The 279,222-nt window shown below is 35.8% G+C and overlaps 9 protein-coding genes and 2 long non-coding RNA genes across 13 annotated transcripts; 4 read left to right on the top strand and 7 right to left on the bottom strand.

Annotated features, from left to right (window-relative positions):
• Positions 1 to 12,383: 12,383 nt before the first annotated feature.
• Positions 12,384 to 14,833, bottom strand: LOC135153315 (uncharacterized). Its single transcript, XR_010292773.1, has 3 exons — positions 14,650 to 14,833; positions 13,447 to 13,573; positions 12,384 to 12,941 (listed from the first exon to the last, which is right to left on the bottom strand). It is a non-coding gene; the product is annotated as an uncharacterized LOC135153315 (long non-coding RNA).
• A 4,693-nt stretch (positions 14,834 to 19,526) lies between these two features.
• On the top strand, positions 19,527 to 51,209 carry LOC129253993 (uncharacterized). The gene is made up of 10 exons (XM_064095139.1): positions 19,527 to 19,967; positions 26,184 to 26,812; positions 28,557 to 28,973; positions 34,007 to 34,202; positions 34,629 to 34,700; positions 38,319 to 38,393; positions 38,974 to 39,199; positions 39,726 to 39,849; positions 40,852 to 41,103; positions 45,641 to 51,209. Exons 2-10 carry the CDS (start codon positions 26,345 to 26,347, stop codon positions 46,928 to 46,930), a joined length of 3,120 nt encoding a protein of 1,039 aa, XP_063951209.1. The 5' UTR covers positions 19,527 to 19,967; positions 26,184 to 26,344; the 3' UTR covers positions 46,931 to 51,209.
• Positions 51,210 to 53,334: 2,125 nt separating this feature from the next.
• On the top strand, positions 53,335 to 76,152 carry LOC129253995 (protein FAN-like). The gene is made up of 13 exons (XM_054892439.2): positions 53,335 to 53,500; positions 59,056 to 59,163; positions 60,821 to 60,955; positions 62,172 to 62,265; positions 62,892 to 63,005; positions 64,239 to 64,424; positions 64,969 to 65,040; positions 65,732 to 65,837; positions 68,482 to 68,575; positions 69,215 to 69,377; positions 70,469 to 70,623; positions 74,528 to 74,703; positions 75,954 to 76,152. Exons 1-13 carry the CDS (start codon positions 53,463 to 53,465, stop codon positions 76,115 to 76,117), a joined length of 1,605 nt encoding a protein of 534 aa, XP_054748414.2. The 5' UTR covers positions 53,335 to 53,462; the 3' UTR covers positions 76,118 to 76,152.
• Positions 76,153 to 94,609: 18,457 nt separating this feature from the next.
• LOC129253996 (UDP-glucuronosyltransferase 2C1-like) lies at positions 94,610 to 103,493 on the bottom strand. Its single transcript, XM_054892440.2, has 2 exons — positions 103,020 to 103,493; positions 94,610 to 101,326 (listed from the first exon to the last, which is right to left on the bottom strand). The coding sequence occupies exon 2, from the start codon at positions 100,776 to 100,778 to the stop codon at positions 99,168 to 99,170; it is 1,611 nt and encodes a 536-aa protein (XP_054748415.2). The 5' UTR covers positions 100,779 to 101,326; positions 103,020 to 103,493; the 3' UTR covers positions 94,610 to 99,167.
• A 1,576-nt stretch (positions 103,494 to 105,069) lies between these two features.
• Positions 105,070 to 119,001, top strand: LOC129253997 (protein FAN-like). The gene is made up of 11 exons (XM_064095138.1): positions 105,070 to 105,176; positions 106,366 to 106,408; positions 108,019 to 108,302; positions 108,699 to 108,810; positions 109,411 to 109,469; positions 110,198 to 110,333; positions 111,034 to 111,244; positions 111,848 to 111,998; positions 112,393 to 112,495; positions 112,871 to 112,980; positions 114,930 to 119,001. The coding sequence occupies exons 3-11, from the start codon at positions 108,047 to 108,049 to the stop codon at positions 115,019 to 115,021; spliced, it is 1,230 nt and encodes a 409-aa protein (XP_063951208.1). The 5' UTR covers positions 105,070 to 105,176; positions 106,366 to 106,408; positions 108,019 to 108,046; the 3' UTR covers positions 115,022 to 119,001.
• Positions 119,002 to 119,890: 889 nt separating this feature from the next.
• Positions 119,891 to 129,182, bottom strand: LOC129253999 (transcription and mRNA export factor ENY2-like). The gene is made up of 5 exons (XM_064095137.1): positions 128,910 to 129,182; positions 125,772 to 125,852; positions 124,824 to 124,894; positions 123,678 to 123,752; positions 119,891 to 122,538 (listed from the first exon to the last, which is right to left on the bottom strand). The coding sequence occupies exons 1-5, from the start codon at positions 128,933 to 128,935 to the stop codon at positions 122,462 to 122,464; spliced, it is 330 nt and encodes a 109-aa protein (XP_063951207.1). The 5' UTR covers positions 128,936 to 129,182; the 3' UTR covers positions 119,891 to 122,461.
• Positions 129,183 to 135,373: 6,191 nt separating this feature from the next.
• Positions 135,374 to 138,074, top strand: LOC135153144 (uncharacterized). Its single transcript, XR_010292652.1, has 2 exons — positions 135,374 to 136,663; positions 137,025 to 138,074. It is a non-coding gene; the product is annotated as an uncharacterized LOC135153144 (long non-coding RNA).
• On the bottom strand, positions 137,025 to 146,907 carry LOC129270747 (haloacid dehalogenase-like hydrolase domain-containing protein 2). Its single transcript, XM_054908071.2, has 6 exons — positions 146,711 to 146,907; positions 144,882 to 145,090; positions 143,748 to 143,832; positions 143,126 to 143,342; positions 141,673 to 141,736; positions 137,025 to 141,070 (listed from the first exon to the last, which is right to left on the bottom strand). The coding sequence occupies exons 1-6, from the start codon at positions 146,809 to 146,811 to the stop codon at positions 140,967 to 140,969; spliced, it is 780 nt and encodes a 259-aa protein (XP_054764046.2). The 5' UTR covers positions 146,812 to 146,907; the 3' UTR covers positions 137,025 to 140,966.
• A 7,546-nt stretch (positions 146,908 to 154,453) lies between these two features.
• LOC129254000 (uncharacterized) lies at positions 154,454 to 169,988 on the bottom strand. 2 transcript variants are annotated; one of them, XM_064095136.1, is made up of 7 exons: positions 169,599 to 169,988; positions 165,619 to 165,654; positions 163,919 to 164,017; positions 161,545 to 162,965; positions 159,666 to 159,932; positions 158,536 to 159,027; positions 154,454 to 156,852 (listed from the first exon to the last, which is right to left on the bottom strand). In XM_064095136.1, the coding sequence occupies exons 4-7, from the start codon at positions 162,916 to 162,918 to the stop codon at positions 156,565 to 156,567; spliced, it is 2,421 nt and encodes an 806-aa protein (XP_063951206.1). In that variant the 5' UTR covers positions 162,919 to 162,965; positions 163,919 to 164,017; positions 165,619 to 165,654; positions 169,599 to 169,988; the 3' UTR covers positions 154,454 to 156,564. The 2 variants fall into 2 exon arrangements, with proteins under 2 accessions (XP_063951206.1, XP_054748418.2); XM_054892443.2 differs by lacking the exon at positions 163,919 to 164,017.
• Positions 169,989 to 170,864: 876 nt separating this feature from the next.
• LOC129254001 (uncharacterized) lies at positions 170,865 to 180,510 on the bottom strand. 2 transcript variants are annotated; one of them, XM_054892444.2, is made up of 6 exons: positions 180,213 to 180,510; positions 178,342 to 178,377; positions 175,170 to 176,617; positions 174,172 to 174,438; positions 173,135 to 173,626; positions 170,865 to 172,862 (listed from the first exon to the last, which is right to left on the bottom strand). In XM_054892444.2, the coding sequence occupies exons 1-6, from the start codon at positions 180,385 to 180,387 to the stop codon at positions 172,569 to 172,571; spliced, it is 2,712 nt and encodes a 903-aa protein (XP_054748419.2). In that variant the 5' UTR covers positions 180,388 to 180,510; the 3' UTR covers positions 170,865 to 172,568. The 2 variants fall into 2 exon arrangements, with proteins under 2 accessions (XP_054748419.2, XP_063951204.1); XM_064095134.1 differs by having other exon boundaries at positions 178,342 to 179,779; positions 180,213 to 180,485.
• A 17,331-nt stretch (positions 180,511 to 197,841) lies between these two features.
• Positions 197,842 to 243,210, bottom strand: LOC129277835 (A disintegrin and metalloproteinase with thrombospondin motifs 18-like). Its single transcript, XM_064095687.1, has 18 exons — positions 243,181 to 243,210; positions 242,052 to 242,165; positions 241,074 to 241,233; positions 240,136 to 240,241; positions 235,619 to 235,756; positions 233,318 to 233,471; positions 223,433 to 223,741; positions 222,108 to 222,216; positions 219,231 to 219,361; positions 218,407 to 218,530; positions 210,259 to 210,503; positions 208,937 to 209,072; positions 207,977 to 208,103; positions 207,273 to 207,477; positions 205,687 to 205,875; positions 202,657 to 202,857; positions 202,041 to 202,203; positions 197,842 to 201,305 (listed from the first exon to the last, which is right to left on the bottom strand). Exons 1-18 carry the CDS (start codon positions 243,208 to 243,210, stop codon positions 201,187 to 201,189), a joined length of 2,760 nt encoding a protein of 919 aa, XP_063951757.1. The 3' UTR covers positions 197,842 to 201,186.
• Between the last annotated feature and the right edge of the window lie 36,012 nt (positions 243,211 to 279,222).

The following is a 279,222-nucleotide window of genomic DNA, read 5'->3' as shown; positions in this document are numbered from 1 at the left end:
GTTACTGAATTCTATTTTGAACAATAAAATGTGTATTATTATCATCCATCATTAATATTAATTTCATCATCATCATCATACCACTATAACCATCAGTACTTCAAGTGTGGAGCAGTTTTCTTCATGTTGATTTGTAATAAAATATTGCAATTATTGGAGCAATATTTTCAAACCAGCAGGCCAAAAACTTGCCTGTATGTCTAAAATGCAGTGCCTCAAATTATTTAAAACCAAGAAAATGATTTTGATGAATTTTCATGACAGTAGATCCTCTCTAGATTTCAAGATGGTGGCCATTTTGCAGCATATCTATTGGACAGATTACTGGGGGCATTTTCAATATCCCTAGATGCCAAACTTTAAAATAATACGTTATGTGATACTAGATAAAGTGATTTTTTTCAATGATCTTTTTTCATGGCAGCCATCTTGGATTTCAAGATGGCTGACATTTTGCTTCTGACTCGGGATCAGATCACTGAGGGCCAGCAATATTTTAAATAAGCACCCCACACTACGTCGATATGTCAAAGTGCAATACTGCAGATCATATGAAGAAATAATTTACAGCCTCTCAACAGAAAATGATTGTTCCGGATGGTTATTATTCAACCAAAGCCACTTCAAATGTGTAACTGCAGAAGAAGCTAGCTGGTTTGTGTATGTATGGTGCTTCATATATAAGTAACATCTATATCAGCAATTAAGGGTGCCAAAGTATTGTAATCCTTGCAACGGAGAAAGATGTGCTCGTGTTGGGTTTGTTTTCAGTGCCTATACAATGGGTTTTACTCACCATTATAATGTTGTACACCATTCAAACTTGGTAACCATATTGGAATTCAAAATAGCATCTATTTATTATGTTCTTTTCATTGATCAAGGATGCAAAGATCAAGTTTTTCTCCAAATCTAAAGTGTTACAGGCCATACGTAAGACTTGAGCAAATTATCTTTCATGGCGGCCATCTTGGATTTTAAGATGGCGGCCGTTTTGTCGCTGACCTGGAGGTCAAATTGCTGGGGGCCGGCAATATTTGACATCAGTGCCTAAAAATACCCCTATATGCCAAATTTCAGTGTCACACGTCATGTAAAACTCAAGAAAATGACATTTAATGAGTTTTCATGGCGGCCATCTTGGATTTCAAAATGGCCGCCATTTTTCCGCCGGCCAAATTGTCAAATTGCTGGGGGCCGGCAATATTTGAAATCAGTGCCTAAAAATACCCCTATATGCCAAATTTCAGTGTCACACGTCATGTAAAACTCAAGAAAATGACATTAATGATTTCTCATGGCGGCCATCTTGGATTTCAAAATGGCGGCCGACCCGATGGTCAAATCACTTGGGGCCCGCAATATTTGAAATCAGCACCCCAAATTAAGCCTATATGCCAAATTTCAATACCGCAGTTCATATAAAATTCGAAAAAATGATTGCAATAATATATCATGGTGGCCATCTTGAATTTCAAGATGGCGGCCATTTTGCTGCCGGACAAATGGTCAAATTGCTGGGGACCGGCAATATTTGAAATCAGTGCCTAAAAATACCCCTATATGACAAATTTCAGTGTCACATGACATGAAAAACTCAAGAAAATAACATTTAATGATTTTTCATGGCGGCCATTTTGGATTTCAAAATGGCGGCCGACCCAATGGTCAAATCGCTTGGGGCCGGCAATTTTGGAAATCAGCACCCCAAATTATGCCTATATGCCAAATTTCAGTACCGCAGTTCATATAAAACTCGAGAAAATGATTGCAATAATATATCATGGCGGCCATCTTGGATTTCAAGATGGCGGCCATTTTGCTGCCGGACAAATGGTAAAATTGCGGGGGACCGGCAATATTTGAAATCAGTGCCTCAAAATACCCCTATATGCCAAATTTCAGTGTCACATGCCATGAAAAACTCAAGAAAATGACATTTAATGATTTTTCATGGCGGCCATTTTGGATTTCAAAATGGCGGCCGACCCAATGGTCAAATCGCTTGGGGCCGGCAATTTTTGAAATCAGCGCCCCAAAATACCCCTGTATGCCAAATTTCACACTTTCTGCCAGATTCGAGCATCTTTTTCACATATCTACTGGACTAATATAAACAAGGTTGCGACACCGGAAGTAGCCGTCATTTGCTCATGGAGCTTTTGAATAGTTCCAAATTCACCGAAGTTTGTGTACAAAGTCAATGGGGGAGATTTTTCGACAGCAAATTTCAGGTAATAACAATTGTTATTAAGAAAAACAAAATGATAGTTTTTAAAGAGAATTTTATGTGCTTCATTTTGATATGATTGGTTTGCAATAATTTTGAATTTTAACATGCTTTTTTACTAATTTTTAATAGTTCCAAGGCGTAAACATGACAGTAAAGATACGGTATGGGACTGGCAACTGTAGCCGGCAGTGCGGCTGGCTCAGTAGCCCGATATACGCTGTGGTTGTGTTTCCTGACGGGTTGGGTCCGGACTCACGACATCTCCTTTAATTTTGAAAAGTTTACAAAAAATACAAGCAATGTCTTTGATTTTTTTTTTTGCTCAGAATGTAAGAAAATATTATAAAGAACAAATAATGATGGTGATAAGCATTATCCAAGCTATATTTTTTGCTTTATTTTGCTGAGAAGTGAGATAAAAATTTAAAATAAAAAAAAAACAAGTGAGATAAACAACAGCAAGCCTAAACTTCTACAAATACAAGGCTTCATTTTTCAGTGTCCGGACACCAAACCCCTCATCGATGTTCCACAGATCCAAAACAAATTTCCTGAAAATGAATCCCAAATTTTCTGAAATTCATAGACAATTCCTGGAATTTTCCATTTTGATTTTTAATGAAAATCTGGCAATAATAATTAATACAGTGAGCCTAAATTTGGTCCAAGAAGTGACCAAAATCAAGAAATAAAACATTTTTGTTCGTCATGTCCTCTTAAAAAATAGGAACAAAATTACGAAATGACGAGGGCAGAAAATTTTGAGCTCCGACGACGGAGCCTATGTCTGGATCCGGAGGATTATCTAATGTTAGATCTAAATCTTTGTAAAATATTACATGAATATTTTAAAGTTGCTACGGTAAATTGTCATTTAATTGTAATCATGGGCGGATCCAGGATTTTCCAAAAGGGGAGGCACATTTTCCTGAGGAAAAAATTGACATGCAAAAATAAAAGGGACTTCACGTTCAAAGGGGGGGGGGGGGCACACTTCTGCATTTCTACATTACAATCTTAAATTTTGCTTCTCAAGGGTGCCCCCCTTGTAATTTTTGGATTTCCCTGAATTTCCTGGAATTTTTTTCATTTCTGGAACCTTTCCTGGAAAAAGTAAAAGTTTCTTGAATTGCGGGAAGAGTGGAAGCACCCCATCCTCTTGCACTCTCCAACCACTCTTTCTGTCTTGAGTCTACGCAACATTCATGTACAATGCACACTCAAAAAGACAGATCCATTCAGTTATTTGTTTTCATTCTAGACTTAGAAATCTTTTTTTTTATTCACAAGAGCGCTCAAAAACTTTTAATTTTGAGCATATTTTTGTGAGGCCCTCTGTGACTGATGCAGAACTTCATTTCCACAGACTCTCTTTTTAATCTCTTTTTAATTAGAAAAAATTATAAATTTCAAGAATTCAATTTAGTTTTGTGCCAAGGCATTTTTTTATGATGATGAATTCACTGTATGGTCAAAATTGACTGTTCCAAAATATCAAGTATTCATCCAGTCTAGATCAAGAGAAAATTGACAATCTTGTTGACAATCTTGTTCACCACACAGGTTACTAACTGTGGACAAGGTTATCACAACCTTGTGATAAAAGTGGTGTTAGCTTAGCACTGCATTTTTTAAAAGTGGTTTAAGACCACATGGATGTTATCACAACCTTGTAGTATTGGACAAGTGCCCCTATCATACCACTAGTTGCATGTCCGGACAGGTTGGGTATCTAGACCAAAAATTTCTTCGACTAGGCCAAGTAATTTGAAATGGTTTGGAATTAAAATCAATTCTTTGTAGTTTTTCAAAGAAACTTTAAAGGCCTAATTTAGCATACATGTACATGTAGACCTCTACTCTGTTGATATGTATGGTGTGATAACTAAGTAATTACAAAAGCCAATGATAATACGTGCTTAGTTGACAAGATAATCATTGATGCACCAAACTTATCTAAGTTAGATCTAAATGTAGATTTTTTTTTCAATTTGATTGTGGAAAATAAAATAGGCCCTACATGTAATTGCTGCCGATTGATCTGTTTTGGATGAGAGGAACTACTGGATAAGCCAGTAAGCTGTGTAAGTATGATTGTTTGATTTTCATCATGATTGTAATAAGATGTGATTATATTACATACATGTAGGGCTACATTGTGCAGTCAATCTTTCTTATTTCCTTGAAATGTTCTCCTTTAAATCTTTCATCATGTATCATTCCGCCTGTCTTCTGACCGCATTTTGTGCAATGTTGGATGAGTTCGACTCTCATGAAGTTCCAAATTTAAATTAAGAACTTTCATTGGTGGCAACAGCATAAAATGAGGGTCAATATCTCACTCTCTACCTATTGTTTCTTTTATTTCATATTTAGTGTACGTGTAATGATAATATAGTTGGATCATGCGTTAATTTAGATAGTTGTAAAGAGGTTGTTTTATTAAGCAAATACATTTTAATGCCAATATGAACTTTATATGGCATTGGATGGGTGAGGAGGTGCCATGGCCACATTAGTTTAGTCTGCAGGCACAGACCGAATGAAACTTGTTCTTAGTGTGGCTCCACGTAAGGACTAGCACATACAATACTTGCTGTCTGAGCGAGAGGGCTTTCAGTACACAAGGCATGAGTAGGACGACAAGAACACACTTGTCGCAACGTCAAGATTGGGTGGTCCTTTTCAGGACCAACATTTGCCCAAGAAAGATACATGATGACCATGAAACCTACTACACTATCTCAGATGTTTTTTGCTACACTATTCTTTTTTGCCATGGAAACTTCCAGAACAACATCTGAGATGGTACAGAGATTGAAGATTTTTGGTCTAGAAAATGTGCAAAGTATTGGCAGTGCAGAAATGAAAGTAATATTTATTAAAAAAAAGGAAGCTTCATGCAAACCAACTGGATTACTAAACTCATTTGTCCATGTACTGACACCATGAAAGCATTTAGGGTTATCATAGACTTGGTGGTCAATGATGTTCGAATATGCCTCGTGAGAATTGAACTCACCCAGTACACAACAAAGAGTTTATAGCCAAATTGGTACTAGGCTAGACAGGAATAACCATTTCTAGGGATTTATTTAACAATTTCTGACATTTTACTAAGTGAGAAAAGCCAACACAGTTCAGCAAAACAACCAAATACAGATACTAAAGCTTTTGGTCTAGTACTGTACTAGGCCTACTTGGGTATTTCACTTTCCTTCGGAATAGTTTTACATCACGGTGGCAACTATAAGGATAACCCTGGCCTGTATCATATATGAAAATAAAATAAAGCATGTTGATCTCGAGAGCAACGAGGTACATGTATGTAAGGCATTGAAATGGTATAAAATCCAAAGAACACCATGGTATGTTTTTACAGGGCATAAAGGGTAGAAATATTAAGAACGCTATGAAAAATTCTGCAGCGATAGGAATATAAGGGGAAACTAGCACTAGCCTTATTCTGGTGACAACTGACAAGACCACTTATCCAATGTAAAATTTTATGATATAAGTAACCTAACGTTATCCTCATTTAGTAAACCTTGTGCTGTGTGGTGATTGAAATGAATAAATATTTATTTACTTTTTTTTTTAAATGTTCTTTTGATCTAAACTGGATAAAGCACTTCACTATTTGGTACAGTCCTGGTTGTAAATTCACTTTATGCATTGGCCCCAAGCCCCCAAAATAAATTGAATTCTTGAAATTAATTTTGTTCTTATTAAAAATAAGGTTAGTAGAATTGAATATCTGCATTCTGCACAGCACTTATCTCTCTTTCCATCAATTAATAGGCAATATATGTTTCATCTTCAAAATCTAAATTCACAGGTTTGATTCAAATTGTCATAGTTGATTTCAATATTAAATGAACATAATTCCCAATTAAGGATACCAATCATCTTTCCTATAACATGTTCGCATACATTTTTTGCCTACATTTTGTCATGTTTATTTTAACTCACTGCAGCTGCATGTAGATCTAGATCTAACGTTAGATCTATTTGGTATTATTAATAGATCTAGTATTTGTAGTAACATTTTTTGCTGTACTTTTTTGTTAATAAGGCCACATGGAAAACCACCAAGTTGATGATATGTGCCGCCCTGTGGAGTGTGGCCTATTTAAATATCAGAAATCAAAAATAAATAAATAATTAATTAATGATTAAGGGCCCACTCAGTCAAACTCAAACTAAAGACAGGCACAAAGATATGCTCAAATCATTCATGTTTTTGAGTGCTCTGGTAAAAAAAAATCAAATTCAGCTAAATTTACTACGGCAAAAAATCTACAATAAGAATTTAGGACATGAAACTAGTATTTATGGCACCACATGACATTCCGGTACATACTCACCTCTCGCTCTCCAAACGACCCGTGGGGGCCAGCAGAACCTTACATCCAGCCCGACAGTTCCGGGGAAAATTAGTGCAGCGTCCCGCTCGCTACCAGCAGCAGTGAGCATTTGCGGCTTGCGACGAACTCGGTTGCCATTTTTCAAATCAACGATATTTCACGATTTTTGTTATAAGATTGTACAAATTTGATAAATTTAGGTGGCCGCTAATATATTGATATGGATGTGCAGTGTGAAAATAAATTTCTAACGTCGATTTCCGATATAATTATAAAAAATGATTCAAAATTTTACACGCATTTCCAATGGTAGCAGTCGACAAAAAGGCCCGGTTGGAACTATTCGAGATCCTTCAAATTTGACCTTTGACCCCTGTTGTCGCAACCTTGTTTATATAGGGCCTTGAGAGTGCAGGGGGGTGAAACTCCGCTTCTGCATCCGGTCAGAATTGAAGAAAATTTTGGAGGGTCAAAAGTGCACACTGCTCCCATTTTTCGTATACAAGCCTATGGACACCGCCACTGTTTTGGTACACCAGCGAAATGAAGGCGTGGTCACGGAACGTCCTTCGCGCATAGCGTAAAAATATGTAAATTAGTATTTTGTCACTAATTAGCATAATGCGCGACCTGATTAATAATCGTTTATGGTGTCTGTCAGTGATTACATCATGTCAGATCATTCGTTTTTTTCCTCCTCAGAGTTTTATTATTCATCTATTTTAATGATCTATTTGTTATTGCTTGTTACGATTATTACTGCATATTTGCTTTGTTTTAGCTGCAAATGGCCAGGATCTTTGCTAAAAATATTACAGAGGAGTTCCCAAAGAAAATGTTGCCATATACGATGACATCTCTTAAGGTTTCTGGAGCCCTTTTTTCTTTTTATTGCAGAAAACGAAATGAACCTTTTCTCATAATATAAACAAAGATAATAACAAATCAAATTCTTTTCCATAATTGTAGTCTCCAATATAAGTCATATTATGAATAGTAGTCCTCGGAGCACTTAATTTTAAATGGCGACTTCTATGTCAAACATCAATAATCATGACCTAGGTATATACCATATTTTAGGGGGGAGTGGGTTCTCAAAATTAAATAGGCAAGAGAGCAAACCGATCATAGGCTATTTCTTTTTTATTTTCAACTGAAAATGAATCTGGTGTAATTTTCATATGGAAAGAAAAAATACATTTTATATGTAGGTTTCAAAAATTTGGAGAAATAATTAGCCCCCCCCCCCCGTTATGAACAGTAAGGTCTTATAATTGCTTCTTTCAAAACAAACTGAACTTTCACCCCCCCCCCTTCTCTCTCTCTTTCTGTCTGTCTCTCTCTCAGAAACTGACATAACTATATGCATACAAGCAAATAATTCTCCTGTCATTTTACTTTCTTTCCCACTCTTATCCTTATTTTTCTTGAATAATATCTTAATTGACTGCTGTTTGATCTCATGTAACAGTGGCATCATCACATTTCAGTACAGTGCAACATCTTGTGCCATTTGTGCATAACAGCTCAGAAGCAATATATCATCTTAATTGATAAATGAAAATTACCAAGATCAAAAAATTCAATCAAAGTTAACATGTTTATTAAGGAATCCATTTTCTAAAACATTGACATAAAAATAATAATTAGCGTCTACCAAGCATTAAATTGTATTTTAAAAAATGAAGGCAATGCATAGCTAAAAATGGCTGTTACTGGGTAGGGGTAGTATGGGGTGGGTATATAAATGTACAAAAATAGGATTAAGTACATTTTTCTACATTGTACAATGTTTGTTAAAATTTCATTCAAAGGATCTCGATGAGCCTATAGTTAATATTCCATAAAAGAGCATAAAAATCTTTGATATTCGTTTATTTTTTTCCACAAAAGTTTGTCACTCAAAAAAATGGGTAAATTCCTTTCAAATTTGCTGACAAGAAATAGTCTACTGATGTGAGAGCACTCCTCATAAGGGGGGGGGGGGCACAATGCCAGAATCTACCTAAAGAGTGCCTTCCCCAATCAATACATTAGCGAATCATTAACAAAATTTGATTTGTCTACTGTCACTGTGGTTAGAATTCAATCTATTTTTGAAATATAGTCTATTTATATATTATTGCAGTGGTAACCCATTTCACATTTTTTTAAATAGAGAAAACAATAAATGCAACTTAATAACCCTACATAATTTATGAAGACTTGCAGTGGCGTACCGTGGGTCACGGAATTGGGGGGCACCAGCAACAACTTTGAGTCCCTTAGTGAGCGCGCGAAGCGCGCTCAGTTGCCAGGTATATTGACCTAACAGAGACATTTTTAAAGACAGTGCCATTAAACAGATATGTATCTCACTGGTCAAATAATGATATTCAGACCTAAAAAGGGACATTCTAATAAATTTTTTAATCATGATACGTATCTGTCTTGCTAAACAATGCGAGCGCGAAGCGCGAGCTGAAATTTTTGTATATATTGAGCCCAAACAGGGAGATTTTAAGGACTATATTTTAGGAATCCATTAAGAGTATACATATTTCACCATATATAGTCATCTAATGCGAGTGCCAAGCGCTTGCTGATTTTGTTAGAATTACATCTAAACACATGAAGCACTTGCAGTCATTTTAATCATGATTATTAACATATGCATCTCACTAATTAGATATTGCGTGCGCAAAGTGCGAGCTGAAAATTTAGGAAATTCAGACCTGAAGAGGCACTTTAAGGCTTGTTTGTAGAAATTTACGAAGATCATACGTATTTCACTAACCAAATGATGCGAGCGCGAAGCGCGAGCTGAAAATGTTTGATATTCAGATCAGAAAAGGGGACATTTTAAGAACTGAAGCCAAGACATATCTCACCAATCCACTAATGCGAACGTAAGCACGGACAGGAAATATTTTATATTAAGACCTTAAAATGGGGCAATCACTTTAAGTAGTCATGAAAAAGAAGCATACTATTTTACATAAAACAATAACTCAAAGTGCGATGAAATATATTTGGTACATATTGACTTGAAAACAGGAGGTTTTAGTACAACAGGATTATATACACTACTCAAAAAAAGTTAAGGACCACTTTTTAAAACGTACATAAAGATTTTATACAAGGTGTTTTATTTCTGGAAATACCTCAGTACAACTGTCCTAAATGTCCTTAAACACGCTGTAATCAATTTCACGCATGGGTGGTTTCAGTTGTTGCACAATGTCTCTCGCATCACTGCACATCCTGAAAAGTGGGCCCCGAGGGGTATCAGCTACCGACATGAAGTGGTAAAAACGAATGTCTGAGTGTCTTTCAGGCAGTTCAGTAACGAGTGTGACCACCTCCTGCAGCAATAACGGCTTCACAGCGCTGTCTCATGGAGCTGATGAGGCGATTGATGTCTCTGACGTCCAGTGCATCCCATGCAGCCTCCAGAGCCACACCCAGCTGCTGCAGTCCAAGTGGATGGGCTTCGAGCTGGTCGAGACTCCTCCCCATCATGTCCCAGACGTGCTCTATCGGGTTTAAGTCCGGGGACCTCGCTGGCCACTCCATACGCTCAATCCCCTGGCCCTCAAGGAACTCGGTCACCACCCTAGCTCGGTGGGCACGGGCATTGTCATCCATGAAAATGATGTTTTGTCCCACATTTTCTGCAAATGGCACCACTATAGGTTCAAGGACCTCATCCCTGTACCTCACTCCTGTCATTGCTCCCCCTGGGACCACGTAGAGACGAGTACGGTTTGCGTAGGTGATGCCTCCCCACACCATGACGCTGCCTCCCCCATAACGGTCATGTTCTGCAATACAGGGGTCTGCAAATCTCTCTCCTGGTCGCCTCCAGACTCTCTACAATCAACAAATTGCTGACAACAGCAATGCCAAGATACAGCTGTCCAGGATGCCATCAAACACAATGAAATCAATTTCACACATGCAGTTCTTTCATGTCTCTTGCATCATTGCAATGTGCCCGTACAAAAGTGGCTTCCAAAGCATTTTCTGTCTTTAGTCTCTACAATCAACAACTTGCTGACAATAGCAATGCCAAGATACAGCTGTCCAGAATGCCATCAAACACAATGACATCAATTTCACACATGCAGTTCTTTCATGATGTCTCTGGCATCATTGCAGTGGGCCATAAGACAAGTGTCTTCCAAAGCATTTTCCGTCTTGAGTCTGTACAATCAACAACTTGCCTACAACAGCAATGCCAAGACACCACCTAAGTGAAACAGATGTAGCCAGAGCCCTAGGGATGCTGGAAGCTGGCCTCAGTCAGCGAAGAGTAGCCAGAATGATGGGCGTGTCACACAGTGTCATTAGCAGAGCAAATCAAAGACACCGAGAGACAGGGCTATACTCCGAGAGACCCCGCAGTGGCCGACCAGTTTCGACAACCCCTAGAGATGATCGCTACTTGACGAATCTCAGCCTCCGCAACCGCTTTCACAGTGCACGCCGCCTCAACAATGACTTCGCTGCAGCAACTGGAGTGATTGTTTCCACTCAAACAATCCGTAACCGACTTCACAGAGCCAATATGCATGCCAGACGGCCAGCTCAGTGTGTCCCACTCACCCCTGCTCACAGAAGAATTCGTCTCAACTGGGCCCGGGAGCATGTCAGATGGACCAGACAGCAATGGCGTAGAGTTCTGTTCACAGATGAGAGCAGATTTTCCCTTGACCACAATGATGGACGTTCGAGAGTCTGGAGGCGACCAGGAGAGAGATTTGCAGACCCCTGTATTGCAGAACATGACCGTTATGGGGGAGGCAGCGTCATGGTGTGGGGAGGCATCACCTACGCCAACCGTACTCGTCTCTACGTGGTCCCAGGGGGAGCAATGACAGGAGTGAGGTACAGGGATGAGGTCCTTGAACCTATAGTGGTGCCATTTGCAGAAAATGTGGGACAAAACATCATTTTCATGGATGACAATGCCCGTGCCCACCGAGCTAGGGTGGTGACCGAGTTCCTTGAGGGCCAGGGGATTGAGCGTATGGAGTGGCCAGCGAGGTCCCCGGACTTAAACCCGATAGAGCACGTCTGGGACATGATGGGGAGGAGTCTCGACCAGCTCGAAGCCCATCCACTTGGACTGCAGCAGCTGGGTGTGGCTCTGGAGGCTGCATGGGATGCACTGGACGTCAGAGACATCAATCGCCTCATCAGCTCCATGAGACAGCGCTGTGAAGCCGTTATTGCTGCAGGAGGTGGTCACACTCGTTACTGAACTGCCTGAAAGACACTCAGACATTCGTTTTTACCACTTCATGTCGGTAGCTGATACCCCTCGGGGCCCACTTTTCAGGATGTGCAGTGATGCGAGAGACATTGTGCAACAACTGAAACCACCCATGCGTGAAATTGATTACAGCGTGTTTAAGGACATTTAGGACAGTTGTACTGAGGTATTTCCAGAAATAAAACACCTTGTATAAAATCTTTATGTACGTTTTAAAAAGTGGTCCTTAACTTTTTTTGAGTAGTGTATCTTGTGCCCCCCATAGTTACTCCACTGAAGACTTGTAATCATGGTAACTTTGCCCCCAGCCTGTTTTAGGTAACATAAAAACCTTAATTTCTTGCTCAGCCCTTTTACCATAATTGTCATAATGACAAGACTGCAATAGTAATAACTTGTTTATGAAATAAGGTCCAGGAGTGAAACTAACATTATTTCTTAATCTTCTGATCACCTTTATTATCATTTAGCTATGCATGAGTTTTATTTCAAAATACAATATTTTTTGTCTTACAACCCTAAGTATGTCACTAAAAGAAGACCTATTCTAATATTGAATAGGCCTTTAAACTGGAAAATAATATTTATTTTCATAAAAACTACTAAGAACTAGTAGAAGTACAAAATATCAATAAAAGGTGATACAATTGCCCGTTGGAAAAATATTTCTTCCTTGTATTTTGTGTGAAATTTTGTACCAAAACTTGTATACTTCAATGTCATTGCCCGGTGATGCAGGGGCCGCGGAAGCGGGGGGGAGGCGGGCTTCAGCCCCGACTTTTTTCCAAAACCATGTACAAAAACGTAAAAATTACGTATGATTGTGATTTTTTGCATGATCAGCCCCCACTTTGAAAACCGTTCCAAGGCCCCTGTGATGAACCTGAACTTGTACCGCACTCTTTTCTACAGATGTGTAGTTCAAGTAACATTCAATGCTTTATTAATATATTTATTTCAAATTAATTCATTTTTAATGTGTTATTGCAATAAAGTAACTACTTTTTATTAACTTGGCCTTCATATCTCTTCTTGGCACTTATGTTGTGATACCAGTACTTGAACAGCTTGGGAAGTGGGAAACCTGCATGGTAAAAGAGAGAAAAGAACAAAATAAGCTGTTAATTATTCTTACTCATCTAGTCCAGTTTATTATAAAAAAAAAATGTAAACTCTTTTTTTATACTCTTCAGTGATAAAACAATCCAGATAAATTCATATAGCAATATAACTATCTACAGTATGTTTTGAAAATAAAGAGTGCAAATTAATTCAAATATTTATCAGAATTTTGTGATAACTGTTAATATCTTGGTTTTTTATGCAAATGCATGTACATGTATAGACAGGAGATATGGATAATTAGTATGCAGTGTTAAAAATGGAAATACTGGTAAACCTGAATTCAAACAAATATTAACTCACAATGGAACTTTAACATTACATGATATCGCATCATGTTTCAGCACAATTGGCCATAGCCCACCCCCTCCCAAAAAAGGGGGAATATTTATTTATTTATTTTTTTTTTTTGGGGGGGGGTGATGAGCTTAGATACAGCCTGTATATTATCAAAACAGTAAGCATACCTTGCAATTTTTCCATTCAGATATCCTGTTCCTCATTAGATTATAACTAACACTTGCTGATCGGCATGGTTCTCAATTTTGTACTTCTGACTAGGTGTGAACTGCTAAGAACTTGGTCCCATTGGATCTGCAATTGACAATTTAAATTTGATAGTTTTAGAGATAAATAAATTACTCTTCTTAAACAATATTTTTGAAATTTCTTGCTGCCCATATCCCAGGTCTATGTATAAATATTCCAAACTAGAACAAAAAAGTTATCTGGACCCGAAACTTCATTCTCTATCACATAGAGGCATAGGCCTACCTCACTCTGATTATAAAAGTAAAATGATTCCAACCACATATTTCTACAGCTGTATATAGCTGAATCTGGTCTATGCTGGGCCTGTATAACTTAAGAATCACATCACATTTGAATGAAGTAAACACTAAGAACGTTTTCAAATTACCACCCCAGGCCAGGCCCAGGGTATCCTGTTCAAATAGACTTGATTTAGGTCAAGGGTAGGCTACGCCATTTCATTCAAATCTAAGACTAAGTAACACTTATTACTTAACTTAACACTAATAACAGACACTAATGCCAAGTCAATCGTATTTCAACACTGATTATTCTGAAGTAAAACGTTCCTGAATAAAAGAAAATGCTGAGAATACTTATTCATATGAAGATGAAATAGCGGGGACGGACTAGGCCATAAACTTTAACTTTCAAGCTTGAAGTTTGGGCCTAGTCCGTCCCCGCTATTTTCATACCCCATGACTACATCGACAATCTCGCTAGCCGGCTAGCACCGGCGATATCAAAGGCCGGATCCCGCTCTGACCATATCCCTACATTGACCTAAATTTGAATTGGCCTAAAATCGACAGTTTGTCGTTACTAAAAAAACAGGAGGTCGGAAACAAGTCCACATCTACCCCTGATAATTGTCTAATCACAATGAAACTGAAATACAGGTTTACTTTGGACCTACATGAAGCATTCCGACGAATGTCTTGATCTACGACAAACTTTAGACCTCTAGATGTAGTATTTTCGAGAAACTCAATGATCACACTTATTTGGAAGTCAGGCAAAAGAAATATTGAAATTGAGGTTTACATATTACGTACGGTAATACAGGATGAGCCCCGAACCCCGGCAAACATGTTGCAATTTGCAAGTGAGATCAAAACATGAAAATGAGCGTAACTTACTTTTATTCCTATGGAATGTCATTAGAATAGTATTGATGTTCCCTCCAAGATTTTCTGCTCCAATGAAGTTCACTCAGATACCATGATTTCGAACATCAATTCTATTAACAGATAATTAGTCTAGCTATTTCGTTTCAGAAACTTGAAATTCGCAGAGTCCAAAAGAACGACACTTCGCACAGATATCGTAGGGAATTGTGGGACGGAAAAAATGTTTAATGCATGAGTACATGAATAAAACATTAGCGTACGTATCCAATCATACAAGTGCATTATGCGTATTTTGACGTCATTCTCATGAATAAAACATTGACCCTCCAAAATCAACCTTCAAATTGTCCGCCGGCAGCCATGTTGGCTATGTACAAAACCTATGGGAAAAAAAAACGCGCGAAAAGAGTTCCCTCTCTAGCTCCCTTCGGGAGCTTACGTATACGTAAGATCGTATCTCTGTGTGAGAGTGGGAGACATGTGCCCTCTAGCTCTATGTTAGCTTTGGGAAAAAGCACTTCCAAACAACAAGGTCCAATCTGGACTATAGTGCTTGCTGCTCGGTCAATGGTTATTTGAAGCGCTAATAATACGGTGGATGGGATGGAATAAGGTATGAACTAGGGTCTATACGAAAGATAATCTAAATGATTGTTTAAAGTTTTGGAGAAAGTTTTGATTAGAGATGAGCCTGAGTTATTGAGTATGCTGAGAGTGTAGGTTAGAAGATATAAAACTTGTTTAGAAGTGAGTAGGAAAGAGCGGGAGAGTTAAAATTTGCAGGCCCGCATTGACGGTCCACGGCACAGCCACTTGCATGGCGCGCGGGGGTGGCGCGGCCGCGGAACGTCCGTATCTGGTCGAGGTCGGACTCGACTACTGGCTGGGGGGCACTAGACTAGTAGTATGGCAGTGTATCCTATTGCCGGACACCTTTATTTCAGTGCTTTAAAAATGACATCTAGAGGAAATACAATCAAGAAAAATTCGCACTTGCTATTCCAAATATTATGAAAATTATGAATATGGTAAAATTATTTTATATTTACCAACCATTTTCTTTGCATCGCACTTGCCGCATACCTAGTCTTGAGGACTCCCATGATGATGTTTTATCAATCTGACATATACTTCTTATCTTATCCCATGATAAGAAGTATATGTCAGATTGATAAAACATCATCATGGGAGTCCTCAAGACTACCGCATACCCCTCCACGAAAAACAGTTATTTTCGTGCGTGACAAATTACATTATGATTCCGGACGCGCGCCGGACGGGTAAAGATATTCTTGATTATAATGATGTATAAGAACAAATTTGTGTGATTTTTTCTTCTTATCATATCATGAGTAAATTCTAAGTTTTTGTTTGCTGTTTTTATATCGATTCTGAGCAGATGTTGGTAATAAATTCGTGTTTGATAACTTATTTTATTTTTTATTGTTAGCTGCATGTTTCATGGAACTTTCCAATATTATGCTCGTTCGTATCGTGACGCTCATCAAGTTCTATCGATGCGCTGCCGATCGTCGACGGCTATATTGTGCTCTATACTCGCGGTAAACCTCGCGCAGGGGTACCTTGAAAACTAGCCGTCGACGATCACCCACAATACACCAGACCTCATCATTCGATCGAAGGAGCGGACGAGATTGAAATTCGGCAGATCAGACCCATATTTCCGTTAGAAAATATATCAATTGTTAATGCAAAACTATGTTATTTGATATTTTAAGCATTTTCTGTCATTTTAGAGATAAATAAGGTAAAAGTTGGATATTTTCGCCTTGTTTTTGGCTTTTTGCAACCCTGTTCTCTATGTATTGCTCTGTGAAATTGAATTGCGGAAGTCTTACGGTACGAAATTGTTTTCGAATGCATTAATAAGCGCGTCCGGAATCATAATAGTGTCCGGTAATACAATACGTGACTATAGTAGTTAACGTCCAGTGTCGGTGGCCCGTATTCTGAAGTCGGGTTTAACTTAAACTCAGGTATAAAGTTGTGGTTTAACTATGGACAGCCAATTGTTACATATATCACTAACAGTAGAGATATCATACTTCAGCTCATTCGGCTCTCAAATCATTCATGAAGACATGATTGTGTAGGAAGAATAAATAAGATTATTGTCATCACCATCGATGAATCAAGAAAGAGCACAGTAAACATATTATAAGAAACATACAACTTAATACAAATTTTGATACTTTTGGCTTCCCATACTTAAACCACAACTTTAAACCTGAGTTTAAATTAAACCTGACTTCAGAATACGGGCCAGTGAGTCGCCATCGGCAATAATCGGCGGTCTTCAAGAAGTTCAACCTTCAATTTTGCAAAAAATAAAAAATCTTACCCAAATCTTGTGCCCAAATCTTTGTATGCGATGTACAGTAGAGGCCAGAGGTGCTGGTCAGAAAACTGGGATTGTCCCAGTTTACAGGGACTGTCTCACTCTCAATTTTCCACACAAGAAATCTAGTAGGATTAGGAAAGTTTATTTAACTGTCAAGTGCAGACACCAATCAAGACGTCAAGTGCATAAAATATATGCACTTAATTTTTTTCAATTTTACTACTATTTTTAAAATAAATATTAGGAACTTTATTAAAAACTGGGAGTTAATATTGTTTTGGCCCATGTACGTTAGTTTGGGCGCAAAACAAAATGTAAAATTGGTGATTTAGGTCTAGTTTCACCGTGGGAATTTATGGCCTCCACGGCCAGATATGGGTACCCGACCCAGGCTTCATTGGGGAGTAAGCCTACGTTACATGTAGTAGATGTTTTTTACTCCCAAGAAGCCTCCAGGCTAGTTCCACACAGCATGGGCATACTCAACTTGTGGTCAGACAAGCGACTTATACAACAATGCAAAGTTATTTTTGTCAAGATAAACAAAAGTTCGTCTAATCAAACCCATTAGCCTGTTGGCCTTGTTTACCTTCAATTGCATGTGCTCTTCAAAGCTGAGTTTATCATCAATTACAACACCCAAGTCCCTTTCGAAGGTGACATGTTCAAGCGCATCATTCATTAAAGTGTATGCAAAAGCTTCCTGTCGGTCCTGCGTGTTACTAATAGAGAGTACACTACATTTCTTGGGGTTGAATTTCAGGTGCCAGGTAAAAATGGCAGAGTTAAAAATGGCAGAGGTAATAATGGCAGAGGTAAAAATGGCAGAGGTAAAAATGGCAGAGATAATAATGTCAGAGGTAAAAATGGCAGAGGTAAAAATGGCAGAGGTAATAATGGCAGAGGTAAAAATGGCAGAGGTAAAAATTGCAGAGGTAAAATGGCAGAGGTAATAATGGCAGAGGTAAAAATGGCAGAGGTAAAAATGGCAGAGATAATAATGTCAGAGGTAAAAATGTCAGAGGTAAAAATGGCAGAGGTAATAATGGCAGAGGTAAAAATGGCAGAGGTAAAAATTGCAGAGTTAAAAATGGCAGAGGTAATAATGGCAGAGGTAAAAATGGCAGAGGTAAAAATGGCAGAGGTAAAAATGGCAGAGATAATAATGTCAGAGGTAAAAATGGCAGAGGTAAAAATGGCAGAGGTAATAATGGCAGAGGTAAAAATGGCAGAGGTAAAAATTGCAGAGGTAAAATGGCAGAGGTAAAAATGGCAGAGGTAAAAATAATCATAGGTGTTTCTTAGGTATCATTCTATCGACCTGTTTTGAAGGAGAAGTTCACCCTGACAAATGGTTTACTATAAGAATAGCAGAAAAATATATCGGTGAACGTTTGAGGAAAACCCATCAAAGATTAAGAAAGTTATTATGAATCTTTGTTTGTTTTTATCTGTGACGTCATATTTTAGCAGCTGCCCCGTATTTTATGCACCAAAATGTATACTTTTTAATCAGTGGGTCAAGATTGCTAAAAAAATCTTTCAGGAGCAAATGTGAAATGATTTGTATGTTGATATACTTGAGGTACAATAAAAACTATTTTCATTTTTTTTAATGACATTTCATTGTTATTTTTATTCCACCATATATGGGGAAGAACTGCTCGCAAATGACGTCACCATTAAAATATAAAATTCTAATAGCTTTTTGAATCTTTGATGGATTCCTTGAAACCCTCACCAATATTGCTTTAATTATTTTCTGCTACCAACTCAAGTGTTATCAATTTGGTGCAGAAGATCTACAGTATGATTTTAAAATGTTACCCTTTCCATTAGTTCAACATTATAATTATAATTTTCTTCTCAGAACATTTCTTATTTAATCTACTGTACATGGAGAGGGTTATGGATTTTTTTTGCATTGGGGTTTAAGACTGGTCATTTAAACCTGTCATTTTACCGCTTTCATTTATACTTCTGCAATTTTTACCTCTGCCATTTTTACCTTTGCCATTTTTACCTCTGCCATTTTTACCTTTGCCATTTTTACCTCTGCCATTCTTACCTTTGCCATTTTTACCTCTGCCATTTTTACCTCTGCCATTTTTACCTCTGCCATTTTTAAACCGAGCCGAATTTCAGCAGCCATTTTTCTGACCAGCATTTCAGATGGTCAAGATTTCTCTTGAGTGAATTGCAATCATTCTGATCTATTATATACTTGCAGAGATGCCAACCCTCCCGATTTCATCGGGAGGCTCCCGAAAATTCATCCCAACTCCCGCCCTTACGATTACCATCCTTATCCTCCCGAAATTACGATTTTTTTTGCATTGATCAAATTGGATTGGAAGAAAATGTATCGTCTGCTGACTTTAGCATGTAGTAACTCCATTACGTTTCGCTGCTACTAAATTCTGTGTGAAAGGCAGACAAATAAGGAGCAGCGAAAAGCTGGTGCATGTGATATGCCCAACGGGAATCCACTGTGCACCAGGCCAGTAGGCCCGGCTAGCTTCGCAAGGCGTGTGCGCCCGCGGCCGCTGGATTTGTCGAGTCGTGCGATGGAATATCGGTGTGTGATTTCGGCGTATTGATGGGTTGATATTGACACGAAATGGCGGAAAATCAACAAAAAAAGACCAAGAAATGGTCTCAGAAGTATAAGACTGAATACAGTCTCCAGTACCCGTGTATTCGGAAAGAGGAATCTACCATGCATTTTGCACAATTTGCAGCGTGGACATTAAAGTTGAGCACGGAGGTCGTGATGATATTCGGAAGCACGTAGCCTACGGGAGCAAACGGCATACGGACATTGCGAAGACGAGATCTTCGAGCTCCACTAGTAGTAGTACCCTGTTGACTTATTTCACCAAGCAAGGGACCAGCGAGGAGGAAGACGTTACCCGCGCTTTAATAATAATAAAGAGGATAATTCCTCATTATTATAGTTGAACAGGTACTTTTCTTCTATTGTCCCCTCATTTTTTTTACATGTAAAAATGCATATTTGATATTTTTATTTTTATGTCAAAAAAGTGGGAACAATGTTTTTTTAAAAACATGTGAAATGCTCCAAAATAAGGGTCAGATTGCACCAGAGAGCATCTAGAAACCCAGAGCTTCCAGGGCCCTAAGGCGGGTCCTCGACCCCGGCCGCAAGGGTCGAGCGCTCCGCGCTCGAGATGTGCGCTACGCGCACATAATTTGGTGTCGGTTGCAAATCCTCCCTAATTCTGATTTCCAAAAGTTGGCATCTCTGTACTTGAGTTGAACAACTTGGTATCATCAGCAAAAAGATAAACATTACTTCCAGTAACAACATCTGGGAGATCATTAATATATAACAAAAATAACACAGGTCCAAGGACACTCCCTTGCGGAATTCCGCTATCTACATGTCCCCAACTTGAGAACTCGCCATTCACGCACACTCTCTGTCTCCTTCCAACAAGAAATGCCTCGATCCAACTAACCACCTGTTCATTTATACCAAAACTACGGACCTTGTCTTTGTTTATGAGGATATTCTTGATTTTTGGACCAGCGCCTCTACTGATGAAAGAGAACGAGCTGAAATTTCTTAATATTCTTACCTGAAAGCTTGATATTCTAAGCCTTTTTGGTACCAATGATTAAGATACTAAAAGAACAATAGATGGGAAGCACAAGCTGAAAATTTTGATATTTCGATCTGAAAAATCTGACCGTTCAATGGACGTTTTTAATAAAGAACAAGATATATATCCAACAAAATATTATTGCAAATCGATGCGGGAGTTCTTTTGAAGTTTAGAATTGAAAACGGGACATTCTATTCACCTATTTAATCATGAAAAGTATGAGTTTTTGCTACAGAAATGATGCGAGCGCGAAGCTCGAGCTGAATTTTTTTTAATATTCCAATCTGAAATACGGACATTTTGAGCACGATTTTAAATAAGGAACGAGTTGTGTATCTCAATCTCGCTTGCTGATTTCTGTATAACATTACAATCTTATTTTATTTTTGCACATGGGCATTTTCACCACAGATGGACACAGAGGCAAAAAAGTTGATATTCATGTCAAATGCCTTATGTTTTTTAATAAAACAAGACCTGAAGTTTCTGAGACAAATTTTTTTTCCGACTCTGGCAGCCATTTTTATTTCAAAATGGCTGCCAAAGTATGGATACAAATTAGTGTTGAAAATAGTATATTGATACATATTTTGTTTTGACAGATTTTTAAAGAACAGGTTTGATCATGATGTTTTCGCCTGTGATTTAACTTGCTATTAGTATTATAACACTTTTTAAAATCCCACAGAAAGAAACACCAGTAATTCATTCATCTGATAAAAAAACTTTGATGAAGTATGTGATATGGTATGTAATGTCAGTTACCGAAAACATGAACTTTTTTTTCTCATTTCCTGGAAAAGAGGATATATTATATGAAACTTGGTAGATTTCGTCTCTAGGTAACACCCCTCCCTTCTACACCAAAATTAAAGATTACCAATTAACAATGAAGCCATAGGGTACCATTAAATATATGTAATGTCAGTTACCAAGTGGAAAATGTAATTTCAGTTACCGAGATGTAATGTCAGTTACCATGATAAAACATTGGTTACCAATATTGAAATGCAAATATGTGGTAAATTTTATGGTGAAGAAATATTGTATACTTGTTATTTAAGTCTTTCACTTTAAAAGTCACACCAGAAGGAGCTTACTATTGACTTTTAAAAGGTATAGTTCACAAGGAATACTATATGAAATTATGAAGGAAGATGCATTCCCATCGTGCAAAAAAAATTACTATGATATTGTACATGCACTTACCAAGTACCTAATTGTTTGTATCAGACAATTTTTTGTTTGGTTTTCGGGGGGGGGGGGTAGGGGGTACTTTCCCCAACCTATTGCCTAAATCTGCAACATTTTTTAAGCTTAACATTGTGATGAAGGGGATTTCCAGGGTCCCTTTTTTAGTTTCTAGGATTCTTTTGAGCATTGTCTCGCTAAAAGTAAATTCCTGGTTTTTATACCTGTTAGTAGTGTGGATGTGTGATACAATTTTGTTTTTGGTTTACAAGTATAGATGAAAAGTGAAATTTGACAGTTCTGATCAATGTTGCATGGATCTACTAAAACTGTGTTTTTTATTTCAAATTTACAAATAGTTCAGTTTCAGTTTAGAAGCTGGAGTTTATTTTTTGTTGACAGCTTATAAAAGAAATTAGCAAAGAAAATGATTAAACAAATTATGAAGAGAATTGAAATCTGACAGATATGAACAAGCATTGCTTGCACTGACCAGAATAGAAATCAATAAAACTACATGGCTGCATGAGATTTGGGGGAGGGGTAGCCTAGGGGAGGAGACCCTTATTCATTTTGCCTTTTTTGAGGGGAGGGGGAGGTTGGAGAAGGAAAAGGTTAAAAAAGTCAATATAAAACTGATGAATATATTATGGGTGTATAATCAGAAAAATCCATGTGTACAGTCAATGCAATATTAAATTACTATAGGGAAACATGTAGCTGCTATGACCCCACCCCCCAAGTAAGTAAAACATACATTTTTTATCTTTGGATAATTAAAAATGTGAAGTATTATGAAACTTTTATGATTTTAAAAAGCCTTACATATAAGTACCAAGAAAATTATGCCTTTGGAAATCATATACCACTGGTAAATGCTAATGTGTATTGTCAGTTACCGACAAGTAATGATAAAAATTTTCAAATCAAAGAAAGGAATTAAGAAAAAGAAAAAGCTTTTTCATTGAAATGTTCCTAAAAGCTCGGGTATACTTCCACATCAAGCTCACTTTCATGTGAAGCCCTGCACAGAAGATACAATGCAATGATTCCACACATTTGACTTCCATGTGTTATCTCTATGGCAAATTAAGTGTAATGTCAGTTACCGTAATGTCAGTTACCAGCCTGGTTGTGGAAAAATTATCATAGTCCCCAAAAGACAAAAACGAATTGTTTAATATTTTGACACATCTTAACCTAGTAACGGAGGCATATTTACATATTCAAATTATTACTCTATCTACTCAGGGACGTGAAATATTTCAATTTTAATGAACACCCTGAAATTGCATGTCCTTTTGCGTAATGTCAGTTACCGACACATTTTTGCTTGCTGATGCGTAAAAAAATGTGGTTACATAGGAAAACTTAGTATCAGAGTATACAGCAAGGTTCACTTTATTAACTCTATCAAAAGCAAACTCCCATCATTTGTTGTTTTAGAGATACACACAATGAAAGGTGTGAAAACATTGTGCCGTGTAATGTCAGTTACCGTGAAAATGCCCACATGCGGAATTATGGGGGGGTTGCAAAACCATATGTTTGCCCCCCCCCCCCCAATATTTTCGGTGGTGGGGTGATCGCCTGCCCCCCAGGATCGACGCCTCTGTATACCAGCGTATAATACGCAATGATCACTGTTGCAATCGGTGTTTCTCAAATTGGCTCCGAGTGTTATTGTGCAATGCTTTCGAGACCGGATCATGGTCCAAAAACTTGATTCTCCAGAATAAATGTGGATTAAATCTGTGATTTTGGAAGTGAAATCACTCTAGCTTAGTCAAAATATGTTTTCCCGAACTGAGCCTGTATTATAGATCTACATCTAGTGTGGGAATATATCACTCGTGTCAAGGTGAATACATTTGATTGAGAGAGTGGTGTATGCTACGATCGAATGATTGTAATGTTAGGGAGCCTAGTGCTAGGCTAAATTACGGTCCCTTTTTCATGTCGACATTTTCGATGTCGGGATTAATTTTTAAGAGACATGTCGACACAGACTTTTGTTCCCAACAACACCACTACAAAGTTCATTAAGGTCAATGAACTTTGGCCCTGTTGGAGGTAATTATTAGATTGCTGTCATAACTTTCAAAGTTTAAGGCCCTGTCACATCGTTCCGTGCAAGCCTTGCAGGTAACTATTTTTGCTACCCGCAGGTCGCCCGCATTGACAGTATCTTGCACGCATTTCACACGCATGTTGCCTGCAGAAGCGCACGCAAGTCTGAGTTGCCCGCAGAAAAGTTTTGAACATGCTCAAAACTTTTTACACCAGTAGAACACCAGTACGACGACTGAGCTAGCTGACCTTCGACCTTCGGCTTCACGAGTTTTTTTTACTTTTAATTTTAGCATTGTCTTCGTATTCACAAACACTTTACAAAGGAGGATCACGCAAATTGTCATGACTGTTGCACGCCTTGTGATGGAATTCACCTCGTTGATGAACTTTTTGTTCTGGATTTCTTCAGCACTAATTTTCTTTTTGGATTATTATTTTGCCAAATTGGATAGATCTACAGTAGGTGGTTTCAGACCGCCTCGAAGTTCGCCAGTTCCAGGTATTCTCTGATCGGGAAATTTACCCCGATCAGAAAATACCAGGTATTTTGGCGGTGTGAAAGCAAACTACGCGTAATATCCCCGAAAGAAAATACCCGATAAATAGTAGGTACTTGGCGAAATTACGAGAACTTTCGCGGGGATTTTTCCAAGGTCGTGGGTATTTTTGCGGTCTGAAAGCAAATTACGGGAACTTTTAGCCCAGCGTGTCGTTGGGTGCGGTGCCGTGCATGGGTTGCTGCTGGGCTAGTGATTTTGAATTTCGCGCCTTGCTGCTTATCAGACCATACTGCGCATGCTCGTAACTTCAGGAACTTATCCCGAAGGGTATGTTTCAGGGCGGTGTGAATGCAGGAATAATTAATGGGTATTTTTCAGCCTAAAAAATTTCTCGTAATTTAACGGGGATTCTTGTGATCGAGGCGGTTTGAAACCACCTTCTGAATCTCTCTCTGTTGGACCTGTGATTTTTTGTTATAGATCTAGATCCTGTGATTTTTGTCTCGCCTGCATAGCAGAGCGAGACTATAGGCGCCGCTTTTCCGACGGCGGCGGCGGCGTCAACATCAAATCTTAACCTAAGGTTAAGTTTTTGAAATGACATCATAACTTAGAAAGTATATGGACCTAGTTCATGAAACTTGGACATAAGGTTGATCAAGTATTACTGAACATCCTGCCTGAGTTTCAGGTCACATGACCAAGGTCAAAGGTCATTTAGGGTCAATGAACTTAGACCATGTTGAGAAAATTATTTTTCAAAATCTTAACCGAAGGTTAAGTTTTTGAAATGACATCATAACTTAGAAAGTATATGGACCTAGTTCATGAAACTTAGGCATAAGGTTAATCAAGTATAAGTGAACATCCTGGTCGAGTTTCAGGTCACGTGACCAAGGTCAAAGGTCATTTAGGGTCGATGAACTTTGGTCAAGTTGGGGGTATTTGTTGAATTACTATCATAACTTTGAAAATTTATGGATCTAGTCCATGAAACTTGGACATAAGGTTAATCAAGTATTAGTGAACATCCTGCCTGAGTTTCAGGTCACATGACCAAGGTCAAAGTTCATTTAGGGTCAATGAACTTTGGCCAAGTTGGGGGTATTTGTTGAATTACCATCCTAACTGTGAAAGTTTATGGATCTAGTTCATAAAACTTGGGATATAAGAGTAATCAAGCATTACTGAACATCCCCTGTGAGTTTCAGGTCACAAAACCAAGTCAAATGTCAGTTAAGGTCAATAAACTTAGGCCATGTTGGGGTAATTGTTGAAGTGCCATCATAACTTTGAAAGTTTATGGATAGAGTGAATGAAATGTGGACATGGGTGTAGTTGACAGTCTTAAGTCTCTGTTCAAATGTCATTTATGGTCAATGAACGTGGTATTATGTCATTATATGAATGATGTTTTTGTGAATGATTATTTTATAGTAGTTTTCAAAGTTAGCACTGCTGCTATATTAAATTGCGTAATGCAGGCGAGACTGCCAGAGGCGTTCCACTTGTTTAGTTATAGACTCTATATCTAGAAGCCCAAATTTCCCCTCAGGTATGCACAAAATTGCACCATTTTAAAGTCCCAAAATGCAAAAAAGTCCCTACCGTGGGAGGGGGGGTACCCCCTCCCATACCCTCCCCCCTCGGTCGCTCCACTCCCTCGCTTAAGTATGTCTTTTTTTAAGAGTTATCATCACCCCTGCTATATGTTTTAATCTGTTTCACCTTGACTGGGATGTTTCTAAATCATATGCTCACAGTGTCCCTGTTTGTCTTTAATTTCAGAATCTACATGTGCTGTACCAAGAACAAAGGTCATTGCCATCCGTTTCCTGCCGTCATCTGCATTAATTGTCAACGTTGCTCAAATCTTCCAGATCTGCGTTAACATACAGATCTATAGACGTGAAGCTGGTTCTTGACAGGATATTGAAGATTCATTGACCATGGCTAAGGTGGCTAGTTACTGGTGCTGCAATTGTGCTTGTGATCTGCATGGAAGTACAAAAACAAGAAGATCTCTTCATCGTAAAGTGGACCACTCATCATTTACAATTTTAGAGGCACTGCAAAGACTGGGAATAGAATTGAATCCAGACTCGGGTCCAGGTAGACCCTTCATTTGCCCTAAATGTGCTGCATTAATTGGAAAGTTGGGTGGGAAATTGAGTGTGGAATTGAAGGATTTAATAGCGAAGCTCAAGAGACGCACCAAACCATATACATATTTGGGATATGAGATTAAGAGAGCGCTCATGGAAATGCCAAGCTTGAATCCAAAAAGGAGAAAAACTGAAGGGAGCAAACCACAAACTGGGACTAGCAAATCACAAACTGGGGCTAGCTCTCAGGCACTCTATGTGACCAAAAGAAGGGATCAGATGACTCAAACGATTCCCCTGCCACCTCCAAGGGTAGGTTTTTGAGGTCAATGACCTTTGATCATGTTTTGCTACTAATATCAAAAACCTATTCAAGTTAAGAATTCAAATAATTTTAAAGCATAAATCCCCATCTTCTAAAACTCATGTGGTTATCAATTATCAGCAAAGTGATAAATGGAATTTCATGTCATTTGGTGAATGTCAAAGGTCATCTAGGAGTCAATAAACAGATGTCATCTTTGAAAAGAAAATCCAAAATTTTAGGATTTTTGTCTCACCTGCATAGCAGAGTGAGACTATAGGCGCCGCTTTTCCGACGGCGGCGGCGTCAACACCAAATCTTAACCTGAGGTTAAGTTTTTGAAATGACAGCATAACTTAGAAAGTATATGGACCTAGTTCATAAAACTTGGCCATAAGGTTAATCAAGTATTACTGAACATCCTGCCTGAGTTTCATGTCACATGACCAAGGTCAAAGGTCATTTAGGGTCAATGAACTTAGACCATGTTGGGGGAATCAACATCAAAATCTTAACCTAAGGTTAAGTTTTTGAAATGTCATCATAACTTAGAAAATATATGGACCTAGTTCATGAAACTTATACATAAGCTTAATCAAGTATCACTGAACATCCTGCATGAGTTTCACGTCACATGACCAAGGTCAAAGGTCATTAAGGGTCAATGAACTTTGGCCGAATTGGGGGTATTTGTTGAATTACCATCATAACTTTGAAAGTTTATGGATCTGATTCATGAAACTTGGACATAATAGTAATCAAGTATCACTGAACATCCTGTGCAAGTTTCAGGTCACATGATCAAGGTCAAAGGTCATTTAGGGTCAATGAACTTTGGCCAAATTGGGGTATTTGTTGAATTACAGCCATAACTTTGAAAGTATGTTGGTCTAGTTCATAAAACTTGGACATAAGAGTAATCAAGTATCACTGAACATCCTGTGCACATTTTAGGTCACATGACCAAGGTCAAAGGTCAATGAACTTTGGCCATAATGGGGGTATCTGTTGAATTACCATCATAACTTTGAAAGTTGATGGATCTGACTCTTGAAACTTGGACATAAGACTAATCAAGTATCACTAAACATCCTGTGCGAGTTTCAGGTCACATGATCAAGGTCAAAGGTCATGTAAGATCAAAGAACTTTGGCCACGTTGGGGGTATTTGTTGAATTGCCATCATATCTCTATAAGTGTATTGGTCTAGTTCATAAAACGTGGAAATAAGAGTAACCAAGTATCACTGAACATCTTGTCCGAGTTATGGTAGTTTTCAAAATCAGCACTGCTGCTATATTGAATCGCGTGATGCAGGTGAGACGGCCAGAGGCATTCCACTTGTTAATTTTAATTTTTGAATTTTGTTTTTATACTGAAAAGCAATTATTTCTCGAGCATGGTGTGTAAGATGAAAAATTTTCATGAGACAATCTGCAGACTTTTCTTTGTTTAATGCACCAACCCTTTCTTGAAATAAGTAAACTTTCCCATATGAGTTTACATATTGTGATAAATGGGTCTTTATTTAAAAGAATTGTGTCAAAACAAAATATTGCCATCAACAGGGGATATTCAAATACTGTAAATGCAGTAGTAATTGCCAATATTAATTGGATTTTCTATGTCAACATTCAGATGTTATAATGCTATTGTCCACCCTACCATTGTGTTTTATGGTGTGCATCATTTTGTCAATTCAATTCTTCCTTGATAGTCATTAAATTTTTTTTTCACTAAATCTACTTACAGAAAGATTCCTTTGTTACAGAAGCTGCAGTTTATTTGAGAAAAGGCCATTATAAGTTAGCATTGTCCAAAATGAGAGCTCATTCAGTGTCTTTCAACAAACATGTCCTTGACTCAATCTGTAAGCTAATTAGAAGAGAGATTAAATCAGTTGAATCTGTATTCACTGTCGATGAGAAGAATAAGAGGAAGTCATTGGAGGGTTATTCATGGAAAGCTGCACACAAGAGCTTGAAGAAGAATTGCCCAACCCTCATGGCCATTCTGCGCAGCACACTGAGTAGAGAACCGAAGAAGACGGATAATTTGAGACTAACAATGACAGTAGCTCATTTGCTCTTCATAAGATGTCCTCGGAGATGCAGTGTTCTTCAAGAATTAATTGGTCTTCTCCTCTGGTTTTCTGGAACCAACAGAAAGGTGAATACTGACTACTTTTGTTTAAAGAAAGTATCCCTTTTACTTGTAGTATCTTATCTAATTATATCTAGAAGTCTATATTTTTAATACCCCCTTCCTACGGGACGTATCTAGTAAAGGGGAAGTTCACCCTGACAAAAAGTTTATTGTAAAAATAGTAGAAAAAATAATAGAAAATACTGCTGAAGGTTTGAGAAAAATTCATCAAAGAATTAAAAAGTTATTAGAATTTCAATTACTTGTTTTTTGACGTCATATGCGAGCCGCATTCCTACATAGCGAATGGTAAAAAAACAATGAAATGTCATTTTCTCCGAAAATTGAAAATGGTTTTCACTGTTCCTTTTGCATTTCAATAGACAAATCATTTCACACCCGATCATGAATAGAAAACAAAATTAAGTCATCAAGAACCATACAAAATGTGAAATTCATGCATTTTATATTACATAACATATGGGGCAGCTGCTCGTTTATGACGTCACAAATACAAAACTTAGAACTCTAATAACTTTCTTAATCTTTAACAGATTTTCCTCAAACCTTCACCAATATTTTTTTATTTTTTTCTGCTAATTTTACAACAAAGTTTTCTTCAGGGTGAACTTCCCCTTTAACTTTCCTTGTAAATGATATAACTGAAGTTAAACTTCATTTAAACTTAACCTATGTTCATATAATTTGGTGTGCATGATACTATTATGGATCCCAGGAAACCTATCAGTTTTGAGGTCAAAAGGTTAAGGTCACAGTGACATGCTTTCATCTTACCCCTCTGCAGTCCTTGTGAACACGATAACTTCAGTTGGTGTGTATGATATAAGCATGGATCCCAGGAATTCTATTTATTTTGTGGTCAGAAGGTTAAAGGTGGGGTCGCCACTTTCCACTTTTCTTGCTTGACCAATAACTCCATTTTCTGTGTTACAGGTGGGCGTATGATGTGCTTGCCTTAGCGACACTCTGGTTCTATTTGCAGGAAAACTGACATATCTACAAAAACAATAAATACAAACTACATTAATTCTGTCATTCACAAACATGAAGAGCCCAGGACAATCAAATAACAAATATAACAAAAAGAATGTAAAAGGGCAAGTCCAAGAAAAGGTCACCCTAGAATGCAAAATTTCATCTTTAATTTAAGAAGTTATCTTTGGTGGGGTAAGAAAGCCCAAATGTTGAATTTCATAATTCATTTAAGAAAAATTTGATAATATGCATATTTACATGTATGCTAATTTAGGGCACCTAATTTGCATAATTGGTAAATGGGCGTTACATATGGGACAATTATAAAAACTCATAGAAAATGAAAACAAAACTTCTGAGATTTAGTCACAGGTGGGACATTGACCCCTAATATCTTATTACTTTTGGGGGAAAAAAGTGGTATCATCTGATTAATTATGCAAATTAGGTCTTGTCCAATGATGGAATGTCCCATACGTAACATTTTGAGGATGTTTTTTAAAGTTATTTCTCATAATACAATACTTGTATTGTTGCATCTCTGTGAAGTTCTAATTTGTTAAGTATGAAAATGTTATACCACAAAATGTTTCAAAAATAGAGTTTACTTTTTAATTAAAAGTTAATTAACAAATTGTTACGTATGGGACATTTACACACAATGTCAATAGGGAGATTTGTGTACAAAGTGAATGGAGAAAAACAAATTTCTAGAGTGCTCTAAAAAGTGATTAATTACCTTTTCCTTAGTATTTAAAGACTTAGTTGTTATGAATACTGATAATTGAAAACAACTGAAGCAAAAAAATTGTAAAAATTGAAAAATATGAAAAAAAACAAAAACAATAGAAATACATGAGAAATTCATGAAACCATGAAAAACAAGAAAGAGAAATGTTGAAATGGCTAATTTCCCTTTCAGTCATATCAAGTATGCCTCAATAGAACATTTTAAAAGAAAGAAACTCTTTCGTTAGTTCCATATTTTAAATTATTTCAATTTTTTTTAATTATGGGGAAAGTTGTGTACATTCTCTATGGGGACAAATGTCCCATACGTAACATGTCATTAATTTGTTTAATTAGAGTCTGTAATTAGAGGGATTTGGCTTATGGCATGAAACTTGCCTTAGATATACTGGAGTATTGTGACTTCTATCACACTAAGTTACAAGTTGTCAAATGAAATACTTTCAGAGCATTCTCTCTTTGAAAAAAAGGTTTTAAAAATTGTCTTTTTTCTGCATCCCATACGTAACGCACATTTTTCTCTCTGAAAGGTCAAGGTCCTATGTCACCATTTTTCGCATGATTATTCTTATAGATGTCTACCATCATGAGGGAATTCAATCTAATCAAAGTCATTTAACACTATTTTTCAGGTCAATAAAGCCTCTGAAATGTCCCATACGTAACATGCGCGGATTCTTGGACTTGCCCCCAAAAAAGGAAATTGATTCAAATATATGCCACAGTTTCTGTTTCTGTTTATGGTATAGTAACTCAAGTAACAACTCGGCAGGACAGCTTATTGCTGGTAAATGCCAAAGTGGTATAATTATAACAATTACCTAGGAAACATTTCACGTCCAGGTTAATCAGTCATAGTGGCTGAAGTTATAGATGACAGATATTACTCTTTTAATCTTTTAATCTTTTAATCAAAATGGAGACAATAGCAGAGTGATTATGAGTCCAATACTCTAACCACTGGACCACACGACACATACTGTAATCTACAGTTCCAATTTGACTGATGGTATAGTTGTGCTCAAAAGTTAGTGATCCCACCACAAAATGCACTTTTTCTAGCTGAGTGTTGAATGTAGAGACAGCATTACAATGTTCAGCGAACCGGGAGAAAAAAGCTTTATTGAATGTAATATTTCATGACCTGACATCACAATGGAACATCCAAAGGCTTGGTCCCAGTGCACTTACGGATGCAGAGAGGATGTAAAAGGGAAAAGAATCTTGCCATCCATTGGAAAACGTTAAATGTATCTGTTTTGTACTCTTGCGTACATGTTCCACACATTCTTCATCCATCGAGCATTCGTCCACTGTGATTGAATTGTTTTCCCATTTTGTCCATTGTCCGGATGAAAACGGATGGAGCCACCCCAAAATTTTGCTTGTCCGCTGTATCCGTTATGAGTAGGCCTACGTTTTGTGTCCGTCGGCCAGTGGGACCAGGCCTTCAAACGTGGCAGAACTTGAACACTTTTCATGTGTGCACTTTCAGGTGGGGTTCACTAACTTTTGAGCACCACTGTACATATTATGTATAAGCGTTGTGGTGTAGCAGTTCTGACTCTCACCTCTCAATCAGAGGGTCGTGTTCTCAAATCCCACATAGCCTAGCATCCTTTGGTAAGACGTCAATCCACGTTTTTGCCATTCTCCACCCAGGTGCTGATTGGGTATTGGTAGGAAACAATCGTCATTGTGGTTGGTTTAGCAAGACTGCACCTAATAGGTTGGGAAGAAAAGCTATGACTCCTGGGACCAGGGGGACCAGGTAATAATAGGCCTAATTGTGAAGCTCTTTGAGCAGTCACAGACTGGGATCACGCTATATAAAAGCCAATTATCATACATGTATGTAGTTGTTGGAAATAACATAATAGATTGGTCTATCAAAAGTCAAGTAGTTTTGAGCTAGCTTATCTTGCTGCCTAAGGACCTTTGCTCATTCCTCTCTTGATTCAGCGAGCACATGGAAACAGACAATTTTTTTTTTCATTTTCTGGGGCTTCTTTTCACAACTTACTGTCTAAGGGCATTTTTACATGTGAATCATCGTCTTTACAATCATCGGACCTTTCACACGCTCACTCGAAAACTGATTTGAATTTGAATTCCCGAGTGAAGGCGGTTTGTGTCCTTGGTGACTTGGCAAATATAATCGGAAGGGATGAATGAGACAATGAGACCCTGAACAAGTGCTTGAAAGGTCACGTAAGCTCCGTCCCCCAAAAGATGTTTTGGATTTCAAGCCTTTCTTACAAAAAAAAATTGTACCGTATTTTGAGTGAAACTTAACTGGAATTCACCTCCGGAGTAGAATTTGAATTTGTTATTGTGATTACCGTTCGTGATTCTAGTTTGGTTTCACACGTGCTAAAAATTCATCATTAGCCTTATTTTTCACTGGAATCATTCAAATTACAAATCGTTTACCATGTGAAAGGGTGGTTAATCTTCAACTTTAGATAAGCTTTGACATTGAGATGAATGGGGATTTCCATTTCTGGGGCTGCATGTAAATCGCCCCCAGCCCCTATGTAATTTTTTCCCTGCTTGGAAAGTTTAGGAACAAACTTCAGAATGAATAATTATAATAATAATAATAATGTGCATTAAACAGCATCTTGTATCCTCTTTGTTTTCAGAAAATAGTGACTTGCATATTTATGTTCTGTAATGATGTGTAAGCACATTTGGGTATCAATAAAGTCACATACTCACTGGTAATTCAATTCTTGTGAATTCAAGGGGCCGTTTCATAAAGCTGTTCGTAAGTTAAGAACGACTGGTGATCCTTTCTTACGCACTAAACCATCGCTATTTAGCATTTTGGTATACACCATTTACCACAAGAAATGATCACCAGTTCTTAAAGTCGCTCTTAACTTACGAACAGCCTTATGAAACGGCCCTCAGTAATAAAGTTAAATCAGAATGATAATTTTTCTATATTCTATCTATGATGTACTATTATAAGTTGAGTGTTGTCTTTGAATAGCAATCCACCCAAGCTACTCGACTCATTTTATCAGTTGCCACAATATATATCCAGGGGCACTGATGGTTATTTTGATTTTGGGGGAAAGATGGCCTAAAGATCATGTCAGTTCAATTGAATAATGGGGAGAGTAAAGCATTACACGAGCCAGCCGACCTCTCCTTTGTGCACCCTTCTTCTTTTCCCTTTCTTTTCCTCTCTTTTCTTCCCACTTTTTTGCACTAATTGAAAAGTCATGGAGTAGGTAACTTTTTCAACGTGGCACTGCCCCTGAACGTAGTAATCTACATAGGTACATGCTTTATGTTTGCAGGCTTTCGACAAGCTGAACAGGCTTGGTATTACTTTCAATGTCAAAACCACCTTAAAAACCCTGCAAGCCTCGAAAACCCAAGGCAATGATGCAATCCGCAAACAACGACAGCAAATCACAGAGCGCCGGTCAACAAACCAGCAAGCAAAAATGGCTGTAGATGATGAGTGGGTAGACTTGACAGAATGGGAAAAAGGTATGGATCAAATGATATGAAATCGAGGCAATCAATCAAAATTCATTAGATTTATAAGTTATAATATTTATGATAGGAATAATGGAGACCTTTTAGGTGGAATTCACAAAAGTGGTTTAAATTTAAGACCACGGATTATTTAAAATTTATGGCATATATATGCCTCATTTAGTGTATAAAAAATTATGTGTATCTAAATGCACTAAATAGACCAATGCAGGTTCATAAAATCAATTTGCCTAAACCTGTATTAATCATTTGTTTTATATGTAATAGGGAGATAAAAACAGAAAGGAAGAATGAAAGAGTTTTGTGATAGAGAAACGAGGGATTGTTGCAGGAATAAGATAATGAATAAATGCTTTCATGGTAATGGATTCATATCGTGACTGCTATACATGTACGTCTTTTGAATTCTTGATACAGCTGATGAAGCCACTGATGATAAAATGAACCCTAGTAATGATGAAATGGACACGGTTTCACAAACAGAAGCAGGTGAGTCAAAAATAATTAAGAGCAGAATTTAATTTGCTTTAATCAAAATGACTGTCAACGTCATTTGCTGCTATATATAACAAAAAAGTGTTTTTAGGTGGAGGCCTAATGCAATATCTAAAAGAAAGGAACTGGATAAAGACATTGAAACTGCAGTTTGATGAATAGAGGCAAGAAATGGGTTTGATGATTGAGATTGTTTCCACGAAATTTAAGTTATCACTGATGGAGAAGGGACATTGCCATTGCAATAAATTGTAATGTCAAGCAAAGGGAAGTACAAAATAGTGAGCAAATAGAGAATTAACTTGGTTATTTCAATCCATTTCAGCTGCCAGGGATCTAGGCTATTGACTGCATTCACGACCAAAATTTACATGCCTGTCAGTAATTATGCAATCTACAAAATTTTATGATGAGTTCCTTTTAAAAATTGTCTTACCAAAGTAAATGAATTGCATTTATTAAGGAATGAAGTCAACAGAAACTTTTCTAAATACGTTTTTTCTGTTTAATGTATTGAGTGTATTGGGCCAAAATCAGCATGATGTGTTATTTCTTTATGTATTTCATATTTCAAAAGTTATAAATCTTTCCTTTAATCTTTGCTGTTAGATATAAAGTCATGCTAGGTCTTTTTGAGGTCTGGGGCCCGTTTTATAAAGGACTTGTAACTTTGCCATTATGGCAACTACCAGGGAAACCTTGATTATGATTGGCTGCTGAGCCATGTTACCATGGTAGTTGCCATTATGGCAAAGTTACAACAGTTGCAAGTCCTTTATGAAACGGGCCCCAGATTTATGAGTGTGAGTTCTCATACAATAAAGATAATTTCACTTTCTCTAGTTTGCTGATAGTGGTGTTGAGTCAGAGAGGGGTGAGCAGAAGCATATATATAAGGATGTATTGTAATACTGAAATGTCCTCTCTTTGGATTAGACGAGGGTGAGAGAATCAGTAGCAACAACAGGGTTAAAGTAAAAGTAGATGATACATTCCAGGAGTGTGTATACATGTATATATATATATATATATATATAATCTAGCAATAAACTTGGACATGAGAGTAATCAAGTATCACTGAACATCCTGTGCGAATTTCAGGTCATATGACCAACGTCAAAGGTCAACGAACTTTGGCCATATTGAGGTATCTGCTGAATCATAACTTTAAAAGTTTATGGATCTGATTCATGGAACTTGGCCATAAGAGTAATCAAGAGTAATCAAGTATCTTTGAACATCCCGTCCGAGTTTCAGGTCACATGACCAAGGTCATTTAAGGTCAATGAACTTTGGCCATATTGGAGGTATTTGTTGAATTACCATCACATCTCTGTAAGTGTATTGGTCTAGTTCATAAAACGTGGACATAAGAGTAACCAAATATCACTGAACATCTTGTGCAAGTTTCAGGTCACATGACCAAAGTCAAAGGTCATTTAAGGTCATTGAACTTTGGCCATTTTAGAGGTGATTATTAGATTGCTTTCATAACTTTCAAAGTTTATAGATATAGTGTATAAAATGTGGATATAGGGGTAATCAAGTATCACTGACAAGTTTTAGGTCACATGATCAAGGTCAAGTGTCAATGAACATAGTATTGTATCATTATATGAATGATGTTTTTTGTGAATAATTATTGTATAGTAGTTTTCAAAGTCAGCACTGCTGCTATATTGAATCACGTGATGCAGGTGAGACAGCCAGAGGCATTCCACTTGTTATTATTAGGTGGTCTGTCAACGACAGATCACCTATTGATTTCGCCAGAATTTTCTTTCTTTATTCTTTATTCTTTATTTATTTTTATTTCTTCCGTACACTTTTTTGTACACACGTTCATTCGAAATTGACATGATCAATTTCCTTCAAATTTCTGTCAGTCATCAAGCCATATGATTTCTAGTAAAATTAACTTTTTCAAGGTCATTAGGTCATCGTGACGTCATCCAGGCGCCATTTTGTAAAAATCAGGTCATTATCATATCTCGATAACGAGTCATCAAAAATCAACTATATTTGGTATACATCAACTTCAGGTCAACGGTCAACTAAAAATTTCATCAAATTCCGCGCGCGCACCTCGACGCGCACGTACGCGCGCATTAAAATTTTAAAATGCTCAAATTCGTTCCAAATAAATTTTCAATACGTTTTAGGCCATTTTAAGCATTTTGCAAAAAAACGCGCGCACACACATGCGCGCGCGTTTTTGCGCGTAATTGCATCTTTCAACATAGAATCGCCAATTTTTTTTATATCAATGCACCGATAATATAATTCTGAACAATTTGATACCTTGATCAACCTTCTACGACAAGTAATAACGAAATTATCACCCGTTATACTTTGCAGCACGTGTGCGCGCGAGCTCTCACTACAGGCCATATATGGGCAAAAACATGTCTATTGAAAATTCACTGTAGCTCTTTAAATAGTCCATTGACCCCCAATTTTTTTTCATATATCAATAGAGTATGAGTTGTAGATTTAATTTCATGTCACCATTGTCCCTCAATTTGATCATGACGTCATCAAAATTGCGCCTAAACTGAAAATTTCATTTTTTCAAAAATGACGTCATCAAATTTATGCAAATTTGATCATAACTCCGTGAATATTTATCATTTTTCGCCCAGATTTCGATATGTTGGGGTTTAGAATGTACTCTTTCTCGTCAGTTAACATGAATTTTCATTTTGAAAAACGCATCATGGTGTAAAATTGCAATGAAAAGAGGCATGTCATTTTTCCTCATTTTACGTGTAATCTCTATGGGACATGACTTTTTCTCAAAACTAGATTCTACATTCCTCTATTTCGTGAGCTATATCTCCATTTTTTCTTGTTAGTTATCCCTGAGCTTTTGGTATGATGTAGCTGAGATTCTAAGCTTTCGGAAATGTGCCCTCCATTTTTCGATCAGATGTCAGGATCATGCCCGTTTTTCGCTTGCAAAATTGGATTTGTAATTCTCAAATTTGCTTACGTGTAATCTCTATGGGAACGTGTAATCTCTTTGGGGAATATCGTGGCTCAATGGATAACGCACTTGACTTGAGTTCTCGGGGGCGCAGGTTCGAGTCCTGGGGGTGAACAAGATGATTTTTTTTTCATTTTTTTTTTCTTTTTACCACCTCGTACATGATCCTTTATGATAATTAAAAGGTATGAAAGTTAAAATTTAGCAAGATTAAACAGATTATAATAACTTTTTTCATATCACATGTATTTTCATATATCAAAGAGACCCTTTTCACAGTGCTTTATCATCTCCCGTCTTTCACAAGTATTCCATCCATAATGAACATTCCGTTGTCATCATGAAGATCATATTGATCTGCTTGAACATGGTAATAGTGATCATGATGGCGAGAATAAGGACAGACCACCTAATTCGTCCGTATGACGAATTAAAATCTAGTTGTTATTGTTGTTGTAAAGAAGTTGTGCAATCCATGCTGGTCATGGGGGTGAATCCCTACCCTGCCTGGATTGAAGAATGCTACAAGTAGATGAAAACAAACAAAAGGGGTAGAATGATGAACCTTGCTTTCATGTGAATGTAGAAAAGGGCATTCTAGTCTTTATTCCTATATCTTCATATAGTTGGAGAAGAAGCCGATGATGCCTCAATTAACTCTGATAATGAGAGACAAGTCCAGGCCCCCAAAACGAAAACAGGTGAGTGCTAAGAAACTCAAGAACTATTCACTTAAGTTCTCTTAAAGTCAAGGCCACCCCACAAAAAGTTGTGATGAATAGATAAAGAATTATCATTCAAATAAGCATAACACTGACAATTACTTCAAGATAGGATTAAGAATAAGAAAGGTAGGACACCTTATTATTATTTTTTTTCCTAAGATTTTCATGAATTTGTTTTATGAGCATTTTAGGTGTAGTGCAAATGAGAGAACTGAAGATGTCATGATATCATTGATGATTATGATTCATTGTGAATCAGAGAAAGAGCCTTCTACATTGCAAAGCTATGAATATTGAAATATGGTATTTTGATATAATGAAATACACAAAAAATATGTGACATCTTCAGCTCCTCCATTTGGATTCAGTTCAGGATGTGCATATTACTGTTTTGAAAACAAAAAACTGGGTGAAAAGTTAAAATGCAATTATTTTCCAATTTTATTATAAATCAGATTTTGATTTGAATGGATATGTTATGGGTATATCACTTATAGAAATGGCTATTATAGGCCTACTTGTTGATGAAAATGCTTTCTTTTCAATTGATATGCAGCAACACCATTAGGATATACCTTGATGTGTGCCAGTGTTGATCATAGCTCGGCAGCAAAGTTCCGTTCAAGTATGAATGGAAAACTGAACAGCATGGTACAGTGCTTTGGAGAGTTAGACCGTGTCCCATGTTTCCATCTTAGAGACGAGGAACCATCTTTGGAACAGCTTTCAAGTATTTCTCAAGATATCTTCCTCCCTTCTACTGATGATATTGATAATCTACGGTAAATTTATCCCCTTTTAATTGTTTTGCTTCTGCGCTTCACATCATGGTTGTAGGAGGCATTATATTTTCATGCAATGTCTGTCCCTCCTGTTCTTGCTTTGTCTGAAAATTAATCAAAATATCAATATGATAAATGTATATATATTGATGGACTATGATCAGATGTGATATTGGGGTCACAAGGTATAAGGCCACAGAGTTTATTACATATCAAAGATATGTTATTGAGATAACTAAAGAATTATTAAGAAACCACCTTTAAACTGGCTCATGTGTGCATTTATGTGAGTAATGATGGTCAGAGGTCATTTCAGACTGAAAACGTTTGTTCTTGCAATATCCAAAGATCTGTTAAGGGATCGACTTCAAACTTTGTTATGTATGCCAATAAATGGAAACGCTTTATCTTTGTATTGTATTATATTCTATCAGGGGTGGTGGCATAATTTCTTGAAACTTATACTTTATCAATGATGCTACATAATATTTAAGCTGCGTTTCTTTCTGATTAACTTCTTTCACAGGGATGAGTATGAAGTGATGATATCCCGAATACTTTGCAATCACATACCTTTTTTCAAGGACATGAGCATCACTGAACAGATACCACATCCCTATCTTGAAGAGATGAAGAAGAAAAGTTTTGTGGTAAGTATACCTTAGAATAATGCAAAATAATTATTTGTAAGCAACTTGGTAGAAATAGTCTCTCATCGCCCAACTTACTCAGAAATATCCACACATATATCTTGTGATATTTCAATCACATTTTCTGATGGCATTATAGTAAACTAATACAAATGACAAAAAATATCAGTCATTTCTTTTTATGTATTTTTTTTACTGATTGCTATGGTCACTCCCATATGGGAGGGGGGGGGGGGATTGGAGAATTGACAGCATCTTAGAGAGAAAAAAAATGCAGTAAAGGTGGTGCATTTTTTGGATAGGCATGGAATGTGAATTGTGTCAGAAATAAAAAAAAATAGAAAAAATACCCCCTAAATCACCATATTTAAACTTGAAAAGGGTGTTATTTGCATCGACTGTGGGACCTACTGTAACAAAATCCATGAATGGAAAATCCTTTACGCAAACCCCAATAGAAGCCTAATAAAATTTTCAAATTCGAAATGGAATCCCTAACTCCACATCTCAATATCCCCAGTAGGTCTAGTACATGTGTGAAAATGGGAATATCCTAGTTGAGGGTATATATCAGAAAAATCCTTTAAAAATGAAATTCTGTTCAGGTTGTGGAATTCTAGGAAATATGCACAAAATTTGTGTTTAGGGTGTCGTACTGATCTACCCTGGAATCCTTGTTTAGGGTGCTTTTTTACCAGGACGATTTTCACGGATGCTGTCCACTCTTCAATGGTAGTTGAATTCATTGTCAGAGATAATTATAAATCTTGGGCCATAGCTTCTTACATACCATAAATTTTTATTTTCTATCCGAGAAACATCTGCCAGGGTTATATTTAAAATAAGGAGAAAAAAACGTCACCGATGATCTAGATGATTGAGAACTGTGAGGGGATTGAATTTCATGGTGATTCGGTGGCTGGTCACAAAGAAGCATATTCAAAAGGACAAAGAGACACACACACAAACATAATAATGACATTTTTTATAACTAATGTACAGGTACCACTAGGAGTGCTTGAGAAAGATGATAGCCAGATAGAGGATATGGTAGATGTATTGGAGTACATGCACGGATATGTACCAGGGGATGATAAGTCACCAATCCCTATGATTCTCTATGGAGATGTACCGTCCTGCGAGAGATTCCGTGATGCAATTGCAGCGAGAATCAATGAGGATACATCCTGGAGTAGACTGAGTGGCTTATTGCCGTCGGCACAGGAGTGGCATAAACGTCATCTTTTGCTACAGGTAGGCCCAACCTTTCTTTCTTCTGTTGCATTTTTGAAAATCTTTAAAGGAAGCAAATTCTAAATTGTTTAGTGGACTGTTTTATAAAGCTTTTCATAAGTTACACATGACCTTACCAATGGCAGGTTGCACAATCTTTTTTGTGTTCATAAGATGCACCAAATAATCCCTGGTACGACTGAATTTCTAATGTCCCAAGTTATGAAAGCTTGACAAGTGATAGACTGCTTTCAGATGCTTGTTAGGGCGTTTTAAGCTGCACACATTAAGATTTCAAATAATGCTAATCAATATGTTTGAGAATGTGATTTAGCACCATAGAATTTGTCAGTTAATTGTAAAGTCATACATAACATACAGACAGCTTAATGAAACACAACCTGGGGTGATCTTTCACAGAGATTTAAGTGTGATTTAGCGTCGCACTTACATTTCCAGTTGCATGTGATGTAAAAGGTATCACTGCATTGGTCAAATCATGCTTAAAGGATGCACGCTACTGCGAATTAATAAGATTGTGTGTTGCAAACCACATGCGCGTCAGCTTTTAAGCATGACTTTTGATCACACTATTTGAAACAATGCCACCCAGGACATTAGTGAGCAATGTACCATTTTTTTAAGCCATTTTTTCGCTCTTTTTATATAGACGGGTCAATATATGGTTTGACCCGGAACAAATTGCAACAAATGATTTTTCAACGGTTTTTTGTACTATTTGACCTCGGGAATAACATACTAAAAATATACCAAAATCCGCATATGGGAAAGTAGTTATTTTCAAGATGGCCGCCATTCACTGAAAATGGATATAACTCACTCATTATCCACCCTAGAATCATATTTGGGTTCATATTCCATGGTCCAGTGGGTAAACGAATTTACTGATACAAGTTAGAGTGAATATTAGCACTCCTGGGTACCAGGAAATTCCAGGATGGCGCCCAAAATGGCTGCCGGAGGCTAAAATATCAAAATTCATCTATTACTTACTTATGTGGCTTTAACTTGTTTTTTATTCAATGGTTTTTAGTGTGAAGTAGTACATTGGAACAAGTTAGAAGGACAGCCAGTGGTCTGGTGTGTCCAAAATTCCAAGATAGCTTCCAAAAATTGAGTTTAAAATGGCTGTTAATATTTAAAATTGGCATAGCTCATATAATATCCACCTGGGAGATATGATTTTGGTGTCTAGACCATGCTTTCAATTGTCAAATAAAACATTGGGACAAGTTACAGGGACAGTAAGTGGTCCAGTGTGTTAAAAAATCCAAGATGGCTTCCAAAAATTGATTTTAAAAATGCTGTTTCTACTTTAAAAAAACAACAAAATATCATGTTCAATATCCGGGAATATGATTTTTATTGCCTATACCGTGATTAAATGTGGCAAATAATACATTAGGATAAGTTACAAGGACGATGGGTGGTCAATTAGTGTGTCCAAAAGTCCACAGTGGCTTAAAAATAGTATAAATTAGCCGCTGGTATTTACAAATGGATATAGCTTGTGTAATATCCATCAAGGGTATATGATTTTGATGTCTTTACCATGGTTTTAAAAGTCAAAAGATTAGTTGCAAGGACAGTCAGTGGTCCAGTATGTCGAAATTCCAAGATGACTTCCAAAAAATCAGAGTAAAAAATGAATGCTGTTACTTTAAAAATTGACATAGTTCATTTAATATCCACTAAGGAAATATGACTTTGGTGTTCACACTTTGATTTCATTGTTGAAATAATACGTTTGGACTGGTTACATGGATATGCAGCTGTCCAAGAGGGTTTTCAAAAAAGGCATTTAAAACAAATCATATCACTCAATAATGGTCAGAGTTCTGCAATATCTATCTGTTAAGAAATAATGTTGGTGTCTAAATTCTGGTATGAAGGGTCAAATTATACATTCCGACAAGTAACAAGGATGGTTAGTATTCCATTTTAAAAAAAACAAAAAAACACGGCGGATTCTAAAATTTCATCAAAATGGGTGCTGTTACCAACTCATGAAACAATACGATAATTCATCCCCATTCATTTAAGTGTATGCACCAAGATTATTTCTCACAGGTGGATATTGTAAGAACTATGTCAATTTTTAAGTACCTGTAACAGCAGCCTCTTTAAAACCCATTTTTACAGCCAACTTGGATTTTAAGGCAAAATGGATAACTGAATATCATGGTAACCAGTCACAAAGTATTTTTTTTTTTAATCTTTGCAGTTTTTATTCGTCACAAAAATAATCAAAGTATACAAAACATATAGTTGCACTTCAATCAAACAGAACATTGTATAAGTACATACAACATAATCTTAATTTACAAGAAAATTAAGTATTTTTTTTACCCTTGAAACCCTAGTGTAGATACCAAAATAATATCCCCTATGCGTATTGTAATGTTCTATATCGAATTTCATGCAACAACATTCATTTAAGACCCCCATTTTTTCAAGCCGTCTTCAATTTTTGGACATACCTGACATCCAACTGACCTTTTCATTTAACCCAATGTATTTCTTGACCCTTTAAACTCTGGTGTAGACATTAAAATCATACCTCCAAGGTATATTTCTAATAAACTATGTATAATTTTAAGTAACAACAGTCAAGTTTCACCCCATTTTTGAAGTCATCTTGGATTTTTTTAACATACAGACAACTGACTGGTCTTGTAACTTACCCTAGTGTATTACTTGACCCTTTAAACCATGGTTTAGAACCGAACTCCTATTCCCCAGACAGATATTGAACAAACTATGACCTTTTATACGTAACATCAGACATATTTTTACTCCATTTTTGGAAGCCATCTTGGAATTTTGGACAAACTACATCACTGTCATTGTAACTTGTCCTAATATATGATTTAACCCTTAAAACCATAGTTTAGACACCAAAATCAAATCACTGGCGGATATAAAATGAACTGTGCCACTTTTTAGTATCAGCAGCCATTTTAGAATAAATTTTTGGAAGCCTTTTTTCGATTTTTGGTCATACCAGACCACTGACTGTCCTTAAAACTTGTCCTAATGAATATTTTGACCCTTGAAACCAGTGGTTTAGACACAAGAGTCGCATCTCCCAGGCCGATATGAAATAAGCTATTCCCGCTTTAAGTAACAACAGTCAATTTAGAATAGATTTTTGGAAACCAACTTAGATTTTTGAACATACTGGACCACTGAATGTCCTTGTAACTTGTCCCAATGTCTTATTTGACCATTGAAAACATGGTATAGACACCAAAATCATTATGTCCCAGGCGGATATGAAATGAGCTATGTCCATTTTAATTATCAACAGCCATTTTAAACTCCATTTTTGGAAGCCATCTGGGATTTTTGGACACACCAGATCACTGGCTGTCCTTGTAACTTGTTCCAATGTACTACTTCACGCTAAAAACCATTTAATAAAAAACAAATTAAAGCCACTTAGATGAATTGTGGATTTTCAGTCTACGGCAGCCATTTTGGGCGCCATCTTGGATTTGCCAGGGGCTATAATTCACTTTAGCCTGTATCAACATTTTTCTTTTACCCCTAGGCCATGGATTATGAACCGAAATAGTATTCTGTGGTGGATAATAAGTCAGTTGTATCCATTTTCAGTGAACGTCGGCCATCTTGGACGCCATCTTGAAAATAACCCCTTTCCCGGATGCAGATTTTGGTAGATTTTTAGTATGTTATTCCTGAGGTCAAATAGTACAAAAAACCATTGAAAAATCATTTGTTGCAATTTGTTCCGGGTAAGGGTATTTTTGGTCGTAAATTGACCCATCTAATAGCCAATTTGTCAAACGTGAAAAGGATTATTTAATGGCAATTTTTTGTCAATTTAGATTTCTCGAAAGGGAAAACAAGCAAAACTTTTCCATTTTGCTCTGTAGGGTTAACTTTGGTTGTTACATTGTTGTCAGCAAAGTATCCTGTTTTGTAGATCAGGCTGAGGGACAAAAACCTGACCAAAACTTGAAACCAATAATCAGCTAATATTTTCTCTTGTGGTGGGAGATGAGTATTTATGAAAGAGACAAATGTAAAAATTATACTCCAGTACCTACATGTTCATTTTGTCAGTCGGTTGCATTGAGGGGGACTAAGGGATTGTAGTCATTCTGAGATATTGAATAATTAGTCATGTAAGAGTAAACTTTGCAAACTTTGAATTCAAAGGGGCAATGGAAAATTAAAAATTTGAATATTTCTGTAAGGCCTTTATATTGTATGTTGTCATCTATGGAGATTTTATTAATGATTTATGAGTGGTTGTATTTTGAATTATCAGCAGCCATTTTTCATTCTGCCCTTGCCTTCCACCCTCTCCCTTTGTCTTTATTATCTCTCTGTTAAAAATGCAATATTCAGGAGACAGACTGCTTTGCATTGGCTAGGTAATCTGGATTCTGTAATGTATTTTCCCTCTGAAGTGATGGAAAGTAAATGTACCTCACTGAACTGTACAACATTTAGCAGTATATATCAATTATTCATGCATTATTTATTTTTTGGGGGTTTGTTTTTACAGGATACCTACAAACTCCTTTATGATGTGAAGAGTGTCAAGTCATGTGGAAGTATGTACTATGTAAAAAGCAAATACAAGCATAGTAAGGTGACACCAAAAGTCTCCCAGTGTTTTGATGATGCAACCAACCTTTTGAGGTTCACAACAGAGGCGTATGTGTTGGCTGCAGCATGTGAATTCATGGGCATAGAAAAGCTGAGTGATACCCCTAAAGACCTGCCACAAGACCCAGAGGACATGTTCTCCTACTTCAGTAACACATGTAAATTTGTGCTAGATATGTCTTTCCATCCTTACCAGATAGGCGAGGGAGACATGATGGTGGATGAAGAGGGAGCTGGAGAAACTGTTGGAGAGGATCTTGGGAACGATGATGAAGACGAGGATGATGAGGATGATGAAAGATCTTGTTGTATTTGTAAAGAAAAACACGAAGATGTGAGGATTATGATGTGTGGCAACAAGAGATGTAGAAAAGATAAATGGTGCCATTGGGATTGCCTGAAGCAGAATCAAGATATCCTCATCCATGGACAATGGCTTTGCAGCGATAGATGCCATCAGCAACACCTGAAGGATAAAGGAAAACAGAAGAAGCAGAAGAAAGATGTGGACTCAAAATATGAATATTCCAAAGCTCTGCTCCATCTCGGTCTGAGTGAGATGGTACGTCATGATGCGATACGAGAAGGAGACGGTAATCGCATGATCCAACATTGGCGTCTTGATCTTGCACATTTCTTTGACAAGCACCACAGGAAATACCTCACTGAAGGACACACTCTTCTTATGGATGTGAATGGGGGAGTATCAGAGAGGATAGCTCATCAGCTTTTGTGGAATAGAACAATGAACATGCATGGTGGTGATGGAAACAATGCAGGAAAGGATCTTGGAATGGACATCATGAATAAGGATTACATGAAATCAGTGAAAGATGTCGCAGGAACTCTCAATTACGGTTCCATACCTCGCTCTGTTCAAGGGGTTTGGTCCAAGAAAACAGTGAATAGGCTGTTTGATGCTCAGGTGTTGGGGAAAAGCGTGAAGGGAGATGAGGGAGCACCAGGAAAGTATACCTTTGAAATTGGAGAATCTGATACTGCAAATCTGGTTGAACTCCTGGTCAATAAGAAGTGCCTGGTTGAAGTTCCTGGAAGATCACATACAGGATTTGAAAACTTTGAGTTTGAACAAAGAGTAGATCTCCATGAGTACAAGGCCAAGATGTCATCCCTAAGTGAGAGGATGATAAGAAATGCTAAAATAGCAAAACTATGGAATGAATAAGAAATGAAACAGTGGTACAAATCAAAGGAATGAAGTCATTGTAGGCCTATAAATACCTGCATTTATAAATCCACCCATTTCATCTTATCAATGTCAGACTCTAATTGGAATAAGGTGATAGCCAAATTGCGTTTTACCATAACATCACAATAAACTGAAAGATATATTTTTGTTTGTGCTTTGTAATATAATCCTTTCTTCTTCCTGATTTAAGGTATTCTATGTCATTGTCAAAACATTGATTTATGATTAGGAAACATCTCCACACATCGTTAGAATAAAGATTCTGTACCATGTGTGCACACAACTTTACCTGTCCAATTATGGTTAATGGCACTCTTCCCCAAATCTTGAAGACAGTTTTTTTTTTTTCCTGTGAATGTATTCTGTGGTAATTAATTTTTTTTTTTTCGGTCTCAAAGAGCATCCGGATTTGTGTAATTCATGCACTTTGTATTATTCTCAAGTGAAATATCATCCATTCTTTTCTATGTCTCACAATATGCAAATTTGCAGGTTTTTATGCACTTGGCCTAATTCACAGATTGTTTAACAGATCATCATGCCTAACCTACTTGGACTACTATCACTTTGATCTAATTGTTGTTTGGTTAATCCATCACTTGGTCTACTACTCACTTTGCCTAACTCTCATTAAGTCTAGATGGTCTAATTTCCACATTGCCTATATTTTGTAGATCTACTTTGTCAAATGAAAATTTGGTTCATAAACAATAGTGGTGTTAAATGGGTAAAGTCTAACTGAAAAGTAGACAAAATTGTGAATAGGATAAATGGCAGTTAGACCAAATGGTTAGCAGAGAACTGGCTGAAGATTAACTAGGATTGAATTATATGGGATAAGACCAACTGAAAGTTTACAAAACGTGTATAGACCAAGTGGTAATCTACAAATTTTAAGTGTTAACTATGTATTGGGGTCTATTCTTTTGCCTCTGCCATCTGTAGCTGGTTGCCGGAGGCATTGTTTTCTGGTCTTCCATTCCTGATATTGGCTATTCATTAATGATATTAGCTATTTCAAGGATTAACTTCAAGCTTGTCCATCTCCAAGTATGTCATAGGAGAGACCGTGGTCTGATTAGTTTAGAGGATATCAAAAGTCACAGAGGTCATTCTGTAAAGGAAAATACTTTTTTTGTGTGATAACCAAAGTTAAGTACCAATTGACGGTTCAACTTCAGACTTTGGAATGGCTAGTTCATAAGAGTGACAATGATCCCATTTAGTGGTGTCAAGGTTAAAGATTTCCTTTGAATCATTGAAAATATGAAATGCCCCTTATTTTTAATGAATATGAATGGTATGGAATTAGAAATCATATTCTTTAATTACTATGATATTGATGTGATTAGAATATGTTGATGGTTTTCACAATATCAGAATAAAGTAAGCAATTAGTTCAGATCTGGCAATGTCATCTATATGCATAAATCCAACTAGTTCTCTTTTGATTCAATCAATCTTTTTCTGGGATGGACTAGATTTTAAGAGATCAATTTCAAACCTGGTTCATGTATGTATCTTTGAGGGACAATCTTATAGGTTGTCCTATAAGATTGCAAGAAACTTGCAATTGATCGCAATTCAATTTTAGGTAAAAAAATCGATTGAAATTCATGCATTTCATTGCAAATACGTGATTGATTGATGGCCTGCTTCTTGCATCAAGAAATATAAATTGATTTGCTTTCGTTAGAATTGATCCATCACTCGTAAATGTGCTTCTGAAATTTGCAATTGATCGCAAATATCTTCTTGCATTTAGAGGTTGTGAGGTCAAAAGTTCAAAGTCTTGAGGCCATGAGATGTGCCTGAATGTGTGTTGTTTGAACTTTCAAACTGCTTGAGGAATAGCACTTGTCAATATTTCAGTATTATCCAAATTATGATGTGAAAATATTGGATAATGGTTTTATTGACCACAAATGCTGCTCTGCATTGTTTTAAACAAAACAAAAAAGTAATCAGTAAAAACTGTTGGCCATTTGTCTCAGAAAAATTTGACAAGCGAAAAAAAAAAAGGTCATCAGCCAAAATTCTTCAAATTTTCATTGGTATTTTGTACCCAAGGACCTGTTTTTGTCTCACCTGCATAGCAGAGTGAGACTATAGGCGCCGCTTTTCCGACGGCGACGGCGACGGCGACGGCGGCGTCAACACCAAATCTTAACCTGAGGTTAAGTTTTTGAAATGACAGCATAACTTAGAAAGTATATGGACCTAGTTCATGAAACTTGGCCATAAGGTTAATCAAGTATTACTGAACATCCTGCCTGAGTTTCATGTCACATGACCAAGGTCAAAGGTCATTTAGGGTCAATGAACTTAGACCATGTTGGGGGAATCAACATCAAAATCTTAACCTAAGGTTAAGTTTTTGAAATGTCATCATAACTTAGAAAATATATGGACCTAGTTCATGAAACTTATACATAAGGTTAATCAAGTATCACTGAACATCCTGCATGAGTTTCACATCACATGACCAAGGTCAAAGGTCATTTAGGGTCAATGAACTTTGGCCGAATTGGGGGTATCTGTTGAATTACCATCATAACTTTGAAAGTTTATGGATCTGATTCATGAAACTTGGACATAATAGTAATCAAGTATTACTGAACATCCTGTGCAAGTTTCAGGTCACATGATCAAGGTCAAAGGTCATTTAGGGTCAATGAACTTTGGCCAAATTGGGGTATTTGTTGAATTACAGCCATAAATTTGAAAGTGTGTTGGTCTAGTTCATAAAACTTGGACATAATAGTAATCAAGTATCACTGAACATCCTGTGCGAGTTTCAGGTCACATGATCAAGGTCAAAGGTCATGTAAGGTCAAAGAACTTTGGCCACGTTGGGGGTATTTGTTGAATTGCCATCATATCTCTATAAGTGTATTGGTCTAGTTCATAAAACGTGGAAATAAGAGTAACCAAGTATCACTGAACATCTTGTGCGAGTTATAGTAGTTTTCAAAATCAGCACTGCTGCTATATTGAATCGCGTGATGCAGGTGAGACGGCCAGAGGCATTCCACTTGTTCTCCCATACTTATCTGCCTTTAGCTACAGGCTTGGAACCTTGGAACCCCACCTCAAAATGCACTCTTTCATGCTGAGAGTAGAATGTAGACAACAACACTACAATGTTCAGTGAGCCCAGAGAAACAAACTTTATTGAAAGTAACATTTTTTAACACCTGACCTCACAATTAAATTTTAAAACATTGCAGAACTTGAACACTTTGTTTTTAAATGTGCTTTAAAAGCAGCAGAAATGGGAAATAAATAGTAAATACTATGTTAAAGTTCTGTAACCAATAGCATGCAACTGTATGTGTTTTGAAATTTGTTTGCAAATGTTTATGAAGTGCATCAAATATGTGCAAAACACGTTAGAAGAGTTTGTTTTATATGTTGTTAGTTGTTTGACTTTTAAAGTATTTTGAAGTCCAAAACTTGAAAGGGAATTCATAATATCATTTTTAACACTTTTTATAGAGGCCTCATCAGTTGTTCCAAAAGATATACCGGATATCTTCATGTGTATGAACACAGTTTTGTAATAAAAAAGACTAGAAGGAAAATTTTCAAAGCTCTAAAAGATATTTGGGTTGATAGATTTGATCTTGTTATTAGATATGTTTACTTGAACTTTTTGTAAGTCAGAATTTCATTATAATAAGTTTACTTTTCAAGTTAAAGATTGTAAATTTTTTTGTTACTGTAAACGAGGGAGAGGTGAGGTTATGTGATAATTCATTTAAGTTAAAACATATATGCATTTACTGTTTTACAGTGTTTCATCACCATTTGTCTACTGACAATTTGTCAGACCTGAGGTCAGTTGCAGAAAGAGTTGCATTGAAACGCAAGTCAAAAAATCAATCGCAAGTTCAAAATACATGATTTTTAGAGTTGCATTTGATTGCAACTCTTTATGCAACGGGCCCCTGACAACTTTACTCTGCTTTAAGTGGCTGAGAAACTTTGTTGATATGGTAACGGTCAGATAAGACAGGACTTGTAGGATGAAGGATGACAGGTTTTCTCATGAAATGCTTCCCTGAAGAGTGGATGGTGAACACACCTGAATCAGGCTTTACTTAAAGAAAGGTACATTAAAAACGGAAAGAAAAAAATGTGTTTGTACACAGTAAACTGAAGAAGAGCTAATTGTTTTGTTGATATGTTTTCATAGTCATTTGATGTGGTCATTCATCTTTGAAATAAAACATAATGCAATGTTAAAAGTCAAGGTCTTAGTCTTTTCTCTTGATTACGGCATCAAAGCAGCTGTTCAAGGTGTTCACATGGATATTTCTTCTGATTACCTGGGCTTCGTTGCATAAAAGTCACTAGGATAGTAAATTTGAATCTTTCATGGAATCCTTGATTTTGCTTGGCTGTTGAGCAATGTTACCACGGTAGTTAATATTGTATGGCAAAGAAACCGTAATAGTTTCTTTTATGTAATGAGGCCCAGAGATTCCTCGAGAGCGTAGGAACAGCTCTTTCTTCATTTTATTCCAAATTACGTAGCTTACAGCTAAACACATATTTACACATTAGTTGAAGAGAAAGAGTAAGAGAGAGTGAGGGGGGGGGGTTGCAAAAGCTCTTTGAGGCTTGTTGATATTATCTCACTTTAGATTACATGATTTACCATATGCAATTCCAAAACACTGAGGTACGTTATGGGGGTTCATTAAGATATATTCGAATTTGGTTTTCACTGCAGCAAGTGGAGGGGCATTATACTGTTAAAGAGGATAGAACGCCAAAGTTTGGGTCAACAAATTTATTGGGAGATTACCTTGGATTAGAGGAATATGTAGGTCTTATAGACAATTATTTGTTTTGAAGTTGGGGAAAAGTGAATAAAAAAACAAAGAGTATAGAAAACTGAGGAAAAATTAGAAAGAAAATCATATAGTACATTAATTATGCATTTTAAACTGGGAATATTGACAGTTTACCCATTTTAGGAATGGGAGTAAATGGAAGAGTAGTCCTTGCCTTGCCAATATGAAGTTTAAGGGGTGTACTTCGTATATTTTGGCCTAACACAATAACAAATGAACTATATGAAAGATGCCAACAAGAGAGTAATGAAGACATACTTATGAAATAGAACATGTATTAAGAAAAGAAGCGGATGACATTACAAGGACAGCACTGCAATGGACCCCCGAAGGAAGGAAAAAATGAGGTCGACCCAAGAACACCTGGCGACAGACCGTGGAGGGCGAAATGTCTAACCTCTGACAGACCTCTGGGGATCACTGTAGAGACTAGCCCAAGACAGACGGGAGTGGAGAGATTTTGTTGCTGCCCTACATGCCAGGAGGCATAATGGGCAGTGAGTAAGTAAGAACTTTGAAAATAATGACAGTTTACCCATTTTAGTAATGGGAGTAAATGGAAGAGTAGTCCTTGCCTTGCCATTATGAAGTGTCTGTGGATATAGATATTTCATTAAAAAAAATACTTTTACAAATTCATAACTTTCTTATTGTTTGATATTGTAAAAACTTTCACCTACTTTTCTGATTTATCTATACCTATTTTTTTTCATTGTTGGGTTGGATTCCATTTGGCGTTACTGGGTGTTCTAGGTAGCCTGCAGATTTTGTAATGTTAAAAATAACTGTTTTCTGCTATATGAGTTTGGTTGTAGCTTCTCTGTTCCTCTTTCATATATATATTTTTCAGAAAAATCTATTTCAAAGTTTCAATTATTTTCAGGATTATATGCACAACAGGATGATATGCAAACAAGAGAGCGTGTTATGTCACATTTTTACTATTTTTCAAAAATATTTCTGTGCATATTTGTTTATTTCCTTTTTTTTTTTGGGGGGGGGCATTCATTAGAAGCTTGACACCATGCTCTTAAACATGAAATCATATCAACTATTTTTTTAAATTTTCCCCACCATTAATAAGGGATAGGACAGATGCCCTTTTCCCCTGAATTTGGCAAATGGCTCCTTTTGAGCATACATCATCTAGGCATCGGAAACCTCCCTTTTTTCTCATGCTCTTTTGTGTACAAACATGATGTCCACCTTTTAATGGAAGTAGCCCATGGGCTATCTCAATTTTTTTATTTGTAAAGTGATGTAAAATATTTCGATTTTGGCAGATTTGATAAAAGACGCTCTTGATAGATTTAGTTTACACTTCTGGCAATTCCACATGTTCTCACACTGTAATGAGGAACAATGAAATATCTTATATAACCTGTATTCTCATTCTTATTTTGAAAGAAGTGTAATCATTCTTAATACAAGTACACACTCTTGAGTTTCTTCCATAGAAATAACGCAAATTTTATCACCAAAACTTCTACTTCATTTTGTTTTTATTTTATTATCGGAGACACCATACTTATTAGCCACCGCACCGAGACTGAGTGCGAGCGGAGTTGTCGATGTTTTGGTCTAACAAAAGCTGTGATATTGCTGAAGGAAATGATATGTATGAATGATTTTCAACTTATATAACCATGGCATTTGTTGATGAAGATCTGAGTATCAAAGAAAGGTAAATATTGCGCTTAATTATTCGAGAATGATTGGTAGGAGTTCCGGCATGGCGCTAGTGCGCTTTCGCACCATACGGTACAAACTTTCTAGGCACGGCCCGCCAGCGCTGGCCGCCCCCCGGGCCGCGGCGCTCTCCCTGTGAGAGGATTGTTGATCCTTGCCTCATCTCGTCGGGCGTTGCGAAAGTGCACTAGGAACAGAGACCTGAAACCCAACCAATAATAAGGTTGGTAATGTTTTTCTTATTTTCTCTTGTTCTTAGGGACAAATGCGTGTTTTTGGGGCATTGTCAGTTTCTATTGTAGACAGCTGGCAGCCGTCTGTTTCGAGGAGTTTATTGTTAGGCCCTAGTAACATTTTAATTTTTTTTTTAATTTCTCCTTGTAACAGTTGTAGTCGTACACAGATGGCTCGCTATCGTGCAGCCCCGGGGGGGGGGGCCACTAACATTGACAAGTGGATACCATGCGCGACCAAAAAAACATGTAAGAGGGATGTCTTTTTCAAGATAAGGCACGTTACAGTTACATACGTAACGGGTGTCAAAAACACAAAATAATTGAAAAAAAGGGTATCTATTTCGCTCTGAAAAATATACGTGTTTAGGGTAAAATATGCGGGGATGATAAAACAAAATCAAAATGTTTTATAAATGATGTCCTTTTTGCCCCAACACTACGTGTTTAGATTAGAGTCCGATTTGCGTGAGGTGTGGAAGGTGGGGCCGTACTAAACCAAAATAATGGTGTGTAAAGGTAAAGCCGACGGATGCGTGACATAAAAAATCGCTTTACTTGTTTAGGGGTTCATTTCAGGAAATACTTGCAAAGAGTATCGTTTTGTTTCTAATACTTGTTAAGGGGCACTCATGGGTTCAATGCATCTCGGATGCGAAGGATTCATATGCACATGGTGCACGCGAATCTTTCACACCCTTTTTACTAAAATAACTATGCCATTACAGTTTACCTAAAGTTTCTAATTGTGCTATGACACTTACCGAACCATATGGATCGTTTGTTGACTTCTCTTTGCTGTTTTTTTTAAGAAAAAAAAAGCATTTTCTCGTGATCTTCACGTAGATGCCGCCGGATCATCGTGGATATCAACTTTTGCCTAAAGAGGGCGTGCGATATTATTCACAAGACGTTTGTTTACGGTTCTGCAGCTTGTACTGCTAGCTGCATTTTAGACGCTTAGCATTATTTTCCTCTTTCTGTTTTTTTTTGGTTTTTTTTGCTGTCAAGCGGTATTTTCTATTGTTACGCCATCAGCAATGATGAAATGTAAAGAGTCGCCTTGAAATGAAGAAAAATTGTGTCACATTAATTCGTTAGTTTGTTTCCTATTTTTTTGCTCTTTTTCTTCTTCCTCATCTATGATCAAAGGTGAATACCTTTTTTTGATATCTGTTCTAAAAGCTGGACATTTTAAATATTTTGTTCAAATAAATAAATCAACAGGATAGTAATCAAAATGCGATAGAGCTGCCCGAGCTGAAAATTCTGATACAAGGACTTGAAAATAAAACATTCTGAGCACTTTTTATAACCATGAGGAGGAGACCTATATATATATATATATATATATGTATATGAAATAAGCTAACACGAAAAAAAGACGTTTTGGGGACTGTTAAATAAGAATTCATGAGTGGGATAGGTAACTATCTATTCTATTCTTGTTCGTTTTCTATTATTATTTGTGTGTTGTGTTTATTTTTCTTGAAGCATCAAAAGGTGGACATGTCCGATAAAATATATTAACAAAGTCATGCACCATTATTATCATAAGCTAACGGATCAAAATGTGAGCGTGAAACGTGAGCTTCTTTTTTTTCTTAATTCAGTCTTAACGATACTTTTTCATCATATTTTAAAGGTTAATCTCATGATTCAAAATGATAAATGCTTGTCGCACGGGCAGAAATAGCGGGACCAACAGTTATTTTCAATATTCCGAACTGCATTCTGGACGTTGTATAAGCACCTTTGTATAACAATTAAAAGGGTAGGCCTATTTACCTTACAAATTATGCGAGCGCTGAACTTTTGGACATTTAAACCTCAACAAACGGACATTCTAACCATTTTTAAAATATGAACAACATCATAACTGTCACTTACAAAAATGATGCCAGCGCGAAGCTCGCACTTATAATTTTTTATATTGATGACAGGACTGTATCTAAATAAAAAATAATGCGAGGGCATTTGCGCTTAAGATTTAAATTTGGGATTTGAAAAGTCCGACAGATTACCTATACTTTTAAAAAAGGAATGACGTCCAGAATTCAAGCGCAAAGCGCCAGTAGATTTATGTTGAAGTTAGACCTAGAACAGGGACGTTGAACCTTTATAATCATGAAAAAGATGGTATTTTTATAAATAAAACATAGAAGTCTAATTTTGTTTTAGTGTTAATATTCAGATCTTCAAACTTGACATTTTCCTATCCCCTTCATCATTCTCTCTCTCTCTCCCTTTCCCGCCCCCTCCATTCCCTTTCTCGCTTTTCCTTTCCTTCTTTTCTTTCCTTTCCCCCTCCCCTACTGTTTTCTCGCTCTTTCCATTTTTCTTTTCCCCTCCCTTTCCCTCTTCTTTCCCCTCTTCCTTTCCTTTGTTTTCTTTCTATTTTATGGTCTCCTTTTCCCTCTCTCTCCTCTACCTTTCCCCCTCCCCTTTTCCTTTCCCTTTCCCTCTCCTTTTTTGTGCAAACATTAACACGAAAATCTTGCTTCCTACACACACACACACACAAACGCCCGCAATCTAACACACGTAATGCGAAACAATCGGGACATTATCATTTTGTTCATATATATATATATATATATATATATATATGTATATTTTCATCTATTTAAAGCTTTTAAAATTATTAAACAACGATTCCATAGGCGAAATTTCAATGATCATTAGGAAGGTACTTTACCCATTTTCATTTTATGTCATTGTGATTATTCCATACTAAGGCAACATATTTTGGATATAAAGATACGTGAAGGAAATGTTCCTCTTCTGTTTTATACTTTAACAGAAAACATTTTGTTCAACCAAATTATGATTTGTATTTCCAAGTTCCATGTAGTATTTTCATTGGAAAATCTCTTCAAGGTCAAGTGCACCCCAGAAAAAAAATGTTTGAATAAATAGAGAATTATGAAACAAGACTAACGCTGAAAACTTCATCAAAATCGGATGTAAAATAAGAAAGTTATGACATATTAAAGTTTCGCTTATTTATCACAAAACAGTTACATGCACAATTCATTGATATCTAAATGAGAGAGTCAATAATGTCACTCACTATTTCTCTTTTATTGTTCGAATTATACAATATTTCAATTCTCACGACTTTGACCAAATAGGACCCTCTTTAAGTATATACATGAGATGCAACCTGTTGATTTTTGGTACAATTTCCTATTATGCGCCGACGACTTTAATCGAGAATGTTCGATAGGAAAAATTCGCATTTCGAATTTTGTTTGAGTAATTTCCACTGCAGTATGAAGGATGACTAAGGACGGACCGAGCGAAGTATCCTGGTTGAGATTTGGAGGTAAGCGATAAAAACACTTTTATCAATAATTTCTAATTCATTTTTAAAATGAACTAAATCATACAATCAAGATTAACATAGTGGAAAAATATTGAAAGATTTGGCGTTTCACAGTCCCTCACATTCGTGTGATGAATGAAAACGTCAAAATGCACTATGAAATCACATGCGTTGTGCGAGGTTAGGTATACTAACCTCGCATGTTGTGTGAGTGGTTAAGGGGTGCATTTTCAGAATATGGAAAATACATCGCTGTACTTGTTAGGGGCTCAATTCTGGGAATACTTGCCAATAGTATTTGTTTCAAATACTTGCTAAGGGTAGGGTTTCACACACCAATACTTGTTAAGAGGTGCATTTTCAGAATATGGAAAATACGTGTTTAGGGTGCTTTTCAAGACCCAGTGGTCGCGCATGGTATCCACTCGTCAATGGAAGTGGCCCCTCCGGGCGTGCAGCCACCATTAGGGGGTTAACGACACAAAATCCACCCAACGGGGCTCATAAATTTTTGTCTTCATTTCATAAAAATATACAAAAAGAACTAGGCCCTACCAAAATAAAGATTATTATTCTGTTTTGGCCTGAAATGCCCCAAAACAGGGGAAAATAAATTTAAAAGGGGAAAAAAACCAGTGACTTACTTCGGCTGTCGTGCAACTTTACTTCCCTGTTTTATCCTAACTTAATACATTTATAGATGTATGGCCATTGAGTCCCTGTACAGATCGAGCTAGAACTTTGATCTCTGTATTTGGTGAGTGGAGCCAACGGAGTTCAGCGGAACAACCAACATAACAGAGACCGAAGCTTTTGGTCTATTTCCATTGTAGCTATTCATCAGATATAACTTGGTTCTTAATTTTTAAGTACCATTGAAGTTTTTAATTATTTTTTCTAAATGAGAAATATAGATTGTAAGATGACATTTTTCACCAATGAAAAATTGATTGCAACTGTATGGAAATTGGTATTTTCGGTTACAAAAGTGGTATTTCAATGAACTTTTTAAGTGTGAGCTGTGTACTGCATTTGGCATAGATCTACATTCCTCACAGGCAGCTTGGTTGTTCAGTGCACAGAGCCAGGGATTGTGCCTATAATGTGCGTAGAGGATGGGCAAAATTGAAACTTTTGCCCCCTGAGATTTCTACTTTCCCTGTAAAAGTTTTAGCCCTAAAGCATGTAAATGGGCTAGAATTTAATTTCCGAATTTAGAACATTATTGATTACATTTTTAAGATAATAGAAATTAAAGGCCATGTCCACCCCAGAAAAATGTTGATTTGAAACAATATTAGAGAAAATGAAACAAGCATAACACTTCAAATTTCATCAAAATCGGTTGTTAAATAAAATAAGTTCTGACAGTGAAAATTTTCACTTATTTTTCACAATATGCACGACTCAGTGATACTCAAATTGAGAGAGTCGATACCCACCACTCACTATTTCTTTTGTTTTTACTGTTTGAATTACCATATACAATAATTACATTTTTACAGATTTTAAAAGAATGAACAACATGACTAAACCACAAAATGTTTAAAACAATGGAAATTCCACAATCCACATAGTCAGGGAGGAATAAAACCTTGTTTCACGTGACAATTAGGAGAAAATTAAGATATTTCTTATAGTGAAATAGTGAGAGGGTGACTTCATCGGCCCCCTCATTTAAATACTGATCAGGATGTTAAACTGTTTTATGAAATTAAGCGATAATTTAAAATGTCTTAACTTATTTTACATCAAACTTTGTTGAAGTTTTCAGTGTTTTGCTTGTTGGATTTTTCTCCTTTTATTCAAAACAACTTTTTGTTGGGGTGGACTTGTCCTTAAAAAATAAGGGAAAAAAATATTATGAGAAGATGAAATTTAACTTACCGATGTTTACGTCGCCATCTTGCCCTCTTTGTTAGTAGCTAATCTACATGTATGAGACACATATAGAGGACGACAAAAATTCTCAATGCTATTTTTCTTTAGGTTTTCTCTTTTGCTGCTTGACCCTGGTGAGATATACTTTGAAGACTTCAGTGTTTACTTTTACCCAACTGGTCTCAAGGCTGTATCAGAAGAGGAAGCAATAAGGAGGTAATAAGGCATAATAACTTATAGATTAAAGCCCTTATGTGGTAAGAGGAAGATAGATAGAGGTACCTTGTGTGTGTGAGAGAGTTCTTGGTTAATTGTTTTCTTTTCCAAGATTAAGATGATAAGTGTAATAATATTGTTGATATGAGATATCAATTGATAAAACAAAAGCAAATTATAGAATTCTCTCACCCACTGTGCTGAGTACTCAAGGTGCTACTATCAAAAGTATCATTAGTACCCTGGCTGTAGCATGGCCGCCATACTGATGCAAAGGCATTGCACTCTTGACCAAGCCATCTATTCTATCCTTTTCTCTTTCTTAGTTTTCTTTTTTTCTATCCACTCCCTTTTTCTCAACACATTTTTTTTTTTGGGGGGGGGGGGCAGGGATGATTTCACCCTGCCTTCTCCTTAATGGCTGCTCCAATTCTATGAATAGAAATGTTGTGGGATATTAAAATGAGAATAGGCAAGGTAGCTTGTTGATATATTAAGGGACAGTGATTTTCTGTTTACCAAAATCAAAACAGAATATCAGTTTTGATATTCACTTATTGTTTGAAAATTCATTGAATTTAAGTTGAAAAACAGAATTCATATTTTGGGTTATACATTTTCTATGACAAACAGAATATCCATTTTAGATTAACTTAAGTTTGAGACAGAGTTACAGGTTTTCAGAAATGGAAAAGACAATTTTTTATATTGGAAAATCTCTGTTCCTATACATTGCTTAAATTTATGTTGCTGATTTTGTTGGTTGGCAAATGACTAATAATAATTTTTATAGCTGTTGTAATGATCATGATATGAATATGAGCAGTTTCAATTACAAATTATGGAAATTCAAACTATGCCTGGGATGATTATAATTTTTGCCATTCAATTGTTCGCCAGGGTAAGCAATCAAATAGTTTGATCATTAAGATTCTTGGACAATCAGAAAAAAAAAAAAAAAAAAAGAAGAAAGTTGACCTATTTTCATGACCTGACATGGTCACACATAATGAGCAAGCTGACTCAGTTGAGTTTCCCAGTACAGTCCCTATGAGACGCACATTAATACAGCTGAATTTCTAGATATATACATAGAAAATACACTTCAAATATATACATCAGTATTTAAAAAATGTAAACATGCAAAACACTACCTTAAATAAATACAATGATATTCATGTATAATTAGGCCTGTGTACATTAATATTATGAGAAACGAAAAGGAGGACTTAAAATAAAGCCAAAAGTGGCCTTGTGAGTTAAAGTCTCCTAAATTAATAAATGCTAATTTGGAGGCTACTTAGTATATACAATAATCAAAGCATATATGACACCTTAGGTTACAAAAGTAAGTGGATTAAGAAATGGACATACGGTATAAGATAAGCAAAAAAAAAAAAAATTATGAATGATTTTTGTAATTCACCAAATTTTACCATAAATTTAATTTGTCATCTTGAACTTTGTTGTCAAAGATCAAAGATTGTAGCCATGTTCGTTTGATAATCAGTAATCAACATCTGGCGAACATTTGATCAGTATGAAAAGTAATATTCAATTGCAGGTTGTTGGTAAACTGAACGAATGCATTGATAGTTTGAGTTTTAGTTCTAAATCCTGCTGATAATAGTAAATTTATTCCTCCCTCTCACTACAGGCGATGTAGAGGAAGACTGAAGATCTGTTCAAAGTCCATTGTATTTGATCCTCAAGATGTCTCCCAACCTATTATGAAGTTTCCTCTTAGGAGTTGTATCAAGATCGAGGAATGGAACCCGCCACTCTTATCCAAGTATGGATTACATGTATAGTTTTAATAATGATGTGTGTAATGCTGCAGTCACATTGTTAAACCGACTCCAGACAAAGAACAGTTATTACGTAACAGGTCTCCACACTAACCCTTTTTTTCTACTGGTCCGACCTGATCATGTCAGACCAGTACATACCCAGTTTTTCCATTTTTTCTGGACCAAACCTAAAATTTACTGGTCCCAAAAATAAAGAAAAATATAAAAAAGACTTGAGTTTATTTTGCTGTCTTTTATTGCTTATTGTTAGCACCCCCCCCCCCCCAACAAAAAAAACAGTCCACACAATATAATTCATGAGAGCCAGTTTTTTTAGATGCCAGAGCCGTTTTTATAATTTACAAAAGAGAAGAAAATATATTTTGTATCAGTTTTCTTACTGGTCATGTCGTACCAGTAAATCTGGCTTTTTCTGAAAAGTAATTGGTCCCACGGCAATTTTTACCGGTCTGGGACTGTCGGACTAGTGCCAGTGTCGCATGCTGGTTTATACCAATGACAAACCTTTGGTCGGTTTTGGAGTCTGGTCCGTTGGTGTGACTGGCATCCGGGTTTCAAAGTACTTTTCATCAAAGTTCAAGCTGTGGATTTATTAAACCCAATGGCCCGTATTTTGAACTTGGGTTTAAATCAAACTCTGGTTTAAAGTTGTGGTTTAACTATGGATAGCCGATTGTGGCACAACTTTTTATGAGTACACTTTTAATATAATCAGCTCATTTTACACTTGAATCATTCATAATTGTCTGGGAATGTTTACTGTCACATTTGTTAATAATTTTGTCATCTTTGTTGTTCTCAAAGTCAGCACTGCTGCTGCATTGAATCGCATAATGCAGGAGAGATTACCAGAGGCGTTCCACTTGTTATTGGAGTTTGTACGAACTTATTTTGAAATTGTTACCACAATTGGCACTTATATTGACGTAAAACACATGAGAGGATGATAATGCTGCATTCTATCAATGACCCATTTAACAGGTTTAGCGTCAAGATCATGTTTCTTACGTATTATTCTATTTTTTTTATTATAAGAGGAGAGAAAACAAATGTACTTAATCTTGGAGATATTGTCGATCGTGAAAAGTGAAAATCTTATCCTTTTGATATTTGCTATTGCCATAAGAGGCTTTGTGAATGATTTTTGATCAAGTTTGGAAATAAAAGTTTCTTTTCTTATGAACCCCTAACAAACAGGATTGGATCAAAGCGAGACACTCTTTACATCCAGAATTCCCAAACCATTCATATGAAATCTGACAATGAAATAGGACCTTACAACTTTAAGAAGGTACTGTATGTCTTGAAGTATTTTGATTTGTAGTTTCTATCTCTGTCCATTTGTGTGTGTGTGAATTTTACAGAGTAGTCATTCTTGTTTGCATAGTGATAATTATCATTATGTCATGATATCTATTAAATGCATGTGGTGTGTATCGATTCTTCAGTGATTTTTAATGAGAGATAACATGAATTTTTCATCCAATTAGTCAATACCTGTGTCCTAACGAGTGAATGCTTTGAATATCAAACAATATTTCGAAAAAAGTAAGATATAAATAATGATCCAGAGATGGTGACATTTCTAAGAACATAAATGATTGTTTAAATTTCTGTTATAAAACATAAAATTTGTAAAAACTGCTGTAATTAGAGAATTAAGTAGTATGAAACCAATAGATTGTTAGAAGGCTTATCTCACATTTTCAAAATATATAATTTCAATGCAGTATACATGTACTTTCGCTTTATTGTGTATCCTACTTTTGTTAAAAATTTCATAAAAGAAAATAAAGTGAAAATATATATTGCTGTTTGAAAATGAGAAACTAAGATTATAACCCTCATTCATGCATTTGCCGAATATGCTCGAAAAAGCTCGTTAAAAAAAGAAAAACTCGTATTTATTTTTTTCAGGGTGATAGTCGGTATATTTTCACCTTGAACTTTGGGGCAGCTGAAGATGTGGTACATCCTGCTAATCAGCTGGCCAGAGCAGCTACTCTCCCAATGGCAGATCAAGATGCCATGGTAAGAAAACTGTTTGAGAATCATTGCCATGAATATGTAGCAGTAATGTATTTGTCATCGTCATCATTTTAGGGGGGGGGGGCTTCTTTAATAAAGAATGTTGAAGGGAGAGGGACCCTCTTGACATTAACTTGGTATTATAGTTAAGTAAAGCTCTGTGAAATAATATGTACACATTCGTATAGAGATTAATCTGAGTGGTAGAACTCAAAACAAATTATCATCTTTTCACAATCAATTTTGGTTTTTACCTTGTGAGCTTTCGCATTCAGGCTTCTTCAGACTAGTGCTGACTCACCGTAGATGGGGTAGTATCGGCAGCTCAACAGTCAAAGAGAATAGGGATGTAGGGAAGAGATCATTTTTATTGTCCAGCACCTCTGGTCATGGAATGGCCTCCCTAATCCACTGCCATGCTGCCGATATATACTGCGAATCGGCGCAGTCTGAACTAGCCTGCAGGAACTAGTAGGTGAAGGCTCACAAGGTAGAAACCAAATAGATTGTGAAAAATATGAAAATTTGTTTTATATTAGTATGTTCACATTACTTTGCAAGAGCAAAAGGAAAATGTAATTGCTTTATGATGCCAGTAGGCATGAAATCAATATAAAATTGCAATGAATTAAGCTCACTCTAACAGCTTTGGGACTTATATTTTATTTGCCCTGGATGTTATTTCATGCGATGTTATTTTCTTCATTCTGTTTTACAAATTTGATTACAAGTTTTGTGCCCCAGCTCTCTCAACGTGGCTGCAAGATTATGATTATATATTTGCTATACTTTGATATATTTGAATATGTGAATCAGTTTTGATTACCCAGTAGTTGTCATTGTTACAAGAAATTTAAAAAAAATCAGCTCATTGTAAATATATAGATAAAATTATTCCAGTTACACTGAGTTACTGTCATCTTTTTCATATAATATTTTCTTTGGTAGTACAAAATCTTGATATCACACAACTTCAGTTTGTACAAAATACAGGGGTGTGAGAGTTTAGATTTTTATCTGATTTCAGATTTTTTTGTTTTGATTTTCAACTGAATTTCAGCTTATATTTGGCTTTCCTCTGTACAAAAAGTATGGGAGCTCTTTCTATTTCAGACTTTTTCAATTCTCTTCATCTTTTTTCAGATCTTTTTATTTGTTACCACTCACACCCCTGAAAATACTACCTACATCGATCACTTTTATTGCATTATGATTTCCATTGTATATTCCTCCAAGATTGCAACTATTGTGTACTCCAGGCAGAAGAGGGTGAAGTTTGACACAAGTCGTTTGGAGAGTCTGTATGAAACCATCGTCGTGGAGATGGTTGGGGAACGCATCACACCGCTGGTAGTCAACCCTGGTCGCATCATGGTCACATCTACTATCCTGTACTTCCAGCCATTCAATAATGTCGAACCGGTAAGTTGTGCTTTGGAAGTTGTCTTGTTTGTCGGCACTATGTAAGGAATACTGTCACTATGAATATATGCCATTTTGTGGTGACACAACATTTACACTGACGACAGTTGCTCTGGGCTTTATTTCGTCTATGATGTAGGGTTAGGTATGATTAGGGTTGCAATAGGGTTTTATGTTAGGTTTATGATAGGGTATAGTGTTAAATCCAGGGTCTTAGCTGGTCATACCAGTAATGTGTGGAATTTGCAGCAGAGCAATTGTTGCCTGAGCAAATGTCATGGAACCCATTTTGTAAATGTTTTGGCACTGGTTATGAATTAATGCATTTCCAGGTATATAAAAAATATTTGTATATTCAAATTTAGCAATTGTAATTAATTGATATTTAAAGAAAGAAATGAGTAAAAAAAAAATGATAAGGGGAATTATTTTATTATGTTTAAAAAAAGATGGAATTTTCTTAACATGAATCACTGGGAATTGCTATGCTGGTATTTGTTTAATAAAAATCCATTCATTTGATTTCTTCTTTTGTTTTCCATAGGTGCCTGTCATGAAGATCAAGCTTTCTGACATCAAGAGGCTTGTAAAGAGAAGATTTTTGTTGAAGCATGTGGTGAGGAATTCAAGTATATCATATTTTATCTTTGCAATAATTTCCATTGACTTGTATTGCCAATGCAGACATACCAGTTTTTTAAACTCTGAATTCAGGCTTTGAATATTTCGTTTTGTTGTTTTGTGTAATAATGACTGATTCTAGTCTGTTATTAATCCTTAGGAGCAATTCCATTTTCTGTTATTCTTTGTACATAGTATATTGATTTGAGTCAAACTTATTGCATGTCTGTTTCTCAACTGATAGAATGATAATCATGTATATTTTATAGGTATCATTATAGTCAACATAAATGTGTTCTAAATTTGTTCTTGAATCTCAGGTAATTTTCAAGATGATTTTATTTGATTCAATAGAATTCAACCAATCTATATAAGGTAATTAATTATTGATACATTAAATAATAATATAGGATTTATATAGCGCACATATCCACCTTGTTAGGTGCTCAAGGCACTCCTATAACCCCGGCTAAGCTAGTCTACCGATTCTGGTGCTCACAGCTCTTTGATGAATTACTTACTGCCGGTACCATTTACCTCGCCTGGGTTGAGTGCAGCACAATATATATTGCACACGAACATTAGAACATTAGTACTATTATACTGCTTGAATTGTAATATACATGCATATATTCATAGACAAGTTTCAGTCCTTTATTATTTGTAATTCTGTCTGGTAATATCAGGGACTGGAGGTGTTTTGTGATGATTCAATCCGATCCAATTTATTCCTCGTGCTTTCTAAACCCGAAGAGAGAGATGAATTATACAGAAAAGTCGTTGAACAACCAGGTAAGAATTCTTTTCATGAGACTAGGGCTCTGTCTTACAAAGAGTTACGATTGATCTGATCAACCACAACTATGGAAAGCCAGCAACATCAACCTCTAAAATACATGTTTGTTCAAAATATACTCCAGATGTGATGTATAATCATACATTCATTGTTTGCTTGAAAATTCAATGTGTTCTCTTTGATTACAACGGACATCACGCAAATTTTCTGGAGAAAAAATTATGACACTGATGGATTTCCATATAGTTTAAGATGTTTAGATCAATCGTATTTGTACTCCAATCTCTGTACTATGTAAGACAGGGTACTGGTCATTTACAGTTTGGGTAGCATAGAGATGTTGCCTTGAAACTGATTAAATGAAAATACTTTCACATTGCCTGTGTTTCAGAAACTGTATAAACAGTAATATGTATTTTTTGTGTAAATACTATAGGGGAAGGCGGAGTAAGTTGAGCATAGGGGCAAGTTGAGCCACCACCCCCAGGCTAATAATGAATGAGTCAGACATTGTGGTGGTGTCATTTATTAATGACCCATTGCACAACCCTCAACCCCACCACATTGTTTTCAACTTTGAAACAAAAAGTACTTTGTTAGAGGGAAAAATACAAATTTCCGCCAAAAAAGTAAAAAAGGGTTTGAAATAGATAAGTGCTTTTTACCCACACACGTCTTTGAATATATTATAGAAATAAGAACAATATTGTTAGTCCAGGTATTGATTCTCACTCTTGTCATAGTCTTTTACATGATGGATGCATAAGAAATGTATGGATGTGAAAATATCGCAAAAAGTTCGGACGGGGCTAATTTCGGCCAACCAACATGGGGCAAGTTGAGCCATGGTAACTCTTATGGTAATATATAATGAAAAATTAAAAAAACATATTAAGCCATTGGTATGCAGGCAGAGAGGAGCAAATTCACATGACAGTTCTTTTACTGTTAAAAGATGTTAGTATTTATAGAGAATTAGCAAGTGAAAAGACTTTAAATGAAAAATTGACATCCTGGTTCTCCCGCATACATTTTGTACATAGTTTTTGTGGCTCAACTTACCCCAGACGGTGGCACAACTTACCCCACAGATGGGGCAAGTTGAGCCATTTGACATCAGTTTTTTCAAAGGTCACAACGATTTTCAATGTGGGGGTAGAAAGATATATAAAGGTGAAAAATATTTCCCAAGAATCAAATTTAAAGGCAAGGTACTTATTTCTACAATATTACTATTCATATCAATTCTAACATGCAAAATGCAAAAAGTGTCACAACTTACCCCGCCTTCCCCTACACGTATATGGAGTTTAAAACAAATTTAGTTTGAAGGTATTTAAAAGTTTCTACAGTATTAAATTGTTTTTAATGTTTTTCAATATGCGTTTCCTTGTTTTAAATCATTTATATTTATATTCTGTTCCAAAAAGTTTTCAGCGACATTATTCTAACAACAAATAGATAACAGTTTTTGTTATATTTTGCAGTTTACATGTAAGTATATGCATAACTTTAAAAACATGTACCATGTTGCTACTAAGTAGTATCAAAAGGTGCTTGAGGCTTAAAGGTAAAAATGGAAACTTTGCAGTGTGAGCTTTTTGTCTGGGGGTGGGGGTTAAATCACCCCCAGTCTTTTTAGGGTTAACCCATCTATCGTGATATTAAAACAGATTTAACATGCTCAGAATTTGTAATTTGAAATGATGAAGACCCTACTTGTTTTTACCAGGAAGCAACGAGTGAGTGTACATTGTATTCTGAATTGATAACAAGATTGCCTATTAAGTTTTGAATCCTAAAAGTCGAGATGCTGGCTTCACATCATGTGATTAAAAAAGCAAGGGTTTTAGATATCAGTTGACCTTTTAAAAATGTCATTTTAGAGATATTCAGTCGATAACTTCAGTTTATAATTTCATCAACGATTGGCTTTCATTTGCAAGGTTTGGGCATAAAAAAAATGACGGCTGGGCTCGATTCATGAGAATAGGAGATCATTTATTTCAATTGTGAGGGTCACGACTGTCCAGAATAACTCGGGGTTCAAAGGGTTAAGCATAAGCATAACAAAGTGATATAGAAATGTATACAGTATGGGCTAAGAGAGGGTCTGACATGAAAATTATTGCATTCATGTGATCAATGGCACAATAATTCAACCAGTCATTCTCATGGCCACACAATATTTGGTATACATTTGTCATCTGTGGTAGAATCTGAACTTTTTTTGTAAAGATTCTGAAAATCGGATGCTGTCGGTGTGTGTGTGTTGTGCAATTGCAGTGATATGACGGCCTATGTCACCTATAACCGTTAACTATTAGATGCGTACATGTACATTGCAACAGGAACCATATGCATGATTTTGTACATTGGTGATTTCAAGAGCATGATGTTGAAGGTCATCTTCCCTGGCATATTTTGCTCATTTGCACGAGGATTGTAGGAATTGTATTTAATCACATGACGAGCTTTGAACCAATCAGTCCCACAGATTATATCCAGGATGGGTATGATACAAATGAATATACTACTTGAGAAAGTATGAGACGTATTAACAGTTCAAAGTTCATGAACCCATTTTGATCTGTCAATGGTGCATTTATGTGTTATTTGGTGTTTTATCTCTGTTATTAGGTGTCAGGTTACAAGAATCAGGACAAGAGAACATGATGCTACTGTGGCAGAATAAAGTTATCTCAAACTTTGATTACCTTATGTACTTAAACAGGTATGATAGCTTATAAGGAGGAGTATTTTATCATTTAAACATAAATTGGGCTGTTACAACTGGGACGGAGTCATAATAGGTTTTTGTTTGACTGGTGCCATCCATTGATTTTTCTGTGGAGACTGGTGGACTGGTTATATAAGGAAATATGTAAAGAAAAAAAAAAAAAAGGGGGGGAAATCAGTGTCACAAAGTACTGTTGAAAATTAATAGGTTTAAAACTAAATTTCCTTGTCTATATTATTTTTTGTGTTTTAGATGATATAACATTTCCAACCTTAAAGCAGATACGAACAAATAGCGCAATCAATAATGCTAGTGTAGTCTAGTAATATAGACCCACTTGAATGATAACATGCTAATCGCCGAAAACAACTATGGAAATATGATTTCTTAATTTTCTAGCTTGAATTTATGGGCTAGCAAAAAAAATGAAAAGTCCAGCACAGTAATACTAATTCCATAGTTCTATTTGGTTAAATATGAAACTTTTATTAGGAAATTTGGATCTTAAACTGGTTAATTGCCAAAGGCTTTGATTCTGTGGATTTTTTTTTTTTTTTATATAGATACATGAGTTAATGTTAATGGCCCAGTCCATTTTTCTATTAATCATTCCACTTTTTTTATTTCTTCTAGTCAAGCTGACCGTAGTATCAATGATATCACACAATACCCTGTCTTTCCGTGGATATTAGCAGACTACACAAGCCTTGAACTTGACCTCAGTGACCCTACGACCTTTCGTGACCTCAGCAAACCAATCGGTGCCATTAATCCCAAGCGTCTGGAGAGATTTAGGGTAAGTGGTGTGTCCTCCATTTCATAGAGTGACTGTGCATTCATTTTCAGTGTTTTTTTGCTGAAAATTGACCCCAGTAATATTGAAGTCCATGCATCTTATTGGCTGAAAGCCATTTGTACTTGAAAATCATGGATAGTATGCTTCCGAAATAAAATATTTTTTAGAAACCTGCTTGTCTGTGTTTTGGTAGCTTTGTAAGAAGTTATTTAAGTTGTCACATTCTGCATTCCTAATGTTAGAAGATGCAATTATCCTTTTTTGATTTAGAACAGGCACAGCGCGACACCAAGTTTACCAGCCTCACGATCTTTTGCGAGTACATATGATTTGCATAAAATAAATGAGTGAAGCTGAACAGTGCAAAATAAAGTAAATGAATTTCAAAGCAAAATTCTATCATTACACTTATCTTTGGTATTGAAACTAATGAAATAAAGAAAGTAATACATTTTCCATAAATGAGTCAAATTTTGTAATAACAATAATATTGTAAACTTTAGGGGGGATATTTAAGTCCGTAATGAAAAAATTGAAGTCTAAAACTTCATCTGAAATTCACCTTTTTTCACTACCAGTCACAAAGGTAATACTATGAGTATGACAAAAAATATCAGTTGTATATCCTTGTAAATCTTGTTCAATGTAATTTTGGGATTGGGTTATGTCAACAAAATATCGTACTCCGCTGTCAATGTTGGAAACGATCGTGACGCATTGCTTCCTTTTGTGTATTTTTATATTTAATAACCCAAAATTGAATTGAATTGATATTGAATAAAATTGAACTGATATACAGACAGATCAGTATATAAACTGGGGTGTGTTTCACAAAGATTTATTTATGACTTAGGTCGCACTTAAATACCGACGCGTACATGATATGCAACGCGCAATCTTATCGATCATTACGCAGTAGTGCGCGTCCTCTTGGCATGATCTGACCAATGCTGTCATGCCTTTTATACCGCGCGCAACTAGACATTTAAGTGCGACTCTAAGTCATACTTAAATCTTTGTGAAACACCCCCCCGGTTCATTAGGGTAGTAACATGTCATTTTGAAGCATCCTCTTCATTTTGCTTTGACAGGAGAGGAGAAAAGATATGCCTGAGCCCAAGTTCCTCTATGGTTCTCATTACTCCACCCCTGGGTATGTCTTGTACTACTTGGTAAGGGTAGCTCCAGAACAGGCTTTGTGCTTACAAAATGGCAGGTTTGACCAACCAGATAGACTCTTCAAAAGGTGAGGATAACGACCCCCCCCCCCTCCCTTTGTTGTATAAATCTGGCATTATGCTTATTTAAAAAAAAAAATTTATATAACTTTGATTGAATGTTTAATTTCAATGATTGCTGGATATTTGAGAATTAAACAATCTTTATGTTGCTTTTGACATGAAAGATTAGGTCTCTTCATGTTCCTTCTCTTTATCTCTAAAACTTTCAGGCTCCTTCACCCAGTAGCATTAACCATACAAATGTGCATCTAATTTTATCTCTGTACTGTACCATTCTAATCCTAGAATGTTGGACCAATTTTTACCAACATGCTTATTAAGGTATATCAGGGTTCCCAGCCCATCAGGAAAAATTATTTTACTTTTTCCAGTCAGGGAAAATCAGGGAATTGATTTAAAAAAAAACCTCAAATCAGTGAAAAATGCCTAAAATGAGGGAAAAATCAGGGAATTTTGATCAGCCCAAAAGTCAAAATTACGGAAGTCAGTCAGACTCTGTTATATTTTGTTGCATGTCAAAACAACATCCATTGAATGACTGGTTAAAGGTGGTACTAATTAGTTTTACATTATTTTTTTATACTGAAAATACATGTAATTCACTGCAACAACTTTAATAGAAAACATGCGAAACTGGGAATGGGTTTAAATAATTATCCGGGAATTTTTAAACTTCATCAGGGAAAAATCAGGGAAATATCAGGGAATTTTGTTTTCTTGAAAAGCTAGGAACCCTGTAAATCCATCCTCTCTCTGTCTTTCAATCAGTCTGTCTTATTCCCTCCCTCTTTTTCCCCATTCTTTCACTCTATCCTCTCCCCTGCCCCCTTCCTCTCTCCAGAAATAACCATTCTCTTGGTCACCATACAAAAACACACAACCAGTTTAAAACTCTAAAACACACAACCAGTTTAAAACTCTAAAACACACAACCAGTTTAAAACTCTAAAACACACAACCAGTTTAAAACTCTAAAACACACAACCAGTTTAAAACTCTAAAACACACAACCAGTTTAAAACTCTAAAACACAACCAGTTTAAAACTCTAAAACACACAACCAGTTTAAAACTTTAAAATACACAACCAGTTTAAAACTCTAAAATACACAACCAGTTTAAAACTGTAAAACACACAACCAGTTTAAAACTCTAAAATACACAACCAGTTTAAAACTCTAAAACACACAACCAGTTTAAAACTCTAAAATACACAACCAGTTTAAAACTCTTAAACACACAACCAGTTTAAAACTCTAAAACACAACCAGTTTAAAACTCTGAAATACACAACCAGTTTAAAACTCTAAAATACACAACCAGTTTAAAACATTAAAACACACAACCAGTGTAAAACTTTAAAACACACAACCAGTTTAAAACTCTAAAACACACAACCAGTTTAAAACTCTAAAACACACAACCAGTTTAAAACTCTAAAACACAACCAGTTTAAAACTCTAAAACACACAACCAGTTTAAAACTCTAAAACACAACCAGTTTAAAACTCTAAAACACACAACCAGTTTAAAACTTTAAAATACACAACCAGTTTAAAACTCTAAAATACACAACCAGTTTAAAACACTAAAACACACAACCAGTGTAAAACTTTAAAACACACAACCAGTTTAAAACTCTAAAACACACAACCAGTTTAAAACTCTAAAACACACAACCAGTTTAAAACTCTAAAACACACAACCAGTTTAAAACTCTAAAACACACAACCAGTTTAAAACTCTAAAATACACAACCAGTTTAAAACTCTAAAATACACAACCAGTTTAAAACTCTAAAACACACAACCAGTTTAAAACTCTAAAACACACAACCAGTTTAAAACTCTAAAACACAACCAGTTTAAAACTCTAAAACACACAACCAGTTTAAAACTTTAAAATACACAACCAGTTTAAAACTCTAAAATACACAACCAGTTTAAAACTGTAAAACACACAACCAGTTTAAAACTCTAAAATACACAACCAGTTTAAAACTCTAAAACACACAACCAGTTTAAAACTCTAAAATACACAACCAGTTTAAAACTCTTAAACACACAACCAGTTTAAAACTCTAAAACACAACCAGTTTAAAACTCTGAAATACACAACCAGTTTAAAACTCTAAAACACACAACCAGTTTAAAACTCTAAAACACACAACCAGTTTAAAACTCTAAAATACACAACCAGTTTAAAACTCTAAAACACACAACCAGTTTAAAACTCTAAAACACACAACCAGTTTAAAACTCTAAAACACACAACCAGTTTAAAACTCTAAAACACAACCAGTTTAAAACTCTAAAACACACAACCAGTTTAAAACTTTAAAATACACAACCAGTTTAAAACTCTAAAATACACAACCAGTTTAAAACTGTAAAACACACAACCAGTTTAAAACTCTGAAATACACAACCAGTTTAAAACTCTAAAACACACAACCAGTTTAAAACTCTAAAACACACAACCAGTTTAAAACTCTAAAATACACAACCAGTTTAAAACTCTAAAACACACAACCAGTTTAAAACTCTAAAACACACAACCAGTTTAAAACTCTAAAACACACAACCAGTTTAAAACTCTAAAACACAACCAGTTTAAAACTCTAAAACACACAACCAGTTTAAAACTTTAAAATACACAACCAGTTTAAAACTCTAAAATACACAACCAGTTTAAAACTGTAAAACACACAACCAGTTTAAAACTCTAAAATACACAACCAGTTTAAAACTCTAAAACACACAACCAGTTTAAAACTCTAAAATACACAACCAGTTTAAAACTCTTAAACACACAACCAGTTTAAAACTCTAAAACACAACCAGTTTAAAACTCTGAAATACACAACCAGTTTAAAACTCTAAAATACACAACCAGTTTAAAACATTAAAACACACAACCAGTGTAAAACTTTAAAACACACAACCAGTTTAAAACTCTAAAACACACAACCAGTTTAAAACTCTAAAACACACAACCAGTTTAAAACTCTAAAACACAACCAGTTTAAAACTCTAAAACACACAACCAGTTTAAAACTCTAAAACACAACCAGTTTAAAACTCTAAAACACACAACCAGTTTAAAACTTTAAAATACACAACCAGTTTAAAACTCTAAAATACACAACCAGTTTAAAACACTAAAACACACAACCAGTGTAAAACTTTAAAACACACAACCAGTTTAAAACTCTAAAACACACAACCAGTTTAAAACTCTAAAACACACAACCAGTTTAAAACTCTAAAACACACAACCAGTTTAAAACTCTAAAACACACAACCAGTTTAAAACTCTAAAATACACAACCAGTTTAAAACTCTAAAATACACAACCAGTTTAAAACTGTAAAACACACAACCAGTGTAAAACTTTAAAACACACAACCAGTTTAAAACTCTAAAACACACAACCAGTTTAAAACTCTAAAACACACAACCAGTTTAAAACTCTAAAACACACAACCAGTTTAAAACTCTAAAACACACAACCAGTTTAAAACTCTAAAATACACAACCAGTTTAAAACTCTAAAATACACAACCAGTTTAAAACTGTAAAACACACAACCAGTTTAAAACTCTAAAATACACAACCAGTTTAAAACTCTAAAACACACAACCAGTTTAAAACTCTAAAATACACAACCAGTTTAAAACTCTTAAACACACAACCAGTTTAAAACTCTAAAACACAACCAGTTTAAAACTCTGAAATACACAACCAGTTTAAAACTCTAAAATACACAACCAGTTTAAAACTGTAAAACACACAACCAGTTTAAAACTCTAAAATACACAACCAGTTTAAAACTCTAAAACACACAACCAGTTTAAAACTCTAAAACACACAACCAGTTTAAAACTCTTGCATGGTGTTTATTCCTTTAGTGTGTCTGAAACGTGGAACAACGTCCTATCTCTCCCTTCCGATGTGAAAGAGTTGATCCCCGAGTTCTATCAGCCTGAGATGTCCGATTTCCTGATAAATCGTAAGGGACTCAAGCTGGGTACGTGCCAGGATGGTTCCACAGTCACCAATGTTGTGCTGCCACCTTGGGCTGATGGTAAGAAATGTTTCGTTGAACAAGACCCCAATATCAAATATAGAGAGGGACACTAGACGCCAAATTTATCTGCTAAAAATGTATAAATTTGAATTCTAACGGCTGAAATAACATCCAGTGACCACCATGCTTCTGTAATATTGGAATTTTAGATGATACCTGAATATGATTCTTCTTCTTATTACTGACCCTTTACCAAGGCTTGAAATGGGCTTTAAAGATCCAGACCGGACCCGAAAATGAAATTGATAAATTATATACCAATCGAAAGCTTATAAGCTACTAAATACACCAAGGTATGCTTTATGCATTTTCACCGCTTCCCAGCTGAGTATTTTGCTTAAGAATATTCCAATTATCGGGTTTCGAACCCCGCTTAGAAAATGGGCTTTATTGTGCTTTTCACCTGCCTCGAGACCGTGACGTCACGTTGTGTAAGAAGCGTTGTGATTCCATAGGTTTGTACACAGAAAAACTGGGTGATTTTTTTGCTTTCCAGATAACGCATTTCATTCTCTTCACTTCTATCACAGAGGGATATCACATATATTTTTACCCACAAGCTTGAATTTATGAAATCTGCAGTTTTGAACTAGTTTTTGCCATATTTTATTTCCTGCTTATTTGGCGCAGATTTCAATTCTATCTGCATTTAGATTATGTATAACAACTTTTCCTGACATAGCAATTTAGGCCCAATAAGAGCCAAACAAAGAAATCACAAAAAAGGTAGTGAATAGTTGTAGGTTTACAACAATTTGAACAGTGAATAATTTTGAGTGCCATTTTCATCTGAAAACGAAAAAAAAAATGGATTCATAACATGGAAATGGAAGAAAATACCCAATGCTTTTGTACACAAACCTATGGAATCACAACCCTTCTGACACAACGTGACGTCATCATTTCCAGGCGACGTGGGGGTGCTCAATCGAAGCGTACTTTGGAGGAGCAGTTTCTTTGATTTTTATTTAATATTTTTAACTATTGGAAAGAGATATATGTAATATTTTTGGTATATTCGTATTGTATGAATCATTACCTTTATTTTGATATATGATTGTTTTTACACCGGTCAGGGTCTTTAAAGCATTGTAATAACATAACTAAAATTATATTTTAGAAAAACCAGATATTACATAACATCAATCAATTCACACAAATGACATGTATCAGTCTATTTGTTGTGCTGTTTTATAGGATGAATTAGAAGAATAATCAACATTAAAATATTTTTCCCCATGTTTCAGATGAAGCAGACTTTTGTAGGAAGTGTCGTGAGGCGTTAGAAAGTGAGTACGTCTCACATCATCTTCATCAATGGATTGATCTTATCTTTGGTTACAAGCAAAAAGGTCCCGAAGCAGAGCAAGCTGATAATGGTAAGTTTTGTATTATGATGTCTCAGTATTGACAAATTAACAATAATAATAATATGCAACATTTATATCGCACTTAATACAATGCTTCTAAGTGCTACATACTATTACCCCAGCTTTGGCATGGCTACTGTTATCGGGCGCTTAAGCATTCAAGTAATTTCTTCCTATCGGGTACCCATTTACTTCACCTGGGTGGAGAGTGGCAAATGCCAAAAGACGTGATTGCTGGGTTGGGGTTCGAACCCCAGACCTTGTAGTTCAAAGTCTGGAGACATCCACTGACCCACAACACCTTGTAGAGAGTATTACAGGAGAATGTCACTTCAAGCATTTATTTAACCTGTCCAATGCTGGCACCCTTATTTTACACTTTGTGCAATAAGATGTTTCCGTGGAAACAGCAATCGATCCGCACCCTTGTACAATGTAAACTACAGTGTGGAGGTTGAGAAAACGGTCTGTAGTGACAATTGTTGAGCACCACAGACTTAGGTCTTTATCATCATTTGATCATCACTGCTCAATGCCTCAATGAGAGCAAGCATGCTATTATGAATGATTTTCTGCATTTTAAGTCCAGTACTCTGTAAAGCCCTGGGGCCCGTTTCATAAAGAGTTACAACTATTGTAACTTTGATGGCAACTACCATGGCAACCTTGATTTTGATTGGCTGCTGAGCCCTGTTGCCATGGTAGTTGCCATAATGGCAAAGTTACAACAGTTGCAAGTCCTTTATGAAACAGGCCCCTGATGTGTTTTTTATGCCTCCTTCTACTGAAGGTGGTTGCCTGGGGATTGTTTTTAGATTTTCCATCCATACCACTTTCATTCTCCCGATACTTTCAAAGTATTGTGATAGACATTTGGGTAGCAAAGTCAAAGATCACAGGTCATGGTATTTCTGCAAATGTTTCATCCTTGCTAAAGAACAGTTTAAAAACATAACTTGTAATTCAGGGATAATGATCTGGGGAGCGTTTCATGAAAGGACTTGATCCAGCAAGTCCTGTTTTATCCGACAGTTACCATAGTAACAGTGCCTCTCAGCCAACCAGAATCAAGGAAAGTTGTCAGATCTGATAACTTGTTGGATGAAAGTATTGATGAAATACCCCCTGGTGATAGCTGAATGTATATCTAAATTGAACCCAACCTGGCTTTGTAAAGTTAAAAATGGCTGTCTCAAGTATAAAAAAAAAATTTGGATCAAGAACTTTATTTATGAAATTTCATTGCCTTACTACTTGTTTGTACCATCAGTTACGCAAATACATCTGATTCGTGATAATGTCTTGGGCAGTACATCTTCTTACCTGCTAAAATATTATAGAGCTAATATATTGTAGAAACTATGATAAAGAGGTATTCTCATAAATCCTATTATCTTGTATGTGATACTTACATGTTCATGAAAGCGAGAGTGAGAGGGGTTTGAGAAGGTTGAAGAGGAGGAAATATGTGGAAAGGGCTGTGAGACATTTTTATCTCTTTGTATTAAAGTGTGACCCTATCATTGTAGTTGTATATTTTTCTTCATATGTAAATTGATTATCCCATGATACTTTTAGTTACATCCTGCTTGTTCACGTAATACAGGAAATATCCACGTAGGCCTCATGGAATATGGAACCAGAAAGTAGATATTTCCTGTATTTCGTAAGAACTAGCAGGTTATAACGGTTTTATCTCTGAATAAGGAAACTCAATAAAATAAAATTTAACAAAAAAACTGCAAAAACCTGCATTTTTAGAGTGATTTTTGAAAGGATGTCATATATGACACCACAATGATCACCGTAAAGAGAATGCGCATTTTCCAATTGAAACTGATGGGCAAATAGTAGTGCGCAGTGCAATGCTCGAATACGCATGTAATACGGTCTCAGATTACATGGTTGAAATCAGCACTGGGCATGCGCATAACATAAAAGAAAAATAACAGCTAAACACCAAACATGTGATACGGGCTCATATTACCTGTTTGATGGTTATGACCAAGAATAATAGGTAAATATGGGTTTGTCTCACAAACAAATCGACCAATCAGTTTACAGAATTCATGAGAAAAACGGTCCATTAAGAGATAAATGTAGATTTACATGTACACTTCATCTTGATGTTTTGTCCCTTGAAATTTGTTCCATTTTTGGAGGGATGAAAATTGGAAATTTTTAATCACTTTGAACTTTCCATCCCTAGAAATAGTGACCTCCTTCTTGTGCAGCATAATGAGTTGTACTGCTGTATAAAACTTCTCTTCTGTGATAAATGAGGGTACTAGCATGTAATTTTAATGACCAAGAATTCTTTAAAAAAATACATTGCATGTTCCAAATTCCTATATGACAGTATAAATAATAAATTTAATGCATGTTAATGTAAATCTACTTGTAATATTGAGAGTGTGAACATGTACTTTAGACTGCCAATCATTACTGTTCATTTCACCACAAGATTCTGGAAACATTCTAATGTAGGAAATGGAGTTCTCTTGAAACTGACAGCAACCGGATTTTAATGAATAAATGATTTTAAACCTAGAAAACACTGACAACTTTAATGAACTTAGTTCAGAGTGAAAACAAAAAAGGTGGCAGCAATTTGGGGTTTACCTAGATTTCTAAAATGTAAACAAAGTCAGTGGTGTCTAAAATGGGTTGATAACTGACATAATTTCTCTATTTTTTTGTTTTAATTTTCTAGTTCATGATGTCAAATATCAGGCATGTCAATGTACAAAAATTTCTGTGTTAATTCATGGAATATAATGTACTCAAGAAACAGCAGACTTATGACATCATAAATGCTTTACCTATTATCAACACAGTGTGACCTCATAATGGCCGAATTCACAAAGGTGGTTTTGAAAACCCACGGATGAGTCCATGGTTTATGCAGATTTCCTGTATAAATTACGCTTAATTTAGCGTGTATCAGGCATGTGTATAAAAAATGTCCAATGCTGATGCGCGCTTTTGTCACAGTGCGCCAAATTGACGCCTGTTACCATGGTTAGATACGCTATTTTATTCATGAGTCCACTGTTTGAAGAGTGGACTCATTATTCAAAACAGTGGACTCATAAATAAAATCGCGTGGATAACCATGGCAACAGGCGTCAATTTGGCGCACTGTGACAAAAGCGTGCATCATCATTTGACTTTTTTTTAATATACGCGGTAAAATAAGTGTAATTTATACAGGAAATCTGCATAAACCATGGACTCAACCGTAGGTTTTCAAAACCACCGTTGTGAATTTGGGCCATTGAGTCCCATCTGACTAGCTGTAAAAGAATTAATGCATGTGTTTACTTGCTACCTTGCCTGCTCATATGTGAACCAACCAAAATTCCTGAACTTGGTCATCCCTCTTCACAAATAATGTGCGTGGCATGCCAGCATAATTTCCAAGGCACTGCATTGTAATGATAATACATGTAGGTACATTTATGTCGTACAGCTACTATATGCATGTACTTATTATCTTATTATTATCCTGGCTGTAGCTAAAGCCTGAAAGGAATAATTCCTACCATGTACCCATTCATCTCGTCTAGGTTGAGTACAACTCACATGGATAAATTTTTTGCTGAAGGAAATTGAAGCAAGTTGGCTCAGTCAGTAAAGCGTTTGCCTGTCAATCTAAAGGTTGTTGCTTTGAGTCCACCTCGGCAGATGACTGAAGCCTGCATTATGTGTTAACGTGTCTCTCCCCTGTTCCATAGATGCAGGCTATGTTAAAGTGGAAATACACTCCATCCCTTGGATAGGATGTTAAATGGAGGCCCTGTGTGTGTAGTGATCTACCTGCAAGTGCTCCCCCAATCAGATAAATCGGGAGGAGAGAGACCTGCGGGTCACAGTGGTTCGGTTCGCTTTTTGCCTCCCAGGCACAGATGACACCAAACAAATAATAATAGTATAGGATTTGAACCCTTGACCCTTTGATTGAAAGACGAGATTCAGAACCACTACCACCCTTCCCCCCTCCACATTAATCCTGTTTGAATTTTTTTTTCTCGAGTCTCAACCACTCTGAACCTCTTTCTGAGGGGGAGTCCACTCTTATGTTGTTTTTCATGATATAAAAATGAGAGAAACATTTAGTTGAAGGATTGGTGAAATGCCATCATTGACTAACAGTAATATTTCTCCATTTTCAATGTCCGTTACATTGTGCAAGTAGTTCCCCTGTGTAATGTTTAATATAAATTCTATAGATTTCAATTTTAAATGGTTCATGATTATTGATAGTTTTTTACACAAGATATGAAAACTCTGAATGCTTCATGAATTCACTGCTAGTAATCACTTTCTATTTTCTGAGGAAAATGACATTAAAATATATCACATGACATATGAGGGGATTGGTCGCATGCACATGTGATCTCATAAAATGAAATGAATTAACAATACATAACTCTATTGTTCCAAGATGGACCCCCTCCCCCACACACACACACGCACATCATCTACATGTGTATTTGTCTCAAATATCTGCCTTCATTGAAACCAAATTGGTGTCACGGTGAACTTCCCCTTTAATTTAACTCTTCATCTCTGAAAATAATTGAATTTGTTTTTGTTTTGTGCCCAATTTATTTGCCTGGTTTTTTGTTTAAGGCTGACAATGCTTTGATCCTGTTTTTTTTAATGTGTTCATGTGGCATGAATCATGCATGTACAATAGACATATTTCTTGAAAGCTTAAAGGTCAAGTCCACCCCAGGAAAATGTTGATTTGAGTAAATAGAGGAAAATCAAACTAGCATAACGCTGAAAATTTCATCAAAATCGGATGTAAAATAAGAAAGTTATGGAATTTTAAAGTTTCGCTTATTTTTCACAAAACAGTGCACAACTAGGTGAGCCAGTCGATGATGTCCATCACTCACTATTTCTTTTGTTTTTTATTGTTTGAATTATACAATTTTTCATTTTTTACAGATTTGACAATATGGACCAACTTGACTGAACCATATAGAATAAAACAATGCTATCTACACATGTTTAGGGAGGAATTAATCATTGTTTCACTTGACAATGAGGAGAAAATTAGAATATTTCATATTTCATAGAATAAAATACAAAAGAAATAGTGAGTGGATGACGTCATCAGTCTCCTCATTTGCATACCGACCAGGATGTGAATAGATTTGTTTTGTGAAATTAAACGAAACTTTAAAATATCATAACTTCCTTATTTTACATCCGATTTTGATTAAATTTTCAGTGTTATGCTTGTTGAATTTTTCTCTTTTTATTCAAATCAACTTTTTGTTTGGGTGGACTTGTCCTTTAATAATGATATGAAGGGGAAATGGATTAGTGCATAATAATGGAATTGTAATAGGAGAGGGAAAGAGGAAAAGATAAAGGAGGAAGATGTGAAGAAGGAGAAGTAAAAAAAAAATAAGAGAGAGAAAGAAAGAGGGGTGAATGAGAAGAAAATATACACACTTGGTTTCACAGTTGTGCATAGTTTCCTATTTAAAAATGGGGTATTTTAGATTGGTCAAGAATAAACAATAGTATAGTACTAAGCCGATAATTTCTCACTGGGAAATTGCAATCCATGTATCATAATAATGTGAAATATAGAAAGGAACCAATAATTTCAGCTCTTCATTTAAAGAGAAATTCCAGTAGTTGCAGCTAAACACTGATTTCATGAGAAAGTCTGTAAAACCAGGCTTAATTGTCAGTATATCATCGAGGATCTAGATCTGGTACAGTTACATAAACTGAACTTTGTGAAATCTTGAAATCTACGCTGAAAAATGTTCAGACTGAACTTCCCCAACACAGATAAGCGCACGTGGGACTGTGTATAATTATTGCTTTGAGCGTCGGGCCCGACGCTCTACCCGAATCCTGTGCTTATTTGCTGATTTATCAGCAATTACACAATTTCTTCCAGAATCCTTTGACACATGCGTTTTATTTATACAAACAGACACTTTGGTGGTCATTTCATTGGATTCTGTACAAACTCATTTTGATATCGTTACCAAAACTAGCATTTACCTTTAAGGTATTATGGTGTCTGTTAAGGATATTAGAAATATGTACTTCCTTTCAAAAGTGAAACTATCTTTGTATGCTCAAGTACCTTACAGATTTGCTCGATCTTTTTCTGAGAATGGGGCATTGAGCATTTCCTCTACATATCTTTGTATGCTCATGTACCTTACAGATTTGCTTGATCTTTTTCTGAGTATGGGGCATTGAGCATTTCCTCTACATATTTTTGGTCATGCACTTCCATCAATGCAAGATTTTCTTTATCCATACAACAGTATATATATATATGTATATATATATATATTTGTGAACTTGATGTGCCTTACTGGAGTTTTGCTTTCTAATGAATTAAAAAATGAATAAGATTTTGTCACATTGTAGCTTAAATGAAGAAGAGAACTCTCTCATACTGCAAGCTAGAATCTAATCATCATGTAATTTGGTGTGAATGTTTTCCTTTTTATTCAGTGTGATGGGAAAATCAATGAAAAACATAATTCTATTTAAGTGGCGAAAGGCACAAAGGAACAACCATTTAACCATCATGCAAGGGCTGTACTCGTTGAGAAAATTCTCTTGTCGATATTGAGAATTGAGAATTGATTTTATTCTGTCCATTTAGGAAAATATTCTTGTTGGCATTTACATATACACAGAAATATACAAAAACAAAGCGTAAAGATAAATTCTACAGAATATATATACAATCACACATATTTGAAGAAAAATACATAATACAAAATAATTTCAATCAAATCGGTAACATTTTACTCTTAATTATCATCGTTATTATTAATATAATTATCATTATTATTATTATCAATCTTATTATTATCATTATGATTATTATTAATTGTATTATTATTATTATTATTATTATTGTTATTGTCATTGTTATTATCATTATTATTATTATTATTATTATTATTATTATTATTATTATTATTACTATTATTATTATGCTAAAAATATATGCTAAAAATATCTTAACGATATCGATAACTATCGACAAAAGAACATAATCAATACGCATTTTTTATGCATTATAGCGATGTCACATACTCGCGTTGGTCAAAATTTGTATCTGCCACTGTACCAAGAACGCTTTAAAATCCGCGTTCATCGGATGTAAATGACTACATAGCATCTTTTAACAAACATATTTAGCATAAATACATCCTCACCATTCACGTTATTAGCATTATTTTAGGGTTGGGTGAAGTTTTATCGATAATTTTAGGGCTTTTTGGACATCGTTCAGAGCAGTCAACGTCATTCGCCTATCCGCAATTTTGATATCTTGCTGTACATCTTCGAACGTAGAAGGGCAGCAACACACGTCTAGGCTGTGTGACAGCTGCCTTCTACGTTAGTTGAGCTTGCGCTTGTGATGTCACGATGTTTGGATTGTCACGATCTCACCCCCACTTTGCTATAATAATAGTGAAGTGCGGTGAGATCGTGTTTTATGGCTAGTATTTTGTTGAGATTTTGCAGTAATTTCTGTTGCTGTTCTGTGCAGTTTGATGAAAAATACGTTTTCCGTGATTTTCCGTTTGAAAAGCCACTTTTAAAGGGCCGTTTCCGTGAATTTTGTGAAGTTGCGGAAATTCACTGTGTCCCTACATAATAGCGGGTATTATCGACAAAGATAGAAAGGTTATCAATATCGCTAAGTGGTAAAAACAAGTGATTATCGACAGGACTATCGATATAGACGTTATCGATAACATCCCTACATCATGCAATCACAATATCCTGATATTCTTATTTAATAGATCATAATACATTTGCATCCCAGATATTGTTAACTACAAAGCTTCACCATAGTATGAACAAAAAGGTCATATTATTTTGCCATCTCATTGGCCTTCATCATCATCATCATTACAATAGTTAAAATAGATAAGATTATTGATTCATTATACATAAACAGAAAATATGAACCTCATAATGAGGTATTAAAACTTTAACTATTGATATTCATAGAGCATGACTTACAGACTTTCACACATTGTCCAGCTTTCTGGAATGATCTCCCTCTTGTCCTACATATAATTGCAATAGAATTTAATCAAACTCAATTTAGATTGATTTATATTTGTGTCGTTAAAAGAGTTGAATTTTGAAATGATGGCAATATGAGTTTGATTTGAATTTATCGTAATTGCTTTCCCTCTTGTCCTACATAGAATTGCAATAGATTTCAATCAAACTCAAATTGACATTGATCTACATTTTTGTTAATTAAAAGGGGAAATTTGAAATGATTACAATTTGAGTTTGATTTGAATTATCGTAACAGCTTTCTTTCTGGAATGATCTCCCTCTTGTCCTACATAGAATTGCAATAGATTTTAATCAAACTCAATTTAGATCTAAATTTATGTTAATTACAAGAGGGGAATTGTAGAATGATCGCAATTTAAGTTTGATTTGAATTTATCATAATACTTTCTGGATCGCAATATGAGTTTGATTTGAAATTATCCTAACTGCTCTCTGGAATGATCTGCCTCATCTCCTATATAGAATTGCAATAGATTTTAATCACAAACTCAAATTGACATTGATCTAAATTTGTGTTGATTAAAAGAGGGTAATTTTGAAATGATCGCAATTTGAGTTTGATTTGAATTTATCATAATTGCTTTCTGGAATGATCTCCCTCTTGTCCTGTATGGAATTACATTACGTTTGAATCAAACTCAATTTAGATTGATCTAAATTTGTGTAGTTAAATTTGCGTTTGATTTGAATCTGTTGTAACTCTTTGTGAGACAGTGCCCTGGCGGTTTAATGTTTCTTCCTGTCGTTGCAAAAAGAAACAAAGGACCCTAGCATTGAGCTTGGGGAAAACTTGCTTATTCATGCAACCATTATGTCATTCACCAAGTTATGATTTTGTACTTCTAAACTTAAAGCAAAAAACAGGAACCACTAATCAAGGCTAGGAAGTAACCATAATAGAAGGTGTTAGCTTTTGTATAGCACCTAATATCACCCCTTTATGTATTTAGTTATAGTTTGAAGTCAATGTTTTACCTTTATGATATTATTATGCCTTGAAGCACTTGAAGCTCCTCTCGATTTCTATTAAAATGTATGTAGATGACAGCGCACCTTGCGACTGGTCTACGATTCGATGTTGGAACAAATCGCATTTTCCTTAATTTCCTGAAATTTCTATTTGAGGTTCAAATTAACTATACCAATACCAAACTTTTTGATAATTGCCAGCCTTTGATTTGGAGTAAAGGCAATATTTGTTTCCACCTATCGTGAGATGCTGTGAATGACGCCATTGCTATTAGATATTGGATTTTATTTTATTCTTCTAAGCAGGGTACTATTGTCACAGATTTGAATATAAGTATGACATTTAATACTTTGCAGAGTAAGATAATCCATATCGAGAGATTTGGCACAAATTTTAAAATGTTATATTCCAAATTTGGTCACAGACGGTGAGACCAACCACAAGGTGTGCAATGGCCTTTACAGGCTGAACAGGCTGATGATGAAATATTGATAATTTGTTCATGAATGTATTGGCTGCTATATGTACTTATTTCTTCTGTTGCTTATAGTGTTCTATAATTCCTGCCAATATTTTCAATCCACACCAATAGATAACTGTGGATATTGCTAAACTGAAGTTCCTGCTTGGTATTCCTGGTTTGAGATTATATGAAAAAAAGGAGAAAAGGCTTTTTCAAAGTCTATTTAAAATAATTTTTTAATTGGAAATTTGTAATGAACTTTGTGAAGGTCATGACGTCATTTTAATTTTTGTTAAAATCACACTTATTTAGTACTCAGAATGTACACACAGTGCACCCTTCAAGAGAGAAACTAGCAGATTGAATGAATCCATAGTACATTGTAGATGTGTTTTCATTACCCCCAAATAGTCACAAAGTTCGGCATTTCATTAAAAATATATACGAATATCACTCACATTAAAATAAAACCAGACATGTATAGAAAAATGAATTAAGATTTTATATTTGATCAGCCGGAAATGATGAAATAATTGAATAGCAGACGCAACTATGAAATTCAAAGTGCCTGTATTTTTTGTACCCAGGCTTCTTATCAAGCATTTGGGCTAATCTTCAGATCAGCGGAGGATTTAAAAAAATGTCACTGTATTTTTTTTGGGTTGATGAGGATGCACCTCAACTCGCCACGTGTCTCTGGAATTACTGAATACTATTTTTGGACTGCTTCATTTCCAGGGCATTATGACTTAAAGGGGAATTTCACCCTGACGAAACGTTTATTGTAAAAAAAAAATAATTAAAAAAAAATAATAGAAAATATTGGCGAAGGTTTGAGGAAAATCCATCTAAGAATTAAAAAGCTATTAGAATTTTTGTTATTTGATTTGTGACGTCATGTGCGAGCAGCATTCCTACAATATGGTGAAATATCAATGAAATGTCATTTTCTCTGAAAATTGAAAATGATTATTATTGTACCTTCAGTATATCAATAGACAAATTATTTCACACCCCTCCTAAAAAGGAAAAAAAAAGGTCATCAGGACCATTAAAAAATTGACATTTATGCGCATCTGCTCATTTATGACATCACAAATAAAAAATTTTAAATTCTGATAGCTCTCTTAATCTCTCTTTAAATGCCAATCCATGACGCTGGTTTTTGTCTCACCTGCATAGCAGAGTGAGACTATAGGCGCCGCTTTTCCGACGGCGGCGGCGGCGTCAACACTAAATCTTAACCTGAGGTTAAGTTTTTGAAATGACAGCATAACTTAGAAAGTATATGGACCTAGTTCATGAAACCGGGCCATAAGGTTAATCAAGTATCACTGAACATCCTGCATGAGTTTCACATCACATGACCAAGGTCAAAGGTCATTTAGGGTCAATGAACTTTGGCCGAATTGGGGGTATCTGTTGAATTACCATCATAACTTTGAAAGTTTATGGATCTGATTCATGAAACTTGGACATAATAGTAATCAAGTATTACTAAACATCCTGTGCAAGTTTCAGGTCACATGATCAAGGTCAAAGGTCATTTAGGGTCAATAAACTTTGGCCAAATTGGGGTATTTGTTGAATTACAGCCATAAATTTGAAAGTGTGTTGGTCTAGTTCATAAAACTTGGACATAATAGTAATCAAGTATCACTGAACATCCTGTGCGAGTTTCAGGTCACATGATCAAGGTCAAAGGTCATGTAAGGTCAAAGAAATTTGGCCACGTTGGGGGTATTTGTTGAATTGCCATCATATCTCTATAAGTGTATTGGTCTAGTTCATAAAACGTGGAAATAAGAGTAACCAAGTATCACTGAACATCTTGTGCGAGTTATAGTAGTTTTCAAAATCAGCACTGCTGTTATATTGAATCGCGTGATGCAGGTGAGACGGCCAGAGGCATTCCACTTGTTTTTTTTATTACTACAAAATCAAGGGTTGAGAACTTGATTGAAACAGTCAAGAAACCTATTCATATAACAAACATTTTAAGAAGAAATAACAAAATCATGATATTAATTTTCACCCCGTCCATATTTATGATCATTATGATTTATAACTTGAAACTAAGGAGTAACTCCTTTCTTAAATGGTATGGAATCAAACCCCAAGTATTTCTCATGGGGATTACTGTTTATGACAGCTATTTACAGTCATTCAAATTTGAAAATTTTCAAAGATGTCTTCCTAATTGCAAGGCATCAATACACTAGGTATAATTGTTACTTGTAACATATAATGATCATTTATTTTGTTTGGGGATTTTTTTTAATTTTGGCTTTTAAAGATTTGGTTAACACTCACTCAAGACAAACACTTCCAAAAAGTAATTACATATTATTAAGTTTAGTTTGTTTTATATTTGTTTCAGCTATTAATGACTCAACAGACTTCAAAACAGCAGATTACAATTGTTTTGGTTTTAGTCCATCATATGGAACACGCCTTTATTTTTCACTTGAAATACAGCACACTGATTTTGACCATTAAATTTACTGCTTTTATAAAAAAAATCAGTAATTGTTAAAAGACAGAACACATTTTATTACCTTAAAACCTTGCTATTATAAAACAATAAAAATGATGATGATGAATGTGATGATTAGGATTGATAATTTTCATGATTTAAAAAGTAATAATTATAAGTATGATAATTATATTAATAGTAAATGATATTTAATAATAACAGCAACAATAGTGATTATTATGAGAATTTAAATAAGAACAATGACGATGACCACGACGACGATGATGCTGATGATGATGATGATGATGATGACGGTGATGATGATTATGATGATGATGATCATGACGACGACAATGATGATGAAAATATATAAAAATTGATACATGTAGATGTCATATTTGTCCTGCTTATTATTCATACAATCATTTTGTTATGCTCTTCAGTCTTCACACACAACAAACTTTTTAAAAAAAGTCTGCAATCTTGTTAAAGTTCAGATTAGATTTGCATAGCAGTTGTACTTTATATTCTCATGAAAATTTCAAATCATTGAAATATACAATGCTATTCAATCTTTCTTAAATATATAAATACATTCTAAGAGCTAAAAGCAAAACCTTTCATCGTAAGCTTTATTGTAATATGATGAGATAATCGGTAAGATATCTTAGTTGCATTTCTGTAGAAGTTTCAAGTCATCGTCAGTATTGAAATGGTATGATGAATGTATAAAAACAGCACCATTGATTTTACTCAAGACATACGTGTACAGTGTAAACATTGAAATATATAAGATTAAACTCGCATCTAATTGAACTTGCAAATCATTAAAACATCTATTGAATTGTTATTCCATCATGCAAGATTCAATCATTACAAATGTCTTTTAACACATTTTAGGGTAAAGCTTCATAGCCATTATTTGCAGCAAGGTGAAACAATAGTCCACTTTATAGAAATATAGCTCTCATTGAATATCTTTTGCACCACATACCAAACTACCCTAATATCTATATCTGTGTAAAGACTAAAGTCCCCATTTTTCTTGATACAGATTAAGTAAAAATTGCATGAAATTTAGGAAAAACACAGAATTCATGGAATTCTGCGGGAAGACATTTTTTCAGAGCAAAATATTGTTATTGTGAAAGATAGAGTGAAAAGTGAATTTAAAGGACAAGTCCACCCCCAAAAAAAGTTGACTTGAATAAAAACAGAAAAATCCAACAAGCATAACAGAGCGTGATCGGTTCATCACGGACGGACATTTGATAGATTTTGAAAACTTTGAAGGCTTGTAACAAATTAGGAATAAGATGAACATGGTTCCTTTTTGTTTTATAGTGAAGGGTAGGACAAAGTATGCTGAATGATGAAAAAAGTTTGTTGCCATGGTTACCTACAAACATAGGTAGCCACTAAATGTGCCATATCACGGACGGACATGATAGAAATGTGGTTTTCAGAATTTTTGAACATTTTTATTGTTTCTATCTAAATAGCTTAACTTTGACCAATAATTGTTAATGCAACTTACACTCGGGTATGTTAGCTTCTATGTTCAGCATATTGAATTCTTAACCAATATCAAACTTCTGAGAGAATTGCAAATATTTTCCATCACGGACGGACATCACGGACGGACACAATTAAAATACATTGGAAGTACCTTGTAAGAAGTTCTTATTACTTGTTTGGGGGAACAAATGCTATTGTATTGATGATTTGTACATTTTTTTATATGATTAAACAATATTAGTTGCACAATCAAGTTGCTACAACTTCAATCAAGTTGCTACAACTTGATTTAAGTTGTAGCAACATGATTTCTATGCTAGACACACAAAATAATATAGCCATTTGATTGCTTTTATACACAGTTCTTTTCAAAATCAAATATCCTAATGCACATTGTCTTCTTTTCAATTTAGAGAATACTATAGTTGGTACCAAATCAACATCCAGTGGATCAATGATCATGTTGATACTTTTTATGATATACATGTATATCATGATGATACATGTTCATACATTTTTAGGCTTTAATTTTCGAAGAGCACAGATTTTTTTATGTCCATTAACTAAATCCAAAAGATTCACAGGTTGCTGATCATTATGCTTGTTTGGTGGATCAAGTATGTCCACAACACTTGTCCAGGCTCTCTTCAAATTCATCTTTTGTCCATATTAAAGTGGAGACACCCCTTCACATCAACAACCCTCATGTATTTAGGCCCTGACCGAATCCAAAATTGAAATCAGATACCAATTAAACTTCTAAACACTGCAGTGCAAGCTTTATATGAATTGTATGCATTTTCAGATTACCAGATCAGCAATTTGCTCAAAATTAGCTCCAAAATGGACTTTAAAAAAAAGGAATTCTTGTACTTTTCACAAGCCTCAAGGACGTGAAGTCATGTTCTGTTAGAAGCATTGTGAATCCATAGGTTTGTACATGGAAAAAAATTGATGATTTTTTTTTTCTGTTTATCAGAATATGCATTCTACTTTCTTCTTTTCCATCACTTTCTGCAAGCTCCAATTGATGAAATATACAGCTTTTGACTTATTCTTGCTCTATTTCATTTCCAGCTTTTTGGCATACATGTAGCTTCCAACTCTATCTGCATTCCAATTATGTTTAAAAAAAATTTCCTGACAACAATTAAGCCCCAATAACAGCCAAAGAAAGATTTCACAAAAAATTGTGAAGAGTTGTAGGTTTCCATCCATTTGAGTTCTGAATAATTCTCAGTACCATTTTTCACTGCAAATTGGAACTAAAATTAAATTCATAATCTGCTCAGTATTTGCTCATTGTCTGTCCGTGATGAAATTAATGTCCGTCTGCGATTATTTTGATTGATTTATGATATGGATAAAATGTATGGATTTTAGCTATATTCAAATGAAATGATGTACAGTGTCAAGTGAGATGCTTCTACACACTTTTATTTTTGTTTCTATTCTGATAAAGAATAAAAAGCTGAATCCATACATATTATCCATATCATAAACTCAATAAAAATGATCACGGACGGACATTAATTTCATCACGGACGGAAATTTCAAAATGGAATGTTAACATCTACCAGAAAAATTTACTTCCCATATTTTTTCTACTATTGATGATAGATTAATGTTCAGAGTACAAGAAAATCCAAACCAAATTGGAGTAACTTTGAAAACAATAAAACTAGAGTGAATTGAGTTTGAGTGAATTTACACTGTCCGTCCGTGATGAAATTAATGTCCGTCCGTGATCATTTTTGATTGAGTTTATGATATGGATAAAATGTATGGATTTCAGCTATGTTCAATTAAAATGATGTACAGTGTTTAGTGAGATACCTCTACACCTTTTTATTTTTTATTTCTATTCTGATAAAAAATAAAAAAACTTTTTATACTTTTTTTCATCACGGACGGAAATTTCAAAATGGAAATGTTCACACCTACCAAAAAAAATTACTTCCCAATATTTTTTTTCTACTAATTTATGTTTGATAATAGATTAATGTTCAGAGTGCAAGAACATCCAAACCAAATTAGGATAACTTTAAAAACAATAAAACTAGAGAGAATTTAATTTGAGTAAAAATGTCCGTCCGTGATGAGAGGTAATAGCACCCCCACAAATAAAATGGACTATTCCAGTACTTTCGGATTTATCAATCTTCATGAAACTGAGTTCTTTGAAACCTGAGATATCAAAGATTATCTTAAAAGCAATTTTGATAGAAATATCTATAAAAAAAAAATTCACCTCAATGCTAACCCTTAACCGATCATGCTCAACACTGAAAATTTCAACAAAATCGGATGTAAAATAAGAAAGTTATGACATTTTAAAGTTTTGCTTAATTTCACAAAACAGTTATATGCACATTCTGGTGGGTATGCAAATGAGGAGACTGATGTCATCCACTCACTATTTCTTTTGTATTTTATTATATGAAATATTCAAATTTTCTCCTCATTGTCAAGTGAAACAACGATTAATTCCTCCCTGAACATGTGGAATGATCATTGTTTAATACTATATGATTCAATCAAGTTGGTCCTTATTGTCAAATCTATAAAAAATGAAATAGTGTATAATTCAAACAATTAAAAACAAAAGAAATAGTGAGTGAGGGACACCATCGACTGTCTCATTTGCATGTCACTGAATTGTGCATATCACTGTTTTGTAAAAATAAGGAAAACTTAAAAATGTCATAACTTTCTCATTTTACATCCAATTTTGATGAAATTTTCAACGTTTTGCTAGCTTGATTTTTCTCTATATTTATTCAAATCAACATTTTTCTGGGGTGGAATTGACCTTTAAAAATTGAATCTGTTGAAAATCTGTCAGCAGTGTGCAGTGTTTGTATTCCCCAAGCTTTATCTTAATACTGCAGTGCTTCTATATATAAGAAACCTAATTGAAACCTCTGTTTTACTATGTTTTTCACTATTCATAAGTGCTAATCATATGACACCAAAGTACACATAATTAGCATTTTATAGGAAATGGAAAACTTGGGACTTCAGGAGTGTAGATATGTTTGAACAAGCATACATACTCTCATAGGGATATTACACATGACTAAGACAGGATGTTTCCTATTTATAACTATTGCTAAATTTTCTAAACCAGTCAATCAATATTAACTACCTCAATTTACAATCTGATCAGGTTAGGATGCATTTCTACTGTATGCAAAGGCGGAAAGAGAGTTCTGAAAGTCACATTGTAAACATAAATAGCTCATAGTTAGTTACAGTGAAAGAACAAATATCCTATATTCATTGTGTCCTAAATAATTGAATACTTGTATTAGTAATTGCACCACTGCTAATGTCCAACAACAGTGACCCAAACACATTCCACACTGTTAAAAATAATTTAAACAACGCTGTTTACTATGTTAATCGCACAATAGTTGTTTAAACACCATTCTTGAATTATTGATAAGTAAATATTTGAATTTAAACTTTGTTGTTTAAGATTTTAAACACTTGTTTAAATTGTTTAAACAACTACTGTGTGATTCACATAGTAAACAGGGTTGTTTAAATTAGTTTTAACAGTTAATGATGTACATGTATTTTTTTTCCAAAGTGGTATATCGCCTCCACCGTTATGTGTACCTGTAAATAGATTCGTGGGCACCCCTAACATATCCACAACATACATAATATCATACAAGGCAACAAAATTTTGCTTATTTTCAATTATTAGAAAAATAAAAGTATATCATTTGAAAGTATACACATGATGTATTTCCCAATTATGACAGTGGGTAAGATAAACTTTTTTTAACGGCATTTGAATATTTGTCACCTTTAAAGGGGAAGCCAACTCATGTGTCAAGTTGATTCTAAATCTGTGGTGAAAATCCACTAAAGAAAATGACTGAGTAAGGTTCTTTAATCTGTTCCATGACATTTGCTCCGGCGACAATTGCTCCGCTCTGGATTCCACACACTAATCGAATGACTAACTTCAACCCTGGGTTTAATACTATACCCTACTCTAAAACTAACATAAACAGACCTGCCAACCAGTACGTTTTAGGCATAATTAATACGTTTTTGCAACCAAAATACGGCAGTACGTTTTTTCTTTAAAAAACACGTTTTTTGTAAAAAAAATATTTAAAAAAATATTATTTATTTTCTTTTTACAAAATCGTAATTTATTGAGAAAAATCATCTCTATATGTCTCTATTTCATAAAAAGTACACAAATATGGTTATTAAATCAATGTAATTCAGGTAACTTGTTTTTTTTTTCAATCATTTTGTTAAAACCAGGATGAGATATACACATGTTTCAATGGTTTTTTTTTTCATCTGCAAGAGCAGTGCGCATTTTAGCTTGCATGCAGCTTGAGCGGCGCGATGAGCGAGTGCGCCAAGCATTTTTTTATGAAATACACTTTTTGGGGGTTTTATCACAGAATACAGTTTTACATTTCCAGAGGTTGGCAGGTCTGCATAGAACTCCTATTGTTACCCTAACCCTACATCTTAGATAAAATTGAGCCTGGAGCAATTGTAGCAGGAGCAAATGTCGTGTTACCCTTTAATCCCTTTTTTTTTTGTGACATACAGCTGCGCTCCCATATGTTGTGTTGTATAAATGCCATAAACTGACTTTTTCAGAATTTGTAGATTTTATAATTTTACCTGTGCATTAATCAGACATAGTTGTACTATAATTTCAGATAAATTTTATGAAAAAAATCTATTAATTCATCATAAGTCATAAAAATTGCAATTTATGATATCGATAATGCACAGCATATGGGGAGCATCTTCTAAGTGACCTCACAAAATTGTCGCTGAAACTTCTCAGCTCTTTTATCCAAATGTTGATGGATTTTTTCAAAATCAAGAATGACTTTTAAACTTGATATGATTCTCCAAGGATTTATCTTCTCACCCTTTAAGGTGAACTATTCCTGAAAATGATAATTGTTAATGCCACTTTGTCCGTAATTGAATGTGCAACACATAGAAACTCGGTTATCTACCCAAAATGGATACGCAAATGATTTATTCTGAATCTTTTGACCAAAATAAAATACAAATTGAATGAATTCCACATGATATGAAACATTAATTGCAGCAAGAGCACACATTGATTGAAATATTGTGAATCTTTGGAAGAAGGAGATGCGTTGGAAATCTGGGCCCCATCTTACAAAGAGTTTCGATTGATCCGATCATTCGTAACTCTGTGGAAATTCATCATTGTCATAATATTTTTCTAAGAAAAATTTGCACAATGTCCTTTGTATGCAAAGCTTTTACATGCAAAGAGAAGCACAGTGAATTTTCAAGGAAACAATGAATGCATGAATACACATCATAGCTAGAAAATATTTTGAACAAACATGCATATTTAAATAGATGAACATCGACGTTGCTGGCCGTCCATAGTTGCGATTGATCGGATCAATCGTAACTCTTTGTAAGACGGGGGCCCTGCACATAAACATTGGAGCTGAGCATGTCATCATTAATAACCATTTCCTGGAAAACGATATTCAGACTTGCCTCCGTACAGTATGTGGCTCTAGATTTCAGTGCAGCTTAAGAAATGTCTGGTCACCCGCAATGACTCACAAGGAATACTTGTTTAACGGTACCTTTAACACTATCAGGTAGCTGGTACATGAAATACCTTAAAACAGGAAGTCATACATGTATTTGTACTTAGTAGTACAACCTAAATTGCAAACGAGAAGTGGGTTTTGTAGATCAAATATCATGGACTAATAAACATCTTCAAGGCAAAGTGATATTAAACAAATTTACTAGTTGTTACTAGCTGTCTTTTTTCCGTTTACTTGATCCTTAATAAAAGTCAGGTATTCTTATATAAATATTTGACATCCACTGTACTTATATTCTTTTTCACTGTCATAAAAGATGGTGATGCATGGGTGTCAGCGCAGAGGATCTACTTATGTCTAATTTTTTCTTGTCTTGTCTTGTCTTGTCTATACTGCACCAACCACAGAAACTGGGCTAAAGATATGCAGTTGCAATTAAATTTTGGCAGCTGATATGCCGGGACATCTATTGTTGCGTCCCCACCCCCCTCCAAACACAAACGATAACCCTCTGTGTTGACGCCCATGGATGCATGAACTTGTTATTCAGAATTTCAACTCAATGAAAAGCTGCACATTGTCATGAAATTATTTTTAAAAACACCATCATTGTAAATGTACATTGCACATAATATTCTTCAATCTGTCTTTGGGCAACGTTGCCTTAAATTACAAAATTATTGCATAGACATTTTCTTGATATAAAAATTTGTTTCAAACATTCTGCTATTGTCTGAAAGACTTCAATTAAAAAAATGCTGTTCTTTCCATGAGAAAAGGTGTATTTTTTTCCTGTGAACAGTGTGTAACGACAGAAAAGATTATTTTAATTAATTCTTTAGAAACCGATCCTATTCATAACTTAGTAAATTTATCTAGGATAGCACAATCTCACTTCAGCAGAGGAGCATTTGATTTATTACAATTTGCTTTGTAAAAAATTAGTTTAACAAAGATGCATGAATATGAATGTAACACAGACTTGGAGTTTAAACACAAAATTGACTTAAATAAATACATCACAAAGATAATTTTATTACATTTCATTTGATAAAAAATGTTGCATTTCGTGTACAATTATTTAGATAGAAATTGGTAAGCTAAAATGTTCTGCTGAGAAATAATTCAATATCATTGTAGAATATCATCTGATCTTGTTTGTTGGTGTATTCTTGAATATTATAACTCAAACATGGGATTTGTGAACTTTAAGGAGTGGATTTTTTTAGTGAATTCAAAGTCAAAAGTTAAATGTGACTTGAAATTATGACTGTAATGTATAATGCATTTGATGGTTTTATCATCATAAATTGCATTGCAGTGGTCGTACATGCATTTCACTGTATTATGCTCAGGGGAGCACAAGCATTTTTTTTCTCTCTATCTTTATTAATTTTGGATTGATCTTTGAGTGATCACTGAAATGGTAGAAAATACATTTTGACTTCAGGTATGCTCTAATATGAGACATGATAGATAATACTCATGGTTTTTTTTCCAAAGCGAGTTAGAACATAATTTTCTTGGAATAATTGCAGTTATTTATTTAGAAGCTCACTGATTAATTGAAGAGAGGTAGAGAGGTAGGTAAGTGCCTGTAGTGTTACATTTCCCCCTTCATCACAATATATTCAAAGTTAGTCAACCCCAGAAATGAATAAATATGAATATCTATATTCAAACAATATTACTTCATCTTCATCACATTAGATACTCATATTGTATTGAAATAATTGGCATTAAAAACAAAACTGAAGTAGAAGAAAAATATAAAGAAAGAACCAATGAAGCACAACATTATATTGAGATGTTTAAAGTTATTTCAGTGTCTGGTCCATGTATATACAAAGCAAACAATAAGGTAATTTGTTAACATCCCAGCTATAAATCTCGCACTGGGACTCACATGTTTCCATGGCAACCAGAGACTCAGTCTTTCAACAACAAAAATAGTTTCCACATTTTGGTTCAAACAATATCTTTACTAATGATTAGCTGATTAGTTGCAGATCCAGAATTCTTCAGGGGGGAGGGGAGCAGAGGAATCCAGGATGATAAGCGAAACAATGGCTGTGCTGGTGTGGGTGTGATTTTAGTGCACCCTCCCCAAGTCTTTCATTATCGATATCATTTAAGATCCATTCTACACTGAGCACGTTTCACAAACTAGCTTGTGGTCGGAGCAAGACACCATTCTCACTACGTACCTAAAACTAGTTTACTGGAAACTAGTTTAGTTTAACGCATAGTAAGAACGGTCGAAGCGATCTTGCAAACCAGTTCGGAAAACCACCTCGCGATGTAGTTTTCAAGATCGCTTCGCCTCGGTAAACTGGTTTTAGCGCAAGTGAGGACACAACTGTTCTTCGTGAAGCAATCTTTGCACATTTTGAGTGCGCTACTCCACACGACAGGTGTAGAATGCCTATTTCGAGCGAAATGTATCACCCCACTGAGAGCGTTTCTATAGCAACAAGAAGTGAAGTGATTTTGAAAACCACTTTTGTGTGATCAAGTGGGACCGCTAGCAAAGCGATCTTCCAAACTGGTTTCCTGAATCGGTTTCCAGTAAACTAGTTTTAGAAAGCGTAATGAGAACGGCCTCCAAGTCATCCAAGCATGCGTTGTCCTGAATATAAGTAATGTTCCCATAAAGAGCCATACTGTATCTTCCATCCTGGATTTACTTGAAAGCGAGGGGAGGGGTAATGGAAGAGCTCTGAAAACAAAGTTTATTAAAAGTGCAGGGGGGGTTCGTGAAAGGACTTGTCTGACGTTTATCCGACAGTTACGCTAGGAACTGTTTCTCAGCCAATCAAAATCAAAGAAAGTTGTCAGATTGTCAGAAGAGAATGTTGATGAAATGTTCCCAAGATGTCAAGTTAGAGGATCAGGCCAATTCATTTCTGAAAATTTGAATTACAGTCCAACATCATTTATCCAGCCTCCCCTTATCTGGATCTTTCTATTATCCGGACGCACACTTGCCAAATTATTATTTTTTTTTCAATCTAGTACGTGGGGATATGAGATTTCAATGTAAAATCAAAATTCCTACGCAAACTCATTCTGATTACATACATTTTCTAATATAGTCTACCTACAACCACATTATTTTTTAATGAAAATATCTTACCCAAATTACCGAAAGAAATTAGACAGGATAATTTTCCAGTAAATCGGGGCACAGCGCATTTTTTTTTTTCCAGGAAAAAAACAACACATCTCTCACTCAGGCCTTGTCTTGCATTGCAGACAATGCCATCTATCATGTATGAGCCTACAGTCAGTATACAATTGACTGACTCTGCGAAGCTGCAATGATCCAATTTTATAACTTATTTTCATCAAGTCATTCTCTTTCTTTCGAGGTATGCTCGATGTATTCCTCAATTTATTTCAGCAGGTAAATTATCCAAGAGTTTTGGCAACCAATCGATTTAATTTCCGTAAAGAAAAAAAATCGCGTATAATTTGCGCTGACAGCAGTGAAATACTGTTCTTTGTACGCCCACTACAATAGATTACGTGTAGCTACCATTCGGGAGGCAGCTGCGTTTATTTAATATTGGGTCTCCCAGATCTGGATAAATCCCTTATCCGGATTGGTGCTGGTCCAAACGTGTCCAGATAAGAGAGGTCGGACTGTAATCTGATATCTTGTCCAATTGATCTTTTGAAAAGTCAATTTCTTAGTAATAGTTATACTATTTATGACTCTTTCCTTCTAATTCTGCAATGGTAAGTTATTGTTATTGCCTTACAATATCATTTGAATAATTCCTTATTTCAGGAATCTTCACTTGAACCATTTGACAGATACCTGATGGCTCGTACCTCCTACAGATTCTACAGAAGTAGTCATGACCATTCTTGAAAGATTGCATTTTTCATCACTTTTTCAATTCCTTATACTTTATAGAAAATAATATTATCTAATATGAAAGATATATTTCAGGTTCTAACTATCTTTTAAGTGTTTATGTGTTACACACCGGTATAGGAACCACAGCACCTTTGAGCTGCATTTATAAGCTAGAACACACAGTACAAGAAACAATATGAACATGACCGTCAAGACATCCAGAAGAATATGCTGCATACGGCTCAGGTCATGAACAGAGGATTGAAGATACTCTCCTCCATGCTTGATCACGTGGTCTATCCAGAACGCAGCTCGCTGTGCGGGTGGCATCGGCCGATCCCGGAAGATAGTCGAGAGCTTCTTAGCTTTTTTAGCAAACTTGTTTGTGCTGGTGACTTGGTGAATGGCATGTTGTAGACTCTCTTCTGTCACTGTCAGCTTATCCACCACCACGCCAATCCCTGTTGAAGTCACACGAGCTGCGACATCAAACTGATCACCACGCAGAGGGATGACTACTGTGGGCACACCGTGGTAGATGGCTTCGTAGAATCCATTATTCCCTCCAGGAAACACAAATGCCTTGGTCTTTGGGTGGCCAAGCAGATCATTCTGTGGAAGCCAGGGTAGGACTTTGACATTGCCTGGCAGTGGAAATGATGGCTCGTGACTCAACTGCATGATGACTTTTTGGGGTAGTCTTGCAAAAGCTGAGATGAAGACACTAAGCTTGCTGTTTGCTTCAAAGAGGTCATGTGAGGACAGGAAGGAACCAAAGGTGCACACTATGACTCCATGATCTCCAGAACTCGAAACAAAATTCTCCAAGGAAGGAGGCAGTTTTTGAGGAGGCTTGGATGTAAGCCCCCCAACAAGAACCACATTAGGTCCCAAGGCACAGGGGTAATCAGCTACAAAATCACTATTGGCAAGAAAGAGTTGTGTTCCACGAACAATGTCTAAAAGCTGAACAGAATCGTTGGAGTAATGCTCATGTAACAGCTGATTGTACCAGACATATTTGTCTGTTGTCAGCCATGGTACAAATGCGTAAAGGAATGTGTTCACAAATCGCTGAACAAAAGTCATTTTATTTGTAAATCCAATGCCAGTACAAGGTACGTAGGACGGATTGAAATTTGATCCTGCAATCTCTGTTTCCATACACGGGTTGGGAAATGAAATGATTCCTACAAGAGGAATATCAAGCATTTTAGAAATAATTGGTAAACAAGGCCATAACATGTCATATATAATCAAAGAATAATTTGCTCGCCTAATTCTCTCCAGGAGGTCATGATTGTCAAGAACAGCTTGGCAGTCCTGATAGCGATGCCAGTGAGGTTTGCTTTCTACTTCAATATGTTGACTGTTCAGTGGAGAAAGGAATGCCACTCTGCTCATATTAGCATACAGCTGATAAATAACTTCAGGTGGTATCGCGGTGTCATATACTTCATAGTTGAAGAGCTCTGAATTTTGCCTGCTTGATGCTTGCTTGTAGAAAGCATTACTAACAAGATGTGTCACGTTATGGCCCCGGTTGACAAGCTGCTCTCCGATGGCTTCAGTAATGTAATAATGGCTTCCTTTGCCTAATATTGCATTCATGAGTATATTCGCTGCATCACCAGTTCTCCCAAGCAGGACAAGGCTGGTTAACCAAACAAGATATATATGTTTCGCAAAACATATAAAGAGTTCCATGATGGGCCGACTCTATGTTGGTGTGTAAAGTCAGTCCACTCCTGTGTCTTGTGAATCTCCTCTGGTTAAATTGGACAGTCCACTTGCAATATATGCAGGTACTCTTATCTGCAGTGCAACACACTGCATATGTTCTTAAATTAACTGCCTGCAAAAAAAAGAGTGAACCTCCCCAAGCCAGTGTGAGTCATCAAGTGGTACTCTAGCGCCCCCTCTCACGTTTCCTACAAAAACCAAGGTGGTATTCATCGCAGCAGGACATTGGTCCAATCAGTGACGTCTACAGCTTTCTAGTGACAAATCAACAAGCAATCCACTCGCGAACAGGCATTTAAACTCTTCTTCCTCTTTCGAAAGGGAGGCACATTTTGTGTGACAAATGGTAGACTCACTTTGCCACTTCCTTCTTTCGTTTCAAGTGAATAGAGGGAAGTGCCATATTAGTCCTCAATATTCATGTTCCTTTTTGAAGCACTCTGCATTGTGAATGGTATTTTTCATCAACTCAATATGGCATTAGGGAACATTCAGTCATTTCCTTTTTAAGTCTGTAGAGAAAAAAAAAGTGAAAACAAACTTTGGTAAAGGGTCAGTAATGTGAACTACACTTATCATCAGACATATTTAGTAGTCATTGAATGCATTGTGTACATATCAGAATGTGAATATGGCATATTTCTGGCAGTTACGATTTCAATTTGAATAGCGTGCCCACTCAGTAATGTTTATATTTTATTTTAAACAGCCGTTTGAGCACTTGCTTTACATATTTAGTAATTGGATATTAGAAAGCTACGACAAACGAGACAAAAATACTTTATATTCTATTTTGATTTGGCACCCGAATCAAATGATTTTTTTTTAGATTGTTCTTTTGGCCTGATGTTGCCATCATAAAATGATGAAAAGTGGCCCATGACTGCTACGTGATAAACCATAACCTGTCCTTCTCCATTTTAAAGGACAAGTCCACCCCAACAAAAAGTTGATTTGAAAAAAAAGGAGTAAAATCCAACCAGCAAAACACTGACAATTTCATCAAAATCGGATGTAAAATATGAAAGTTATGACATTTTAAAGTTTCGCTTAATTTCACAAAACAGTTATATGCACATCCTGGTCGGTATGCAAATTGGCAGACTGATGACGTCATCCACTCACTATTTCTTTTGTATTTTATTATATGAAATATAAAATATTCTAATTTTCTCCTCCTTGTCAAATGAAACAAAGTTTCATTTCTCCCTGAACATGTGGAATTACCATTGTTTTAACAGTTTATGGTTAAGTTAAGTTGGTCCTTCTTGTCAAATCTGTAAAAATTGAAATATTGTATTATTCAAACAATAAAAAACAAAAGAAATAGTGAGTGATGGACATCATAGACTCTCTCATTTGCATATCACTGAGTTGTGCATTTATTACTGTTTTGTGAAAAATTAGCGAAACTTCAAAATGTCATAACTTTCTTATTTTACATCCGATTTCGATGAAATTTGCAGCGTTATGTTTGTTTAATTTTTCTCTATCGATTCAAATCAACAATTTTCTGGGGTGGACTTGACCTTTAATTACAAATCAGTATTAAAATTTATCCAATTAACATATTTTAGTTCCTTTCCTTCACAACACAACTGCATTGGGGCACACGCATTGATATAATCTAGTAATGAAATGGAATGGCGATATGCACGTGGGCTTTAGATTTCTGGTGCATGTTTTATTTTGCTCAAAACCTGTGTTCATGTTTGAATTGCCTAAATTCACTTCAGGCAATTCTCCCCCTACAAAAGGAATGAAAGAATCAAAAATAAAAATGAGTGAGTAAAATAAAGCAATGAATGAAATGAAAAATAATAAATTCTAATGAACAAAAATAAGGTAACAATTAAACACTGAATTTACCTAAAACAAAACAAATGGTTTGTTTTTCTTTCTATCAACAGCTGACAAAGAAATCAAAATAAAAGAAAATGTGTTCTCGAAATGAGAGTCACTGCTATTCGCATATAGCTTTGATGTCTTTTATTGACCTGATATTTAATTATTTCAATGGCATTAATTAGAAGAATTGGTACAAGTATTTGTCGATGATCCTATGGAAGTGATTTAAATCAGTTAATTCACCTTAAAGAGAATAATGGTGATTGAAATCATGATTTTGATCAACTTGAGTTAAATCAGACATTAGCTGTCTATGACCGGTCGAATATCCTGTGCCAAACTGACTTGGTCTCTTACCCCTTTTTAGCTCACTGGTACCACACCCTTTTCCATATTACAGTAGCCATGGTTCTAGATATCCAACGCTGAAGGCAATCTGTCCTTGTCCATACATGCAGCATAGTGTATACAAAAGATCAATGTATTATAGGTGATATGAATTTTAAAATATATAATGCAGATCGAGAGAATGATTTGTTCCAGCTTATTGACGTCGGACATATGAGTAGCCACATGGCTGGTATATATATACTTCCTCAACCAGACTGCATTGAAATGGAGGGGGCGGCGGCTATCACCAATGGTCTTCTATATAAAGAGCTGCAGATAGCATTTCAATGAATATAAATCACAATAAGACCATTCATGTATGCAGACTCGGCCATTCGGCCTTTTCTATTTGTCTTATCCTGTGAAGGACCATTTGGCATCACCCACTATAGCAAAAGGTGTTATTCTCAAAGTGCTCTTCTCGATGATCGGAAGCGCAGTGTTTGCTTCAGAGCATTCAAATTAGTGGTTCCGGGGCACAGGAGTGCATCCTCTGCTATGGTTCAGGGGGCAAACTTGACGTTTTGAAAGATGTTTTTGCCTTTGAACAAAATGGGATGAATAAAAATCACCATTATTGCATGGGGGACAGGATCGAGTGGTATTAGACCCTCATTTCAACTTTTATTTTTATTCTAGTTTTTTTTAATTCTATTATATTTTCATTACCTTCACCCTTTCAGGGTACCATTTGATGTGATTCACATTACCCCTATTCCTTTTTTCAGTATAATTTGATAATCCGATTACACTCGCCCTTACTTCCAGTTTCATTTAAAAATGTTCACATTTCCCTTTACCTTACTTTAAGTATCATTGAATAATATTCCTATTTGATATGTATTCATCCTTAGTTTCACTATCATTATTTTAATTGAAATATTCTCATTACCTTTATCCTCACTTTCAGCATCATTTTATAATGTTCCCATTACATTCACCCTTACTTTGTCTCATTACCCCTATCCTTACTTTCAGTATCATTTAATAATATTTTATTGCTCTTGCCCTTACTTTAAGTAGATCATTTGATAGTATTTTCATTACCCTTGCACTAACTTTAGTATTCATTGGTAAAGATGATATCTGTAATGAATGCCATAAGATAAAATGAGAATCCTTTTTATATGCATAGGTATAACATTTATAGCAACAATTAAATGAATTTGAAAGTAAAACACACAAAAATGAAAATGGGTCTACATGAAGTCAGAAGCTGTTTGTAGCAGTCTATGCTTCACTTGAAACCTAAATCGCTACAAGTTATTTAGAATATTGTAGAAATTACATTGTTTGGGATTCGGGAAAAGTATCAGGTTATTTGATACAATGACTTTTCTGTATTCTTTTTTAAAAGATGACGTAGGGTCTTTAATAATTCATGCTACTGCTCATGCACTTAAATTATTTTCAATGTAGTCAAATTTCTTGACTGAATTGTCAGGGTTTAAACTGGATGGCTTAATGCAATAATTCCATGGTCGGGGAAAAAACAACAATGTATTGTCTGTCACTGAGTTGAGATCAGTGAGATTCGTTTATGATAGAACAAACTCCCATATATCCCACATTCTTGAGACCCATTCAGTTTCACTTGAAGGTTTGCTGAACCTGAGAGAGCATCGAGAAGGTTACCTTCATTTATCCTTGCAACATGCACACAAAGTTGTTTTCTCTTCTTGAAATGCTAGAGAACCCTTTGAAGTTTGCAGAAGAAAAAGGGATGAGCGAACACATGCATTCCAGTGATCTAATAGTGCATAACCAACAGATTTGTATTACTCATACTGGCAAGTGGTATAATAGCCAGTCCCATGAATCCATAGAAACCCGCTCAATGAAATCGAGGTTACCGAGTGATTAAAGGAATCGAGAAAGTTTTCAAAGTCAGAATCCAAATGACTGGAGTAATAATCTGTGAAGCATGTAGAGACATTGTTCTGATGTGATGATCACTAATAAAACTGAGTAGTCTGGGATTTAGTTTGTATATTCTTGTGGTGAAATCTGGTCAAGTAAAAAAAATATATTAATGATATAATAGTGTAACAAGTTGCCCTGAAAAATTGTACTTTAATGCATTGATCATCTTGAAGGGCAAGGTAAAAGTTCATCAAGATTTAGGTGAGACTAATATTCAAGCTCAAGACATAAGTGCCAAATGCACATCCTATTTAATGCATACATCTTGTATGATTTCACGCTAAGTACTCTCTAAATTTCAAGGATTGAAAATAAATCCAGATTGGTTGTGAATAGTGACAAGCCAAACATTGGATTTATTTTAATCCTGAGGATTAATCCAATGTTTGGCTGGTTACTATTAAAAGCCGATTTGGATTTATTTTAGATCCTTGATATTTACATACATGTATAGGGGAGGTAACTTCCCAGCCCGAAGTATAATCTGACATAACGTTCTGATAGTGCGGTATCTACCAATTTCGAGTCACCATTTACCTTTTGAGGAATAGATGTAATCCCAGCATAATAGAACAACCCCCCCCCCCCCCCAACAACCGGATTCTCGATGTGTGTTAGCCATGTAATTTACTTACATACATGTAGTATTTCACTGTACAGTAAGCTTCAAATTGAGAAACTTTTTCAGGATCTTGCCTTTTCATTCACTGTATAGTGATATCGCAAGAAGTGAATTTCTTAAGGTTGGACAAATTCCACTCTGAAATGATTAGCATATAGGTTAATAAATCCCAAGAAGGTTGTGTTCAAGAATCACATACTCATAGTATTGAGCCTATCACAAAAAAATGATATGAAGGTTGTATGAAAAAAAAATACATATATAAGTCAAGCTATAACTAGAAAATTTGGAAGTAAAGACACAACAGATCAGGGGCCCATTTCATAAAGAGTTACAACTGTTGTAACTTTGCCAATATGGCAACTACCATGGTAACCTTGATTTTGATTGGCTGCTGAGCCCTGTTACCATGGTAGTTGCCATAATTGCAAAGTTAAGTCATTTATGAAACAGGCCCCTAGACTAGATTTGTATTAATTTATATATGAAAAATGTCAATTGGAAGAAAATAATGTTTACTAGAATTGAATAACAATTTTAGACCCCATCTTCAATGCATATTGAGATAAATCCCATCTACTTGTTTTGATTGGCATTGCCATCAATCTCAGTATTTAATTTTGATCATAAGATTGGACCCCGATCTGGTTCAAAATGAATTATATTCTTTATTGATTATTTTATATTTCAACTCTGCATGATTGCCCCAAATACACATTATACTCTGAATTTTGATTTATACTATTGTTTTCCCTCTTTCTATTTCAGTTTTCTATTATCTCACATATGAAGGTGCTATAGACTTGGATAGGTGAGTCACTCATCACGTTGTATCTTTATTTGATAAACTTAGTACTATTTATCTTGTTTTGTTTCATGGCTTAATGAGTTGTTGATTCATTTGAAGATAGTAATTGCCATTGTATGGTTCTTTGTGCCATGAATTAATTAAAAATGATAAACAAGATAAATAAAGCAAAGTACTAAAAGACTATTAGATATCTGTGGTTGTCTGTGGCCTGCAGAATGGGTTTATCATAGTGATTTTAATCACATTTGAAGTTGAAATTAAATTATGACAGTCATTTTTAATGATATTAATATTTCTCAACTTCAGTTTAAGGGCATTTCCATTTTTTTTTTAAGCAAAACAAAATTAGTATGAAACTGATGGAATGCTAAACACTTAAAGCATGATTTAAAGTAGATACCATAATATCAGATTTCAAAGATTTCAAATTTCTCAAGTGTATGTGGATTGTACATGTCTGTCACTGAGGCTGTAGTCCAAGGTGAGACATAATAATCTTGAAAAGAAATTCTTTATTTATGAATGCAAATTTATTGGTGTATTCAACAACAAAAAAACATGCAATGTGCATTTAATAGTTGTAAGATGGTTATTGTGCTGGTGGGTTCTCAGCAAATCGTTAAGATAGAAGTATACATCGCTTTGGTAACATTATAACCCAGTTGAGAATTTCTAAATCTGTGAATACCTAAGTTATATTCCACTCGAGATCATGTACCATCTATGTTATATAATATTGCCTTGCCTTACAGGAAATGTACATTAATTTTTCATAAGTCATCTGATACTTCACAAATATTTACCAGTAACTGTTACTCATTGACCCGACCTCTCCCAAGAGCTAGTTGCATTGCCACTTTGCGACAATTTTGCATTCAATGGAGAATAAAGATTTTATTCCTATTTTTTATTCCTTGGACAGGATAAATGATATTTTTAATATTATTTGATCATTTCTTACCCCCATGTCTTTTTAATTTTTGTTTTTGTCTTTCTACATGTACAATATTTACGATATACTTATAGGGTTTACGTTTTTGTGTCTACAAGTTTTAGAAGTCTAATGATTCATAGATGACAACATAGTATACACAAAAATATGCATTCAAACTTGATTTACAACGTATCTGAAGGATCACATGTCAGTGATATATATATTTTCTGTACTCAGTATGATTTTTGATTGAAGTACTAAAGGACATCTGTCCATTGATATTAATATCCTCTTCAGATTACTTAGACTGTCTCTGTTGAATTGTCTATATACACCGCTTTTAAAGAACCTTATATCCTCATTTTCAAATTAACATTAGACATTTACTAAAAAGCATCCTTATAATCCCAGATTATGGAGTTTGGAAAGATTCCAAAGCAGCTCTTTGCCAAGTCCTACCTTACGTGATTATCTGCACCAATAGTGGCAGATATGGAATTGGCAGAGCTTGAACCCACACAGAGAAGCAACCGATCATTAGGAATGATAGAGACTTCATCTAATCCTGAGTGAAACATTCTTGATATTTTTTCTAACTCCTTCTTACAAATGATATCTTCTACCCTTAGAGAAATGTAAAGTGAATCCAATCTCTTTATTCTCACTTTCAATTCAGCATATCAGACCCGAATGAGAAGGCATCGATGCAATCCCAGATCATGGAGTTTGGACAGACTCCAAAGCAGCTGTTCACCAAGCCCCACCCTGCACGTTTCTCCACACCGGTGGCAGCGGTGGGAATGCCAGAGCAGGTAGCCACCCAAAGAAGCAAGCAGTCATCACCTCGCCCTGAGGACTGCTCATCCTCAGGAAGTCCACTGCAAGATCTGACTGAGGGTGTTCCCACTAGCTGGGTGAATCAAAGCAATGTCTTGGCATCACATGCCTCCCAAGATTCAAGTAGGTTGCAAAAATGTGAATGAACGAATAAATTATTGATAAGGGAATAAATCAAATATTGTAATAATGAAAGAATTATGATCTATTTTGCTATATTTGAGGGATAGAATGGGGTTTATCTTTAATAGTGATAGACTATAATGATTGTGCCCAACTTTTTGTGTTTTGTTTGGACAAGTCAAAGCATTAAAGAGTCACTGGTCTAAAGTTATACAAGTGTTTTTTTTTTTTTTTAACTCACATATAGCTGATAAAAAAGTGATTTGGTTTTTGTTCGTAAGTATGTAAATTTCCTTGTTCTTTAGGTGAATTTAAAGTGAATATACTTTTTGTTTATTTTGTTTTTGTCAAAGATAATTCAAATCTGATATGATATTTTGTCATTCTTCTTTGAAGACTCACTTCATACAGGTCCTTCAGACCCTTCTCATAGTCAGCCATCTCTCCGGTCACCTTGGGAAAGAATATCACAGCTGCAGCCAAGTTTCAGTTATAAATTACATAAAGAGTGAGTAATTCTCTTCTCCTTCATTATCAATAAGGGAGTTTCCAGTTGTGCTCTTAGTAAATTGGCCGTCAGCCCTGGATGATTTAGCCAGCGGCGTATGTTGTGCATTTGGCAAGCTCATTTATAATTTAATCCTACTTTCTAAATGTCAAGAATTTAAATTTTTGATACAGTAACTGGAATTTTTATTTGTGAACAACACAAAATGGTCATAAATCAACCTTCCGTAAGTAAAATAATCACCAATGCAAGTCAAACCATTTTTTAAAGAACAGATTTGAAGTCAAATTGCTGCACAGTCAAACAGATTTCTCTGGTCTCAAGAGATTTGACTAAGGTAAAGTTACCTGTACAATGCTATACTCCGAAATATGATTCCTGGCCAAGACACTTCCGCCCCCGAGCAAGGCTTTTCATCTACTGAACAGCTAACATATATATATATAGTATAATAGTATTATAACTTAGATCTTTTCTGTGCTTTATGGTGGACACAAGGTATAAAGTCTTCAACTTAAATTAATTATTTACTTAAATGTCATTAGACTGCATTATATATGCTAAACTAACAATATGGTATTTGTCTTGTTTTCCACCCAGCTCTGTGTGCGATCTAAAGCTTTCAAGTAACAACAACACAGTTTTTTCAGTATCCAAAGGTAATTACGTTATAAAACAATCAAAAGGTGTCACATGCGCTTTTTTAATACTGTTATATATCTTGAGAAATGGTATCAAGGTCCAATATAGAATTAATGACTAGAAGTTCATAGCAAGACCTTTTGCATTTGCATGGCACTACATAAAGAAACTTGTTTTGGTCATTTATTGTTACTATTATATGATCACTTGTCTAATTCTGAGTTTTTGTCAGGATTTATTCTTCCCAACCACTCTTTAATTCACTGCACTGGCTTGAAACAGAGAATAATGTTCAAAATTGAATTTGTTTGTTTATAAAACACTGGATAAAGAGACTGCAGAGTATTTAAGTAGCTGTTTGATTCTGTATACTTGGGCTACATGCTGAACTATTATGTCGGCCAGTGACCCTCATCGTCTGACACATTTATCAAATCGTACATTCGCCAGCAATAGCACTTTTACTGTCAGTGTCAGCTTCATATTACTGGCATGATTTTCCACTTACAAGTAGACAGTCTCCACCATTAGCAGTGTTCAGAAAGGCAATAAAAACCCATCTCTTTCATAGTTTGTAGTTATAAGATTATATAATCCCATTTATTGTAGCCGCTTTGGCCTCATGGGGAAAGCGCAGCATAAGAAATGATAATAATGATTCCTTATGAAAGGCACTGCCTAATGAATTTGTTGTGATTGAAACGATGTTAATATGTAAAATGGAATATATTTTTCTATGTCACAGACACACAACTGAAAATGTACTCGTTAGAAGACCAGCGTCAGCTACGGAGTGTCAGCCTCTCCAACATGGCTCTCTCCAGTGTGATCATCACCCCTGACGACAAACACGCACTCATTGCATCGTGGGATAACTCTATGTGAGTCATTACAACTTTTGTTTAAACACCACACTTAAAAAAATATACAGCATTCAAACAATTCTCTTTAAATTATCTTGTAACACAGTGACTTTAACAAAAAAAAGCTTTCAAACTGTTCTAATGTCCATTACATAAAATTGTATATGTACACTTTAGCCTCCTCCACATGCACCCTATATGTGTTATGACATACTCAGCATTGGATCTAGCATTTCATGTGGGTGGGCTGTCAATGGACATGCCATGTATTTTCTCTCATCAGAAAGGTGACCTTTCAGTGACCTCTCAGGTGCATGAGCCACTCCCCCCCCCCCCCCTCGGCTCGGAATATGCAAAACACGCACACAGATAAATGTTTCTCGTTAGGTGTGCAGGGAGGGGGGAGCAAGGCACCAAAAATGGGCTTATAAACAAACAAATTGGGGAGGGGCAAAGCCTGGTCACCCCCTCCCCCCTCCATCATAATGATGTAACCACTGAAATATGAGCCTTCAAATTTTGCAGGAATGTAAAGGAGCAAGAGAACTATAAAAACAAGCTTGAAAACATGAAAATTCATCAGCTTTTCACTAAAATGCCAGATGGAGGTGACAGTGACATTTTAATGTTACTTATAAGGCCTTTATGAAATGGGCCCCTGGATTAGGTAACTTGAGGGTTTGTTTCATCTTCCTCAATGCATTTGATCTCTTTACAGCTATGTATACTCCGTTGATTATGGGCGTGTCTTGGAGGTAATTCCCGCCCATGATGATGCAGTCTCCGCCCTCTGCTGGCAGCAGGGCTCTTCAATCTTTGTGTCCGCCTCTTGGGATTCAACCGTCAAACTATGGGCATGTGAGGGCCTTAATGGAAGTTCTCAGAAGATTGTAGCTGATGTTCTTGCCGAGCTGGATCATGATTCAGGGGTATTTTTTTTTCCAACATCATTCATTGTTTGTGACTGATGGTAGCAAGTCATGAGACTAAATAAGTGTTGACATGCTCTTCCACCTCGTGGGTTGGTAAAGATGCGCATTTTTGTCATTTACTTTACTTGAAGTTATTTTTTAGTTTAGCTATGACCAGGGTGATTATATCCCTATTGTGCATAGCATCATGACAAATGAGCATTACAAAATGGCCAATATTATTATAATTTTCTTGATTTAATTCTAAAGAACATGAGAAGAATCTTTTCATAGCATATGCCATACTTGGGATTGATATCTTTACGATATTGATTTGTTCACAGGGCAATTTGCAAAGATTAAGACAATTCATTTTCATGTAAAATTGACCATTGCAAGTGATAAGGACTGCCTTGGACAATGCTGTCAGAATTTTACAGAAATATTTTTCTTGGCATTCCTAACTGGGAGCTGCTCTGTACTTTTTCTTAGAAACTTATTATTCTCTTTATGCATGTTTACATAACAAATTCATTGTTGAAGTGGTAGTCCTTATTTCTTAGTACATCTTTGATTGAGCTTCTTAAATATTCATTCTAGTAATTTTCAATTCATTTACAGGTGACATGCACAGATCTGAGCCATGATGGCAGTCTACTCCTGACGGGAACGAAAGACGGCGACGTCAACCTGTGGAACGTTGAACACCAGGTGGCGCTACGTCACATACAGAGCCACCATGGACCCGTCAATGCTGTGATATTCAGTCCAGGTGGGTTTGTTCTTCCATTTACCTTATATGGATCATTGAATGATGTTCTTTGTGCATAATAGATGCCTTTGTCAATATGCTGTTCGCCAGTGTGTTTGATGATACTGTTCTTGCTCAAATTCAGTTCATCGCTTAAACCAAATTACAGGGAGGGGTTAATTTAAACTGTATACCATCATTATACTTATGTTCTGTCTACCATTGTCATACTGAATCATGGGAGCATGTTATTGTGACTCCATGGATGTGCCCATATTAACTACTACTACTATGCCACCTCCTTATGCTTGTTGAAAAATCAGAGGTTGTCCCCCACTCCCCACCCCGCCCCCCTCATCACTGTGAAGAGGGAATTCAGATTTTTATGAGAAGTCAACTTTTTGTTGCTTTGTAGATTGTCAACAGATGGCTTCTGCAGGTCAGGATAGCTACATCAGAGTGATAGATGTAAACACAGGGACTGAGGTGTTTGCTAAAGATGGTGAACATGAAATAAGGTAAGATACTGTTTGTTTTGTTTGTTTGTTTGTTTGTTTAAGCCAAAGCTATTGTGTAAGTGCCAGTGGATACCTGTGTCCATTCATCATTTATTTTTTTTATTAACATGTCAGAATATTTGCTTTAGATACCCACATCTTCAGAGATGATGTGCACGGGAACCATGAGCGAATATAAAAAAAAAAAATTAATTCACAACACCTTTTATTTGTCCTTGTAAGACATTAAATAATGTCAGATTGATGGATAAAAAGCTGTATATACTTTAAAAAAAAAAAGTTTTTATGCAGTATGAAAGAAGTGCATTTCTTAGGGTAAAGTAAATCAGGATTTGAAACCACTATCATTGTGTTGTTTTCATCTTTGTCCTAAAGGTGTTTATGTTGGCGAGATCATATTCTCTTAGCTGGTGATGGAGGAGGTAACCTCATGATATGGGATATGGCAAAGGCTCACTTAGTTGCATCATTCCATCAACATATAGGTAAATATAAAGACCTTAAAGCTACATTCCATTGTTGGTAATGATTTCAAATGAGTTTGTGCAGAATCCAATCAATGTCCACCAAAGTGTCTGTATGTATAAATAATAAAAGATATGTGCCAAAGGATTCTGGAAGAAATTCTGTAATTGCTGAGAAATAAGCAAAACAAGCATGAAATTAATTAAATCACAATGTTAGGTCTTTTTCCAACCCATAATAATACACTGTCCCGCGTGTGCTTATCCGAGTCAGTGATCTTCAGTATGATTTTTTTTTAGCTTAGATGTTATGAATCCCAAAGTTTAGTTAATTTAATTGAACCATGGTCCCGTAACACAAAGATTAGCGATTAATCGTACACTTGATTTTCACGATTCATTGCACGTTGTAGTCTATGCAATTAATCGTAGAAAAATGTTCTATGATCATTGCTAAGCTTTGTGTTACGGGACTCAGATCTAGATCTACAATTATAAAGTGACATTTAACTTTGGTGTTACAGACTTTCTTATTGGATCAGTGTTCACTACAACTACTTTCATTTATCGTTAAACAAAAGACAAATCTGGAACACTACTCACATTGCGAGGTTTTGCCAATTATCAATGCACTTCTTTGAGTATATGACTTTAATATAGATGAATATACCAACAACTGAAATTGCCAAAGAGAGACATTGGTATACACGCAGGATTAAGGAGGCTATTAGTATACGTCTTTGTCCTAACAACTTCAACAGAGACAGCGGGATCGACATCCCCGACTTCTGGATGCGAACCATCCGACAGCACAACACCCCCTTACCTGGCAGTGCACGCCGACCCGATCGTTCCCGGCCCCGAACGAGGGACCGCTCAGCTAGTCAGCCCCCGCCCACGGGAAACTAGCAAGCCCGCCAATTTTGTCTAATTTGCATATTGCCGACCCACGGCGTATTTGCATATACCCCCGGCTTATTTGCATACACGGATTACCGGCCGTACCGCATCCGACGCAACGGATCAATGCCCACCTATTGTTCTCGCGTTCGTGCGTACGGTCCCGGAGATTAGTATAAATAGAATACGTCATCAGATAATTTTCGTCACTTGATAAAGAGTTGCAGCGGCACTCGAAAGCTCGTGAACTTGTAAGCTAGTGAACACTTTTTGCGAGAGTGATCACGATTTTCCTAGAAAGCCAGTGAACACTTTTTGCGAGAGTGATCACGAATTTCCTTGTTGACCATAGTAGATTGCGAGACAAATGAATACCCTCTAGCGATTATTTCAATCCGCAATAATGAACCTATTTAGTATAACTGAAATTTCATTTGTGTTATGTGAACTTTTATTCTGATCACACATTGTTGTTTTGTATCAATTCTTAGATAGACCAGAGATGACAGTGTCAGGTAATTTTTGACAAATATAAACAATGAAAAAGAAAAAAAAAACTTACTTTTTATCTGGCCTTGAATGTAGATGCTGGAGGCGTTATACTTCTGAGTTTTCCATAGGTACAATCAGTCAGTTTTGTTCTAGTGTTAGCTCAAGAATCATCATTTGGATCAACTCCAACCTTGCTTACATATTGGAGTGACGAAGAAGAGTGAACAAAGTAAACATGGGCTCTGTCATACAAAGAGTTTTGATTGATCTCATCAACCACAACTGTGGAAAGTCAGAGATGCCATAGGCTAAAATGATTGTTCATTCAAAATGTTTTCTAGATATGATGTATACTCATCCATTTGTCGTTTTTTTTTAACTTTCCGATGTGCTACTCTTTGTTTATGAAGGACATTATGCAAATTTTCTGTAGGAAAAAATATGACAGTGATGGATTTCCATATAGTTGAGGTTGATCGGATCAATCACAACTCCTTGTAAGATGGGACCCTGAAGTCAGTGACTTGGTAAAAAATTTAACAAATTGTTTCTCTCGCTCTCTCTCCCTTCATTTTTAGGAGCAATAAATTGTATCCAGGTATCATCTGATGCTTCCACGGTGCTCACGGGCGGTCAGGATTCTAAGGTCATTGTTTGGAAGAACTCATGAGGATTCGCCAACATTGAGTTTAACCTGCACCAAAGTTCCATTGGCACAAAAAACTACACTTACGCCTATTTATTCACTTCAAGCATGCTGAACCACTATGGGTACAAAGGGCATGACAACATACTGATAGTAAAGCAGAACCACAGTTTGGCCCAGTGTTATATAGCATTTGGGTTTCTGCAGAAGAGTGCAATTGGATGTGTACAAAATATATGCCTTAGGGTTTTCTTGCCATATCTTTGGAATGGTACAGGTGTCTTGTACACTCTGTTTCTTGTGTTCTACTATTTTTTGTTTCCTGTGTTATATTTGCACAACTCAATTTCAACTCACCGGTCATCTGTTTGACTACATCCTTATAAGATATTTATTTTTTGTAATAACCAATACATGGATCTGCATGTAGTTAAACATTTCTCTCAACATTGTACAGACAGCACACCTAAATGATAATTTTTGTTGTTGAACTGAGCAACATTTTTTCATTCACACTTTCTATTTTAATGACATGTGGCGTATTATACTTCATTGCTACTCCCAAGCTAGGGAATATGCACTTAAATCTGGATGAAATTGAAAATGAATCATAGTCTTATTTGTAAAATATATATATGGACATTGACTATAAAATGCATTAAATGTGGTTTATTTAAACATACATATACACTATGTATTTATTTATTTCAAGAACAATCTGTTATTTTAGTTTAGTCTGAATGAATAGGTTCTGACTACTAGTATTCTGCTTATGGCATTTTCTGCATTTATTCAAATGAACTGGTAGCTTTTTTATGGGGAAGGAATTTATCTGAAGCATGTTGATCCTGTTTTGTGATAAGTTCCGAGTTTTATTCTGTTGTATACTTATACTGAAAATATCCTGACTCAGGCTAAGAAAGATACCAAAGTCAAATTATAGTCTGTAATTTAGGTCACAACAAATGAATTTCAAGCTTCGTGATATATATTTTGTACTAATGTTATATATTTATTGCTAAATTGACTTTAATTCAATGAAAGACTTCTATATTTCAGCAGAGTATCGGAATTCAATTCCAAAATGTTTTACATGCGAACATTCCATACCTATTATCTGTTGCATTTGCATTTAATGATTTATTGTTTAAGAAATTGTATTTGTTTTCTTTTGAAAGCCTATTCGTTTTTTAAAATAATTTTCTGCCATATGTCATTTGTTATCACATAATTTTTTATAGTTGTTTCATTTTACAATATATAATGGTGGAGGTGTAAGAAAACACAATTGGGTAATTATTATATAAAATAATCAACCAGTTTGTTGATGCAAGTCCCATTTTTCTCCACTTGACTGCTCAAGAAACATTTAAAGAATTTAAGAGCGTTGCAACTGTTTATATGAATAAAAAAAAAAAAGAGACAATTTATTTCAGTAAGGTCACCCAATGTAGGGGTTGGATGTACATACAAAATGGAATTGCCCCACTTTGTGATTACGAACTTTATTGAAAACTATGTATTTCACCTCTATAATTCACAGATCCATCTGTGAGAGATTTTAATTTCCCAAATCTGTAAAGCAATATTGATATGTATTTTATGATGGCTCTTTTGTAGCTCTATGGAGCAGGTCCAAACTATTATTTCTTTGCTGATATAGTTCAGAGTATTTTAATTATCTATTGTTTCATTACCAAATACCTGCTTTGTAACTTGTGAAGAATGGTTTCTTGGAGTAAAAAAAATGTTTATAGGTTAAGAATAATTTGCAAGTATTGTAGGCCTTATGCTTCAATAGAATTGAGATGATGTGGTATATTTATTTAGGCCTCAATGACATTTGTGAAGTTAACTAGTTTGCAACTTTATTCTGATGAAGTTTGTAATTGTGCTAATAGTGTGTTGACTATTTTTCAAAAGTGGATCCAAATACTTTCCAGAGTTTTTCTTCTATTGAGTTTTTATCTCTGTTTTTTTTTACCTGGACATACTTGTCGTAGAATTGTAATAACCCTAACTATTCCAGGGGGCTCCCAGCTCAAAAAGGCAAAAGGATTTTGCTGTGACATCTCCTGACTTTTTCGTTTGAATTCTTGTGCAATTTTTGAGACACCATATTTGCCAAGCCCAGATACGCAGGTCCGAAATTGCTCAAAAGCATCATTTTCGTGTACAGATCCAATGCAAGTTTTCTTTCTTGCCAAAATTCTATTCACTGTTAATCAATCTTATGTTGTCAATGATTTCCAGCGAAAAAACAATACAAAACAAATAGCCAGACAAAGAAATATATAAGAAATTTATAAATCAATAAAAAAATTACAAAATTAATCAGATAGTTATTGGATTTACATAAAAGGCCACAAAGAATATCTGTACTTTAAATTATAATATTTGGACCTCAGTTCTTCATTTCTCGCAGTAATTAAAGAACCATAGGAGATATCAACTTGGAAATTGGCAGATGTATGTATATTGGAAGGACAAGATTATGGTGTATGGAGGTCAAAGTTCACAGAGGTCACTATATACCTCAAAATATCTAGTTCTTGCAATAACTATAGAACTATTTAAAGGAACGACTTCAAACTTTATATATGCATATGGGAGTGATGATGATCTGAATAGTTTTCAGGGTCATAAAGTTATAGTTCTTTATAAGAAGTAATATCTTGTTCTTGTAATAATTATTAAAGTTTGCAGTCACAAGGACAAAGTAAAGGTTCACATATATCATTACATACATTGCAATATCTTGTACTCTTTAACTGAAGAACCATTCTCCAGTCTTGGCTCATGTATTCATATGTGAGGGGATGATCTTAATTAGACTTAAGGGTCACAACCTCAAGGGTCAAAGGTCACAGAGATCATTATTTCAAAATATTAGAACTTGGGCGTGTAATATATTCTAGATCTGACACCAGCAGAGGCATACATTTTGACTATGTGCAGTCAAGAATCCATCTGTTTATTTTGAATTTGTGCCTGTCATGTGTTTGTTTTTTTTACAAAGAAAAAACCTACAATATAGTTTTTAAGAGTGCTCGTAAACTTTCGGATCATTTCATATAAATGAAAAGTTTATGACACTAGCAGAACATTTATGGGAAGTGTTACACAAATGGTAATATTGAAATTCTTGCCTAAGTGTATAATGCAGTAAAAATGCACACGTGATAATGTGCAGTCTCATTGTATGTCATCTGAGACTATTGAGACGTTGCAAGAAACTTGCAATCAATCACAAGTTTATTTTCGGTCAATAAATCAATCAAATTTCTTGCAATTAATTGTAACTTTGTGACTGATTGCTTATCTGCTCCTTGAAACAAGGAGTGTAATCAGATTTGATACAGCTAAAATTGATCTATTGATTTTGAAATTGCAAAAGAAAATTTGCGATTGATATCTTCCAGATATTTTCTTGCAACAAAAAGGAATCCAACCAATTTTTATTCACCCTTAAATTTTTGTGAAATACCTCTTTGATTTGTCTCTTACGTCACATGTTATGTCAGGTACCTTGGACCTGCCTATTTAGTTTACAAAATTTTGTCTGTAAAGTATACATGCGTTATATACATGATTTTTTTTTTTTTTCTTGAAAAAAAAATGTAAGACTGACAGTCGATCAGGTTCAGTTAACCCTTATTTAACATTTTTCACCGCGCCGCTGACTTTTTTCCCCACAGGATGAGTGATATAGGCCTATGTACATTGAAAACGTCAACACATACAGATGGGATGCTTCTTTTAGTTCAGGACAGAAAAATAAAAAAAAGACAGTAAATGAAATCATTTTTACTTTATTGACTACTACACTCATTTCCTTTGGTCTTGATATATACACATGTGTCTAGACTTTTTCTGATATCAATCACAAAAAAAACCTTTTCTGACCTAAACAAGGTCCACTTGTCACATCTTGCACACTAAAAATGTATAATGTAGGCGTCAAACGTTTGATAAATAAACTCTTTGTTTTTTTATAACACCAATTGAATATCTGTAGTTTTTCTTTCATTTTCAAAGTTTTGTTGTTGCCCCCTTATATGTCGATCTTCAATTGCCGTAATAATCAACGGCTTTGATTGTGGGTATTAAGGGAAAGACAAGACTAGACTACACAGATATAGCCAAACAGTTCAAGATCTGAACGACGCCTCGCAAGACCAACTCCTTTATTTTGTTTTTGTTCCCCCCCTTTCATGGGGAGTGGGTGAGGGGGGGGCAAGGCCCCACACCCCATGGTTCCTCGCCTGTCAAAGGTCCTTTCGCAGTCTGACTTTCCTTTTTTCTTATATTTATCTTCCATTCCTTTGTGCAAGAAAATAAGATAAAAGTAATTTTAAACAAGTTTTGAAAAAGAACCCTGCACTTCACATCAACCTCGCTCAATAGTAGAAGCCCGCCTTAACGTCCCTCCACCCCCCCCCCCTTATTTCTTTTCTTCCCTACTCCATTTCCCTTCTTTTACTTATCAGTATTTCTCTCTCATTTCCATCAATTAATTTTTCCCTCCCTCTTCATTCCTTTGCTTCTCTTATGTTTCATTTCCTTTTCTCTCCATTTCCCCTTCCTTTCCAGTACCCTCTCACTCGCCTTCATTTCTATCTACTTTTCTCTTCCCCATTCTTTTGACCCACCCTTCTCTTTCTCTCTCCTTTACCCAATTTCTTTTTCTTTTCACCTCCCTTTCCCTTCTTTGCCTCCTCTCTCTTTACCCCTTCTCTTCCTATTTTCCCCCTTTTTCTTTTTCACTTTCTTCTTTTCTCTCTCCCTTTTATATTTCCTGGCAAAAATTGACAGCTCTGAGTTAGCACCACAATGTTGTGCACCATCATTTTCTAGTTATATTACTCCACTCTAAAGAAACAGCACACTGAATTTATCATTGAACAGAGATTACAGATTTATTTATACACAAATTGCAACAAAAATACATATATACATTTTTACAAAGTAAGGCAACAGAAATCCAAGATCTCTCAGAAAATGCAAAATAACCACAATGGATCTCTAAGATGACAAGTTATCTATCTATATAGCAGCAGACTCAAGTTTCTGATTGCTCTTATTACAAACAAAGAATTTTGTGTGAATTTTGGCATGTGACAAACCAGTATTTCCAAAGTTCAATGCAATTAATATTTTGTATTGAACCAACACAACGGTTTTTTCTTTACTCCTGTATTTTTTTTATATAAAGGAAAGGGATTCTAAATTATATAAGTCAATTCTGAATACTTTTAGAATTCACACACAAGGCATTTGTTGTATATCTGGCTGCCTTCATAAAATTGGGAAACATCTACAATATACACCAAATACATGTATCTCATGATATAATGCCACTGCAAGAAAGTTCACTGTATACAATTCACTTTTTGAATGACTGCATTGATTTCATGCTCAAATGAAATCTGTTTCTTCCCAGTCATAATGTAATAAATCTATGGGATGCTGTTGACTGAAATATTTTTTTCCATCAGAGCAAATGGGTTGAAGAAAAGGTGGCCAGGACCAGCTTCGGTCTGATATGTCGAAATTACCCAAATGGTATGTCACAACATTCCATGAATAAACTTTAATACATCAAGTCACTAGCCTAATACATCAAGTCACTAGCCAAATACATACAATTGAATTAAGAACTGTCCAGGGCTATATCATACAAATTAGAAATAAAAAATACTAATGGGTTTAAGAAATGCCATCATTAACAAACTGAATTCAAAGTTCAAAGAGAAGCCTAAGCATATTTTGGTTTAGGTCAAAGTACCAAGTTCCATGAATTTCAATTAATTTTTTTATATTATATTTAGGGGTTCTAGTTCTTTTTTATTTTTTGGGGTGGAGGGGGCATTTTGACCCAATATAATGTTTTGGATTGACCCTATCACATTTCACATGAAGTTTTTGCTGAATGTCTACTGAAGCCTACATGAAGAAAACGTGAAAATTTAAATCAAGTAATCATGATAAAGGTCTCAAAATGCACAGATTCAGACCACAAAAAAAGGATAAAATTTACGTGTGAATGCTTTAAAAATGTAGTATTCAAAATTAATTCTACTTCAGGAAATTTCAAGACATACCATATGTATAAAAAATAAAACATATTCAGAAGTACACGTACAGATGAACCCAAGGATCTCACCAACGTGTAATTCATCCATAGGTCATCCCAGCAAAAAGTTGATTGAATATAATTTTTTTTTAATCAAACGAGCATAATAGTGAGACTTCTGTCAAAATTAACATTGTAACTTTCCTTTTCTACATACAATTTGATTAAAAAAATTACTGATATGCTTGTTGATTTTCAATATTTTATAAAAAAAAAACTTTTTGCTGGGATAGTGACCTTTAATCATGAACATACACCAATTTCAATTAAGTATGCAGTTAATGCAGTATCTTTACATTTCTACAACATGCATTAATGATGTAATATATCCTGAACTATCATTTTCAATATATTCTTCTAAATTCTGTAGGATGCTGAGCAAATTTAATCAAAGCAACTATGAATAATGAAATGTGCTTCATATGACACACACAAAAAACAAATCCAAGTTCATGAGATTTTTCATATAAAACGTCTCGAAGCATACATTTTAATTAGTTTTTTTTAGACATTATGTTGCCCCAAAAGAGAGTTGAAGTATTTTCAGTTTCTATATCATTTTGTTACCAGCCTGGAGAACTACCAGTACCATTCAGGATCTCTCATTCTAATCTCAACTTAAACAGCATATGAAGAGGGCCCATATAAAAAAGGCCATAGAAAAATGATTGCATCTCAGCATCTTTTAAGTGTGTTTTTGTTTCCCCTCAGGAACTACTCAACTAAAAATGGATCAAAGTTTTCAGGAATGCCTCAAAAAACACTCAGAACTCCAAAAGACTAGACTTATTTGAATGGTACATCAGTCAGTGACATTCAGGTTTAGAAACTAGAGCACAAGCAATCTGATTAGAAATGTAACAGAATCATTCAAACAAAGGGCATTTCATCTACTGTTGACCTTTTTAATTTTTCAGTGAATTTTGCTCTAGTCATTTCGAACAGAAATACACATATTTGATGAAACACAATTAATAAAAGGTTTGAAACGGAAAAAAACATTATGAAAAGTGGACTTTAAAAGTTCTGTTTGAAAGTAATTTATTCACCCGAAACAACTTTGACTAAGTAGAGCTGACAGTATGATCAACCCTTTGAATGGATAAAAATGTACTTAGATGCACCCTAAACATTCTAGTAGAGGTAATAACTTGAGAATTCACTGATGAGAAATCAAGGTGGAGTTGGACACACATCCCCATGATGATAGTCTTTGACACTTATCAGGAGAGTTGCCAGAAACATAACTCATGATGAGCAATTCAGTCTTTGGCATAACAATCAGGAGATTTGCTGGACACGCATCACAGACCTCACTCACAGGAGTATCAGATGTTTGATTGCTGGGCCAGAAAGGCTCGAATCCGATGAAGCAATTCTCGTTTCACCTCATCGGGTACAAGTTCTATGGATGATAAATCGTGCATAAATAAAATATCTAGATTCAGTTAAAAAGCAGGTAATACAAGTAGTATAAAATCATTAACTCTCTTGAGAATATGTTTTTAAAAACCACTTCCATTTTTATGAAACAATATATCAAAATTTACTGACTCAAATTATTTACTCATTTCATATAAAATTTTGTTATACTTTAGTTTTCTACTGATTTATGAAGTGAAACTTATTTTCACAAAAAAGGGAGACATGTCAGCTAAATGATCAAGCAAAACAGGGGTCAACATTTCATCTTGATTCTATGCTGGATGTCAAGAAATTCGCCTAAAAGAATGCCTAAAGATTTCATAAAGAACCAATAATGTGAATAATCCAACAGAGTATTATCTAACATTCTAATCTTACAGTCACTTGCTTTATAGTAACTATTATGTCATTACTCTAAATCACTAAATGAAGCTTCTCATGGGTTTATTCTGGGTAGAGATACATGTTTTCTTGTATTCTCAACTATAAATATGAAATTCTTATGTATTCTATAAGTATTTCTGTGATTTCACTTTTAGTGTTTCTTCTTTTATTTACATCATATAAGAAAGAAAAATAACTTATCAAAATAATTATTCTGTTACATACTTAATAACAGACCAACAAATAGAATATTTTAAGTTACTTCTTTTTGTATACAAATCACTCTATAACCTAGCCTCAAAATACTTTGTCTGATTGTTTAGAAATTTATGTCCCAGGTAGAAGAACTAGATCCTATGAAGAACCACTGAAATTAACATATCCAACTATTAAAAGAAAACTGACCGGAGAAATTCACCGTTGTATCCTCAATGGAATGGAGCAAACTCCCTCTCACAACATGACAATCCCCAACAATTGAGCCATTTAAGAAGTCCCTTAAAACTGTTTTTGTTCTAGGCAACTGCCTTCATTTAATATATCATTCTGATTTTTTTTTTTGTATAAATTGTTTAAAAAAGTTAATTGAAATTGTGAGCGCTTTGGGCCATGTGGGAAAAGCATGTCATAAATATTGAGTATTAAAGAATTACATCAAAATGGCTAAGGAATAACTGGCCTAGGGTCCCAAATATTCAGAAAACTGTATACTCTCTTTAAATACAAAGTACATACCTCTTCCTTTAGGTGTTATTTCAGCTACTAAATCATCTACAGTCACATGCTCAAGTCCTTTTCTCCTCACAACCTCTGGAATACATAAATCAAATATTCAATTAAAAAATGGTCTTTATTGATAATCAAACATGTTAGCAATCACACATGAAAAAACAGCAGGAGCTGGAAAAATCATGTTTACAAGTTGGTGTCGGCACAATTAAATACATAGTAAAAACCATAGTAAAATGCATTCAAAAGGCTATACATTTAAAAGTTAATACAATTTAGATAAAGCATAAAAGGCAATGAATGAATGAAAGAATGTAACACGATAATGGCAGACTTGAAGGAGAGGAGACCGACACTTATTTAAATGACAAAAATAATTGTATGGTGGGGTGGGGATGACTATTTTGCATTGCCTTTCCTGGTCGGCACACCCATCTTTTGTTGAGTATGTCAACCAAAAAAGGCAATGGACTGTTTTTAAATCTTGTTGTTCTTATTGCAAATTGGGTGATTATGCTGCATTATGGTAGATTGCTTAGAGACTTCTGATAAAGTGGTAAGCAGTATACAGTATAAGCAAGTATAATGAATATCATTATATTGATTCTTTCATGTAATGATTGTAATTTTCTTTATTGCTTATATTGTGTGTATTATTGTATCTTTTAAATGGGTGTGAATAAAGTGAATTTGAATCATGTGAAAAAGGTTCAATTCAATAAGTGATGGAACATCAAAAAAAATCTTATACAGTCTCTACAGCAGCCCTCCAACAGATATTTATCTAAATCATAGATTAGCTTATATCAGATCATAGTCCACTAGTACATATCCATTTTCCAGGAGCTCAATCTATCAATGCCTTAAATTTTCAATACTCCAGCCACATATTTTGTTTACCCTTCTATCCCCTGATATTTGAAGTCGGTATGGATTAATTGTTAAAGGGGAAGTTCACCCTGATAAAATATTTGCTGTAAAAATACCAGAAAAAAGTAAAATGATATTGGTAAAGGCTTGAGTAAGATCTTTCTTCTACTTTTACAATGAAATTTTTGTAATGAAATTTTTGTCAGGGTAAACTTCCCATTACAAATTGAATGTCGAAAGGTGAATCTACTGTACACTATAGATTTTTCTGTCATTTCTAACCTTTGCAGTGAGCTTTTAGTTCATCCCTCCAGCCAGACTCTATCAGCTTATTCCTCAGGAGCTCCTTCAGTCTAAACCAATGAGAATAAATGTGAAAATTAGGTCAATAGAAAGCAAATGGGAACAAGCATACTTGTACAGCACCAGCTCAATTCCTCTACTACTCAAATCTGGCCAGGTTCTGAACCCATAATGCATCATTCTGGGGAGTGTAGTCTTGTAATGTAGGCTCAATTGAATGATAGCCCATCGTTACTGAACAGCAAAACAAGAAATTTCCCTTGCAGTACAAGTTCAAAATAAAATTATTCCCTGTGAATAAATAGTTATCTCAAATGGTATGTAAAACAAGCTTTTGATAATGCAGAGTCATGAAATACCAGTGTTTAATAGTCACTTTACTCCTTTAATATTTCAAACATTTTGATTAAAAAGTGAAAGATTATAAATAATGACATCACACATCTCAGTCTAATTTTTTAAAATCTTGGTTTTTGACAAAATCTATGCTCAAGAAACTTAATCCTATAATACCCAATGCAAATTGTGTATGTAAAAAAAATCACAAATGTGTCATTACTTTTAGTTTTCTTGATTTCCTGATTTTGATTATTGAACTAGTGTCATAGACAACTCTCATTGAAAACAACAATAAAAAACATTTAAAAAACAAAGAAATACCTTAGAAATTGAAGAAAAAAAAGAAGAAAAAAAACAATTTTTTATACTGCCATTTTTTTAAAAGAATCTTATAAAGACTGTCTAGGTTAGGACTCCAGACACAGTTTGGAGCTTTATTTAAAGACTTACACCCAAATTCTGATTTAATGCAAAAATGAATCAACAATTAATAAATTATAAATAAATGTGAATTTTAATGCAAATTATGCAATAATACATCCAACATTGGACATTATATGGGTGATGTTTTGTAATAAAATAACTTACCTCTCTTTCTCTCCCGTCTCTACCAGTTTCTGATTAATACTTGCTCTCATCTGTGCATCTTTGATCTTCCTATCTCCATAGCTATATAAAACATGAGAAAAATGAAGAAAGGGTATCTCAAAGTCAATGTTGGAAAGGCAATGTTTGCCTTTTTTCAAAGGCCCCTTGAATGATAATGCAGGAAAAGCATTAGGTGTAAAGGAGTGTTAAATTCAGTTGAATAGAAAAATCAAATGTTTTTTTTGTTAATTTCATATTGTGATTCATTAATAAATTTAATGTGATATAAAACTAAAATCCCAAATTTTTATTCCAAATAGCCGGTGTCAGTTTCATTGATCATTCGCTGTAAATGTTGCTTTTCCAGCTTCAGTAGGATTGGCACATGGTGCACCATGGTGCTATTGCGGATGTGCACAAAATTTCTGAGCATTGGTTGGCTAACTTGTCAATCAGTAAAAGCGCTGGTCCAAAAATGGGATTGTCCCAGAAAACAAGGATATCCTCATAAACCAAGACAAATCATGTCTTGATAAATTGAGATTGTCCTTGTTTATTGGGACAGTTTGTTTTTTCCACTTACCCCTGCGGGACATAGACTGCAATTACAGGAATTGAGAGTGCTTAAAATAGATTCAGTGACCTCAATTCCCCCACTTCACCATCAATGAATTTTCACGACTTGCCGTCTTCCAATAATCTTGTTATGAAACCGGATATGTTTACATTGACTAGCGCTTGATTGGTGTCGGCACTTGACAAGAGAATAAACTTTCCGAGATTTCTTGTGTGGAGAATCTTTGAAAACTGAGACAGTCCCTGTAAAATGGGACCAGCGCCACTACTAACTACTATGGCTGCCATTGCTGCCGATATCACTACTGTGATCGCATCATGCAATTTGACAGGGAGGAAGAATCCTCTCTTTCACCCTCTGTGATTGTGGAATGTATCCTGATACGTGTATCTATATATACTGATTTTTCACTTCAGTCTAGCATATAACCCAGCTTCGCGGGCCGAAGCCCCAGACTCGTCCGTGTAATATTAGGCAGCGGGTACTCTCCAAAATGGGGTAGAATGGGGTCGCAATAGCAACCCAAATAAAAGGGAAAAAAATAAATCATGCACTTACCTCGATTGAACGGATGAAGGTCTATCGTGACACAGAATCCCGACATCGAGGCACGAACTGGACCCTCCATAAAAGGAAAAGTTCCGTCTCGTTCGTTCTCCTTCTTTCATAATTGAAAACAAAATGGCCAATCGATACAGAGAACGAACGCAACATGGAGGTCTAACTTTTCCTTTTTTTGAGGGTCCAGTTTGTGCCTTGACGTCAGGATTCTGACTTCTGTGTCACAATAACGTTAGACCTTCATCCATATTTAATATAATCGAGGTAAGCTTGGAGGTAAGTGCATAATTTATTTTCTCCCCTTTTACTTGGAGTGCTATTGCGACCCCATTTTGAAGAGTACCAATGTACATGTCTGCCTAGTAATACAGACAAGTCCTGGGCTCCGGCCCGGCCCACCCTGGGTTATTTAGCATAGGGCTGCCTTAGACCAAAAGCTTCGGTCTCTCTTGTGTTGGTTGTTCAGCTGAACTCCGTTGGCTTCACTCACCAAATACAGAGACCGAAGTTCTAGCGCGATCTGTACAGGGGACTCAATGGCCATGTTTATGTATTAAGTTTGGATAAAACAGGGTAGTGCAGTTGCGCGACAGCCGAGGTAAGTCACTGTTTTCGTTTCTTTTAACTTGATTTTTCCCCGTTTTTTGGCAATTAGTGCCAAGAGTGAATATTAATTTGCATTTCGGTCGTGTTAATTTTCAAAAGTTTGATTCATTAAAGACAAAAATTGAAGAGCCCCGACGGGGGGATTTTGCATTGTAAGTTCCCTAATGGTGGCTGCACGATAGCGAGCCGTCTGTGTACGAGGAAAAAAAAAAAAATGTTAAAAAACTCCTCGAAACAGACGGCTGCCAGCTGTCTAACTTCTAAGGGCTGCCTTAGCCTTAGGACCCCCCCCCCCTCAAAAAAATGCAAAAAGAAATGCCAATGACTGTCAAATATCAATCTCAACAAAAATTCAGAATTGACCCATTTCAATTGTTAGCATGGTTTGAACTTAAAATACTGTCTAAATTGTAACCTAGTCATGAACTCAACATTAACAGTAGAGGCGCACGGCCAATATGGGAGACTCTCTCCAATAGGGGAGACAATCTCCCACATTGGAGACTTGCTTTGCAAAAGGACAAAAGAAACAACACCAACAAAAGCATGATTTTTTCCACCCAAAATTTTGTCTCGCTGAGGTCAGAAGCCCATTTGTTTTGTGTGTGATTGACAACAAAAATCCTTATCAAAACAAAAGTGGACGGTGAATTTTTAAAGTAGACGGTGAAAAGGGGTAATTTTTCATGAGGAATCTGCTTATCACATTTTTATTTGCCGCCAAGGTAATCCTTTTGCAGCAAATGTAAACAAAGGAAATTGGACTCCAAAACTGGAGACTGTCTCTGAAATTGGATACCCAAATTCTTTACAAAAGTCTCTGATATTGGAGATTATCTCCCACATTGGAGACAGTCTCCAATATTGGCTGTGCGCCTCTACTGATTAAAGCTAAACGAATTTGATTTTGAATTTAGCAGGCTTTCAGTTTCAATTAGCCAGGCGGCTTCTAAAAGTTAGAGAGTAAAAATCATTTACTAACAGACTAACGTTAAGGTTGAGAGTAACCTTACGTTAGTAAATGATTTTTACTCTCTAGAAGCCGCCTGGCTAGGTCGCGTAAGCGAACGCCCTGCCCCTGGTCGGCCTGGACATCTGCATCCCGCCATCCAGAGAGTCGAGTGTGCGGTACAGTCTCGCCGCACCAGTGCCGCCTGAACTTCGGGCAAGCTGCGCTAACACTGCGTAACACGAGACTTTTGGCTAGCTGTCTACAGGCCGTCTGCAGGTCTGTGAATCATTAATTATCATACTACACATAGGACAATATTCGGGGTTCAAAACCAAACAGTCTTACTGTAAATTACTTTAAAAAATCCTTTATAAAAAGGGAAATTAATTCATATGGAGGAAAACACCTAAAATGGACAAGGAATGTACTTGATGAAACTTACTCTGCCATGATTGATGTTGGTTGCATTCCTGGAATGCTGAACTAGGCGACCAATGTTTTATATTTCGGCAGAACATGCATCTTAGAGCTGTAAATAGCCGTAATAATGTCAAGCAACTAGTAAAATTAAACGCTTATTTCAGTCTCAGAGGCAATGATTTTTAGTCTCATTCAAGTCACTTTCCGTCGTCTAAAACGATCTTACATTTGAAAACCAATTAAGTTGACGTAAGTTGTTTCACCGATCACCCCCTTGATTTTTCAAGTAGGAAAGGGGGAAAATAGGGGGAAAAGAAAGGAGAGAGAACAGGTGCGGACTCATGGGACTGAGCCGCCACCCCCCCCCCCCCGAAAAAGGGAGAAGCGAAAGAAAATAGGAATAGGGAAAGGGAGAGAAAGAAGAGAAGGGATTGAGAAAGGAAACAAAACAAAAGGGGAGAGGGAAAGAGAATAGAGAAGGGAATGGAGAGGGGAAATTAAAAAAAGATGGAAGGAAAAAGAAAAAAGAAATTAAGAGAACAGGGAAAGAAGTGATCGAGTGGGGAAACAAAGGGGAGGGGAACAAAAGAGAAGAAAAGAAGAGAAAGAGAAAGAAAAGGAAAGCCGAAGCGGAGAGGGGGAAACAAAAGGAGAGGGGGAGAGAGAGAAGAAAAACAAGGGAATGCAGGGAAAGAAACGAAGGGGAAATAGAAAGCCGAGAAAGATAATAAGGAAAAGGAAGATAAAATGAAGGGGAAAGAGAGAGGGAAAATATGTCATCTCGATTACTTTGCCCATTTTTTATTTGGTGGTGGTATCTCAATTCAAAAAGGAAATCATGTCCCAAATGTTCCATATGCTCTTCAATATAATCCGGTCCCTTACGGAAATGGCTAAGAAATAACAAACTGTTTCTTTGAAGCTAGCATATTAGTTGCATTTCCATAAACTCATTATTGATGATTAAAAATGAGTTTTCACTGGCCGCCTACCATACCACTTCATGCATTGCTCATCACCAACAAAATAGAGTGCTATAGGACTAATAGCCGGCGGCAGCATGTGAAAACATATTTAGTCAATAAAGTTAAATTCAAGAATTATTCTTAAGAAAGAACTTTGGTATTTTCTATAATTTCTTTGAATTGAGGCATCACAAAAAGCAGATGAGAATCTTTTTTTTCCTTTAATTTTGTCCATCTTTTTGAACAGATAGTTCCCCAAAATGAATTCTTGGTATCCGTTCTTGCTTTAAACTAACTTGTGAATGGATCAGGTCTATGCATCATGCAGGGCACAAAAGAGACCTACACATATTGAAAAATCAGCCATGTGCCTCTCAAAAGGAGGGGGCATGGGTCGGCTGTGCCCCCCCCCCCCCCTGGATCTGCCAGTGATTTGTAGGCTTACAGTACAATTTCTTTGTTCTCATTTAATTTCTGCTCTTTGATAGTTCCTCCTTCCTTCTGCACCCCCCGGTTCATTCTCATGCTCACTCTGCTCCCCCTCTCTATTCCTTCTTACCATCTCCCCCCCTCCCTCTCTTTCTCCCCAGTTACATGTACATGCCTCTCAATCTCTCTTATCCTCCTTCCCTCTTGTCCCATTCTCCCTATGATTCCCTCTCATAACTCATCACATGCAATAAATGTTAAGATCACAGATTTTAAATGAGTCTATATCCAGCAAAAATACTTATTATCACCATACACCTAAATTTAAAAGATAACAAATGATTCTATTTTCCTACCCAATGAAAATAGCATGGCTGACAAAGGAAGGAAAAGGAAATAAAAAAATAGCAAAGAAAATAAAGAGGAAAAGAAAGAATATACATATATATATACAACAAACAGAGATGTGTGGAAAACTCACAGGTTATTTGTTAACAAAAGTTATTTTATTTCATAGAATTACCGAGTGAAGGACATCACAAAATGAGAATATTTCAACTATACACTGTATTTCTATCTACATGAATTAATGTTTCGCTCATGAGAAAAAAAATCACCATTATATAAGATGCTGACATCTTTGCTCGTTACCAAGAAGAGAATAAAGCAAAAACTACCTTGGATACTACATTCATGCCCTTCTGTGGAACTACACACTTTATTCTGGCAGTGAAATAAAAATTAAGTATCCAAGTTTAAGAAGAAAAAAAAATACATGAAAGGTTATGCGTCAGCTTTCATTAATTGGTAATGATCATGAACATGAAGAAATTATTAAAGCAGACACTCATATGAATATTAGGCTATTAAATCTCACATGTCTGAAACTGTAAACATTCAGGAGAGATCAGAAAATCCTATTTTAGAGTTATGACATATGAGGCAACCTACTCTTGCCTAGAAAAGGTTCTCTGTTGGAATTAAAAAACATTTTTTTCAGACAACATGAGGTTGCCATAATTCTAAAATACAGCATTTTATGAGCTATCCTCAAAATTTGTAACTTTTGACAAATGAGATTTTAACAGTCCAAGCGATATTCAAACTTTTGACATTGTGTGCTACTGATTTGGAAAAATACACCATGAAATACATATATATATGAATAATTTCATTCACAAAGAAGCCAATTTTGATGAAAATAAGTTTGTCAGGAAAATGTACTCATCTTTAAAGACAATTTGCATAAATATCAATTATTATTCAGAAGAATATTAACACCCTAGATATTTTTCTAATGAGAATGTCTGAATCTGGTGAACAAATGTTCATTTTTCTTTGACACAAAAGCAAATGTCACTAATCAGGATTTTAAGGCAGAAAGTGCAATTTTTGGTAGTGTTCATAAGTCTTAGAACAAAAGTATCTTAAAACTCAGAAGAGTTTAAATGCTTTGGTAAAGTTTGATAATGTGAATTATATAGGAGTATTACCTAACATACAAAAGTGAACATTTCATATTTTAGGTCAAACAAGTTATAGTGTCTTATTCTTTTATTTTTCTTTTTAAAAAGCCCTTTGAAACACTTTTCTTAAAAATTTATTAGCTGTTTTTCAGAAAGCTACGATGAGATTACATCCTCAAATTTGTAGCTCCTTCCTTTCATCAATTGTTTTTCACAAAAAAAGATAACAAATATATATGTAAGGGATTCTGATAAATATAATGAATTTTCATGAAAAAATGCATAAATTGCAAAACAGGTTGTAATATGGAGGATGATCCTAGCATTGACTCTGGCTATGTCCGTTCCAGTGTGGAGTCCCTTTGTGGAAAACAGGGGGGGGGTGGGCTAAAGCTAAATTTACTAGACTAATTTCTTAGAAATTCTTTGGACCATATTTGAGTTTATGGCCTTTTCTTCTGTTTGTTTGGTTTTTTTATACTAAATCAAGCAGGAATCATCCTAATGGATTGGGGATGCAAGTTATGATAATCACGATGACTACCTGTATCTAAAACCCCCTTTGGGTTGGGTTTCCCAAGAAGACTTTGAACTTAGTCTTGTATGGCAGTAGAATTTGGGGAATCACTAAATGGTCAGTATCTTATAGTACAAAAAGAGAACAGTAGTTATGATGTGGCATGGAGAGCTGCCACATGAATGGAACAGTGGAGAGACTTTTGGCATTGAAAAGGATTGGGCAGAGTTGGATTGGCTGTGAAGAGGAATAGGACACTGACAGCAGTTGTGGAATATTTCATTTTGTGATTAACCGTTTCTTGAGTATTTTTGAGAAATTTATTTATTTACCTTGGAAGTAGGCATAAAGTTATACACAACTTATTTGCCCCTCTGCATCCAAATGTTGGTATTGGAGTCAAAACACCTTGATAAACGCTTTCCAGATTGTGAGCATTTTTTCAAAGCCAATTATTGGAATCAAAACACCTTGTAAGATGCTATCCTGATTTATGTTCTTCGATCTTGAGCATTCGTTTTGGTCAACACTTGATAATAGACGCTATCCGGAGTACCTTCCTTAATTTTGGATCCCTTGAGATGCTATCCTGGTCAATTATTGAGACATTTATTTAGGAGAGATTCTACATTTCCTTAGCTCCCGTTATCTCCATATCAGACAAAGAGACACAAACTGATTCCTTTCATTTTGTTTGATTTTCATTGTGGATACTGACCGATCGATTTTTATTTCATGTTATTTGAGTTTGTTTTCTTGATCCTGTCCAAGTCATGATATTACATTTTTGTTGAGAGTGTTCCTTTATAGCCTTGAATATATATATATCCCCAGTTATTCTACAAAACCTGTTTGACTTTGATTTGTGTGACTCGTTGACGACAGAAAAGTATGTTAGTTTGAACCTTACACAATGTGGTGTCAGAGCTGGGATTTTAGTCAAGGAATATAATATTTAAGGCTACTCAGCACAGTGTTTTTATTGTTATTCTTAATTTATAACGTTATATTACCTAACAACTTATCATTTCCTCGCCCATTCTGTAAACGATTTCTACACTGTAGGATGGCCACTGAAGGTAAAAACGGGGGTGTCCCCATCTCCTCCTCAAGCCAAGGCACAGCTCCAATAGTGCCGCTCCCTTACTTTCCCTTATATACAACAATACCAATTTTCAGAGGGGACAACCTTGAAGCCACTCAGGGTATAGAGGGATGGATTGCAAGAGTGGAGGTGGCCTACAAAGCGTGGAATACCCCTGAGGACCAGAAATCGCAGGTCATCGTCCATCACCTTGCAGGAGAGGCCCACAGGGACTGATGGTTTTAGATAGTGCGTAACGGACAGATCCTTCTAAGATATTTGAAGCCCTTCGAGACATTTACGGAGAGGAGACATTGGCTTCCTTACTAAATAAACTCCATGGGCGACATCAAAGACCTGGGGAGACAACTAGACAGTTTGCCTTGGCTCTCCAAGAACTCACAGGAAAGATTGAAAGTAAATCAAAAATATCTGACGTAGATGATGTGTTGTGTAGATGCTTCCTTGAAGGGATGCGTCAGGGTCCCGTGAAAATTTCTGTGAGCCATTATGCTCATCAAAAGGGGGCTATTTCTTTTAGGATGCTGAAGGAGGAGGCAAGAAGGATAGAAACAGAGGAGGATATGGCAGGCCTCGGAGAGTTTGGTCAGGCTGAGGCATCCGTGTTCAAGACAGACGGGGTCGGTGGCTTGGCAGATAGTGATGCTCCCTTCACCCTTTCCCAATTGGCTGATGAGCTGAAGGCCCTTCGGGTTACTATGACTGAGCTGAGTCAGCAGGTGGCCAAGAGAGGCAGAGGATCTGGGAATCAGCAGGGAGGAAAGACCAGGAACCCATGATGGGATGACAAAGGCCGTCCAAGGTGTTTCAACTGCAATGAATTGGGACACATGGCCCGAAACTTACGCACAACGGCACAAGGATGTCTACTTTTGCTTTGAGAAGCAAAAGGTGGTGGCCGGGTATGGACCCTGAAGCTGAATTGTTGGTCAAATCATGCACAGCCTGTTTAAATGTGTCACCACCATCGCAAACCATCATTGTCACCGTTACCAATGCCATCTGGACCCTTGAGTACAGTCCATATTGATCTCTGTGAACTGCCACCCACAGGAGAATCATTACTGTCATTGAAACCTTAACAAGATGGCCAGAAGTAGAGGCAATTACGACGCCCTGTTGGAGTTACTTGCGATGGATACCCCAAATTAGTGACATCTGTGAACTAAACAATCAAAATGGTTTAAACGTGGATGAATGGAATAAAGTAGATAAATGGTATAAGCGGAGATCTATAGGAAGATATTACAGAGCATCTAAAAGCAAGACACTCGTGTGCGTTACATCGTATAAGGTTTGTACCAGGCTATCCGAGGGGCTCATGGCAAACAATGTTGTTGTTATCAGACACATAGAAAATCTCAAGCTGATCTCTGTGGCTGACACTATCGTGGACTATGCCGCCATTATCAGAGACCGCTTCCTACGATGCTCTGGAAGTGTCAATCGTCAATCACACTTTCCCTGATTACTCCAGTGTTTTTGCTAGACAGTAACTGGATAAGAGCGCATCCATGGTCATCTCGCACCTTGCACCCGAGTCCGGGTGCCTTGAAGCTGATGGGAAGCCACACTACAAGAACTTATTTGATGGCACAGCCCCTCATGGGTCCAAGCGTCAAGTTCGGAGCAGACCTGCGAGATGTATAAGCAGTTGAACATAGTTCAAAAGTGCGTGGCCAAAAAAAAAAAAAACAGACTGGTCCATGTACATTCATGCATGATTTGAGATGTAAACAAAAGGTGCACCCATCCATAGTTCTTGGACACTGGTGATTTTTTTCTTAGTCTGCATTATGAACCTGTTGTAAGAAATATCTAATATTTTCTGTATTACATGTATTTCATTTTGTGGTCATTGCCTGGCTCAAGTCAAGTCAAGGAGGGTGAAGGATGTCACAAGTGAACAATGGTGAAGGGTAATCAGAATATTGTATTTTGTATAATGTATCTTCTTTATCTTAAACAAATTATAATAATTTTCCTGATTTTTTTTTTTTACAGGGGAAGTTCATCAGGAGACACGAAGGCATTCAGAAGCGCCTACAGCAAACTTGGAGAAATCCGGTCTAAACTTCGTTCCGGGTTGCTGCCGTCGCCCTCACAGCTACTGCTACCAAGGACTTGAGACACACCATCATCGACAGCATCGGACTTCACAACTTTGTTTGGGTGAATGAGTCACCGGATAAAATGAACATCAAACATGTGGTCTTGAAGTCCCCTTCGAAGGAATATGACAACATTTTCCGTCATGTAATTGATGGCGTCAGGGATGATGGAGTATCCTGTGAGAGGACTATTATCTATTGTCAATCTAGAAAGACATGCATACAGTGACGTATATGCAACTGTAACAGGTCAAAATGAACTGTTTAATGGAAATTCATATATTTTCATAACTCTTCATTATTTGTCTGTAAGTAATAGCTGCCTTCACAGGAAGTGCACAGGAAGTAGTAGAAAGTAGAATTGTTTAACAATCTTCATGCTTTTTAAGAAGTATGATTCACACTCTTTCCGGGTAAGAGTGATGCTGAATGGTCTTTGGGTCAAAACATCACATTCCAGAGCTATGAGCTTGTATGACGTAGATAATTATGGTCAAGGCTTAGCATCTGTGAATGGAGAGTGATAACTGCATAAAAAGGAGAGAGGGTTTTGCTCCAATTCACTCCTGCACTGCACTCCATTCATGGGGCAGGCAGAGAGGCTTCTTCATTTTTGGGTTAGAATTATAGGTAAGATAATTATCTTATTTTGTCAATTCTGATAGTTTTGAATAATAGTTTATAAAGTTGGTTCACAATGTATTTTCTATTGTTTGGAATAAGAGGTTAGATTATATCATTCAAAGTGCTCTCTTTGCTAGCATAGCATTTTATCTGTCTTGTTTTAAAGGGTTTTTGTGAATTTAATTATTTATTAGTTAGGCATCTGTCTTTGTTACTTCAGATGATTTTGATGTCATTTTTGTTATATTTTGTATTAATGACTTGTACTTGTATTTCTATTGTAGTATGCAGTTATAAACATAAAATGTGTTCAGTTCTAATCTTGTAGTGAAACGATTTAGTAAAATGATCTTTAGAGATAAAGATTTTGGTTAAATTGATTTTGGTTATTGAATTGTTAATTCAATGTTTCAGTTTTGTGTTTTTAGAGTTAAGGGTCACAATGATTGCTTACTATGTGTAATAATTATTTTCCTTTTAAAGGTATTTCACATGACATTCATGTAGCGGGTGAGGCTATCACCAGAGGAAATATGGTCATCTAGGCCAGATTGCCAGGGTGAGTGGTTATCATTTATAAACCACTGTATTTCATTGTTATTTTGTTGGCATATTTTAATTTTTGTTTGGTAAACTTCACTTGATGGTTGTATTTCATTTATTTGTTGGAAGAGTTATCCATAGTGATGGAGGAACTGAATTTGTGATTAGATGAGTTGAATTCAGGCAATATTGATTAAGTTTAATGAATGGATATAGACATGTTTATCATTTATTATTACGAGTCTACTTGACGTCATATTGATGAATGTTTTATCTTAGAGTCACAAGCAAATATGATGTGTATATTTCTATTTTGTGCATTTTTCAAACATTATCGTCATTCTATTTAATTGTTTTAATCTTATTGGTTTTTGCAGGTTTTATCTTTTGTTCTTTTATTGGGAATTTTGTATATAACGAGTCATCGATTATTAAACGAACCGAAACACAAGGAATTGTGTCGTGTGTCATCTTTCTGCATCAGTTTCCTCGTGTTACAAGTGGCGTAGTCAGCAGGATCGATGTTCGTCGTTGGATACAACCAAGTTCAAACCCTGACAATCTGAGGAGCTCATCCGTCTGTTTGGACATCTTGAATTTGTAAATATGAACGTAGCTTTAAGATGTATTTGTGTGTGTGCATTGTGTGAATGATGTAGCCAAAATGTAGTTTGTTTGAAAGTAATGTGGGGCTACAATGTATTTGATAGGGATTAATACTAGTGGGTAGGTATTTTATGAGATACCCTGTAAGAGTTTTCAGATCAAATAGCTTTGGTCAAGGGAACACTGAGTACTGTTCAAGGTTCATTTTGTGTTGTCATGGTAATGCTGTGTTTTGGAACAGTCCAAGCCCCCTTTCTTATGTAATTTTGGCTGGTTGGATGGGAACCACACATTAGGGTGTAGGAGGCCAGAGACACCAGTATTTTATATGTTGATAGGAGGGAGTACAGTATGTGCAGAGTAAGCTCTGGGTTTGGCAAACATGATTAACTTGTGAATAGTTGAGGCATTTCTTTGTCTGATACTTGAAGTCTACTTTTTTAGTTTAGATTTGGGTCTTGATTAATATTCGGTTTAATTAAGTTATGGCGTGAATTAATGTTAATTGTTTGATCCAGAATGTGTATTTGATAGTTTTAGGGGCTACTTTTGAAAAAGTAGGGGAGCCCACGTGTTGATGAAAGTGTTTTACTTTTATGTTTCTGTGTGTTATAGGTTATTATATTGTAATATGCTGATCTTTCTGATTTGTAACTGGGATTTGGCTAGGAGTACTGCTAGGTTTAGTCAGGATAAAGTATCAATGTTTATTTCGAGAACCTCAATCTGAGACTGGGATTTTTGCAGGTTTTATCTTTTGTTCTTGTATTTGGAATTTTGTAAATAACGAGTCATCGATTATTAAACGAACCGAAACACAAGGAATGGTGTCGTGTGTCATCTTTCTGCATCAGTTTCCGCGTGTTACAAAGCATTCATCGCTCTGCTGCTGAGAGATTGCCATAGGTATGTGAACATGTACCATACGAACTCTGAACACGATATCCAGGAAAAAATAATCGAATCAATGGCAATACCTCAAGGAGAAGTAAGAGTACTGATCGCAACCATCGCTTACGGTATGGGAGTCGATCCCAGTCAAGTGCATAGAGCAGTTTTGTGTGGGAGGACCAGCGCACTGGACGATTACATCCAAATGAGTGGACGGGTGGGTCGGGATGGCAAGCCAAGCATTGCAATTACTATATGTTACCCTGGAGACATCGCAGGAAGAGCATCATCATCATCAATGAAAGACTTCATTGGAGGCACTCGCTGTAGGAGAAGGATCATCAGGGAGGTGTTTGGGGCTGCGAGTGATGTTACAACTCTGGAAACAGTTGTCCCACACAATTGCTGTGACATATGTACAGCGGAGTGCGGTTGTGGAGGAAATGCAATTGGTCCCTTTGAAAACAATGTCCGAAAGTCGCTTGAAAAGGGAATTTGTGAAGAGTTCCCGCTGAACATTCCTTCTCCAAACCAAGTCACCAGTTTAGAGCGAGCTCTGGATGATTATCGAGACAATCTTCTGTCGGCAGAACCAAACTTTATATACTGCGGAGCGGATATTGCCTGTGGTCTGTCTACACCAACCATAGAACAAATTGTCAAGGAATGTAACGTCGAAATGAACTTCGCTTCATTTACACGAAGGTACACTTTGCCCCGAAAGATTGCTCCAGATGTTTGGGCCATTGTTTGCAGTACTCTTGGAAGAAGCCCACATGTAGATGGAAGTGACCAAGAATTTACCTTGTACGAGTCAGATGAAAACTGTAGCGAAGTTTCGGAGGATGAATACCAAAGACCTGTAATCGTTAGTGACAGTGATGAATGAAGTTGAAAGATGTTGGCATCAGTTCACTTGTGTGACCATGATGTACACCTCAGGCAAAATAGTAATTCCTTTTGGGTTTTTTTTCCCACAACCTACGACTGAGTAAATCTGCAACAACGGGCAAGCTTAAACATTGAAATGAATTTGGATTTTCCAGGACTCTTTTGAGCATCGCCCTGAGTAGTCTAGATTCTAGACGTCGGTGTACTTGTTATTTCTCTCCCCTTTCTTCATTCTCCCCTGCGTGCCATCCCCAGTGATCGCGCTATCCCCTCTTTCACGCCCCTCACCAACATCTAGATAGCTCTGCCAGGAGAAGGGTTCAAAAGTTCACCTGCAATTATTCTAACGTAATGCCGAGACCAGCCCCTTCGCCGGCAATGCTCATGAATATTCATAAGTAGAGAGTGTGTGTGTGTAAGTTTCGATTCACCAACAATGAGGCACCTTCAGTGATCCCAGGGCGCCAGGCCTAGCCGACCCGGCTTCGATTCGGTCATGCATAGCCCATGCTGCTTCGCCACTGGTTGGAAGTTTTGGCTATTATTCAATACCGTACGTAAACTTTTATCAAGTTTCGAAGATGGCGACTTCGAATCGGAGGTGCATTGTCTGTAATACCGAATTGATCTCTTGTAAACATTATACACGACTTGATTCATCACGAGCAAGAAAACAGGGAGATAGGGAACATTTTGAGAGCATTTTCGGAGATTTGAATGACAATTCAACGTATCGTGAACAGTTTGTATGTGACAAATGCATGTGTAAAGTGCACAAGGCTGTGAAACTGGATGGACTCCAGACAGAGCTTAGGTAAATCTTTCAAAGAACCAAGAAGAATCAATGCAAAGTAGACCCTCTTCCCGACCAAAAACAACCTTCAACACCATGTAAACTGCCATTGTCAGCTCGATTAAAAAGACCGGCTTTTTATTCACCTGGAACTCCTTCATCAAAGGTGTGTGGGCTTGTTTTTTTTTTTTTTTGGGGGGGGGGGGTCTTCTATCTAATTTCATCAGACTCGTGACTATATAGATCTAATTATAACCTAGTATATCCTATCTCATTTGGGTATGTAACATTTAGACCTACTCAAAGCTAAACAGTTTAACTCAAAAGTAGGTTTTACAAATGTTTTACACACTTCTAAAAGGGCAATTCTATGCTAGAAAAGTCAGACATTTTCACGAGTTTTCAACCTCATTTCCAAACAAATGAGGAACTTCAATTTGTTTTGTGGTAATATTACAGTAGTACTGGGTAGTTATGTTAAAAAGTGATAACCAACAAAAATATGTTTTCCATTGATGAATTTGGGGTGAAAATGTTGCGTGTTGTACGGGACATTTTTGTTAATTTTCACCTTTAATTCACCCATATTAAAACATTTTTTTGTTGTTTATCAGTGTTTCACATCACTACCTGCTTTAACTTTATCGACAAAAAAGAAAGTTTTTTTGCTCAAGCATTCAGCTATGAGACTATAAATTGTTGTCAAAATGTCCCGTGCGACACATATGGAATCACCCAAATTGTATTATAAAAATAGCAGAAAAAATAATAAATCCTATTGGTGAAGATTTGAGGAAAATCCATCAAAGATTAAGTTATTAGAATTTTAAGTTTTGGATTTGGCAGCTGCCATATGTTATGTAATATAAAATGCATAAATTTCAGTTTTTTAGTGGTTTGTGGTGACTAAGGTGAACTTTTTGTCAAGGAAGGGCAAGCAAAATGTACAGTACATATCAAATGATGATGCTTGAAAAAAAATCTTTAATTTTCTCTTGCTTTGAATCAGTTTATCAAGAAAGTTAGTGTTATAATATCACTCACAAATATCAAAACCTACTTGCATTCTTTAGCACCACATTGCACAATAATTAATAGTGATAATGATGAAAACGTAGATATTTCACAAGGTATTGTGTCATAAGTAATCTCTCAGCAGGAGCTCAACAGCAGCAGGAAAATCCTGACATATCGCCGTCGGAGGTTGAGTTATCTTCTCCTCATCACCTTCTCTGTATTTACCTGCATCAAATGAAAGAGAACAAAAAATACAGGTGATTATTACCCGAATCAGACATCTGAGCTAGTCATTTACATAACTGTATTGCCCTAGTCTTCATGAATATCGGTAATGAGTGGGGTACATGTATATTAACTGTATTCTGCTTGGTCTATCTGCACATACTGACTTTGCATGCACAAACAATGTAAAATGTACCTTTCCATTTTCCACGTTCTCACATCCAAGCATCTGATGAAGCGTAGAACAAGATATGCAACAATGCACGTTAAAATGCTAATTAAGATGAGACAATGCTGTATATGTGTCGCTAGGGACGCAACCTTATGAAAATGGAATAGGTCCTGATATAAACATGACACAATAGATTCCTATTCTTAAAGTTGAATATATCTCTATTTTAATGATTTTGCTCTACTTCCCTGAAACGGCAAACTCCCTGAAAATGCAATGATTTTAGCCTTATAAACTACGGATTCTCAACATACAATACATTGTGACACAAATTCATTTGATGATTACATTGACACAGATGAGTTAAAGTATGCCTTCTTTTCAGTACCCCACCTGTCTATGGAATGCCAAACATCAATATGGATCTTACCTGTTTTCACAAGGATCCCTTTCATGCCTATGCACTGTGCTCCTTCTACATCACCTTCTACATCCTAATAAAAAAAGGAATAAAAGATTCAACTTTCATGGAGATCTATATCGCTAACACAACATCATCTTTTTACTTTATACAAGGTGGTCAATGGGTGATACAATTTTTCTTTCATATACATTAGCCCCACAGAGAAGCAATTGCATTTTTAATGCGCATACGCGTGTACAACTTAAAAAATCATTTAGATATAAATATACATGATGAAAACGCATAATCATTTTGGGATTTCTGTTATCAATAAATTAAAAATTTTCTCTATATTTTGTTATACTAAAGAATTGTCAGAGAGTAAAACACAAGGAGTAATACCTTTGTCACATTTGCTCTACAGCGGCCGTTCGGCGAGTCAAAAACAGCCGTTTTAACATTTTTTGTCCAACTTCATAAAGGTGGTTTGAATTAAAATGAATAAAACGGCTGTTTTCAACTCGCCATACGACCGCCGTAGAGCAAATGTGACCAAGGTACATGTATAAGGGAATCTGATGGCAACAAGAATAACTCATTAGTTTTAATATATCTTATAAATAGGCTTGTTTGAAAGAAATGAAAGTCTATGATATCATGTTATGTGGTGATAAGCTTGGAGGAAAGCTAGACCTGGAACCTTGGCTGCAGATCTCTGCATTTTTAAGTACATCATGTAATATGATATGATGATTGAATATTTATTATCAGAAACAAGTAATTTGCCTCAAGCCAGAGGTAAATCTCCTAGAGGGTGTTTCACAAAGAGTAATACCTTGGTCACATTTGTTCTACGGCGGCCGTACGGCGAGTCGAAAACAGCCGTTTTAACATATTTTTTTGTACCAGCTACATATAGGTGGTTTGAATAAAAATGAATCAAACGACTGTTTTCGACTCGCCGTACGGCCGCCGTAGAACAAATGTGACCAAGGTATAAAGTGACTTGGGCCCGTATTCTGAACTCGGGTTTAAATTAAACCCTGGTTTAACTATGGAGAGCCAATTGGGGCACAAATCTCTAACCTAAACATCCAATTTATTGACTCATATGACACCCAAATTGTTCGTAATTGTCTGGGAATAATAAATCAAGTATTTTGAAGAATTTTTCTTTATTATGAAATCAAAATAGTAAACATAAGAAATATACATTAGAAACAGAATTTTTGGCTCCCCATTATTTTAGCAGAGTTAGACCGAGGTCTAAGTTAAACATGACTTCAGAATACGGGCCTTAGAGTCATGCTTCAGTATCAACGTGCACACAACCTTATTGATTAATATGCAGTTGCGCGTGTCTTCTTAGCATGATTTGACCTATCATACTGCACGCAACTTGGAATTTAAGTGCGACTCTAAGTCATGCTTAAATCTTTGTGAAACACCCCCCCCCCTCCCAATCTCTCTGCATACTCACATCTCCTATCATCACAGCCTCTTCGGGAACACAAGACATCGTTTTCAGAGCCTCCTCATAGAACGCCCTCTCTGGTTTGCCCACCACCGTAGCGGTGATGCCTGTTGCGTACTCCAGCCCTTCAACAAATGCCCCAGGTCCGAGAGCTAACCCATCATGCCTCTTGAAATACTTGGCCTTGTGAATCGCAATGAGAGGATGACCATCAAGAATCAACCTATAGAACATGATGTGAAAAAAATGATATAAGTGTAGAGGTAGTCTTGTCGTAGCAGGTGCAGAGTGTGGTTGGCAAGTAATATTTGCTGATTTGCCCCTTTACGTTGTCTTATGCCGTATACACAGAGATAAGATCAACAGCGTTGACTGCCTTAGACTCCAAATTAATTATGAGATCAATTATATATCTTTACGGAAGAAGGCACTGGCATGATCATTACATTCAGACAATATGTGATAGATATAATAGTTTACACTTTAAATTGGAATTGTATTGCCATTCCTCTTTTCTGATCTCAGTGAGCCGAAGATCATCTAATTATGAGATTTAACAATTTTCCATGTTGCAACAAATATTGTAATAATAAATTATTAAGAATTACATTAATGAACCGACACTCACCTGAATGCTTTATTTAATGTGCTGTAGTTGAAACTGTCAGGAGACAGGCCTACCACAACGCAGTTTGGATCATCTGTACAAATATCTAATCAGATACAAAAAGGAATGGTACACCTTAAATACATTATTTCAAGTTGTGACCAGTAAAATTCAAAATATTTTTATTCAAATAAATAACAAAATATAATTGTACTTATGTTAACACAAGAATAAGATAATTCAATGTATAAATTGATTTCTGTGATCTTTCCCTCTGGCCCTAAAATTAATACAAATAATTGTTACCCCAATATGCATACTTCGACCAGGTTTTAAGCTGGCTTTTAACCTATTCTTCAGCTACGATAAGAACAAGATACATCCTGTAATTTAATGCATATAATGAGCTCTGTCAGCCTTTGAACTTGAACCAAAAAAAAAAGAGAACAGTCAAATCATCATCACTCCTATGCATACGTGGACCAAGTTTGAAGTTGTCTCCTCAGGGCCCCATCTTACAAAGAGTTACATTGGTCCGATCAACCACAACTATGGAAAGCCATCTAAGAGATCTAAAATACAAGTTTGTTCAATATATTTTCTAGATGTGATGTGTAATCAGGCATTCATTACTTTCTTTAAAATACAGTGCGCTTCTCTTTCTTTACAAAGGACTTCATGCAAATTTCCTGGAGAAAAAAATCATGACATTGCTGGATTTCCATATACTCTTTAAAGATGATCAGGGTCCTGTAATTCAAAGGTTAGCGATTAATCCTACGCCTGATTTTCACGATTGATTGTACATTGTAGTCAATGGAATCAATCGTAGAAAAATGTTCTACGATCATTGCTAAGCTTTGTGTTACGGGCCCCTGATCAATCGTAACTCTTTGTAAAACAGGGCCCTGATGATTCTTTAGTAATCTCAAGGGGAAAAAAAGGTGGACAAATGGACAGACAGAGCAAAAAAACACAGTCAATCTCTAGACAATGAGGTAGGTTTAACCATTTGAAATCCAAGTTCTCTATTCGCAAACCTCTAAAACGAGTAAAACTAAAAAGGTTCACAGCCATGTTTTTCACTCTCCTGCACATTCACCTTTTTCCGACACAGATTTTCAAAGACACGATCAATCAGACAATCCTACCTACCTTTGAAGTCTTCCTTTGCACTGTCTTGAAGTAGTAACATTGGTCTAGAGCCCATGTCTTTGATCTTATTTCTTGCAGCAGTAAGGGAAGAGAACAACTCATTCGTTTTGATATCGAAGCCAATCCTTGTGAGACGGCTGTGAAGCATCGCCATGCTCTCCTTGGTAGTATTGGTTACAAACTTGATGTTTGTAGTTTTCTCTCGCAGACTGGAAATTCAAGAAAAAAAATATTGATTGCAAATGTCAATTTTAATCTCAAGACCAAAGTCCATTTAACTAACTAGTGATATATATAAAACATGCTCTAAGAAAATTAGTTGACTTACAGAACAGTTATTTCAACAGTGCGCGACACTGGCATTGGTCCGACAGTCTCAGACCGGTAAAAATTGCTGTCGGGCCAGTAACTTTTCAGAAAAAGCCAGCTTTACTGGTCCGACATGACCAGTAAGATTATATCTAACCGATACAAAATATTTTCTTCTCTTTTGTAAATTATACAAATGGCTCTTGCGTCTCAAGAAATGGCTCTCATGAATTATATCGAGCGAATTTTTTTTTTTTTTTTTTTTGGGGGTAACCATAAGCAATAAAAGACAGCAAAATAAACCCAATTTTTTATATATTTTTTTATCTTTTGGGGGGAACAGTAAATTTTAGGTTCAGTACAGAAAAAAATTGAAAAAATGGGTATGTACTGGTCCGACATGATCAGGTCGGACCAGTAGAAAAAAAGGGTTAGTGACGTGAAGCCCTGATTTCAAGGCAGACTCTACACCTAACAGACCTGGGGGCCGTTTCATAAAGCTGTTCGTAAGATAAGAGCGACTTTAAAAACGACTGGTGATCCTTTCTTACGCGCTTAGTCATCGCCAATTAATATATCATTTACCATAAGAAAGGATCACCAGTCGCTCTTAACTTATGAACAGCTTTATGAAACACCCACCAGGGGACCATATTATGAAGCCAGTTTCTTAAATATTCAAATAGTCTGGGTTATAATTGAGCGAGTTGCCACTTGTTAGGAGAAATTTTCATGGGTGCTTCTAGACTAGTTTGTTTATGCTGAATAAGAATATATGAGGCAAACATGTCGTTTCCTGAACCTTGACCTACATGTAGGAGGGCACTTTTTTCAAATTTCAGCAGCCATTTGAAAAAGTGCCCTCAGACGTTAAGGTTCAGGACCTATTTACCTCGTATCTTGTTCAGTTTAAATCTGGTCTAGAACATCACATGAAACTTTCTCCTTCTCCGAGAGGCACCTTGCTCAATTATAACCAACAGTCTACCAATGTTAACTTTTCATAAATTTAGTGAAATGTTTCAGTATGTATCCATCTTGAACACCCCCCCCCCAAAAAAAAAAAAAACAAGTTTAAAACGTGAGCACCCATACTTTTATTTTTTTCCTGTCTCTTTGTTTCCATTATTTAATATTCACTATGTCTGCCTTTAAGAATATTTCATGACAAACTTGCATAATTTAGTACCTTTTCTATTATGGAAACTATACCATACATAACAGGGCTAAGATGCCAAGCTTTTTAATGGTTGTTACCATAATGGCATATGTTCTCACTATCTTACTTCTTTATGAAACGGGTCCCTGAAATTGTACCTGTACTTGGTAATATTTAGTTTAAAGGACCTAAACAATACCTCCTCAGCTCTTGAAGGTCTTCCGCCAGCCCAAAATAGTAAACATATCAATATCACTTACACTTACAAAAATATCGGTATAAAGCGAGATATTAAGTTGATTCCTCAAATTAATCTAGTTACGGTGAGAATGGGACATTTGTAAAGGAAACAAATATTTACCACTTCAGGGCTGCTACAGCTCCTGGTATGGCAACATCCTCTATGTGAATAGTCCCACTGAGGTCTATCAGTACGGCTCTCAGTCTGGACATTCTTGCCATATCGTGTTCTCACATCTGGAAGGGGTAGCATCCAAAGATTCAACCTCAAGGTCTCTGTATGCTGCTCATCGGCTAGATATGAAGTACAAGCAGGTCCTGGAGATTCAATTTTAGAATGAAGATTCATATGGAATGTAATTTACTGGACCAAATAGACCTGTTAAATTTTAATAGAAATATTCAAAGAATGGTCTTGTCAACCTACAAGCTTCTTAGAGACTTATCAGACATAACAACAGAGTATATATTATGCAAACTTGACTGCAAGTATTGCATTTTATTTTTTATCAACAGGTTATAGGACTACCTCATTATCAATATGGGAGTCAAACTAAATGGAAACTAACCAATTTTCAAGTGCACAGATAGAAAGAGAGTACCGTCACATTTCATTAACTTGCCTCATACCAATTGATGCTCTTGTACTGTGCACATTGCACAATAACATGCAATTTCCCAGAACCCATTTATCACTGTGCCCAATAGAAATTGTTCTCAAGACCCAGTATTTTACACTTTTCATTTCTTTAGACCACTTGCAATCTGCAACCACATTCTCTGTCTCGAGTCTGCAACATACAACACACATTCCAAAAATGTTTTTTAAAAATCATCATTGTAACAACACAGGTCAATTAAAATACATTCAATTATTAGTAGAGGCTCATTGCCAACATTGGAGACTCTCTCCCATTTATTTGATTATCTCTACTATCAGAGACTTCGTAGACAATACTGGTTTCCAATTTTGGAGGCAGTCTCCATTTTGGGAGGGCTTTTTTTTTTCATTTGAATTTGCATCTGGGGGATTACCTTGGCGGTAAACAAAAATGTGTCAAGCAATTCCCCATGAAAATTTACTCCTCTTTGCCTTCTATTTAAAAAAAATCAGACTAGTCTTGTTCTCATAATATTTTTTGTCATCCAAACTCGAAAAAATTGGCTTTTGACCTTGTCAGCAAGATTCCTATAAATATATGCAGGCTATAAAAAATGTATAGAGGTTGCAGAAGTATATATTTTTCTACAGTGTACATTGTAGGTATTCAATTTTTACATGAAGAACACTCCAATCTGTTCCAATTGCTCATGGTCAAGTCGTTTAAAGACATCAGTTTTGAACTACACACCAGTGTTCTATTAGTATGGGTTTGAAACCCACCTTTGATGGCGAGTATTATAATTTTTTTTCATAGTAAAATTGATAAAAACAGAGTTTATGTACATTCATATTAGACCTGACATAGCAAGTTTTGACAATAAAAACAAGAAAATATACTAAATATTCACTTAATCTAATGAATTCATTACTAAAACTAACAGCTGGGCAAAATTATTTTACTAATTTGGCCAACAATTTTTGGTAGAAAATAACTGCCTTGTCATTATGTTTTTTATTTTATCCTTTTGCACAACAAATCTCAAATACATCTATCATAGATTGTCTTGTATTGGAGTCTCCAATATCAGCCGTGCGCTTCAATTGCTTTATGATTTTTTTATCGCGAGGACCTCATTTGGTGGAAAGTCATGAGGCCAACTAACTTTTATATAAAAAAATCAATCAATTATTCAGTCTTGGACTGAGGAGGGCCTTAGCTTAGGTCAATCCTGTGCCAAATAAGGCCAAGGCCCAAGGCCAGGGAAGGCCAAGTATGTAATTAAGAATTATGATGGGTGTGTGGAAAAAAAATAAATGTAACACTATACAGTAACACTAAAAGTAAAAAAAATATATATATATGATTAGAGTCGACTATCTAAAACCCATCCATCAAGAAATTACAGTATCTAGAATAGAATAACTTTGTTACCAAAGGACAAGTCCATCCCAATAAAAAGATGATTTGAATAAAAGGAGAAAAATCCAAGAAGCATAAAACTGAAAATTTCATCAAAATCTGATGTTTTCTAAATGAAGAAAGTTAGATATTTTAAAGTTTTGCTTAATTTCGCAAAACAGTTATATGCATATCCTGGTCGGTATGCAAATGAGCAGACTGATGACGTCACCCACTCACTATTTCTTTTGTACTTTATCATATGAAAAATCTACTTTTCTCCTCATTGTCATGCGAAACAAATTTTATTCCTCCCTGAACATGTAGAATGAGCATCATTTTAACAGTTTATGATTAAATCAAGTTGAATAATAATCTGCTGAATTGCGTTTGTCTAGAATTCCGGTATTTTGTAAACATTATATTATTGTATTTGTATATACTGGTCTTTTTTAGTATAGATCTTTATTAATTAATTAAATTCTAATTCAAACTAATTCTTATTTTCAATTAATTTATTTATTTTTATTTTATTTATTTCTCTTTTTTTTTGTTGGGGGGGGGGGGGGTATTTTCGCCTCTGAAAAAGTTGAGTCTATCCCGACAATTAAAAAAAGTTTAGGAGATGAAAATCAAACGAGCATATAATGCTGAAAATGTAAACAAATCGGATGTAAAGTAGAAAGTTATTACATTTCAAAGTTTATGCTTGAATTCACGAAACAATCATCGACACAACACATGTGATATGCAAATAATGTCGCACAATGATCACGATACTTGGTTGGGGGTAGCCTATCTGATATGCGCCGGGCTATAGTGGGCAAGTTACTGGTCGCGCGAAGCAGACTGACGGGCGAGGGCGAATCCCCCTCGCCCGTCAGTAGTTTGCCCACTAGTCCGACGCATATCGGATAGGCTAGGTTGGGGAGGGGGGGGGGGCTGGGGGCTTCAGCCCCCACTTTTTTCCAAAACCGTGTACAAAAACGTAAATTGAATAGAAATGTGATTTTTTGCATCGGTCAGCCCCCCCCCCCCCCACTTTGAAAACCGTTCCGCGGCCCCTGGTACATGATGTTTCAATTTTTACAATATTTTTACCATGTTCGGATATTTTTTCTTTTCCCCCCCGTATAATGGTGGCATAGTATATGCGACCCTTAACCCCCCCCCCTTTCAAGCTCTTCTAGCAGTTCCCCTAAATGCACCCCCATTTGCAAACTGAAGGATTTTGTTTCCAGGCATCCTCTTCTGATCCGCAAGCTAGTGGCACTAATAATTCGGAGAGGAACCAAATCTCTTTTGACCTTCTTTTCACATTGATGAGAAATGAAATGAAAGTCCAAAGGTTTTAACTGTGCACATTGCGCAATTGAAGTGACTTTGGAATACAAACTATTGTTTTCTTCATAAATTGCCCTGGGGATTGGCCTCAGCAGGGGCCACGGAACGGTTTTCAAAGTGGGGGGTCTGAGCCAAAAGTGGGGGGGGGGTCTGACCATGCAAAAAATCACAATCATAATTTCTATTATGGTCATTTTTACGTTTTTGTACACGGTTTTGGAAAGAGTGGAAGGCTGAAGCCCCCAGCCCCCCCCCCCCCCGCTTCCGCGGCCCCTGCTCAGTGACAATGTTGTTACTCTTGAAAACCTACATGTATATATCTTAGTCCATGCATCTTCAGCGCATTGATTTTTTTACAGGCGAGTTTCATAGTCCTTCCTTATATGCCCATGAACAGACGTGTTTTTCACGACTCTTTCAGAAACTGATTTCATGGGCACTGACGAAGAGTGACTTTACCTTTTATTTTTGAGAGCTACGTACGCTCCTTTTAAAATCTATATTTTTATTTTTACGGCATTTTACTAAATCAATTATGCCGAAGCAGACTCTTTTCTATTATCTATTTTTGTTGAGTGGCCTTATTTGCCCCACCGAAATGGGAAAAATGAGGCCGCCTGCCGATTAAAACCTATTTTATTTGTTTTGATTCATTGTTTTCTTCTGCATTCATAACATTAATACATTTTTCATTACATAACAAATTATACTATATTGGTTGGGATTTGGGGGCATGAATCATAAAGGGAAAACATGGACTAAATTAGAAGTCATTCTGAACAAAAATGATCTACTACCAAGTGATTTTAACATTAAGTTTGCAGAAGAAGGACTCAGTCATTACCAGCAAATTGCTTGAAAAAAATGTCAACCCCGGAATAAAACTCATCAAATTAATGCATTTAAAAAGCAGAATGTTTGTTCATAATTATAATGATGAAGATGATAAGAATGAGAATGATAGTGATAGTGATGAAGGCCATGAAGATGATGATGGTCAGGGGCCACGGAACGGTTTTCAAAGTGGGGGGGGGGGGGCTGACCATGCAAAAAATCACAATCCTATGGTCATTTTTACGTTTTTGTACATGGTTTTGGAAAAAAGTGGGGAGCTGAAGCCCCCACATAAAGTTTGTTTTACCTATATTAAGTGAAAGCCTATTACAATTAAACCAAGATAGTTTTGGCAATTCACGATTAATTGTATCTACTAAAGCTTCTAAACTATTATGTGAACAAAAAAAATGTTTGTGTCATCTGCAAATAATACAATTGATAAAAAAAGGCGTTACATTAGTCAAATAATTGATATATATTATTTTTAAAAGCAAGGGGCCCAAGATCGATCCATGTGATTAAAGGTTAGAAAATAATTATTATTGTGAATTACATATTGTTTTCTATCTGACAAATAACTCTCAAACCATGATAATGCAATTCCTCTATCTCCATAATTTTCAAGCTTTTAAAGTAAAATTTGGTGGTCGAGAGTATCAAAGGATTTCAAAGAATATTCATATTACATGTTCTTCATTTGCCATTGCATTTGTAATTTTATCGTATATATGTACTAAAGCCTGCATGGTCCGTTGAATGTCCTTTCCTGAATCCACATTGCTTTGAATTTATAAAATAAGAAGTATCTAGGTACGTGTAAAGTCTGCTGTAGATGATTTTTTTCCCAATATTTTGGATAAGTATGCTGGGAAGAATAAATGTAGGCCTGTGATTGGTTATTTCATGTGGATTGTCTTTTTTGAAAACAGGATTTACCTTTGCAATTTTTAGGGAATCAGGACATTGGCCGGTGCTGATCGATATATTGAAATACGATTCAAAGGAGATGCAATATAATGTATGATGTGTTTAAGAAGAAAAGTGCTTATTCTATCATGCCATTGAGATTTGCTTGATTTGAGATGTTTTGTTATTTCAATTATTTCCTGAACATTTGTGGGTTCAAAGAATAAAGAAGAATTAGTGGGTGTGGGATAAAATGTGCAAAATTTTGATTTGGTCTGTAAAGTTGGTTTGCCAATGAGGGACCTACGTTAACAAAAAAAATGAACTGAAGGTATTAGCTACATCTTCTGAATTTATTGCGACATCATGAACTGTGATATTGTCTTTGGGTAATGTTATGGATTTTTTCCAATCAAATCATTAATGATCTCCCATTTGGATTTTGATATAACTCTAATAAGTTTCTCGGAATAAAAGGATTTGCGAGCAGCTCCAATTATATTCGTTAGTCTATTTCTATAAGTTTTATAATATATTTATTTTTGTTTTCAATAGAAAAGTTCTTTAAAGATGCCTGTATAGTTCATTTTGGGTATTATGGATCGTAGAAATATTGCTATAGATATTACATGTAGTTTTCATTTTTTGACAGGTGATCCCAGAGGAATTTTTTTCTCGTAAGATGTCTGTAATTTTTTGTTATAATTCATGTATGCTGTAATAAAATTAGACTTATGAAAACGTCCATCCATTTATGATGCTGTATTCGAAGTAAAATAGTTCAGTTGATTTGATACAATCACTAAACACTATTTTAAAAAATTCAACCAAAACACCCCCCATTTTAAGATTGATTTATTAATCCTATCCAATATTATGGGGAAAAAGATTCTCGGATTGTGTTTTCTACTGTCATAGTTACATTATTGTGTATTTTATTGATAGTGGACACATACATTGTAATAAAGTTTGGTGATGTCTACACTGCATTTTAAAGTTTTAACAGATGTAACCATAGTTGTAATTATGTATATTAATCCGGGTGGCCTCATTTGCCCCATCGGACATGTTGAGTTTATAAACATTCAGTCAGAAAAAGAGGGAAAGTGGTAAAGTTTACTACAGTTCTGGCACAATAATACCTTACACAAGTAAACTAAGATAAAAAGAAATACACATTACTGGGTAGGTACAGCTGTACTCGCCTATCTAAAGTGGCAATGCTACTTTAAAAGTTTTGATTTCGGGGGTGTTGCTGGGTTTGTGCTCCTCCTATAGCCATATGCTCTGGGCGGGGCCGTCGCTAAAGGGGAGATGTGGAGGGTGCGACCCCCCCCCCCCACTCTGGATATCGTCGGTAAATCTGCGCTGCCGTCGGGAAAATGAAGAAAAAGTGCTTCAAGGGAAAAAAGAGAGAAAGAGAAAAGAAAAAAAGGGAAAGAAGAGAATGAGAAAGAAAAAAGGGAAAGTCAAGAAAATGAAAGAAAGAAAGAAGAAAATAAGAAAATAAAATGAAAACAAAAGGATGGAAATCAAAGAGAGAAGGGGACGGGGTACTTGAGGTTTTGAATAGGTTATCCGGTGTGTCGGTGTAACTAAAGATGAAGATTCTGAGATGTTAATAAAATGAAAAATAATTACTTTTTTTTAATCATGTGTTTTCTTGGTCTCTGTTACCCAAGCTCCATGGTTGAACTGACGCCTTTCAGAAAAATTACAAAATGTCGGGTCACGCAGGGTTGTTCCAATCGTTTGTGTACTTAATCGTTCTTCTTCAATAACTTTGTCGATAAAAGTCGAATTGCATTATCGTTAAATTGTGATTTTTCGCAATACGAACGTGGGGAGCTCTCTGTACCGACAGTGATTAGAATGTCCCGATTAAAGTCTCAGTTTCAGAAAATTTCCAGCTCGCGCTTCACGCTTGCGTTATATTTATTGAGATACACAGCTTGTCCAATGACAGATGCGGAACACGAGATGTTCTTTATAAAAAGGGCGGATGTTAAGTTTTAAGTAAAATTATCAATAGTTTTCAGCTCGCGCTTCTCTACGGACAGTGATCAGTATATCCCGGTTTTCTATTAAAAAAAATCAGCTCGCGCTTCGCGCTCGCATCATATATTTAATGAGATCCATATCCTCTCCAAAATTGTCCTTCATGTTGCACAATGCTTCAGGAGTTCCATTTCGGGTCAGTATATATGAAAAAAAATTCAGCTCACGCTTCGCGCTCGCAATATGTTTATTGAGATACACATCTTGTCCAATTATGGAATATGAGTTTGTTGTTAATATAAAAACGTGTCAAAATATCAACAAAAATTTAAACTCGCGCTTCGCGCTCGCATCATTCATTGATACCCTTTCTTTCATGATTACAAAAAATGCATGGAATGTCCGGTTTCAAGTCTTAATCTTGAAAAAAAAATACCAGCTCGCACTTCGCATTACTTGTTTGATTAGATACCCATCGTGTTCATGATTGCAAAAATTATTTAGAATGTCCAATTTTCAGATTGTAAAATCAGGTCGCGCTTCGCTCTAACTAGAAAAGTTATTAAGTACTATGCCTACCCTCTTCATGGTATATAACATTCAGCTCGCTTCTTTACTGCGTTCTTTATTAAAACAGCATAAAACCAGTCCAGTCTCCAGCTTGGATATCTCGCGGGTGTATGATCAATGTATTGCTTCATGTTGTTCTTCTTTAAAAACTTTGCGATTCAAATTATTGTAAATGATTTTAAGAATGACATAGATAAGGTTCATGATTTATGTTCTGTAAGTTATATTTATTGTTAATAAGATAAACGGAACGTTGCATTTAACACGGTATTTCAAAATACTTGTACAAAACCCGGTCTTTTGTCAAATACTGACAAATGGATTAGCATAGAATTAAAAGTTATTGTGTAAAATGATTTGATATTATTTATATTTTCGGAACATCAACTGCCATTTTAAGTAAGAAGGTAAACTTAAGGTTGTTACTCCATGCAATACATCAGATGATTATTTGGGGGATGCTATGTACTGATAGATAATACTGTAATGTAATAATGATTATTGAAGGACAAGTCCATTCCAACAAAAATTTGAATAATTCAAATTTTGAATAATTAAAAAATCAAACGAATATAATCATGTCTGATTTTCTTTTTCATAATCTAATGCAAAATGAGACACTTATATTTTGAAATTCACAAAGCCATTATTCATTTTTTCATTTTATTATATGGATTAATATACAATATTTCAATTTGTGCTCTCTCAAAAACAATCACTGGGCAACATTTACTGTTCACACAACTATTGTTTGAAATCTGTCCAAATTTGGTGATAAATTTGCTCAATTGGATAACAATTTAAGTATGTGTAGATTTGGTATAACGTAAATTTCGTTGAAAAGTTTACTTTTCCACATCTTCAGGCCGAGAGGTATCAACAGTTTCACATTATAATGACGAAAATAAGAATGCTTTCTATGTTATAAACAAATAAAAAAACGAGTAGTGATGTCATCCGTTCCCTTATTTGCATACCAACCAAGATGGATACATAACTGTTTGGGGTTTTTAGCTAAAGCTTAAAATGTTAGATCCAATTTTTATGAATATTCAGTTTCATGTATGTTTGATTTTCCTCTTTTTTTTTATTTGAACCCAAATTAATTTTATTGGGGTGGACTTCCCTTTTGATATTTTGCTATCGGATAACCATCATGGCAAGTAATGTTGGGTAATCACAATATCGGGCAATTATAATCGCTCACGTGACCCATCAAATTTTACCAAACTCTACAATTACACAACATTTGGTTACACTTTAGTTGGGCAACTACTCGTACTTGCCATCGAATAATTCATTCAAATTGGATATTGCCTAGCTTTCCATTTCGTACTACTTTTACTGAGGTAACAATCTTGAAAGAGTTGGAAAAGGCAACTATATACCTACGCTGTTTAATTTTATACTTTTAAATTTTAAATTTCATACAACGCACGGAAACAATGCTGTTTACTGTATACACTTTACAGTGGATGTTTAGAGGTTAATCAATTGTTTAAGATATTAAACAACAAAGTTAAATATTTCATATTCAATAAATTATGGATAGTTGTTTACACTGTTAAACAACTGTTGTAAAGTTCATAATGGTTCAGCGTTGTATAAAATTGTATATGGCGTGTTTCATGTGTATAGCCTATTTGAGTCTGTTTTTATTTTATTTACAGATGTGCTTCTGACACGTTACAATTATTTAACAGGACCGACTTTTAACGTCACAATCCGAAAGACGTGAATTAGCAAGGTAGATGAAATGCCCTGCTCAGGGTCATACCGGTGCCATGGTCGGATGTTGAATCTAGGACCTTCTAGGCGCCTTGTAGACCACTCAGCCACCCCACCTCTTATATTAGTCCAAACTTCTAATCATTCTGTGACTCATTACCTTATCAGAGAACTTATACAAATCCATTTCGTCCATCAATCAGAACAATTTGATTATTTTATTTACCTTTTGAACTTTTAGGTTATGTTGCCATTTGGTGATAATAAGACCCATGCCGCATGAGGCATGCGTAAGTTTGCCGAATCCGGTGAATATTAAAAATATTGGTATTGTGCACAAATTCAAGGTTCGTTACCCTCAAGTGCTAATCCCGGGCTTGGCAAATTTTGGAACAACCATTTCAACTGTCAGAAAACATCAAACTTTATGCAACATATATCAAGTACTGTTAATAACTAATGAGTTAAAAGATAATTACGTCATATTCTCTGACTAAGACCCCAAAACTAAAGCATTTCATCTGTCAGGCGTAGGCCAAATAGTCGCCCAATAATTGACAAGTTCATGAAAAAAAATAGAGCTGAATTCCTATACACGGGTAGTCGAACCCGAAGAAGTAGTTTTTATATTATTATTTGTCTTTGATCCTACTCTTGTAGAAGATGTTAATGCCATAGTTGAGGTTCTGGTTTGTGCTGCCGATCCGCAAACCTTTTTTCGCCAGAGATCCCTTACTCGTTGATTAGCGCCGAAGAAGATGAAAACGAATATCCCTTGAAGAGAGCTGGTGAGGATGAAGATGGTCCAAACAGTAGCAGAATTGGCAAATGAAGCGATGAAACCAAAGGTCCATCCAAAACCAAGCAGACAGGATATCTAAAAGAAAGAGTTTGAAATTCAGAAGAATTTATAAATTAGAGAGGATGCAATTATTGTGATTGCGATTCACATTATTAAAGCATAAATAAATACATAAACAAATAAATGAATAAAATCTCAGAAAACCAGTTATAGGCCCATTTACGCCTTCCTTTTATGTCTGCGTCTTCTGTTTTCTTTTCTCTTCACATATTACTGTATTGGGATTTTGTGCTGCATAGGCAGAAATGAGTGGATTATTGTATTGTATCATTATGTTTGATATCATGGTAGCATATCTAATGTGATTGCCTAAGAAATAACTGTAATTGTTACATTATTTTGATGAAAGGTGTGTTTAAAGCTTTTAGATAAACGTACAGTGCATCGCAAAAAAAAATGGTCAAAGATCTAGTATAGGCGAATTGAAAATAACACGTCCAAGCCAGTAACTAAAATATGCACAACCCATTCATACACTTAAAAAAAAGTGCACACTTATACAGTGCGTATCAAAAAAAAGTTAACACTTTGAAAAAGTCCTGGGAATTAAAAAATATACAACATGTGGGTAATTTTTTTCACATATAATCTTGGGTTTGGGTCTCATCTATCCAATGAAAGTAAAATTTTGGACAGAATGTTACTCTTGAGTGAGCACTGTCCATTTTTGTAAAGCTCGCAGAAATATGTTTGCGCAGAAATGCTCGTTTTCACGCTGTGTCAAGGGAAAGGGCGAAATCAAACTTACCCTGCGAAACATTTCTCATAGATTTCCCATTGCATTTTTTGTCAATTGTAATAAATGGATTCATTCAAGCATTTTGTAACAATTTTGCCACCCAAATTGAAATTTCAACTCTTAGTAAGCACAACCTTTACACTTTTTGTGCCAGCTGGATCTGAGGACATAACTAAATCTGAACAAATGTTTATATCAGACATCTCCAGCATTTTTTCACTAAGTTTTTATCATTTAAAGTGGTTTACATTTCATTTTTAATTTAATACTTGTTTCTCCACATTTTTTCCAAGCCTGACAATGATTAACAAAATGAAAATCAAGCCTAAGCCATTTCAAGTTAATCACAGCTCAGTGTAAAGCAAATATCGTCACAATGGCCTCGGTGTGTGGGGGAGTGGGGTGGGGTGCAATGCACTCTTCTAAGTGTTTTGGGCAAGGAAACAAGTTAAAAAGGTAAAAGATATCTTCAAATAAATTTTACTAGCTAAATTCAACGTGTTCTTCATGATTAAGGTCTACTTTTATTCGCATAACTATTTCAAAGTTCTACGCAAATCATTTTTCACTAACTTTTCAAAAGTAAGTGATGCTCACTCAAGCGGAAATATTTTTCGTCAGTTACATTGTCATTTGCTTAAATGGATCTGTACCAATGTTAAAATGTGGAAAAATCTTCAGGATATTACAAATGTATAATTTTACAGGATTTTTTTCTAAGTGTAAACTTTTTTTTGATACGCACTGTATAGTTATCAATAAGGCCTAAAGCATTTCCATTTATTTGAATGCAGGATAAAAGTATACATACAAATGCCGTGACCGGGAATCGAATCCCGGACTTTCCACGTATAGCCAGGCGCCTTAGACCACTCGGCCACGGCACACACCCTCACACCACACACACCCCAAGCCTGCACAAAAGAAAGTATTGTGCGTAAATTTCACAGCATACAAACCTTAAAGTGGACCGCCAATTCGGTGAACATTTCCTTATGTCGCTTTCCCGTGCCTTCATGAAGGACTCTAGAATCACGTTTGCTCTTGTGAACACCGCATGCGGTTAACACGAAGAAAACAAGATTGATAAGAAAACTGACAGCAACAGGCACCAAGAAGGCCAAGACAATGCATTTCGCTTGGTAGATCCAGCAACCTGATCCGATCTTGCCATAGCGAAAGAGTGATGGGTTCTGGCTTTGGACGATGAGACATGGAACGATGATGGTGAGAGGAAGACACCAACCAATGGTATGGTAGACAGTCATCCGTCTTGTCTCTATGTGTCTCTTTGGTAAAAAGGATGAAGATGCAAAGTGACGAACAAGATCCCATGCCAAGACATTTGTCCAGGTGAAGACAGCGAGCAGAAAATAATGTGTTATAGCAGCTGCTATCGTACAAGCGGTTGGAATTGAGCTCACGGAAGAAGACACAAATTGGAGCATCACCTGTAGGAAAAAAGGGAATATTTCATAGGTCATAATCATTTTGCGAGGGGACCATGGTAAAGTACACGTATCTCTAAAGGTTCACAATTATTTTCCGGCAATAGAGTGACAGTTGGCCCCGAGAAGGACGTGTATCACAAAGTGACACAGGTCTTTAGTAATTTTACAGCCATTTATCGCAGTGAATTTCATACAAAAATAAAAAGTCAAGGACGTTTTCGACGAATGGTACACGTATATCATAATATTTATTTTTAAGGATTAGGGTTATATCGGAGCAAACTTTTGTTGGGTCTATTACTCGTGTGTTCTCTGTTCAGATGTTTTATACAACATAATTTTTTTTAAGTACTAAATATAGGCCTTGAAAGATAAGATACTAAATTGGAACTAATTTGATTTGGGGATTTACAGATTTGTATCCATCAGATACGAATATTAACGTTACCATCCGAAAGAGTTATGGGAATAAAAGGCATTGTTCAAAGTCATGGCGTAAAAATGCGTGGCCGGATTTTGAACCTAGGTCTTTCATGTCTGTAGTTTGTTGCCTTAGACCTTTCTGCTTCGGGACCTACTAATTATTCGGTAAAGGAATTAATGATGGGAAATTTAGAATAGAGTTTATACTTATATACCTGCGCTACGAAAAGAGCAAAAACAAAGTTCATTGTAGATATGCCTTGAAGGTTCCTCAGAGGCTTGAAGATGCAGTATGTGATCAACGTAGCCAAGAGACACGTCATGGAAAGAGTAAAAAGGATGATGTTCAGGAGATACTGTCCTCTGGAATAACTGAACAAGCTGACAGGTTCTGGAGGATCGGACAAAGTCCAGCAGAGACGGACAGATCCATTCTTGTAACGGGTGTACTTATCCGGAGGGAATGAAATGCTTTGGTATATCTACATGCATAATCCAGAGAATATTGTACACGTGGAGTTAAACTATCGTATCTAATTCAGGCCTAAAAATTAGCGGTTACCTCTCTTTCATATATTTATGATTAAATCCAAATGAAATGCGACGTATATGGTAATCTTAAAAAAAAAGTTTTAATAAAAAAAAAATCGTTTCACAACGAAAATCCATTATCTGATTATATTGTCTGGAAAGGGACCCCCGCCCTCTCCCCCTTTCACTAAGACAATGACGCAGACTCAGGGCCTTGTTTTCCAGATGTGAGTCAGTAAAAAAGAATACCTAAAATCACCAATTCAATTAAAAAAAACACGTCACGAAAAAGAATGTCCTGAAAAATTATTCTCTCATAAATAGTTTGATATTATTTATAAGTTATTTACGCTTGGGTATAATCGGGATTTATTTCGACTAGTGTCAAAGTAAGGCATGACTGCAATGGACATTTTAAAAATGCATCCAGCTCCATTTCATAAAACTTGTTATAATAACACATTTTGCAATACCAGTTAAAAGCTACTGAAACCGTTCAATTTGATTGGCTAATATTAAGTTTGTTATAGAAACCGTGCATTTGTTGTTATAACAAACGGGACCCTAATGACCATGGCGTCATAATCTTACGTGAGTTGCAGTTGAATTAAGATGATATTGTTACTAAAAAGTGTTAGTTTAATTGAAAATGTATTTTGCAATGAATTTTTGTTGGTTGTCTACCTTCATTGATATCAGGGGAGCAATTCATCAACATTTTCGTCTGACAAGCTGTCAGATATGACAACTTTTCTGGATTATAATTGGCTGAGAAGCACAGTTCCTATGGCAACTGTCGGATATAACAGGATCTATCAGATAAAACGCCCGACAAGTCCTTTCACGAAACGCTCTCCTGGATTAATTCATTGCCGCGGCAGTCATGCCTTATACCTTGGTCATATTTGCTCTACGACGGCCGTACGGCGAGTCGAAAACAGCCGTTTTATTAATTTTAATTCAAACCACCTATATGTAGTTGGACAAAAAAATGTTAAAACGGCTGTTTTCAACTCGCCGTACGGCCGCCGTAGAGCAAATGTGACCAAGGTATTATTAACATATATCAAATTTTACATCACAACAAAAAACATCTCATAATTATCAAAATACAAACATACCACACGAAAATGACAGCATATTGTTTGGGCGAAGATGTCTTTCAGAGAATATATAAAGGTATTGTGTACACTGCTCATGGCGTATTTTATCATTGAAATGGCGATTTCTTTTTAATTAAGTTTTCTTCTGACTCAATCGGTAAAGGTCTGCTTGTTTTATAATCATTGAGAAAAATTGAAGTTAACTCGGTTGCTTGGAGAGAACTGTATTGTAATTAGGAGATGAAGTAAAATTTCTATTGAAAAAAAAATGTTACTAATATACTCTTCTTGTATTGAAGAGGAAATTATTTGCATTGTGTTTATATCTCTGTTAAATTATTTAATAGATTTATACAGTAGGCCTACACATAATACGCAGAACTTGTGGACGGTCGTTTGAACAGCATTGTTTCGATCTGACCTGTTCCAATTAAAATCGATAATATATTAAAATACTTACTAAAATGGTCACGTTTCCCCTTGTGTTTTCGGTAATGAGAGAAGCTCCAACAATGATTGACGCGCACGTTTGTAAGTCTACGACATGTCCATAAAGGGAAAAGGATATTTCTTTGGTAAAATTCCATTCATCTGAGAAACGTGTGAGGTAGGTGTCATTTTCCCACAAAACTGGTGTTATGAAAGTAGTGTTATCATACGCGATATAGACAGTCCCATTGTATTCTATAGGTTCAAATAACTGGGGTTTATCCTGAACATGAAATAAAGAAGTAGACCTACTAAGACCAAAGTCAACGTTGCATCTTTCACGGATGATAACTTTCTTATCAGGGCAGCTCTTTTCCTGTAATTCCTCTAGGCTTGCCTCAACATCGCTTTTAAATTGTCTTAAGGATGTGGGGAAGAGGTCTACAGGGATTTCTAAGAAGGTGGTGAAATTTAAGTCATCGATGTCAAAATTGAAATCATATTCGGAGACAACAGGAGTTTCTAGTGTTAGTAAAGACTTTATAACTTCTAAACCATAAAAACCATCGTAACACTGCCAAGAACCTTTGGCTACAACAGCAAAAATGATGGTTCTGTTATCGCATTCTGGCCATAACATCCCTTCTGGAACACATTCTGTTCCAGATGGTATCATGCCTTCAAGACATGTGAGTACAGGATAATAATAACCCACGTTAAAAGCGTTAACAGGTAGTATTATAGGGACATTATCATTACATTTAAGTGTATCGTTAGGTAGTTGCACCCCATTGCACTTTGCGCAATCATCGTTTCGGTAAATACTTCCATTAATAAAGACCCTCCGCTCCTTTTCGTTTGAACAAAGTGATTGTGAGCTTTGGTTGTTTATTTGCGAGTCACAATGTGAAATGACGGTAGAATCATCGAAACACGACCGAGGAAGAGGAGCGACAATCCCGTCGATTTCATACGGTTTCTGTCCACAAAATGTATCCTCAGTTGGAAGGTTGTCAAGGCATGGTACGAATATGAAGTAAGGGGTGAGTTCGGAGGAGTTGACGCCATGACAAAGAGCGCAGTACCTGTTACGGTAGAAGACTTTCCTTGGGTCAAAGAAGACAGTATCATTGGCGATGGGGTTTTCACATCTCTGTACCAACTCATTGTCAGCTTCAGATACTGGCGGACATCTACTAACTACAAAGTGGTTGTAAATGCAAGATGAATTGTGTGCGACGCCAATGGAAAATGCGGTGCAACTCCAATATTGCTTCTCAAGATCCATCGTTTCAGGCTCCCGCGCTGTACTATTTGTCACATTGTACCCATAGCAACAGTCGTCGAAAAATTCGCAGTCGTAATCACAGGTGCAGTACATAGATTCAATTTTCATTGAATTCATTTCACATTCATCTATGTATGCAGAGGAGTTCACACACTTGTCTGAATCTATATTTTAGGTCAAGAAACAATGCATGTATAAAGTTATAGCCATTAATTGTACAACCATTCCGTAAATAGTTTGCCAAAGATTCGTTGAATAAATACACTGGAATTTTGTTGCCTTTGCAAATTGCAGTTCCATATAGCTTTTTAAAGTTACCCATGTTTGCTACAATCTTTGTGATAAATAAGATTACTCTAAATTTCCTTGGTGTTTAAATGAAGTTTGACTGTTATTCCTTTAAACCTAAAAGGACTGGGGGCATGATGCTCCCCAACGCTTCGCGCGATATTTCCGAAACGAAAAAAGATTTAAAGAACGGCGGCCGAGATCAGAAGGGGGCCATCATCCCCCCCCCCCCGTCCCAAATAGGCTTACATTTCAAATAACCCAGTCCTTTTAGGGTTAACTCTAAATATGTACCGTATAAGTCAGGTTACTGTTTGACAAATAATCAAATCAGCATTGAAATCCTTGTAAATATGATATCTAGAATTGTAATTTGTAACGTTCATTTCCTAGTACCTGTACCCCAGTCGCTTATCATATACGTGATTTTTTTTTAATGCACCGTGTCATATCACATCGTGTCATATTTCTTAAAACAAAATCTTTTCACCTTTTATAATATTAATTTACCAAAGTCATGGGTTTATGAAATTCTCACACACAGTGGCTGATTAAAGGTGAAAAGATTTTGTTTTAAGAAATATGACACGATGTGATATGACACGGTGCATTGAAACCTTTTATTGTATTTATTCAGGCACGTTAAACTTATCAAGGATACAGAAAAGGGTTTGATAAAGCCAGTACAAGTTTGTATCCCGATATAAAAGGATATCTTCGGGACGATAGTTTATAGTATCAAGATTTCAAAACCTTTTCAAGATTTCAAGACCTTGAATTAAGATTTAAAGCAATGCAAATTAAAGATTTAAAAGAGATTGATACATACCCCAAAATTAAGAATATACAAAACCTTGTTCTGTTATATCAGAAATAAGCCATAATATGCATAGGCGGATCCAGGGGGGCCCGAGGGGCCCGCCCCCTCCTATTGGCGGAGCAAAAAAAAAAGAAAAAAGGAGGATAAGAAAGAAAAAAAAGAATGGAAAAAAAGAGGAGATTAGATTCTTTATATATTAATTATGTAACAAACTACTTAAAACCTCCCTTTATGACAGTTTATCAACAAATTCGTCTCGCGATTTGCGTTCGCATTAATAGTTTAAAATGTATCAACTCATAAATCCTATTCATGATTACAAAAGTGCTTTAAATATCCAGTTTTCAGGCCTCAAATGTGAACAAATTTCACTCACTCATTAGGCTTATTCATATAATAATAACATTTTCATGAATTCCTAATAATTAAATTGTCCCTTTTTCAGACAGGAATATCGTCAAGTGTCATATCGCGCTTAGGAAGAGGAATAAGAAGATAGTCATCATTTTCATATGTGCTATCCACATACACTTTACAATTTCCCTACACAGTGAGACAGAGCTTAAATTTACCCTTTTCATAGCAGAATATCAATAATTTCCGCTCGCGCTTCGCGCTCGCATTATTGATTTTCAAGATAAAACATTTAATGTATTCAGAAAGCTCAGTTTCTGTCTAACTCTAAAACACGCGCACACATGTTTATTGAGATATGCAGCTTGATCATATTCAAAACGTGCTAAAATTATCCAGTTTGCGCTCGCATTATTAATGTAGGAAGATACCAAATTACCAATCTTTTTTCATGATTTACAAAACAACAATAGACTGTCCCACCTTTAGATCTGAAGTCTCATTTTTTCCCAATTGTTTAGTTTTATACCCATACCGTTTGTTTCAAAAAGTGCTTAGAATGCCAATTTTTTAGGTCGGAATGTCAAAAAAAATTCAGCTCGCGCTTCGCTCTCACATTATCTAAAAGTTGAAATATGTATCGTCTTAATGGCTAACTGCAAATCGTCCTTAACAGGTCCCTTTTCGATCAAACCAGAATCCATATTAAGAATTTCTGCTCGCGCTTCGCGCTCGCAGTAATTATCTAGTTACATACGCATCTTGTTCAGGTTCACAAACATTGCCCAGAATATTCAATTTTCAGGACAAAATACATGAAATTCCAAAAAAATTCAGCTCGCGCTTCGCGCTCGCACTATTCAAATAGGGCTTATGAGATTATTACATTTTTAATGTTGTTTTATAATAATAAAGCTAAGAAATGACTGTTAGGACATCGGCGTCCCCCCTCCAATTTTTCACGACCAAGAAAATGGGGAGAAAGGGAAAGGGATAAGTGTGAAATATAGGCCTATGATTTTTCAAATGTTATGTCAAAATCTATCACAAACTTTGATTTTTGTAATTAAAATGTCAAAATTTTTGCTCGCTCGCAACTTCTTATTAATGTTACGCGGTATGGCGTATCGGGCCCCCTCAAAATTTTGGCTCATTACGCCACTGAGACAACCCCTTCAAAAAAAACAAACAAAAATCGGGGAAAATATGGGTGAAAAAAATTTCGTCCCCCCCCCCCCCCCTATTGGCGGGAGCTGGATCCGCCCCTGATATGATATACTATATTGATAGTATAATAGTTAAGAGTGCTGACCCTATATTATATGAAATTGTATAATAAACAGTTGTATACTTACCAGTAGGACACAGCCAAGTTGTATCGGCGTTCGGAACTGCAAATAATCGAAATCGTATAGAATTAGACGGAGGAAAAGGGAAGAGGAAAAGGGAGGGAAATGCGAGAAAAGGTGTAAAATGGTAGGGTTGAATGAATAAATGTGGAAAACTGCTGTTTAAAAAAAGTGGGTTAGGCCCTATCTAAAACCAGTTTCTCACATTGTGTATTTCACGGGCCAATACATTTTCTTATACAAGTATATACACGATGCCGCTCATTATTTATTTATTTTTTATACAATGATATTTATTATCTGAACTTTACATTAGTTGTTTATAAGTTTTAAACAAATTTTTAAATTATTAGACAACAAATTTATATTTTTTATATTTAATTCTCAATAAATTAAGCATGGTTGTTTAAACTGTTAAACAACTACTTTAAGGGTCTGTGGAACAGCGATGTATACAATTTTAAACTGTGTTTTCTAACCTTATCAACTCTATAGGCCCGTGCTATTGTAAGTTTTTTCCTTGTTCACTGTCCTTATTCATTTACAATAGTAGGGTTTCACGGGCCTAATTTCAACTAGCAGGCAAAAGATATTCATCCGAGCCAACCCATTCTCAATTTTTTAACTAAATATTGCTGATTGACAAAAATGAATGAATATGACTGACAATCTAACACTGATTCTATGGATGGTATATACCTACTGAACTTCCCTTTTTCCAAAGTGGAAAGATATATCACCACTTTGGAACTATTTTTTTACTGGCGGAAGAATTAGGGTCATTTTATTCTCTCAAGTGATGAATTTGATCCTTACATGTCAGTTGTAGTCTTCATAAATGGCGATTTATATTTAAAATGAGCCGGTCGAGGTACCCTTTTCTGGTCAGATATGGAATGTCAGACACCCTATCGTATCCACTGGTAGTAAACATTCAACCCTTTGAATGTCCTTATTTTTATGAATTTTTTTTAAGTGCCACTTTAACACACGAGTCTATATGGGAAATTATCTAGGCCTGTGATACCTTAGGGAATCAAACAGACGAGGTAAAGCATTAGTCAAAACTTATAATAAATACATTTCATGCAAAATGTAGTTATGCTCTCTCTCTCGAAACAATGCACATTTACTCATTCCTTCGCACATTGCGTATACCATTATAATGGATACATCGTCATGGTCATTTAGGATAGGGAATCCCAATATGTAGACTTGTTTACGCCAAATGGCTATACACCACTACCAGTAGAATTGTTGATCTTTTTTTTCTTAATGGTATTATTATCTTGCATACTTTATTGCTCACTCAGCTTGTAAAGCTCTTTCTTGCATCTTCCAATTACGAACAAAAATTAAAAAAGATACATTGCGTGTCTGTATGCTATTTCTTGATTCTGTCAATCCCTGGGGCAATCGTGACAATGGATTTTACTGTCACTTCATGCTATGGAGAAAATGGAGGGAAAATCGATGGAAAACATCGAGGTGGATTTCATAAAATATTTCCTAAACAAGTGGAGTGCCTCTGGCAGTTTCGCCTGCATTACGCGATTCAATATAGCAGTAGTGCTGACTTTGAAAACAACTATAAAATATTTATTCACAAAAAGCACCATTCATATAGTAGCATATTACTACGTTCGTTAACCCTAAATGACATTTGCCCTTGACCTAAGACTTGTGCAAGATGATCAGTGATACTTGATAAGCTTATGTCCACATTTCATGAACTATGAAATGAACTATTTCATGAAACCATTTTAAATGTTATGATGACATTACCCCCAACATGGCCAAAGTTCATTAACCTTAAATGACCTTACTTGGTCTCATGTGACCTGAAACTCACGAAGAATGTTCAGTAATACTTGAATACTCTTATGTCCTAGTTTTATGTACTAGATCAATAAACTATCAAAGTTACGGTGGTAATTCAACAAATCCTACCAACATGGCCACAGTTCATTGACCCTAAATGACCTTTGACCTTGGTCATGTGACCTGAAGCTCACGTAGAATGTTATATAATACTTCATTACCCTTATGTTTAAGTTCCATCATGTCCATGAACTAGGTCTATATACTTTCTAAGTTATGATGGCATTTAAAAAACTTAACCTTAGGAGCTCATGGCCCTGAGAAGCGGGGGTGCTGATACTTTTTTACTTTTGCTTTCCAAATTTAATCGGGTTTTTTTTAAGTGAAAACCCTTTTTTTTTTTTTTTTTTTTGCTTTTTAAATTTATGAGAATCAATTTGACCTCCATTTTGTTATCACCCCCCCTGTTTTTTTTTTTTTGCTTTCCAAATTTACGTCAGCAATCCTAGTGAGAAAAAAAAATCGTTCGCAGGCCCTGCCTTAGGTTAAGATATTAAGATTTCGATGCTGATTCCCCGAAATCGGTCTAAGATCATTGACCCTAAATGACCTTTGACAGGGATCATGTGACCTGAAACTGAGGCAGGATATTTAGTAATACTTGATTACCCTTATGTCAAATTTTCATGAACTAGGTCCATATATTTTCCAAGTTAAGATGTCATTTAAAAAACTTAAAGGTTAAGATGTTGACGCCGCCTCCGTCCGAAAAGTGGCGCCTAGTCTTGCTCTGCTAAAAACAGGCGAGAAAAAAAAAACCATGCAGGACTTTTTTTATTGAAAATCTACAAAATTGTCAGGGTTGTGTGCATGGGTAAGGATGTGTATGTTTTTGTTGTTAATCTTGTTATTTTTGTCTTTTCGTCCATTTAATATAAGACATATGTTTTTTTATGGTCCAAGCCATATTTTGCATTTTCTTTTATGTACATGTATGTACACCGTGATTTTATATTTATATTTTATAATAATTGAATGAATTGAATTTGTCAGATAATTTGTCAGTCATGCTTAAGGACAAGTCCACCCCGACATAAAGTTTATTTGAATAAACAGAAAAATTTCATCAAAATTGGATGTAAAATGATAAAGTTATATGACATTTCTAAGTTTCGCTTAATTTCACCAAAGGTTATATACGTACATCCTGGTCGGTATGCAAATGAAGGGACTGATGACTTAACCCACTCACTATTTCTATTGTATTTTATAATATAAAAATATAAACTGTTCAAATTTTCTCCTCATTGGCCTGTGATAAAAAGATTTATTTTTCCCTGAATATGTGGAATTACTATTAATTGAACCTTTTATGGTTCAGTCTAATTTGTAAAATCTTCAAAATTCAAGCAATTAAAACAGAAAAGAAATAGGGAGGGAGGCTGTGACGGACATCATCGACTCTCTCATTTTCATTTTCACTGAGTTGTGCATATAACTGTTTTGTGAAAAATTCAAAATGCCACAATATTCTTATTTTACATCCGATCTTGATGAAATTTTCATGGATATGCTTGCTTTGTTTTTCTCTATTGATTCAAATCAACATGTTTGTGGGGTGGACTTGACCTTAAATATCATCAAACAAAATAACAAAGCATTTTCAAGGTTGCATCTCTTCGAAGAAAAAAAAACCTTTCAAAATATGAGTCAATTGATGCCAAAAGCCATTTTGTGTGAGTGTGTGTTTCATTGTAACCATGGATTTGTAGTAGGTCCATGTTGTAACCAGCTTCATGTATATTTTTGCTCAAAGCGCTCAAAATATGTTTCGGACCATATTTTGATCCATGATTATATCTAAAGCAAGTTCCCGTGTCATATGAGAACTTAGAGAGCAAGTTAACAACGTGTGTGTGCATACAGGCGCGGATCCACGGGGAGGACGTGTGTACCTATTTTAACTATATTAAGGTGTTTTTTTTTATTGTTTCTTTTTTTATAAATACAATTATCTGGAAAATGCTCTCTTTAATGGTTGTAACACCCTTTTTTTGGCTTGACAATGTCTCTTTGAGAAAGCACCTACTCCGATCTGGTATAGGCCTATCCTAGATCCGCCCTTAAATGCATACAGACAAGAAATGTGTTTTTCTAAGCCTTACCTTCGCTTGGTGAGTAGGATGAAGAATAGTCACTCCAATCGATATCAAGAGACCCGGGAATAGAAAGCTGAGAATCCGCATCAGAACTGGACTGAGTATCTCGTTCATTTCTTTCAGAAGTTATGTCCGTTGTAACATTACCACTCCGGGCTCCAGTCAAACCCGGTGTAGATTGGTATCCGCCATCAGGACGAGAATCTTGCTCCGCATTGGAACAGTCAAGGAATGAGGAAAATGTCAGGAGAAACAATAGGACAAGTCCGCCTTTCAGTGCCATTCTGCCTTCACCCGGTTTTCAAATAGAAGGCTGTTTATGATTATACCTAAACACAACTTTAAATAACCGAGTCTTCACTGCTACCATTATCTAGGAGATTCTAGGTATTGAATGAGGTTCATCATTGGCGATGGGGTGTGGGTTGTTTGCTTCCCCTGCCCTCATTATTTTTAACGACAGCGTTATTCTTACGGTCAAATAATTAAAGTTTATTATAGTAAGTTTATCTTTTGCGGCCAAAAAGGCGAATTGCATTATCCTTGACATAAAAATAAATTCAATATCGATAGAGAGTGAGAAAGAGGGTGTGTACGTGTGGGGTGGGTGTGGGTGTGTGTATCAAGCTGAAAGTTAAAGATACATACTGTTTTTATACCAATAAGTCAAATAACTATTTTGCTAGGTGGCCCATATAATTTCATTTCAATGTCTGACACCTATCTATTCCAAGTTCCTCTACCAGTTTGTTTGGGAAACTTACTATCCAAACATTTCCCCGGGAAACAATGTTTTGTTGTTGTTGTTGTTGGTTATGTTGGGAATAGTTGTTAACCTCTTTAACTCACACCAAGATTCACAAAATGAAGTTGATCATTTCAAGATGAGATTTTGACTCTAACGTCATGTTTTTTGGCCTAACCCTACTGGAAGAACACAGTGTCCTACAATATGTGCCACAGTGTGTTCACGTCTTAGAACACTGTGAAATCACATTCACACTGTCAGATTTGAGCATTGCAACAGTGCGAATCGCATATCCACATAGTTTATTATGCTAAGACACTGTGAATATCCATACCAAAGAGGTAGCCACAGTGTGAAATTCCTTTTAAACTGTTAAATTTGAGCATTTGAACAGTGTTAATAATAATCATATAGTCCACTATGTGAACACACTGTGATCACACTGTGTGACACTGTGTAATTTCCACCATGGAAACAACGATGCTGTGTTTGACGATGACGATGTACATATCATTGCAATTGTTGGTATTTTAAGAAAAATGGGAACAGCGATTGTTTTATTCATAATAGAAATGATAACAATGACAATTGTGAAGACCTTGATGATAATGCTAATAATTCTAATTATGACAATAACAATGATGATGATGATGATATATGATAACAATGATAACATTATTAATCATAATATTTGAACTAACAATTATAAATCAATAATAATGGGAATAGTGATAAATGTAAATTTAGTTACAGAACTACGAACAATGATAACAATAATTGATAGCAGTAATTGTAATGACAATATTTCTATTCCTCCATATATAATAATGATATTAATGATAAAATAATTAAAGCTACAATAATTAACAATAACAGCAACACAATGCTCCCAATTCTCCTACTCGTAATAATAATAGTTTAATCATTATTCAAATACTCTTATTGATATCATCATTACTGAAAAAAAAAACATATAACACAATTAAAAATAATGTAAGTCACAAACTTTATTTCTATAATCGTTCTCTCTCTCTCTCTCTCTCTCTCTCTCTCTCTCTTCACCTTTATCATGGAGTTCCTACAGCATTAACGACATATCTCATTGAAAAAATTATAATGTTTATCATTACCTAATCGTTCGTATTAAACATGGACCATGGTATTAAACGAAATATCTTAAACTTTTTCGAAAACCCGACACACTAACAAAATATTTAGTTCTATTTCTCAAAGAAATTATGAAACGCTGATGAATGGTTATTGAGATCGAATAACTATCCAGTGTAACAGTTCACTATTGACTACCGCAGTTTTTTGTTCAAATTATATTATTCATGGTAGTAAAAATTATGCATTCTTAATTATCATTCATTTAACGATAAAATCTACAAACAGTACAATAAATGGGTCAACCTGCGAACAGTTTATTGAAGTACAAAACAAACAATATGATTTGAAAGCATAATAATGAACAATATGTAAGTATACGAACTACAGGATAAGAATCGAATTACAATGAAAACAAAATGAAAGAATGATTACGAGATTTATACTTCATGAAATTAAGAGTATAGAAGTAAAACAATAGAAATGGAGAAGAGAGAGGGGGGGACAAGTGGGAAATACAATGAGAAAACTGTGTGAGAGAAAGAGATGAAAAGGATAAAGGGAGCAGAAAGGGATCGGAAGCACAGAATAGTATGCAGCGCTTAGAAGAATTGTATCAAGCGATATGTAAATGCTGCATATTACTAACGAACTGCAAAATATCTTGAGAGGTATCCATAATACACAAAATGTGAATATTCTCTTGCTACGTTAAGATTAAGAGAATTTGAATTTCAATGAGACAGCAGTTGTGATCGTTTCCAGGACAAAAACGTGTTTTCGCAATCACAAAGCAGACGCTCTCTGCAACGCAAGTCAAATCACAATGGACAGCTGAGAGGTTTTTGTCGAAAGCCTCGGTGGACCAGGTGAGCAGATCGTCCGAAGATTCGGACCAGACGAAAATTGCAAATATGTAGTTTGTCCATAGTCCAGGACGACACCGCTGTTTTGATTCACCGGTTTTCGACAAGGGTCGTTTCGTCATTGAAGAGCTGTTGGCAAAACATTTTCTGCGTCACAGGAAGCGTCGGCATAGTAATTGAAAAAATGCCCTAATGCCTCAAGCAACTACGGAGCGGAGTCGCTAAAAATATCATAGGTGACATGCCTAAGAAGTCTTATACACCCGTAGTCGAACAGGAGGTCGTAGTCTTTATTTTACTCTCATTACTCTTTGTCTTTGATCCCACATTTGTAGAAGATGTTAATGTAGTTGAAGATCTTGTTTGTGCTGCCGATCCGCAAACCTTGTTTCGCCAGAGATCCCTTACTCGTTGATTAGCGCCGAAGAAGATGAAAACGAATATCCCTTGAAGAGAGCTGGTGAGGATGAAGATGGTCCAGACAGCAGCAGAATCGGTAAATGAAGCAATGAAACCAAAGGACCATCCAAAACCAAGCAGACAGGATATCTACAGGTTTTAGTGGGGGGGGGGGTAATTATTGAGAATATAAAGTTGTTTTTAACTCCTTTACTTTCCATATTTCATTATATTTACGTTAACAAATCAAAAATATAAATCACATTAAAAATATTTCGGTTGACAATTATCTTGAAATACCAAATGACCATTCTATTTTTTTTCTCAAGCCTATATAACAAAAGGTGAAATAGTATCAACAGTTAATTGATGACAAGTCTTTGTGTTACGCGGTTCCCCCAAAGTAGACTTTTCATACAAACCTTGAAGTGAACCAGGAGTTCCTGAAAGAGTTCCTGTCGTCGTTCCTTGGCACCTTCATGGAGCATACTAGAATCACACTTGCTCTTGTGAACACCGTAGGTAGTCAACAAGAAGAGAACAAAGTTGACGAGGAAGCTGATAGCAATAGGTACCAGGAATGTCAGAACGATACCCATCGCCTGGTAGATCCAGCAAGATGATCCGATCTTGCCATAGCGAAAGAGTGATGGGTTCTGACTTTGGACGATGAGACATGGAACGATGATGATGAAAGGAAGACACCAACCAATGGTATGGTAGACGATCAGTCGTCTTGTCTCCTTATGTCTCTTTGGTAAAAAGGACGAAGATGCAAAGTGACGAACAAGATCCCATGCCAAGATGTTTGTCCAGGTGAAGGCGGCAAGGAGGGAATAATGAGTGACAACTGCAGCTATTGTACACAGGATCGGGAATGATGGCATGTTTGGAGAAATATATTGGAGCATTACCTTGAAAGAGGAGGAAAAAACACATGTTTCGTACATTTATATTAACATGTTTTTTTATTCGACTTGTTATTTCGGACGACCAGAGATTAAATTGATTTGGAAAATAATAATAATAATATAGGGTATTTATATTGCGCACATATTCACCTTGTTATGTGCTCAAGGCGCTCCTATATTACCCGGCTAAGCTAGGCGTTCATAGCGCACACAGCTTTTTAAGGAATTATTTCCTACCGGTACCCATTTACCTCACCTGGGTTGAGTGCAGCACACTGTGGATCAGTTTCTTGCTGAAGGAAATTACGCCATGGCTGGGATTTGAACCCACGACCCTCTGTTTCAAAATCCGAAGACTAAAATGCCAAATGACATTCTAGAAGAGTTTGTGTTAAAAAAAGTGTTGCCTCGTTCATTATTTCGTATATTTGTATCTAATTTTTGTTTTCTTTGGCAAATCTAAAATATACATATAAATATTTTCTTTTCATCCTATCAATGTCATCATTGTTCTCGGTGAAGTTTCTATGTTTGAACCCGACACTGACCTGTGCAATAAAGAGAGCAGTGATGAAGTTCATAATGGATATGCCTTGAAGGTTCCTAAGAGGCTTGAAGATACAGTATGTGATCAAAGCCACCAGGAGACAGATGGTGGACACTACAAGGAGGATGACGTTCAGAAGATACTGTCCTCTGGAGAAATTGAACATGCTGACAGGTTCTGGAGGATCGGAACTGGTCCAGCAGAGACGGACAGATCCATTTTTGTAACGGGTGTACTTATCCGGATGAAACTCGATGCCTTGGTATATCTGTGTTTTTTGGGGGGGAGAAAGCCACAAATTTAAGTAAAAAAAACAAATGATACAACATTGATTTATCATCAGTGTTTGAGGGTTCATAAATGCCAAAAATGTCTCCAATATTAGTTATCCGAGATACTTTTTTACATAGCATATGATAACAATGCCATCCATGACCATGACACTAATTCAAGTTTCTTGGCGATATGACATAAATGTGTCCGAAGTGTTGTACTTTGCTGGGAGATACCTTCGTTTGGCAGTTAAGTAATCAATATACTGTAGAGTTATCCTGTAGATCTCATGAACAAACCATTTACCGAATCAGGGTCCTGTAACACAAAGGTTAGCGATTGATCGTACGCTTGATTTTCACGATCGATTGTACATTGTAGTCAATGGAATCAATCGTAGAAAAATGTTCTACGATCATTGCTAAGTTTTGTGTTACGGGCCCCAGATCACCTGCTTCCTATCTTACAACGTAAAGCTCCCTGAGCTTGAGCATTTCATCAAATTGAAGTGGCGCTAAAGCTATGCGCAAATTCTTGTAAATTGTATAACATTATTATCATCATTATTGCTATTATATTTATCATCACTATTATCAATATTAAAATCAATCAAAACTGTACTACTGAGTTGATGGTAGTTAAGAACAACCTAAGGTACATATTCTATCGCTTGCAACTCTTTCGCAAAAAGGTTCAATTTCTTGTAAAAAGTGTAAAACTACTTACCAACACAGTAACATCGTCGATTTCATTTTCGGTGATAAAAGCATCTCCAACAACGATAGATGCACACGTTTGTATGTCAACGAAATGTCCATATAGCGAGAATGAAAGCTGTTTGGTGAAATTCCACTCATCTGAGAAACGTGTAAAATAAGTGTAATTTTCCCACAAAACCGGTCGAATGAAAGTAGTCTCATCATACACGATGTAAAGTGTGCTGTTGATTTCCACTGGTTCAAAAAGTCGCGGGTCGTCTGTGATGTCTGACAGATTACCACTATTATCCATCCATTGCTCAGAGACAATGTTGCATCTTTCCCGGATGATAATTGTGTTATCGGGACAACTCATGTCATGTATTTCCTCAAAGCTATTTCCAACCAATTCTTTAACTTTGCTTCGGTGTGGTAGGAAATCAGCTGGAAACTTTAAGAATGTGGTGAACGACATCGCACCGTGGAGGTCGTACACGAAATCATAGTTCGATATTTCGGGTTTATCCAAATTCCTATCATTGCTCATAGTTTTGAAGCCGTCGAAGCCTTTGTAGCACTGCGAAGACCCATTAGAGACAACAGCAAAGATGAAATCGCTGGTCTCGCAATCTGGCCAAGAGCTTACTTCCGGGACGCATTCTGTTCCAGATAACTGGAGGCCATTGGAACATTGCAGCTCCGGATAATAGTAGGAAATTTTATAAAGTTTATCTACGGTTTTATGCGTGTCGCATGTTTTAGTTATGTTGATGACCTTTTCCCCATTTAACCCATTGCACATTGCACAGTAAACGTTCCTGTAAATATTACCGTCGGCAAAGTTAATTCCATTGACCTTAGCGACCCACACTCTTCGTTCGCTTTCGCTCAAACAGAGTGAATGTAAGCTTTGGTTTCTTATTTTTGAATCACATCGTGATATGATGTCTGAATCCTCAATACACAGACGCGGCTTCCGCCACGCCACTCCGTTGAGCTTATAGGGGATCTGTCCACAAAACGTGTCCTCATTTGGTAGATTGTCCTGACACGGATAAAATATTATATAAGGGGTAAGTTCGGACGGGTTGATGCCATGGCAGAGAGCGCAATACCTGTTGCGATAGAAGAGAGTCTGAGAATCAACGAAGACTGTATCGTTTGCTCGAGGGTTCTCACATCTATGTTTCAACTGGGGGTCAGTCGCACCTGAGTTTGGACATCTATTCACAACAAAGTAAGTATAGTTACAAGAAGTGTTATGTGCCAGACCAATTGCAAATCGGGTACAACCCCAATACTGGCGTTCAATAATCACGGCGTAAGGCTCTTTGGGGTTGTTTGGGTATCCATGGCAACAGTCGTCGAAGAAAATACAGCTTGCAGTACAGAAACACATCAAAGTGGGTCCGAACATTACTTGATTTATATTACATTCTACTATGTAGTAAGTGAAAATAACACACTTGTCAGAATCTGGAGAAAAAAAAAGGTCCAAAATAGGTAGAAAAGTTAATCATTTCGTTATTGAGTTATACATATCGATAAAATATATCGGTTCAAATATGAAATTAAGTACATTGCGATAGTGATTAAGATTTCCCCAATTCTTGCCTTTTTTTTTTACCCTCTATACTATATCTTTTAGAGGTCATGTACCGTTATATTTACTAAATACATCGGCATAACAATGCTGGCATTTGTACAGGAAAGAATTGCCCAATAATAAATAGGAATCGCCCCAAAATATATATATATATATATATATATTATACAAATATATCAGGCTTTGAGAAAGTATAGTGGGAATTATTTATCCGAGGTTGGACTGGCAATTACTATTTTTCCCGAGGGGCGAAGCCCCGAGGGAAAAATAGTTACATTGCCAGTCCAACCGAGGATTAATAATTCCCACTATGCTTTCGAAAGAAACGCCTGATATATTTGTTTTATATCCCTCCAGTCCTTGCTGATTTTTAACCAATCTCGAACAAATCTAACGTTGCCGGACCTAGTCCTACTCTAGCTGTCGAGCTATAAAATTTGCTAGACAGCTATGCCCATGAAAGTATATCGAAAAATATACGGAGCTACAACAAGACTATACGGAGCTAATTGCAGCGATGTGTTTTCCTATTGAAATTATACTTTGTCACATGATCACGAATTGACCAACCGTTTATCTAGAATACTCATGAATATTCATAAGAGGGATATAAATACATATATTTGTATGTGTGTGTGTGTGTATTCAGTATATATTTGATATGATTTTATTTATTTCTACATTCCAATAACAAAAGCAAATACAAGTGTAATCATTTTTCTCAGCATAATAAAACAATAGGCAACTAATTGAAATACAATTACATCTGATAAATACACACACACACACATATATATATATATATATTTATGTATATGGGTAAAAAAATATATATATTTATAGGGTCAAAATTATGTTTATCTGACGGTCAATCGGATAAGACTCGCCTCTTACACAAACCTGTCCAAACACCTGTGGTGAAAAGATTATGCAAAATATCGAATTCGGTACTTTAATATCATCTTGCATATAGATACAGGTAGCCAGATGTTCCCAATATCTTATGTTTGTTCTTTCAATATTACTTAATCTCATTATCTAAAATTATGAAATATTCATGCCAAAGATTTAGAGATATCGACATTCTCTTGCCAGAATCTCCGCCTTTATATATTTTTTAGACGTCCAAAGTATTATATGTAAACATCATTTTTTTTAATCCAATAATTGTGGTCACCAATAAAATGAAGTCGGCCTTTTTTTCTTCTCAAATATGATTTTTTTTTGTACTGGAAAGATGATATTGACACTTTTTACACTCGAAAATTTTCTGTGAAATTGTGTTTTTTTTAGTCAAAGTCAAATGTTCCCTTCTTTTTCCTTTTTCTTTTTTTAAATAATGATCAATATTCTTCTCTTTTACATTTAATCTATGGTATGATTTTTCAAGGTTTAGATGGATTTCAATAATAGTTGTTCATTGATTCAAATTATTATTGTTGATCTCAATAAATAGTCCCCAACACATTGGTTGAATTGTCCAGTACGTCTAATTTATCAGTCTTGTTGATTGGTATTTGCAAAATAAGAATTATAAGATAGATACAGTCATACAGATGTTAAATAGATACACGAGGAACAAAAAGGCACTTACCAACAGGACAGATGTAGGATGTGATTTCATTTAAATCTATAAATTAAGGGCAAAGAAAGGACAAATATGTCAAGTCTTTTTCAACAAGATTATGTAATTCGATTCAATTTCAATTTATTAAATTTTTATTTTCAGATAATTAACATAACAATCATATAAATACCTTATATACAGAGCACATTAAAGATACTTCAGTTACAAATAATATTATAGGAAAGTGATCGTTAAATGAAGAAGTCGTAGTTTCAATATACTCTTCGATAATTAGATAATTATTTAACATATGTAAATGAAAAATAAGGGACTTATCAAAAAGCAGAGCTTGTATTGGTAAGCCCCTATGGAAATAAATTGTGATCATAGGTAATCAAAAACAGGGTAGGGTAAATACGACCATAATTATATAACGAAATTTTTTTTTGCAAACAGAGGGGAAAAACAACAAAAAAGAACAAAACAAAAACAGTAATATAACAAATTAAAAGAAAGGAAGAAAGTGGTAAAATAAAGGAAATCAAGTATCGTGTCCATCATAAATTTAGAATGGGAAAGAGAAACAGGATCGAGAGTCAAAGTATCGTGAAAAATAGAGAATTCGCATGTTTTATGAAAGGCACTCATGAAGGCTTCAGGTGTCTTTGGGGGATTACATGACATTTGCTCCAGCGACAATTGCTCCGCTGCAAAGTTCACACATTAATGGTATGACCAACTTAAACCCTGGATTTAACACTACACCCTATCCTATACATAATTCTAAACCTAACATAAAACCCTATCGCAACCCTAGACAAAATAAAGCGCGGAGCAAATGTCGTGTCCCCGTTTTTTATAACGGGGGTCGGTTGTTGTTCACTGTGAAAAATATTGGGTAAAATTTTAACCAGCACGAGGGTAATTAAGTGTCCAACCAATTTGGGGCAGTATTTTACACAATGCGGGAAACATATTGTCCAGTAAGGGGAAAAAATAACCAGCAATTACTTTAGAATGGGCAAAATTTTCATCACACTGGATAATTAAAAAGGCCCCCCAAAAATGCCCAATGCTGATTGGACACATAATTACCCTCACGGAGCAATATTTTTTAGAGTGTTTTTTGTTGTAGTTAGGACCTGTATAAATTAAAGGTTTTTTGTGCAAGTATAGTTCTATAGTTAGAAGGGGTGATATTGATTTTGAATAGCTTGTCTTGTAGGATATGTGTGAATGTCAGTGTTTTCGGTAGAGTGAAGTAATGGCAGAGGGTAATTCGTTTTTGATAGCTTGAACAAAAAATTAAAATCCAAGGTTTAAGAGGTAGAGATCATGTACTTATAGTATTTATTTATCTTTAACATCGGGTTTGCGAAGTCGCTGACTGATTTGAATTTCACCATCACAGCACTGTATTTAGGAAGATTCAAGTGGTGGGAGTCAATGACATACCTTGACATAACTTTTGAGGTGTAGTGGAATAGAAAGGAAAAAAAGAGACAATCAATGTATAGTATTGGATTAGGCCTTGCTATATTTTGCACCACAATTCTCCATATACATGATATAGGTATGTATTTCTCTAAGAATGACTGGAAATTGATGAAAGGAATTAATTCTCGATTATTACAAATTGTATTTCTTATATTTAGAATACATCTGAAGTTATAGATATATGTTAACCAAAAATCAAACGACATTGAAAATATAGACCTACTCTGTTTTTTATATATCTACCTATACACATAGGATCATATTTTAAAATCAATACACATGTAATATATTATTATTAGGTCATGAGTGAGTTTTTAAATGGCTTTTTGAAATACCTACATAATCTGTATTCAACTACGGAAATTGTAAATAAATGGAACAAATGAATTTGATGTACTTACCGTAAGAAACTGACCAGGAATATGAAGAATAGTCCTTCTCTGAAAAATTATCAAGGGAATTAGAAACTGGTGTTGACGAGTTTCTTCCCTCACCAGGTGGCTCTGAATCAGAACAATCACAAAATGATAAAGACTCCATCAACAACAAAACGAAAATGCATCTCATTAATGCCATTGTATATCATTCACTCTCGTTTTAATGACGATTGTTCTTAGTCGCAGCTGAGATTTATACGTAACAGATGAACAAGTTGACACGACCAACCATTATATGTATACCTACCTTCATCAATACTCCAGTGATGCTCTTAATAATTATACTGAATAAGTTCAGATTTCCAAGTGGTCACAGGTGTGCGTTAGAACCTTATATCATGCATGTAATGATAATCTGCGGCTGATTAGTCGGTTGGTAGGCCAAAATTATAAAGTTACTTAGTTCTGGCTGGTATATGTAATCAAATACAGCCTTTGTTACGCAAATATGAGCAAAACTATCTTGTGCACAATTAAAAGAAACCGCCAGTAAAGAAGTATAGAAAACAAATCCACATATTGAGTTTTCTATAGGGCTATACAGACAAGCGAAGTGTGTGTACTCCAAATAATAGTAATTTTAATGATAAGTCAAATCACTTATTTTTGTCTGATTGGACATGTTGGAAAATCTACAATAATTTATTCCGTGGTTCACTTTCAACCAATGTGATAGCGGTACCATTCAAAGGAAGTGATGTCTGCTCAACTGAAATCGAACTTAAGATTTAACATTTTTACTTAATTCCAGGCAAATCTCTATTGATATTGTCTTTTACATCCTCAAGAGTAATTGTGCCACATTTTTGGGGGCTAAATGTATGAATTTCTTATGAATTAGAAACAAGTTAAAGGAATAGTTTGACACCACATCTAAGGAAAAGATGTTACATGAGAGAAGCGGTACTTTGCACTGCCACCACCTCTGCGTTCGAGTCCATCCTTTTTGTTCGTGACGTCGCTATTGACCACTAGCAATTGCTTTCTGAAGGCAAGAAAAGGGTTTAAGAACGAGCAGGGTACTAATGGATAATTCGTTTTTCATTCCTGATTTTCGTAGAGCAAAAACGGAAGTCAACCTCATGGATTGGTCTTTGGAAACACAAAAACGAAATCCCAACGAGAAAAACCCCGTTGTGATTTCATTTTTGGAGATCAAAAACAGAAGAATGAAATCAGAAATACTTTTGGTCCTCTCTGATACCTCATTCTATACCTGTGTTTGTTATATATTAAAAACAAAATCAGAACACGCTTTCTACCCCCTGATTCTGTTTGGAAAAACGCAGACAGCGAAAACGAAATCGGGTAGTTCGCTTTCCACTTCCTGCTCTCTGATTTCGTCTTTCGCACAGCCAACAGCCAACACACGTGCACGCAGTGCAGTGCATGCATGATAAGACCACGTGCAACAAAAATTCACTTTAACATGGCTTTTTCCAGCGTTTTCGGACCTTCGCAGACAGTGGCGTAGCTAGGATTTTTTTACCACGGGGGGGGGGGGGGGGGGACTGGGGGTCCTTGCTTTTTCAGGGGGGGGGGCACCGGCTATTTTTTGCGGTGTGTGTGTAATAAAGTAATTTTTCAAGGGGCCCCCATGCAGGGATATCCCGACGGCCTAGCCAGGGTAACCACGTACCCTAACTTGTAGAACTCGACTCGGGCAACCAGATAAACACTGACTTGACCCGGCGCATGTACATTTAGGGGGCTCAAATTAACAAAATTAAAGGGAATAAAGGGCTATTTATCGCATTTTAAAAATTAAAATAAAGTATTTTTCAAGGGGCCCCCAGTGATATCCCGACGGCCAAGCCAGGGTAACCACGTACCCTAACTTGTAGAACTCGACTCGGGCAACCAGATAAACACTGACTTGACCCGGCGCATGCACATTAGAGGGCTAAATTTAACAAAATTAAAGGGAATAAAGGGCTATTTATCGCATTTTTAAAATTAAAATAAAGTAATTTTTCAAGGGGCCACCAGGGATATCCCGACGGCCTAGCCAGGGTAACCACGTATCCTAACTTGTAGAACTCGACTCGGGCAACCAGATAAACACTGACTTGACCCGGCGCATGTACATTTAGGGGGCTCAAATTAACAAAATTAAAGGGAATAAAGGGCTATTTATCGCATTTTAAAAATTAAAATAAAGTATTTTTCAAGGGGCCCCCAGTGATATCCCGACGGCCTAGCCAGGGTAACCACGTACCCTAACTTGTAGAACTCGACTCGGGCAACCAGATAAACACTGACTTGACCCGGCGCATGCACATTAGAGGGCTAAATTTAACAAAATTAAAGGGAATAAAGGGCTATTTATCGCATTTTTTAAATTAAAATAAAGTAATTTTTCAAGGGGCCACCAGGGATATCCCGACGGCCTAGCCAGGGTAACCACGTATCCTAACTTGTAGAACTCGACTCGGGCAACCAGGTAAACACTAGCTTGACCCGGTGCATGCACATTTAGGGGGCTCAAATTAACAAAAGTAAAGGGAATAAAGGGATATTTATCGCATTTTTAAAATTAAAAGTATTTTTTCAAGGGGCCCCCAGGGATATCCCGACGGCCTAGCCAGGGTAACCACGTACCCTAACTTGGAGAACTCGACTCGGGCAACCAGATAAACACTAGCTTGACCCGGCGCATGCACATTTAGGGGGCAACTGGTTAAAGCATCTCATGAGCAGATCTTATTCATATATTATACTCAGTCCTAAATCCTCCGCCAATAAAATAGTTCCGAAAGCTGAGTGACACCTGTATTTTTCTTTTATTTGCACAAAATATGTCCAATGGTTGCCCATTCTCTGTTTCTAGAATCAGTCTAATCATTATACATATTCTTTTTTGTAATCAACTTACAAATTAAAAAAATGAGAATGGGTTGGGACGAATGAATATCTTCAGCCTCTGTTGTAGATCGTCATCTCTTGGAGAAAAGATGGGGGCGTATATCGATAGAAAACGTATTGTCAAAATATAAATTATGAGTATAAAGCTCCTCTAATCTTCGAATAATTCTCATGATACATTTTCTTTTGCACGTGTAGCCTTCAATTCAATTAATTAGCAACTTAATATAATATGTGATGTATGTACCCGCGATTTGATTTTTAAAAAATGGCCATCTGCAATGTTTAAAAATATCACGAGGTTCTGGGGGCTCCGCCCCAGACCAGTGGCGCCACCGAATGGGGAGGCCCCAGTGAGTTGCCCCCCCCCCCCGAAATTTGAAGAAACAAAATGTATAGTAAACGTTGTCATAATACTCCAAAAATGTTCTCATCCATTCACCGTTAGCATTTAGATCCCAACAATTTTGGTAACTAACATAAATCTTTCAGGCCATTATATAAAATTCAAAATGTAGCTCGCGATACGCGCTCGCAGTTATTCACATGGGGCTTAAAAATCAAATGTTATTAGAGTTTTCATTATTTGTTTTAGCGAGATACATATCCTGCGTATTCATAATTTCCATAGAGGATTTATTTTCAGCGAATTAGATAGCCATTCATTTTATAATTTAAAAAAAAAGCTTAGAACGGCCAGGTATCATCCCGGATATCAAAAATTTTCAGCTCACGCTTCGCGCTCGCATTATTCATTTGGTGAGATATCATCTTCATGACCCAATTAATGCAAACAGCTGATTCTTAACAGTTCCCTTTTTAAATCAGTAGGGACTGCATTTGCAATAAAATTAGCTCGCGTTTCTCGCTCGATGTGCCATCCCCCCGGCCCCAAAATGTTTGTTTGCCTCCTCCTAGGTTAAAAACCCTAGTACCGTCATTGCCCCGGACCCGAACCGCATAGCACTGCCCCCCCCCCCCCCCCCAAAAAAAAAAAAAAAAAAAAAAAAAAAAGTTCTACAACCGAGAAAAAAAAATGATAAAAGGAAAGAAAGAAAAGGAAGAGGAAAGATATGTCATTTTCTGCATACCATGTCAAAATCAATCTCAAAATTGAAGGTGATTTTTATTCTTGCTCGCTTCGCTCGCTGGAGACTTATTATTAAGCAAATTTTTGCTGCGTGCGCCATGGTGTGCCCCCTCTGTTTTGTTCTTATCTCGCATTGAGCTTCGCACTAATGCTCGGGGCATAATCATAAAATATCCTGTTCATACAATGATATGACCCCTCCGTTCTCCCTTCTCTTTAGCCCCCAAAAGGTGCATGCAACCAGTGGCGTAACAGGCGGGGGGGCAAGCTGCCCCCCTTCCCCCTGGCGGAGTTCACCGTGAAAATGTTAAGAGAAAAAACGGGAAAAGGAAAAAAATAAGGGGAGAAAGAAAGAAAGGGAAAGGAAAAGGAAAGGAAAAAAAGATGAAAGGGGGAAAAGGGAGGGGAATAGAAAAGGGTAAGGGAAAATAAAACTAAGAAAAAAAAAGGGAAAACGGAAAGAATTTGGAAAAAGGAAGGAAAGAAGAACATGTGAGGAAGAACAATTTTCCCAGATATACACATACATTAGCATGATTAGTAAGACAGGGAAATGAATTAAAGATGACAAAAAGGCAAACAAAAGCGGGAAATTAAGGTAGAATGGAATGAGGCAAAATCTAAATTGAAAAATTAAAAAAAAGGGACAAGATGGGCTGCTGAGGATTGAAGATAACGAGAGGGGAAAAAAGATGGATGGTATAAAGCATAATTTCGTATGAAAGTCTATTATGAACTTGCTAAATCTCCAAAGCTACCGGGAGCTCTGTCCAAGAGTCAAGACCCCGTGCAGTGGAGGCTCTTAACCTGTAACCTTTAAAGGGCCCTATAACGGCCCCCTAAATGGATCCTTCCGTTGAAGCACTGGCGTACGCGGGGGGGGGGGGGTTCCACAGCCAAGGGGAAATAAAAAAAAATGAAGGAGGCAGCGTAATGAGATGAATAAAATATTTTAAAAAATATATAAGACATGACATTTGCTATGATGTAAAAATCTATCACATAATTATAATTTTATTTCAAAATGCCATTTTTCTTCTGGCTCGCTTCGCTCGCTGGCGACTTTTTTTTTAAACAAATTTTCCCACATTTGCTATGGTGCGCCCCCTCAAAATATTTGGATGATTACGGTACACAACTGCATTGATTGATTGATTGATTGATCGACTAAATTTCCAAAGCGACTATCACATAATTAGAATTTAATTTCAAAATCATTTTAAAAGACAGGGAAATAAATTAAAGATGACAAAAAGGCAAACAAAAGCGAGTGAAGGTAGAATGGAATGAGGCAAAATCTAAATTGGAAAATAAAAAAAGGGACAAGATGTTACTACCGGGCTGCTGAGGATTGAAGATAACGAGCGGGAAAAAAAGATGGATGGTATATAGCATAATTTCGTATGAAAGTCTATTATAAACTTGCTGAATATCCAAAGCTACCGGGGGCTCTGTCCAAGAGTCAAGACCCCGTGCAGTGGAGGCTCTTAACTTGTAACTTTTAAAGGGCTCTATAACGGGCCCCTATATGGACCCTTCCTGCATTAACCTTTGTGTTGAAGCACTGGCGTACGGGGGGGATTGGTTCCACAGCCAAGGGGAAATAAAAGAATATGAAGGAGGCAGCGAAATGAGATGAATGAAATAAAAAAATATAAGACATGATATTTGCTGTGATGTAAAAGTCTATCACACAATTCAATTTTATTTCAAAAGGCCATTTTTCTTCTGGCTCGTTTCGCTCGTTGCCGACTTTTTACAAATTTTCCCACATTTGCTATGGTAGACCCCCTCAAAATATTTAGATGATTACGGTACACAACTGCAGCACTGAATTCATGTGTAGTGTGAAAGCTATATAAATATACACGCAATTTGATTAAAATTAGTGGCCATCTGTAAGGTTTAAAATGGCTTTAATATCAAGAGGTTCCGGGGCTCTACCCCGGACCCCACTCATTTTTGCCATTAAAATGTCAAAATTTTTGCTCGAACGCTCCGCTCGCTCGCATATATATATATTTTTGTCCGATACTCCATAATATCGCCCCCTCAAAATTTTTTGCCTTATGACTCCATTGCCTGCTTTATGATGTGACCGGGAAATTCTTGGTTCTTGCCCCCCCCCCCAGCCACCGACCCCTGTTACGCCACTGCATGCAACGGGTCAAGCTAATGTGTTTCTGGTTGCCCGAGTCGAGTTCTACAAGTTAGGATACATGGTTACCCTGGCTAGACCGTTGGAATATCCCTGGGGGCCCCTTGAAAAATACTTTATTTTAATTTTAAAAATGCGATAAATAGCCCTAATTATTCCCTTTAATTTTGTTAATTTTAGCCCCCTAAATGTGCATGCGCCGGGTCACGTCAAGTCAGTTTTTATCTGATCGCCCGAGTCAAGTTCTACAAGTCAGGATACGTGGTTACCCTGGCTAGGCCGTCGGGATATCCCTGGGGGCCCCTTGAAAAAATACTTTATTTTAATTTTAAAAATGCGATAAATATCCCTTTATTCCCTTTAATTTTGTTAATTTGAGCCCCCTAAATGTGCATGCGCCGGGTCAAATCAGTGTTTATCTGGTTGCTCGAGTCGAGTTCTACAAGTTAGGGTACGTGGTTGCCCTGGCTAGGCCGTCGGGATATCCCTGGGGGCCCCTTGAAAATTTACTTTATTTTAATTTAAAAAATGCGATAAATAGCCCTATATTCCCTTTAATTTTGTTAATTTTAGCCCCCTAAATGTGCATGCGCCGGGTCAAATCAGTTTTTATCTGATCGCCCGAGTCAAGTTCTACAAGTTAGGATACGTGGTTACCCTGGCTAGGCTGTCGGGATATCCCTGGGGGCCCCTTGAAAATTTACTTTATTTTAATTTTAAAAATGCGATAAATATCCCTTTATTCCCTTTAATTTTGTTAATTTGAGACCTCTTATAGTCCAGGATAGGCCCCATAGACAAGGGGTCGAACCTTGTTTTTTTAGATATACAATGTTTTTTGATGGTTTCTTGTCAATTCGAGGGTGCTGATTCCGAATCTGAATGATGCCACTCTTGTAACCTTGAGCATTTTCCGCAAATTGGCAAAATCCAATATGGCCGCCAAAATATGCAAATTACCCATGAAATCATAAAATTGCCAACACATTAGCTATAAAATGCATGTAGTTGTTGTGCAGAAGTGAAATACCAATTGGAAAAGCGATATTTGACAAAATATTTATTTTATTGATATTCAAAATGGCCGCCATAACCCCTGTATACTTTATTATGTAGAATATGAATGGGGAAAATATTTTTTCAAACAAGAGCACTATTATTGCATGTGATTGTGACCTGCGAGTGGACTACTGTCTGAAAACATGACTATTAACAAAACTATGTCATTTGTATACTATCTAATGTGATAAATGCTGTATTATGATATTCAAAATGGCTGTCATAGACCCCTTATACTGTGTACAATATATAAAAGGGGACAAATAATTTTCACAACCTTTGAATTTGTTTGACTTTAAAATGCCAATAACTGCGAAATATTGGTGTAACACTGTCTGACAACAAGGATTTCTAACGAAACATATAATTTCCCTTGCAATTTCGGTAATTATGCTGCATGTTGACATTCAAAATGGCTGCCATAGGCCCTATCTGTATTATGAACAAAGCGAATGAAGAAACTAATTTTCACAAGAGTAAAAACAATAAAATGAATGTAATTGTAATCTATACGAGTGAAATATTGTCTAAACACATGATTTCTGGCGAAACATATCATTTCATTTTTCATGCATGAGATAAATGCTGTATTGTAAAATTCAAAATGGCCCCTATGGACCCTCACAGTATTATCTACAATGTAAATGGGGACAAATAGTCTCAGGAAACATTAATCATGTTCTGTGTGTCCTCAAGAGGGATATCCTTAAGTTCCAGTTAGATTAAAATATAAATTAGAATATGTCTAAAGATCCACAACACATTATCAAGTTTCTTTTTAATTTTCTAAACTGTGTCCAATTTATTATTTCTTTATATCTTTTATCTCATTCGTTGTAAAGTTATTTATTTCCACTGTTGGCTCAATTATATTTAACCGAATATTTGTTCCTCCTGTTTTCTTTGGTTAAGTCAAACATAAGTTGGTTCCCTTTTTTGTGTGCAACCTACCTGTCTTGTACTATTATGTTATTCTATTTTGTAACTCTATTATGTAATGATCTTTTTTTCACCCAATCAGGTGTGGGAGGGAAGGCCTGTGGGCCATGGCCATTAAGTTGACCTATTCCCTACCCAGGCTACCTGGTTGGGTGAGAAAGGGTCTAAAAATTATTTGTATTTTTGTATTTTTTCTCAATTTTGCATTGTACATGCTGTTTTGTTTTTGATGAAGTGCCGAATAAAATAATAATAATAATAATAAATACTTTTGAAAGAATTAGGATTTGCCTGACTATGAAATCCATATAATTCTGTTGTATAAGGAAAATATTGTTTGAAAACGTGATTTTTTTTAATGAAATATAACATTTCCTCTCCCATAGGTGATAAATACTGTATTTTGACTTTCAAAACGGCCGCACAAGCCCCTACAAATTCTGTAACATGCGTATAGGGAAACTAATCATCACCAGAATGAGAACCAAAAACGCACGTAACTATGTGATGTATAGGTAAAATTTGGTCTTGAACATGATTTCTGACTAAATACATCACATAATGGTTGAGAAGGTAATAAAGGCCTTACTTTGAAATTCAAAATTGCTGCCATAGCCCAAAGTAGTATGTATATTGTAACTGGGGACAGATAATTTTGACAAAATTTTTACTATGAAAATGGCTTAATTTTGATGTAAATGTTAAGTATTGTCTAAACCCATTGATTTCTAACGAAATATATCATAGCTTGTGTCATAAAGGTGATGAATGCAGCCTTTTAAAAATGAAAAATGGCCGCCATAGTCCCTTATCTTAATATGTAAAATTTGAATGGGGAAAGATGATTTCCACAAAGAAACATATTGCAGCCATTTTGAAATTTGAATATAGCATTTATCACCTAAATAACATAAGAAATGATCTATTTGGTTACAAAATCATATTTTCAGACGATATTTCACTCATACATGCAACACCATTTAGTCAAGCAAAGCCAAATTATGTTAAAATTATATGTTCCCATTCACAAAGTACATAATAGGCCTACTGTTAGGGCCTGTAGCGGCCATTTTGACTTTCAAAATACATTATTTATCACCTACCTGGCAGAATGAATGATATATCTTGTTAGGAATTATGTTTTCAGACAATTTTTTTACTCTTAAATCACAATTATATGCATGTTATGGTGCTGACTCATGTGAAAATTGGTTTCCCAGATCGATTGTACATAATACAGTCAATGTCTTTTGGCGGCCATTTTGAAAGTCAAAATACAATATTTAACACAAATATGAAACCCGAATAATGTATTTCGTTGCAAATTATATTTGAAGACAGTATTCCACTAATTTACCACAAAAAATACGTTTTAGTGCTCACCTTGTGATTGTTTTTGTCCTCTCTCACATCGTAGATCATAATTTTAGGGCCTTTGGCGGTCATATTAAATATCAAAATACAGGGTTTATCACATACATGGCATGTTAAATAATAAATTTCGTTAACAAAAATGTTTTTAGTCAGTATTCCACTCGTTTATCTCAACAAAATGCATTTTAGTGCTCACTCTTGTGATTTTTTTGTGTCACCATTCACATTGTACATAATAGTGTTAGGGCTTTTGAAGGCCATTTTGAATATCAAAATACAGGATTTATCACATAACTGACATAACAAATGATATATATCGTTAGCAATCATGTTTACAGACATTGCTTCACTCATAGATCATAATTACTTGCATTTCAGTGCTCAATTTTGTAAAAATTAATTTTCCCCATTCATATTGTACAGGGGTCTATGATGGCGGCCATTTTGATATCAAGAAAATAAATATTTTGACAAAAATCATTTTTTCAGATATTATTTCACTCCGGCAGCACAATTGCATGTACTTTAAAGCCAATGTGTGGACAATTTTATGATTTTCATTGGTAATTTGAATATTTTGGCGGCCATATTGGATTTTGCCAATTTGCAGAAAATGCTCAAGGTTACACGAGTGGCATCATTCAGATTCGGAATCAGCACCCTCGAATTGACAAGAAACCATAAAAAAACATTGTATATATAAAAAAACAAGGTTCGACCCCTTCTATCCTGGACTATTAATGTGCATGCGCCGGGTCAAGTCAGTGTTTATCTGGTTGCCCGTGTCGAGCTCTACAAGTTAGGGTACGTGGTTACCCTGGCTAGGCCGTCGGGATATCCCTGGGGCGCCCCTTGAAAAATTACTTTATTACACACACACCGCCAAAAATGGCCGGTGCCCCCCCCCCCCCCTGAAAAAGCAAGGACCCCCCATTGCTCCCCCCCCCCCCCCGGGGAGGAAAATCCTAGCTACGCCACTGTCTATGAAGGTCCGAAAACGCTGGAAATTAAAAGCAATGTTAACGTGAATTTTTGTTGCACGTGGTCGTAACATGAAGCTATTACGTAATAGCTTCATGGTCGTATCATGCATGCACTGTACTGCGTGCCCGTGTGTATAACGTATTTCGATATGGCTGTTGGTTGTGCGAAAGACGAAATCAGAGAGCAGGAAGTGGAAAGCGAACTACCCGATTTCGTTTTCGCTGTCTGCGTTTTTCCAAACAGAATCAGGGGGTAGAAAGCGTGTTCTGATTTTGTTTTTAATATATAACGAACACAGGTATAGAATGAGGTATCAGAGAGGACCAAAAGTATTTCTGATTTCATTCTTCTGTTTTTGATCTCCAAAAATGAAATCACAACGGGGTTTTTCTCGTTGGGATTTCGTTTTTGTGTTTCCAAAGACCAATCCATGAGGTTGACTTCCGTTTTTGCTCTACGAAAATCAGGAATGAAAAACAAATTATCCATTAGTACCCTGATTGTTATTCATACGAAATAAAGTAATTGCTAAGGCATGATCTTTTGCTTGGCTAGCAATTGCTACTTTTGATGCATCTAACCCATTTTGGTACCATTTTCATATGGTATTTGTATGCATGACTGACTACGAGACAATCTCCACACATGCCAGAAGGAGGTAAAATCTCAGTTGCGCCAAGTTGCTGGGTGAAGACTGAAACAAAGTGTGAAAAAGGTAACTGTGTGCAAGCAGAAAAACACATTCGTCGTTCCACACACACGCACACACAGCACGACTCACCCACAGACTTGTGAATAGTTATTAACTCCTTCAAAATTAGTCAAGCCTTTTAGAAGGTAAGTATAACAATAGGACAATTGATCATTCTCGATCAAAGAAAACAATAACCAATGAGATAATGGGTAATGGAGAAAATGTAAACACTGCTTTGTGAAGTGTTTACGAAGTGTGTGTGTGGGTGTATGGGTGCATGTGTGTGCGAGAGAGGTGATGTGTTATGCGTGAGGGAGTGTGTGTTGTGTGGGTGTGGAGACGTGTATGTGTCTGTGTGTGAATGGCGGAAATGTGTCTTTCTGCGTACACACAATTACCTTTTCACTCTTTATTTCATTCTTCTCCCTCTTTATTTCATTCTTCTCCCAGCAACATGGCGCAACTAAAGAATGTCTCGCAGTCAGTCATGCATGCAAAGATCAACATGAAAATTGTACCGAAGGATGCGGGAAGAATAGCTCTGTAAAGACATATTAAGAAATCAATGCTTAAATGTTCATACGTAAGACAAGACAACTTAAAATTGATGGGACATTTTTGGGGGGACTCTGTATACTAGTAGTTGTATGAGGCGCAATTACCCCCAGCCTTAAGGTGCAGTCACATTTCCCCTACGGCGAGTCGAAAACAACCGTTTCAACATTTGTTTGTATATACCAGCTACTTGTAGGCGGTTTTAATAAATAATGCATAAAAAGGCTGTTTTCGACTCGCCGTATAGGGGAAATGTGACTGCAGCATTAATTGCATCAGCTTTATACCTCAGTCACATTTGCTCTACGGAAAGCAGCCGTTTTATTCATTCTTATTCAAACCACCTGTGTAGCTATTACAAAAATATGTTAAAACGGCTGTCTTCGACTCGCCGTACGGCTAGTGTAACGGCGGATCCGGTTCAAGGCAAATAGAGTTCTGGGAACACTCTCTGCCGGCGGATCGTGTTCCAACTCCGGCGGATTCAGAACCAATTTCTCTTCGTCATATATCTTTCTTGCTATCGTTTCTCGATCTGCATGCACGCGGTACTCATTTCCTTCAAAATTATTTAGGACCTACCGTTTTTATTTATCTGTTTTAAAAGGAAAATAAATAATAAGAAAATCAAACCGCGTCAACCCGGCAGATATGGTTCCGAGTAAAAAACGATACCTGCCGGCGGACACCGTATCCGCCGGTGGAACCAGATCTGCCGCTATATACAGTGCAAATGTGGATGAGGTAATATTTTTCAGCGCAAGGTGCGTTAATGCTGCCGGGTAAATACAGACAAGCACGCACTTCACATAGTTGTACTGCTCAACTATGGATATTTTGTTGAAAGAAATTACCACATGGCTGAGCTTTAAATCAACCCTTGACCCTCTTGTTTCGAAAGAGAGTCAGAACCACCATACGTTCCATTATAGTGATGATTGTGATATATAGACCTATCATGCCTATTAGTGGTAACGATGATAACACTGACGGCAAGATGATTATCATGGAGACTACGGTCGCCGCTTAGCGACGGCGGCGGCGTCAACAATTGAATCTTAACCAAGGTTAAGTTTTGAAATATCCCTATAACTTAGAAAATATACGGAAATATTTCATGAAACAAGGATATAATGGTAATCAAGTAAAGCTGATCATCCTTCAGGAGTTTCAAGTCACAGTCATGACGGTCAAAGATCATTTAGCGTCAATGAACTTTGTCCATGTAGTTGTATCAACATTGAAATCTTAAGCAAGGTTTTTGTATATGACATGTCATAACTTCTAAGGGTAATCATGTATCAATAATCAACTTGCAGGAGATTGAGTCACAAGATCAAGGTCAAATGTCACATAGGTAATGAACTTTGACCAATGTGGGGTATAAACATTGAAATCTTAACCAATGTTATAACTTTGAAAGTATATTGATCTGATATATGAAACTTAAACGTATTGATTATCAAATATCACTGGTCTGTTTGCATGAGTTTCAGGTCACATGATCAAGGTCAAATGTCAGTTAGGTTCAAGGAACTATAGGACTATGTTGTGGTATGCTAATGATTTCGAGTTGTCAAGATAACACTGAAACATAAGTTCATATTGCTTAAGTGGTCATCACGTATCGGAATACAAAAACAGATACTAGCAGTATTCTCGACTATTAAACTCATAAAACTGTCCATATTTACAGGTTGATCGGCCGAGTATATTGATATAGTATGTTTTTAATGTCTTGACATAGTATCTTTCTAATGTCTTGACATAGTATGTTTTTAGTATCTTGACAAAGTATGTTTTTTAGTGTCTTGACATAGTAGGTTTTTAGTATCTTGACAGTATTTTGTTAGTGTCTTGACATAGTATGTTTTTAGTATCTTGACATAGTATGTTTTTAGTGTCTTGACAAAGTATATTTTTAGTGTCTTGACATAGTATGTTTTTACTATATTGACATAGTATTTTGTTAGTGTCTTGACATAGTATGTTTTTAGTATCTTGACATAGTATGCTTTTAGTGTCTTGACATAGTATGTTTTTAATGTCTTGACATAGTATGTTTTTAATGTCTTGACATAGTATGTTTTTAGTGTCTTGACATAGTATGTTTTTAGTGTTTTGACATAGTATGTTTTTACTATCTTGACATAGTATGTTTTTATTGTCTTGACATAGTATGTCAAGACATTAAACACCTTCTATGTCAAGACACTAAAAACATACTATGTCAAGATACTAAAAACATACTATGTCAAGATACTAAAAACATTATATGTCAAGACACTAACAAAATACTATGTCAAGACACTAAAAACATAAATATCTTGACAGTATGTTTTAGTGTCTTGACATAGTATGTTTTTAATGTCTTGACATAGTATGTTGTTTTCAGAAAATTGAAACAGGAAGGTTAAAATCATTTTCACTTAGTCTGTTTTTCAAAGACTTAGTAATCTAATCTTTCTTTTTGCCACTTTTTCTGTAAAAATAAGTACAATTGTTAGCTAATCAACATGCTAAATACTTGAATATTTGTGTTCTTTTGCCGAAGCCAGGCAAAATAGGCATCTAAATTGTCATATTGCATTAATTTGTTGAATAACATTGTAAAATAAGCGTCTAAATTGTCATATTGCATTAATTTGTTGAATAACATTATAAAGGTCACAAAAGCCTGTAACTCTGTAACTCCCCTCTATTCTCCTATTCCCTCATTTCTTCTTCTCTCCCTTATCTTTTTGTAGTCTCCTTTTCTCATCTTTCCCCCTTCTATACATTTTTCTATTATATATTACCTCTCCACATATTTTCTCTCACAAACTACAACTGAACATTGATCACAAAATGAAAGAATCAGCTATTAACATTTTAAAATATTTTTTTTAATTGATTCTCCATTTCGCCCTCAAAATTTCTTCACAATCAACAATAGCCAATCAGTATAATACATGATAATAAATTAGTACTAACGACCTAACATATACTTCAGACGAGTGAACACAAGGTCATATTTATCTCACACCTCTAATGGCCGTGGTTTGCATTTTTTAACACAATTCTTTCTTGTGACGCAGAATCTATCAAACATTTTTCTCTTTATAACCACATAGAGGCATATCCCATTGTAATATCCCATTCGCTTCTTCTTCAATTGATACTGGGTAAGATAAATAGAAAATAATCTCATGCAAAAAGCCCAAAAGAGGTGTGAAATTTCAGTTTCAATATTCGATGTCTTATCCCTAATAAAATATCAGAGAATCAAAATGACTGAAAATACATATAACACGAAGGTGGCATAGGGGTTAAAAGTCAATGAAACAAAAAATTCAAACATTGTTCAAGGTAGTGATTATAGGTTAAAATGAAAAGAAAAAAAAAGTAGAGGACAAAAATATAGTATCTCCATTTCTTGCTCATAATATTATATATCTAAAACATCTACATTTTAAAACTTTCCCAATTGTACAACAAAAATAGACAACACGCAAATTGTTACTCTGAAAAGATTTTAGGAATAGAAATAGTGAACTATACATTTTTTTTCTACAGAATAAAAAATTACAACAAAATAGAAATATATTTAATCTACAGCACCAAAAGATTCATTCATAGAACACAATACTACAAGACAAACTTATGACTATGGATCAAGAGCTTCATTCCTAATCAGATACTTAGTTTTCTCATCACAGAATATGAACAAAATCAAAATCATGATTTTATCATTCAGGTTTATCATCTTTATTGCACTCTAAAAACAGTTTACCCAATATTGGGTAAAATGGGAACATGTATGCTTGCTGGGTAAAATGATACAAAATACTTTGTAAAGTTTATGAAACGTTGCGTTGAAATAAAAAAAAATACGCAGCAAACATGCTTGTTCCCATTCTACCCAATATTGGGTAAAATTTTACTCAATCTTTTTTAGAGTGTGAAGATGATCCATCTTTGTAGATAATTATAAGTTAAAAATGAAGAAAACCATTCACTGACATTGATCAATAGTTACTTCATCAATAAATAGATTTTCATTATTTTCATTATTTTCATTATTTTAATTTCATACAGCTCAATTTCACTGAAATTTAAATCTATCAACCACTGTGGATTATTCCATATCTGTTCAACTCAAATTATAGAAAGGAGAATATTCATCATTCTCTGTTATAAAACGAATCAAGAACAGATTAATTTAAGTTTAAGAAGCAAATTTACAAGAAATATCTTTTGCACACAAGAGCGTGTCAAACACTTAAATAGGTAATGCAGCAACATATACAATTCATAAAATGGCATGGGGGAACATATATATAGTTACTAATGTAGATTGCATAGCTTAAATAGAATATGCATAGGCATATTACGAGAGTACAACAAAAACAATCTAACAGTAAGGGGGGTATTCTTTTTATCTTTTAAAAAATTTATTAATGCGCATGATGTACACATGATTTGATTTAATCTGTCATGATATATTGCTTATTTATCTCCTAAATATGAAAAATCTTAGTTGATATTAAAGTTCTGCGCCCATCTGAGTGTATCTAATTGTTCATTGGAGGAAAGTATAATCTCAAGTTACACAATAACACAAAAGATCATTAAGTAGGCAATCTGCATGGGCCCCGTCTTACGAAGAATTGAGATTGATCCGATCAATCGTAACTATGGATGGCCAGCAACGTCAACATATAAAATGCATGTTCAAATTTTTGTCTAGATATGAATGTATATCCATGAATGTATATCCATAAATGCATTGATTTCTGGACAATGTGGAATGTTCTTTGTTTTCAAAGGACATTTTACAAATTTTCTGCAGAAGAAATTATGACACTGAAGGATTTCCATAGAGTTACGATTGATTGGATCAATCGTAACTCTTTGTAAGATGGGGCCCTATTCTGAACAACAAGCAGGTGATGAATGGGCCCTAAGACAAAGAGAATATGAATTTTCCATTGACCCCATCGCTCCCCTGCAGCTAATGAATTCATTACATCTCAAAGAGAAATCAATTTATTACATGAAAACATAAAATACCTGAGCAATGTAAATTCATTATACATTCTGATTACTGCCCTTTTTTAGTCCAATGATAGGATCGTTTTTATTTGGTCCTAAAATGGACATCTGAATACAATCAAGAATAACATAGTAAACAGCAATTTGATCAGATGTATATGAGTGATTGAAAGTTTACTGAACCTCAACTTGAAATTACCTCAAATTGAAGTTGATATCATAGTCAAGTCTCCATTGCCAACCAACAACCTCAAAAACTTAGTTACCAAGCATTTGATATGGTTTTTAAAAAATGAAATCATATTACATGGCATATTTGTCCAGTTTTGTTTTAAAGTTCAGATCATTGGATTGGAACATACACATCAAACTACAAGAACAAAAAAAAGAATTGTAGATTCTGGGAGAGAACAATCTTAAAATTTTACCTTAAAAATTCATAATAATTGGGGGATTGGAGTAAAATATCTTGCCCCCATGCAAATTCACCCTGATCACCAATAAAATGCAGCAAAATTATACTGTTAATGGCATAAAATATAACTACAAGGAGCACCAGATTGATAAAGTCCACTGCATAATATATGATAATGCCAAGTCCATTTTTTTTACATATGGCAATCATTTTATGAATGGAAATGAAGAAAAAGTCTTGTCTTATGATTAATGAAATAAATACATGAATGAATTTGCCAAAACAGAAATATCGATGTATAAAAAGTATTCTAGATTAGTAATGAGAAGTGGGAACAGTGGCATGAAACAGATTGAAATTTTAGTAGTCTTCTCTAATAAAAAAAAGGTCTGTGATATATCATATTTAGAGTCAGTGATTTTTTTTTCAGTAAGTGATCGCATGTTGCTTCTCTGAATTCTTATTGATATTTGATAGTGCATGTTTTTTAATTTCAAATATTTACTTGCTTGAGATTTCAGCTATTTAGTTTGTTTAAATAAATGAAACCTATCTATGAAATTAATAATTTTATATTTGTGGATGTGGCAATTTTCATTCCAGAGTAATTTACCACCTAAATGTCTAACCCATACCAAGAATATCTAGAAAAAATTCTTAATGCAGGCAAACAATGTTATTGCATTAGTTCTCGATTATTCCACTACTGGGTTTTATCTCTCACCTTTGTAATAAAAGGCCAAATCAGCATTGTATGACCAGAAAAAAACCACACAGCTGGTTTGATATTACTCTGATAAAACCTCAATAGGTGCTCACATCCTTCTCTTGAAATGTTTTACAAAATCTTTATTCATATTCTATAAATTACCTTCATACTTTATAATTTGAACTACTTTGTCATCATTAAAAATTTCTAATTGGGGTGTATAAAATCATAAAGAATGCGGTGGGCTTGAGAGAGTTTTACACATACTTTGCTTCACAATTACTATATTTGCTCTTTTTTTCAGTAGAAAAAAAAATCTAAAATTTGTATTCGCCATCCTAGAAGGATGTCTTTGCACTCAAGTTGAAGTCCGTACTGCAATTTTTATTATTACCATAAAAATACAAGCATTAAACTACAGACTTCTTAACTGTCAAACACAATTTGAATATTTCATAAAATATGAGGGAAAAAAAATTATTTGAACAATTTGACATAAAATCTAAATAAAGTGTAATAAAATATTATATGCAGACCGGACATCTAGAAAAGTATATAACAATGTTTTGTGATCATTTATCACATGAACTTAAAACCTTAAGGATACTTTAAATGATTTCTTCTTGAATCATTACTAAAATATGGAGGTGAAATAAAGTCTGAAATCACTAAGGGATAAATTTTGAGGGTAGAGTCATAAATAATTATTGGATTTGATTTCACAATGTCCCCCCCAAAATCTCTACGATTTTTGGAATATCATTCATTATGATTATTTTAACAGATATAAATAATAGAATGAAACAAACATAAAGACGAGCAGAACACACACCTCACACAAAACAAATGGTTATATCAATACAAAAGGTATCAATTAATATTTATTTGATACATTACTTTCCATACCAATAATTTAGCAATAACAAGTGGAACGCCTCTGGCAGTCTCGTCTGCATTATGCAATTCAATATAGCAGCAGTGCTGACTTTGAAAACAACTAAGAAAATTATTCACACCAAAAAAATAATTATTCACAGGATAACAAAATTCTAAGTTCAATGATCCAAAATGACCTTTGACCTTGATCATGTGACCTGAAATTAATGTAAAGTGATAGTTGATTTCCCTTCTATTTCATGAGCCAAATCCATATACTTTTTAAGTTATGATGACATTTCCAAAACCTAACCTTGTTTAAAATTTCAATGATACCCATAACATGGTCATTGACCCTAAATGACCTTTGACCTGAAACTCATGCAAAATGATCAGTGATACTTGATTACCCTTATGTCTATGGAACTAGGTCCATATGCTTTCCAAGTTATGATAATCTTGATTAAGATTTCAATATTGACCATGATACCACCATCGTCAGAATAGTGAAGCTTCGCATGTGAAACAAAAACATGGAAATTCACATAATACAATATGCATTTAAGATAATTCAAATATTTCTAAGGCCTGTTTTTGCAAATGATCATGACTGTGGACCATTTTTATTTTGAATTGATCTCGAGCAATCCCTTTGAAGAAGCTCCACTAGCACATTACTTAATTTCATACATCTGTTTATATGAATAGATGGAAATATAACATAAAATCTCTTCTTGTGTTTGGAAGGTACTTTATTATTGACATAATTATATTTAACATGGATACATCTAGAGTTCACAACTTTGTAACATCCAGACATATTTAATCTGTAGTGGATATGACAATCAATAAACATCAAGCAGCATTAGTTGAATACTGAAAATTCAGATTAAAAAAAAATCTGATTTTTGTGACACAAAAACATGTCTGAGAGAATCTTTTTTTAAATAATTTTTTTCAGAGTGAGTGAATACTTTGTTAACACCACCCAAGATGTGTGTGTGAACTAGTTAACTACTTAACTTGGTTCACAGAAAGAAAACCATCATTCCAACAGCAGTGCAGAAACAAAGATTACGCTTCTCTGACAAAGAAGACTATGACTTCAGGGGCTTGATGCATATATAACTGGCAATATGAGACAGATTCACGATGGAGACATTCATAATTGGAGAAAAGGCGAACGATGATGACGATGAACAGCTTCTCTACAGTGTCATTTATCATTCACATATCTGCTGTGATTCAGGTAGCGGTGGTAGATTTGAGAAAGTGCATCTGTAAAGTGTGTCCCAGATTGCAGAAAGACCCATGAAAAGGCTACATGTATTCCCGTATCTTTTTTTCAGCCAGTATTTGAAGAATCTAGAAGAGGATGAATGACCCATGACTGAAAATAACACCTGTTTACTATGTGGACATGATACTTGAACAGCATCCACAACTATATAGTCCTCTGCAATCTGTCACCGGTTTCTAGATGAATACTATTCCTTTCCATTTTGGCTTTAATAAGTGTCACCTGCATAAGTTTCCATTGATTTCATAAAGAAAGGATTCAGCTATTTCAATTTTCTTTCATTCAAAAAAAAAAATGCTGATCAAGGTTGAACAGAAACTTCGGATCGGGTCTCCTCAATTTCATCCAGGACACAATAATCATGAAGATAAAGAGTACTCAAATGTTGACGAATAACGGTCACTGGATATCAATGTGATCCAATCTGAAAAAATATCCACAAAGGATCTCTCACAGGTGTCTCAATACTGAATTTCTTTCACCCCAAAAGATTAAAGTTTGGTTCTTCCAAACCTCTCCTTCGAAATAAGTTAACATCAAGATGAAAGGAATTCATGTGTCTCGATCATAAGGAACCATATTACGTGACTTGATGATTCAACAACACCCCCTACCATCCCTACACACAAGAAAAGACAATCCCTTAAAAACAGGCATGACTGTCATCCAAAAGGAATGGTCTAAACTGCTTTCTCCTTTCCCTCAAATCAGCGTCAAGATCAGAGTACTCTTTCTTGGAGACACAAGGTCTGCTAGATGCCAATGCAGCATATGCCACAACTGCCTCTCTGGTGATATCATCCAGTAGTCTTTGGCCCAAAGAAGTAGACTGGACAGCATGAGAGAGGTATCAGATAGATTTAATATGAGTCTTTGTCTCATCTGTTCAACCCCTGTAGGTGCAGGAATGGCAGCATTTGACTCCATAGAACCGATGTGAGCATACATTATGTTGAGGTACGAGGTAACACCAGTTGTACTCATCTCTGCATGCTGCATAGGGATCTGCAGAATAAATGATACAATGATATGACAATCAGAATTTCGTTAAACACAAGAATACAGAATGAAAATTGATTGTATATTAGCAGAAGTCATTAGAAAACATTAGCAAAGTCTTTACTGCTTTTAACAAATTAGAACATTAAGACCTGGAGCATGTTTTATAACAAACTTACAAATAATTATATTATCACAAGAGCAGTGATCAACCCCCAAGCATAATCAAAGGATTTTATACAGGTTACCATTATGGCCAAGTTCCCCAAATTGTAAGTTCTTCATGAAAGAGGCCCCAAAGTTGGATTTCACAAGGTTTCTACCAATAATTTTCACCCCAAAAATTGCACTCGTCCAATTTTCACCCCAAAAATTGCACTCTTCCAATCAGATTCCCTTCAAGCTCCAGGAAAATTATTTACAAAATTTTCAAGATTTATTCACACACTATAATATTTTAAAGCCTGCCCAAGTAAGTGAGAAAAACACAGATTGCCCTCTCAAATTACGGAACACCATTACGCAAAATGGTGAATAGACCTTACATGTACATGTATGTATTGACGTCATCATGCCACCATCTGAGAGGCTAGACCCATTGCCTTGCATGCGTTGGTGATCTGCAGCTGGTGCATCTCTGACAACTTTGTTTACACATATTCCTATATCCTCTGAGGGAGGGCGCTATGAGATTATGACATCATATGCATAAGGTCATTGAAAGAAAGTTGTTATACTTACAAGCACTCCGTGATGGACACGGATCTGTATTGCAATTTCTAGTTTCTTCTGGTTTTATACTGTTGTCACATATAAGTCTTGAGTTTGGTCCGACTCTGACGCTATTAGTACTAACACACTGGACTTGTCTTGTTTTAGTACCTCCGTCACACGTGGCGCTGCACTGTAGGGTTATAGAATGGGAAATAATGAACAGTTGAGTTATCATATGACTTTGTAATAATAGGGGATACCTAACTTAGTTACCTGTTAATAAATGAGTTCAGTCCATTCAAATACTTCTATCTTCAATATCATATCGAAGGGCCCTGTTGCTTTAAAGTTACCATTATGGTAACTTTGCCATCCAATGGTATCTTTCATGGAATCCTTGATTTTGATTGGCTGCTGATCAGTGTTACTATGGTAGTTACCATTGGATGACAAAGTTACCATTATAGTAACTTTTATGCAACAGGGCCCTGATGAGCTTTGTAGTTTAAATGGATATGGACACTGAGCTTTTTCAATAGATATTAACCTGTTGCTATGATGAGCCAACCCGTTTTTAACTAACATCGAACATTTCTGCTTTTATAAATGTCATTATTCATTTTTATTTCAAAAACCAACTTACCTGTGACCAATCACCTGGTTGCCAACGACCTCTGACCTCTACCGTACAAGGTTGAAGGTTACATGGCTTGGACAATGAAAGAACAGGTTGGCTGAGATGTTGACATCTGACCGCTGGAAGCTCTCTATATTGACCCTGGTCATCAAGGTGACTGCACTTCATGATGCGTTGACGCTTCCCAAGACCACATGTTCTTGAGCACTGTTGATGGGTGGGAAAAAGGCATTTGAGATATCAAATGAAAATCAAATCCGTTACCATATGAAAATATCAAAAACAATATGCAGTTTAATCAAACAGGTTCTCAGATGTAGCCATTAGTGAATACATTTCTGTAATAATAATAATAAACATAATAATAGGCATTTATATAGCGCCATCTATCTAGAAACAATCTATTGCGAGGCGCAGTGTTTATTATATTACCCTGGCTTTAGCTCGAGCTGCCTTTCAGCGCTCAGTGCATTCAAGGAATTAATCCTGCCGGGAACCCATTCACCTCACCTGGGTTGAGTGCAGCACAATGTGGATAAATTTCTTATTGAAGAAAATTACGCCATGGCTGGGATTCAAAGCCACGACCCTCTGTTTCAAAGTCAGAAGACTAATCCACTGGGCCACAACGCTCAATATCATGAGAACCCATATGTGAGAACCCATAATTCATGTGTAATTCATGCTTAGATTCTATGCAATCTTTTAATTGTGCATTTTAGATACCAGATTTTGCATTTTTGAGTTCATCATTTTATCTCTGATATATAAATATATCTAGGCACCATGAAATGCTCATTCTTTTGATGAGAAAGCTACAGCAAGGTCTTCTGTGCACTTACTAAGATGCACACAATACCCTTCATAATTGAATATACATGTAGTTGGTCTCCTTGGTGTGTGCTATTCATGGAAATCTGTTTTTTAGACAAAATTTTCCCTATGAATTCATATACATGTATGTGATCCGGGTTATAAAACAAATAATGCACATATTTTTGTATGTTGTGTTTGGCAATACAGGCATCTCAGGTAATCATGATGTCATTAAAAAGCCCTCATGCTTAACACGCTATCGTAAATACCCTCAAGTAGGATGCATCACAATTGACATTCTATCACCTGTGCATCGTGTGTATAATATTCTTACTAGAATTACATCATGATGCTATCAAGATGACCATTGACAAATTATAAACAATACTGCTATAGAAGAAAGGGGTTCTCATGTGATGAAAACTGTACCCAAGCAGAAATCTATATGAAACTTTCTTACATACCAAACAATTCTTCTTTAAAAAAACAATTGTTTATATATCACAAAATTGTTACAACTTTGCTTTTTAAGAGATATATACTATAAGCAGCTTGGGAAATTTTGATAAATCTACTTTTCAGAGTAGAAGAAAATTTACTCTAAAAACACGTGCATTTTGAAAATAAGAAATATGTGAAAGTGGAAAAGTGATATTTTTATATCGAAAACAGTTCAGTATTACGTTGTTATCAAAGAAAAGTGACAGAAATACAAATAAGATTTAAAGATATATACAAGAAATAATTGTTTCATGAATTCATTGATGCTATTTTGTACTGCAAAGGACAAATTATTCCGCAACCAAAATTTACCATGTGGTATTATAAGCTAAGGGGTAAGATATACTTATATTCTCGATGAAAAGTGCTAAGGATTGCATTCTCAACTTGTACGTAAAAGATTCTCTTATATGTTGGTGAAGGGTGTTAATATCTCATCAATTCTACTTATTTCTCCGACGAAGATTCTGCTAGGATCGAAAGGTTAGGCCCCTTTTGACTCTCTTATTTCTTTCTTTGTTAGATTTTTTTCCATTTGAAATAAAAAAATATATAACCTATCTTATAAGGATTACAAATTGATTCAAATAAATCATATTTTGAATTGATTCCAATTCCTTTCAATAATATGAATGGAATCAATCTTAAAGTAAGAACCGATTTGAATCAATTACATCTCGTAAAAGATTAACCCCGGGTCTACAGCTGAAGTAAGCTAATACTATAGCACACTTTTAAAAGCATTTATGAAGGAACTTTGTGACTCTTTTCTTAGAACTATAGAATGAAACAAGCGACAAGAAATTATACTATCTTGTACCATTGTCCTATGTACCCTGTTTTGCTTTTCCCTCATCAAAGAAATATTTTCCAATAAAAACAAGTTAACATATTCCATATTTAAATGATCTTTACTAGTTAGTAAAATTTAGAACCACATACTGAAGACTGATCAAGACAGGAAATAATTACAAGTTTTGACAAAGATTGTGAAAGAAAAGAAAATCTGTGAATTAATTTTCCGAGCCTACTGAGAGAATTGATGACATGGGTGTTCCCTTTTCAAATGATAAAGTTTCAATTTTCACAGCAAGTTTGAATTATAAATCCATACACTGTCATCACTTGAACTTAGACAAAGTGAATGACGATATTGTGTCTGTATTCTGAAAGACATTTGGAAATTATAGCATCAGTCATCCAGGAAAAATCATTTGTTTGTATATACCTGTATATAATTACTTTTGAGGAAATCAATAAAGGGTATGAGGCTCAAAAGCATTTCACTATTATTGAATGAACCCATCAACATTGATATAAAAAAAATTCTACAGAAATCATTCCTTACTTGGTATCTTTTATTAATACATCTGTCCCCAAAATCTCAAAGGAAGGTCAGGTTTGTTAACAGACACTAATTATAATAATAATGGTGGCTACTTATATAGCTCACAGGTCCACCTTTCAGTGCTCAGGGCAATCAGTACTTCTGAACATAACTGATTTTAATAGTGAATTACAATGTTAGAAGTAATTAAATGTAATCAATAAATTTGTTAGTTGTGCAATTATTGAAGCTTGGTTAGTAATCATTCTTATGCAGCCAATAAAAAGGCCTAAATGTGCAGATAGAAAATTTATTTAAAATCTTAGATAAACATATATAATATAAATAAAAATTAGAAAAAAAAAGACTTTATTTTGGACGAATGATCGCACCTCGCTCCAGGCGGATATAAACCACTGAACTTTGAGGGGGCACTCCATGAGGTTGCAGGGCTGGCGGGTGTGGGGCTTGATGGTGCCCAGACAATGATCGGAAGCTTGACGGTGGTATTCCCCATTGCCAGTGAGGGAGACACAGGACACCATGCGAGTCTGAAACCCATCACCGCAGGTACGGGAACACTGTTGGGGTGCAACAGGGGTGGTAGGAGGGGGGTAAAACAGGAGTGGTGGGTTGGATTGTAGGGATACAACAGAGGTGTTACAATTGGGGTTTGGGTGGAGATTTAAACGAAGGGTGGTAGGTTTGGTCATGGGATACAAGAGGTTGATGCCATTTGTATGGTGATATAGGAAGAACAGCATGGGAATATGTGTTGGGTGTGATTAAGGAATGGTCAGGCAACACGGTACAGCAAAAACAGACGGGAAACAGAGAGAAGAGAAATGGACGTCAGGGAATTGGAAATTAGAAGATGCAGGAGGAGGTCACGGAATGGTGTGATTTTGTACACCAGATTTTTTTGTGGGAGACATAAATTTTGGTTACGATCAAGACAAGGACAAATGCAGACAAGCAAACAAATTAAATTTGGGTGTTTTTTTTTCAAGTTTTCAGTTTAAGCAAATTTGATTTTTTTTTAATACAAATGATGCAATGTATGAAATGAAATGTACAGTTGGAATGGAGATTCAGAAAAATGTTGATAATCAATTTTGAATTGTGTAATTGCAAAGCAAATTATTCATATTTATGAAATGTGCATATTTTTTTCAAGGAAAGCAACATGAAATTTGAGGGGAAGGGAAGGAACGGTCAAATGAAGCAATGTGAAAGATGATCATGAAATCATATAGAAGCAGGGATGAAATTGGGTAAAAAAGAAAGAGAAATTCGAATATTAAAAAGTTAAGTAATTTCTGCTCATAATAACGTAACAGGCAATTTGAATTACAGTGGCATGCTGATTTGATGGTATTCTCATAAACAATTGAGTCCTTAGATTAAGAGACATGACAAAAAAAATAATCTTGAAGATGCAAATAAAAAAATAAAACAGAAATCAAGCCATGCAATCTGAAACCATAATAAATGAATTATGTATTAGAAATAATAAACCTCTGTGATCTTAAAGTATTTGTTGATTAAAAATAGATCCCCAAAATAATCAATTGCATAGTATAATGACTACACAACCTGTATAGTTTTATCAAGTACCATAAAGATTTCTCCTATCCCTAAAAATCCCATCCAAATGCCAAAAGTATTCAAGTGACAAATACTTCATTGAACCAAAACAAAACGAAAAACAAAGACCATGCAATAATTTAGATTTAAACCAACAAATCGTTATTGAGTCAATACGTGGTGAAAAAGAAATGTCATGCCATAAAACACATGTAAAAAATAGACTTAATACAAATAACTGTACTAATCAGCTTCTAAATCATCTCAAAGGTTAAGCCAGCTTTTGACCTGCTGTATTCCTTGATTTATATTCAGTTTCAAATATTTTATTTGGTACATGTATCTTTTTCATGAAATTTAGGAATGACCTCTGAACTTTGACATGACCTACCTCTGACCACCTGCCAGGCACCCATTTGGGTGGACAGTCCTGGGAATTACAGGACCTCCATTTCTGTGGCTTTGGTGAAGGGCAGTAAGTGCTTTTGACCGTCTTGTTCCTGCCCCCTGATAGCTCCTTCACGCACGTGACCTTGCGTTTCTGACGACCGCCGCCACACTGACGATTGCAGGACTTCCAGGCACTAACCGTCCACCTATATACAAAGTGTTTTAAAGTGTTAAACAAGGTAGACAATTGTGGATCTGTGTGCATTGGTGGGTATGTGAATCAGGATCTTTTTAAACAAAAACTATGTGGTCTTTTTTTTTCACTTTAATGTAATTTTTTAACACTTTTTTTTCATTTAATATTACTTTTTGGGGGAGATACATTCTTTGTATTTTAGCACTTTTTTTTAAGTTATGCATCTAATTTTTTTCCTTGTTGTGGAGGTGAGTGAAGGTCTTGTAAGAGACTTACTACTTGTAGGAAAGACTTGGGCAATACATGCATCCAATCCTGATTGCATAAATATGTCATACTCTTAGTTGCATTAAGTTGATCCCCTAAAGATATTTCTGCATTCATGCATCCAAATCTCACTGCATAAATACAACATACTCTCAGTTGCACAAAAGTTGATCCCCTACATATGCATATTGATGTATTTTTTATGAAGTTATCATCTATCAATATTTTTTTAAATGCTGTACCTTGGTGGACAAGGATCCTTGTTGCATGCAACGACTTGTGGATCAGGTCTGGCAGCAGCATCGCAGAACGATTCATCAACCGCATGAAGATAATCACGATGGCAACTCAATACCTCAGTCCTAACACCTATCACGATAGATACGAACAGAGAATATCAATAGATTCATCATTCGGCAAATACATTTCTATAACAAACAAATATAACATAAACCAATTTCCAACAGAAAACGAGTCACGGTGGGTGATAAAGAATGTTTTCGAGGATCTACAAGGTTTTGTCATGAATGAAATTGTTTTTCTCAAGATTATTTTGGCAGGCCTCTAGGCACCTTGTGTAAAATCAGAGCCACGTCTTTCCTCCAGGAATCTTGGAAGAAGCTTTTCATGACCTATCATCATAATTCATCATAGGCAGAGTAATGAGGAATGCGGGAAAGCTGAAATGAAACGACGCACTGCACCAATATACGGTAGTGGGAGTCCTGCTACAATTAGGCATAGCATAGACTTTTGACAAGTTTCCATAACATTATTTTAAAAACACCATACAAACTTGATTAATTCCTGATATCTACACATAAGGATTGATTTATAAAGCAAATTATTACTGATTTAAACTGACTAATTAGTTTTGAGCCAATCAGATGGAAGAATTTGCAATAGATTGTAATAATACTCAGTGAAAAATTATCATTTTTTTCATGAAGTTCCCCAAGAGTCAGAAAGTGTTAAATTGTCAGTCTTATTAGAATCTCAGTTATAATTAGAGTCATCATAACATTATCGATACATTCACGACATTATGACAAAAGATATCACCACAGATGGAAAGATATTACAAGAAACGTTCCAATCCACCCCACCACTGATTGAAACACCAAAGAAAAAAAAAATCTCTTCTAACGGTGATGGCTCTGTAAAATCATTCAAATATGAGCTTATGTATAAAAGGTACATACCTCCAGCACATGATGCTGAACAGCCGGTGTAGGTTTGGTTCCATGTGTATGTGTGCACTGTGGGAGCTGATGATACATGCGAGCCTTGAACAGTATACGCATATTCCACACCGGGATTCTTTCCTTGTAACAGGATCTGTATAGAAATCACCAAAATGAGAGTGATAGAAGTGGAATATCCGAGGATATATAGATATAACATGTATAATAGACTCATCAAACTGAAACTGTTGGATAAGTTGTATTATTATAAGTACTTCACTATAATTATCACATAATGTTAGCTGTCTGTATGACTAAATGGTGTAGCAGGTAAAACATGGCAATTATGAAGCGTTGATATATCTCTACACTAATACAAATAACATAATCATGGTTTTTAAGGGCTTGATCAACAGCAGAAATTTCAGAGTAAAGAATTAAGGGCTTGTTTGCTTTTTTCCAATTCTAATTACAAATGAGAATGACTCAAAATTGTGTATTTTCAATTCTTTAAAGGAGAATGAAACTCTTGGAGCAAGTTAGCTTTTGTGAAAGCAGAAAAATCAAAGAATAAGATCAACAAAACTTTGAGTAAAATAGGACTAGCAATAAAAGAGTTATGAGCATTTGAATGTCGAGATCACTAATGCTATGGAGATCCTCTCGTTGGCAATGCGACCAAGATCTGTGATGTCACACACGTACAACTCTCCCATTTGGACACTGAAAATATACCCCAAAACATCTCTTTTTGCTCATTCTAATCATATGACAAACGATTCATCAATGATATAATGTTGTGAAACCTCTGTACTTGTCATCTCATAAAGAGAACACCTCACCTTGTGATAGACTCTATAAAAGTGAGAATATAAGTGAAATAAGTACTAAAGTAATGAGGGAGTTGTACGTGTGTGATATCACAGATCTTGGTCGCATTGCCGATGGGAGGATCTACATGGCACTAGTGATCTCAATATTCAAATGCTCATAACTTTCTTATTATTCATTCAATCTTCCTCAAACTTTCAACAATATGTTTCTTTGATTTTTCTCTTTGATATGGATTCAGATGGTTTCAAGGGTTTCATTCTCCTTTAACTGGTTATATTGTATAAAAAAATGACAAGAATTTTGTTAAATCAATTTTCCTTTAAAGTACATTGATTTGGCAATAATTTTGAATTATTATGTACACTTTTCCAAATCAATGTGTAACTGATCAGAACTACACAGGAAGCAAGCTATCTCATGCAGATATGAAAACACTATTGTTGGTGAAGAATGGTGGAGAGCTAACTGCACCTTGAGAGACACCCCCAACCCTCATCATCACTTACCTCCACAATCAACTCCTCATCAGTAGGCCCCTTAGCTTCCAGGTACTCTGGCTTCTTGAAGGGTCTCCTGTACTCGAAGAGAGTCCCGGCAAATTTGAAGTTACCAGGCCAGTCGACCGTCCACCCTCCCGTCAGGTAGTACATATATTTGCTATTCCTGAGGGCAAGGTAACTGTCCGAGGAGCTGAGTTCTGCTACGCTGATCTGACGGGCACCTTGGGGTATCCTCACAACCTCATAGTAATCTAGAATGAGAAAAGAAGAGGTGAAACATTCATGATGTGAAATATGGTAGGAATTATCTTTAACTCTGCAGTGGAGAGTATAAACTCGAATTTAACGAAGTTTGCACTAAAAACATGGAGTGCAACTGTGGGCAGAAAGAACATAAAACATCTTTTTTAACCAGGTTGGTTACAGGAACTGATTGGTAGCTGTACAAAGAATTGGAGAGTTAGAGAATTCAGTCATGAACAGGTTAATGAATGTTATAGAATACTTGTTCACTGTCCAAAGGTTATTATCATGCAGATAGAATGTAATTTCTACCATTTAAAAAAAAATAGTTTTCAATCCAAAATTCAACTGTAAGAAAGGGGCAAACACTGTCTCTCAAATTCTTATTAAACCAAAATGTATTTGAGTCATACATATGTCCATATTTTTCGTTCACAGGCTTTCCTTTCCATATACCACCTGATTAAAGGCGACACATTTGATTTGCATTTTGTCAAATACCTGCAGAGCAATCTACTTTAATCCAGCAGGTATATATGAGACACACATGTGTCACACATTGCTTTACAACCTAATGCAAATTAGAGATGGCCTTATTACGACTGTGTAATCTTGCCTGAAGATCTGTAGTGTCATTCCTCAGGCTGAACCCACGGGTAACCCCCTCCAGTTGAGGATTTAAGTCCTCTAAATTTATCCACTAGTGATTTTTTTTGCCAGGGTATTTAGTGTGTGCCTCTCTTAAAGTTAACTGTTGATGAATTAATTTCACTTTACTAAACTGTTGCATTGTACATAATGAAATGAGTACTTAATGTGAAATATCTAACCAAAGGAGAAAATGCAAAGTCCATAATTCCATTTTTATCATTTCTCCCCCAAATCCAAATTTTCTTGAACACTACATATTCCTTGGCATAATTTAATTGAATTATCTAATTTAATTTGATAATTGAACAATTATTAACAAACAATTAAAACAATCAATCTAATATTTTGATTAAAAATACTTTGTATCTTAGGAGCCTTTGAATGCATTGCTAATATGTAGTCTTTTCAAAGATCAATAAAGCAATAAAGCATATACCATACTCAGCATATGTATCAATGATTCATTTGTGTCTGCACAGTTCATAATTCCCACTCCAAGGTCCTAATACCAACTGGTAAAACTAGCCTCACTATAAAACTCTTGCCAGGGTCCCGTAACACAGAGGTTAGCAATTAATCGTGTGCCTTATTTGTACAATTCATTGTACATTGTAGTTAATGCAATCATTTGTAAAAAAAAAATTATACGATGATTGCTCAGCTTTGTGTTACGGGGGGCCCCCAGTATTTGCTTGAACCATCAATTACAGAAAAGTTGTTGCATCAATTAAGGCCCACCTGTAGACATATAGTACAAGTTTAGGCTCCGATATCTGATGACAGTAGCCAATTATTAGTCACTTTATGACCAATTCATTATGATCTGGCCATAACAAACATATAACTCAAAGGATTAAAAGTACATTCTTCTGGTAGTTGATATAGACCAATTGGCACCATGAGTCAATGCAGTGTCGTCACTGTTATGTAATTACAGACTGCTTGCTGGGACAGGTGCTAACAACTGACATCATAACTGCAATGTATGGTATATTGCTGTTTGCATGGTGGAAAATTTGTCAAGTTCTAAGTCACCTTCTCAAAAGATGAAATTAAAGTCTTAATGATTTTATATTTATCAGTCAAGTATCGACCAATTAACATGCGGAATACTGGTGAATGTATTCTATGAAATGAAAGGTGGCCTTATGTTATATTCTTGATTTGAGAAAATATGTGTATGGTTCATTGAATGATTGATTTACAGGTTTCCTACTGGTAATAAGACAATATCTTTTAGGAATTTTGGCCAGAATTAGAAAATATGACTTGGATGGTAGAAAAGGAAAATAAACTATTCAAATTCATTTCAGGGATATTCAATGAGCAAAGTATGTTGAGATGTAAGTGCTTGTATCAGGAATGCTTAAAGCCAGACAATTAGACATTGGGATAAGAAATGGCTGCCAAAATGAATGGGTCTATAGAATTAAATAAAAGATATTATTTCATTCGTGATCTGCTAAAAAATGAAAACATTAAATCCTCTTTCTCCAAGGAAAGACACGTTTTGAGGATGAGGTGATGACAGAAATGGATGATGCCATACCCCTTCTCCCTCTGTTTCTCCCCTTCTCTAACTCTTTCTCTCTCCCACTGATGCCATCTTTATGGAGCATCCAGGGGGGCTTTGAGTTACCCATATCTAGATTAAGAGCCCTACTTGTCCCCCTTCCATAGCCAAATGACTGACTCATAAGGAGAGATAGCTGGTCTACTATCTGATGATACGCTAGCAAAGAGAGAAAACGCGAAGGGCCATAGTAGGAACTTACCCCTCCTCAGGAAGTTTGTTTTACCATAATCTAAGTTTTGGTCGGATCAACCGTTAAGAGAGCGATTATTTTAGATTTGTGGTATAGAGGGTCAAGAGGTGCATGATGATTAATCTATTCATCTATAATTCATTTTTATCATATCATCTTGTCTGTTTAGAATATGAACAGCCATAACTCTGTAAATAAGAATACATTATTTGTAATTTTGGAACTTTTGTGTGAGAATATTTTCCCCTTTTTAACTAATTCAAAATACAACATGCACATTGAATATTATGTTGCCCTCAGGGATGTAGAAAGATTGAAAATTCCATGAAATCAACACCAGCTCATATACTGTCAGCATTGCATAAAGCGTTGTCTTTCCAGCAAATAAACACAATAATGTAATTTTTTTTTCAATCGAGCTTCAAAATCAGTAATGTTAAATATGTGTTATATGCATAAACATCAATTGCTATTAATGATTCAACAATGATCTAGAGTATCGATAATAAGGGGGAAATAATCCATTCAAAGCTATAGACAAGACCAATATGGGGAGAACTTGAGTTCAAGGAGCATTTTGGGGTAAAAGTTGGTAACCGGTCTATTTCACCTAATTTGAATGTGCCGAATCTGATAAGACCGGTTCCCAAGCCAATTTTTCATGTTTTGACCACCTAATTTGCATAAACAAAATGGCTGCCAAATTGACAATTCATAATCTTATTTCTACAATATTCTTTTATAATATTCGCTTTCACCGATATGGATACTGCAAAATCCTGCATACTTAACATGTACCATTTTGGAAAATTTGTTATTTTTGTTTGCGGCTAATTAATTATGCAAATTTATGCATATTTTGCAATATTATGCTATAATTTGATAATTGCACCTAAAATTTTTATTATTGTGGGTACAAACAGCATTTGTATCATTATGATAATTGTTTGGCCCTTAAATATAATACTCAAGTCAATTTTTATATTTATTTTATTGTTCTTTGATATTTCTTTTGTGTTCTTGTATTTTCTGCCATTTGCTTTGTATATGTTTGATATGAGATCTTTAAAAAACTAATATCAATGGCTGACAAATACTAAGCTTCAATGATTTGAATCATTTGATAAACTTCTTTTGCCACAACTGTTAATTGTACTCAGGAACAAATACACACACATGCTCCCACACCCACACCTGTATATAGAAAGTAATATACTTGCAAGGTATATGTAGTAGACATGCCCAATATAAAAACATTGATGCTGATCCTATAATCATGACAATTACCAAATACAATGAACCCGTAAGAAAAGAAGAGTTTAGAAGTTGGAAAACCTGTAATCATGCTGAACTTAAATTTCTTGAAATAGATATATTAAAATGTTTTAAAACAGATCAAATAATCAATTAAACGTATGATTTACGCAGTGTAGTTTATCAATCGGATATAAGTATCAGTACATTGTTTTTATCCTTGTAGCAAAATCATATCTTTGATTCAGCTCCATCAGAACTGCAATCATGGCAGTTAACCAAAGAACAATTTGTAATAAATGCAAAGGGTCTGTATTACTGGATCACTTACTAGTTTTTTTGGTCATTACCGATTTATTTATTTATTTGGCAACGGTATATTTTCCCCAAGTCAACCATCAAAGTGATAACTGAAAACCACAGCTTTTATCCAATCCTTGCCTTGGAAGATTCTTTGACGAACGATACTGAATACAGAAGAGGAAATTATAAAAACATGGTGCTAAACACAGATTAGCTCCATTGTTAAAACATGGGCAAAACAAGGTTTCCAGCCCAGTCACTGCCCAATGCAGAACAAATTTTCACAGTGTGTCCTATGGTTAAAAAGTGCTAGAGATGCCTGTTGAAGGTAAACCAGCATGGAGACAATTGCAGAAGTCCAGTCTAGAGGTTATCCGGTCATGGATGATATTTTCTGCACCACCTCATGTAAGACAATGTCTGATCTCAGCAATTCTGTGGAGCAGGTAATGTGCAGATTGGCAGACATGTGATGTGTGTTTCTTCATGCTCATTGTTCTATCAAAGACTACGCCAAGAGATCTAGCCTTGCATACTGGAGATATATAGCTTCCTCACCTATTAAGACTGGAGTTGTAGTCATAATAATTACGCATATATGGAGATGACAGAACAAGATACTTCGCTTTTTATTGTTAAGCTCCAGGAAGTTGACCTTCATCCAACATCGAATCCTCAATGGGAGCACCAACAACAGCAGCTGCACGAACCTCTGTATATTTACCTTTTGGATCAAAAGTGAGGTATACAGCTGAATGTCATCAGCATATAAGTGTATACCAAGACCATGTTGCCACTTTACAGAGCCAAGAGGAATGATGTACAGTTTGAAGAACAAGGGACAAGGACAGACTCCCAAGGAACTCCATATCAAAGGGTAGTCACAGGAGACTGCATGCCAGTGATGAATACAGCTTCTTACAGCTCTGTTGGCAAGGTAAGAGGAAACCTGCCATTGGAGTGCAGAATCATCAATTCCAAAACAGACTGTCAGTCTCCCAAGAGGAATGACATGTTCACTGGTATCAAAACCGGTTGACAAGTCAAACATAACTTAGGCAACTGCTTTCCTCATAGAAAGAGACATCCTGGATCTACAATCGAAGAAATTCTCGATCTAGACTTTGATGGTGATATCTCAGACTCGCATGCAGCCTATCAGAGCTGGGTATAAGCTATTGGATGCTGTTGGGTTTAATACCGATCAAAATAAGTGGATTAATAATCACCTACAGGAACGCCAAACATGCCAGGAACCCACCTTCCTCTGAAAGATATCTTCGTTATCAATTTGAAATAGTCTATCTTATGAAGATATGAAGATGTGTGAATATTAGAAGTTCGATAAATGACCTAGAAGACATTACACAATTCACTGCGGTATTGAAAAGGTGCACTCCGAGCATTTTAACACCTGAAACAAGATCTGGTTGGTTAGACAGCAGATTCTCTATCAAGACAAAAGTTTAGGTTTTCTCTACTGTGACATGAGAATCGGACATATCTCAAGAACACAAACACGATGACTTCGATACGAACTGCCTCCGCAGAATACTTGTACTAAATTGATTTGATTTCAACAATTAGAGATCACTTTTATAATATGAGGCTGCCCTATCAATCAAGCCATCCAATGGAACACCAGCTCGATGATATAACTGACATTGATCATTCCACACCCCGAAGGTAAAAGTGTATATCAAGCTGGGGGAAGCTGGACGCCTCTAAGTTGGATGAAGCGGCAATCCTTGATAGGACAGGTGCAGTACTGCATTGGAAAAGACATATTATGGAGATGCACATGTAATCCGTCAATGAAGTCCAATGATAAAAAATTGTTATTAAAAGGATATGCAGTGACTTATTCGTTGTGGAACTTTAGAACATCACAGTCTGGCTTTTAAAACACGGAAACTGTCTAATTGATGGATTATATGTGGGTTCAGTTCTGAGAATTTTTGTTCAATATTGGGACAAACAATTTGACGAGCGTAATGGAGAAAAACACAGGACATCTCATTTTCAGCAGACGGTTTTCACTTCATTTTGCTGAAGAAAAACACACTAAATTTATATACATGTATGTGTGATCAGATTCTGTTGGTCGGGAACATAACTACTCCAAAGGATATTAAATGCAACTGATTGACTAGTATTAGGAGTTGAGAATTACAGTACTGTTATGATTCAAATTTAATAATTCATCATCTAAAATTGTAAATATGAATGGATTGATATCATAATTCAAGATACCATTTTATAATAAAAATATAAGCAATTAATAGTGACATTCGCTTGAATACAGATAGGTTCATGAAATTCGTTGGATCTCCACCAGTGTGCTTTTAAATGGGAAGGCCCTCCGTGCAGGAGTTTACCTTTGTATGCAGATGTGGGAGTGGGTGCATCTGTTTATGCCCATGGATATATGCGAATAAAAAAGTGATTACATAATTAAATCATTGAAGTTAATTATTTTCTGCCATTGATAATCAATAATTTGACAGATCCCATAACAAAACATGTACAAAACAAAAGGTACAAAATACAAAGAAATACATAAGAAATAAAAAAAAAAACAATAAAATACATTATTATTCACTGTGATATTACATTCTAAGGGCCGTACAATTATTTATAATGATGTAAATGCTATTTGTACCAAAAATATAAACATTTGAGCTGAAATTATCAAATTAAAGCATAATATTGCAAAATATGCATAAATTTGCATAATTAATTAGCCGCAAACAGAAATAACAAATTTCCCCAAATGGTACATGTTAAGTATGCAGGATTTTGCAGTATCCATATCGGTAAAAGCGAAAATTATAAAAGAATATTGTAGAAATAAGATTATAAATTGTCAATTTGGTAGCCATTTTGTTTATGCAAATTAGGTGGTCAAAACATGAGAAATTAGCTTGGGAACCGATCTGATCAGATTCAGCATAATTGAATTGTGTGAAATAGTCCGGTTTCCAACTTTTACCCCAAAATGCTTCTTAAAGTTTATATAGGCCTCTTTTTCCAAAATGTGTCTAGTCTACTATATGAAGGACAATTTTAAGTCCCATAACATCTAATCCTATTTTCTCAAAGTATGTTCAAGCTTCTTTAATACTGACAAAGATTGAATTAAATGCATGAATGTTACAAGGATCATTTTTCCATCATTGGAAATATTCCAATCCTCATTTCCTAAACGTGTGTAAGATATTAAAAGAAAAAGCTATCACTTGAGGAGACCCTCCTCCCTCATGTGATGTAATTAAAAACCTCAAGCACCCATCTAGCCTTGATCTCAATAATGCAATCAGAGGAGGGGGATTGGTGTTATTACATAAATCATGAATTAAATCCAATCAGTTTGGTGCTGATAATATCAACATGCAATTTGTGGGTACTGGGGATAGGTGCGTAAAAATGATAAAGTTGTTAATAGATTTGGGTCCAACTGCTCATGTTGCCAAAAGATGGGGGAGGCTGATCAAAGGAATGATCTTATAAAGTTCAACAGCTAGATGAGGGCTAAAATAGGAGACATTAAAGAATTAAATTGATATGCCATTAACCTAACAGGAAATAAACCCACTAATCTGGATAATGTCTTGCATGGTTTTTTTTTTTTTTTTTTTTTTTTTTTGGGGGGGGGGGTTTTGGGGGGGGGGGAGGTGTGATCTTTGATCAGTATGAATTTTTATATAGGGAATCTCCTAAAGAGAGATAAAAATATGGGGCCTATGCATTTAATTGGAACGAAAAATTAATGTAATAGAAAGAGAAAAAAAAGACCAGGGGCATATGAGGAGAAGAAATTAAATTAAAGCAATCTATTCACTTCATTAACCAATGCTCACAATGGTGTATATACTTCAAAGGTAGTTTTCAATACGTGATGTGATGATAGAGAGCACTGAATGTTAATTAACCTTACCATTTCTCTCATGTTGTTCAGAATAAACGCCTCTGACAAAGTCGCATGTTGAGTTATCACCATGGCAAACACCACATGCATCGGGTTGGGCATCAGAGCCAAGGATGTGATCACAACCTACTTTCTGAAAGGTGAAATGAAACATATAATTTTTCTACTGATTGAAGCATTTTCATTTTCTAAATACATAAGAATAAGAAAAAGACGATCAGAAATAATTTCAATTACATATAGTTTGATATATCTACACCAGACCAACCAATGAATAGAAATTTCATTTACACTCATTTAGGAATATATAAAGCAGAATGTATGTATATACTTCAAGACTGGACAAGTGGAGGGAGTGAGAGAAATGATTTGCGGAAAACATAGACAAGATATAGAAAAAAGAGGAAGAAACTTGAAATGACAGTACACTACAATATTTTAAAAACAAAACATAAATAGCCGAACAAAATATAGAAAGAGGAAGGAAAATAAAATGATTGCAAATTAAATTTTCCTAGAGATAGGAATGATCTAGAATAAAAAATGGAAAAAGAAATGACACTGCAGAAACAAACACATGAATCAAGAAGATAAAGTGAAAGGGAACAATTGGAAAGAATCAATTTGTAACATAGATGAAAGAGAAAAATAAAACAGAACTCTTCAAACGTAGAGGGAGAAAAAGAAGCCTTGTCCTTGATAAGCAGCAGAATCACATTTCCTTTGAACACATCACCTTTTGAGAGGCAGAAGGTTTTTAGGCTTTGGAAACAAGTAGAACCCTTTCGCCCCTATAAACAAATGACATAATGATCTCATTTTATATCACTTACCTCACATCGTCCATTAACACAGACGTTGTTGGAATCGGCATCACATTTTGTCCCATCGACCACACTCCCAGAGAGGGCGAAGTAAAAGTCAAACCCATCAGCGATGCAGTACAGCTTGCAGGCTTCATTTTCTACAAAGGATGAAATGAATAAAATATGAATTAAAGAGAGACAAGAATCTTAAGTGAGAGAAAAGGGTGAGAGGATAGAGAAGAGAAAGAAAGAGAAAGAAGAAAAGAGATATAAATTATCACGATGCTGTCCCACTGGCATACATCCAAGCAGCGAACACCTATTGTTCAAGGGGGGGGGGTGATCTTCTGTCTCATTCCACCACTTGAATAGTATGACATCACAGATTTACCCCCAATGTGCTGACCAAAGAAAGTGACTGAGATAAAGAAGCAGTAGAAGTTAACACGGGATGAAAACATAGCAAATAATTCAAATTGACAGCTCAGATTGTGTTCGCTCCTTATAAAAAAAGAATAGAAAGAAGTCTATCCTACTCTCACAGATGATGTGAGAAACATACGGTATCTTTAGATAATTTATTTCTATTGTGATATATTGGAACAAAATATCGACAAAACTTTATGCCTAGTGAATACAACTTGTCCATAGGTCCTTATTCTTGTCATGACGATTGCTAAGCATTCACAAATTGTAATTAGTACACCCTGTAATTGTCAATCACACATCAGTGCTTGTCCTATTTCATATCTCTTTATTATATCATAATTACAACTATTTACAGTAATATATATAAGTTTTTCTTTTCTTCAAAATTTTGTTTTCATAATGTAACATCACATGGGACCTTGACCTCGAATCTTTCCAACGCATAAACCTTTGAATACATCACTAAGGTAAATATGTACACACATCAACCATGACATCTAATGGGTCAAGAACACAATGACACTGAGCAAACATGTAAGTCAATCCATGTTCTATTGGTCAATCAACATTACAGATGTGGATTCAACTTTTTTCAACGAGTCCCAACATCCGAAACTTGGCAAGGTTTGGACAGTGGAAGAGAATTAAGGAGGCGAGAGATGTTTAGTCTGCTGCAACAAGCTGACAGGGAGAGGGAAAACATTGGATACAGATGGATGGAAGCTAGGACCGTCTGGCCCTAGACTCAATGGGACTTGGTGAGTCAGAGGGGTACTCTCTTCCAAAAGGCCACCGACATTGTCAAAACATAGACACGCTTGGGAGCAGATTGTATCCTTTCCAGGGGAACGATTAGGGTGGTTGGAAATTCAAATACTAGTATCCCAAATCTCAACTTCAAGTACGGTTTTGCATCCAAGTAATCGAAAAGTTTAGCACAATGAGATTAATAATGGATTATTTGAATCAAAACCAATTTCACGAAATCAGTCACATATACCCCTTTCATAAACCCAATAAAACCCAATTATGCGGCTAATAGCAGCATAATTTGGTCATAAAATCAGAGGAGGACAAGAGTTATCCGCATTATTCTGATGCTGCTATTATCCGCATAATAGCGGCTTCGGGACAAGATTTTGAGTTTATGAACGTATTTCCAAATAATGCGGATAATTGCCATGGTGCGGTCACAAGGTCACCCTTTTCCAACACAACCGCATCGGAGGGGGCGTGTCCAGTTGTCATGACGATTATCTGCCTTTTTCAGGACGGGCGCTCGTAAAAATAATGCAGATAATTTTCGGAGTTTGTGAACGCAATTTTTATTGAATTATCCGCATTACTCTTAGGCGGCTAATTGGAGGATATGTTTTATTGGGTTTATGAAAGGGGTAATAGAGGAAGAAATAGGGTTTCAATATCATTGGTTACGGGTATAGGATCATGAGAGGCACAAGATTGTTTTGAAATAACAAAATACCTACCTTGAAAATTTAATCAGATAAGCAACAATTGAACTGGATTATATGCATAAATACTAAAACATCTTATTCAACTCATAAGGACTACTAAATACTGAAAATACATTACACAATTTAGATAATGATGTATTGATATAAACGTTGAATTACATTGTCCATGGGAAAATGATTCCGAAATTACACGAAATATATATTTTTTTCTGAGAATAAAGAGTAGGCAACCGACCGCTTAACTCTCAACCCTTCAATTTGCTGAAAATCACACAAACTAAAAATATTTTTTTGAGAACTGCATATAGAATGGTCACATTGTATCAATCTTATGAGTCATCCACTGAATATAAATTCATAAAATTAAACCAATCACAGCGGGACCAGCCATTTCAACAACAAACCCAGAATGAAAAGAAAAACATTCTTTGATTGGTTCTCTCCCAAAGGCAGGCATCACCAATATGTGATTCAATGTGTTTTGACAGATCAGAGGGGTTGCTGAAGTGGGCGCAGGAAGGAGGGAGGGAGGGGGGATGGTAGAAGATATTAAATACATTTGAAATAATAAAAAAAGCATGGTATTGATTTTGTACATCTTCCTCCGGGTAAAAAGAGAGAAAACAAATGAAGAGAGAATATGACAACCAAAAGAGACAGAGAGCCAAAAAACATAAAAGTTAGAGATAGACAGTAATGAAAACAGAAGAACAAGATGGCTCTTGGTTTTCATATGGTCATTGCTTTTGTCCTGTTTTTACCCAGTTTTTGCTTCGTACACAAACAATCCAATTTATTTTATAACATCACCATGTGGGCAACCAAAAACAAAATTCTCTTTTGCACCAAACTAATATTCATTGATAGTATGAAATAAATTTTTCTATACTAAACTATTCATATGGCCCAAGCAAATTACTTTCTAAAAGTTTCTGGTTAAATAAATATTGAAATTATATTTTTGGGGAAAAAAAAGAAATAAATAGGGATCATCTCTTACTATTAACATGTAGATAAGGCTTCCAGTCATAGTAGAACCCTCGAAAAGGACGGCTGTTGTAGGAGGAGCACTGCTGGGCTCGGAAATCCACCGAATGGTCCGGACACTCCTGTTGTCATGGAAATAAAAGGGTAGAGAGAAACATAAGCAGGAAGTCGGCAAGAACATGAGGAGTCATTCCGTCACAATGGGGAATTGAGGGGGTATCGCTCACAAAACATATTTCATCACGTTCCCCGCAAAACATGTAATTCATCCCGGTTTGGGGAATTTGTCTGCAGCATTCGCTTCACGCAGCCACCGTACCAGCCGGTGTGTATAATGCAGGCCTAAGACTTCATGGTGTAACCGAATAGGCCGGCCTAAGGTAACATTTTTAAAGAGTGGATAAATCTTTTGAGAATATGACCAACATTTGTCAGATATGTTGAGGTATTGTGTGGCTGGTGTTGATTGATGGAAAGCTAATCCCTAAAGCACACCTGAGGAAACCGATACAAGCTTTGAGGTGATGTCTGGAAAAGGTTCGAAGGAAAACTTCACTCAGGTACCATGTTGTTACAAAGAGGATTAACAATCCAAAATTGATGAAATCGGTGCAGATTGATGCATTCTGCTGTTAACCACAGGTGTTGGCATTGGAAAGGGAATTAATGATTGATCACCTTAAATTCATAATTCAGTTGCAAGAAGGTATGAACGCCATAGCAAAATTCAACAGGTTCCTCTGGCACAGAGTTCATGGAACTATATCAGCACGCTGCTAGTTTAACACAAAATAGATCAACATTGAGGATATTACACAAATCTTTGGAGAATATAGAAAACATTTGTCATAACTGCATGAGTATTAATTTCATCACTGTTGATGGATTAGTGTAAATCCCTGGTGTTCCATAGGGGATGAAGAATGACTTGAGTTCACTGCACTGACATTTCTTCCTCCAAGTCTGATTTTTTTAGCACCTTTACACCATGTGTTTACCAGGTATTGTATTCCCACAGAAAAATACTTCGAAACCATCTGAATATTTTTTTGGGTGAATTTTTTTTCTAAACATGAACTTTAAAACCATGCTAACATATCCATTATTGGGGAAGGAACAAAGCTTTATATTTTAAGATACATTCAAATATTAAATATTAATCAATTGATATCCTAAAAAAAGCTACTTTCCTCAATCCATGTAAATAAAGTAGGCCCTATATTATCCATGTCAATGCCTATGGACTTCAAGAATTCATTTGGTAAAATAGCAAACTAAGTAATATGCATATATTTTAGAACTCACTAGATGTAATTTTTTTTTAAGAACAGTTTTTACCTGAATGTTGCACATTCTGTATATCCTGCTTGGTCCTTCACAGTACTTGCCACCATTCTGAGGGTGGGGGTTATCACATCGCCTCTCCTTGTACTGCACCCCACCCCCGCACGTCCTGGAACAGACGTCGTAATCGCCATACTCTGACCAGTTCCCGTGGACCATGGTGGGTCCCAGCTGGCCCCGGTCTAGGCACTTGCCCTGGATGCACCACATGGTGGCGCCGCAAGGGGTTCCGTCGGCCGCCGGCAGGAACTTGGTTTCACATCGTCGTTCCCCTCGGTGGCACCACATAGATTGGCAGAGACTCTGGTGGACAGAGAGAAAGGAAAGGACAGTGCTTAACAAACCACTTAAGACAGATCAAGACACTACAAAGGTACTGTGATTTTGCACCCCTTTCATCACTGATAATCTAAAAGTTACTGAAATCATAGAGGAACTCCATTTGGGAGTGGAGCTAGAAGTCATAGACTTTTTCAATTTTTTTTAATAAAAACTTTTATGAAACAAAGCCTTAATCTTTTATAAATAGTGATGTGATAATATGGGCAAAATACCAGTTGATATGAGAACCAACCGCGTAGCCAGGATTTAATTTTGGAGGGGGCAGTGGTGCACGCAAAGCGTGCCAACACTTACAGAGCGCGCTCCCTAGGGAAGGGTGCAGGGAGGAAGTTTTTCGATATCTCATCAAATTCAAATCAAAAGAAGGCGTCTCTTGCGTCTCTAGTACCCTTATCAACTCAAAAATTGACCTGCTATGATTAAAACAAAATTGTTTTTGAAAGAAATTATGAGCGCCCCAATAATGGGAAAAGACTAAAGAATTTGAAATAATTCCTCTTACTGCGCGAAGCATGGAAGCTTAAAAAGTTTTATAAAAATAGAGAACAGAAATGATTATGCCTACCTTGGTCACATCAGATTGTATTGTAAAAAGTGTATCCATATTAAATTTCTTTAACTCAAGTCGCAAAAGAGTAGAAGACGGGTATATACAGGAAGGAAATAGGAGCTATATTCCTTCCCGCGAATATTAAAAAAAATTCTCTGAAACTTTAACCTGTTCTAAATTTGATATTTCTTAGATTATATATAACTCGATTAAGAAGAAAAACGAGCTCAAAATGTGAAAGGGATGATGCAAGCTAGAAGAGGGACTTTTCCTTTCCCATGCTCGCAAAGCGCGGAAACCTCTGTGATTTATTTTGGGGAAAAAATTGTGTAATTTCGCTCATATTAAGCGCTTCCTTTTGATTAAGAAACTTCAGAGATATTTCAAATCAATGGCGCAAAACAGGACATGGATGTGCAGCGATATAGAATAAAGTATAATATCGTACATACTTTTGCATATAGCATGGCAAGAATTTAATGCCTCCCATTTTAACAAGATACTTTGCCAAAAATTACTTGCTGAAAAGCAGAAGAAATAGCATTTGGGGACTCGGGGAGTGACGGTAATGTTTACCCGACCCGAACAGAAGAGCCAAACTTTTGTGTCAATGCAATATTTGAAAAAAATACTTTTCATACTCTTACACCCATGTATACTTTATAATTTCTGGCAAGAATATACGATTCCCACAGCCGGGAAGGGGAAAAACGGAGTAGAAAAAAGGTGTGGGAAACAAAAGGGAATGGCAATTTTGATATTTTTCCCCCACAGAGCGCGTAAGCAAAATTTTGTATGAAGAGAGAAGAACGTCTCGTTTAGGTTGTTTTATTCTTTTAAGCAAAATAAAAGAAGGGAAAAAGACAACAAAGCTATATACCTTTCTTCCCTTTTCTCCTTTCGCTTTTTCTTTTCTCCTTTTTTTTTTCTTTTTGGGGGCGTTTTTTTTGGGAGGGCGACCGCCCCCCCTGGCTACACGCCTGATGAGAACATCACAAATTCACAACATCATCTATTAAATTGATCAGTCTTGAATAATATCATTTAAAAACAGCAAAGGATCAAAGCCTTCATATTCAAAGTCTACAACACTTTTGTCAAGGAAGATTCATTGCCTGAAGGAGTCTTATTGTTCTCAAATGATAGAGCTATGTTTTGCAGTTAGTTTAGTTTTCTTATTACACAAAACATTCAGTAATCGACAAAGAGTTACAAAGATCAAGAAAATGTTCGTCACCTTTCCCGTATGATAGCAATAATGTGATGAATGATCTAAGCTACATCACATTAATCACAGGGTATTTTGAAGTGTTCAGTCACCATCAAATCGCTCATTTCATGTCACTCACTTGCAATCTACCAGGCAACCAACAAAAGAAATTAATCTTCCAATTAAACCCTTTTTATCCATCGAATAGTGATTTATGATTTATGGTCCCAGACACTATAAATATTAGATTAGATAGCTCAAATGACAGTTGCAAGAAGCAAGAAATTGATAAATTCATCAATTTCTTTTGAAGCCATGTGGTGCATGACCATGAATTTTGAACTTCACATCCCACAGACAATCCCCTACACAGATGATCCTAAAATGATCATAGACATTGGAAAAGGTGTGAGAGTGGGTGCTCCAGACACAAACAAAAATAATGTGATAAACTTGGATCCTCTTTCACTCAAATATACTCAATCCAATTGACAACTTCCTACAAATTTGATAATATTCCATTACCATTTATTGAATAGAGAACTGTCATCAAGACCCCCTGAATGGCTTAAAAAATAAATTTGTTCAGTCATTGATTTAAATATGTCTAATGTTTGAGAATATGACTTTGCATTTTGCATTCTCTCTCACTCCATCTCTTTCTTCTCTCTAGCCATCCAAATACACAGGTCATAGCCTTATTATAAACCACGGCTTGCAAGACGGGCGAGTGGAAACAATATTCTCACATGATTCAAACTGTTTCACCTTTTTACTTCAACCTCAAATTAATAATTTCCTCGGTAATTATGACTCTGTGATTGGCTTGCACCAATCTGTCAATGGAACATTGTAACAGAATACAGTGCTACTGTGTATTTTTACGAGCATTAACTTTTAGCTCCTGGGGCCTCCGGCTATGATGAAACTGTTCTTGACTTCTGATCCTGTGATCTCTCTAACCCATCATTTTGTAACCTTCCAAATGGATAATTTCCTGACACAATACGAGAAGGATTGAGCCACCCGACCCACCAAAACTTCCCATAATCGCAAGATTTTGATAGAATAATTTCTCATAATTTGTGGAAAGAATCTTTCACCACAGCAAAAAACATGGGTAACATTCAGAGAAGCTTAGTAGCTTTGAGGCAGATTTGAGAGAGATCTAGACGGACTTATTCTGTAATGGGTATGAACAATTTTCACCTTCGACTGTGTTGCTACTTCGACACGCGTGGGTTGGCATAAAATCTTTTTAAAATGGATTTGGCTACGATGGATTGCTTTGGAGCAGAAAGCAAACATTGCACATTTTGTTGTCGTTGACATGAAGTGTCAAGATTTATCAATTTAACAGCTTTCGAATTATGACAAATTCAAAATTTCATCGAGACAAATGTACAAATAAACCAATGACAAACATTTACAGAATCTTCAAAAGAAAGGTGGCTGGAGGATAATTTAAGAGATTTATACAGATTTATTTTCAATGGATGTCAATTTCTCAGCCAACTGAGACTCATTCAAATGTGTTATTTTCCTTTCACACTTTTAAACATTTTCAATGACACCTTTTAAAGCTATTGTGTTTTGTGTTTCATAAGTCTGATACATCCTTACAACAAGTCAGAAAACTTTACTTTATATTTGTACTTTGTGATCAAGTAGCTACAATCAAGTTATATCAAATTCAGCAAATCAATATTCTTGCACTTATCTATGGAACTGAATAAGGTTAATTTGAAACTGAAGGGGTACACTCCTTTCTTCTTGTGCCTTTTGTACTTTTTAATCATTGAAAAGCTAATTCCAAAACATGATAAATGAATAATACTATAGGATGAGAGAAGCTTGAGAAATGTCCAGATTTTAATCATTACCCTCGTTATATAGCCAACATATCATTATTATCATATAGTCATCATCATCACCATCACCACTAATATGATAATTTTTATGATTATTGAGATTACAATATAGATGGAAAAGAGGGCTTAAATTGTTAATATGAAAATTTTTATGATTATTGAGATTACAATAAAGACGAAAAAGAGGGCTTAAATTGTTAATGGGGGCTGACACTGTAGGGTGTAGCCCCATCTTGCAGGCCCCCCTGATATTAGGAATCAATGAGGGTACGAAGGAAGGGAGGAGCTCACCATCGAGGGCGGGCAACGGCACGAACCACACAAACAGTTTTCATCAATTTCCTGGTCAATGGTTGATTCATCCCTTTTTTTTAAGGATATAGCTTATATTTTGACTGGGACAATACACTTAAGACTAAAAAAAGTAATACGAGAACAAGGAAATGAACCTGGCTTTGATTACAATGGCATGTCCTTAATTTGTCCAAGGAGTTTTTAATTTCAAAGTAAATGTGTAAAAAAAAATGTGTTGCTTTCATGAATGCTGAAATTTAGTGCAACAAATTCTTTCATTGCAATCTACTGTATATAGTTATTTATTCATTTCTGTTTTATGTAGAGTTACCTTTTAAATTTAAAAACAACACTGATATGGGGTGTCATTTATGTTGTAAAATAAGGGGCCCCTTCAAAGTTATTGCATCTGTAAGTCAAATCTATTTAATTCACACTATTGTCATATAACATTATACAAAAGGATTCAGTTTTGTTTCTGAAGTTTCTCCAAATCTTGCATATTTAAGTGGACTTGAGAAATTGTTCCCTATCATTTCATAGTAGGTCTTTAATTTAACTAAAATCATCTCCAAACATGCAGGATATATGAATACCACATGCATGAGGTGAGTAGAGAGATATAAATGTCACATAGAGTAGAGATTCTGAATGTGTACAGAAGAGGGTTTCTTTACAAGTCATCAAAAGTTCAGAGATAGGAAGTGGATGTTTTTTGTAGAGACATATGTAAGCAAAGATAATAAGGTGCAAAAATAAATTAAGAAATGTATTCAATAAACTTGTTGCCAAACTTGATTACAAAGCAACTGTCTTTAATCCGAACGCAAATGAACTCTTTGAGTTCAACTACCTCTTTTCCCATAGGAACATGGGTATAGTACACATGTATTTCCTTGGCCACTTTGAGATATATTGAAGGAAATCTTCGCCAAGTAAATTTCTAGAAATCACATTTCTCGCTCTGTGTGTCTTTGGGTGCAACAGAGGAAAGAAAGGGTCTCTCCGCTGTCTTCTAGCTCGGGGCCTTTGGGATTTCAGTATGACCAGCCGATTCAAACTTGGAAATGATGTATTGTGTCTTACCAAATGAAACTGTTCAATTAGTAAGATCAAGAAAGCACAATCATTTTTACTTTAACATCCTTGCTTAACTAGTTTAACTTAAAATGTCTTTAAAAAACTTTCATAAAGATTGCTCTAAGTGATATAAGTTAAACCATTCATGTACCATACTTACATTGTTTTCAAGTGCTTCCCTAGCTTAAATAATATATTAGCATTAATATGATTTCTGTTTCTAAGAGCCAAGAGAATTGAAATGCCCTACTTACTTCCAAAACCAAAACATTTATCAGAAATTTCAATGAATGGATTGCAATATATACCATAAATTCCTTATTTCTTCACATAAGTCAAAGTAATCTTGTGTCACTGGGGAGGAATTTTACAATCATTCATCAATCAACACAAATGAGTTTGAACTTGTGTTAATTATGAACTCAGTAATCAACAAGCCACATCTGTTCATAATCATTCTTTCATGGTCATAGAAAAACAAGCAAAAACAAGCAAAAACTATCAAAGTTGACAAAAAGACGAATCATTTACAACAAATTCATTTCTAAATCACCAATAACAGGATGACACTGCAAAGTTGTTTTCCACCTTAGTCCCCAAAGTGTTTTATATCAATTTTGACAAATAGATCCACCACATCAGTTTGTCTTTAGGTGTAATCTGGTTTTGGGGACATGGACCCTCTTTATTAAATTACATGACTCACATAAAGATCTCCATGCCATGATGCACACTTCTTGAACTCTGTCTGGACACAGGGTATTAGATGTGTGAAGAAGAGGAACGTGGTGTCAATTTTGTTGCGGCTTTCAAACATCCTTCCCGGTTCCACAATGACAAACCAAGGTACAATAATCTGCAAATCTGCAGTAAATCTTTGACAAAATAATAAGTTTCCAGCAATCTTCTGAGTAAGAAGATTCTGACTTAAGGTCCTTATTAATGTCACACCTTCTTTTTATAACAGAAGTAGATCTTCAAAAATAGGGGGGAAATAGTTAAACAACCATGGAATGAAGGGCTGGATATATATCCAAAGCTGTATTAAAAAGTCTAAGACAGCTTGATAACAATAAAACACATACTATAAAAGAGCAAAGTAGAAAAGGCACCAATATATTTTTTAATAAACCCTGTCAAATACAATTAACATCAAGGACCACAAAACCCTTAAGGCTGTTCAGACAAGTCAAAATGGATGGCTGATGATCATGAATGTAGATCTAACTGTCGAATTGTGATGTGAGTTGTTTGAAGCTTATAGCTTATGTCCATGGCCAGTATTGGTACTTGTCTTGGGTCCATAGAGTGAAGCATTTATTCATTGTAAAGAAAAAAAATCAATTCTGAGCAAATGTTGCAGGAAGAAGTGTTGCACATCCCAACAGGATAATTGACAAACCATTGCTGGCCCCTCTTAATATTGGTCACCTCCTGTATAGAGACGAGCACAACATTAAGTCCAGGTCAGAGACAAAGGCTAATCTACATCTTGGATGAATTGAGTGTCCCCTTTTAAGAAGACAAGGCTGAAAAACAAAGTGCCAGACAAGGACATGGTCTAATAGTGAACTTGAATCATCTTAAAAGACATACTGTGAGAGTGGTCAAGTGATTAGGGTTTTGTCACTTCTCGTTAGCTGTTTTTGATGTGTTCCAGTTGAAAATATTCATGACAATATTAGTATTGGTCCTTAGATTTAAGAAAAGGAGTTGTCTGTTTTTATTAGCTCCCTCAGACCAACAGGAGCAAAGGGGAAGCCAACTTTATTGGAGTACATGCATATTCCAGAGAAATGAGCAAATGATTAGTTAGCCAGTTAGGTTTTAAGAAGGGTACACAAATCAGAAAGGGGCGTATCTATTCAAGAGGAAAGCATCAAGAAAAAGATTATGTTCCTGGAATGGATTAATTTCTTTTCCCAAGAAGTCTGATTTTTTAAGCAATAGAAAAGTCCTTGATGAATATATTGCACTTGCAGCAGCTCACAAGGGAACTAGATCACCTAACAACTCTTTCAACTCTGCAAACTTCATGAGAAGTTCAGACTGGATGACATACAAGTTGATTTCTCGGGGCCTGCAATGACTGGCAAATTTCTTGTGTGAAGGACAAAGCAGCCTCAGTCTCGTCACTCCACCAAATCAGCAAGCACAAGCCAGCTCGTCGCGCCTCAACATCCAAGTGGCTCACCACACACACACACGCATCTAGGGATAACTCTGATGATGGTGATGCCTTTCGCAGCTCCCTAACCTTTCATTCCTACTGGCCACTGATTCAATTAGATTCCCAATCAGTGGGCAGGGGATGACAAATCAGCACAGAGGTACGGGGCATCCCCTTGATCACAAGCCAAATCTAATTTGACAAATGAGACTTTTGTCTGGCACGTCCAAAAAGCGCACTGATCACTATGAAAACTATCTGGCTAAAGATTTTTTTTTTCTTCAAATATTCCATGTAAAAGGGACATTTCTGATTCTCCATCAAATCTTTCAATGTATTTAGATCTAAGAAAGATAATCATGGGATTTACTTGCGGTAATGATTATGGTAATGTATGTCAACTGTTGTACATCGGCCTGATTACAGTCGTAGGGACCGTTTCAGTGAAATGGTGAAATTTTTTACCCGATCTTAACCATCTATTTCTATCAACTTTATGCATGAGATTAACATTTCATGAAAATTTTTTCTTGTAAGATGGATATTACTGTACAAGTAATTACTTTTCTAAATTCTAAAAAATGAAAGACATTATTAGAAATGAGAGGGAAACAGTTGTTGGATTGATAGAATGGGAGTTATATGGAACAGCAGAGAAAGCTAATGTCAATTCCAATCATGTCAGACCTGACAAATATGAATTAGAACAAAACCAACATTTGCTTTCGATTCAAACCACCATGTCTACGCCCCTCGATCATTACCACACCTAAGCAACATACCTAATAAACCTAACACGTTCTTGATGGAAATGAAATTAATGAGTAGGGAATGACGAATCATTACACCAGGCCAGAACATCCCTTTCACCAGTTCTCAAATCGAATCTGACAAATTACAGTCTGCTATAACCACCGGCTTTGAAAGCTTATATCGTCGGTCTGTTACAGCTAATTTAGATGACTCAAGTTTGATTGGAGGGAGCAGTTTGCATTGTTTTCCTAAGGTTTAAGACAATGTAGGCCAAGTCCATTACTTGTAGATTTGGGACAAAGCTCAAATTATGATGATGATGATATGTACATTTCAGTTTTAAAAATCTTTTAACATGATTTGAAAATATTAATCCAAAAAAATGTTTGGGGGGATTGTGAGACAATTCATGATTCTTTTAGTATCTAATATAAATGTCCACGAAAGTCCATGAATATTATATCTAAATTTTCATGAAAAAAATGTGCATCATTATCACTCTGTTTCAAAGGTATTGTCAAATCATAAACAGACATCTACAGGTAATGCTCTCTTCCAATTTTGGATAGTACAACTTAAAGTACTCACAAAACATATAAAAGAAATGAAGAATCCAAGCCCACCGAACAATACCTTTGTCACTTAGAAGCCATATTGAAAACCTCTTAGGAGTGTATTTAACTAAATCATGGATCTATGGTGACATAGATGATGGAATATGAGGTAATGAGGGAACAAGGGACCAGCTAATAATGGGATATTAGGCAGGGTCTGTCTCTTAATGCATAAAATGGATGTCTCTTGGGCATGTTGGGCTAATTATAAATGGTTGTGTCCTCCAAGATGACTAGAGTAATTGAGTTGCAACCGATTGCTTCACTATCGATGAGCGAGTTATTTCAATGATAAGCTTCAAACAAGGATGTGACACAGATGGAATCAGTCTAGTAAATAAGTTCCAAATAATTGGTCTTGGTCACTTTCTGGGATTGAATCTTTGAACATCATTAGCGGCATTATCGTTGGCGGAAGCATCATGACCATTAATATCATCATCACCACTATCTCCATACACATTTACATCATCATCACCATCATCATTATCACCATCATCATCACAACAATCATCATCATCATCATCATAATCATCACAATCATCATCATCATCATCAACATCATCACAATCATCATCATCATCACCACCATCATTATTATCATCATCATCATCATCATCATCATCACCATCATCATCAACATCATCACAATAATCATCATCATCACAACAATCATCATCATCACCATCATCATCAACATCATCACAATCATCATCATCATCTATCTTCAATATCCTCATCATAACCACCATCATCATAATCTGCTTCATTACCCTAACCAACAAATGGTTTCATGCACCTGTTAAGACCACTGAATCATTTGTTTGTTACTACAATACTATTTCCATTCTTACGCTATTCCCAGAACAGAATATTCACAGAAAAGGGTAATATTCACTTCAGATCCACTCAAAAAGTTACAAGAGAAGGAAGAATTAGTCACCGTTGTGCCCCTTCAAAACAGCAACACTCACATCAAAAGAACGCAAACAAACCTTTCCAAGATTGAAGGAGCAGAGGCGAGCCTTTGGTCCAAACTGCCACTGGCACTGCTGATCGGCGCTGTACAGCTCTCCAGGTAGACTGGGCGGGTACTGGTACTCGGCTATACCTATCGGCTCATCCCAGGTGCATGCGGCTCGATCAGTCCTGCCAATCAGATAAAACATACACAATCGGATAAAAAACAATGATATTTAGATTAAAAGCCGATGTGACACATTGCAGATCCCCTGTGGAGTGAATGCTATGATTCATGTTGTAAATCTAATTCTGCATTGTTTTCCCATTCTGTTAGAATATTGCGATATTGAGAGGAAAACAGACAAATCAAATTAGAAATGAAGGTGGGGGGGGGTTAAAGGCCCCACAAAACACTGTGATCATGGAGCAACATCTCCTTGCTTAAAGATTTAAAAGTGTTATTATAGAAACAAAATTATATACAGTCAAACAAAAGACATTATAAAAAAGGAAAGGGAAAATATTATATGTGGAATGGAGTGAATCGATTTTAAACCAGGAATTAAACCAGCGATTACTAGATCAATTCTAGGAAGGGGAATCGGTTATGCAAACTTATTACAATAAATAGGAAAAAGAAGTATGACTGTTTAACATATTTATTTCTGCATCATGTATGCATGATATTTTGCAAGAGTGTTGGATGAGACAAAAACAGGATTAGTGGAAGAGAAAGGGAAATAAAAGAGAATGTTTACTACGACCCACATTTGCTTCAAGCTCTACAAACTCTCTCCCCATTGCCATGCTATGACCATCACAGGATGGGCTGGGGGCTAAGTCTGGCGATCTCTCTTCCCGCTTCATCTCCTTCAAAGATTATATTCATGCAACTCATGCCAATGATCTACCTTATTTGAACTTGGTAAATAGACAACAGCTGAGTCAGGGTGCAAAGAGACCCACCAATTATGGGTTTTCTGCTCAGACTGAATTCATCGCAGCACTGAGGAAATCGTTTTTGTAATGAGATAAACAGGGTGTACGGATGGATGAAAAAAAAAAGATGATTCTGAAATGTGAATTGGATTAGGAGAATCAGCCAAAGATGGGATATGAAAACTGAAGGAAGACAGATGGGTAGAGAGAGAGAGATAGAGAGAGAGAAAAGGGGGAGAGAAAGACAGAAAAAGCTTTCATATTATACTGTTGAGTAAATTTTATATTAGCATTAATAAACTACTGAATTGAAGCACTGACCAATACTTAAGTCAAAGAATGTATTTTTTCTTTTAAAAAATCATTCATTATCAATGAATAAAAACAAAAATATAAACTTTATTAAGCCCAATCTGTACCCATGTGAAACAAGATGCTTCAGGGGCCTAAAGGGGTTCAATTGAAGTATTTTTGCAATCAGCCTCTGACAAATCTCAAATCATAAAAACAAGAAAGTGAAGCCAATTTCCTTCCACACTATATCCTCACACTGTTGATGATGAGTCTAAATTGCAATTTCCATCTATTCCTATCAAATTTCAGGAGTAAAAAAATACATATGATTCACCATCCAACAGGTCAGTACTTTCTTCACTGGGTAACCCAAGATTATGCTCAAGTTGTTTTTGGATTTGTTACCTCAAAACAATCATCAAAGCTTTTCCTGCTACAGACTGACCAAGGGAACCTGCTGCTGTGAACAGAAAGGATAGGGACATGTCCCCTCCTATCCTTTTCCTCATGACTTAAAACAAAAACTTTAAGAATGATTCATTGATCAAGAGGTCAATTCGACAATGGATGATCCCATATTATTTTTAATTTGTCTTTTGCTTGGTATCTCCCCGACATTGAGGGTTCCCTGCTTCAAGTGTTCCTGTGATGAGGGAAGGTAGTATGTTACCTGATCATAGATCAGTTATACAGCGGGTGGATTCAGATGAAGCCTGTGGTGCCTTTCGTACCTTAGAAACTCATCAGGGCTTTTCCTGCTACATGCTAAGAAAATCTATGTGTGACTCAATATGATAGGGGATGGGTCTACCTATGCTATCTGACCATATTTTAAAGAGAAATTACTAATAATAACTGATACAGTGTGTAAATCTAGATTACACCCAAGTTGTCTTTGGTAGCTCTAATAGAAAGTCATCAAGGCTTTTCCCGCCACAGGCTGACCAAGTAATCTTGCCAGTGTGACTATAGAGAGGTGGCAGACACAATATCTCTTCCTGTCAAATTTGATCACATTTACAGATGAAACTATATATGATTCACTGACCATTAGGTCACTTGTATCCTAGACTAGCCCAACAAATGTATGGCTATATTACCTTAGAAAGTCATCAAGGCTTTTCCTGCTGCATGCTGACCAGGTGAACCTGCCACTGTGACCAGAGAGGGTGGGGGACATGATGTCACCAGCTGACTTCCTGCAGGCATTGCCATCACCATCATGGACCATCCCAAAGCTGAGAGGGAGAGAAATGAGATGGAGACTGTCAGTAATTGGTCAATTTACAAAGAGAATATCAAGTTGATTTACATAGTATGAAAGAATACACCTAGGAGGAGTACAATTTGAATTATACAAGTGAGTAAAATAGAATAATGAAATAATGATAATGGAGAGCAGGAAGGGAGTAAAGGACAGAGAGATGGGAACGAAAGAGAGGTGGAGGGATCAGAATTACAGAAAGAATTGATTGGTATAGTTTTCATAGAGATCACATAAAAAAAAGCATCCAACTGTAATGGATGAACTCAGCAAATTGACAAAACAGAGACAAATTTTTGTCAAAACATAACAATATGTCTGTACCAATTCTGGCACACCATTAAAAAGTTCAAAAGTTAGATCCCAGGATTCACGGGATTGGAAAGTGAAGGATGGAATAGTCTTGATACTAATTATCACTGTCTTGAATCCCTATTCAAATGGATATACATAACACTACTTTCAAGAATGATATATAACATGAAGTAATTAATACATTAATAACAAAATGTTAATCAATGTGTACCATACTTTATCCCTGATCTAATTTATATCATCCCTTAAATCATACACAGTCAAAGTAAGAATGAAAGCATCGGAATATGGACAATGAAAAGCATATGATATAAATATTAAGATACTAAATTGGCAATAATTCCTTATTTCAGTGTGATTATAATAAATTGCTAGAAACTTGCCCATGACACCCCAAATCACTCAGTAAAAGCAAGTTGTTTTCACACGTTACCGAATTTCAGAATGAACCGTAATGCACACTTCAATGATGGAAATAAAACTCATGTTTCATAAACCATGTTTCATGGGTGAGGTACAGTGTTATGAATTGACTTGGGTTACAGATTGACTTCTCCTGGGAGATCTTTGTACCTTGGTTGAGTTCATGGTAATCTGAAGCCTCATTGCTTCACCAAGCTACGTTTGGATGGGATCAACAGATACACCTGAGGATGCCTTAACATTAGAAGTGATCACCGTATTTGAATTTACATGGACCTAGACAAAATTATTTTGTTCACAAGAAATCATGGCCAGAAAGTATTTATTAGCAAGTTGATTGAGCTTAAATTCAGGGTTTTGCTTCATAATCTGAATCCACTCATAGTAAATAGCATTAATATGGAGGGGGTTATTGAGTTGTTACTTTCACCTGTTTTTTTTTTCATGGTTAAAAATAATTGGGAAGTTGTCTCAGTTTATTCCTGTTTTTTAGAACACTTTTATTACTTCTGCCACAATGCAGTTCAGGAGTGTCCAAGATATTTTCAATCATTCTGATTTTTATGGAACGTTAATCCACAAGATACATGATCTTGGTAATCTCTGTAATAAACTAATATGAACAATATGATTCAGTAAGGAAAAGGTTCACATTGATGACATATGGACCCCACTGCTTAAAAATTAGTAATATGATTCCTTTGCAATCCAACGCAATAGAACCGAGGTCCTATTCCATTATTCCATGCTCTGCTGTTCAGGCGCAAGGCCTGCGTTGAACATTCCAATTTTTTTTAAGTAAACATTCCGGAAACTAGTAACTACCATGGTAACAATGCTCAACGGCCAATCCAAGTCAATGATTTTATGATGTTAACCTTGGAAGGGTCTACATAATTATCTTTTGAAGCAATATGGTGACTCAGGGTGCACTTATCTTCACTTTAGAATCTTTCCCTAATCTTTGAACGGATGATGAACCTAAAGTGATATGATCCAGGATGCCCTCCCCTTTTTAACACCTCACGTATCAGTATCCATACAACAAATTTGCTTCTCTCAACAACGCATCATCTGTTTCTAACACATTATGCATCTCTGTGATGCTGCAGTTAACCCTTCCTATCCTATTTTGGATTTTATATCTAGTCATCAAACAAAAATGAGGAAATGTTGGCTCTATAAGGGTTAAAGATTTGAACTTAACGCTAGGTATGATGCACATGAAAACTCATATTTCAAAATAACCAGGTGCAATGTTGTTGCATGAATCATGTTACGATTCACACTTCCCACGAAAACTGACAGTGACTTAGTTTGTTTGTAGTTGACAGATTTAGCCCCATTTTTCTTATCATTGGATGATGTTCAAGTGATGGAAAAAAGGTCCCATGTGCAACATATTTCTTATCACCTAACAGAAATTATGACTAACTCTTAACAAATGACACAGTTGACACAGGATTCACCAAAACAAGGCACATATTGGCACAAAAATGAATCAAGGTTTTCAGAATATCTAACAAGTTCTGATTCGACAATTCCTTTGTAAATCTTGTGAACATATTTTGTCATACAAATTTGAATCATCGAAAAGTGAATTTCTGCAGTATATCATTCTCCATCTTGAGCTTGACACACTCTTTCATTTCAACAGTAAGACTGTACTTTGATATCATTATGTGTGAGTGCTGAATATCAGTTCATGTCATGTTTGATATCGTCTATGCCATGTTTGATATCAGTAACAAATTCTACACTTAATGACTCTCACCGATTGTAAATAGGCATGATTTCAGTAGCTTTAATTTGCAGTCTGTAACTTGCCACTTTTAACAAATATGTTTGAAACAAAACTCTGATATGATAGTAGTGAACTCCGTGTCCTTTTCTTAACAACCTGCACCTTGAAGTTCATTGCCCAACCCAACAGGTGGCAATCCCATTGTTGTTTTCTCTTTGACTCCACCATACAGGATACTATAAATCATTATTTTTTTCATCTGCTTATCTCATCTCCTCTTCAATAACATCATATGCCAAAAATAATTCCTGACGAACAATTTAAGAAATCACATCTCCTTGAATAGTATTCCTGATGATGTAAACAGTCACCAAGGTAACAAACTACTTGTAAAAAAATATTGTACAAATGCAGTGAGAGTATTGTCATATTCATTATATTTCTTAAATCTTTCTCCCTATTCCTCACTCAGTAAACTATCTGAGTAGATGCACGGCTCAATGAAGACACAGAAAAATTGTATAAATAGTTTGGTGACTTTTAAAGACAGGTTTCTTCATTATGCTGTGCTCAAATGTGAAATTGTATCAAATGAAAACTATACATGCCATCATCATAGACAAGTTGTCTAACAGTTTAACAAAGTAGGTATGAATGTAAAGCAATATAATGTCTGATCAACAAAGGCATAGAGGGGTAACTAATTGTTAACCACAACGGTCTGCCTTGCCAATCTTTAGTCTGCAAAGGCCTAAGCATATTTCAATACAACTAAAAGTTTCAAATTCACTAAAATTCAATATTCAAAGCTATGGTGATCACATTATTTTTAGGTTGTTTACATTTCAAACTTCTACCATTTGTCAATAGTGGTTGGTAAGCTGTTTTATGCATTCAGGAAACCAACGGTGCCATGTATGGGCTATGGGTGCTCCTATTACCATAATCACCACCACCCAAGTTTCACAATCGATTCTATAATTAGACCAATAAAAAGTCATTAGTGTTCATGAACAGGATGTCAAGGACAGACAAGTGAATACCGGATACACGATCTATTCTATTTTAAATTAAAATACACAGAAAGAAAAATATAATGAATGTAAACCTGCACATGTAAGTAGATTACAATTCAATTGAACACTGTAAAAACTGCAGTGTTAAAACTGACACCAGTTGGTGTTAATAGAGGACCACACCCCGAGGTGTTAAAATTTCACCCTAGAGATTGAACAGAACACCAAAGAGTGTGAATGTAACAACCAAAGGTGTTGTAATAACACCTATAGGTGTAAAACTAACACCACCAATTTAACAACGGTGTAAAATAACTGGTGTGGTCCTCCATGTACACCAGTTAACACCACAGTTTTTGCTGTGAAGAAAGACCCATTCAGCAAGTTTAAAGGAATTTTTTAGTTCTTTCCTTACAGTCAACAAATAACTTTGAAATTCGGAGACTACGATTCACTAAGTCCCTTCTGTATATTCTTATTTGTAGGTGTACGAATATTTCAATTTCCTTCACCTACAGTTCCAAGCACATTTTGCTTATTTCCCTTTTATCCCCCCTTTAATTTGCTTGTACAATGAAGACTGGGCTTCTTCTCAAATACAACATCCATGATTTTTAAGAATACATTTTCTCATACCATACATATAAAAGTAGAGTAAGAAAGTAAATTACAACAGAAAATCAATTCAAAGACATTTCAATTCCCAAACTGCTGACAACTGCTTAGAATAAAGGTATCTTTTCTAGAGCTTCTTGAAGATTGAGCAAGAGAAATTAATCTTGTTGGAAATTATGTGTGGTTTTAAGTGTCATATGATGTCTTTGGAATGCTAAGGGTTAAGTATTGTAGACTTACCTGTGACCTGATTCATGAGCAACTGTAAAAGCTAATCCTAATCCAGTATCTTCATTTATAGTACAGCTCCGGTATTTACTACACATCCCACCAATAGGTGCAAAACCTGATACATATTTAAAAAATAGAGAAGAAAGTGAAATCAATCATATACAAAAAACTTACAGACAAACACATAATGAAGTTATCATCCTTCATTCACCCTCATTTTCTTACAAACACAATTAAGTGAAGTTTCATTAATAGAACAATTCCAACATTTACACATGTAATCAAGTCATTGCATGTATTTCAGTGATATTTTTATCATAGATCATAGGATAGTTTGTAACAGTAACTCGACATCAGCAGTAGATAGCAAATCAAAGATCATTTATATGCTTTTCATTGAGTAATATCCCCAAATCTCTCTTCTTTTATTATTTATTATATTTTATTATAACATTGTGTTCAGAAAATCTTAATGCAAGTAGCTCAATGATTTTTTACAGATATAGGAATGATCATTTTCACATGTACACTTGACAAAGTTCGTACTTGAATCTCATAACCAAAGATCTATTATATTGTACACTCAGCAATAATGACAGAAGGTCTTTTTTTAAGAATGATGTCATCTGTTAAATAAAAACTAGGCCCTTTCACCTCAAAGATATAATCAATGTAAATAAGGGGAACTATAACTCTACGAAAAGCCATTTATAAAATTTTTAATAAATTGTATGTAATTATTATTGTTATATCTTTATTTTACAAGTCCAAGGACCCATTTCATCAAGGATTTAATATTGTGGTAACTTTACAATTACAATAGTTAACATGGTAACAGGGCTCAGTCGCATATCAAATTAAAAATCAGGGTTACCGTGGGAGTGACTAGAACGACAAAGTTACCACCTTTATGAAATGGGTTCCTGGTATCGTTTCATGATCTTTACCTAATGTATCACACGGTTCATTTTTCCAGGAGCATATATCATTTCCGGTCAGCAGTATTGAATGGTCATGATGGGTTCCGTTTGGTGTGGTCAAGGTGGACTGCCATTGACAAAAGCTATTCAATGATCGGTCAGCATGATGAGAGATGGTCAAGCCAGGCTGTGATAAAGAAATGTAAAGAAAATTTGAATATACATACATTTTAATGTCTATATATATATATTTCTCAGAAACATTTATTTTTCTCACAAGACAATGAAGCACCTGCAAAATAATTGACATATCACTTTTCTCATTTCCATAAATAATAATAATAACATGTCTGTTTATATAAAGGCCGCCACACACCTTATGACTGGACCACAATCCGATTTTATTTCGGAAAAAAATGCATTTTGCTCATTTTCGGATAATGTGAATTAAAGGGATCTTTTTATTTGAGGTTCAAATTAACTGAGGTAATATAAATTTTTAGATGATTGCAAACCTTCATTTTGGAGTAAAGGCCAAATTAGTTTCATATTGTAGCCACTCGTACGATTGCTATGGCCTCATTACAACTAGATATTAAATTTGCTTTTATTCTAAGAAGGGTGATACCATAGTCACAGATTTGTACATAGGTATTCGTATGATGATTTAGGACATTACACAGTGAGATATTCCATGTCTCACTATTAGCACCAAGTACTACGTTTTCTTCCAAAATCCAGTCACAGACCAATCGAAGGTGTGCATTGGCCTTAACGCAATTACTATATCCATGTACTCTACTGAGCTTGAATCTTGGTATCATATTATTACCCCCCCCCCCCCTGTTAATGAGCTGCCATATAAGTAATCAAGGAATAAATCCTACCGTAAATTATGAATAGGAATCTGGAAAAGAAGAAGACACTATTAAAAAACATGATTGCCACTATATGCAGGTGAATAATGTTTTATTTCTAATTCTCCTCTACTATTTTACTATTTACTTTTCTCTTCAATGTAGCACATATGTACACAAATCCAAACACTTCGTAAGGAGCATTAAAAAGAGGCACTTCACAATATTCTTGAAAGCCATTTCCATTAAACTGAAAGTGAAACTGAAAAAAATATAGGTAAATCAAAAGGAAACATACAGCGTACTAAACAGAAAATGTCAAATCCATTCTAGATTACTGGCTAGATGTTAGTTTACATGATGACAAGTTCAGACAGTTTGAGCAGGTGCTGCTCCCCTAAACACATTTTATCAGATTTCCATAGGAAAACATGGAGCTCAATGTAAATGCAGTAGCAACAATCAACCTTGAGTACATTATTAACTCTCAGACAGTAGCAGTGCTTTAATCTGCTGAAAACACTTCTCTTGCTTTTAAACCACAGTATTTGTGCAAGGTAAGAAAGAGAACATCATTAGCATGTCAATAATTAAGTCAACGCCAGAATTAGGCAGTACTTTTTTTAATTATTTTTTTATTAATTTTTAATTATCCAGTGTGAAAAGTGATTCATAGCTCTTCATCTGTTCAAAAAAGGTGATTATCAGTATATTACACAAGTATGGTAACAAAGTGAATATTCATATATACACAAGAATATTGATAGCTGCTTCAAAGAAAATCCTGATAAAGGAGACAGGGCTGAAGGACCTTCTTCTATGAAACCAACAAATTGCAACTCTACTCACCCCCCCTTTCAATATTTTGGCACACTGATTTTTTTTTGGGGGGGTTCATACTCAGGGGTGGGAGAAGGAAGCACTAGACTTGAACATTGTCAAATATCTGCTTCTTTTATTTTGATGACAATAATGCTCCTTAAACAAATTACAAAAAGAGAGAAAATCTTCATTCAGAATCTTGAGTCAACAAAGGGACAGGTACTAGAACGATTTGTAGTATTTTATACACAAAACTACGCCTGATTCCTTGATAAAATCTTGCTTTCTATCGACACCTCAAACACTTTGAATGAAACATCTCGCTACTTGGATGCACTTGGATGTTCAAAATGGAACCATTCAAGGCTGGAACATTTCATCCTCCAAAATGCATTCTCTGTTTGCCATTTCTGAAGGTCAACAATCCTGTAAATCTTATGACAGATCTCACCTACATGTCTGATGTGGTCTAGGTATCTTGCCATCGTGTGTGACTCATCTTTGTTCATCAATACTTCTTTTTATGTTTGTCTCTCTCTCTCTCTCTTACTTTCACACCAGCACCTCAAATGTATTCAAAAGGAAAAGAAAGGGGTTGGCACAGAGATTTCGGGAAGCTGATAGACACAACAACCTTCAACTAATCCATTTAGAATAAAAGCCTAGCACGTTATTCACCGGATGGTTCAGATAGATTTGGGTAACGAATCACAGCTCTATGGATGCTCCTTCGTGCTCTTATCATAATTATGTAATGGTATTAAAATGAAGCCCTGGAATGTCCTTTAAAGCATCATGCATCTTTCAAAAGGGAAGGAAAGAAGATCACAGATGACACCCCCCCCCCCCCACCAGCATAAAAATGACTGCAGTTTGAGATGATAGCATTGCATCTAGACATCCTGATTCTTAAGTACCATGATAACAATACCATTATGATATGCCACTGTTTCAATAGTTCAGGTCAATATAGGCCTGCCTACTGTCTATTCACCCATATGAACATCATTACCAAAGATAGCATAAGTATATCAGCAATTTTAGATACTATATTCAAGCCTTCATAAACTTACTGAATCGCTAATAGCTACCCCTTAAACATATGTAGATAATCTAATAAGATTTCTTGAAAATGCCTAAGTAAGATGGATTTGATCCAAAACATTTCCTTACAATAAGGTTGCAAAGAGCCAAATGATATAAAAGAAGAGTAGGCCTATGTCCTGCATTGCCTATAGAAGTAAGAAATCCATTACGTAACCAAAACATGATTTTCATAATTGGTGCATAAGCGTTTTACCTCTATGGTAAGACCAAGCTTAGAAGTTTTATGTCAGGTAAGGTAATGGAAGAACTATAGAAAAGATTATGTTATGTCTTCACAAGCGAGCAAAAAGGAGAATGTAGAAAGGATCTATGATTACCAGTAAGAGTATTTAATTTGAGCATTTCTAAAGGAAATTATAGATTTAAAAGATTGGCCTTAAAAGGGATTTCTCCAATAACGATCATGTTGAGGGAAAGAAAGTGTGGAATTTGACACATCTCATAGAACCTATAGAAATAAAGATCTTTATTTCCTGTTTTACAATTTAATTTCATTTTATACTAGCAGTCTAATGAGAGTTTGGAATTGTGTTTGAAATGGTACCGCGACAGGAAGATGATAAAATTAGAATTTAAGATGACTTGAAATTAATTGAAGAGAAATTGAGAGTGTGAGAAAATGGGAGAAACACAGTGTGCACATCCTCCACTCCCTGGATGTCTGGCACCATGGTGAGCAAACTACAAATGATTCTATATCCCTACTAGAAACCTATTTTAACCTGAGCAGAGAGTGGTACACATTAAGTCTTGTTTACCATATATAATGCTTGTCTTAGAATTTTTGTGCTGTAGCAGAAATATAAGTTTGACAAGATCCTTTTATTGGCATATCCACTAGACTAACATATGACAAATTGTTTGCTCTTGAAAAACATTTCAAAGAAATTTGATTTTTTATCTTTTTCAATAAGCACAACTTCACCAGATGATATTTGATCAAAAGCTACATTTTTTCCTGTGTTAGTTTTCAGAGAAAGCACCGCTCCAGAAGGTCTGCAAACTACCATTTTCTTACAAAATTAATAATGCGTAAATGCTACAAAAAATCATAAAACAAGCACACTATACATCACAAAGAAAATATAAAATTCAGAAAACAATATCAGATCTGTATGAATAAGTTATATTATCCCAATAAATGTCATCCCAAGTTCTGTATAACATAAATGCATAAAACGACACAATGAAAGTTGGAATTCACAGAAAACAATAAATTAGCATAAATAAACCATATACACAGGTACAAGAGTTCACAGTTTTGTTTGAATTACAGAGCAAAAAAATAGTATATTTTATTTAGGAAAGGAAAACTTCAGATGCTACAAAATGAAAAAAGCTTTCCCTAAGATTGCTGTCCTCATTTGCTATCAGCTCACCTTACTCTAGGAATCAGACTTGATCACTAGAATGATAGAGACCTGCGTCTTGAGGACACTTATTCATTGCTACAAGACATCAACACAATCATCATACTTCTAACATACTGCAATACACATTCACAATACACTAGAAACCAATATTGCTTGTTCTAATGATCAAGTCCAATGATTGTCACAAGTTAATTGTACATCCTTGTTTGCCCATCATCTCACATTGATGATCGCCGTACCTTGGAAACAAGTATTGGTAATTTTACAATGGTAGCCTTGAGACATGAAGACATCCCTATTCTACTCTTTCATCCTAACCTTGAACATTGAAGCTACAAGACACCATCATGGTCATGTTGCTTTCTACATTCTCCAATCAAAGACTGCTTCATAATTCCCTGGTAACCAGTCTAGGTCAATACAACAATCGCCTTTGGTTTTCAGGGACATTTACTTTCACCCCTGTCATCTCCACTTTGAACAAGAGCATCACGACGATCATCCTGCTTCCTATATACTCCAATCAAAGGCACATTCGCTAAACTTTAGAAGCTAGTCATGGTCATTACAGTGATAGTCTTGGGAGTTGAAGATATTCTTGTTCACCCCTTCCAGTCTCATCTTGAAGAGCACGTCTACCTGCATACTCTAATCAAAGATACATTCACAATACATTTGAAACTAGTCTTGGTCATTTCAACGATGGCCTTTCATTCTCAGGGACATTCCCATTTATCCGTCATCTTCATCATAAACATAGTCCTGCTTCCTACATACTACGATCAAAGGCACATTTGCAAAACCTTAGAAGCCAGTCATGGCCATTACAATGAGTCTTGGGACTTGAAGATATACCTGTTCACCCCTGTCAGTATCATCTTGAACAGCCAGGTTACAAGACATCACCACAACCAATCTGCTTCCAACATACACCAATCAAAGACACATTCATAATACCCTGGAAACCAGTCTTGGTCATTACGATAATGATAATAATAACCTTGGGACTTGAAGGCAGTCCTATTCACCCTTGTCACCCTCACCTTGAACAACGAGGTTACTAGACATCACCACAAACCATTCTGCTTCCTACATACTCCAATCAAAGACACATTCACAATACCCTGGAAACCAGCATCACTCAATCCTCACCCACTCATTCTGTCACGGCCAATTTGGTGGGTGAGCTGTCGCATCCACCCGGACCTCTCCACCACTATACCAGATCATTTTTTGCTTAACTAGTCAGAGAGTTCTCCATGCCATGGTCAGTACCCCAGATTATGGGGTTGGCTTTCTCTTATTAATGAGAGAGGTAAAGTAACTAGAGATATTCAAAATTGTTTTACTTTATGTATTTCAATACATAAATACAATACATTGTGACAAGCATGATCCTTTAAACGTACACTTCTCTTTGTAAAGATGGCTTAAAAAAGGAATGCCGTGCTTTAAACAAAAAAAACTCCCATGTTGCAGTCTAGTTTTTATCTATAAAAACCCACTACAATCTAACTCCACCACTTCAAAGGAACAAGGAGTGACCAAATCCAAATGGGTATTAGATTAACGCTTTTAAACATGCTGCATTCGATACCACAACTGTCATTCCATCCCCATAATGGTTGATATTACCACAGGTAAAGCATTAATATGACTTACAACACGAAACACTCCGATGTTGCAGTCTTGTTTTATCTTTTAAAACCCACTATAATGTTCACTCTACCACTTACAAGGAGTGACCAAACCAAATAAATGTTAGATTAAAGCTTTTTAACATGCTGCATTCAATGCTACAATCGTCATTTCCATCCCCATCATGGTAAAGCATTAATATGACATTAAAAAAAATTAAGTCTTAAAATGATGATTTAACATGTTAGTTTTCAAAATGTACCCATTGGGTCACTGGTTGAAGGATAACCTTTTTCCAACCAACTTTGCATTTTCAGAGTGTAAGGGAAGGGGCTTAAAAGGCAGATAAGAGTTTGTTTTGTATGAATAATTCAGTAGGGGTTGATTTATTGGTGACATGGCCCAAATCCAAACTCCTGAGTTTTTGTCTGGTAGTAAATGCAATAGATTAGATGGATGATTCAATTTGTTTACTGTGGTTAAGGACATACTAGTGTCTATTGTGTCTGGGGTGACCTAGACTGATAGAATCATCTGTCATCCAATGACTCCCCGATCAGGTTGGGACCGCTGAGGTTGATGGAGAGGTATAACATTCCAGAATCGGAACAAAGGAAGCGTTTTACCTTGATACTGCAATACCTGTAATCAACCAAGTATTGATTCGCACCCCTCCTATTACCCTGCCTTCCACCAAACTCTCTAGTGCCCCCCCCCCTCCTTCTTTACCCATCTCTTACCAAATCCTATTCACACCATTCATCAATGTCTTGTCTTACTCCTATTTGTATTCTGAGCCTACATCAAGTTCTTTCAGAATACATGGTATACTCCTAGTTTTTGCCGTTATAAAATTGGTTTGCACTGTTTATTTCATTTTAATCTCTACTCTTCACTTTCCTCTGTCATTCCATTTTCTGTTTATTACCAATATTGGCTCCTATCCTCACAATTTTCAATTTTTTCCCTTATCTCCTTCTAAATCTCTCTCTCTCATATACTATTTCCAAACATGATTATACAGTGCTCTCCTCAGCTCTCTTTGTTTTCACAACAGACATGAAAAATTAACATATTAGTGATCTGTAGCATCACATGTTAATGAAAAAAGAAATTTCCTCATAATGTAACTTTTAATAGTAATTAAGAATTTACTGACAAATTTTCTCTAAGCCAGTCTGATTCGATGATTTCAGTAGCTTATAACACATAAACAGTGGAAATCACAAACACTTTGGTCCGAATTCACAAAGGTAGTTTTTAAAACCCACGGTTGAATCCATGGTTTATGCAGATTCCCTGTATAAATTATGCTTAATTTAGCGCGTATCGGGAGCGTGTATAAAACATGTCCAATGCTGATGCCAGCTTTTGTCACAGTGCGCCAAATTGACGCCTGTTACCATGGTAAGATACGCTATTTTATTCATGAGTCCACTGTTTGAAGAGTGGACTCATTATTCAAAACAGTGGACTCATGAATAAAATAGCCTGGATAACCACGGCAACAGGCGTCGATTTGGCACACTGTGACAAAAGCGCGCATCAGCATTGGACATTTTTTAATATGCGCAGTAAATAAGCATAATTTATACAGAAAATCTGCATAAACCATGGACTCAACCGTGGGTTTTCAAAATCACTTTTGTGAATTCGGGCCTTTGTTTCATGAAATGCTTCCTGTGTGTCTTTCAATTGGACCATCATATCTTATTACTAGTATGTGCAACTGTATCATCCATCTCAAATATAAAAAAATATGTGTTCCGTTTGACTAAAAGTTTAAATTTATATGCAAAGATGAATACCTTGATCAGACTCAGTTACCCTTTTTACAACTATCCAAGAAACATATCTTATTCCACAATCATTTTAACACCATACCAAGTCAAAATGGATAAGTCTATTGGACAACCTATTTCTCCTACTGACACGAGTTTCACATATTTCTAAAATGATTTATTTGAGGAAAAAATAACAACATGAAAGGGAAATAGTTGACACAGTCATTTCCAGCCCAAATCTAGTTGTATCATGTTATTGTATTTTGGTGGGTGGGAAGTATGTTGGGGGTAGCAAGCAGGAAGGATATTGAATTTTCTCAAAGTTCAAAGAGACATACTCCAAAAATAAAGCACATGGTAGTTATAATGCCAGGTCCCGTGTGACATGAACAAACAATGGAATTTAAATTGAAATATCAAATATAATGACATCAGGGGTTTACTCACATTTCCTACCCAGTCATTGTGTGTACATCTTTTGAAAAATACATCCCTGTTCCTGCTCTTGTTATTGTTTGGTGCAACATGGATGAGCACATTGAAACACATTGCCCATGCAAACACATGGTATGTTAATTGATACAATAACCGGCTGTCAAACATTTTGATGTGTCGTGCAATCCTGCCATCTATTGATATAAGATGAGCTTGTGTGGGCTAAACTTTCACACCCCATCGACTACCCAATGTTAAGCTACCATTTGGCAAAATACTGAATATAACTTATAGATACTTTGAACAGCAAGAGGTTTGCAAAACTGTAGAAAACTTAGAACCTACTTAAGGACATCTATGTATATTGGACTGAACTGGGACATGAAGCAAAAACATTAACATCAAACAAGAACAGACAGAATCAAATATTTTACCCAATGACTACATTAAATATAGCTTCGATGAACATTACATGAATAGAAAAACAAATCTGACGAAGTTTTGAAAATCAACATCTTCAAAAAGTTGGTAAGCACCTTCTTCAGAGAGGTGCTCAATGATGGAATTGCAGAACCACCCTGAATGCTAATTCCCCAATCTAAACATATGAATGAACCATCTTGTTCATGACCTTCACGTCACCTCAAGCACATTAACGAGAAAACCGTCTTCATTCTGTTACCTGTATGTAGTCATACTGTATGTTCAGGCAAAGGGGTAAGTAGTACCTTCTCTGAGTTCAAGATATCTCAAAAAGTACACCAAGGTATGGTGAATGATAGGCCTAAGAATGTCCTAACACAAAGATGCCAGAACAAAATATGAGAAAAAATCACAGATGTATAAAATTTAAGGATTTTATGATCACCTCTATACAGTCCCTAGAATGATCTACAATACCATTTTTAATTCCAAACTAAAACTACTTTAATGATGATATCAAATAAGCAGATCTCGTACTGTGCACATCATATCAACGTTTCACATTAATTTTAAGTGCCAATGCGCTTCCCAAATGACTTGGGTATCACTACCCCCTAATCTCCCAGCCAGCACTTATTGCATCCAATGAATGAACATCCTCTTTACCTGGGTCAAGCGCATGTGGATAGATATCTTGCTGATGAATATCAATGTCTTGGCAAGAGATTTGAACCCGGGATCCTCTGAATTAAAAGTGATAAACAGAACCACAACACCAATGCACATCTATTAAGGTTCTGAAAAAGGGAACACCAAATATTTTGGTGCCTAGATGTGTCCTGAGAATTTGCCAAATAAGGCAAAATACTTTCGCAAGCTAAAACCTAAATATCCTGATTTTTTTAAATGCAGTACTGTCAAATGTTTCAAAATAAATGGACATGAAATCTGTTTAATCAAACATGAAATTAATATTGCCTCTTCATATAGAATAAACAGATTTGATGGTGAAGATTAAACTTGCTCTGGCCACCAACTTTCCTTGTGCAATTGAGAACATTTTGGAGGGCTGGTACAAGCTTTCTTTCTTTCTGGGAGCAACAAGAAGTAAATTCAATTGATTAAGATGATAGATCTCCAAATAACAGACACAAATTGCTTCGAAAAAAAGTTAACAAGGGTAATATAATCCACTGAGAGCAAGAAGGGTGTTAGAACTATGTGAGAGTGTAAGGATTAGTGCCCTTACTGCTCTCAGAGTATGAAAGACGGCTGAAAAATATCTGCCTTTAGAATGAAACTGAAACTAAACACATCAAAGTCAGGTGGATTAATGTGTAGAGAAATCCAATTACACTTGATTTACCAAATGTATTTTATTAAAAGATGAGGGTGTGTAATCTAATGATAGGAAAGCCTTTATACTCTCTCATTGAAAGTCTGAAAGATACATTATGTTCAAGGACTGGTTAATTCCAAACAGTACGTAACAAGAATAACCAGCAAAATGAAGACACATTTCGTGGCTCGGCTGATAAAACCTCGTATCTCGAAAACTCAAAAATTTGAGGGCTGCTTGGAAAATGCTGCATTTCAAAAATGTAGCAATAGTGGAAGACTCATTTGTTCTTTTGAGGCAAAAGAAGGTTGCTACCCACATTTTAACTCCAAAATCTAGCTTATTCTAAGCTGTCATCAAAATATTATCAGCCAAGCCACGATTTGCAATATCAATGCCCCATAGGGATAACAAGTACTTCATTTGAATGCAAATTTTCAGATCCTTGAAAAGCTGAACTACATGCCCAAATCACTAGTGATAGAAGAGATGTTGGTCTGCTAGATCTTGAACTAAATTATAAAAGTGCGTCAAAATATTAGATTTAAACAGATCCAAGCAAATATCAAAGTTTCTTGATGTATCATGGTACTATTCTTCACTTACCTTATGATAAATGGTTTTCTGTACTTTGGTCCAAAGTCTTGCCAGATTCTTACACAGGTTTTAAACTTGAGCTTACACTGGGAAACTAGTGACATTTATAAGATGGGACTAATGGGACCAGAGGCAATGCCAATCCACCCAGGACCAGAGACAAAACCAATGCCAAAATTATCAGATGAAAGAACGCTGCTATATAAGACTCCAGGCAATACTGAATACACACAGGATAGAGGCAAAGACATTGCTACATAAGACCAGAAAGTGCACCTCAGCTATAAAGGACCATATGCAAAAGCAATGCCGCATGGGACTTGAAGTGATGGCAATGTGATAAAGGATGAGATGCAGGAGTAATGCCACATAGGACGAGAGACAAGAGTGATATCACATTGGGTCAAAGGCAATGTCAATCCTACACAGGATGGGAGACAAAAACAATACCACATAGGACCAAAGGTAATATCAATGGCGCAGGACCATTATCGTATAAGACTTGATGAGAAGAACTTACCTGATCATCTTCTAGAAGCATAAGACTCACAAGGATCATGTTGATGGTATGACCAAGGGATGAATCTCGGAATAGCTTTGCAACCTAGAAAAATATAAAAACATAAAAAGACAAAAAATTATTCATGACATATCAAATATCTTCCAAATCACAACTAGGATAAGTAACCCCATACGAGACAATAGGTAAACTTATTTTTTCCTTTAATATTCACTTCCCATATTTTTAGTTAAAGGAGGGTTTATGGCCATATCTACATGTTTCCCCCCCCAAAAAAAAAAAAAATAATAATAAAGAATAAAAAATACAATTTCTTACCTCTAATAACACTTATCAATATCTACTGTACACCACATAATCATAAAGGAATTCAGAGATTAATTTAATGTACTTTTTTTGCGTATAAGATAATTTTTACTATAAAATAGAAATATTCATCAGGGTTTTTTTTCAATGAAGTATTATTCATCATGCCCACATGATTTAAATGCCTACATAATTGTGATTAATTTGATAATTATCTCCTGTCGTAAATTTGAAATTAATTAAAATCTTTAAACAATAGCACAAAAATATTTGTAACATTATTTTTTATAGGTCAATCTAAGAATATATATGTTTGAATAAATGTATTTATGACAATATCTCACTCTTAGTCTTGACCCATTAAAACCCACCAATTGTAGCAATCTGGTTCTTAAAATTAACAACAGATTTCACCTAATCTTTCAGACTATCTCAGGAGAGAGCAATTGTTGAAAACAAACATGCTCAGCAGAAAAATAAAAATCAATTTTCAGGTTATTGCAGGTGCAATAAATATACTCCTATTTAACTCTCCATTTCATCCTATAAAGAACGAGCAGATTGGTCCAATTCTGTGTTTAGAAACAAACAATCCTACAAAATCCTTTGATTTATACCTCAAGAATACAAATCGGGACACACACCACGGACCAAAAACTGCCCATTCAATTTCCCCCTTTCTTGATCATAACTAGTAATTCATATCAGATTAGCTTCAAATCAATTCAGTATGTTGAAGGAGTGGATTTTCCAATATTGCGGTCATTCAACGTCCGCTTAATTGAAGACTGCCCGCTTTCTGAAGTTTTACCACCGGTCAGAAACACTTCAAACTCATGCATTCCATTCTCAAAAGTGCTATTGACCATGAACAACTGTATGAAACAGAAATATGTCAGCATTGCTTTACTAGGTTTAGATTGATTTTTGTTTTCTTTGGTTGAATTTGTTGAGTGGTATACTTTGACAAATAATTTGATGAAAGCTGCTCTTGGAAGTAGTTGACAGGCAATATTGCAAATAAAAGAAATTGATTTGTAGGGCAATAAAGAAGCAATTACCAACAACCTTGAGTCCACCTCAAATGTATTGATAAATTGTTGCAAACGTGTTTAACAAATATTACAAGTATATCTACTAACACCTCACAAAACTTCAAATTAAGAACTCATCCAATATATACAGTAGATGCATTTCTTTGTTTCTGATATATAAAAAAATCAGTTTATTTTTGGAAACAATAACTCTAACACAAGCAATTTGCTCTACTGCTGTTTTGTAAGTCTGCATCAAATTTCATATACACCAAAGATTTGAACCAGATTTCTTAATCCATACTGCCATAAACCTATCCCATTAATAGACGATGACAAGAAAAGGATTGAAAGAACACAAAAGACAAAGGTTTAAAAAGACACCAAAGGTCTACGCGTTACATCAAAGAGTGCCGATATTAGTATTTCACCCATTCCCCTTCCCCACATAATTTGCAACTAGATCAATTGAATACTTGTACACAATGTACACACAAGAAACCCATTCCATAAAGCATTTCTTTTTTTCAAAATTCAATGTATTTTTGCCCCCAATATACATTCATTTCATAAAAAGGTGAAAAATTTCTTTTTTATCCAATTTGACAGTTGTTGAATTCCTATTCTTCCTACCTAATATTCCTAATCCCTTCACAATAGCTGTTTCAATTGTGCCCTAATGCATATGAAAATTCATCAATATGAGAAAAATGACACATCATTGAAGAAGGAGAAATAAACCTTGCTCTGGGGGTTATTTACCTTTCTCTCATCCAAAGAATGTGAAGGGGGAATAAACTAGAACTCTTGTCCAATTTACATTGAAAAAAATGCTCTACTCTGAAGGTTTTTTTTTCAATAATTTATAGCTACTCTGTGAATTTATATGCATGAGCAAGTAAATATCACATGCTAAAATAAGATTAGAAGAGTTCACTACTATATTTCAAACTTATAGAAATAAAATAAATTGAATAAAAACATTCCTTCTATCCAACATTTAATCAATATTTTAAAATCATGTAAAAACATCTTTGCTTGCTTACTAGTTGTGTTCACCACAGCCTTAATTTTTATTTTGTTCACTTTAAATTACTTTAGATTGTTTCTAAACGTCACTCTATGGATATGTGATGTTTGATATGATGTGGCAAACATAGAACAGAAGTGTGTGGGGAAAAAATGATGTCGTTAATCACAATTAAAAGGTGCTGCAAAAACGAAAAATTGTGTTGTTCTATAAAAAAATTCAGCAATCGAAGGACAAAATATTGATTAAGGCTTTGCTGTCCTGGTGATGCTTATTTAACCGTAAATTTCTGACAAAATTCTAGAATATCAATCCTCATTACCAGGTCCCTCAGAGAGGACCTTACGCCATTGGTCCTCTGGTGCTTACTTGCAAGCATTTATGCTTTCTTAGCAATCAGGAAAAAAATCACTACCATACATGTCTTACCGATAACATAAAAAATGCAGATTAAACTTGCAGTGTGAATAACCCCCTCTTGTGTTATAAGATTCATAACAGAAATGCCCTTGATGAAAAGTTCACAGCATTTACGCCAATGAGATCATTGGATGGAAACTAGGCCACTTGTTTCCATTGATTCCCAAGATGGCAAAGACCTTTCCCCCATTCCCGCCTTATTATTACATTTAACTATTAGGGAGTTTAGGGCTAGTAACTTTGGGCTCTTTCATATTGGTTGGTGATATCATGGAAAAGGAGAGTTATGGGGTCATTGTTTGAGGGTTCATCTTGAAGTCACCATAGATTTTTCTTAACTCTTGCACTTCCAGGGAAGCGTTTCATCAACATTCTTGTCCGACAAGTCCTTTCATGAAACGCTCCCTAGAACATAGTGGTCCCTGTATTAACCCTATGAAGTTAACATAATGAGGGCAAAAAGGGGTTAAGATTACATCAGCCACTTTTTGCCACCGATGTCATCAGTCCTGTCATGAAAAGCAGTTAGGACTGTCTTCTGACAAACTAATATTAAAAGGAATCTGAAGGGCATCCAAGCTCATATTTATAAAATTACGATTTATTATTATCATTCTAAATAATCATCATAAAAACTGCTATGGTAAATTTCTTATAGCTGGATTGTGTAGTTTTATTTTATTTTTCATTCATTCATTCAATCATTCATTTTATTCATTCATTCATTCGATCAATCATTTTATTCATTCATTCATTCGATCAATCATTTATTCATTCATTTCATTCATTCTAGCTTGCCTACTTAGTGAAGAGGATGTCTGACATTTTACTAGTTCAGTCAAAGTTGAAAGTGTGGGCTCACAAAATGCTAAGTCAAAGTGATCATGATATTGTGAATCAACTCATTTCCACATTAAGTACCAACAGCACGCATACATGTCTTAAAATGACTCTAAACTCTATAAAGCTTTGCTATCACAACTGGTCATACTATCATCGCACATGGTCAATGATGGCCACGAATGGTTGAACAAATTATGCAGAGGGGGCTCAAATCTACAGTTTCATACATAAGAAGATGTAACCTACAGGTTTATGCATACCATATTAAATATTGTGAGAACGTATGCTGTGATCTTATCGCTTCCATGTTTCTTGATCATGTACTTATCCACCACAACCAGGGTCTCGACATACTGACTCCTGTGAACGTTCCCTGCTATCGAACGCCGTTTTCTGGTTTCTAACAAGGATCTATTCACATCAGGATATTCATCTAGGAAGAAGACTGGCTCCTCAGGAGGGTGTGGTTGATCTGTTTAAAGGAGAAGAAAGAAATAAGACAAATGAAAAATAAATTCATTTGATATTTGAAAAAAGAAACTGATGAAAACTATCAAATCAATATCATAAAGCTTTCATGGGATTTTGAAAACTTAGCCAGAAACAGATGCTGTTCATCACCTGGAGTAAAAAGTAAAGATACAAATTCCATAACTTAAAACTTCCATAACTCTCCATACCCCAAAAGATCCAAAATGAGGCAAAGACTGTCTATTGCAAATCAAGTTAATGTAATGTTCTCATAGTGATTGACATTTTTGTTATCAGCAAATTATAATCATTCACCATAAAAATTGAAGATGATAGTTCAAAATACTTGGCAGTATGATAATTAATTATTTGGTTGCAGGGAGAACATAGGCTAATACAGATACAACCATTTTTTTATGTTACAAGTTAATTTCAACGTGATTTGAGCTCTCAGACATTGAAAAATTCTGATGGTTTGAGGTTTTCTTTTCTGTCAGCCACATATTGTCAAAGAGATTTCCTGAATTAGGATTCCATCCTCCCACCCACACCAGTTATTTCCGTCCTTCATCGTATACTTGTTGATGGAGACAGATAGAAAATATTACCATCTGTACAATACTATTACAGTACCTCAAAGGGAAGGAAATGCTCTCATGAATGAAATATTTTGCTTTGAAAAGATATCATCGTGATGAGGAATCTTTACATTAATGCACTAATTTTCTACGAATCAGGATGTTATACCTGTATACATTCAAATTATCTAAGATTCCTTTCATGATATATGCATTAGTTGAGGCTAATTACATCAATACAATACAATAGACCTCTTTCAATGAGTTATCAAAGTTACCAGACTGAACTTTAATAGCTCTTCTTTGGATCTCTAAATTGATTCCTGATCATGCTCATGTTAATTAGTAATATTTTTTGTATCATTTGATTTGTAATTTGAAAATAAAAGTTTAGATGGCAGAGATTATTGTACTTATGATTAGAAAAAATGTTTTTCTCAAATAGGATTTCTTGTTTCTGTTTCCAAATGCTTTCCACTGATTATGTTATTGTAATAATGTTCGATTTGTGTTTCTATTTATATTAATTTTAATTATGTTTGAATAGAAATGAAAATGAAGTCTTGAACTCTTTAAACAGGCATTTAATGAGCTGCATATTAGAGATCACTTTTGCAGTATGATAAGTTAGTAATTCAATTTGACTTTCTCTTCATGTACAGGGAGTATTGAACGGGGAGATCATTTCAAGGGGTCCACCACATTCACGTTTGTTTCCTGAAATCATTTGATTCAGACAATTGGAAACAAATGTTTAGGAAAAGATGAGAGTGCTGGCTTCTGATAAACTTTCTCAGGGGGTTGAAGCATTACCCCTAGTCTTTGAATCAAATCCTTTCCTATTAGTATCATACCATAAGATATCCCCTGGTATCACAAGGGGCACAGTACAGTCTCTTTGATTCTCCTTAAAATATAACCTTGCAAATTCTCAAACATGCTCTGTATGCCTACTAGTACTGTCACTTGTGATTTCAGCATGGATCACATTCGGTGATTTTGAAACAAAATCCACCTAAGGCAATTCCAACGCCTTTGTATCTTGCGATTTTAAATGTTTGATCAATAACCAAACTTTTATCATTAATATCAAGAATGGAAAGTAAGAATTTAGTGAAAATATGGGCATATTATACTAGTGAAGAATTCCCCTGCACTTTCCTCATCTGCAACCTCCATGCAGCATATTTCACTGTGGATTTCTTATCCTTTTGCCTTTGCAGAAAATGGGGGGGGGGGGGGGGGGGGCTTTGCAGGATACTTGAAGAAAATGGTTTGGACTTTTATTAAGATTCCTTTCTTTAACCCCTTGAATTTCAACCTTCTTGCATCCCACTCAAACCAAATGCTGGAATTACCAATTGGAGGTTGAATGCACTACAAGTTAGCCTACATCTTAACTGGATTTTGACACCACGTTATACACCCTAGACGTTGACATACTAGAAGCCTGACCAACCCAAAAGAAAGAGATGTCTACAATTCTTCCTTCATTCAACCAAACTTTGGGAATAGGCCAACATCCTTTTTAACCCACAATCATAACCCAACACGATTTCCTCCAGATTTCATCACCGATAGAACTAATAATTATAACAAGTGGAATGCCTCTGGCCGTCTCACCTGCATCACGCGATTCAATATAGCAGCAGTGCTGATTTTGAAAACTACTATAACTCTCACAAGATGTTCAGTGATACTTGGTTACTCTTATTTCCACGTTTTATGAACTAGACCAATACACTTATAGAGATATGATGGCAATTCAACAAATACCCCCAACGTGGCCAAAGTTCTTTGACCTTACATGACCTTTGACCTTGATCATGTGACCTGAAACTCGCACAGGATGTTCAGTGATACTTGATTACTATTATGTCCAAGTTTTATGAACTAGACCAACACACTTTCAAATTTATGGCTGTAATTCAACAAATACCCCAATTTGGCCAAAGTTCATTGACCTTAAATGACCTTTGACCTTGATCATGTGACCTGAAACTTGCACAGGATGTTCAGTAATACTTGATTACTATTATGTCCAAGTTTCATGAATCAGATCCATAAACTTTCAAAGTTATGATGGTAATTCAACAGATACCCCCAATTCGGCCAAAGTTCATTGACCCTAAATGACCTTTGACCTTGGTCATGTGACGTGAAACTCATGCAGGATGTTTAGTGATACTTGATTAACCTTATGTATAAGTTTCATGAACTAGGTCCATATATTTTCTAAGTTATGATGACATTTCAAAAACTTAACCTTAGGTTAAGATTTTGATGTTGATTCCCCCAACATGGTCTAAGTTCATTGACCCTAAATGACCTTTGACCTTGGTCATGTGACATGAAACTCAGGCAGGATGTTCAGTAATACTTGATTAACCTTATGGCCAAGTTTCATGAACTAGGTCCATATACTTTCTAAGTTATGCTGTCATTTCAAAAACTTAACCTCAGGTTAAGATTTGGTGTTGACGCCGCCGCCGCCGTCGCCGCCGCCGCCGCCGCCGTCGCCGCCGCTGTCGCCGTCGGAAAAGCGGCGCCTATAGTCTCACTCTGCTATGCAGGTGAGACAAAAAGTATAATTCATAGACTTTTTCCCCCTCATCATTGTACATTAATAAAAATACAGCCCATATAAATATCCAGAAAACAAATTTAAAAAGGTGGTTTTGAAAAACATCGGCTGAACCCATGGTTTATACAGATTGATGCTTCTTGCCATCGTTTAGCATGCTATTAAGTTCATGAATCTACTGTTTTGAATTAATGAGTCCACTCTTCAGAACAGTAGACTCAGGAATAAAATGGCATGCTTGTCCATGGCAACTGGGCGTAGATTAAGTGCACTGTGACAAAAGCACGCATCAGAATTGGACATTGTTTAGTATACGCAGTAAATAAAGTAACTTATAGAGGAAATCTGTATAAACCTCAGGTTCTACCAATCGTTTTCAAAACCATCTTTGTGAATATGTTCAGATAAAACTGTGGACGATTGGGATCTCGACTGGTGTCGCCTTGTCCTTTGTTAATAACTTTCTTAATATTCAAAATTCTTGCCACTACATGTTGTTTTTTTTTCAATGAAATCATCGATAACTATCTTTTTAATCTCCTAAAGTTTAGAGTAAAAGAACATACTGTCATGTTTCATCAACACTTACTCAATAAGAAGTCTGGAAGAAAGACCAGTGGTCTTCAAAAAGCAAGTGTTTTTGAATGACAAACATCACTAGCAATAACAATAAAATGGCACTCCAAATCGAAATGGAACTTTGGGGAATAGAGGTCAAGAACAAATTCAAAGCCAAGAGCCAGAATGTCAGGAGAAATTTATTATATTTCTTCTGTATGAAATCTATATTTCCATCATTATGCATATTTTGCCACAAGACAGATTTCTCTGAAATGGTACATTTGCTGACACAGTGACAACCTTCAATAGCTACCCCCCCCCCCCATAGACTGTAACAAATTATACCAAAGATTTTTGCTCTTCTGTCTTCTCTTTCTAAGGCTGCTTTTATGCAACCTCAAGCCAGAATCACGATTTGAATCATGATTCAAAACACAAACATGAATCACAATACCAGAGAATCAGCGTTAGATGACCTTCATTCCAATGCTGTTTCTCTTCGAATTTAGGCCGATCCACTGCGCAGTTTGACAGCGGAAGTATAGGTCAACATTTATAGCACGCGCCTTAAAAGAGTCAAACCAAAAGTAGCCTGACACAGTGACGTCATATAATCATGATTCAAATCACGATTGCATTTATACAATCTTTTTCATTTGTGATTCTATTGAAACGTGTTTCACGTTTGTGATTTGAGAGACGTTTATTTTCAATTTTGACTAAACGCAATCGAGATTCTGCAGAATCATGATTCTAGGGTAAAAAGTGGTGCTTAAACGCACCCTAAAGCTGTCAAGCCAAGGTCAATTTTAGAACCACTTGGAGCAGAACATCTATTTACTGTGGTTTCAAGAAATTGATAAAGTTTATTTCCCATTGCTTTTTCAACAATCAAGTAAGTTTGATTTGATAATTCAAACACATAGACCTTAATGGAAATGAAATGAATACAAATTATGATATTACGTTTTGAGCATCACAAAAAACTAAATCATTCAGGCCTAGCAGATATTCAAAGGCTCCTTTTTCTTTTGTTTTGGTAACCGGAATGAAAATTACATTATTTTGGTAGGATTCATACATAGAGATTCTGCGCATAGATCTACTTTTTCATTCAAAAGGTCCATCATAGAAAATATCTGTTTAAATATCATTTGACGTCACAATCACTTAACAAAGATGAATTACATCCTTCCACTCTGTTATAGCGATTGTTTGGTAAAGCAATCAAGGCGGGTCACATCTCGGAATATACCATTACTGCTTTGGTGGGCAACGATTTCAACCAGCATTCTTTTGTAGCACAATTTTGGTGAAAGGTGAGGTCAATACCAAGACATGTGTTGGAGTCATTTGATGAGATTATATGGATGAATAATGATGAAATTAATTTCCATTTTTCTTTGAATTTATTATCAGAATTACACTGAGAATCTGGATTTTTCATAATTTTTTTTGTGATTTAGTTTCCACTTAAGTGTTTCACCGATTTGATGTAGAAGTAGAAGTCTTTCACAAGCTTATTAGTGAGAGCACAATATTAAATGCTGATTCACTTTCAATTTACAAGCAGTTTATGGACTCCCTTTAGAATATAATGATACCATATTCTACAACCTTAACAATAACATGAAGTACTATATTCACTTTTTATTTTCTTTAAATTTAATGATTTACCACAGGACTTGAGAGAGAAATGGGACTTGTCTTTAACATGACCTCTGTAAGTCACTTTTTTTGCAGGTTACATAGCTTAAGAGAAAGACATTTCATGAAAAGTATAGAAGAGAAATACAGAGCAGGGATGGAGAAGAATGAAAATAAATTATTAAAAACTTTGAAAATGTTAGAAATTATTCAAAAGAAAAGTATTTCAAAGATAGAATATACTGAAACTAAGCAATCTCCAAGGTTTCACTTAAGGATTAACCCATCGAATGCACGACTATCAACATTCTAAAAGATTTCATACAGGAATCAGCTGGTTCTCCTAAGACCAAAGGGCTTCAAGCTCCTTTAATCATCAATTCAAATCCTGCTCAATTTTCACTTTCAAAGAGCAAGGAAATTGAACTTGGCAAAATTTACCAAACACCAGTGAAAGAGCATTTGAGAAACGCTCTAATGTATTACTCACAATGAGCTGTGAAAGATACTTACTAAACCTCGCTGATGTACGACAACATAACATCGTCCCCATAAACCAAATTGATTCTCTCATCATGATTCACGAAATGAGACTAGAGAAGTACTTTCGGATTTCAGGCCATTTTCACACTCCTAGACTATATCCCAGACGCTTCACATGTTAGTAAGGAATAGAAGAGATAACATTTTCCTTCTATTATGATCGCAGACCTACTCTTGAACTGAGTTGAGCTGAAAAGTTGGATGATGCTTGCAACATCTGCAACATCTCCATGTATTTGCAAGATGTTTAATATTTGAATCATAATTCATTCTATTTTTATCTCTGTATGGAGAAGAATATTCGTTTTTGACTGAGAATATGATACAGGCAATGATCAATCATGGTACTTGCCTCTTTACATTGACCTATCCTTCAAGGGATATGAAAATGGAAAATGAGAAATGAAGGGTACTTCATGAAGCCTTGCAGGAATGAAAAGGACCAACACCAAGAATGGGTGAAGAAACACCTTCCAGAACAGTCAATATCATATATAAAGAATGCAACCAGAAATATTTTAAGACCTATATAAAAATCCCTTACCCATTATTGCAACCACAAACATAAAAGCCAATGAGTCAATACTACAAAATCAAAATATCAAAGATCCAATGAGTTAAGTATGAACATGACCACAGAAAAGTGACAAGTGTCTAGCCGTTGACCCCAGTTGACCTGGGATGACACTGCCAGTGTCTGGCTGATCATAACAGCTGGTTTGTGAACAGACCTGTCATAGCATCACAGGATGTAACCTTTCTGGTGGAATCCCCAACGATGCTAGAATGGTCTTTTCTATCCTTTTCAAATAGTAATTTTGGATGGAATCCTCTTTATACATCATTTGCTCTACCCTTTTGATAGTTGTTGGATTGCTGCAAGGTCCATAGTGACTTTATTGATACGTCATACAAGGACTTCTTAGATCCAAACATGGAGGACTCCATGCTCAAACCAATGACACTTGCAGAGTAATGAATATTATACAGATGTTGATTAACCAATTCATAATGAAAGATGCGGCCAAGATTTGCAAGATACCATATTGGCCTACCAGTATTTGATTCTTTGGAAGACAATCTCAGGTCAGTTTTGATACAGGAAAGAATGGACCACAATTTTAGAACCAGTGTGTTGGCTCAGTTGGTAGAACGTCCCTCTCACAACCAGGAGGTCCGGGGTTCAAAACCCGGCCGCGTCAGACCAAAAGATGGGATTTGCTGCTACCCTGTATGGCATTCCGAACATTTAAGGGATAGAGCCTCATCGATCTGGAGCTGCACAGTAGCTGCCGGGCCCAAGATCAATTGGGCGAAATGAATTTTCGGAATATTTCTATTCTCAGATTTCGAACAATAAAATCACAATCCCTGATTGAGAACTCTAAATTATATGGGAAACTTTATCATTGGAACACACATTAGATTGTTAACTCTAATTATTATTTCCAATGAGAAGCTGATGTCATTGTGGCAAGTGTGGTAGAATCTGATGGACAATAGCAGCAATTCTTACTGCAGGGTTCACCACCCTCAGGTCTCAGGCTTTGGTTTGAGATCTCAAGACTGTCTGAGCATCCACAGACCACTCCATAAACCACACCTAAATGCTCCTCCTGTCATTCCGTTATAAGCCAATATTAGTCAGAGTAGATATATACCTCAGATGCCACATAAACATCATGAATAGTACTAGGCCTACATTCTTCACTGAGTGACCTAAACTTTGTATGTAACCCATGTTTGGCAAGTTTTACCATTATGCCTGTTTCATTTGCCTGGTGTAATTTTGACCTCATCCATCACCAATATTTCCTCCTATTTATGTTCTGCTATGAAAAAGATTTTTACTGCACATCAACTTGTACACCTCTTATTATAGCAGACTTTCAGGAACACCTAAAAAAAAATCACATATTGCTGCGGACTTGGAACAGATTTCAAATAATAAAATGCAATGGCTTGCATTGAGTGACAGTTAACCGGTTTATTGTGTCCAACTATACTAACTTACTATACTAAACTAGCAGTCATTTCAGTACAATGACAGTCTCTTTGTGGTCAGCCATAGAATGGCTGTTACCGCAGATATGCATCAACCACCAGCATCAAACCTACAGGACAGATCATCTCAATACTTGAACATGAATCATTATCCAAATCAACAGATATTATTCTGTTCTGCCATAATTTTACAGAAGCCATTTCAAATAACCTCAGGGATAAGTTGAATATGTGCATAAGACAGCCTTAACAGCCAAACATGAATCATTCTAGAGATCAACAGATATTCCTCTGTTCTGCTATAATTTTGCAGTAACCATTTCAAATGACCTCAAAATTAATCATGATGATCTCTCTCTCTCTCTAGATGTTCAAAGTTCTCAAAGTATCAGCAGATTATGACTGAGGGAATACTTCAGTGCAATAAAACTAAAATTGATAACTAGATATACTAAAGGAAAGTTGTGACAAACTGGTTTAGATATAGTTAATCGTCAATGCAGTTCTGATATTAAAATGGATTAAGAGGCTAGTTAGACCCATTCTCATTACAGTCCTAAAGCTAGGTTAGTGGAAACTAGTTTAGCGGGTCGTGTGGTCCAGTGGTTAGAGCATTGGACTCACAATCGCAAAGTTGTGAGTTCGAATCCCCACTCTGCCATTGTCTCCACTTTGATAAAAAGGCCCGAGAGTAATATCTGTCGTCTATACGGTCAGCCACTATGACTGATTAACCTAGACGTAAAATGTTTCCTAGGTAATTGGTTATATACCAGCTTGGCGTTTACCAGCAAAAATGCTGTCCTGCCGAGTTCCTACGGGAGTTACCATGAACAGAAACAGAAACAGTGTCCAGAAGTCACACCTTTCAGTATGAACCCCAGTCAGCATCTTTTTCCTAGCAATATGGATTGATGGCAAACTGGCTTTGAAAAGATGCTGAGGGGTACCTGCTAAAAGATGCAACAAAGTCAAATGTTAAGTTGCCTTAAGAATGATGATATACTTGTGAAATCGTGACAGATATCATATTGCAGTATTCACCGCCAAGGTTTATGTACCCAATCTAAAGGGAGAAGCAACATTGTCCAAATGATCAAGCATGAAATGCTTCATATCGCCTTTCTTAAAGAATTTAAAATACAAATTCAAAAGAGGACTTAAAGAGATCACCTTTTTGCAATTTGGGTAAGCTATGAACCAAGAAATCGTTTCCTCTTCAAATTATTCTAGACAATGAAAAATAAACGTTTGGAACCAGACAAAAATGTTGTTGACATAAGAATTGCCAGACTCTTCACTCTTCTGTCTAGCTTAAAAATCAGAATATTGATGGAATTATGATCATGATCTCTATGTTATTTACAAAAGGTTTGGAATGAGAATTTCAATTCGTTTTCCCCCTGCCCCCCTTCTGTATTTATCTATCTCCCTCATTTTACCCGTCTTTCCATGCCTTTCATATCTGACCCCCCCCCCCCCCTCCTCTTCCTTTCTCTCTTTTTTTTTTCTTCACAATATTCTTTCGGATGAAGACCTTTAACAATGATCAATCCTGAATAACATTTCCAGCAAATATGTTTCCAATCAAGCGCAGTTTAAACCAGAAAGAGGGACTTCAAAGAGTAAATTGAGCCCTAACAATGGATTGGGAAATTGAAAATCAACATCAAGTAGCATTGAAGGTTGGGAAATGTTAAGTCTGCTCATTACATACACTGATTGGATTGGGCTACCAGAGAACAGGTAACTTTGGTATTTTCCTTTCCCAAGGGTAAACATTTGAACACACTTGGCAAGATTAACATTTTTCTTTGCTTCAAGGGATTTATCACATTTTTTATCAGAAGAAAAGGAAAATGCTCTAACATTAGGAAATAATTACATCATTTAACAAAAAATTTACAAGTGATGTTCAAGATGGCAAATTAAAATGTATAAGAGATCTCATAATGGAGACACCATTATATAAACAATCAACTCACAGAATTGTCCAAAAATAAATGCAAAACTATTTAAGAGAAAACAAGTACAATTCTAGTTTATTATATATAATAGGCTCACATAAAAAGTAATATTTATAAAGAACAGGATACATTATTCAAGATAAAAAATAATTATAGGCCAACCACTTATGTACAGCTAAGTGGAGAATATGATATAGATAGTATAACAGTATAAGCCAACACAATTATACCCTGAACATACCAAAGAAAAACCCTTTAAGTTTAGAAAAAATATCTGTCTCAATCTAGTTTCGAGATAATCTTTCTCATTACTATTGTAGATTCCTTCATCATAGGTTATCAAATTGTACTTTGATTCTTCGAACACCGTCAAATTAGCCTCAATCTTTTTTAAATGATATCAATGAAAATATAGCATAAAATTGCAGATTAATGACAAAGATATACTTTGCATTAAATGACAAGAAGTAAGCATACCTCGACATACATCAATCTTGCTTTGTCTCGATATGTAACACTCAAACCACTTGAGTTGATAAGAATGAAGAGGTCTGAATAAACAAGACTAAGATAATACATAGGACCCTGGGAATTTGACTGGCCCTGGTTGCCAAAAAAAATTAAATGAGAGCGTAAAGAGAGAGGTGGGAAGAAGGTGAAGAGAGAAATCAGGAGATTGGAAAGAGGGGAGGGAGAGAGGAGAAAGGGAGAGAGAGGGGAGAGGTGAACAGTACTGAGAAAGGGAAGCAGAGGGGGGAGAGACAGAGAGAGAGAAAGATAAGGAGGAAGAGGAGGGAATGTACGGTCTAGCCACTACAGGGGGTCTCCCATGACCTTAAAGTGACCTGAGGAGGAGGGGGAGACCTTGGAATGTGACTCATCACCTGAATTGTGGTCTTGGGGAGGAAACTCTGTTGACAAAACTCTGCCAAGGAATCAACAGGACAAGTGAAACATCTCTCCTCCAAAATTCTACCAAATGGAATATTAATACATTGTTTTAACCTTATGCTAAATCTGTCATCTATTAATGAGGCATGTATTATTTGATTACCTTTATAAAACTGTACTGTAGCATAAGCAAATTTTTTTATGTTGCTCCTCATCTGGTTAATACCATGGTTTACTTAAACTTTGAAATTTTCATCTATAATTTCTTACAATTTTTAAAGTATAAACACAAACATTTTCACTTTAATCTTTCTGTCCAATACAAAGCTAGCGACCTGCCCTCCTTTTCAAAAGACAATCAAGTAATATAAACTGTAACAACTCAGAAAACACCTTCTTTATACTGATATCAGTTAAGACAGTTTTACAAAAGAACTATTAAAACTACAGATAACTTGATACATTACTATTAACACCATTGACACCATCATTCCCAAGATGAAAACTTACACCTAATCTTTATTTGCCCCAAATCTTTACTCTAAAGCTTTATTCTTTCTTTCTTTCAGTTATTCCCAGTTGCATTCCAATATCTCTGTACATAACTTAGATTACCTATTTTTCTCTTCCTTTTTTTCCACCCAAAAAAATTGAAAAACAAAGTTGGAAGAGAGAGAAGGAGGGAAGAAAACCCAAATTTGACACCTCTTCTTCAGACTAAGCCATGAGAATTGGTGAAAGACTTTCGGTCTAATTCTCCTGGCCCATGAAACACCTCGTAGAGTTCAGGACATCGCTTCGCACCTTGCGCCATACATAGCAGCTTTATTTGGAGTTGCTCTCTGGGGTACTATGGATAAAAATAGTAATCCGAAACACTCTGGGAATTGTTCCGAAGTAGGTCCACCCCACCAAAGATGCAGTGTACAATCTGAATCAAAAACATTTTCATTCTCTGTTCTTTCCTTGAATCTATGTTTTTTTTTTTTTTTTGGGGGGGGGTGGGCTTGAATGAAAAGAGTTAACTACACCATCGAGTCCAAAGAGAAATAGATAGGTGTTCCAACAAAATTGATGTCATGAATTGAACTGTAGTTTCACTGTCTTAATGAGCATTATTGAATGAAAAGAGTAGACTACACCATCGAGTCCAAAGAGAAATTGATAGGTGTTCCAACGAAAATGATGTCATGAATTGAACTGTAGTTTCACTGTCTTAATGAGCATTATTGAATGAAAAGAGTAAACTACACCATCGAGTCCAAAGAGAAATTGATAGGTGTTCCAACGAAAATGATGTCATGAATTGAACTGTAGTTTCACTATCTTAATGAGCATTATTGAATGAAAAGAGTAAACTACACCATCGAGTCCAAAGAGAAATTGATAGGTGTTCCAACGTAAATGATGTCATGAATTGAACTGTAGTTTCACTGTCTTAATGAGCATTATTGAACGAAAAGAGTAAACTACACCATCGAGTCCAAAGAGAAATTGATAGGTGTTCCAACGAAAATGATGTCATGAATTGAACTGTAGTTTCACTGTCTTAATGAGCATTATTGAATGAAAAGAGTAAACTACACCATCGAGTCCAAAGAGAAATTGATATGTGTTCCAACGAAAATGATGTCATGAATTGAACTGTAGTTTCACTGTCTTAATGAGCATTATTGAATGAAAAGAGTAAACTACACCATCGAATCCAAAGAGTAATTGATGGGTGTTCCAACGTAAATGATGTCATGAATTGAACTGTAGTTTCACTGTCTTAATGAGCATTATTGAATGAAAAGAGTAAACTACACCATCGAGTCCAAAGAGAAATTGATACGTGTTCCAACGAAAATGATGTCATGAATTGAACTGTAGTTTCACTGAGCATTATCGCAAAGACAACAGACAAGGCTCAATATAATAAAACACAAAGAAAGAGTTAGGTAAAGTGGTAACTGTCATTCATTTTCAATTGATTAAGATGTAAAATGTACTTCTGTAGAACACAAGGATGTTGCCTTTTCCAGAATGCGATAAGCAAATGTGCTTGTACAGTACTACTACTAGCAAGATAATTTCATGCCCCCGTTTGACATCCTTGGGAGTTGGGACCCTCCTTACCAAAATTTTCCAGGACTAGAAAAGTTTTTATTGATGGTGTCATTTGATTTGATTCTGTTTTTCAGGAGTAAAATTTGAAGAATGGACTATGATCCATAATGACTCTGAATAACAATGCTTCTAATGACACTTTAGCAATACCAATATCATATAAGGTATATGCTTTTGAGCATGTAATGGAATAAGGTTCATGTGACTAATTCTTATTCTGGCATTTTTTTTATTCAAGTTATCCTAAGTGAGTGTAAAGATGTGAAATAAATATGCTTTTCACACTGCACTTTTTTCCTTAACCCCGGGAAATTGGTGAGGCTAAGGGGGGGGGGGGTCTTGCGGTGCTAAGAGAATACAGTGTGAAAACGAACAGGGCTAAGCATTAAGCCAATCACGGAAGTCGAATTGCACGATAATCACGCTCTGTATGGTAAAATCATCAATATTCATGAGCTGAGGGATAGTCCGGGGTTAATGCATTATCCCCTGCTGAGCAGATAGTATGGGGTTAAGAAAGACAGTGTGAATCGAAAAAAAGATAGTATGGGGTTAAGGAAATGCAGTGTGAAAAGCATAAAAGAGGTCTTGATTTGTTAAGAAAAGGCATTTAATCAGAGACATGATATATTTCTTTTAACATAAATACATTGTTCAATGTCACTACTGCGCATCATGATTCTAACAGCTTATTCATGAATATATAATATACGAGTATACCAAAGTTATGACACATTTATTCACACCTGTATAACTCCCCTTTGATAAATCTTTACTAATACTATTCACTTTCTGAATGGGAATATTTCATGAAAAATGTGAAGATTTTTCTTTTATTTTCATTTCTTTACGCCATTTTCACTTTAATATTATCATTTAAGTATACATGCAAAAGTGAACACAAGTGTACTTCTTCATAATTCTCCATGAAAATAGGTCCCTTCTCCACCAATATGGAACCAGATATACCCCCCCTTGTTTGGAGTTAAAAGACACTGTCCCACTTATCCTAGCATTGTCCTACTAATCCCAATCAGTCCATGTATTCCTCTCCTTGATAACATAAGAAACTGTTTTTTAGTCCACCGATTCACCTTCCTTCATGGGGACATTTCTAATTCCTTATCATCCTACAGCCTCTCCAAGAAACCGAGATAAGACTTCAAGAGACTTCTTCAAGAGCCGTTGAAGAAGCTCCTCTACCTCAAGTTCAGCCCCCTAGATCGGTGGCCACTGTAAACATGGCCACTAGATACATACACCCTTTATCTCCGTCATGGTAAATATTATGACATTTGACGCTGAAGCTGGATTTGACGATTTCCAGTGGCAATCAAGAACTAGATCTTTCAGCCTCTCCAACTCTTTGAGGTGAACCGTTTGATGGTGTTGGGATAGTTAAAGGGATATCCCGTGATGACAGTATTTGGTTTTGATCTGAGAAAAATTAACAGAAATTATCAGTGGAAAGATTGATTATAAAAAAAAGTGTATTGGTGACTCTCCCATTCGCTGTCCTTTTCTAAGACTTTATTGTCCTCCTCTCTCCCTTTAAAATTAAACATTTTCAGGGCCTCCCCTTAAACAGCAAATTTTTGGGGAAATGCAGGAGTATTCAATCTAGAAATGGCAGAATCAATATTTTGCTGTCTTACTCATATCAGGAGCAGGATAACACATTCACCATAGAATTAATATCCACTTGATCTTTTAGGAAAAAAAATATTTTCAATCCTTTATTATTATTTCAACAGATTTCTTTAACCATCAAAAGGTAAAATTTAGTCCCCAAAAATCTAAATTTTGACACTATTCTAGAATATCTAACTAATCACTACAACTTTTCTTATTTTAAGGTGATATTCTCCCCAATACCTCAGAAAAATAAAATTCCATATCCATTACTTGAATTTGACATTCACTTTGAAGTTTGACTTCATGTTGACATTAACTGAAAAGAAAAGCAATGTCATTTTTTCCTTTGAAGTTGGCAATCAAGATATGTGTCAAGTCCACCGATGTTTGGAAAGCTATCAAAATCATCTAATACCCTTGACCTATTGTTGGATAAGTCAAGGGTCTTGAACACAATTCTGAAGGATTTAGGAGAAATTCAAAGAAATCTCATGATATAGGAAATGTTGGTAGGAGAAACAGCCTCTGGATGTGATAATAGTCCAAGAGTGATTGACATCCCCTCCAATTTTCCCTCCTACACAATATTTGAGCATACCTTATTTTCGTTGGAGTCTACTTCCAGAAAAGGATTTCAAAATCACATTTTATACATGATTCAGGTTTTTTACAAACTGCTGGTAAAACTCTACTACGCATGGACAGATAATATAATTTGTACGTTTCTGTCAGTATTCTAATTATATATTCAACTTATTTTTCAAGAAATATTTTGTATTCTGTCTTGTCACAGTTGGAACACTTTAAAGAGGCAATGTTAAACTTAGAAAGGGAAGGGGATCGTATGTCAAAGAACATTGCATTGGGTGCAGTCCTACACCTACTGTAAGGTGAAACTAAAGCCAAATTTATTCATTTCTGACGAGTTGGCTGCAAAAATTGTAGCTTAAAAGGTGTAACTTTGCCATTATTGCAACTACCATGGTAACATTGATTTTGATTGGCTGCTGAGCCCTGTTGCCATGGTAGTTGCCATAATGGCAAAGTTACAACAGTTGTAAGTCCTTTATGAAATGGAGCCCCAGGTGAGAAATGTCGTGCAAATTTCAGGGAGTGCCTATGTAGCAACTGACACTGAATTATATGGAAATTAACAGCAATACAGATCCAACTTTTTCTGAAAATTTGTTTCAAATCTCTTTATTTTTTAACCCATCTTACTCCAACCTGTTCTATTTCCCTCCTCTACATTAGCCTCTCTGCAAGGTCAAATACTCTTTCAATTGTAGCTATAGGAAATCAAACGTTCTTTGAATTTCCTCTCAGGGATCACCCAGTCATGTCCTTCGTGTCAAGGCGTTGTCTTCTCGGGTACCCAGACTTCAAATCCCTTGATGCCATCAATGTTCAGCACATCAAACTCAGACGATCATCACAGCACGTGAAAAACATTTTAAGAGCCTCACAAATTAAAACAAAATATATGAAAATCGCACTGATGTGCTTCATAAAAGATTAAACAGGCGGTTCCAGGCTACTTTTAAAGAATAATTTCTAACCTTGATATAAAATTGAAAATGGGTTTTATTGCACCTTCAGTACATCAATACACAAATGATTTCACACCCGCTCCTAAAAAAATAAAATAAAAAATAAGTCATTATGAGCGATCAAAAAATGAAATCTATTAACATATGGGGCAGCTGCTCCTTTATGACGTCACAAATCTTGATCTTTAATGGATTTTCCTCAAACCTTCACCAATATTTTTTTTCTGCTATTTTTTACAACAAAGTTTTCGTCAGGGTGGACGTCCTCTTTAAGTTCAAATGATTGCAGCAACACAATAGCTGCATACTCCACATACATTTTTAACCTGAAATGTGAATACTGCTATTACTTACACAAACATTGAAATATTAATCCTTTTAATCAATGGATGATGGCTAACATCTTAATACCCTACTCCAAGTGGGTCCATTCTTTGAGGCTGTTCACACCGCAAGGGGGGACCGTGGGCGGACCGTGGATCGCGCTATCGTAGCGCGATCCACGGTCCGCCCATTGGCATTCGCCGGATTCACACCGCAGTGAGATAGCGCGGTCTATCGTAGCACCCCCTTTTTGAGAGGTCCTGTTGCCATGACGCGTGACGTCATGAGGTCAGAGCGGTCAAAGATTTCGCGCGCTATTACGAACCCGTACTACTTAGTTGAGAGCTCGATATCGCTGTGCCTATTATGCTAGCCGCGTGTAGAACGATGACTTCCGGCGTGCTATCGTAGCTCGGGTTCACACCGGCAGAGATAGCGCGATCTAGCGCGCGCTAGACCGCGCTATCTCTCGTGGACCACCCCCAAGAGGTGCTCCAGTGGCACGCCGTTTTGGCTCGCCGTGGCTCGCTGTTGGGCGGACCGAAACGACGTTGTACCTTCCACACCGCAGAGATAGCGCGATCTAGCGCGCGCTAGATCGCGCTATCTCTGCCGGTCTGAACAGGCTCTGTGTTTAGAGGCAGAAGGGTACTAGCAAATGAATCTGCAACGAATTAATGTCCTTTCAGTTCCAGAATGATCTGCTAGAATTGTTCTTACTAATATCAAACATTGACCTGAATCAGGATGATCAAGTGGTATTAAATCCCAGCAATCCAACATAATCCGACCAAAGATGATATCTCCAGTTAAATCCCAACAATCACTGATAGATCACAAAATTTCACTTTACACCATATGATGTGGTCGTAGACCGAAAGTGCACTTTACAATGAAAGATCAATCCTCATGATATGAAGTTATGATTGAGTCATCCGAGTTTATCGCAAAACTGTTTTAAGTCAATGGAGTATCATATTGGTACATACAGTAGTACATTGACTCTGAAACTAGAAAAGCCTCCTGCGGTTCAGTGGTATATGTTAGCCATAGGAATGATTTTGAAGCCCCATTTCGCGAATGTCTCCCTCTTATTCCATATTTTCGGGGGCCTGTTTGACATTCAAACATACAAACAAAGAACAAAAACTATATGTGATTGAATGAGTATTATAATTTATATTTATTTTATTAACCACTGGACAAAAATCATCACTTATAAACAGATGTAACTAATACTAAACATTAACAGGAGTCAAAATTTGACATCAAGAAGAGCCCATCAATGATTTAACCATAAGTTGAAATTTCTTTCTTAATCATTCCAATCAGACAATTTGAGCCCTATTCATAACACTCTTTATTGTTTCAATAATAAGGGCTACAAGAATAAGACGACTTCTCCTCTCTTAACCAATCGAATGGCAGAATTTTATTACCTAATGATAGAAGTTTGTAACTTGCAACTGATAAGAAGTTATGTGCAATGGGTCCCTGGCTTGGCAGAAACATCAAGAGAAGGAACTCTTGCAGCTATGGCTAGGAGGAGATGCAACAAGAAAATATAATGAACAAGCAACATCCCTTTTCAAACATTTTTACTTAAAAGTTTTGATGTCAATCGTTACCTTCCACCCACTGATGAAAAACAACAAGAATTGATGTTTCTTGAGCTTCCCTTCCTTGAAAGATTTATCCCCTTTGATAGACCTGCTTTCATCACCCCCAACTTCAAAACAGACAAAATTAGCAGGCTCTTACCCGAGTTCTATCACAGCCCAAGCCATTTAACTTTTTTTTGTGCTGATATTTAGTGAATCAGCATGCCTACTGAAAGGAGAAGAAGTATTCCAGTGACCCGAAGGAGACAAATGATTGGAGGGGCACTGTATTGTTTGTGAACAATGCTGTGCCCCTCCAATGCTTTGTCTTCTCCGGGTCACGGTCCGCCACTGATTCCAGTATTGTCTTAGATCAATTTAAGGCTTGGTCTCACTGCACTTACGGATGCAGATAGGATGAAAAACAGAAAATCATGCCATCCATTGGAGAACATTATGTATCCATTGTGTACTCATTGCATTCGTGTTTCATGCGCTCTATATCCATCAAGCATCTGTCCACTGTGATTTCAGTGTTCGCCCATTTCGTCCATTGTCAGGGGCGGATGAAAATGGATGGAGTCACCCCGAAATTTTGCTTGTCCGCTGTATCTGTTATACCCCTTTCATAAACCTATCCTCCAATTAGCCGCCTTAAGAGTAATGCGGATAATTCAATAAAAACTGCGTTCACAAACTCCGAAAATAATCCGCATTATTTTTACGAGCGCCCGTCCTGAAAAAGGCGGATAATCGTCATGACAACTGGACACGCCCCCTCCGATGCGGTTGTGTTGGAAAAGGGTGACCTTGTGACCGCACCATGGCAATTATCCGCATTATTTGGAAATGCGTTCATAAACTCAAAATCTTGTCCCGATGCTGCTATTATGCGGATAATTGCAGCATCAAAATAATGCGGATAACTCTGGTCCTCCTCCGATTTTACGACCAAATTATGCTGCTATTAGCCGCATAATTGGGTTTATGAAAGGGGTATTAGTGGGACCAGGCCTTTACACAGATACCTGAGCATCACATGCTAATAGGAATAAAAGTTTCAAAAGCTAAGATTTTGTTTTTGATATTGTGCTGGGGGCTTGTTGCAGAAAGAGTTGCAATCAACCGCAACTCCTGAAATCAATCATAATTTGAACTTCAACCAATCAGAAGTGAAAATTTTAGAGCTGTGTTTAAATGCAACCCTGTCTGCGATAGGCCCCATGTCAGGCTAAAATGAGCCTGATAAAAACACACCCCATGTGATACAGTCTTGGTTTCAGAAAGGAAATCACTTTTCTGAAATTTGCTTTTTCTTAATTCTTCTTGTCCTTGCTTGAATATATATGATGAACAGGGATTGACGTCTTTATTTTGCTAGAAACCATGTTTAACCTTTAAAGGAACTCAAGACTTAAAAAGTGTGATTTAAGAATTGTTTGAGTAAAATCTTTGGTTAAACTTCTATACACACATCAATTGACTGTATGTATAAAACTTGCGTTACAAAAAGCTATAACTTTGGATATTTAAAAAAACATTTGCTTGAATTAATATCAGAGACAAGGTAGGAAATCCAGCCTTGTAAAGAAAAAAAATCAATGTCACTCTGTTTAGGCCTACACATAAATCATATAATCATATCAGAATAATCATATCTAATGCTATCCTCCACAATGGGCCAATAAAGTATCCTAATGCAAAGCCTGAAATTATTTTACAGCCATACTCTTATTGGTTAACCCTTTAACAAACAGGTCAAGTTACTGTCAACGGCTAATTCACCACATTCACATGGAACATGAACAAACTTCTCTGCAACATAGGAAATCCGAAAAGGGGAAACAGAACACCCCCTCCATGTACGGGATATCCCGATCTTTTGACGAAAATAAGTCGAGGAGGCTACGAGGGCTGGCATGTAGGGATAATAAACTCTTGACGTCCATGTACCTGTTTTTGCGCTATGGTAGCTATGGCGATGAGGAATTCCAAATGGAAGGCAGTACATGCCGAGAAAATAAGTTTGGTACCTTCGAGTACGGATTGATAAATCAATGATTGATCCTATTTGTGGCGCTTTGGCGTAGATGTGTGAACATCATTGATTGTAAAAAGGAATAAGGAGCATTCTCATGTGCTTCACCTTTTAGATTTAAAGAGAAATTCTAGTAGTTGCAGTAAACACTGATTTCATGAGAAAGTCTGTAAAGCCAGGCTTAATTGTCAGTATATCATCGAGGATCTAGATCTGGTACAGTTACATAAACTGAACTTGATGAAATCTTGAAATCTACACTGAAAAATGTTCAGACTGAACTTCCCCAACACAGATAAGCGCACGTGGGACAGTGTATAATTATTGCTTTGAGCGTCGGGCCCGACGCTCTACCCGAATCCTGTGCTTATTTGCTGATTTCTCAGCAATTACACAATTTCTTCCAGAATCCTTTGGCACATGCGTTTTATTTATACAAACAGACACTTTGGTGGTCATTTCATTGGATTCTGTACGAACTCATTTTGATATCGTTACCAAAACTAGCATTTACCTTTAAAGGTTATCCAAAGCTTTATTTGATTAACACTTTTGCGGTTCAAAACATTTTATGAAAGAAGATAATCATTTCATTTGATCCAATGATGCATACTTTAAATCAAACAGCTTTCCATTGTACGTGGGCATTAATTAATCAATGACAGGAGAGATGAACCCACAATCTACTGTTGATCACTGGTCAAGCACAAAAACCACCGAACCAGGCTTGTTAGTATAGGCAACTGGAGTGGAGCGCAAGGTGAAATAATGATAGAAAAAAGATGACCATACTGGATTGGCAGTCTAATATAAAGTGCTCATCACCCATGAAGCTACCATCCAGAGTATATCACCCAATTATGGATTGTTATAAAACTTTTGTTCACAAATAGCTGCGGTTTTTCCACACACGAGTATCTGAGTGTTAAAAGCTAAGTTTAAAAGTTCAGAATATGACAATTCCACATTAGGCAGCATCAAAAATTTGGAATTTAATGGAGCTATTATCTCCGCCATAAATCTGAAGGTTGTTCTTTTGAAGTACTCAGCTTGAAATATTCTGTGAGTGGGAAATGAAGAGTGACAGTGAATACAATTGACAATTTTGCGCGAGGGAAATGAAGAGTGACAATTATTACTGTGATGTCACTATTTCAGTTAATTTGAAATATAATTGTTGATAAACAAGGTAGCTAAAATGATAAACAATGCATCATTTTGTGAAATAATCATAAACAGATAGGATGATCAAACTTTGATATATGGCTGTTTGCTGCTAAGAAATTCCTGCAATCCTAACATTATTTTTCCTGTTTTGTCTTATCCTGTTTACATTCATTTTTGTTTCATATGCTTGTCTTAATCTTGTCATATTTCCCAAACTTTGCTTTATGTCATATTTTCCCTCTCAATTCATAATGAAACAAATATATAAACAACTTTATAAGTGTATTTTGAGGACAAATTCAACTTCAGGTCTCAAGCAATATTTGTTCTTTCATAAATTGTTAAAAGATATAGCCATATTTACAATTCTAAAATTGTGATTATTGTTACAGTGAACCTAGACAACCTATGCTTTCCAGTATGTTCCTTTTCATTTCAATCTAACGGCATTTCACTTTGATTTTTTAATCATTCTTTTGACTTACGAAGTGAAACCAACATTTATCAATCAATCATGACATGCAAGACATCTTTAGCGCTAAAAACTATTAACACGCTGACTACTGAATTCTGTAATTCCCAAAGATGTTACACAGGGACCAATCAGTTCTATTAGGCAATAGGTTAACAGTTTTTATCACCCAACTTCCAAGTCTGTAGAGGACATCCTCTTACATTGTCAATTCCCTGGAGAAGAGGCTATTTTTCCCACTTGCATTCTGCTCCAAAATCATCGGCATCTCTCCTCAGAAACAAATCCAAGAGATCTCTATTTACCACAAATGTATATTTATATTTTGAAGGCACTGGCAACCTGGGCGAAACACAACACTCATCACAGTAACAAAATAAGGTGTTTCCTAAACGTCTTTCCACTTTTCTGTTTTACATTAGTAATAAATATGTCTAGGGAGAAATGAACTTGTCTAAAGCAGATTGCATCTACTGCGATCTTTGATACATGTTAATTACGTAGTGTAACAAAGACAACTTTAAAAAAGTACCTTACATATTTTCCATACTAGTATAATCTTTAAACTATTTTTACATGAAATATTTTGAAATCATATAAAATATACAAAATAGCATAAAATGAAATAATAGAAAATCAATGACTCATTACCCCTTACTTTGCTGAATAAATTCAGCTTTTGCTTACTTTTAAGTATATTTGAGATCCCCATTTTCAGATCCATAGCTTATCCAAACTTTCAATCTCTTCTGAACAGAAAATTTGCAATGTATTGTATGTAAAAGTATAATTGCTTAAGCCTGATGCTCTTTGTTTTAAGACATTTTTATATTCCTTTATGATGGACGTGGTTGATGGCTTGTGAACTCAGTTGAATCATTCAACTGAGTTTTATGATTTATAAAAAGTATGTAAATTGGCAGCTCTAGAGGAATAAAATTCTTTCCCTCCATGATTATGAACTCTTACTTGAACTGGTCTATACCTTTCTTTAATTCCTGGACCCTCTGACCTGGCTGAACCGTATCACCGTGCGTGCATCTGACCACTGGAAGAACTCACACTTGCAAGTTGATGGCATTAAAAGAAGTGTGTCTTTCTAATTAGTCATGATGACATATGGAAGCAATTATTTCCCCATCACAAGTGTTATCATAATAGACCCATTCATACTCTAAAAGTAATCTTCATCTTCTCTTCCAAACAATCCTGGTCTAATTTACACAGCATTCCTTACATTGATAACTAATATTCTTTCCATGGTCAATTTTATAAAGAGTTCTGAGGCTAAGTCCACAAACATTCATTCTTTTCTTTAAAAAAATATGCACACTATATAAGTTTGAAAGTGATAATGTGAAGAGGTCCTATCATGAAGTTCTTAACTTGTAGTACATGAATCTATTAAGCATGGCAGTCACTGGTAAGAGGGACCCCACTATTAGAATACAATAATCCAAACACACCATGATATCAAAATTCACAAGTAATACAGAGGCCCCAATT

Source organism: Lytechinus pictus, chromosome 2, assembly GCF_037042905.1.
Source record: "Lytechinus pictus isolate F3 Inbred chromosome 2, Lp3.0, whole genome shotgun sequence".
In the NCBI taxonomy this organism is placed as follows: Eukaryota; Metazoa; Echinodermata; class Echinoidea; order Temnopleuroida; family Toxopneustidae; genus Lytechinus; species Lytechinus pictus.
This window is presented reverse-complemented; position numbering and strand designations above follow the sequence as displayed.

Coding starts and splice junctions, on each gene's coding strand:
- LOC129253993 (XM_064095139.1), top strand. CDS start 26,345: ATGGCTAAGGTGGCTAGTTACTGGTGCTGCAATTGTGCTTGTGATCTG. Junction 34,701..38,318: donor GGTTTCACAAACAGAAGCAG/GTGAGTCAAAAA, acceptor ATCTTCATATAG/TTGGAGAAGAAGCCGATGAT. Junction 38,394..38,973: donor GGCCCCCAAAACGAAAACAG/GTGAGTGCTAAG, acceptor ATTGATATGCAG/CAACACCATTAGGATATACC.
- LOC129254001 (XM_054892444.2), bottom strand. CDS start 180,387: ATGGCATTAATGAGATGCATTTTCGTTTTGTTGTTGATGGAGTCTTTA. Junction 178,378..180,212: donor TTCCTGGTCAGTTTCTTACG/GTAAGTACATCA, acceptor CTTAATTTATAG/ATTTAAATGAAATCACATCC. Junction 174,439..175,169: donor TCGACGATGTTACTGTGTTG/GTAAGTAGTTTT, acceptor CAAAAAACACAG/ATATACCAAGGCATCGAGTT.
- LOC129253996 (XM_054892440.2), bottom strand. CDS start 100,778: ATGGAACTCTTTATATGTTTTGCGAAACATATATATCTTGTTTGGTTA.
- LOC129253999 (XM_064095137.1), bottom strand. CDS start 128,935: ATGCAACCAACATCAATCATGGCAGA. Junction 123,753..124,823: donor ACTAAAAGCTCACTGCAAAG/GTTAGAAATGAC, acceptor TATGTATTCCAG/AGGTTGTGAGGAGAAAAGGA. Junction 122,539..123,677: donor AATAACACCTAAAGGAAGAG/GTATGTACTTTG, acceptor TATCATCCATAG/AACTTGTACCCGATGAGGTG.
- LOC129270747 (XM_054908071.2), bottom strand. CDS start 146,811: ATGGCAAGAATGTCCAGACTGAGAGCCGTACTGATAGACCTCAGTGGG. Junction 145,091..146,710: donor GCTGTAGCAGCCCTGAAGTG/GTAAATATTTGT, acceptor TTGAATTTCCAG/TCTGCGAGAGAAAACTACAA. Junction 141,071..141,672: donor AGGGATCCTTGTGAAAACAG/GTAAGATCCATA, acceptor CATTTGATGCAG/GTAAATACAGAGAAGGTGAT.
- LOC129277835 (XM_064095687.1), bottom strand. CDS start 243,210: ATGGCAAGATACCTAGACCACATCAGACAT. Junction 202,204..202,656: donor AACCAGGTGATTGGTCACAG/GTAAGTTGGTTT, acceptor ATAACCCTACAG/TGCAGCGCCACGTGTGACGG. Junction 201,306..202,040: donor GTGTCCATCACGGAGTGCTT/GTAAGTATAACA, acceptor TTTATTCTGCAG/ATCCCTATGCAGCATGCAGA.
- LOC129253995 (XM_054892439.2), top strand. CDS start 53,463: ATGGCATTTGTTGATGAAGATCTGAGTATCAAAGAAAG. Junction 64,425..64,968: donor CATTCAATAATGTCGAACCG/GTAAGTTGTGCT, acceptor TGTTTTCCATAG/GTGCCTGTCATGAAGATCAA. Junction 74,704..75,953: donor GCTGCCACCTTGGGCTGATG/GTAAGAAATGTT, acceptor CCCATGTTTCAG/ATGAAGCAGACTTTTGTAGG.
- LOC129253997 (XM_064095138.1), top strand. CDS start 108,047: ATGCAATCCCAGATCATGGAGTTTGGACAGACTCCAAAGCAGCTGTTC. Junction 108,811..109,410: donor AGTTATAAATTACATAAAGA/GTGAGTAATTCT, acceptor TTTTCCACCCAG/CTCTGTGTGCGATCTAAAGC. Junction 110,334..111,033: donor GCATCGTGGGATAACTCTAT/GTGAGTCATTAC, acceptor ATCTCTTTACAG/CTATGTATACTCCGTTGATT.
- LOC129254000 (XM_054892443.2), bottom strand. CDS start 169,875: ATGGCACTGAAAGGCGGACTTGTCCTATTGTTTCTCCTGACATTTTCC. Junction 162,966..165,618: donor AACTTGGCTGTGTCCTACTG/GTAAGTATACAA, acceptor CCTAAAATATAG/ATTCAGACAAGTGTGTGAAC. Junction 159,028..159,665: donor TTGCTCTTTTCGTAGCGCAG/GTATATAAGTAT, acceptor TTTTTCCTACAG/GTGATGCTCCAATTTGTGTC.